At 42.7% G+C, this 288,358-nt stretch overlaps 5 long non-coding RNA genes and 1 pseudogene across 12 annotated transcripts, besides 11 other annotated features; 2 read left to right on the top strand and 4 right to left on the bottom strand.

Moving 5' to 3' along the window:
- Window positions 6,148-6,217: an enhancer, noted in NCBI's record as "active region_22028". NCBI's record gives its function as "activates an Ori minimal core promoter by ATAC-STARR-seq in GM12878 lymphoblastoid cells {active_cell/tissue: GM12878}" and the evidence as "EXISTENCE:reporter gene assay evidence [ECO:0000049][PMID:35858748]".
- Window positions 34,172-34,251: an enhancer, noted in NCBI's record as "active region_22027". NCBI's record gives its function as "activates an Ori minimal core promoter by ATAC-STARR-seq in GM12878 lymphoblastoid cells {active_cell/tissue: GM12878}" and the evidence as "EXISTENCE:reporter gene assay evidence [ECO:0000049][PMID:35858748]".
- Window positions 34,372-34,421: an enhancer, noted in NCBI's record as "active region_22026". NCBI's record gives its function as "activates an Ori minimal core promoter by ATAC-STARR-seq in GM12878 lymphoblastoid cells {active_cell/tissue: GM12878}" and the evidence as "EXISTENCE:reporter gene assay evidence [ECO:0000049][PMID:35858748]".
- Window positions 38,491-38,570: a silencer, noted in NCBI's record as "silent region_15749". NCBI's record gives its function as "represses an Ori minimal core promoter by ATAC-STARR-seq in GM12878 lymphoblastoid cells {active_cell/tissue: GM12878}" and the evidence as "EXISTENCE:reporter gene assay evidence [ECO:0000049][PMID:35858748]".
- Window positions 55,668-56,167: an enhancer, noted in NCBI's record as "H3K4me1 hESC enhancer chr4:152945037-152945536 (GRCh37/hg19 assembly coordinates)". NCBI's record gives its function as "activates a minimal SCP1, AML or CMV promoter by ChIP-STARR-seq in naive H9 embryonic stem cells {active_cell/tissue: H9 hESC(naive)}" and the evidence as "EXISTENCE:reporter gene assay evidence [ECO:0000049][PMID:30033119]".
- Window positions 65,500-65,659: an enhancer, noted in NCBI's record as "active region_22025". NCBI's record gives its function as "activates an Ori minimal core promoter by ATAC-STARR-seq in GM12878 lymphoblastoid cells {active_cell/tissue: GM12878}" and the evidence as "EXISTENCE:reporter gene assay evidence [ECO:0000049][PMID:35858748]".
- Window positions 74,876-75,377: an enhancer, noted in NCBI's record as "NANOG hESC enhancer chr4:152925827-152926328 (GRCh37/hg19 assembly coordinates)". NCBI's record gives its function as "activates a minimal SCP1, AML or CMV promoter by ChIP-STARR-seq in naive H9 embryonic stem cells {active_cell/tissue: H9 hESC(naive)}" and the evidence as "EXISTENCE:reporter gene assay evidence [ECO:0000049][PMID:30033119]".
- Window positions 108,439-108,555, top strand: RNA5SP169 (RNA, 5S ribosomal pseudogene 169; annotated as a pseudogene).
- Window positions 110,676-124,075, bottom strand: LINC03074 (long intergenic non-protein coding RNA 3074). Its single transcript, NR_183803.1, has 2 exons — window positions 123,796-124,075; window positions 110,676-113,056 (listed from the first exon to the last, which is right to left on the bottom strand). It is a non-coding gene; the product is annotated as a long intergenic non-protein coding RNA 3074 (long non-coding RNA).
- Window positions 124,076-140,000: 15,925 nt separating this feature from the next.
- Window positions 140,001-167,206, bottom strand: LOC127898556 (uncharacterized). 3 transcript variants are annotated; one of them, NR_183041.1, is made up of 4 exons: window positions 167,065-167,206; window positions 163,273-163,448; window positions 158,178-158,288; window positions 140,001-140,273 (listed from the first exon to the last, which is right to left on the bottom strand). It is a non-coding gene; the product is annotated as an uncharacterized LOC127898556 (long non-coding RNA). The 3 variants fall into 3 exon arrangements; NR_183040.1 differs by lacking the exon at window positions 163,273-163,448 and adding an exon at window positions 141,062-141,149; NR_183039.1 differs by lacking the exon at window positions 163,273-163,448.
- On the bottom strand, window positions 140,001-280,693 carry LOC127898557 (uncharacterized). The gene is made up of 4 exons (NR_183042.1): window positions 280,435-280,693; window positions 280,028-280,150; window positions 158,178-158,288; window positions 140,001-140,273 (listed from the first exon to the last, which is right to left on the bottom strand). It is a non-coding gene; the product is annotated as an uncharacterized LOC127898557 (long non-coding RNA).
- LOC102724700 (uncharacterized) lies at window positions 169,882-193,106 on the top strand. Of its 2 annotated transcripts, NR_188364.1 has the most exons (5): window positions 169,882-170,054; window positions 173,931-174,020; window positions 188,723-188,885; window positions 191,474-191,561; window positions 192,289-193,106. It is a non-coding gene; the product is annotated as an uncharacterized LOC102724700 (long non-coding RNA). The 2 variants fall into 2 exon arrangements; NR_188363.1 differs by lacking the exons at window positions 188,723-188,885; window positions 191,474-191,561; window positions 192,289-193,106 and adding an exon at window positions 174,739-175,118.
- Window positions 196,997-197,046: an enhancer, noted in NCBI's record as "active region_22024". NCBI's record gives its function as "activates an Ori minimal core promoter by ATAC-STARR-seq in GM12878 lymphoblastoid cells {active_cell/tissue: GM12878}" and the evidence as "EXISTENCE:reporter gene assay evidence [ECO:0000049][PMID:35858748]".
- Window positions 197,057-197,106: an enhancer, noted in NCBI's record as "active region_22023". NCBI's record gives its function as "activates an Ori minimal core promoter by ATAC-STARR-seq in GM12878 lymphoblastoid cells {active_cell/tissue: GM12878}" and the evidence as "EXISTENCE:reporter gene assay evidence [ECO:0000049][PMID:35858748]".
- Window positions 205,442-206,053: an enhancer, noted in NCBI's record as "OCT4-NANOG-H3K4me1 hESC enhancer chr4:152795151-152795762 (GRCh37/hg19 assembly coordinates)". NCBI's record gives its function as "activates a minimal SCP1, AML or CMV promoter by ChIP-STARR-seq in naive and primed H9 embryonic stem cells {active_cell/tissue: H9 hESC(naive and primed)}" and the evidence as "EXISTENCE:reporter gene assay evidence [ECO:0000049][PMID:30033119]".
- Window positions 246,955-280,693, bottom strand: LOC105377488 (uncharacterized). Of its 5 annotated transcripts, none has more exons than NR_183034.1 (4): window positions 280,435-280,693; window positions 280,028-280,150; window positions 251,450-251,523; window positions 246,955-247,196 (listed from the first exon to the last, which is right to left on the bottom strand). It is a non-coding gene; the product is annotated as an uncharacterized LOC105377488 (long non-coding RNA). The 5 variants fall into 5 exon arrangements; NR_183038.1 differs by having other exon boundaries at window positions 246,955-247,193; NR_183037.1 differs by having other exon boundaries at window positions 251,450-251,520.
- Window positions 268,242-268,743: an enhancer, noted in NCBI's record as "NANOG hESC enhancer chr4:152732461-152732962 (GRCh37/hg19 assembly coordinates)". NCBI's record gives its function as "activates a minimal SCP1, AML or CMV promoter by ChIP-STARR-seq in naive H9 embryonic stem cells {active_cell/tissue: H9 hESC(naive)}" and the evidence as "EXISTENCE:reporter gene assay evidence [ECO:0000049][PMID:30033119]".
- Window positions 280,694-288,358: the final 7,665 nt, after the last annotated feature.

The following is a 288,358-nucleotide window of genomic DNA, read 5'->3' as shown; positions in this document are numbered from 1 at the left end:
AGCAGCACAGTCAGCATGGCCTTACCCAGCATCAACCTCCACCGCAGGTGGCAAGAGCAGTCAGATCTAAAAATCATATCCGCTGCTTCAGTAAGTCAGGAAAGAAGAAATCTGCAACCGGAGGATTGCTATGAAGAAGATGCTTCAAAGAAACCAGTAATGAATAGGATGATTCCATTCTACACCATTAAGTACAGCCCTGAAGCCTGTGGACAGAGAATACCTGTAGAAGGGACCATGCCTGTGCTCCCTTTAGCTTGGCAATTTCTTCTTTGAAGCCTCACCGGAGTACAGACAGAGGGCCAGGAGTGCCTCTAGCTCTTTGCTTGAGCTGCGTGTTTGACCATACAAAGAAACTGCATCTCCACATCTAAGATTACCTCTCTGATGTGCTTGTCTACAGGGAGGGCCATACCTAACTAACCCAGCCCCCAAAAACAGCTGCCCACCCTACTCAGATGATTTCCAAGGAAGGAGGTTGTTCAAAGACCCCTGGAAATCTTTCCAATGGCTCATAACCTGAGTAGGTCATAGCCCTAACCTCTTTGGCTGCTGAGAAATAGTCTCTGGCCTTGTCTTCAGTAAAAGAGAGCATCACCCTTGCAAAACTCTCCCTTTGTACCCTCAACTCAAGCTTCCTTGTCTTGGTGAGGGATTGCTTAATTAGTGGTAACAGAAACCTACTCAAGCTAGGTGAAGAAAATAATAAAAAGTATTAAGATACCGAGTTATCTCACAGAATCCAAGGGCTGAAATGCAGCTGAGTCTTGAATTGCAAATTCCAATGGGGCCTGGAATTTACAATATGTAAATTGGAAATGTGCTTGATGCGAGCAACCAAAACAAATAAATAAACAATAAAAAAGAAACAAAACAACGACTAAACCCCAACAACTAGTTATATTGGCTTAAACAATCAGAAGTCTTATTTTTCTCATGAAATAATTTCAAAAGTTGCACTTATCCATGTCATTAGGAATTCAGGGGTGGAGCTTTTGTCCACCCTTGAATGGTTGCAAGGTGGCTGCTGATCATCAAAGGAGGAGGTCTGCATCCTAATCTGGAAAAAGACACAGGGACATAAAATGAAAAGGAATGTTAGACACATCTAACCTTTTGGAAAGCTCTCTGAGAGTTTCCACCCAGTGATATCTCATTGGCTAGAATTTAGCCACTTGGTGATCCATGACTGAAAGAAAGATGAGAAAGCTTTTTTTTTCTTTTATTATACTTAAGTTCTGTGATACATGTGCAGAACGTGCAGGTTTGTTACATCGGTATACACATGCCATGGTGATTTGCTGCACCAATCAGCCTGTCATCTACATTAGGTATTTCTCCTAATGCTATCCCTCCCCTAGCCCCCCAACCCCCCAACAGGCCCCAGTGTATGATGTTCCCCTCCCTGTGTCCATGTGTTCTCATTGTTCAACTCTCACTTATGAGTGAGAACATGCAGTGTTTGGTTTTCTGTTCTTGTGTTAGTTTGCTGAGAATGATGATTTCCAGCTTCATCCACGTCCCTGCAAAGGATATGAACTCATCCTTTTATGGCTGCATAGTATTCCATGGTGTATATGTGCCACATTTTCTTTATCCAGTCTATCATTGATGGGCATTTGGGTTGGTTTCCAGTCTTTGCTATTGTTAATAGTGCTGTAGTATATATACGTATGCATGTGTCTTTATAGTAGAATGATTTATAATCCTTTGGGTATATACCCAGTAATGGAATTGCTGGATTAAATGGTATTTCTGGTTCTAGATCCTTGAGGAATTGCCACACTGTCTTCCATAATGGTTGAACTAATTTACACTCCCACCAACAATGTAAAAGCATTCCTATTTCTCTACATGCTCTCCAGCATCTGTTGTTTCCTGACTCTTTAAAGATCGCCATTCTAACTGGCACGAGATGGTATCTCATTGCAATTTTGATTTGAGAAAGCATTTTTTTTTAGTAGGCCAATTGTGACTTCACATACAATCTGTTTCTGCTGGTAAAGAAGAAAAAGAAAGGGATATTGGGTAGCAGTTATCTCCTGCAGTGCAACAAATGACCTTAAAACCTAGTGGTTTAATGCAACAACCACTTTATTTTCTTGTGATTTTTATGGGCCAGGAACTAGGGCAGGGCTTAGGATGGATGGTTCATCTCTTCTCTACATGTCTGGGACTTCACATGCAATGGCTCAAACACCTTAGTCAAGCTGGTGTGGCTGGGTCTCTCCCCTCTGACGGTGTCAGTTAAGGTAGCTAGACTGTCCTGGGGCATCCAAAACAGACTCACTTGCATGTCTGGGGCTTGGTCTTTGCTGTGGGCTGGGACCTTTCAGTTCTCCTTCACATAAATTCTCTCTCAGTACATGGTCTTTATAGTTCAGAAACCAAGGCCATGCATTACTACATTTGATCGGCTTCCAAGAGGGTGAAAATGAAAACTGCAAGGTCTTTTAAGGCCTGTCCTGGAAATCACACAGCATTACTCTCAACACACTCTCTTGGTCAAAGTAAATCATAAGACCAGCTGAATTTAAGGGCAGGTGAACAGACGTCACCTCCTGATGGGGAGAGCAGCATGCACGCACCGGGTTGGGAGGACTGTTGGTGGGCATCCTTGCACAGAATCTCCTTAGCCAGCCACAGACACCAAGGTTGCTCGCTCTTTCTTCCTGTCCACATGGCACTTTGCCTCTGCTTTTCTCTACAGGTCTATTCATTCTTTCCCTGCATTCTCTTTTTCTCTGAGCATCCAGCTTAAACATAGCTGCCCTAGAAAGGGCAAACAAACCAAATATCTTAGACTAGGTAGCTTATAAACACAAGTTTATTGCTCACAGTTCTGGAGGCTGGGAAGTCTGAGATCAAGACACTGGCAAATTCGGTGTCTGTTGAGGACCTGTTTCCTGGTTCATAGAAGGCCATTTTCTCGTAGAGTCCTCACATGGCAGAAGGGACCAGGGATCTCTCTGGGGCCTCTTTTATAAGAGCATTAATCTCATTTATAAGGGCTCCACCCTCATGATCTAATAACCTCCCAAATGCAATATCTCCTAATACCATCACCTTGGGAGTTAGGATTTCAATATATGAATCTGGGAGGGTGGTCACAAACAATAAAATCATGGCACCTTACCTTTATGAGTTCTGAATCTATAGCCAAAAAATGAGTTGCTGAATCCCTATTCCTCTAACAAGTGGTGTAGGGGCAGTTAAAAAATCACTAGGTGATCCTCTCCTCTAGACCAGAAATCTCAATGCCCTTAGGTATTTCATGAACATTTTTCTACAGCTCACTTGGGAACTAACCTTCAAGAAAAAGGCATTACCCAATAGTAGGTATTCGACAGTGTGTGTGGATGTGGATAATGTTGAATAGCAGCATAAAACCATTTGGAGAGCTTTTAAGAAGCAGTCCATGAACATGTAGTTTATATTTTGATTTTTAAAGCTCTAAATCAAAAGAAAAACCAATTTCTATCAGAGTCCATTGTTTTCTGATGGGTGAGGGGGCGATTTTTTATCTTGATGCCTTTCTCTGCACACACACACACACACACACACACACACACACACACACACTACGCTCTGTTACCAGGTAAAAGCACTGTTTCCATAAACAGCAAAGAGACAAGCATCAAAGAGGGCATTCACCTTGTCCAAGTGAAGAGGGCTGCATGTAGAGAATCAGTGCCTCTCTAATTCTATACAAACGTCCTTCTGGTCCAAGGATGGGTGACAGAGATCTAGGCACCTCCCTACTTTTGGAAACAACTGGAGTAGGGTTTCTTAATCTGAAGTTCGAGGAAAGTGTGAACTTCCTGAAATTATATACAACTTTTAGCATGTGTGTTCATTTTTCTGCCCTGGTATCTGTAGCTTTTATCAGATTTCCAAAGAGGTCTATGAAACCCCTTTTCCCTCTCTCTCCAATCACCTAAAGCCAAGACCTGTTGAGAATGAACAAATACCCCTCAGGGTTTGTGGTGACTGAATGATACATGAGATTTATTGGGGTCACTTTTTAAAAATAAGGGCCTGCTTCTGCTGGGGTGCTTTTCATTCTGTTACATGAGGGACAGATATAAAAACAGTCATCATCAAATGAGGGCAGTGCAAAGGGACCCAGAGCTCAGTGGAAGCACAAGGCCAGGGCTGATGGCTGAAGATTCTTTTGCTGTTGAAACACACAGAGGTTGGAGAGGTACAGCCTTTTTAAGTTTGGCAATCACAGCAAAGCTTGTCTGCTTCCCTGCTTCCCTGAGCAGGGACAGAGTGGTCCCTTATCTGAGACGCTTTATCTGAGATGCATGTGGATTCAGCCAGTCGGTCTCCAGGCTGAACCCAGCATCTCGCTGGGTCGTTGGGCTCTCCTTGTGTCCCAGAACGGGGTCTGTTAGAAGTGGGAAATTGCTGGACTGTTCCAAAGGCATTCCTCCACCCTGTGATGCCACTTCCTTCTCTTCCAAGTATAACTGGGACATATAACCTAAAACAAGCAAAGGGTATCTCCCCTGACAATAGTCACAGGCTTCCTCTCCTTGCAAAATCCTTCTGCTCAAGGCACACCCCCTGCTGTCCTCAAATCTCCATTTCTCAGTGAGAAACTTGTGTCTCTGTAGCGCATCCCTTGCCCTCCTTTGTTAATGCATCTGCTCCTTCATGCTCTGAAGTGGAGGCTGGATGGGATTCACAAAGCCATCGCCCACAAAGACCCACGAAGCAAACTACCAGCAGAGATGCACAGGACAGTGAAAGTAACAAAGGGGGAAACTCTTCTCAAGAGGATTCACTTTCTTCCTCTGTCCACCTGCTCCTCTGTCCCTCTTGCTGAGGCTGATTTCCCAGAACTCATTTCTGCTAGGTAGATAGCAACCAGAACATCAATTTCCGTTCAATGCCGGCAGCCTCGACAGTTGCCATCCTCCATTCAAACATGTGAATGCTCTGCCTAAATTGCACATTTCTCATTTAGCACACCTTGAAAGGCTGTGCTGTCACTCGCTCATAATCTTGGAGCAGAGTGTTTGCACGAGCCGCGGATGGCACCGGGCAGCTCCGTGGAGGTGTCAAAGCAGCAAAAGGGGACACTTGAGCAGATCAGCTTACTTCACAGAGAGACATCAGCTTCAGCAATTAGATTTCTAGAAACCTGATGACGAGGAACACATACAGATGCTTGCTAACCACTATTGAAGAGAGTTCTGTGTGTGTGTTTTAAGATGCTTAAAAAGAGTTTCTGTTGTTTCCTGCAGGAGAGGACTGAAAACAATGGTATATTTGTCATATACCATCTGTAGAGTGACCTTTACCTCTGGATGACTCTAGAGTTTTCAGTCAGCATCTGTTGCTGTTTCCTAGCTCTTAGGGAGGCTGAAGAAGTCTTAGTAAGCTACCTGCCCCTCTGAGGCCCCATTAGACTCTATGGGTACAAATATTTCAATGGCACTTTCACATATATTCTTATAGCTCATTCTTCCAGCAACCCTATGAAGTAGGTATTAAGAGCTCCATTCTTCAGATGCAGAAACTGAGGCTCAGAGAAACTGGGATACTTGCCCAAATTCACACAGCTAGGAAGGGGCAGGGCCTGGTTTGTTTTGAGGTCTTCCAAAGTGAGTCCTGGGTATAGCCCACCTGACCCAAGGCAGCCCCATTCTCAGGCACCTCAATAAGACTTAAGGTGCTGAATAATATTAGGGTTGGAGAATTTCATTCCCTGCTGTCTTTTTCTTTGGACTTGGCTGGATGCACTGTATTCTTTAGTCTCTTGGCATGAGAGGAAGTAGACAGTGATGACAGTATTCTGAGACTTAATTAACTAATGTCTTTAACATTCAGCTGCCTTGGGCAAAAAGTTCTATGCTACAATATTCTCAGAAAATTCTATGGACAGAGGATCTAGCTTTTCAATTGCAAAAGTCCTTTATTACAAGGGGGTTGGGGAGGCGGGGTGAGGAGGTCTTCTCTTATGCAGCCAGGCAGGGAAGAGAGTTTGGCATCAGAGAGCAGAAAGCCAGCTGCTGGCTGCCACCACCACGCAATCTCAGGAGCGAGGAATGAGAAGTGACTCAGACCAGCCCTCACTCCCACTCCCAAGGAGAAGTGGCTCTCAAGGTGCCATGTGACGGACAGGTGACCTTGATCAGGATGACTTGCTTCCTTATTGTGCAACAACGTCTCAGTGTGGTGTAGGGGAGCACTGCCCCCTGAGATTTGATGTCTCAGCCTTCATGATAAACACGGCTAAATGAATTAGCAAGAAAAGAATTAATAGCAAGAAAAGAATTAATCGAATTTGATAGAGATTGTTTTGCTTATCTTGTCTTTGCTAACAAAACCGAAACAATTCTGGAGTTGTCATGGGCTTTTCTCTTCCCCCTTCTTTTTGACAAATCTCCCACAATACTCAGTGCTGGGAGATGCCCAGGCAGGAGCTTGTACTGCAGATCACATTGCAAGCCTTGCCATTTCAAGGCCTCCTTGGAGACGGCTTTTTATTTGCCACTGAAGCCTGGGGATTACTTTGATATGGGGGCCACATGGCTTACCATTGTTTCTAAGCAGAATCATAATCCAGTCTCACTGATTAAAAAAAGAGGGATGGGGCAGGCGAGAGCTGGAGGTTACCAGGATCAGGTCCAGTAAATCATGCCCATGTCAAAGGGCTACCCTTGAGCACCTAAAATGCCACCTGCACTCTCAGCCTAGGGAAAGCATTCCTTTCAGAGGGGAGGAGAGCAGAAGGAGGCAGCTTCAGTGTGGAGTTTGGGGCTGTTGCTGTAAGGCTGAAATTTCATAGGAGGAAGATGAGCTGATGAGGTTGAAAATAGCTGTTTTCATTTCCTTTAGAAGAGCCCCCACACTCTTGTCCCAACGCTCAGTAACCCTGTGACACGCTCACGGGCTGTCATCATCAACATACTTAATGATCCTGCCCCAACTGCGCAGGCCACAAATCACTCTGCGGAGACGCTGTCTGAAAGGCTGCCCAAGGTGTCTGCATTCCTCGACTTGAGACAGGGGAGGAAGACTGGGGCTCGGGTAAGGACTCTCCTCATGTAGTCACTGAATGAGGCGGCTGACCCTAATGTAAAAGTCGAAGCCGAGAGATAGAGAGAAAGAGAGAGGCAGGGGGAAAGGGAGATAGAGGCATCTGGAACAGCAGAAATGCTTGAAGTACTGCTCTCTCCCTTAGGGCCCTGGTGCCTTCCTTTTCTGCAGGGTCACGGGAGTGACTGGAGTGGAGGCTTGATGGGCAGCTCACTGTTGGAGAAGAGGAGGTTAGGAAGTAGGGCTGAGGCAGGAGCAAGGAGAATTGGGGCCTGTGGTTTCCTCTTTGGGAACCTCCAGCCCAGTGCCCACTTGTGATTGCTTTAATGATTCGAGCAAGTTTGCTAAGACCCCTCCAATCTGCCTTTCCCAAGGATCACATTCAGTTCCCAGAGGTTTCCAGGGGCAAGGATGGGAATCTAATTGATGTGTCTTACCATGAGAGTCCTTTCCTCTTCTCTCTATCAAATAGGGATTAACAGTGTTTGTGGGAGGATTTTTTCCCTCTCACCTCCAGTCACCCCACAGCCACCTTGTTCTTTGCAGCGAGGGAGGATTTTCTGCTGACAGGGAGTTCTGTGGACTCCATTGCAGGTTTTTGAATGCAGCACATTCCATCTGTGACAGTCACAGCAGCTTGAGGTCCTGGGAGTTCTAGTGTGGGATTCTGGGCCTGAGCTCACCAGGGGCATCCAAGCTTGGAAGTGTGAGGCCAGAGTTGTGTGGGGGGAGTGGCGTTCCTAGGAGTGGCCCCTGGCTCCCAAGCGGTGCTGTGTCACTGACTCAGCACACACCAGGGGACACGGGGCTCCATTTTCTCGTCCATTAGAAGTGACTGCTAAATCCTGGCTGGTCGCCCTCCTGAAGTGGTTTGAGATTGATTTTGTAAAGCTGGCAGGCAGGATTAGGCCATGCCACTCAGCAGAGCTGCTAGGGAACACTTGCTAGAAATGCTAAAGACGATGAGGCTGATGGGTCAGCCCTGGCCCACGGAACACACCAAGTCAGCAGAGCTGGGGGCTAATGTGTCCTGAACTTTGTCCCATCTGAGAGGCAGGGGTGGCTCAGTGGAATATCATGGGCCTGGGTGGCCAGGCCTGGTTCCCACACTCAGACACAGTTCACTCTGTCCTCTTAATGCCCATCCTAGGCCGGGACAATTGTTCTCCCCACTTTGTAGTCAAGGTCACACTGGGGCACACTGAGGTTAAGGACCTTTCCTATGACTACACTGTTGGGAATTGGCAGGACCAGGATTTGAACCCAGGGAGTCCAGTTTCAGAACCTGAGGGTTGTAGGAAAAGCCCACTGGAAGAGTGGGGAGGCAGGAAGGATATTGGAGGAGAAGCCTCGGTTCTAGGGCTGACTGCAGTGGAACCACTGAGAGACCAAAAGCATGTCTTTTCACAGCCCTAGACTGTAGGCCCTTTATTTACCTTTACAATGAGGTTTTTGCGAAGATCATCCCTTCTATCTCTAAAATCAAGAAAACTGTAGTTCAGCATACTTGGGGGGGCATGGAGTTCCTGTAGAAGAGCTGGACAATCACCAGAAACTCAGGAGCAGAAGAAACCAGATATTCTAATAACAACAACCACAAGCACAATTGCCACCACGATTGCTCACATTTACTGACAGTTGTTAGGTGCCAGGCACTAAGCCTTTTGCAAGTATTGTTTCATTTAATCCTCATAACAGAACTAGGAGGTAGCTACTAATGCCATTCCTACTTTATGGATCCAGTAACTAAGGCCCAGAAAGGTTAATAAAGTCACCGGATATCACACAGCTTATAAGTGGTGGGAACCTGAAGCATTTCTCCCTGCCCTCTCTGCCCACCAAGTGTGTTCCCTTCCGCTACACCTGATGTGACAGCACACCCAAAAGCTCCAGAGAAGACAGTGTTTGGGGTTAACAGAAGAACAGCCTTCCCAAATGCAATTTCCACCAGCAGCTGCTGGTACACATCTGGCCTCGGAGACTTCCTTTAAGCCCACCTGGGGGCTGAAGATGGATTCTGCGGATGACGGATGACAGGGCAACCCTGAGGAGACTGTCAGCTTTCAGCTGCCTTCTACCTTTACGTACCTTGGGGCACCAGATGTTGGAAACTCACATCAGAGGACTTTGCCCTTTGCTTTCTTCCCTTTTGATTATATATTGAACTAAAATGTCAGCAGAGGAGTAGAGGACAAATAGGCTTTGTATTGATGCTTAATTGTGGTAAACATTTTCCAGGAAAAATTTAATGGCAGACTAGAAAACTAGAGTAGGTCCCAAAGAGCCAGGAGGAAGAGGAAAGAGTTGATTCCTAAGTGCTGAAAAAGGACGGGGAAGAGTGTAGGTGTAAGACAGTAAAAATGTATCCTTCCGGTCATGAGATTGCACCTGGAGCCAGGTGGACATCTGGGAAGAGGATAAGGCATGCATCTGTCTGTGCTAGGCAGGGCAGGCTACCTGCTGTGACAAATGACCCCAAAGCCCAGGCAGCTTTACTCCCCTTCCCCACCAGAATTTACTTTTCTCTAACCTCACTGACATCACAGCCCAATGAAGTTGGAGGCTGGGGGAGGTGAGGGATGGGCTCTGCTCCATTGAGCCACTTAGGGACCCAGGCTCCTTCCACTCAAGTCTCTGACATTCCCTTTGAGGCTGAGAGAGTTCTTTACTGTATTCTCTGTAACCAGAAGATGAGAGAAGAGAGATCACATGAAGAAGGCAACCTTGCTCCCACCACCCAGATAATAGGCCACACTTCCTCTCACATTCCATTTGTGGGAACTAATTTTATGGGCCCACCCGCATGCAAGAAGACTGCAAGTTGGCTTAGGAAGCCTTCCTGGAAGATGAGGATTGGGGTTGGTGAATTGCATTCTTCTTGCCGCATTCTAGGTTCCCCAGAAGTTGACCCCCGAGACCTTCCTCAAGTTTTAATAGAACCTACTACCTGAAGGTCTCTGAGAAAGTCCCAGTGACGATCATGTCCTTTTCCCCTGGCATGTATATAAGGGTGGAGAGAAAAGCCATTTTGTGGTTTTGTAGTGGCAAACAGTGCCGTAATCAAAATCCTTTTGGTCCTTCTGTTCATCATACTCCTGTGGACAAAGTCCAAGATCAGTCTGTGTACTGCAAATACAATGATGTACTTAGTCTATACGTATAATCTCTAGCCGATGGCTGCATGTTAACTCTCTGAGTCTGGCTACTGTGTTATCTAAGCCTATGATGGTCATGTGTGCTTATCTGAAGCCATGTAGGTAGTTTAACCAGTGGTTTTCAAACATGACTGTATTTTAGGATTGGCTGGAAAGCCTGTTAAGGCGCAGATGTTTTCCCTGCCACCACCCCAGAGACTCAGATTTGACAGGTCTGAGGTGGGTCTCTGCACCTGCTTTTTTTTTTTTTTTTTGAGACTGAGTCTCGCTCTGTCACCCAGGCCGGAGTGCCGTGGCATGATCTCGGCTCACTGCAACCTCCATCTCTCAGGTGCAGGTGATTCTCCTGCCTCAACCTCTGAGTAGCTGGGACTACAGGCGCACGCCACCACGCCTGGCTAAATTTTTTTTATTTTTAGTGGAGATGGGGTTTCACTATGTTGGCCAGGATGGTGTCGATCTCTTGATCTCATGATCTGCCTGCCTCGGCCTAGCACCTGCATTTTTAAAAAGCATCTTAGATAAGTCTGATGAACACCAAATATTGAGAACTATTGAATAGCACCATAGTTCAGTTTCTCAATAAGCAGATCATTTGGAATATACTTGAATTCAGAGAACTTGATATAGCTGATGTCACCTCAAAAAATAAGCAAGCAGACATGACACTTGACATAGTACATGCTAATGGGAAACATAGTTTTGGCCACGTGTCAGATGACATGGGACCAAGTCTTAACTCTCACTAACTACCCATGTGAACTCCAGTAAGCAAAGCACTTATGAAACACACTTCCTGTTTCCTCTTCAGAAAGTGGGAGCCACGGCCACCCCACACTCTCCCTACAGAGTCATTTGGCTGATCGAATACATTTAAGTGTGGTAGCACTTTGAAAAATATAAATGTCTACAATAGCAGCAGGTAATATCAATATTAGATAAACTGAGGGGGTTACTTACACTTCAATTGAATCATTTGCCTTCCAAAGAGATTTCCTAACATTCCTTAACATTTAAATGCTTGCTTACAGAAAACTAATTGGGAACCAAGGCCAGAGGAATGCACTATTAATGCATTGTTAAGGCACTAAGGTAATAAATCAGATATGAAGGATTCTGAAACAAGCATCTAAGCCAATAGATTGATTTACGAAAGTTCAGTTCATATGCATCCATTGCTGAAAGCAAGGTACAACTATAAGTAGCTCTTCTTCATAATTGTTATTAATGAAAACAGAAGTTTCCCTACCATTTTTGCATGTATAGTTATTTTATATTTCCTTTCCCCCAATTTCTTTCTAAAACCTGCTTCTCAAGAATAGTTTCTATTCTGAGAATGGCAGGTGGATTTATTTGCCACACTTTCCTTTGTTCTTGCTAGTACTGATCCTGTTTCCTAAATCTATGTCCCTAAGAAGTGGGACTGTTCTATGGTGAAATAGCCAGAGAAACAGGCTTTAAAAGCCTCAAATCCTTTCACTTTGCCTCATTTTATTAAGGCCAGGGATGCAGAATAGAGCCTAGAATTTTTGTTCTCAGGCATGGGTTTTAGGTCTGTTATAGCAGGTAAAGATGGTGTGAGAAACAGGCATTTTTAGAAGAAATTGTAAGTCAGGTATAAACGAATGCAATGGATTATGAGCAGGCATGGCTATTAAGTTCCATACCATCAATTGGCAGTGGCTACCTGGAATACAATGCTGAGGATTATGAGATCTTATTTGGGCACCCAGGAAGGAATGCCACAATTGATTAGTGATGTCTGCCATGGGCAAGGAGTGAGAAGGAGCAACATTGTGCTATCCTTGACTAAGACGAAGGCCAAGGAGTAGGAAGGTGGGAAAGAAAAGAAGAATGAATAGATTTCTGGAAATGCACAACTAATTGGCAGAATTTCTAAGTTAGTGTTGTCCAGACTTTCATCCTTCAAAGCCTACTTCGTATATTCTCCATGAAAACAACAACACATCATACATTTTTATAATTTGTTTCCTTGCCCATTTCCCCACAGCTCAGACCTCCCTCTCACTATCACCTTCAATCTTGTGAATTCTTTAAAAATTCTCTCTGGTCCCTGGATGTTCCTTATTTTCTTTCTACCCACCTGAAATTTCATAGCATATGAGGGTAAGATTTTTATTAACTAGTTTTATTTTTATTGCATTATTTGATATTCACTGACTGTGCTTTATCTGTTTTCACAAGCTAGATTTTGTCATTCTTGGGATGTGAGGCCCTAGAAAAAATGAACCTTGCCAAGTGCTGGTCTGTGAACAACATCATAGAGTGGCTGCTGTGGTACTCCACCCCAATCCCCTTTTCCAGTCCTAGGGCACTCGTTTCCCCAGACACTGGGAGTGTTGGTGGCTGACAGCTCTTAGTGCCATGACGAAGGGTGCCAGCTTCTCCACACAGCCATTAGCCAAGATGGTGCCTTAGATAGAGAGACTGGCATGGGTTCAGCACATCCTGTTGGGTTGAAGCTCAGCTTCACAGGTTCTAGTTTGTCCTGCATTCTCCACTTCACTTCCGTCTTCTCTTCTGACTGCCTATCCTGCAGACTTCAGGATTGAGCACCAGACACAGAAACAACAGACTCAGATAAACTATATAACCAGTTCCAATGATTGCATAGGTCATGTCCCTTTAACAAGTAAATTTCCAATTCTATCTATCTATCTGTCTATCTATCTATCTATCTATCTATCTATCTATCTATCCATCCATCCATCCATATATCTATCTACCTACCTACCTATGTATCTATCGATCCATCCCTCCATTTTTCCATTTACCTTCCCACTGAATGGTTCTCCTGAGACCAAACTCTGGTTGATGCAGTCACCTTGCAGTAATTTCCCCCCACTTGAAGGGAGCTATTGACCCTAAGGAGACAACATCCAATAACTAGTTGACGGGGTTATAGAGGCCTGGACCTCTTACTTCAGGGTAGGACAGCTCTACAGGGACTTTCAGCTCTTGAGCTCACTGTGGAGCTAGCTGGGGTCTCATCACGACTGCATCACTATCCAACTTCTCCCTATGCCCAGACTTGATTCCTCCACTTCCTCCTCTTTCTCCCTGCCCTGCTGTAGGGATTGAGTCCCAGGGCAGTCCCAGTAAATTTCCTGCAAGCGAACTCTTCCTTTGAGTCTTGTTCCTAGGTAACTCAACTGAAGACACAGTTTAGTATCATTCATTTCAGTTTGGCAAACTTTTATTTAGCATGTTTTTGAAGCTGGCACTGTGTGGAAACTCAAAATACAAAGATGAATGACACCCAGTTACTGCTCCCAGAGAACACATAATAGTGTAGACAGAAACATGGGCAGGTGATTTCAAGACATAGGCATGTCCAGAAAGCTGCAGTGGTAACCTATAGCCCATACAATTCAAGAAGGACTTCCTAGTATGCCTGACCTGAGTCTCAGATGAGTAAATGTTTGTCTGGTGAGGTGGGACGTGCACTCCAGACAGAGGAGACAGCATGAACAAGGACATGGGTCCTGAAAGAGCACACAGAGTGCACCTTGGTGTCACAAGAGAGTCAAATGTGAGGGCTGGAACTTGCACATTATTTTATGGCCAATGGAGAACCATGGAAAGAGTTTCTGCAGAGGAATGACATGGTCAGATTTGTATTTCAGAAACATCAGTCTGGTGACTTGAAGAGGAACATGGTTGTATTAGTCTGAGTTCTCCAGAAAGACAAAACCAATAGGATATACAAGAGGGGATTCATTAGGGAATTGATGCAAAGAGGAAGGGAAGCCCTATAATAAGCTGTCTGCAAAGACCAGAGCAGCCAGTAGTGTGGCTCAGTCCAAATCCAAGTCTGGGAGGATCAGAACCACAAAAGGTAAAAAAAAGATGGTAAAGCCCCCAGCTGAGGCCGAAGGCCCAAAACCCCCTGGGAAGCTGCTGGTGCAAGTCCCAGAGCCTGAAAGCCAAAGAACCTGGAGTCTGATGTTCAACAATAGGAGAAGAATAGGCATCCCACACCAGAAGGAAGACAGAGAAAGAGAGAGAGATCTCCCTTCTGCCTGTTCCAATTGGGCCCCCTGCCGATGAGAGGGTGCCTGCCCACATTGAGGGCATGTCTTCCTCTCTGAATCCACTGACTCGCTCTTCAGTCTCCCCTGGAAACACTCATACCCAGAAGCCACACTTCACCAGACATCTAGCCATCCCTCAATTCAGTCATGTGGACACCTACAATTAACCATCACAGCAGTTCACACTCCATGTCTATCTCAAAGTTCTCCTAGGGAGCCTTCCTCTACTGCAGTTCTGCAGCAGCTAGGAAGCTCAAAACTACACCTTTAGGGTGTAATTTGGGTTCTGGACATGATTTAGGTTTTATCAACCAGAAATATTTGCCCGGGATTTGGAAGGTGGAAGCGAGGCTGCACCCCTGGGGGTTCTGCTGGTCCCCTTGCTCACAGAGGCGCTGGGTTTTTCTGCCGTGGTTTCATGATCACAGTTTCTTTGAATCATGGCTGTTTCCTAATTGCCATGGCTTTCTGAGCACGCTGGCATCTGATTATGGCAATGGAGGCATGGTTCTGGAGCTGGCAGCTCAGGCATAAGCTTCTTTGTTTGACATGCAGCTTCTGGATTATAAAAGAGGCAGTAGATCCCATGCACTCAGTTTCTGCAATGTGGTTCCCAAAGCCATTTTCAAAAGCTCCACCTGCTTCTTCAGCTTTTCCAGCAATTCTGTAAGCCATTTAATACCTTGTAACAAATCACCATCTACTTAAGCTGGATAGAGTGAATTCTGTTCTCTGCGACTGAATCCTGATCAACACCAGTGCCAAGACTAAAGGCAGAGAGACCTGTTACAAAGCTGTTACAAATGTCCAGCCAGATGATAAACAGGGTTGTGGGGATAGGGAGGAAGGGAGGCATTAGAAAAATGTGGAGGAGGTAAAATTAGTAGCACTCAGTGATTAATTAGGTGTCAAGAATGAGAAGTTAGAAAAGTGATTGCTAGGATGACTCAGTTTTCTGTGCAGACAACTCAGATCAGATTTTGGGGGAGAAGCAACTTGGGGGGTAGGATGCAAAAATGAAGAGTTCAGGTACCTAGGGGGTGTCCAAGGAATTTTTCTCCTGTTTCATAATTAAATTAGCCATAACTGCACATGTAATTGTGTAATTATTACTATTGATTTCTTCCCTGGATCTATGAATTCTACAAAAGTAGGAACTACATATGCTTATTCATTCCTGGCACAGTCTCTGGCAAATAATAGGTTAGGTGTTCAACAGACATTTGTTGAATGTGGAATAAATGAGTTGGATAATAAAAATTGTAATGATCGTAGTCAGCATTATCAAGATGAGCAGTCTCAGGCACTGCTGCTATGAATAGCTATTAGACACTTGGCAAAATTGTGCTTTTTTGATAATGATGATGGCGATGTTGATGATGATGAGGATAATATGTTAGACCAGGAACATCTTTATGGTTGGAAAACCAAGCCAGAGGTATGGAATTTTATCAGCATTCTTCTAAAACCCAGAAAAAATAGGCCAGAATCTCCTATTTCCATCAAACTGTACTTCCGTTACATATTCATTAAGTGACAGCCGTGTGGTAGGCCTATTAGGAAGTTCTCCCAGGTGTTTTGCACGGGAAAAGGCTGCTGTTGATCTGTCGTATACTCAGTGAAATTGCCAGCTTTTGTAAATCAAAGCCAAAGCTGACTCCAGCGACTCAGAGAAAAGCACGCCCTCAGCCAGACTGATTCCTGCAGCTGCTCACAGGGCGAGGCAGCAACTGGATCATTATCTGCAACACGATCATGAAGCCGGGCTGTGCTTGGGGCAGGGTTCCCCTTCTGGTTTTGTGCAGTCACTACTGTACTGTGTATCTGCTGTGCATATGCTGTCTCCTACACGTGTGCACAGGAGGCAATCATCTGACCTGCCAGACCCAACGCCCCTTGTAAAACTACTTATTATGCCTCCTTACCTGCCTGAAGTGAAATTCAGAGATAATATAACCTAGATGCATACGTAAGTGCAAACAAATCCGTATCTCTTAACTGTAATAGTTAAGAGAGATATGATCGAAACTTACAATAAGTTGTGTGCCTCAACATGTGAATGACCACACTACTAGACATGAGGAAGTGCTCCGATGCTTGGACCCATATAAAATCCCCATGAATGTGACAGCTGCAAATGTAGACTCCTAAGGGTATGTTATAATATTAAACAATCCTTTGATAAAGTTCCAGTGCAATGAAGAAAATTCTTCCCTTGATTTACACAGTGGTGACATTCTTTGGAAATTCAGTGTATGTTAAAGTAAACAAACCAAAATAAAACCCCAAAACAAACAGACCAAAATGTTTGTTAAGGTTCTAGATGATTAAAAACAGGTTTTTCACCTAGGTATTGTCCAGAGGGATAAACAAAGTTGTGTGGGACTCAGGCAATTCTTGATCATGGGGACTGCCCTGGGCAGTGGCCTACTAAATGCCAGTAGTCACTTAATCATTGTGATGACCAGAAAACTGCTCTCCCAAATTTTCAAATGCCTCTTTGGGCACAGTACCAACCCCACTGAGAACCCCATTATTCCAGCAAGAGCTCCCCTATCAGATCACTCCATTGAGCAACCTGCCCACTTAAAAAAATATAGAGCCAGAGGACTGGAGTTAAGATTCCGGAGGACAACAGGAAGCTACTATGGTTTTGAAACTGTAATCCACCCACAAGGGTCAGCATAATGGAAATTTGCTCAGCACGCATTTTGCAAGGATTCACTACTAAAAAACTCATAAACAAATAGCAATGGAAGTTCAGCAGCCTTCATCTCTTTTGGTTACCTGGAGTTTATGCCTGGGATAGTAGTTCAGCCTAATGACTTGAAGTCATTATCTGGTTAGAAGTATTCAGTAAAAAGGGCCAGGCACTGTGGCTCATGCCTGTAGTCCCAGCACTTTGGAAGGCAGAGGTGGGCAGATCACCTGAGGTCAGGAATTCGAGACTAGCCTGGCCAACATGGCGCAACCCCATCTCTACTAAAAATACAAAAATTAGCCGGCTGTGGTGGCTTATGCCTGTAATTCCAGGTACTCGGGGGGCTGAGGCAGGAGAATCACTTGAACTTGGGAGGCAGAGGTGGCAGTGAGCTGAGATTGTGCCACTGCACTCCAGTCTGGGCGACAGAGCAAGACTCTGTCTCAAAAAAAGAAGTATTTGGTAAAAAGGATCATTTAAAAAACAATACTGAAGATTAGGGAGTAACTACCTCAGTTTGAATCCCGTTGTCACTCACTAGCTCTGTGATTTTGGGCAAGTTACTTTACATCTCAGTGCCTCACAATAGTAATACTGTTTCTGTTACATGCTGTCGAATACATCATAGTGTTCTTATGAGGACTGAGCGAGTTCATATTCGTATTAGAATAGTGTCTGGCATACAGAGTAAATACATCATATGGACATGTTAAAATAGCCTAATACATACATTTTAAAAACAACGAAAAAGTCTCATTCCTATAAAAAGTATTTACACAAATGAAGTATGATAAGCAATAAAAAGGAAGCCAGATAAATAATACAACAATTAAAAAGATGTTGCAAAGCCATTCAAGGCTGATTGTCAAATGGATATGGTAGCAATTTGAGAAATTTGGAGGAAAGATGGGTCTCAATGAGCTGATCTGGGGATGCCACACAGGGAAAGAAAGTCTTAGAGTGAGTCCCAAGGGACAGCAGTAATCTATACTGGTGAAACGAAGTGGATACCAGCCTGAACCACCCAGGCCTTGGGAAGCAGAGCCATCACAAGAGGCCTGGAGACTAGCTGGGGACGGGACTGTGACAGATCAGCCCCCAGCCCAGGGGGCTGCAAGAAGTCTCACTCCTATCCCTGTTTCTCTCCATCCTGTTAGGTAACTATTTTTATCCTTACACTTTTTCTTTATGGCAATATCAGTACATATTTCTAATTCCCCTCTTTTCTTACACAAAAGATAGCATTCTATATATCCTATTATTTGTTTACTTCTCACTTTAGAAAACATCCTGGGACTTTTTCCATATTGGCATTCAGAGAACTTCTTCAGTTTTTCTTTGACTGCTGCATAGTATTTTGTTGTATGTTGCACCATAATTTATTTAAATAGCCCCCCATCAATGATTATTTGGGTTGCTTCCAGTCTTTTGCCATTACATTGCTGTAATAAATAACCTTGTGCATATGTCAGGTATGCTGAGTGGATTCCCAGAAGCAGGAGTGCTGGGTAAATGGGTGAATGTTTTTGCAATTTTGGTAGCTATTGCCAGGTTCCCTATCATGAAGTAGTAGCATCATTTTGCATTCTCACCAACCATGTATGAGGATGTCTGTCCCCACAGTCTCACCAACAGAGGATGGTAGCAAACTTTTGGTTTTCTGCTAATCTGGGAGATGGGAAACTTTATTTTACTGTGACTTTTCATTTGCATGTATCTTATTGCCAGTGAGGTTGTGAACCTCCTCACGTATTTAAAGACCATTTGCATTTGTCTTCAATGTCTTGTTCTTGGCTCATTTTTTCTATCAAATTTTTGGGATTTTTTTCTATTTTTAGAAAATTTTTATTATGGAGATTAATGAACTGAAAATATCTTAACGCTTTTCTTTTGCCTTTTTTATGGTTTTGACATTATTTTAAAGAACTACAGTTCACCCTTAAACAACACAAGTTTGAACACGTGGATGCACTTTTACAAGGATTTTTTTTCCATAGCAGTTATACCGAGTATACCTGCCCCTCCTGCCTCCCCTTCCACCTCCTCTACCTCTTCTGTCTCTACCATTCTTGGGACAGCTAGACTACCTCCTCTTCTTCCTCCTCCTCCTCAGCCTGCTCAGTGTGAAGACAATAAGGATGAAAACCTTTATGATGATCCACTTACACTTGATGAAAAGTAAATATATTTTCCTTATGATTTTCCTATAGCATTTTCTTTTCTCTAGCTTACTTTATTGTAAGCACACGGTATATAATACATATAAAAATTATGTTGTATGTGTTATATATAATACATAAAACATACAAATCAATCAAATATTTATGTTACTGGGAAGGCTTCTGGTCAAAAGTAGGCTATTAGTACTTAAGTTTCGGGGAAGCCAAAAGTTATATGCAGATTTTTGACTACATGGGGTGTTGGTGTTCCCAACCCCTGCGTTGTTCAAGGGTCAACTGTGATAACTTACTAAAATGATTTATTCAATATGTTAACATTGACTTAATAAATATATTCATTTAATAAATATATTGAATATATTTAAAATATATTCATTTAATAAATGTATTGAATATATTTAAAATATATTCATTTAATAAATGTATTGAATATATTTAAAATATATTCATTTAATAAATGTATCGAATATATTTAAAATATATTCATTTAATAAATATATCGAATATATTTAAAATATATTCATTTAATAAATATATCGAATATATTTAAAATATATTCATTTAATAAATATATCGAATATATTTAAAATATATTCAAAAAATATATTCAAGGGAATCCCACAATTTCAATATATTTAAAATCTATTCAATACATAAAAATATACATTTAATATACTAAAATTTAATAAATATATTGAATTCTATGCCAGCTATTGATGACAAAAATAAATAATTTAAGGGGGATTCTCTTGAAAAGTAACTAGTGCAGAAGATGCGCTCAAAATCTGATCTGGTGCAAGGAATGATAACAATATTTGACATTTGCCCTTTACGGTTTACAAGGTACTTTCACAATTATCATCTTTTTAGTAACTCATAGATAACTTCTAAGGTTGTATTAGTTAAGCGTTTGTTTCACTGTGGTGAAGGAAAACTGAAAATAACATTGCCTTAAGCAAAACAAAATGTTTCTGTCCTATGCAAGTTTAGATGAGAGGTCTAGGGCTGGTATTGGGCTCCATGGTGCCAAATATGTAGGCTCTTTACGTAACCTCAACCTCATGGCCCAAAATAGTGACATCTACGGTCCAGAGAGCAGGATGGGAGAGCAGTAATGAATAAGACAGCAAATGCATATGCTTAGTGTCTCTTAAAGACAGTTCCAGCTGCTATAAGACCTTTCCATTTATACCAACTTGGCCAGAGCTCAGTCACATGGCCACATCTATTTGCAAGGAAGGTTAGATTATTCCAGGTTGCCAGGTGCCAGCTAAAGATGGTTGACAAGGGAGCATTTATTACAAATGGAGAGGGGATACTGGGGTTCAACCAGAACTTTCTTCCAGAAAAATACATAGAAAAGGCATCATTATACTCATAATAAAAGGGGAGGAAGGGACAAGTATTTTCTTGTTAAAGACATTTAATTGAGCACATCTCCTTCCCCCTGACACCTCACAAAAAGAATAGCAAAGGTGGAAAAGGCATGAACCCCTAACAGTAAAGAGCATGAAGAAAGGGATCCATCAGTGGATGAGTGGTTTTAGCAAATTTCTGACAACCAAAAAGTGCAAGTGAGAAATTTTGATGGGGTTGCAATAAAGGATGAAGTCAATCTGCCTTGCAGAATTTGGGAAAGGTTCTGGTCCTGAGCTTTCAGGCAAGGCAGAGGGGAGGACTGAGGACTGGAACTGAAAAGAGAGATTGATTAAAGGTTTGTATACAAAACAATTGCCCACCCTCCCCCCATACAGAATGCATGACAGCCAGGAAGTTACCACCATTTCTAAAAAGCTTCGTTTTTCTCTAAAGAAATTATACAAATGGTCTGGAAAAAACTGGGACAGCTGGTATGACTATTGATATCACAAAAACAGTCCTTCTTATCCTTTCTTTTAGACATCTCCAGAGCAAGAGTCAGTTTCCTGCCTACCCATACTAGAGCAGAGTCTACCAGTCTACAAGTTCTATCCATGTATCCAGAACTCCTAATTCTTAACTCCTTATTCTTAAATATCAATAGACAATCAAAGTTTAAAAGCCTTGAAAACATCACCCTGAAGAAATAGAAATAATTCAAGAATAGAAGAGAAGTTAAAAATAAAATTCAACAATATCTTCAGAGTAAAGTGACCATGTAATTAATTTATTATCTAACCTGGAACAATTTTGAGAATGATATGGGGATCTATTAATAATTATGCCAGGACAGCAATATAAACCATGACTGTCCCCTACAAATCAAGATATATGATCACCCTACATCAGAAAGATTTAAAGGTATTGTATTCATAAATGAACACATGATGCTAACAAAAAGAAACAGAAGAGGTGACATTGCAGCTGATATCACAGAAATGCAAAAGGAACATAAAAGATTACTATGAACAACTATACACCAACATATTGAATTACCTAGGAGAAATGGATAAATTCCTACAAATATATAACCTACCAAGACTGAGTCAAAAAGAAATAGAAAATTTGAAAAGACCAATAAAAAGTAAGGAGATTAAATCAGTAATAAAATTCTCCCATCAAAGAAAAGCCCAGGTTGGGCATGGGGCACACACCTGTAATCCAAGCTACTCAGGAGACTGAGGGAGGATAATCACTTGAGTCCAGAAATTCAAAAGCAACCCAGACATCATAGCAAGACCCAACCTCAAATTTTAAAAAAGGAAAAGAAAATAAGAGAAAAGCCCAAGACCTGATTGGCTTTACTGATTGGCTTTCCAAACATTTAGAGAACTAATAACAATCCTTCTCAAACTCTTCCAGAAAACTCAAAGAAGAGATAATACTTCCAACCTCATTTTATGAGGCCATCTTTATCCCAATACAAAAGCCAGACTAGGACATTACAAGAAAAGAAAATTACAGACCAATATTCCTGATGAGCACAGGTGCAAAAATCCTCAACAAAATACTAGCAAACAAAATTCAACAGCACATCAAAAAGATCATTCACCATAATCCAGTGGGATTTATTTCAAGGATGCAAGGATGGTTCAATATACACAAATCTATAAATGTGATATACCACATTAGCAAAATGAAGGATAAAAACTGTATGATCATCTCAATAGATGCAGAAAAAACATTTGACAAAATTAAACACCCATTCATAATAAAAAAAAAAACTCAATAAATTAGGTATATAAGGAATGTACCTCAACACAATAAAAAGCCATATATGACAAACCCATAGCTAAAATGATACTTAATAATGAAAAGTTGAAATCTTTTATTCTAAGATTAGGAACCAGACATGGAGGCCCACTCTTGTCACTTCTATTCAACATAATGTTAAAAGTCCCAGCCAGAGCAATTTAGGCAAGAAAAAGAAAGGCATACAAATTGGAAAGGAAAAAATTAAATTGTCCCTGTTTTCAGAAGGCATGATCTTATATATACAAAACCCTAAAGACTCTGCAAAAACCCTGTTAGAAATGAATTCAAAGTTGCAGGATACAAGATCAACATAAAATCAGTAGTATTTTATACACTAACAACAAATTATCCAAAAGAGAAATCAAGAAAATAATCCCATTTACAATGGCTACAAAAAACAAATGTAGAAATAAACTTGACCAAGGAAGTAAAAGACCTGTACACTAAAGACTAGAAAATTGATGAAAGAAATTAAAGAGGACACAAATAAATGGCAAGATATCCTATGTTCATCAATTGGAATAATTAATATTGTTAAAATGTCCATACTACCCAAAGTGATCTACAAATTCAATGTAATCCCTATCAAAATTCCAATGACTTTTTTTACAGAAATGAGTAAAAATTCTAAAGTCCTATGACCCCCAAATAGCCAAAGCAATCTTGAGCAAAAAGAACAAAGCTGGAAATAACACACTACCTGACTTCAAAATATATTACAAAGCTATAGTAACCAAAACTGTTTGGTACTAGCAAAAAACAGACACATAGAGCAATCGAACGGAATAGAGAGCCTAGAAATAAATCTACACATTTGCAGTCAATTGATTTTCAACAAAAGTACCAAGAATACACAATAGGGTAAGGATAGTCTCTTCGAAAAATAGTGTTCGGACAATTGGATATTCTCATGCAGAGGAATAAGATTAGACTTTTATTCACACCATATACAAAAACCAACTCAAAATGTATTAAAGGCTTAAATATATGACCTGAAACTATAAAATCTTAGGAAAAAAATATAGGATAAAAGCTTCATGACATAAATATTATCCCAAAAGCACAGGCAACAAAACTGAAAATAGACAAATAAGATTACATCAAACTAAAAAGCTTCTGTACAGCCAAGTAAACAATCAACAGAGTGAAGAGACAATCTATGGATTGGGAGAAAATATTTACAAATCATACACCTGATAATGAGTTAATATCCAAAATATACAAAGAACTAAAATAATTCAATAACAAGAAAGCAAATAACTTGATTTTTTAAAAATGGACTTGCACAGACATTTCTCAGAAGAATAGATACAAATGGCCAACAGGTATATGAAAAAATGCTCAACATTACTAATCATCAGGTAAATGCAAATTAAAACCACAATGAGATACCACTTCACACCTGTTAAAATGGCCATTATCAAAAACACAAAAGATGGCCAGGCACAGTGGCTCATGCCTGTAATCCCAGCACTTTGGGAGGACGAGACAGATGGATCACCTGAGGCCAGGAGTTCAAGACCAGCCTGGCCAACATGGTAAAACCCTGTCTCTACGAAAAATACAAAAACTAGTCGGATGTGGTGGTGGGTGCCTGTAATCCCAGCTGCTCAGGAGGCTGAGGCAGGAGAATCACCTGAATCTGGGAGATGGAGTTTGCAGTGAGCCGAGGTTGTGCCACGCACTCCAGCCTGGGTGACAGGGTGAGACTCCATCTCAAAACAAACAAACAAACAAAACAAACAAACAAAAACCCACAAAAGGTAAGTGCTGGCAAGGGTGTGGAGAAAAAAGGATCCCTTGCACACTGTTGGTGGGAATGTAAATTAGTACAACCACTACAGAAAACAGTATGGAGGTTCTTCAAAACATTAAAAATAGAACTACCATATGATCCAACAATCTCACTACTGGGTATAAATCCAAAGGAAATTAAATGAGTACGTCAAAGAGATATCTACACTCCCATATACATTGCAGCATTATTCACAATAGCCAAAGGAGTTCAAGACCAGCCTGGCCAAGCCAAAATCCGGAATCAACCTGAAATACTATACAGCCTTAAAGAAGGAGGAAATCCTGTCATTTGCAACAACATGGGTAAACCTGGAGGACATTATGTTAAGTGAAATAAGTCAGATACAGGAAAACAAATACTGCATGATCTCACATGTGGAACCTAAAAACGTTGAACTGGTAGAAGTAAAGAGTGGAATGTTGGTTACCAGGGGCTGGGGAGGTGGGGATAGGGGTTGGTGGGGAGATATTATTGAAAGGATACAAAATATCAATTAGATAGGAGGAATAAGTAAAAGAGATTCATTGTACAACATGGTGACTATAGTTAGTAACAGTGTGTTGTATTCTTGAAAATCCCTAAGAGAATACATTTTAAATGTTCTCACCACAAGAAATAAGTATGTGAGGTAATGCATACATTAATTAACTGGATTTAGCCATTCCACAATGTATACCTATTTCAAAACATATTATACACAATAAATACATATATTTTTACTTGTCGATTAAAAAATTAATTAATTAGTAAGGTGAAAAAGACAACTACATAAAAAACATGTATATAATATTGTCTTATTTCCAATCGCAAGGCAAGTGAAAATTTTCAACAGAGGAAAAATGACCAGCTAGAGTTTTCATATCTGAAATTGGTGATAATAATCATTTAGGTTTGTTGTGAGAAATAAACTAGTTTATGTAAGTAAAACACATAAAACCGTCCCTGGCGCACAGAAATAAATGTTATCTATTAAGTTTATTATGACTAACAGCAAGACACATCAGACCAAAAGATATTTCTATAATGTGTGCCCTGTTTTCCCCAAATTTCATTAGGATTTTAAAAAGCCTCACACACTACATTTTCATCTGTTTTGTTTCTTGGAGACTTGATGTGTGATTATCTGATTTTGTCTTTTCTACATTTTCTGACTATACTGTTTATATTCCTGTTTCATTTCAGTTTTATGTTGCTGATGTTTTAGTTTATATCTGCCTGTTAGTGCAGGCAAATTTTTAGGTATCATGTTCTGCTCTTAGAGGTAAAAATAAAAAAGTGTGCTATCCACCAGAAAAAAATCAAAATAATTAGTAATTTTTCTTATTGCAATTAACAGGTTTATAGTTATTTGCCTTAGCATTTATGCCTAAGAGAAGGACCATTTATGATATTTTAACACTCATCTGGTACAGCATCACCAACCAACCAGAGCAGACAGAACTGCACAGAATGGGCACTGGCCTTAAATCCCAGTAAGCCTCTCTCTGTCTTGTTTCCCAGCTGAAGATCAGTCCTGACAAAAAGAATTTGAGAAGAGAAAAATGGACTTTTCTTTCTTCTTAGGGGTTTTAGATAGACTTTCTTTTCCCCTACCCAGAATAACTCCATTGTCAATTATTTCTTCCGAAATAGTCACAGGAATTGGAAATCACTAATAATGAAGTAGTGATTGCCATTTCTAAATTTTCAGATATTCTACCTTCTGGTATTATTTAGTTCCCTGCCACATTTCCATGGAAGTGAGAGATAATCAAGCCAGTGGCACGCATATTGGCTCAGAGAGGGACAGAAAAAATAAAATAAAATAAAATAATCAGAAAGCAGGATTCTCAGAAATTAAAAAAATATGATTGCAAAGTTTATATAAATAATGGAATAAAAAGCTGAGGAAAATCTTCCAGAACATAGAGGAAAAAGAGAAAAAATGTCAAAATTATTAAGAAAACAGGCACAAAAGACCAATCTTGGCACTGACTTTGAGGAACTGGCATCTGACTTTTGGGAGTACAAAACAGAGAACAATGAAAACCAAAGGGAATGTAATCAAGGAAATAATAGAAGAAAAGTCTCAGAACTTTCAAAATACAAGGGCTGCCAAATTCCCAGCAAGAAAAAAAAAAGAAACAGTTCTTCTGCTAAGACACCCTCACTGTGGAATTTCAGAACACCAGGAATCAGAAGATTCTAAGAGGTTCTAAAGAGAAAAAAGTAAGTCCCCTGCAAAGGAAAGAGAATCGAAGTGGTATCAGATTTCTAATTCACAATGCACAGGTGCCAAAATGCAGTACAATGAAGTCTTTAAAAAAAAATTTTTAAAGCAAATTATTTTAAACTAGAATTCTATATCAAACTAAACAACAATTTAAGTGTGAGTGCACAATAAAGACAGTTTCAGATAGTCAAGAATGAAGTTTGCCCCTATATACCCTTTCTAAGGAAGTTACTCGAATGGATCAACCCCAGAAAAACTAAGGCAAAATCCCAGACAATGGAAGATTTAAAAATAAAAATAAAAGAAATAATATAATTCATCCCGGAAATTCCTGGTTGCCTGTTGTCAGTTGACCTAGCAAGCAATTAGTCTGAATTAAAACAGAATGTCAGTGGAATCCAAGAAGAATGAAATGAATTCCCAGGGCTACAAAGAATGAGTCAAAGCTGAATGTGATAATGAAATAGATGTCTCTTCTATCAATAAAAACAACAACAAAACAATCAGAAATTTCAGGAAAAACAAAAAAGTGTACAAATAAGTCAGTCCAAATAGAAACTAAACTAAAATGTGGCATTTTTCTGAGCAATGGATGAGTAGGGGAAAGAAGACTATTTGTTCCTGATGCTAGAAACATTTTGCACTGGGGTCATAACATTGGAACTATGGAGAAGAAATGTAATCACGGCACATTGCTTAGCTCTGTAATTAACAATATTTACAAAGTCATAACGTAACCACTGTTTTCTGGTTTTCAATTTTTAGAATCAACCTATAAACAAAGCAGGGGAAACTTAATTGTGGTTACAGAGTATCTAGAATTTGGGAGGTAGGAGAGTAGAGAGGTAGAGGAAAAACACATTATGCTTCTATCTTCATCTTACAAAATGAGGAACCAAAGGTATCAGTGACTGTTGATGAAACAACAATTAGAGGTTTGTCTACAGTTACAACTGTAACTCAGAAACTAAAATAGTTAGAATTTTCAAAACTTGCAAGGGAGTGGGGGACATGAATTAAAACTTTATCTACCCTAGAAGGAAGTGGGTAGATAATGTCTACAGAGGTTGTTGATCAAGACATAGCCAATATAAACATACCATTTGGAGATGGAGTAAGAAACCACAAGTGCTAAAAACAGAAACGGTTTAAAGGCTGCCTTCTGTGGGAAGCAAAATAAGGATGGGGAGACGAGGAGCAAGGAGACTGTTTCTTTACATTATGAAACTTCTGGATGATTTGACATTTTAATCAGGTGCATGAAGCATTCTGATAAAATTTAAATTTAAGTCTTAGAAACCCATTTCACAGCCATGTAAATAGAAAAGTTGGTCACAAAATAAATGACATATTCATAATAAAGTGAGAGAAAGTAGGGGCTCAGATAGGTGAGGTGAATCATCCCAGCTCACACTGGCCTGAGGCTGGTAAGGGGCAGACTTGGAATTTGAACCCAGTTCTTCCAAGACTGAGTGCAGTGCCTGATTCACAGAGCCTTGGAAAGGGTCAAGGAGACCCAAGTGAGAAAGTGTGTTGTGAGCTGTGGAGCACAGTGCAAAGGTTGAGCACTATTTCAATTATTCCATCTGCCTGTACTCACCAGTTACCTACAAGTACTTAGTCTCTTCACTCCGGTTTGAGATTTTGTTGGGGTCCAACTGTTGTCAGTTGACCTAGCAAGCAGTTAGTCTGAATTAAAACAGAATATCAATGGAATCCAAGAAGAATGGAATGAATTCCCAGGAGTATGAAAAATGAGTAAAAGCTGAATGTAATAATGAAGGTATTTGTCTCTTCCATCAACAAAAACAACAATGAAGTAATCAGAAACTCCAGGAAAAACAAAAAAAATATATACAAATAAGTCATACCCTAAATAGAAACTAAACTAAAATGTGGCATTTTTCTGAGCAAACATAAATAGCCCACGTGACTGGCAAATGTGCCCTTTACATGTTTGAAATGTCCTAGGGGGTGGTCTGTAAAAAATGCATTGTAGCCGGGTGCGGTGGCTCACGCCTGTAATCCCAACACAGGGAGGCCGAGGCAGGTGGGTCACGAGGTTAGAAGATCGAGACCATCCTGGCTAACATGGTGAAGCCCCATCTCTACTAAAAATAAAAAAATGAGCTGGGCGTTGTGGCAGGCGCCTGTAGTCCCAGCTACTCAGGAGTCTGAGGCAGGAGAATAGCCTGAACCCCGGAGGTGGAGCTTGCAGTGAGCTGAGATCGCACCACTGCACGCCAGCCTGGGCGACAACGCGAGACTCCGTCTCAAAAAGAGAAAAAAAAATTCATTGTAAATGCAACAGCATTTATAATTAGTATGAGGCATCTCCTGTGAAAAGGAAAGAAGTCAAACCTTCTGCAAAGTGAACAGTCTTTTTGCAATAGAAGCACTCAGCTCCAGTGTATCCAGGTGCACACGTGCTTCCACCATGTTTTCTGAAGCATCTCGTTCACCCTCCGATGGGCAAATGAAATGGACCAGTGCTGTCTCAAAGCCTCCCTCCTGCCTTCTCCTTGACTTGTCTGGCTTACCCTCCTTTGCTTGGCTACCTTAAGACTTCAGCTGCTGGTATTTTGGGGGCTGATTTCTGTCCACTTGCCTAGGTTAGTGATCTAGTCCCAGTACCTTTCCAGAACTATTCACTCCTTAACAGTGATGTGTGCCCACTGAGCTAACCACTGCAGCTCTATGACAAAGACACCATCTCTCTGCCCTCCAGGGATTTAGAGTGGAAGGGAGGTATTGCCAACAGTGCAAGGACCTTCCTTTTCTACACATCTGCTCCAGGTAGGGGACTGAACTGCCCCAACTTCAGTCCTGGGCCTCACAGACTCAACCTCCTTTTTCCCTCCTCCTCCTGGAAGGAACTGGCAGAGGAAAGCCGACTTTGAGTTTCTCATCTGCCCTTAGATGTTTTGCCTATTAAAGGTGATGGTTCTCATTGTGGACCCAGCTTCTTATCGGAATTCATGGATCCCTGGTTATGCACGAAGGATTAGAATATTGCAAACTTCTACTTCCAAGGAGGGGCTTGACAGAAAGCCTCAAATACTATAATCTGGAAACATAAATCAAATACGTACAGCCATTTACATAGCTAGGAGGCCATTAGGGAAGAAACACATATTTTCCTCTGGGATGTAACATGCAATCACCTAGGTGAGCACTGAGAGATAAAATACAGACTGACAATGTTTAAGTTCAGAGGTACAGGGTACAGAGGCAAAGAGGCCCTTGCTGCCTCCTCTTCCCAACTATTGACAGAGCTTGATGTAGTTTTGAATGTTGGGCTTGATTTAGATCAAATCAGCCTGGAGGTAAGCAAACTTTGCCCACTGGTGGGGAGATAGACTGAACTGGTCAGACCACTTATCTGCGGTCATAAGTGGTTGGGTATGTTGGCGACTGTGGTGGAAAAGGCTGTCCCAGCCTTCACTTGGTGTTGATGTGAGTCCTGAGCAGGGAATCAGTTTTCTTTAAGATCTCCCTTGAGAAGCCCTGCAAGTTGCCACGAGAGCCAGTGGAAAATGAGGAATATTCTGGTTAAGGGTCACCAGTCCTCCAGGAGGCTATAGAGTTTGCAGGATACTGGGTGCCCATATGTGCAAAGCATCTACAATTCTAGACTGAATAATGAACTCATGCATATACAAACTATCATTTTCCACATGTATATATAGATGCTGTTATGATTACTAATATACAAATAATGTTAAAGCATTACTCAATTGACAGTAACACTTTATGTGGTTTCTAAAAGAACATTAAAAATACAGCCATATGTATGCCTGCAGTCCCACCTACTTGGGAGGCTGAGGCAGAAGAATCACTTCAGCCCAGGATTTCAAGGCTGCAATGAGTTACATTCGTGCCACTGCACTCCAGTCTGGGTGACAGAGTGAGACCCTATCATTTAAAAAAGAAAAAGAAAGAAAGAAAATCAAACAAACAAACATAAAAGAGCCCTAAGTCTTTTCTCTGCTCCCTCAGCTCCTAATCAGGCTTCCATAGATCCCTGCTTCCCTTCAGAGTACTTAACGCAATTTATGATTGTATTTCTGTGTGCATGACTGTTTGTTTCATGTTTGTCTCTCCCACTAGACTATAACCTTCATGAGGGCAAGAACTGCTTCTGTTTTTCTCATAAATTATATACCCAACCTTTAGACACATGACTCATACATAGTAAGTGCTCAGTAAATATTTGTTAAGCAAATGAATGAGGTGGTGAGATTGAGGGAGGGTGTCCAAGAAGTTTTTTGATAGTTAAAAAGTTTGAGGCAATATTATTTTATAAATATAACTGAGATCCAGAAAAGCCAAGAGACTAATCAAAGAGACATGTTGGTTCATTACAAATATGGGAGCAATCCCAGCTCAGTGTTCTTTTCAACATTATTGTCAATGTCTAATAACATTTTTTTTGAGCCTATACATATGTAACGTGGTGCTAGGGTAAGATGGTGAAACCCTGTCTCTACTAAAAATACAAAAAAATTAGCCAGGCATGGTGATGCGCGCCTGTAGTCCCAGCTACTCTGGAGGCTGAGGCAGGAGAATCACTTGAAGCCGGGAGGTGGAGGTTGCAGGGAGCCAAGATCGCGCCACTGCACTCCAGCCTGGGTGATAGAGTGAGACTCTATCTCAAAAAAAAAAAAAAAAACAGTGAGTGTCTGGTGGCTATATTATGCAGCATCTTGTATATTGATTGACACTTTCTTTGAATGATTTACTATAAACTATATACTTAGCTCTCTGGGGTGTATAATGGTGTCAATTGCAAACAACAGGTTACTAAAAAGAGGAAAATCTATTTTCTGCAGCCCTCTCCCCACTCCATATGCCTCTAGTCCCTTCCTGAACCTTAAGTTAGACAGTGCTATGTATGAAATGCCAGTGACTGGGGAGAACAGTTCTAGGTGCTGTGGGGGAAATACACAGGACTTAACAGGCACAGTATCCACTTTAGAGGCAAAACCAAGAAAGTCTACATTTATTTTCCTCTGTAGCTAGAATTCTTTCTCTCCAATGATCTGTTTTAGGCATTTGGCAGCTGCAGAGTTGACCTGCAAATAAATTCAACTACATTCACAGTTCCTAAAAATGACTGTGACCAGTTTACTCACATAGGTGAGAAGAAAATATTTTCAGAGAGAGCAAAGGTACATAGCAAAAAGCTGCATAAAATAAGGAGAAAAGGCTTGAGATTGTATAAATCCAACCCCAATTCTTGGCTATTACAAAGCTACAGTCACTGGGTTAGGAAGGAAAATCTCAACACGCAGCCTCCATGGGACACTGCCAGCAGCCTGTGGGGCACAGCCCTGCCCTTCTCTAGTGATTGCCCATTGCCATTGCTTGACAAGTAATATTTAAAAACTCTAATGCTACTCTCAATCAACTGGGACTTTCGGTGCTGGAGGTCCCAGCTGGAAAATAGGGTGACCATATTTCAACCAGAAAAAAACATGTTTTAAATAAAATTTCCTCTTCCTTTGTTTGTTAACAGCAACAGGACCCCTAAAAGGGCTTTTCTCAGGTCACTTAGTTTAGCGTACTTGGAGAAAGCCTCGGGAAAGGGAGTGGTATCAGTAATTGGGCTGCTTGTGAGGGTGAATGTCTTGCTTACCTGGCTATGGGCTGCAATAATTCGTCTTTCTGAAAGGGCATTCAGCCTTATCTCCCTCTGCTCTGTGCCAGAAGCTGTACTGGTCATTTTACCTGTGACAATCCATTTATTCTACCCAGCCATCCAGTGAGAGACTTACCATTCTTTTCGTCTTGCAGATTTAAGAATAAACAGTTTCAAAAATGCTAAAGTTCCTCACCCAAGGTCACACAGCTAGTACAGAGTGGAGGCAAGACTTGAAGCCATAATCTTATCCAGTATTACAAAGCTAAGGTCTACTCACAGGCAAGAATTGTGTGTACATCTAGAGAGAAGCCCTCCTATCCACCATGACAAGGTAGCACTGTAACAGATGTTGGGGGGCACATGAGCTTCTCACTGAGGAGCCCAGGGGGTGCTCTTCCAGGCAGAGCCCTGCCTTGGTTCTTCTGCAGGAGAAAGCAGATCCGTGACAGACACACAAGGTCCACTCTTCAGACCTTTCTGTGGAGCTGCAATATGTTCTGTTGCATGTTTCCCGAATTATTTGTAACAGGCAGCTGCAGTAGGTCAGAATCTCAGAGGTGTTTCTGAGATTCCAGACAGGGTGGGGGCTGCCACCCTGCTCTCTGGATGGGAATAATACAATTTACAAATGTGGAGCATCTGGGGAATTTAGGAGCTAAAAAGAGGAGCTTCTGGAGGGAAGTGGCTAAGATTCTTGGGCCTTCATGGTGTCAGGGAACAGTTTCAAGGATGTTTTACTTTTGCCATTGAGCTAATCATAAAGCAGCCATCTATTGACAGTTATTGTAGGCTCCAGGTACTGTGCGAAGGACCCTTGACGGGTATTAAACTCATACATTCCATCAGTTCCAGTGGCATTCAATCATGAGCCATTTAATCATGGCTCAACCATGCTGAGAGCTAGGGATCAGCAGCCACATTTTACAGATGAGGAAATGGAGGCTCCAGGATAATAACTTGCCCAAGTTTTCATAGCTTTAAGACCAAGTGAGGATTCAGACCCAGGCTATTTGAAGCAAACTTCATGTTTTTAACAACAACAATATGCTGCCTCTAATGAATTTATTCAGACGCTAATAAATATAGTAGACAGGCTTTTCTCCACCCTATACCCTACCCACCAAATGTTTGGCCAATTAAAATAGTTGAGTTCACTTATAAGGGGAACGGGAAAACAGCATTTGGGCTTGTCCCAGTTACATGAATTAATTCTGTCTTGGGGTTCTGATGGCAGCATAAACCAAAGAGCCCAGAATCCCATGATGAAATTATATCGTTAAAGCCCTTGGCGGCTTAGCTATTATTTTATGTAAAATATATGCATAGCTTCTGAGAATCCCTTTCCACCAGCAAACAGAATGAAAAATATATATATATATATATATACATTACTAATGACAGGATTCTCGGCTATCATGCCGTTATTTACGTGACATTATTGATAGGAATGTTGCTTGTTTGGAATCTGGAAGGTAAACAGAGTTTCAAATTTCAATCCTCTGTTGTGGAAAATAATAACCTTGGTGCATGGCCATGCAAATTAAGGAACTCTGAAACCTCAAGCCTCCAATCACAGCACTCCAGACACCAACATTCCAAACACGTCTGTCTCTCCAAAGAGAGCCAGGTTCATGCCACAGAATCTTTCCAGAGCCAGCATCAAAGGCTGTGTCAGGCTCAGTATTTGGGACCTCTCCTTGCAGCCGCAGTCCCAACGTGGGGTGGGGTCAGCGAGGGCAAATAACTAAATAGTTTTCTCCAAAACGCCATAGTTGGAATTCCCTCTCCTGGCCCGGGCTCCTTGCGTCCCCTCCCCGGCTGCCACACATTTCCTAGCGTCGCGGAGTCCTCTGGGCCCAGCGCCTGGCGGGCCTCACCCGACCCACCTGCTGCGCACGGCGTTGCCCAGCCCAGGCATTAAAGAACTTTCCTGCCGCAGAGAACCGAGCCCGAGACACGCCCTGGCTATCTATAGAAAATCCCTTTGGGGGTTCTGCTGACAAGTCACTCGAGATCCCTCCTTGGGCCTCATTATGTCACAGGAACCCTGGCTGGAATGCGGAGGATTAAATTCCTAACCCCTCCCTGTCGGCTGGGCCCGGAGGGAGGGAAGCCAGGAGCTCAGCGCCCACCTGGGCTCTCAGGCGCCCCCTATTGAACGTTCCTGTCCCTCTGGCCCCGACGGCTGCAGCGGCTCCGCGCGGGAGTCCAAGCCTGCTAAAGCCCTGGGGCTGCAGGCAGCAGGGAGGACCGAGGTCCCAAGGCCCTGTGCATTCTTACAGCATCCCGGGGACACGGAAGGGAGAGTGAGAACACAGACTTGATCCTCAGGCCGGCTCTAAATCCAGCTCCCCACGTGGATTTGGGCAAGTCGCTAATCCCTCTGGGCCGTGGTTTCCTCTCCCTAAGAGCACCTGATACATAAAATCATGAACTTTACTGCTAGAGGGGGAAGCCAGGGAGCGGAAGCTACGGAGGTTGTTGAGTTCTCAGCAGGTGCTGATGCATGGGGGGGTCACGGTCCCATGCTCCCTGAATGAGGACAGTAAAGAGCAGAGAAACACTTCAGATGCGGGCTAATTCTTTGTAAAAGGCCAGGTTACTTAAACCTAACTACCCTCTGTGTCCTTCATCCCTAATATAGGAGTACTAATGCTACCTACCACATAGGTTTGTTGTGACAAAAATGCATAAAGGACTTAATGACACATGAAAGGGTTAATGCACATAGGGGAATTCAAATGGTGCCTGTAAGCCACCTATTATTTTATTATTATCATTATTATTATTATATTACAAAAGAGTCACCTACTACCGTTCTTATTATAAGCCCTAAAGCTTTTGTAAACACAATGCTTTGAAAAGACCATTAATGTTGGTAGCATTTATTGCACGTTTATTACATGCTAGTCATTTTGCTGAGCACTTTTAGAAATCTATTTTATTTCTAAAACAGCCCTGTGCAGTAAGCACTATCACTGCCATCTTTTAGCAGGTGAAGAACCTGAGCTTTTCGTGAGCTGCCCCTGGTCAAAGAGCTGTAAGTGACTGGGCCAGCCACGGTCATTCCCCTTCCATCATGGGGTGCTGGTTCGGGCTGGATTCCACTCTTGCTCTTTGAACTTGCACACGTCCTTGACCTGTCTGTGTCTCATGTGGAGATAAAGGGCAGGTATTATTTTCTTCATGCTATTGTCGTGAAGAAAGTGCTGTGTAAACTGTGACGTTCCCCCCAGAAATGGGAGGACTTTGATCACTACACAGGAAGACAAGTCAAAGGAGAGAATAGAAAGTCACAGTCCCGGGGAGCCTGTGTCTTCCTGGAATTGTCTTGGTCCTCAGAGAAGTAGAAGGAACTAACTACAGGGACATAGGACACATTTGATCTGAGCCAAGAGCCCAGGGAGGCTCTTGTAGACCTGGGGGGGCCACTTGTGCTCTGAAAACTTGCAGGTTCAGAACCCGTCAGATCTCCTTGAGTCTTTCAATGACACACAAATAGACACACACAGACACACACACACACACACTGATGCTGTCAGTAATAATGCATCACCGGACTTCCACCTTAGCAGAGTAAGTGAAACATGTAAACAAATAATAAATTATGTCTGAGCCAATGGGGCGTAGAAGCAGTAACTATAAAATACTGCCCAGGGGGGAGAAAGTGTACTGAGACTGTGACAGAACACCCCAAAGTCATTGCCAACAGCATTATTTCATGACCTGAGTAAGCTGGCAGAGTTGTTACTTCTTGAAAGGAGACTTTGTCTTTTTCCTTTTTCTTAGACATCTGATTTTTATTCTCCTTTAAACAATGCAAATCTTTCCTTCTGAAGGGATCTTGGAAAGCAGATTCCTTCCATTGCTTTAAAGGGAATTCAAGTTGGACAGAGTGAAGGCATTCTGGTGGCAGGGCTGTAAGCAGTGCTGATTTGTCAAGGCGGGCTGTCACACATCATTTCTCTGCAGGCTTGGAGATGCAGTGCAGACCTTGGTTCCTGGATGGAAGAGACACTTCTCATGGTCAAGCCTCCCCGGGCCCCAGGTTGAGAGGTGATGCTGCATAGGGGACGAGAGCAAAGGTCCCCAAAGTGGGGCATCCTCAAGGGCACCACCTCCGAACAACCCACGGGAAGAAAGAAGAGGAAAGAAGGAATTGGAAGGGGAGGGGAGGGGAAGGAAAGGGTGAGGAAGAAAGGAAAGGAAGAAGGAGGAAGGGAAGGAGGAAGAAACGAAAGATTAAAACTCTTTATATTTACTGTAATATCATCATTACAAAACCATTTTTTTGTTAAAAGTTTAAATGTATATAAAAGTAGAACCATATAATGAACCTCCCATATACCCATGTTCCCACCATTCAACTTCAAAAATTACCAACTCCAAGGCCAGTCTTATTTCCCCTATTTACCCACCTACTTGTCCCCCCTGCTCCTTTATTTTGTTATCTAAGACAGCAAACACTAACTCATTACATCTGTAAATATTTCAATATATGGGCCTAAAAAACATGCCCTCTCTTTCTAAAACTTGAACCACAACATCATTATAGTCCAAAAACATCAATAATTAGCCCACAATATAACTGAATATCCAATCAGTGCTCATATTTCCTTGATTTTCCTAAAAATTTTTTTTACAGTTTGAGTTGGGATCCAAACAAAGTCCACACATTGTGATACATAAATATGTCCCTCAGGTCTCTTTTAATCTATTGCTCCCTCTCTCAATCTCTCATTCTCTATTTTTGCAAATTTTTTTTTTTTGGTTGAAAAACTTGGGTTGCTTTTCTTGGTTAATCTACAGGCTAGATTCTGCTGATTATGTTCCCATGGTATCATTTATCATGTGCCTCCATCCCCTGTACTTTCTGTAAATGGGAAATCAAGAGGCTCCATCAGGTTCATATTAAATCTTTCTGACAAGAACATTTTGCAATTGGTGTTATGGACATCTGTTGGGGGAACGTAATGTCTGCTTGTCTCTTTTTTTGTGATAGCAATCATTATCAAATACCTTGTTCACTACCACTTACAAAGTGTGGTGTCCTATGGTATCCTCATTCTATCTATGTGTCTTCACTTATTAGTTGGAATACTTCTTTAAGAGAATCTTCTCATCGTCTATTTGCTAATCCAGGGACACAATTCTTACAGGAAGGGCAGAACAAATGCTTCTTTTTCTTTACCAGTTTTCAAAGTAATTAGTTGGTCATCTAGTATTCTCTAAAAGTGATCACCAAGGTATCTTTTTAGTATCATAATAAGCATATAAATTTGAAAAAAATACACACACACACACACACACACCCCTAAAATGTGGTTTAATCAATCGCAGTTTGCTCAAAATGTCCCATGTTTAGCCAATGGAAACCTCTTCAGGTTGGTTCCCACATCCTTTTGACAGGACCCAATAATAATTGATAGATTCCTGGCTTTCTGTATGACAAAATGTTCCAGGTGCACTTCCCAGACTAAAAATTAGACACTTCTCCCAAGACCTAGTTTCTTTTAGTGAGAGACCACAATCTATATTTAGGGTATTATCCTTTAATTTCTATTTTTTGTAGTTTATGTTTTATAATGCACTTAATATATTAATAATATGGTAAATACATATAAGTTAGAAATGGCAAACAAAGACATATATTTTCTGAAAGGGATGCCCGATACAGAAAGTTTAGAGGCTACTTATTTAGTGCATAGGGCTTGGAAGCATGCTAAAATTATGATCCTGGGCCCTCTTTCTTTCTAGCTGTTTGGTCTTGCTCAGGTTCTTTTTTTTCTCTCTGACCTTCAGTTTCTTCAAGTATACAATTAACGTAGTAATAGCTACTTCATGGAATGTTGTGATGACCAGATAAGATAGATGGATGATTGATAGATAATTGTAACTAGATAAATAGATGACAGATAGATATATACATAGATACATAGATATATACACAGACAGATAGACATATAGATACATACACATCCCAGCCTCACTCAGTAAATGGGAGCGACTCGTAATATATCAACAATGTTGACAGAGCCCTTCTCATACAGAAAGTTCTGTGCCTGCCCTCGAGGAGCTTGCAAACCTCGAGGAATAGAGAAGCATCATGCACAGAAAACACAGGTAGCCTCTGTCTTTCCAAGGTCGTAATGAGCAATATGCCAGGCCAGTCTTTTGAAATTCAGAGGAGAGTGCTCTCTGGAACCTCGAGAGTTCTGGAAGTCTTTGTGAGGATGATGGGACTTTAGCTTGCCCTGAAGTCTGGCCTGGGGAGGTAGGAGTGGGATAGGGCATGCAGGGAGGGGATTTTAGGGTGGGGGAGACGGCCAGATCCTGGAAAAAGAGGAGGCAACAAAGTAGCAGTAAAAAGAGAAGCTACTGCCGAAAACAGTTCCAGGAAAGGAAAGAAGGATTGCTCCGCAGTGTCCAGCCCTCCACAGAGGCAAACAGAGGAAGACAGAGAACAGGCCCCTGATGATTTTAAGAGGACCAATTTTGTCTCAGTAGTAAAGGTAAGATGGACTGTAGCTGGTGGGTGGGGGCGGTGGGGAAGTGAAAGGGCTCTTGGTGGTTGGTTTGTAAAAGAGCAAAGCAACCAAGGCACTGGAAACCTGCAGTGTGACCCAAAAACACACAGGCTACCCGAGCAGGTGGCAGGCATCTCTCCACCAGGAGGGAGACGCTGGAGGAAAATAGAGACTTTTAAAATGGCTTTGATGACCCAAACCCCAGGAACTGTGAAGACTAGGTTGGCAGCAATAAAGCAAACACTAGGAATAAATGAAACAGTGCTTGCCTCTAAAAACCCTGGGGAGACCCTGGCTCCTGTTTTGAGCTGGGCTGTGTCAGGAGCTCACATGTTCAGAAGCTGATTATGTGCTAGGCACTGTGTTGAGCCTTTAAAATACATACTTCCATTTAGTCCTCACAGTCAGCCTCGAAGGTAGAGAAAGTGTTCCCATTTAACAGATGAGGACACTGAGGGTATGGGAAGTCTAGAATTTATTTAAAGTTAAACACAAACTGGAGGTGATATGCAAACTCAGGTCTTTCCTTAAAACCCACACTCTTCCTACTACTACTGACTGCCCCTTACAGAAAGGATGGGATTCACTCATTGAGCACATAGTCCTCAATCACTCATGGTGTGAGCTCCTGTTTACCACACCTTTGGGATATGCCAGGCATGTTTTATGTTTTTTTACATGTGCTAACTCATGTAATCCTCACATGCCTTATGAAAAGCTCTTCTATTAATATTATTCTCATTTTGGAAATGGAGGCACAGAGAGGTTAAATAACCTACCTAAGGTCACGCAGAATAAACAGTGCAAGGATTCAAATCTAGGCAGCCTGGATCCAGAGCCCACATACTTAACCTTAATACTCATGCTGGACTGGGTGCGGTGGCTCATGCCTGTAATCCCATCACTTTGGGAGGCAGATCACTTGAGGCCAGAGGTTTGAAACCAGCCTGGCCAACATGGAGAAACCCTGTCTCTACTAAAAATTCAAAAATTAGCCAAGTGTGGTGGTGGGCACCTGTAATCCCAGTTACTCAGGAGGCTGAGGCAAAAGAATCGCTTGAGCCCCGGAGGCAAAGGCTGCAGCTGCAGTGAGCCGAGATCACACCACTACACTCCGGCCTGGGCAACAGAACGAGACTCCATTTGGAAAAAAAAAAAAAAAAAAAGCCGAAAACACCAAAGAAACAAAAACTCACGCTGTATTCTGCATCCCAGTGGATGTCCCTGTGTGCCAGGCTTCTTCTCCATCCTAATGTTTCCTGTCTAATGTGCCCACTGGAGAGGCTCTCTGGATGGGAAAGCTGACGCCACTGAAATTTTCTGGGAACAGAAGGCCAGAGGTGGTGGGTGGGAAGCTTTTGTGGCTGTCAGTTCTATGCTAATGACATCTGCTTCTTGGCAGGGGCACCTCTGATCCTAAGGTGAGATTAGTTCAGTCCCTTTCAGCACCTGGTTTTGGGATCTGAGAAGTCTGAATGTTAGGGGTAACAGTGCATGGACCAGGGAGGCAACTCACCCAACTACTCTGCTGTCCAAATAATTTTTTTTTAATTAAAAACTCCTCTTGGGAGATTATAGGGAGAGCACAAGCAGGTGGTGCTAAGAGTGAGAAAAATCTTCTCTGTCCCTTGGGGAATGACTAAGAGCAATGCCTATTCTACTGAGATTTGCAGTTCAATTTATCTTCCTTAAATGACCACATAGGAAAATGATCACAGCAGCGAAGCGACATTAGAAATGTGGAATGGATAAATAAAACTTTGGATGAGCGCACCGGCTGCTGAACCCATTTGAAAAATGGAGATCTGAGAAGCACACAGACTGAACTGTGAGAAGCCCTTGGAAGGAAGGTGTCGGAACAAATGTCAAATGTTTATCTGGACTAAAAGATAAACTGATGTGCACAAGCCCTCAGGCCCTTGCAGGTTTCCTTCTTCATGGGCAAGGCTGTGGTTTCCATAGGTCATTTCCCTGCAGTGGTTATAGCTGCTTTTAGCATAAGCCAAGAATCACCGTCGTTGGAGGTGGAAGGGGGCCTTTGGGGTCACACTGTATAGTCTGACCATCTCACTTTGCAAATGAGGATCTCAAAAGATAAAGTGACATGAGAGATGAAATGACATGGCCTGGTATTCCACGTGCATTTTCTTGGAGGATGTTTATAAAAATCAAACCAGTCGTCAGATTGGAATGTAGGCTACGTAGCAGCAGCCACTAACATCAGCAAACTCGACGACGTTCCAGATACTCGTGAGCTTTCTACGTACATGATCTCATGTAGTCTTCACAATGACCTGACGAGATTGGAACTAATATAGCCTGTATTTTCCTAGATGAGGACATCTAGGCCTGGAGAGATTCAGTGGCCTAACCGAGGTCACACTGCTAGGAAATGAGAGAGCCACGTCTCAACCCAGCCCTGGTACCACATCCCATGGAAACCCTGCTCTGCTGCCTTCTAACAAGACAAGAGTAGGAAAATGGTCAAAGGAACCAGATGTCCCTCATGGGAATATTATTCTACAATTCAAAATCATTATAAAATCCATGTACGAATATGGTAAATGTTTATTACTTAGTGTTTAGTGAAAATGCAATACTCGATGCAAAAATATTCAGAAGAAAAATGAAAGAACACTTAAACACCAACAGTTGCTGACTAGTGTGGAAAGCTCTTTTTTCTTCTGATTTTTCCCTTTTTGAATTTTCTATAATGTGGTATAGGTCTTTTGTAGTGAACAAATAAATGTAATCATTTTTCTTTAAACAACTATCACTGTGCTCACAGAATCGATAAGAAAAAGACTAAAATGAATGGTAATATATTTTCCTTTCCTTGGCAATAAAAACTAATAAGTAATTGATTTGCACCAAGAGATAGAAGATCATTTTACAAAGTCCATACACAACACAAGTCCCTTTTCACGTTTCATCAGATGCAACAGAAACTAAAATTCCAAGAATTTAAGTTTTGAAGCTACCCTATTTTTGTGACTTGCGTAGCCTAGTCTATTAATAAAAGGAGATAACCTTGCTATGTTTACCAGCATAGTGACTAATCATTCTTTCCTTCTGTCTGTAGCTGAGTTCCAGCCAACATTAAGACTCATGGACACATTGGGTTGGAAGGTTGCTTACTGTTCACCTTCCACACACTCAGGCACAGAGAGGTGAAATCACTTGCTCAACGTCTTGTGAGTCTAAATATTTAAATGCTGAAAATAAACTCTCAGCTCCTCAAGGGCAAGACCCATTCTTTATGGTGCCAATCCCAGCACCCAGGGCAGAAGGCTTCCTTTACTAGATGAGTTAAAATCTTAGTGAGGGGCCAGGATGAAAAGTCCAGTTCAATACACAGAGGCGATGGAAGAAGTGGCTCACAGTCACTAAGCACTTCTTAAGTGCCAAGGACTATGCTGAATACCTTACAGGATTCACTTACAGGGGCTATTCACTAAATAATCCTGTGGTAGTGGTAATATTATTTCTGTGCTGAGAAAAATGTGCCAACCTGAGCCCCTTGCCCAAAGCCATAGAGCTAGCTGGTGATGGGGTCAAGATTTTAACCTAAATTTCAGAGCCAGTCCTTTTAGCCCGACTGGGACTCACAGCACCAACTCAAGCCCTTAGGCAGGTTTTCATTCCCAAAGAGTTCAGAAACTTGCCCGAAGGAAGAAGGGGAACTAGACTGAGTGCCAAATGTCTGTAGGCCTGAAACATGACCAACATATTTGTTGCAATTCAGTAAACCTTAAAATGACCACCTCATAAAAACCAATCCGTGCCTCTTCCACTCTTCTCCATACTCAAGCTTGCCTCCAAGTAAAATAAGTTGTATTAGCCTGTGGTCAACTTGCTCTTAGTTACTTAGGGTGGGCACTCATTTTTAATAGAACTTGTGTTCAAATGTAAACATGCTAACTCAGCATTCATTCAATGTACATATCTCAAGTTTCAGGCCTGTGCAAGGCATGAGGTAAGGATGTGGTAGCAAAGTTCTTTTTTAATATAGCATCTGACCTCAAGATTTTTTTTTTTTTTTTTGAAATGGAGTCTCACTCTGTTGTCTAGGCTGGAATGCAGTGGCACAATCTCAGCCTACTACAAACTCCACCTCCCAAGTTCAAGCGATTCTCCTGCCTCAGCCTCCCAAGTAGCTGGGATTACAGGCGTCCACCACCACACCCAGCTAATTTTTGTATTTTTAGTAGAGATGGGGTTTCACCATGTTGGTCAGGCTGGTCTTGAACTCCTGACCTCAGGTGATCCACCTGCCTCAGCCTCCCAAAGTGCTGAGATTACAGGCGTGAGCCACCACGCCTGGCTGACCTCAAGAATTTTTAAATCCATCAGCTTTCACTGTGAGCCAGATGGATTCAAAGGAGGCCAATAGGTGATGCCTTTGCTGTTGTTCATTAATAGTGAGGATTGCATGCTCATATGTTTGCCAGAGGAATTATGTAAATATTTGTATATTCTAATACCCATCAAGGTGGGCCTCAACTCCCTGCACTGAAAAGACTGAGTTCTGTTTCCTCTGTTAAAATTAAGTGGTCCTGGTTGAATTCAGGGTACACTGTCTTAACCAGTCAATGTGTAGAGCCAGTAAAATTGGCATCGAAGGAAAGAAAGAGAAAGGAACAAGCAGACATAAGATAACTGAGAAACACACATTTGGGAAACAAATGGATCAAGAACAGGCTTTGGAGCCAGTCAGGTCTGAGTCAGAATCTTGGCTCCACCAATCCCTGGCTATGTGACCTTGGTATATCCTGTAGTTATTTTCAGATTCCATTTCAAATCACTAAAATGATATACTAATGCCTCACTTGCAAGATTATTCAATTTGTGATAAAATAGATGAAAGGTCTAGCACAGTGCCTGGCATCTTGCAATGCCAATGTGTGGTAATTGTCACTTTTATTTAAAATCACTGGGGATTTCCACTAACACTTGGCATGTCTCAGTTGTAAATTAAGTAGAGGACCTCCCAAAGTGAGAAAACATAATTTCTTAAAGTGAAATCAGCAATCAGCTCAGCAGTATTTATGAAGTGTCTTTTGGTAGATATCACTGGCGTGGACTCGGGGCGGGTTGTTGGAAAGCAGGATGTACTATGGAGCGTATTTTTTTCAACAATGGTGAGAAAATAAAAATGCAAATTAAAATGAAAACAGAACTAAAAAAACTTATTTTCAAAACACTAAGCTAGGCCTCCATGGAAAAAGAAAATGAAATCACCAACTTGGTTTGGCTCCAAAGGCAAACTATAAATGAACACAGGTATCCAATCATCACCAAGGGTTGATCATCTAACGATGCACTAGAGCAAGGTGTAGTTAATGTAATGCAAGCTGCTGTAACAGACAACCCCCCAAAGTCCAAAAGGCTTAACACAGTAAATGTTCCCTTCTTGTTGCATAAAGTCTAACAAACTGAGCATGGGATGGATGGAAAGGACCTCTCTGCTCCATGTAGTCACACAGCTCCCAAAATGAGCAAGTCTCTGCCATCTACAACAAGTGGCTTCCAATGCTGCCCTGGCATTCACATCCAGCCTACAGCTGGGGAAGCAAGACAGAATTGAATGTGGTAAGTTTTCATGGGTCAGGCCTGGAGAACACACATATTACTTTTGCCTCCACATTTCTTGGCTGAAATTGAATCACACCTAACTGCAAAGGAGGCTGGGAAAACAATCTCTTTGCATTCTTAGGAAGAAATGGAAATCGGTGTTTGGAACAACAATTGATCTGCCATGCAGGGCACTTGCAAACTCCAGGAGCACTCCCCGCAGTGTTTGGGAAACCTAAGACCTGCTCTTCCTTGCCTTCATTCTTAAAACTCATCTCAAGTATCTAGTCCCCAGGTTCATGGTGCTCAGGCATATTTCACACAGCACAGTAATGAAATAGAGGAAAATAAAATATTGGGGGGGAAAGATAACAAGGACTCTAAAAGGGAAAAAAATCAAATAAAATTTACACTAAGAGGGAAAAATAGACATCCACCTTTTCTGCTCACATAAGACTGAAGATGAAGGCCGTGTAAAAGAAACTGAGTCAGGATTCACGCCACTGCACTGGCAGATTTTGTCATGTTTTGACAGAGCTAAATTTAAGCCAGACCTTGCTTCTTATGCAAAAAAAGAGTGTTTGATTGATTACTTTGGTGTTATGATTCCTGAACGTTGTGACTCGAGCCTACATTGCCAAATAATACCATTCGTAATGATCTTATCTTGTTCTGGGAGATCTTAGTTCTTAGAGTTTATTGACTTCAGAGGTATGGCATCCTTCATCAGCATCTCTGAACCAAGCACGCACTATTCTCATTGGTCTGTCATTGGGCCACTGCTTCTACTGGGCCCCATGTGACTCAGTCCAAAAGAGGCTGAGGCCCTTGTGTCCTGTCTCACCGTCCACATCCTTCTACCTTCCTGCAAAAACTGCTTTGAGGATTATGTCATCTAAGCTTCCAATTTTTTTCATAACAACCCACAATAAGAAATGCATTTTACATTTTGACCCAGTATGCACACACACATACACACACACACAATTAAAACAAAGGTTTCTCAAACATTCTTTTTGTTAAGAATGATGCATTGGGCCGGGCACCGTGGCTCATGCCTGTAATCCAAGCACTTAGGGAGGCTGAGGTGGGCAGATCACAAGGTCAGGAGTTCGAGACCAGCCTGGCCAAAATGGTGACACCCCATCTCTACTAAAAATACAAAAATTAGCCAATTAGCCGGGCATGGTGGTGCACTCCTATAGTCTCAGCTACTTGGGAGGCTGAGGCAGAAGAATTGCTTGAACCCAGGAGGCGGAGGTTGCAGTGAGCTGAGATCATGCCACTGCACTCCAGCCTGGGGGACAGAGGGAGACTCCATCACAAAAAAAAAAAAAATGCATTGATAATTTCTATTTTGTTCTATTTCCTTCCACTAAAAAACAAACAAATGCTCCTTGGGACCCACTAAATTGTTTGATTGTTTGGGCAAACCCCCTTCAGTTGGTTGCCATGGCTGTGGTCTATCACTAGCCTACCATTTTTTTTTTTCCTTTTGAGATGGAGTCTTACTCTGTCACCTAGGCTGGAGTGCAGTGGCACAATCTCAGCTCACTGCAACCTCTGCCTCCTGGGTTCAAGCAATTCTCGTGCCTCAGCCTCCCAAGTAGCTGGGATTACAGGTGCATTCCACCACGCCTTGCTAATTTTTGTATTTTTAGTAGAAACGGGGTTTTACCATATTGGTCAGGCTGGTCTTGAACTCCTGACCTCAGCTGATTCACCCACCTCAGCCTCCCAAAGTGCTGGGATTACAAGTGTGAGCCACCGTGCCCAGCCATGTCACTAGCCTACCTTAATGGAATTATTTCTTCTCTTCTTGAAGCCAGTGAACATCACCTCTGCTCCACTTTACCCATCTTCTCCTAAAACCACACCCTTGGCTTTTCTCTGCTTCACCTTTCAAATTCATAACTCCCATATTTCACCTGGACCTCAGTCTCCTTTTCTCCCAGCTGTCCCCCAACCCTCTTTCTCCACCTTGCCCATACTTCAGGCTTATCAGGAACTTCAGACCTCTACTCTTCCATTGCTCCCCTTATCAGAATCTTCCTGGTTTTGCTTCCTCATTAGTCTACACAGGCCCCATGATCGCAGCCTCCTGATCTGCCCACCAGTTTACCACTTGGCATAAGACATTTTGGTTCTGTCCTCCAGCTAACCGAGCCTGCAGCTTGGCCATCAGCCCAATGGGTCGGCCCAGAAAGTGTACACATTCGTGTCAGGACCAGGCTTATCATTTAGGGATGACGTCTACCCTGATTCACCACTAGTCATTTATTCCTTAGCCCACTGTAATCTTCCTACATCCAATCCCTCTGCACTACCTTATAGACTGTGACAAGTACGCATACTTTTTTAGTCCTTATTTTACCCTCTCTGCAGCCTCTGAAATCACTGACCTCCTTCAAAAACTCCCCCCTCTACTTTGATGCCTACCTTGTCCCTAGCTCTCCTTCTTTCTCTCTCACCACTCTTTTTCAAGCTTCTTCATAAATTCCTCCTCTTTTCTCTACCCCTTAACTGCTGGTGTCCTGGAATTTCTCCTCTTCTCATCATACTCTGCAACATCCCTGGTCAAACCCGTCCACACCCATGATTTCCACTACCATCTCTATGATGATGATTCTCATAAATGTACCCTAAGTCCTCATCGCTTTGTGGGGTTCTTATCTATTGTCTGCTGTACAACCCCCCACATCCTGGATGTCTCGTACACCCTTTCAAACTCAAATGCCCCAAACTGAAGTGAATCTTTCTCCCTACTTAATGCTTTCCCATGCTTCCTCATTGCATTTAGAAGAAAATCAATAATTATTGCTATGGTCTTCAAGGCTCTGGGGTTTAAGTGACCTAGCCTCTAGCTCCCTTCTCTGCCTCATCATCTAGATTCCTCATGACTCACTCTGCACAAGCCAAGCTGGCGTCCTTGCTATTCTTCCAGTAAGTCAAGGATGCTTTTTTCACAGTGCTTTGGCCTGGTTGTTCTCTCTGCCTGTAATGCTATTGCCTCAGATCAGACAGCCACAAACCTCTCTCCTTCACTTCACTTAGGTTTTTGCAGACATGTCAGCTGCTCACAGAAGCTTCTCTGATCAGCCTATCTAAAATACTACCCCCATCACTGTCACTCTCCATCCCCTTACCCTGCTTTATTTCTCTTCAAAGCAATTATCACCTCCTTCCATGAATGTGTTCATTGTCTGTTTACCATTCCTGGAATATGTTTCTTTATTTAGCTGAATCCTTGGCACCTAGAACAGTTCTTGAAACAGAGTGAGGGCTTAATAAATAATTGAATGAATAAATAATTTATCTCCTCCCCCTCTCCTTCCTCAGCCTCAAACTCTGCTTTCTCCAGGGTTCTAGGTAAAAGATACATTATTCTCCCAGTCATGGCTCAAACCAGAAGCCTGGCCTTTGGTCTCGTCTCCTCCCTCTCCTCTCCCCACACATCCCATCTGTCACACTCCCAGTGACTCTTTCTAAATCTCTCTCCCATTGCATTTGATTCACCATCCTCACTGCCATGGCCTTAGTTCAGTGTCATGGATCCCCCTGAATTTTGATGAAAGCTATGTATTCACTTTTCAGGAAAACACACACAAATACATTTTCACACAAAAATTTCTAGATTCTCCAAAGCCCAGTGAGACCCTGTGATGGTTAATATTGAGTGTCAACTTGATTGGATTGAAGGATGCAAAGTATTGTTTCTGGGTGTGTTTGTGAAAGTGTTGCCAAAGGAAATTAACATTTGAGTCAGTGGACTGGGAGAGGCAGACCAACCCTCAATCTGGGTGGGCACCATCTAATCAGCTGCCAGCACAGCTAAGATAAAAGGAGGCAGAGGAATTTGGAAGGACTAGACTGGCCTAATGTGGAAGGAGTAGATTGGTCTGAGTCTTTCGGCCTTCCTCTTTCTCCCATGCTGGATGCTTCCTTCCCTAGAACATCAGACTCCAAGTTCTTGAGCTTTTGGACTCTTGGACTTAACAACAGTTAAGACTGAAGGCTGCACAGTAGACTTCGCTACTTTTGGGGTTTGGGGACTGACTTCCTTGCTTCTCAACTTGCTGACAGCTTATTGTGGGACTTCACCCGTGATCATGTGAGTCAATACTCCTTAATAAACTCCCTTCATATATACATCTCTCCTATTGGTTCTGTCCCTCTAGAGAACCCTGACTAATACAGACCCCCTTCTCTGGGTGCTTCTTTGTCCAAGGATAAAAATCTCTGGCTCAAGCTTCATTATGTCTCACCTGGATACCTATAACAGGTATCCCTGCCACTCACCCTACCCCTCTTTTGATCTGTTCTCCACAGGAGCTGTCCAAGTAATATTTTAACAGAGCAGGTTTGTTCATGGTCTTTCGCGTGTCCTCTGTAACACCTGTCAGTGGTTCTCCATCACCTTAAGAATAAATGCCTGAATCATCTATGTGGTAACACAGTGCTGCTATCCCCCAGCCTCAGCCCCTTTGCACTCGTATCCACACTTGGCTGAAATCATTCTGAAAGGCCACTCTTTCAGATCTCTGTGCCTTTGAACATGGTGGTCCTTTACCCTTTCTGAGTCCTCACCTACCATCTGCTTGGCTACCTGCCACTCATCTTCCCCCAAACAGCTCAAGGGTTATCATGAAAGTACTCCCTGATCTCCTGGGGCTTAGGGGCCTCTCCTCAGATCACATCGTATTGTGATCATCATTTTGTCAGTTCCTTTGCCAGGAGGTGCATCATTGAGGCTGTCTTGTTAATATCTGTGGCACATAGTAGGTGCTCAGTAAAGGTATGTTGAATGACTGAATGGAATATTCAGGTGAAAGGACAGAGAGGTGATAGCAGCACATCTTGGATTCCTATAAATGGGGCAGTTGTAGCCAACAAGGCTTCCAAAATAGGAAAATCCATATTTACAGGGGAGATAAACTGGACAGTTCTTCCATTTACAAAAAGGATTCACCAAAAGGGACCTCTAAATAGCAGGTGCTTTAACTGTTCTGTGTAAGTGTTTGTTTACTGATCATTAATCATTTCACAAAGAGGCCAACGGCTAAAGTGTGGCCAATCAGAGCCTTTAGAACAGAATCACGAGGCTTCTGAAGCTACTCTGCAAGTTAACAGGAAGAAGCATTTGATGTTAAACTATTCAATTAACACATAATTTTTCAGGAACAAGCCAGAGAGAAAAAGAGGGAGGGAAGACAGAAGAGAAAGAAAAGGAGAACAGAAGCAAGTTTTGAGAAGTTCAGCTTCATGAGCCAGGACCTGCCTTTAAGCACGGACATCTCCACTCTTTAGCGAGAGAGCAGGGGTCCACATGATTAGAGACTTGTAATTAGGCCCTTACAGTGCTTGGTGAAGGCAAAGCTCTTGATTGATAGAGAAGACAGGGATACAAAAAGATCTCGTTTTGGCCATCATTGTGCAATAACAACTTGGATGGATTCACTCTGGCACAAACAAAACTTTAGTTCATTCATCTCTTCACCAAGTATCAATTTATCACCTGGGACACTTCAGGCCCTACGCTAGCCACCAGAGATGAAATGCTGACCAAAGCCAGGGCAATCTCTTGCTTGCAAGAATCTTGTCTTTTAGAGGCAGGAAGCAAGCAATCGATCATCACAAAAACAATTGCCGTGGAGAAAGTGGTGGTAATGGAGTAAGAAGATGCTGCGACGGTGTGGGTGGGGACACCAGAAGCTGCTGTAGAAAGGGAAGGCAGGCGAGGCCTCTCTGAAAGAGTATCATCTGAGCTAAGCCTCATGGGTGAGACTAAGCCAGGTGCAGAAAGACCTGGAAAAGGGACCATTAACATCTAAAGCATTTTGGAGGAAAAGATCTAAGCATATTCTAGAAACAAAAAGGAAGCCACGGTGCCTGGAGTTCAATGGAGAGGCAAGGGTTGAATGAGGTTCGGGGCCAGACTTTGAAGGGCTTTATAAAACCTGTAAGGACAGGGGAACTATTCTAAATGCAAGGGGAGGCCGCTGAAGGAATTTCGTCAGGAGATGATAAGATAGATTTACTCACGAGTAATTATTCTGGTGGCTGTGTGGAGAACAGGGTACAGGGGAAGAAAAAAGGAACTAGAGCATCAGTTAGGTGGCTATTGCACAAGTCCAAGCAGCAGAGCGTGGTAACTTTGACCAGGATGGCAGCAGTGAGGGCATAGAGGTGGACAGATTCTAGACCTAGAACTAACGTGGGGTGCAGAACTGTTGTGAATGGTGACACGAGAGCTCTCCCTAAGGTCCTGGCAGACATTCTGAGACTGTTACCCATGCACCATGGCTATCAGAGTGGAGCTCTCTGTGGAGGAGATCTGCTAGGCCTCAAAGTTTGGCAGAACTATGCTTGGGTCATTTTGTGGTCATCACAGGCCCAAAATTTTGGGGTGATAATTCTTGTAAACCAATCACTTGGGAAACCCAGAAGAAATCCATTCTGTATGTTCTAAAAGTTCCTGGTCTCAGGGCTGGCTCCACTGCATCCTCCCTCCTGCCCTTGGCCATGGGCACTCCCTTGGGATCCCCTGTTTCAGGAATGGCATCGCTGGTCCAGCCAGAAAAGACAAATCATCTTTGACAACTCAGCTACCAACTGACCAAAGTCAGGTTGGTTGTTCACAATTACGATCTATTTGGTAGCTAATGGGATCTTCCAACTGTTAGAGGAAGGGAAGGACTACAGGTCTGCTCCTAGCAACCTCATAATCAAAGCAAGCCTCAGACCAGATTTTGCCTCACACAGAGACATTTACTGGCAAACGAGTACAAAAGGGTCACACAAGCAGATCTGTGAGCTCAATGGAATCCCAGCTCCCTATCACGTGGGCACACAAATGCACCTCACACAAAAGGTTCACCTTGCAGGCAATGGGACCATATTCCGCGGCAGGATTCAGTTAATCTAGGCCAATGTTCTCCACTGGAACAGATTCTGTCCCCCCGGATTTTGCCCTCCAGGCAATCTCTGGTGCTATTTTTGTTTTCACAACCGGGGAAATGCTACTCCTATCTAGTGAGTAGAGGCCAGGGATGCTGTTAAAGGTCCTATGGTGCATTTGGTCTGTCCCCAGGGACTATATGCTCTTCTTCCTAAACAGGTATAGAACCAATCTCTCTCCTCTTCTCCCTTCTACTCTCCTAGTCTGGGGCTTCAGCACTTGAGACAAAGCCTTCTTCCCACCAGCCTTCCAGCCCTCTGGAATTCTCCAATCTCCAACCCCGCCATCAGACTCATCTTCCCAAACCAGGGGTGGTGCAGAATTTTTCTAAATTCTCCAGTGGCTTCTCAATGCACACAAAATGTAAATCTCTGCTTCCTCTCCCACCTCTTGCCCTTGGGCATTTTGTTTCAGCCTCTTGCAGTTGCGTTAATACACCAGGTGCTCCTAAAGCTCTGTGGCTTTGCACCTGCTGTTCCTCCTGCCCGTGTCTCATACTCTCTCCTTGGTCTCCCGCTCTTGAGCCTCAACTCAAATACTGCCTCACCCTTTGGCTCCACTGGATTGGCTTTGGAGCTCCTGATCAACCTTGCTCTGCTCTGGACACATCTCCATTGAAGCAGATGTCACAGGTGTCTTTTTGTATTGCAACCATTTATTTGCATGTCTGCCTCCCTCCTGGACTCTAATGCTTTTACAATGGGGTTTGTGTCTAGCTCACTGAGCCCAGCCTGCTCTGCTACACAGCAAGCAGCAGCTAAACATTTGTTCAATGAATGGTCACTTTCAATGCCCTGGGTTGCCTATTTTTGACTTGTTTGTTTTGTTTAGTTTTTTTTTTTTTTAACAGATTTTAGATACTTAGAATTTTCAGAGGATATGAAGTGATACAAAGGAGATAGTTATGGCTGTGGTTTTCCAATCTCAGTGTGCCTAAGAATCATCTTGGGGACTTATTTCAAATACAGATCCCCAGGTAATTTTGAAGAAAATTAATTCATTTTAAGAAACTGAGATAAATTTCACATGTCATAAAATTCACCTTTTGAAGTGTACAATCCAGTGGTTTTAGTATATTCACAAAATTATGCAACCATCACCGCTATCTAATTCCAGGACATTTTTATCACTCCAAGAAGAAACTCACATTCATTAACAGTCACTTCCCATTGCTCCTTCCCCTCAGTCCTTGGAAACTACTAAACTGCTTTCTGGTCTCTATGCATTTGTCTATTCTGAATATTTCCTAGTAATGGAATCGTATAATATATGGTCTTTTGTGACTTGCTTCTTTCATTGAGCATAATGTTTTCAAGGTTCATCCATGGTGTACCATGGATCAGTACATCATTCTTCTTTATAGACTGCATAATACTCCATTGTATGGATCTATACTGCATTTTGTTTATCCATTCATCAGGTGACAGACATTTAGATTGTTTCCACTTTTTGGATATTACAAATAATGCTGATACAAACATTTAGAGTGAGTTTTTGTGTGGACTTGTGTTTCCAGTTCAATGGTATATAGCCAAGAGAGTGGAAATTGCTAGGTTATTTGCTAACTCTATGCTTAACTTTTTGAGGAGCTGCTCAAACTGTCTTCTGCAGCAGCTGAAACATTTTGCATTCCCACCAACAATGTATGAGGGTTTCAACTTCCTTGCATCCTCATTAACACTTGTTATTGTCCATCTCTTTCATTATAGCTACCCTAGTAGGTGGGAAGGGAATATCCCTCCGTGATTTTGATATGCATTTTCCTAATGACTGGTTGTGTTGAGCATCTTTTCATGTGCTTATTGTCCATTTGTATATGTTCTTTGGAGAAACGTTTATTCAAGTGCTTTGCCCATTTTTTTTATTGGGTTGTGTGTTTTTTGTTGTTACTGAGTTTTAGGTGCTCTTTATATGTTCTGGATGTTAATCTCATACCAGATATATTATTTGCAAATATTTTATCTCATTCTGTGAGTTATCTTTTAACTCTCTTGATAGTGTCTTTTGATGGACATGAGCTTTTAATTTTGATGAAGTCCAATTTATCTATTTCTCTTTTGTTTCTTGAGCACTTCATATTATATCTAAGAAACCATTGCCTAATTCAAAGACATGAAGATTTATGTCTGTGTTTTTTCCTAAGAGTTTTATAGTTTTAGCTCTTACATTTAGGTTACTGATCCATTTTGAGTTAATTTTTCTATATGGTGTGAGGTGGGGGGGTCCAACTTCATTCTTTTGCATGTGAACAACCTATTATTCTAGCACCACTTGTTGAAAAGAATGATCACTTTAGATAGTCCTGACTCCCTTGTAGAAAATCAATTCACTGTAAATATCAAGGCTGATTTCTGGACTCTCACTTCTATTCTACTTATCTATATATCTATCCTTATGCCAGTATGACACACTCAGGTGCCAAGGAACCACTCTTAGGAAAAAAAAAACCCTGTCCTAAATTATAATTGCTGTAAAAAGGAGCTAACCCAGACCAATGGTTCCCAGCCAGACTGAACATCAGAATCATCACAGGGTCTTGAAAAAAACCCTGACCCCCTAGATCTCCTTCTCCCCAGCTCCCCCCTCCCCCCGGGGTTTGATTCGGTAGAATGGTAACAAGGCTCAGGACTTACTGTTTTTAAAGAACCCTCTGGTGACCATCCAGAATTGGCAATTACTGGTCCAAGTGATCATATAAAGTCTTCTCCAACATAAGAGACCTATCATGTTGGGAAAAGAGAAAATATAAGGTGAAAGTTTGACCCAAAAACATCTTAAATGAGCATTCTATGAGCATTTGGTTGACAGAAGGCCATCTCTTTGATGAAAAAATGTGAAGATGATCTGTGAAAAACAATAAAAGTAGAAGGACCAGTGTAGCTCCAAGATGTCTAGATTGGGGAGGAGATAAACCACATTTCAGTGTTCATCTGTGGGACCCACCCCAAGGCCGGCACAGCATCCTCCACACTGCTCCCATAAACCCTGTGCTCTGTTGGTGGCGTGTCTGTCTCCCTACTGGATTCTGAGTCTTTTTTAGCAGACATGGGATCTTTTCCTCTTTGGATCCTCAATCCCCATCACTGTGCCTGGCCCATCACAGGTGTTCAACAAAATGTCAAATTAAATGAAACATTTTCTATGTTTAGTCAAATGCATAGCAAATGCATAGGTCAAATAGCAGGCTTTATGTAAAAATGCTAGGTATGTGGTGCTTTAAAAACAGAAGTGGAAGAGAATTAAGCAATGGGATTTAGAAGATCATTTTTTAAAATGTGATTATTTTTGAACCTCTGTCCCCACCCACCTGCCTACCAACTGTATTCCTCAGGGTCCCAGCAGGAAACAGATGGCTCACCAGCATTGAATGAAGAAACTGTTTGCAGAGGAGTGGGCAGAAATAAGAGGACACCAAGGAGTGAAGCCCCTGGGACTAGCAACAGTGAGGTGTCCTAGCCATCCTTAGGCCTGAAGGGACAAAGGGACAGAGCAGGGTGACCAGAACCTACCAAGATTTGGAACCTTACAAAATGGCTTCCCAGAAGACAATAGCCATAGCCAGAAAATAAGCAGAAAATTCCTCTGGAAGGACAAGCGGAGAATAACCAGCACACTCACCCATAAAGGACAGGAAGATATGGACAGATTCAACAAAGAAAGTAGGGTGCTGAGGTACAGCAAATCAGTTACACTTCTTAGTCTGTGGTTTGTCTGACTTTCTGGGGATGTTGTGCTTTCATTAATTCATTCATCAAACACTTATTGAGTTTTTTCATGCTTTGCACATTATTTTGGGCACTAGAGCTACAAGGATAAATAAGACACCTTTTCTGCCTTTAGGAAGTTCACACTGGGGAGTGGTGAACATGGACAGGCAGGTCATTACAATAAAACACAAACCACAATGATGGGTGTGTCTGTTTCCTAGGGCTGCTGTCACAGAGTACCACATGCTGGTGGCTTCACAATAGAAGTGTATTGTCTCCCATTTCTGGAGGCCAGAGCTTCCTTTTAAGAGCTGCCAGGGAAGGCTCTGTTCCAGGCCCCCCACAACTTCTGGAGGTTTGTGGGTCATCTCTGGTGTTCCTTGGCTTGTGGAAGCATTATCCCTCCTCTGGCTTTATCTTCCCATGGTGCTTTTGTAGGTCTGTGTGGGTCTGTGTCCTAATTTCTCCTTTTTATAAGAACACTAGTCATATTGGATTAGGGCCCACTCTACTGCAATAGGACCTCATCTTAACTAATTGCATCTGCAATGATTCTATTTCCAAATAAGGTCAGTCTGAGGTTCTGAGGTTAGGACTTCAATACACTAATTTTGGAAACAGAATTCAATCCATAACATAGGGGATAGGCTCAGGGCATTATAGGAGCATTTACAAGATGGTCAGGGAGGAGTGATGAAGAGGGTACAACTTACCTGGTGTTAAGGATGAATAAGGTTCCACCAAGTGAAGAGATGAGTGGGCAGGGAGGAGGAGGACAAGCCACTTTGCGCTGAGGGGAAAACCAGAGCCAGCACCGGTGATTTGGCACTGCAGGTGCAGAAAGCACAAGGCTGCGGAGAAGGAGCAGCAGCTCTGGCCCCAGAAGACCTCCCACGATCTGCATAGAGTCCAGACTTAAGGAGGTGGTAGAGGGACGATGAAAAGGTTTGAAGCAGGGACTTGGCAAGACCAGTTTCATTGTTCAGAGGGGTCACTCCAGCAGCTAGGAAGAAGATGGTAAGGCCTGCAAACAAGGCAAACATCCAGGCAGCTGTGGATGGAGGTAAGATAACAGGGAGAGAGGGAGACCTTTAGGAGATACTTAGGAGAGAGATTTGGGAGGACATGGCAATTGAGTGGATGCGTGTAGCGAGCGGGTAGTGCGGTAGCAGCACCCCCACCCCTGCAGGGGGCCACAGTGCCGTTTAGCAAGGTGGGGAGAGTGGGCAGTTTAACAGGAAAATGACTGTGCTCCCACTGCCATTTTGGGAGTGCTGGCTTTGTGTTGCCTATGGGAAAAGCTAGGGCAAAGAGTTCCATTGGAGACAGGGATTTGAGAGTAATTTGCATGTCCCACGAGAGAGGATGAGCTTCTCCAGGGAGTGTGTGTGGCAGCACAAGAGGAACAGTGAGTTAGAAGAGAATCCTGGGGAACACCAATAGGCACGCAGCAGGCGCGGGCCGGGAAGACGGGCCCCTGCAGACAGGCAGTGCAGAATCGAGAACATAGCATATGGAAGTTCAGGGCTCAGGAAGCTTCAAAGAAGGAAAACCATGTTTTCAAATGCCACAGAAAGTCTTAGTCAGGAAAGGATTGAAACGAGTCTATTCAATTTGTTATCAGGGAAGTTGGCGGTCACCTCAGTGACAGCAGTTTTAGGAGTATGGTGGGTGGGAACAGAAGCCAGATTCCAGAGAGCTGAAGGGCGAACGGACGTGTAGGCAGCAGGAAGTTTGGAAGAGAATGGGAGGAGGGAAGCTGAGCAACAGCGAAAGGGAGATACGGGGCACAAAACTCAAGTATAGTCAAGGGAGATTAAAGCAATTTTAAAAAATGACTATCAAAGTCTGGAGTAGACATCAAAGGATAGAGCAAAGGACACGAAAGAAAGAGGAACACACCTCAGAGACTGAAGGTGAGGATGGGGTAGGTGCAGAGGTGTTTGTAGGAAGGAGGTAGAAAGTTGAGGGACATTGGGCCTGATGGCCTTGATGTTGGAGACAGGTTTATGTGCTAAGTATGAGACAGAAGGTTGAGTAGGAGCTTTGGGGAGAGTGCTAGAATGCTTGGAATGGTCACCTAGGGGCAGAGGAGAGGAAGCTCTTCCAGGACAGCTGGGGAGATGGGCAGCCCTGAAGCCCAGCAGAGGTCAGGGGCCATGAACTTGTAGTGGCCTGGCCTATGCAGTAGAGTCCATTTCCCCGGGAGTACTCAGTCTCAGAGACGGAGCAAGACAAAGGTTGACAGGTTGGAATTTTGCTTTGTGAGTGTCTGGTGAGACTGGATGAGCCACTGAGTCCAGAATAAAGAGAGAGAGGGCAGGCAGAGCCTGATGAATGGGGAGAAGAGGGAGAGGTCACTGGATATGAGCACCGAGAGAGCATGAAGGATGCACGGATGTCGTAGAAAAGCAACACACTTGTCCTGCTTTCGATTTTGCTGTGTGTGAGATACAAGTAAACAGCCAATTTTCACACTAAAGAGTATGTAACTTTGCAAATAGCTTGTACAAAAGCATTAAAGCTGAGTTAAAAGGGCAAGTATGCATTTCAGCTACACTGGTCCCACAGTGACATCACTAGTTATGATTGTAGGGGTGGTAACTGTTTAGAAAATAAAGGGAGGGGCCATTCAATATTTCTTATCTTTATCCAAATCTGAAGTATTTCAGCCCTATTGCAAGACAGTACCCTGTAACAGATAGCTGCCTCTCTCCAAGAATAATAAAGCCCCGCTTTGCAGGGAGAGGCTGTGGATGAAGAGCAGTAGGCGGAGGGCTCCAAGGAGTTTCCAGCTGTATTTTCTGAGCTTGCTAAGCATTTAATCAATGGCAAGGAACATCTCAGTTGTCCAGATACAGTCATCCCACGCGAGGTGCACGGAGACCAGTGTTCTGATATGCAAAGAGAGCCTGGGACTCTCATCAAATCACCAAACAGGATGCTGGCCATGCAGCAAACAGGCCTGCAAGCTGTTGGCAGCTGAATGTCGGGCTGCCAGAGCCAGGCCCAGCCACATGATGGGCATGGCCCCAAAGGCTTGGTGGCAATCTGTATTCCAATGCATGCCCTCCACCATGCTGCTGACCCTCTGCCAAGCGGGGCCCACGCTCAGGATCTAGAGACGCTGTTGTTGCAATGCATACAGGCCTCTTTGTTCAAAAATACTGTATGCATGAGAGAAAGCAGCTTCCTTTGGTTCTTTCCCCATGGCCTGGAAAGAAAGGCTTCACAGTCAAGCTGCCCAGCTGACCAGCATTGGGCAAAGGGGCGGGAGGGGAACTTGCTGAAAGCTAGCTGGTTGTAGTACATCTAAAAATGGAGCTTGAAGGGGTTTGGCTGGGACTGTGGCAACCTCACTCAGGTGTCATCCAGGCCTGTGTTGGGCTGGCAGGGGGCCCTTGGAAGCCCTTGCTAATTAAATGTATTGAGAAAGTGGCTTTGACAGGGAAGGCTCTGTCAACACTGCCACTTTGGTGCAATCTTTTCAAATGACAAGGAGCCTCTTCCTTTATGTGCAGAAAGAGCTGAAGAGCAGGATAGATTCAAAATGAGGTGCACGAGCAGTTGAGTAATTACCATTTTCTTCTGTGGCTGCTCCACCTGCCCTGAAGTGATCTTCTATCAGCTGAAGGACACTCTACTGTCCAATTCAGGGGCATGCTCTCTCTGCCTCCAACTTTACCACCAGAAAACTTGGAAGTCACATGAGTAAGAGGGACCCAGTGGCGAAGATGTCCTCAGATCATTCTTCACTTGAGAAAAATACCTAGATGGTCACTTCGCAGGCCTCAAGCAGTGCTGACAAATGGGCTCCACTTAAACCAAGGGGAGAACAGTTTCCATTCGCAATGGAGTGCCATTACCCTTTACTAAAACAAAACATTTTTTTATCCTAAAGAAATTATTTCCTTATTTGTTGACTCCAGAAAGCTATTGAGTAGTTCCAAATGTTGGCTGCACAGCTAAGCTCCTGTTGGGTGATTTGCAGTTTCCCAGCAAGGTCAAAAGGAATTCCCTGGGTTCCTGGAAATAGGTACCCGTGGTACCCACAAGCTAGGGCGAAGCTAGAATGATGGAGAGAGATGGCAGGGACAAGCTTGATGGGTCTTGGGGGCATATGCTTTCCCCAGGCCTGGACCTGCATCAGTGCTGGCTCCCATGAGCTTCTTCCAAGTGGAAAAGAAGTCTTGTGATCAGCCTCGAGTGTGATTCCTTTTATGGCACTCCAGCACCTAGTACAGCACACAGCAGGGACCTAGCAAATTTTTAATAGATGGATAGATGTTTCACTTTTTTTCAGGGACTAGGAAGAACTGTTTCTTTGAATTTTGGCTCTATCAGCTTTGTTTGGGTGTAAGACAAGGACATGCATCTTTTGAAAGGTTCCCAAATCTAGATATTCCTAATATATCACTGCTCCCTGCAGCTCAGCAGGGCACCCCTTCCCTGCCACTAAGGAAAGACCACCAAAGCTGAATTCAGCCTTGCTAAATTAAGCATCCCTGAAGCTCACTCTACTCCAAGTGAATTCTGGTTGTTGACATTTGAGCCAAAAGACTTAAGGAGGTGCACTCCAGTTAATCCAGTGCCTCTAATTGTTCTTCCTGATTTCCAAGAGCATGTAAAATTTTCTAGAGATCTAGCCCACTCTTACCTTTTCACCTTTTCCTTCAGACTGACCTCCTCCATGCTTCCCACCTTACATTTATTCACTCAATGTTTATTCAAGGCATATTGAGCATCTGACACTACAGGTTACTAGGGACATCAAATGGCTAAGACCCGTCCTATGAGTTTACAGACCACTGGAACTGGGAGAAATGCAGATACTCAGTGTTGGTCTTGACACACGATCATGTCCATGGAGTTACAGTGGTGGGGGCAGGGCATGGTGAAGGAAAGTCAGACTTAATTTTTGTATTTGGGAAGATTGGTTTAGTGGCGTAATCATACCACCTTTAATTTATATTTGCAGTTTATGAAGGCTTTCCTTTCCTTTCCTTTCCTTTCCTTTCCTTTCCTTTCCTTTCCTTTCCTTTCCTTTCCTTTCCTTTTTCCTTTCCTTTCTTCCCTCTCTCTCTCTGTCTCTCTTTTTTTTAGACAGAATCCTACTCTGTCACCCAGGCTGGAATGCAGTGCCACAATCTTATTGCAGCCTCGACCTCCCAGGCTCAGGTGGTACTCCCACCTCAGCCTCCTGAGTAGCTGGGACTACAGATGCGTGTCACCGTGACTGGCTAATTTTTGTATTTTTTGTAGAGACAGGGTTTCACCATGTTGCCCAGGCTGGTCAGGAACTCCTGGGATCAAGCTATCTGCCTACCTCAGCCTCTCAAAGTGCTGGGATTATGGGGATGAGTCACTGCATCTGGCCAAGAGTTTTCTGATACATTATCTCTTTAATCTTCACAATAATCCTGTGAGATCAGGGATTACAGCTTTGTTTTACGAATAAGGAAACTGAGGCAGAAATTAGTGACTACTCAAAATCCCAGGGTCAATAGCGGGTTTGAACTCAGGATGTCTGCCAGTAGCCCTGGCCCCTCCTACTCCACCAAGCAGCCTTCCCAGCAGGCTGGCAGCTCCTCCTCCCCTGCAGGTGGGAATGGAGGTGAGGAGAGCACTCCTAAGGGGGCTAGGCAACTTATCCAAAGCCCGTGCCTACCACCCCACCTACTTCCTTTGCCCACAGCTGCTTGTCTCTTCGTTTTTCAGTTTCCAAACTGTAAAAAAAGAAATAAAATAGTTATGAAAGTGTTCTGTTCCTTCCTTAATGAACCCACCTGCTGGCTATTGCCTGAAATTCCTTTAAAGAGGCACAAATCCCTTCATTCTGCAGGTATAAATAAAAAGTTTAAGATGCAAATACCTGGAAGCCTCAACACACAGATATAAATAAGTTCCACTCAAGTTTAAATGATAATAGAATATCTATCCTGCCTTTTCTGAGGTGGAAGGCAGAAATAGAAATTACCGGTATTGTATAGCCTTTATAATTCCAAAGCAGTTTTACCATAATCTCATTAATTCTATAAATATTCTATGTATAATCTACATATAATCTATATCTATATCTATAGAGACAGCATCTAATAGGTGCTAGGCATTGTGTTGCCTGCTAGGGATGGAGTGGGAACCAAAACAGACATAGTGCCTTCCCCCATGGAGCTGAGTCAAGTGAGAAACACAAAAACATAGGTAAATAAATGACACCAGGCTTGGTGCTATGGAAGAGAACAGAGCAAAGAAGGGCCGTTCCAGGGTAGGGGGGAAAAAGTCATACCTTTTCTTCATCCATCAGTCATACAATCATGACTGACAATTCTGATAATGAAAGAGTGTAACACAAGGAAAGCACAACAAACTTACTTAACAAAGTTTTATGTGACATGAAGTCTTCAGAAATGAAGACCCAAAAACCGAAAGAAAGTTACATTTTTATGTAAGGTCTGAAGAAAAAAGTGCATGGTTATGAAGAAATACGATTGGACAAAAAAGGGTCTGATCTAATGGGAATGAACTGAGGGGCAGTGGAGGTCTGCAGGGCCTGTTTGTCCAGAGTCTTTTCTGTGTCTCTGTAAGACATGCCTCCCCGCAAGGTATGGGGCAGGACACCTGTCACAGGAGGGCTTTCAGCAGGGAAGGGAGAAGGTCAAAGACCTTCCTAGGTTTATGACTTGCTTTGAGATGAAGAATTCTAGTTTCTGTGCCTTGTTTGAGGGAGAAAGCAGGATAGGAGAAGGTCAGAGTGACCTTGTTTCCGAGGCCCTTGTAATCTCTGTCAGTTCAAAGTACCCAGCATACCAAGGAGCCATACTCTGGGGTATCATGTTCTGAACCCTGATATCAGGCAGAGGGAACCACATAGTCAGAGGCTCTGAGATGAGTGTGAGCACGTGAAAGGCCTGAAGGCACCCAGGAGCAGGGAGGCAGTGGAGGAGAGCAGGGATGGGTGGGTAAGGGCAGGACTGCACTGAGGAAGTCCTAGGAAATCATGGTTAAGGACTTTGAGACTTGAGCCCAAACTTAAAGGGCAGTGGAAAACATGCAAGAGCTTTAGAGCAAGAGGGATAACAATATGATCTTTAGCCTTAAAAAAATGTGAACTTTCCTGCAGGCTGAGGAATGGATTGGGAGACAACAAGAATGCGGCCATTGCAGTCATCCAGGCCAGAAGGGACAAGTGCTTGGACTAAGATGGAGAAGTGGAGGTGGGAGGATAGATGATTCCAGAGATACTATAATCTTATAAAACTCGTAAGATGTATTAATGAGATAAGGAAGAGGGAGAGTCAAGATGACTTTAGTTCCTTACACTCATTGGAGCAATTGGGAGACAGAAGGGCCAGCAGAAAAGAACAGGCTTTGGAGGGAAGAAGATGAATTCAGTTTGGGGCATGTGGGGTTTCAGTCTGCATAAATGTGGAAGTGGATAGAGATCCTGTGACATTTTCGCTCTTTAGTGGCTGAAATTGCCTTCTCTGACCCATGGGACTCGGCCAAGTCAACCTCCAGCCCATTCCTTCTAGTCCGGCCCCCTCTGCTGTCTCCCCTGAACCCACCAAACACAACACCGTAATACAGTAACATGAAAATGAATGTTCCCCAGGTCTTCAGTGTTCCTCCTCTGTGCGTTCCTCATTTCCTGGCAAAAGAGGAGTGGGAGAAGCCAATTTCTGCAATTTGCACATTGGAGACATTCTTATTTACCAGATACCACCAGAAAGCTGATCACTGATTCCCAGCAGCCTGTTGCAAACGCATATACCACATGTGGAACTCCAGCTCCTTCAGTAGGAGAGGCGAAAGGACAGCCCACCTCCGTGCTCATCAGCCTGGCTGATGGGATGAAAGCTGCTATTGAAACAGCCCCAGCTTTCGAAAGGCAAATAAAAGTAAACCTCTGCAAGAGAAGCGATGCAGATGAAAACCCACTTCAAGACTCCTTATGCTCTCTATAGTTCATTTTTTCCAAATCCTTTCATTGATTATGTTGTCTTAAAAGAGAGAGAGAACAGAAGTCCTTCGAAGTACCTGAGCTATGCCTGCTATGATTTTTCCTTTCTGGGCAAGTTTTTAGTCGATAGACAGAAAAGGGCCTTTTTCAAGCTATGCTCAGCCTGGAAAATGCTTGCCAAACTATTCTCCGGAAATCCCACCTCACTGACATTTTTCTGCATTCTAACCTGTCTGCTTCTAAAATGCTTGGAACTCTGTAGATAGAAGCATGGCAGATTTTCCCTTCAGGGTAAATGAAGGCCAATGGAGTGAGCTTTTAGGAGCAAGAGAGGAAACTCCTGTCTCTCCTCCTCCCCTAACCCATGCCTCCTCTTCCTCCTTCGCTTCCTTTAATGATTAACAAATATAAAGGCCACAATTAGAGATGTGTTAAATACCTTGGAGGAGAAGTAAGAGAGTGGGTGGGGCTTGATCTCTCAATAAAATTAAACAGGTGTCTTGGCCATTGTCCTCTAGAAAAGCAGGGACTGGGCAAGGAGACAGGTGGTAAAGGTCAAAGGGAAGTGAGGAAGGTCAAGGTGAGAAGTGATTCCACAGGAGGCGCTTTCACTCTGGGCCATACTAGCCAGGAGGACAGCTAGGGGCTTAGCAGATATCTTTACTTGGTACGAGGGACTTCTTCAGAATAACTGCAAGGAGAAGCACACCTCATCTCCCAGAATAGTGCACAGGAGGGAGAAAGGAGAGGAATCTGTCAGGCTCCCTCCTGTCTCTCCTCTCTCATTTGTCAAGTTTCCTCCCAAAGGGAGCTACTCCCCCATACTTCCAGATTATGTAATTCAGTCCCTCGTCTCAGGCAGCCAGATCCCACACCTTACATGGTGGTGTTTTATTCAGCTCCGAAAGTGGCGGGGCAGGAAGCCCAATCTCTCTCTCCGACTGCAAAACCTCATCGAAGTAGTCCTTGTACCTACCATGATCATCCTGAATAAAGTCTGCCTTACCATCTGTCTGAGTCCATTTTCTGCTGCTATAACAGAATACCACAGATGGGGTAACTTATAAAGAATAGAAGTTTATTTGGCTCACGGCTCTGGAGGCTGAGGAGACCAAGAGCACAGCGTCGGCATCTGATGAGGGTGGAAGGCATCACATGGTGAGCAAGCGCGCGAGACAGAGAGAAAATAGGGGCTGAAGTTACCATGTAACCAGGAGCCCACGCCCACAATGACTAATCCACCCCCACGATAAAGGCATCCCTCTAAGCCATTCAGGAGGGCAGAGCCCTCATGGTGGCCTAATCACCTCTTGAAAGTCCTATCTCTTAATTCTGTTATAATGGCAATTAAATTTCAACATGATTTTTAGAGGGGACATGCAAACCATAGCACTATCTTTTTCTGAAAAAAAAAAAAGTGGAGAGGGAAAGCAGAACAGGTGGGGACACTAACAAAAAGAGAAAGAGACGGAGGAGGAAGAGGAGTAGGAGGCTGCAGCCAAGGAAATCTGAAAAGGAACATAAGATCTATGTCTCAGTATAATCAATGACATCATCTTCTTTCCATATACTAGGTTTTAGTAGGAGAGGAAGGAAAAACACAAAGGAGCAGCTGGGTGGGGTATGGCCAACAAGGAGGTGTAGGGAGCACAGTGAGTGTGCCCAGAAGGAAAGGACCAAGGGCACAGGGTTGGCTGTGCATGGGCATTTTGCATCTCAGGAACCCGGGGCCACTGAAGAAGGCTGAGGGCGGGAGCACAGGGCGTCAGGATCCCCACTGCTGGGAGTTAAGCTCTCAGAGAAGCACACAGGCACTTTCACACAGAGGAGAGTGCATGTGAAGCCGGTTGCCATGACTGGTGATGAGGAATGCTGGTCTGTGCCCTAACCTACCTGCCGAGGCCAGCAGAGATGTCAAGATGGTGCCTGATGATGTCCTGTCTCTCTAGTTGGTCCTAGAGTGAGGAAAGTGGTAGGTATAAAACTGAACAGCCCCATTTCCTAAAACAAGTGCAGGGCCAGGCCCTCTCCTTGGCAGAGAAGAACTCAGGGCCTCCTTGAATGATGTTGCATGTTCCGCTCTGCCTTGCCTGGCTGCAGGAACACCACCACTTCCCTCCCGGGCCTCATGCCTGAGAGGGCCTTGTTAGCAGAGCACCCGCATAGGGGGCAGCACTTTCAAGGTCCCCCTGTTAGCTACCTGTTGGCCTCTTGGGAGTAAGTTCATTGGCTTTTCCCTAGCAGAGCCCCGTGAATGCTACAGAGGACATCCAAGGCCTCCTGGACTTTGCACTGGACCCCAAGAGTTAGTTACAAGGAAGCCAGAGGGCTTGGGCAAGATCTTGCTATCCAGTTAAACTGGGCTGTGGTGTTTTAGACCTCCCAAGGCTAGACCTTGGTTGTAACAAATAAACACTATTCATGTGACATTCTACAGTGTGCAAAATGCTTTCAGCTTCACTGGTGCTTGTTTTTTAGTAATGGCCCTGTGAAGTTGCTGATGAGCAATCTAGACTAAAGAGGTTGTTAAGAGGAGTTCCTAAGGTCATATAGCTGATAAAGACTTGAGCTCACATCTTTTATTCCTGAATTCTCTTCCAGTGCTGTGTTAGAAACCTAAAGAGGAGCCTGAGGGAGGAGACTGCATTAATGCAATTATTCTAATTTAGAGACATAGGTCTGAATTCTTGCATCTAAGGTAGCAACCAAGAGCGTTTTAGGCCCTGGTCTTCAGGTGGCACCCACCCTGCACTATCTTGGGCAACAGCCATGAAATCCTCCAAATCATGCATTTGCATTTCTCAGTTATCACCCCTCCCACCTGGACTATTTTGAGAAGGAAAGCAGCAAGCACTTCCCAGTCTGCTTCTCTCTGTTTCTCTTTCTCTTTCTTTCTCTCTCCAACCCCCAGCCCCGCCCCTGCCACCACAAATGCCACTTACAGAGGCTCCGTTTAATAGTATCCATCAGCCTCCCAGCTGGGGGCAGAGATAAGGGTGCAGTAGTTACTCCCCTATGCTCTTCTTCAGGGTTTGAGGGTGTCACTATCACTTCAATTTGGGAGCCCTTCACACAAAGACATGTGTGCTCAATTACCAGTTCCTAGTGTGGAGAGAGGAGGGGAAATCAACTCTGGCACCCAGCCCAACCATGCGTCTCTTTTACCTGTAAGGATCTCTTCTCCCTCCACCTGGATGCCTCCTCTCTGTCCTTTCCAGGCACTCCAGCCTGCCTTCTTCCCCGCTTTGCCTGATGAGCTGAAGGTGAGGAAACTGGCCAGTGGGCAACTCTTCCTGGGACACAGGAAAACTCTGTTTGAGGATCTGGGTCATTTCTAGACTTATGGCTGTGGCAGGACCCTGGAGCAGTGAACTGGGTCTGCAGCTGCTTCCCCATAGATCCTTTAGACCAACCGGAGGTGTTGCCACCTTCCTAAAAACACTTGTTTTGTCCTTTCTTGCTCCTTCTTAATTCAGTAGCCATTCCTGGATTTTCTATCTCCATCTCTCAGATTTTACTTGCCTTGAGGGAGACGATATAATTGCTGATGGGTTCTTCTTTCCCTCTGCACAGAAAAAAGCAGGTGACTGAGACCGTGGTATCACAGTACAGAAAGAGTTTTATTGACAGGAGGCCAGCCACACAGGAGATGGGGTTTTTGCTCAAATCAGTTTCCCCAGAGGCTTGGAGATTAGGGTTTTTCAAAGACAGTGTGGTGTGCAGGGGACTAGGGAGTGGGTGCTGTGGATTGGTTGGGGATGCAATCATAGGAATATGGAACGTGGTCCCCATGAGCTGAATCCACCCTTGGGTTGGGAGCAACAGGATGGGTTGAATCATGATAAGTCATGAGTCCGGGTGGGTCAGCCAGGAAAACATCTCAAAAGACCAATCTTAGGTTCTACAATAGTGATGTCATCTGTAGGAGCAATTGGAGAAGTCACAAATCTTGTGTCCCCTAGCTGCGTGACTCCTGAGCAGTAAGAGGTTATAGAAATATACCTACCTTTTAGCAGAATTTGAGCTCCTCCCATAATCCTAATCTTGTGGCCTTTCATTAGTCTTACAAAGGTGTTTCCAGCCTCTGAACAGGAAGAAGTCAGTTTTACGTGGGACTATTATCATCCTTGCTTCAAAGTTAAACAGCAAACTAAATTCCCCCTATGGTTAGCTTGGTCTATGCCTAGGAATGAGCAAAGACAGCCAGCCTGTGAGGCTAGAAGCAAGATGGAGTCAGTCATGCTAGACTTCTCTCTCTGTCATAATCTTTGCAAAGGCAATTTCAAAGACATTGGATTATTCATAATTTTATGGCCCAAAGTTTTTAATGGGCTAAGTGGTCCCAAGATGTCATATAAGAAGGTGATAGGAAAAACTGTATTGAAATACTAATTTTTGCACTTTGCTGGTGTGTGTCCTTGGGCCCATTACTTAACCCAGAAGTCCCCAACCTTTTTGCCACCAGGGACCAGTTTCATGGAAGACAATTTTTCCATAGATAGTAGGCAGGAATTGGGAGATAGTTTGGGGATGAAACTGTTCCACTTCAGATTATCAGGCATTAGATTCTCATAAGGAATGTGCAACCTAGATCCCCGCCATGCACAGTTCACAATAGGGCTTGTGCTCTTATGAGAATCTAATGCCAGCCCTGATCTGACAGAAGGTGGGGCTCAGGTGGTAATGCTGGCTTGCCACTGCTCACCTGCTTCTGTGTGGCGTGGTTCCTAACAGGGCACAGACTGCTACCAGTCTCTGGCCCTGGGGTTGGGGACCCCTGACTTAACCCCATTTCTGCCTCAGTTTCTCCACCTATAAAATCTGAACAATCCCTGTGGAAGGGTCATTGCAAGGACTCAATGAGATAATGCATATGAAAGCCAGCCACTGGCCCAATGGAGGACTCAATAAAGATTTGGCCCTTCCCTGACAGGGTCTTCCTGACTAGATACTCGGTGCCTCAATATTGAATTGAAAACTAAAGAAAAACATCACCCGTCACTTCAGAAATCACATTGTCTCTGTGGTTCTTTGCTTCTCCTCATACAAGTCTGCTTTCAGACACGCTGAAGCCCTCACACTTCTTCTTTTCACTGTTACCCCATTTCACTTAAATGTCAAGTAAAAGCTTCACCCCCATTTCTACCCCAAGTCACCAAGGCAGTTCTGTTTTCCCCATCTTCCATTACCTCCCCACCCCTAGACACACCTGTACCTACAACTAGGGGAGAAAGGCCAGGGAATTATCAGTTCATTTATTCATGTTTTGTGTCCACTTTGCCCCAGATAGGATCCCAGGCAACTCCAAATGTGTCATGACAGTAAAATTTCAATTTAGATTAAATTCAAGTTCGGTAGGTGAGGACATGGTGACATCGGGAACGTGAGCTACTGGAAGGATAAGAGGGAGCCAGGTGGGAAGTTAGCTCACAAAATGCATGTCAGTTATGTGAACAGATCCAAGAAGAGTTGGACATTGATAAAGAACCACGTACTTACTCCCTGCCCCAACTGGCATTTTTGGGGAAGGGTTAGAAGAGAAAACCACTAAAAATAACAACCATGGCCACACCCTCTGTCTCTTCCATGGGCAGAAAAGCACTGGGGCTTCTGCATTCTCAGTGTGAGAGTCAGGAGGGGCCAGGCCACGGCTGCTTTCTTCATAGTCTCCGGAAGAAGGTGGCCACGTGTTCATCATCCAGGAAGCCAGGAGTAGATACTCCTAAAACTGGTCATTTAAATTCCTAGTTTAAATGACTAAATTGAGATAACTCAGGGCTTTGCTTGGAAAATACAAGTCCACAATGAATTCCAGCAAGCTTTGACTTTATGACACGGAAACGCTGCAGGCATCGTAGTGACTCAACAAATTAAACAATTATCAAGTGACATTAAGAGTTTAAAAACTAAGATGACTAAAGATGTGTACCCCTACACACACGCACAACCACTAGGTAGGTTTACTCGGAGTTCATGGAATCACTAGAACTGGAGGGAAACTGAGAGGGCCTGCATTCGCTAGTGGATGAGGATGTGCAGGTTACTGACCAGACCCATCCTAAAGTGACTGAACGGCAGCATGACCATTGCCAGAGCTTCTGATGCTCATTCCAATGGGTGTGTCTCTTCTACTTTTTGTACCTTATTTCTCGACTCACCTACTTTTTCTTTGCCTTTGATTCTGACCATCCCACCTGCAAAGTCCCATCCTTGTCTTGCTGTCTTCCCTATTCTTCTCTCCCTGGACCTGACTCTGTGGCAAAGCTGCTACTGGTATTTTGACTGCTCACTTGCGGGGCCCATCAGAAGCCTCAGCACCAGGAGTTTTATTCTCCTGTTTCTAAGGTGATATTTGGGTTATTTGCAGTAGAGGTGTTTACACCACACACCCTGCATTCACGTTGCTTCCTTTCTGTTACACTATTGATTCTTTCTCTTGGCAGCTGAGGGGAGGCTTTGATGTGGGGATGTGTTGTAGTTTCTAAAGGAGGAAGATGTTGGTGGGAGGATTTACAGCTGTTTGAAGAATTCCTCCTCCTCCCTGGCAATTGTTCTAGAGGGAGGGGCCAGTGGTGCATTTTCCAGGCTAGGGGCTGCTTTCCTGAACTCTGTCTCTCTCTGAGAGGGAGAGAGAGGAAACTGAAGTGCTTCCAAATAAAGATCTGAGTAATGAGATTTGATCTACAGGGATTTGTTATTAAACTCCAAGAATTTTCAGATGCAATCCATAGCACCAGCAGATTTTGCTCCTTTCAGACGGGCAAAGGGGCTGCTCTAGTTGGCGATGAGGAGGTACAGGGAGGTCCTCTCCACTATCCCGTTTCCCCTTTAAATTCTTCCGCCATAAGAGACTTCTCCTGTTCTGTTGCAGCAACTCTCAGCAAGTGAATAGTGCTTTCTGGGGACCTCGCCTTTGTTAAGTAGATCTGCAGTGATACAGTAGAGATTTTAATGTGCAGTGCTGTGTTTTAATAGACTATTAAACTACAGCATTACACATTAGCTGGCTATGGCACAATTGCAGAAATATCAAAGATATGCTCTCGGGAAAGCACTATTTACTTTAATGAGGAGATGCTGAAATAGACTGAAAATCTCTGCAAAGTGAGCCAAGAGGAAGACAGGGAGAGGAAAGAACCAAGGAGCTCGTGATCCAGGCTGAAGCAAAACCCTTTTCTCATTCCCAGTTCCTGTATCTGTGAGGGCAGGTTCTCGCTGGGTTATAACCAACTTGAGTCTGGATGACTTGTTACCATGCTACAGGAAGACTTTTCCAAGCTGTGTTTCAAGGTTGGAGTGACTTTGAGGCATGTAGTCATTTGTCTTAGCTTATGGGGGACTGGAGCTTTGATTTTTATGGTTTGTTCTGCTCTCTGTGGCTAAAATGACAGGAGCACAAGGTAGATGATGTTCTTCTTTGGAAAAGTCCTTTTGCTCCGAGATTTTCTTCTCCCAAGTGCCCCCACCTCAGCACACACTCGTAAGTAAGCACAAACACACAGAGATGCATCCACACACAGACCTTTTGGTCTCAGCAATAAATAAGGAACTCGGGAATTCCAGAATCTGTTCCCCTCTCATCATTTCAGAGGCGGCTGGGCTGAGACTCTTCCCCAGAGAAAACCACCAGATTTCTGATCAGCTGTGATATAAGAGAGCAATTCAGCAGCTAAAGGACCCCATCCAGCCATTATGCAACGTAAAACTGCGGGCAGGTCGTTCTCCACCTTTATCATACTGCAGCAGAAATAAACTCTGAGAACAGAGCTATCCAAGCCTTACTCAGATGAGAGCTGCAAACAGCATTTTCCAAAAAAAAATCCATCTTATCTCACACGCTTTTTCTTAACATGCCTTCCTGCTATACAGCAACATTTAAAAACCAAATTGCAAATGCTAAAAAGAGGCCAGTGCCTTCCCAGGATATGCGCCCCCAAAAACACTCTTTATGCAAACCCAGGCCCACAGGAAGCCTGGAGGAGGCAGGAAGAAATGGAAAGACAAGGGAAATAACCCCAAAATCAGGAGTACAACAAGACTTCCCCATCTGCCTAAAGAGTTTGCTCATTCAGCCTTGGAAGTAATCGCTTTCTTACTCACCCAGTGACATTTTATTCTGGGTGAGCAGACAAGAATGTTAATTTCATTCATGCTCTCTTCTGTGTGTTATTATGAGGAAGGGGGGATTGCTTTCCTTTTCTTTTTTTAGATGGGGGCCTTGTGAGTAGGGCAGGCAAGCTGCTGTCCACAGGGTAGGATTTGAGATGGTTCTGGGCAAGGCCCCTGGCCTCCCTCCTACAGCCAATGCCTGTCATCCCACCTTCAAAGCTTCATCCCTCTAGGGTTTGAAAGCACATACAAGAAGGGAGTTTCACAGCCTGCATCTTTAAACCTTTTCAAAAATGTATTATAAAAATAACATGCATATGGTTAAACAGTTATTTCCCAACAGCCCAGGAAGTTTTCAATTATAAAGAAAATATCTTCTTCATCTACCTTATCCCTAATCTAATTCCTCAAATGAAGCCACCATTAATAATTTCAGTGTTTGGTTCTTTGGGTTGTTGTTATAATTTTAAGTGACTTATTTTCTTAATTTCATTTCAAGAAGCAATCAAATGATTCCCTGTGGTTAAAGAAGACAGAAACATATTTTCCTACCTTGGTTGTCCCTCCACTTCTTAAATGGACCCAACATCTTTAGGTAACGCCTTAGAGATTAACTGTAATTTTAGCAACAGTTAGTTAAAAGTGAGCTGAAGGTTCTAGGTGCTGGGCAGGGCTCACAGGGGAAGTCTGGAGACTCATTTATTTTTACTACATGGCTCTGTCCGATTGTAGTAACTTTTTCCCTACCCCCTCTTCCGTTGGTTAAAGGATTGCAGGCATTGGAAGACAGACAGCCTTGATGCCCAAGGTGAGAACTTGCTTTAAGAGCCTCACCTGTCTTGAATTTGTCTTCATTCATTCAGAAAACATTCATTCATTCAAAAAACATGTGTATTCTACTTGCACCTTGTGGTAGACAGCATTTATGGCCCAATTCTTCACACCCTTTGCCATGTAACTTTGCAGTATCATGCCGCTGTGTGGGCAGAATGAAATTCCCATCCCTAGCCCCAGCCACATGTCTTCCATCCTTGACTGATGGGATATTAGTAAACATAGCACAGACATGCTGGCCTTGCTTCTTCTTGCCTTTCTGCCATCACCATGACAAGGATGAGCCCCAGCTAGCCCTTAGTCTTGAGAAAAGCATGGCTTTCCTGGCTAAGTTGCTCCAGCTGAACCAGCCCAGTGGTGATGAGCCAGGCCCAGCCTAGATCAGCCAGACCCCACAGACCTGTGAGAAACAAATGTGGGTGGTGGTAGGCCCCTGCCACTCTATAATTTTCATTATGTGGCAGTTTTGATTGATACGAAATAACCGATACAATCTTACAGGCACCATCCAGAACACAGGAAAGGCGGCAGGCAGCTGAGCCACTACTCTCACGGAGCTCACATTCCATTAGCGTACTTTCTAGTTTTCACACCTATATATTACCCCTTGCTCTTCCCACCCTGTGTGGCAGTCCTACTTTTAAGATGAGAAAACTGAGGCTCAGGAAGTCTAAGTGGCTTCCTATTATAATGTTATAATAGAAGCAATCTAGAAAGTACCAGAGCTGGGACTATGAACCCAGGTCTTCTAAGTCCAAATGCTATGCTCTTTCCACTACCCCATAGCAGCCTCAACCTCTACCTTCTCCTGAAGTCTGTACCTCTCACCAGAGTTGCAGAGGGACCTGACTTTGAGTGAGAAGATAGATGGACTAAGTAAGTCTATAAGTCTGACCCAAAGTGGACTGCTCTATTATCAATAAAACAAGGAGAAACAACTCCTTTTTATCCCCTGAAATTGTTTCTTCTTGCAATTAAACCAATCTCTGTTTACAAGTATTTAGCATGATTCTAGAAATTGCATTTTAAAATTATGCGAACAGAGAGAAAAGGCAGCCCACACAGTGAGTGATTTCTCGTGGGTAATTGGCTGCTGGTTCTGGCTCCAATGACGCCTTCTTTTTTAGAACATAATTAGTGATTTCAAAGGAAACTGTTAGAAATGGCCTAGGTCTCCAAAGAGAGGCTTTTCTAGCTCTTCACATCAGGAGGTCTACTCAAACTCATGCTGACAAATTTCCCTTTTTGTTTTTCTCCCTTTCCTAATGACCTCCCAAGCTCTTTTTCAAAGGTTGGAGAGGCTGTAGATGCACAGAACTCTTCCAGATATGGGAGGAATTCCAGATTTGCATCAGAAAACTCAGAGTCTCGTTCCCCTGCCTTCCTTCGTTCCCTCCTTTTCCTTCCTTCCCTCCTTCTTTCCTTCCTTCCTTCCTCTTCCTTTATCTTTTTTTCTTTCTTTTTTTTCTGTCTCTCTTTTCTCTTTCTCCCTGTCTTCTTTCTGAGAAAGACAGAGTGTTTGGATTTTAAACAAAGTGTTCATTATTTTCATCTTTCATTAAAATTAGATTCAAAAGCTTAAACAATTTGAAAGCTTATTTCTGTCTCCTGTAAGAAAATCTGGCAATAGGCAATCCCAGGCTTCTATGATATGGTCCCATGGTCAGTAAAGACCAGGTTCCTTTATCCTTCATCCTCAAGGTCACCTCATGATTCAAGATGGCTGCTAGAGGCTCATTACATCCACATTCAAGCATCAGGAAGGAGGCACGGCTATCTACCCCAGCTGAGTCAGTTACTTTTAGGGAGACTTGCCTGAAGTTCCACAAAAGAATTCTATTTACAACTCATTGACCAGAACGAGGCACATGACCATCTCTAGTTTCAAGAGAAGCTGGGATCAGAGCAGCTAAAAATTAGAGTTCTGTTACTAAGGAGGAAGAAAAGAATGGATGTTGGGATAGGAAACTAGTTTCTGCCGCAGAAAGTGGCAGTGGAGAATTAAGGATTGTGAACCGAATGAGAATATAGCTTGGTTAGTTTGAAACTAATATTAAAACTAAAGAGGTTTGCTTAATTTGTTAGCATCATACTGGAAGCTCAGGGTGCAGAAGGGTTTTTCTCTTGCCCTGTTCTGTCGAAAATGTTACTTATGATTTAAGTGAAGACATCAAGAGCCCTTTGTCTATCTCTGCTGATGGCACAGACCTGAGAAGTTTAGTTACCATGTTGGACAATAAAATCCGGATCCAGAAGCTCAGGAAATGGTGTAAGGCTGGGAAAAAAAAAATAGCAAGAGAGAATTTAACAGGAAAAAATATAAAATTCAATCTTTACATCTAAAAAATGGACTGCACCATGATTTCACTTATATGAGGTACCCAGAGTAGTCAAAATCATAGGAACAGAAAGTAGATTATTGGTTGCCAAGGGCTGAGGGGAGGAGGGAATGCAGAGATATTATTTAATTGAGTTTCAGTTTTGCAGAATTAAGAGTTCTGGAATTGGATGTGTAATACAATGTGGAAGTGATGGTTGTACAATTATGTGAATGTGCTTAATATTACGAACCATACACTTAAAAATCGTTAAACTGGTGAAGTTCATGTCATGTGTTATTTCACCACAAGAAAAAATAATTGAAGCAGGGCATGGTGGCTCACACCTGTAATCCCAGCATTTTGGGAGGCTGAGGTGGGCAGATCACCTGAGGTCAGGAATTCGAGACTAGCCTGGCCAACATGGTGAAACCTCGTCTCTACTAAAAATACAAAAATTAGCCAGGCATGGTGGTGGGCACTTGTAATCCCAACTACTTGGGAGGCTGAGGCAGGAGAATTGCTTGAACCCGGGAGGCGGAGGTTGCAGTGAGCTGAGATTGCACCATTGCACTCCAGTCTGGGCAACAAAGAGCGAAACTCTGTCTCAAAAAAAAAAAAAAAAAAAGCAAAAAGAAAAGAAAAAAAATTGCCCAAGTGCAGGATGAGAGAGACATGGCTTAGCTACAGATTTAAACCCTGGTATTAAAAGTGAGATGTAGCTATTGAAAAGTGTATTTGAATCTGGATTTTGGAAGAAAAATGGAGGCTAATATTTATAGAACACCTACAACATGCCACATCTTTTTATGGGCCCTTAATGACAATTCTGGAAGGTAAGTGTTGCTACACCCTAAACAACAGAGAAACCAAGTAATGGCCCAGTTTCAAATAGTCAGTAAGGTCGGGGCTCTGCTGTTTTCTCTATCTACACTTTCTCTGTTCAAAGATACGGCCCCTCTGTGGTAGGCCTGGAGGAACTGCCAGGCCCTGGTATTCACTATCAGCCCTGCCTGAAAATCACATGTAGAGACTGCTCTTCACTCCTTGGGGAGCACAACCTTAGTGGCTCAAGGTAGCGTTTTACTTGCAAGGGAATGCTTCCGCCAGGTAGTGTTAACAGCAATTAGTTTATCTGATTAAGCAATTAGCAGTCTTTGTCACTTAGCAGAGATCTGGGCTCACAGGAACGAAAGCATAGCAGATAAGATATGAAGGGGAAAAGATGGGAGCAAAACACCACGAGGAGCAGTAGAGAGGCTCGGAGAGAGAACCAGATGCCTTCAAAGAGAAGAGGACAGAAGGGAGGTCCTGGAGACCCACGACATCACCTCGGCAACATCCCCCAGAACAGATGAGGAAACTGAGGGTCAAAGTCAACAACAATTTCCCAGCTAGTTGGTTGCAACTGGCCAGGTCAGTAGTTCTCAACTGTGGCTGCACATTAGAATCATCTGGGGACTTTAAAAAATACCTATGCTGGAGCCCCACCCCAGACCTTGTAAATCAGAATATTGGGGAAGGGGCCTGGGCATTGGTATTTTTAAAAAGGGTCCAGGTGATTCTAATGTGCAGCAAGGGTTGGGTGGCCTTGGAGACCCTGGTGGTGGGTTGCTCAGGCAAGAGGTATAGCTCCATGCAGGGATTTCTGGCCGGGGAGACACCGTCTGATCAGCTTGGGAACCTTACTGCTATCAATGCACATCTTCCCTCTGTCCAGTTGCATGGTTCTGAGGATGAAAGCACTTTCTCATCAAAGGTGGGGAATCCCAGAAGAGTGAAGGATCACAAAACCTGAAGCAAGCCAGCCTGGCCTCTTCATTTCTCCCAGGATATCCATATAATTCCCCTTTTTTCCATGCCTGCTTCTGAATCTCTCCCTGGCTCCATTGCTGCCTACAACGCCTGCTCCTTCATGAGCTCTCTTCATTCAGGTTGGTCTGAAATACTCATTCTTCCATAAATTGTTCCCCAATTTCCAGGAAAAGAGGATTTATCTGCTTCTTTTACTTTGCATGATTATATAATATACTTTTACTCTTTGTCACTGTAAACTCTCCCAGTTTTCATACCTGTGCCGGGCTGGCTACATACAGCAAACCACCGACGAAGTTATCTAGGCTGGGCATGAGGACTCTCAGGGCTTACCCTCAAAGCATCTAATCCAAAGTCCAGGCTGGGCTCAGGAATCTGTACCACTAAAAATACTGCCTACTTTAGCCAGGTTTGCCCCTTGGCTTATACAATATGTTATAAAATGTTAAGGAGGCTCTCTTCTTAGGTTACTGTAGTCTTATGTAAAATGTGTGTGTATGTTTTGAGGAGGTACAGGGGAGAATGTTTCATTGTGTTACACAGGAACCACCAGGCACTTATATATGGTGAATAAATTAACTCTTATTTATCCTTGAAGTTGAAAGTAACTTTTCCACCAAAAGAAATTTAAAATTCCCCTTCCATCTTCACAGCGTGGAGAATGCTGATTGTGGCAGACAATGAAGAGAGAATATAGACATGGACCAACGGACGAAGGAGGAGCAACTGGGTTGTAGGCAACCAGCATTTTGTGGTTTTAGAAAGACTAACCTTTGAAGAAATTAGTTGATAGAGAATGTAAGCCAAAAAGATTTCCTGCAAATGAAACAAGAAAAAGATACTCCAACTTAGATCTCCAAGAGATAATAGCATCATAGGACATATGCAAAGGGCAAAATCTCAACAGAGAGGACTCAACAGACAGACTCAAGAACAGAGCCTTTGTAAGACCCTGCTGCTAAATTTAATGTCCTTCATCATGGGCTCTTCAAAGGCAGGTAGATTCTAATCTTCTTGACGGTGTCTTGCCGCCCTTAGCATCCCTCCCCACAATCCCACACCCACCCTCCAGCTCTGAGCCTCAGCTGTCATCTCCCTGGGTCTGAAATCCAATGAAGTCAGAGTGACTGTAGGGAATGCATGGGTGCAGTGAAAAAGGTTGCTCTACTGGGAAGGGCTGAGAATGCTGGTCCTAAGCTAGGGTGACGCTAGTCCTTACATTCAGGGACAGGAAGAGTCATGAATTTCCAGGGTAGGCAAGTGGGTTACAGAAAGAGGCTGCCTTAGAATACCCAGCTTCCCAGGTGAAATTTTACTGGAGGAGTCAGTTGAGGGTCTATATTTGACAGCAGAAATCATTTGAAACGTTTTCCTAGATTGGATATTTTCCAATGCAATAAGGAGGGTCCTTAACCAGATGAAGATAAGCAGGGGTCTGTGATAAACTTCAAGTGGTCTGTAAAACCTCTGAAATCATAGTCAAAATTGTGTCTGGGGTCCATACCTTTTATCAGAATCTCAGATAAATATATGGCACACAAAAAGCTAAGAGTCACTTAACAGTGACTTGCAGTGGCAACACCTCCACCCAGCCCCCCCAGCAGCCTCAGCCTCATCAGTATCACATCATTGCTGGGAATATTGTCTCTTCCAGCACACTCTCCTGAAAAATTTACCCTATTGGGAAGACCTTCCTAAATTTACCCTATCAGGAAGACCTTCTCTAGGAAACCTAGAGACCATGAAAGAAAGTGCTGACAGATTTTATTATATAAAACAGAAAATTTTTTATACAGAACAAAACACTATAAACAAAGCAAAAAGCCAGGCGTGGTGGCTTACGCCTGTAATCCCAGCACTCTGGAAGGCTGAGGTGGGCGGATCACCTGAGGTCAGAAGTTCAAGACCAGCCTGGCCATGGTGAAACCCTGTCTCTACTAAAAATACAAAAAATTAGCTGGGTGTGGTGGTGCACACCTGTAATCCCAGCTACTCGGGAGGCTGAGGCAGGAGAATTGCTTGAACCCGAGAAGCAGTGAGCCAAGATCGCACCATTGCACTCCAGCCTGGGCAACAAGAGTGAAACTCCGTCTCAAAAAAGAAAAAAAAAAGCAAATGATAGGCTAATAAAAATATTTATAATTGACATGGACAAAAGTTAATATTCTTAATATACAAAGAATAAAGTTTTAAAATGGAAAAAGACCAGAAGAGTTAATTTATAGGCAAGGCTATTAAAACAGATAACATTTAAGAAGACCTACATACCTCCCTAGTGATCAGATACATACAAATTAAAACAGAGTCACATTTCCCAGCAATTAGATTGGAAAAATGAAGATCAATAATGTCTAACGTCTAGTCATAAACTGCTGTGGGAATGTAAACTGGTATAATCTTTTTAGAGAGAAATTGAATGTTACTAATACAATTTCAAATGCATACAAATTTTAATCCAGAAATTTCACTTAGAGGAACTTATTCCCTGGAAAAGTCATGCAAGTGTGTACAGTATTTACTTAGTTAATGTAATAGTAAAAATCTGAAGGCAACATAAATATTAACTAATAGTAGAATGAGACAAACTATGGAATATTATGCAGCCCTTAAGAAAGAATGATGTCAATCTGTAGGTATCGGTGTGGCAGAAGGCCCATAATATATTACTGAGTAAAGAAAAGAAATTATGCCATATATGACATGACTTTTTATCTTTATTATAAACTACAAAACAATGTGTATATGCATTAATGTTCATGAATACACATTTCCTATCAGCATAGAAAATGTTCTGAAAAAATGCATATTTATCTATGAATAGTAGTTTCCCCTGTGATGTTGGGGAATCATTTGTAAAATCAGTTTTCACGGTGTTATTGAATTTTCAACTTCTGTATACTACTTTTTGTAATTAAAAATATAACTAGGTTGGGCACGGTGGCTCATGCCTATAATCCCAGCACTTTGGGAGGCTGAGGCAGGCAGATCACCTGAGGTTAGGTGTTTGAGACCAGCCTGGTCAACATGGTGAAACCCCGTCTCTAGTAAAAATACAAAAATTAGCTGGGCGTGGTGGCAGGCACCTGTAATCCAAGCTACTTGGGAGGCTGAGGCAGGAGAATCACTTATACCCAGGAGGCAGAAGTTGCAGTGAGCTGAGATTGTGCCACTGCACTCCAATCTAGGCAACAGAGCGAGACTCCGTCTCAAAAAAAAAAAAAAAAAAAAAAAAAAAATATATATATATATATATATATATATATATAATTTAAAAATATAAAAACATATATATATATATATATATAAAACTAAAACACTCTCTTTAGGAGTCCATCACAACCCATTTGTAATATAGCTTTTATTAATGCTATCTTGACCCAGTTTTGAGGCACCCTGGCCAGAGGCTGATTAGTTCCCCTTTTTGAGTAGCCAGTTAAATCCACACCCCTACATGGCCATACTTATTGGGCTCTCACACTCCTGGGCCAATAAATACCAGTCCTAATTACCCCAAGGCCAAGGAGCAGTCAACCATGGACAATCCCACATACTGTGCTCTGTTCTTCCCAGGGAACTGTGAATAGAACCTTTTGTACCACTCTGTCTTGCTTCTCTCTCTTGATCTGCATCTGGCCTCCCAATTCCTCACCCAGGGTAACATGGTTGAAATACTAGTAAAACAAGCTCAGCCATGTTTTCACAGAATACTCCATGGTAGATGGCCAGAGCTCATGGAATGACCTCCAGAACCACCCCATTTCATCTGCCTTTGCCTAGCACGTTTCCTTGGCTCACACCCTGCTGACCTATGCATGGGTTCCTACCCCTGATGCACCTTTGGCTCTATTCCTTGGCTTCTGACTTTGCCTCTCCCATCTGGTCCAGCATCTTGGAGTGGTCATTGCCTGATTGCCTGCTGTCTGGCATAGCTCCCACCAAACAGGGCCCAGCTTCATGGGCAGTCCTCTAGCAAACATGACCATAAAGCACAGAAACAGCCAAAACCCAACATGGTCAGACCTGGACTGAAGTTGAGGTCTGAAACCAGGCAGATTGTCAGGAGTTTAGAAACAGGGAAACCAGCAACTGCCTTTCCCAAGCAGTACTGTAAGCAGAGGCAGGGGTGTGGGTGGACACTGGAGGCTGAGACAAGCAGGCTATTGGGAGCCAGATCGATACATCGAAGGGCAAAGCAAGGTAGAGGCCAAAAGGGCAAGTTGAAGGTCAGAGCTGAGCGCATCTGCAGAGGAGGTGGCAGGTAAAGAAGGACACTGAACATGACTTCAAGAGGCTAGGTCTGCATTCTGCCTCTGCTGTTTGGTAGATCACAGCCTCAGGCATTTGCATTTTTTAAGCCCCAATGTCCTCATCTGCAAAACTAGACATAATGCTATATACTAAGCCCCATGTCCCCACCACTCCCCCAACAATCTGAGATCTAGAAGGTGAGAGGGCAGCAAGTGGAAGGACAATTGAGAGTCTCCTTGTGGAAGATGCCTTGATTCAGAGGTGGAAGCTTCTTACTAATGTGTCTCTGCTCTGGCCTTCTAAAGTCTTCTGGGCAGAACTCAGGATGTGGTAGTAATTGACCAGAGATGGAAAGAACCTAACAGGAGATTCTTATACTGGGTTGACCAAATTCTGTACCTTTTATCTGCCCTCATGTTGCAATTCTAGTCTCCACAGACCCTCAAATTCTTTTTTTTTTTTTTTTAGATGAAGTCTTGTTCTGTCACCAAGGCTGGAGTGCAATGGCACAATCTCAGCTCACTGCAACCTCTGCCTCCCAGGTTCAAGCGATTCTCCTGCCTCAGCCTCCCGAGGAGCTGGGATAACAGGTGCCCGCCACCTTGCCTGGCTAATTTTTGTATTTTCAGTAGGGATGGGGTTTCACCATGTTGACCAGGCTGGTCTTGAACTCCTGACCTCAGATAATCAACCTGCCTCAGCCTCCCAAAGTGCTGGGATTACAGGCATGAGCAACCACGCCCGGCCAGAGCCTCAAATTCTATGTGCCCCCCAGTTCCCCTGTCCCATCTAAGTACAAAATTTCCTCTCATCCCTGTTTGAGGCTGCTAAGTTAAGAACAACACATCTGTGTCCAAATCTTCAGGCAAGACATGAACTCCCAAAGCTACCTCAGTGCAGCCCCCTCTTGTTCACCAATTCTTCAGAAATCTCAAACAATTTCCATTATTGGCAGACATGGGGTTTCCTTGTTGCGTTCCGCTTTCATACAACTGGAATTTGTAGACAAGAAAAATACAGCCGTTACGCAGCACTAACTGGGCTTTTATGTCACTGCACAGGCAGGAGACTGGCGTGGAATGCCACACACCTCCTTATCACGGCTTGCTTGCTGGGATCTCTATTCGTCTTATGCATTGTGTATCTCGGAATTTTCCAAGATGTGCTGGAGAGTCATTTTGCTTACTCTGAGAATTATGCAAAAGGCTATTCTTTTTCTTGAGCAAGAAATCATAAGCACTCCAGAACACTTTTGACTCAGGCAGACCCGTGGGGTGGGTTTTCCATGAAAAGCAAAAGGAATGAATTGACATCAACTATGTTAACTATCCCTCCCCGAAGGGTGGCAGCTCCCTGGTCCAACCCAAACATGAAAGCCATTCTGAAATAACAAGGCTTTAAAAACTCACAGTGGACCTCAGTTCTTTTAGCTTCACGGCTCCATTATGTATTGGCTGAGAGAGCTGTAATCATTAGTCGCCTATTTTTTTCAATTAAAATAATTAAGCCAATGTAGTGTTCATGAGAGTACTAGATTTGGCAGCCTGGGGAGCCAAGCCCTCTGTTTTTCAGCACCGGGGTTCAGGAGGAACTGGAGCTGTGTACCCACATTGGGACTAGCCTCTTGTAAGCAGAGAGCCAGAGAAGATATTTCACAGGTGGGAAGAGGAGCAAAGGCCTTTGTGTTGGAGATAGCCCTGGGCCTTTCTGCTAAGAGAGGGTGTTTTGATTCTCTAACCCTTTTGGCACCAGAGACTGGTTACATGGAAAAGAATTTTTTCCTGGACCAGGGTGGGGGATGGGGATGGTTTCAGGATAACTCAAGTGCATTACATTTATTGTGCACTTTATTGCTATTATTATTACATTGTAATATATAATGAAATAATTATACAACTCACCATACTGTAGAATCAGTGGGAGCCCTGAGCTTGTTTTCCTGCAACTAGATGGTTCCATCTGGGCGTGATGGGAGACAGTGACAGATTCTCAGGCATTAGATTCTCATAAGGAGAATGCAACCTAGATCCCTCCCATATGCAGTTCACAGTAGGGTTCATGCTCCTAAGAGAATTGAATGCCCTGCTGATCTGACAGGAGGTGGAGCTCAGGTGGTAATGCTTGCTTGCCCGCCACTCACCTCCTGCTGTGTGACCTGGTTCCTAACCAGCCACTGACCCAGTCTGTGGCCCAGGGGTTGGGGACCCCTGGTCTAGACACTTGGAGGGCACCCGAAAGGCCTGCATTGCACTGTGCTACTTTGAAGCCTCAGGTACCTATGAGTGGGTGCTCAGACTGATTTGCCTCCTAATTTATCAGGCAACCACAGTAGCTGCAAGTTCATCCTGTGGGTGTTAAGTGAGTTTGCTCATATCCTTTCTGTAAGTATGCAGGCCATACTAGGAGGAAGATGATGATGATGAGGGTGGGGGTAATGAACAGATTGGAGCACTCCAGGGGAGGGCTTCCTGGGACAAAGGCAACATTTGTCAGCTTCCGAAGGGAGGGGTCACCTCTGTTGAGTAACCTCCTACTTCCACCACTCAGGGGATTAATGTTTCTGTCCCAAAAGTGGGCTCAGGGAAGCTGGCCTCTGCCCTGTGGGTCTCCAGCAGACCTGCCCTCCCCACTACATCTTCCAAAGCTCTGCTGTGGAACTGCAGCAGGTGGGCGTTTGTCCTACAGAGATATTAACAGCATGCAATACAAGCCCAGCCTCATTCTTCACCTAGTTTGCCCCTATTTAACTGTAGATCAGACCTTCATTGTCCTTCCTGGGCCCGCTTCTAACTCTACCGAGCCTCTGTTTTCATTGGCTTAATCTAAGTCATAACCTTTTTGGATACTAAGGTTAAAAGGACCTGTCAAGGCCTCTGATTCCTCCCCTCCCAGTATTCCATTCGTGTTCCTTCCTCTTTCCATTCCCAATGCTATAGAGCAGACTGTCACGATACAGGGCAGAAAGCCAGTCTTTTTACCGTCCTTACTTCAGGCAGTCTCTCACTGGCTGTTTCTAAGGCTTCATCTTGGATTTGCTGAGGCTCTTTACCTAGATCTGCATGGTCCAAAACAGTAGTCACTAGCCACATGTGTGAATTTTTATTTTTTTATTTTTTTGAGACAGAGTCTCTGTCCCCCAGGCTGGTGTGCAGTGGCATGATCTCGACTTCACTGCAATCTCCATCCTCCAGGTTCAAGCAATTCTCCTGCCTCAGACTCCCAAGTGGCTGGGATTACAGGCATGTACCACCATGCCCAGCTAATTTTTTGTGTGTTTTTGGTAGAGACGGGGTTTCACCATGTTGGCTACTTTGGTCTCGAACTCCTGACCTCAGATGATCTGCCTGCCTCGGCCTCCCAAAGTGCTGGGATTACAGGTGTGAGCCACTGTGCCTGGCTATGTATGACTATTTAAATTGAAATGAATTACAATTAAATAAAAGTAAACGTGCTCAATAGCCACTTGTGGCTAATAGTCACCATATTGGATGCAAAGATATGAAACAGTTCTGTCATGGAATGTTCTCCTTTAGACTCTCTATCTTAACTTTTCTTCTGGCTCCAGACTTCCCTCAACACAAGTACCCATTCCTTTTCAATAAACCAAGAAATACTACCCCCAACAACCCATAATTTCTTTTTGTCTAAGTCTGTTCCCTAGATGAGATTCTACCCATCTCTGCATAAGGAAAGCTCATAAGATGGTTTTTCTTACACTAAAGGACCGACTCTCTCCTTCTGGTCAGAATTGCACCTTTCTGCTAGAATGTTGAAGCATTGGAGTGATTTCTGTTTTTCTTTTTGGGGTGGGGAGCAAGCCATTCCCCAGGTGGGTCAGCAGGCCAATGGCCAAGGAAAATCTAAAGATTGGGGATGGCTGAGCAGTCTAGAAGGTTTTGTGTGTAGACACTGATGATCAAATCTGGCCTGATCAGAACCAGGTACTTGGGCAAAGCAGGAAAGACCATATCTAAAAGATTTGTAGGCTGAGAGTGGGAAGTGAACAGAGAGATGAGTAAGTCTAACTCTCATTTGAAAAGAACCCTGAACTGGTTAAACAACCTGCACAGTTAATAATGAAAGGTCTCAAATTTGTGTCATGCCAAAATGTGGGTACACAGATTGGTACAGGAATGGAATACAAGTAAATTGAAGAAAGAGGAAAAAAATAAAGCCATTATCAGTGAAATAAGCACATTCCAGAAAAAGTTTACTCAAGAATGAAATTATTTGAAATAAAATTTCATTTTCCTTTTGATTTCCAGCATGAAGTAGAAAAGTTACCACTAACACTGCAGCAAGAGTTAAAGTATATGAGTGTGTGTCTGTATTTCAACCAGGAAAAAAATCCAATATGTTTCATTAAATACTAAGAACAATACTCAGTTTGAAAACAATACATTATTCTACTCAAAATGAAAGCATGGATAGGCACATAGTAAGCAATCGATAAGTACTTGCTGATTGATTGGAAATAAATCACAAAATAAAAATACAAATTAGGAGTCCATGCTTCTGCTGATCGTGCTGTCCCCAAACTAATGAGTTGTTTATTTCACTGGCAATGACTTCTCCTTAAGAGTCGTTAGGACAAAATGGTGCTTGTTGAGGCTGGGCATGTGCTCATCAGTGTTAAAGATTAGTCTGTATCACAAGTGGTGGTAGCTACAGAGACAAGAGGGCAGGCACAAAATTTAAATTCCTTTCATTTTATAGTAAATTGTGACTTAATTCACCACCAGTCCCTTAAATGAGGGATTCTGCGATTGGCATTTCAGTAAGTGGAGGAGAGCTGTACCACACTTGGTAGCTTGGGGCAAGCTACCAAGTCATGCGTGTGAGTGGCAAAGAAAGAGGCACTTCCTGGTTAGAAATTTCAAACCAGATAGTCTGTGAGCAGGAGCTGGGAATACTCATACTGAATGTAGCCTGTGCACAATGATCATGTTGCCAATAACAACAACTATTGCAGTGGGCATTTATTATGTTTGCTTCCAAATATTTATTTCTCCTTCTTCTGATGAAAGGAACCTCAGAGATTGCTTGGCTGGGATGGGGAATGATGCTTCTCTTCCCACCTCTAATATTAGAAAAAATGAAGGCTTAGTAGCCATAACACAGAGACCCCAAAATGTAACACCTCAAACAAGATAAAAGGTTAGTTGTCTTAACAACCCAGAGCCGGTAGATAGGTTCTGCTCCACATAGTCACGCAGGGACCTAGGCTATGGGGGAAGCTCTGCCATCCTGAACACATGGTTCCATGGTTGTCCCAGGCTTTGCCATTTCTGTCCAGCAGAAAGGAAATAGAGCATGGAAGAGTGCCCACTCTGTGTCTTTAGGTCCAGGCCTGTAAACAGCTGTATATTACTTTAACTCAAATTCCATTGGCGAGAACTTCATCTCGTGACTACACTTGGCTGCAAGGGAGGCTGGGACTTGTAGTTTCTAGCCAAGCTCATGCCCCAAGTGCTCCAGGTAAATTCTAGTTAAGAGGTGGACATATAACCCAAACTAAGGTAAAAGATACTCTTCCTCAAAATTTGAATCTTGGGCAGAATGGCAAAAAGGCTGAACAAAGTTGGAGCTACCCCATCCCAGTGGCAGCATCTTGAAGCTATCCTCCATTGATTTCTTCCTTCTAGACTCCTGAAACTGCCCTGATTCCTGTTGTCTCGTTTTTCACTTTTCTCCATGGCAAGGCTATAAGTACCATCTCTGCATAAGCTAACCAAAGTTGGTGTTTGTTGCTTGCCACAAAGATATGTTTAACTGATACTGTTATGGTAGATAGCTACAGTAGATAGCTAGTCAGACATGAGCAGGGCAGGAGAGGCCCCCAACCAGGAATGTCAGGCAACCATCAGGTGAAGGTCAAGTGGTTGTTAAACTGCTTCTCTAAAATAATAATTGGTCACAGCACCAGGGAAAGGCAGTCTCCCAATAGATAGAAAAACCTGAAAGTGGTCATCAGCTTCCCAATAAGCTCTCAGGAATTGGGTGAGTGGGCTCTCAAGCATGTGCACTAAGAGGAAAAATGATGGAGTTTAACTGGCACATGACCTTCTAGGAACATTCTAACTGGTAAGGGAGGAACTGGTAAGGGGAGAACGCCTCAAATGAGCATGCATACAACTCCAGTAAATATACTGTGCATGCTCCCCTCCCAAGTACTGGCAGGCCACTGCACATGCGGACAGCCCACCCCAAGAGAAGAACCAGAGGAGAAGGGACGCAATCCCCCAGAAGCATGCTAACATATAACACCCGAAGTCAAAGGTCAAACCACGTACTTGATTTCTCAGTTCACCCACTTGGCCCTCTTCCAAGTGTACTTTACTTCCTTTCGTTGCTGTTCTAAACTTTTTAATAAACTTTCACTCCTGCTCTAAAACTTGCCTTGGTCTCTCATTCTGCCTTATGCCCCTCAGTCAAATGCTTTCTTCTGAGGAGGCCAGAACTGAGGTTGCTACAGACCCACGTGGATTCGCCACCAGTAACAATACAACTATCTCTCAGTACTGCCTATTGTTTAACTCAATAACAAATATATCTTGTGTATTTACCATGTGCCAGACAATGTGTAGGGACTGAGATACATCTATGAATAAAACAGTTACTACCCTGCCTTCCTTGTGTCTGTTTCACAGCCACCTCTTCCGATTTCCAGCCAGTGAAACTCCTACTGTAGGGCTCTCGCCTCTGTTTCCTTGGTACAGACCTAAAGCTCCAAGACAGGCCCAGTCAGTTTCCCACAAGGGCAAGTGCACAGTGAGGAGACTACCAATACCGCTTGAGCTTTCCTTGGGCATTCTCACTTTTATTTTGTCTTGTTTTTATGTTTGCAATATGTAAATTAATTACCAGTGCATCTTGCAAGTGGGTTATGCCCAGCCACAATTCAACTGTTACTCTGCAGCCTTGACAATTCCACCAGCTATAGGCATAACTGTGGTGACAAGTTGGAATTTGCATATTAGCAGCCATCAGTATACTGCTTTACCGTGAACCCAAATGAGAATTCCAGCCCCCTCCAGGCTGTTATTACAGGCACCCAATACCACAAGCACATTCAAAAACAGATGCCTTCATTAAGGTCTCCCCTTTACCTCATTGTTATGCAAATCACCCAAATGAAGGAGTCTAAAAAGTGCTGGAGAGGTGATGGAAAAGCATCTTAAGTAAGTAACAAGTCAATGTTCCGGGCATTCCTTGATTAATTGGGAGTTATAGCAAAATACACCAGGCTTTAGCCAATGGGAACTTGCTGATAACAAATTACCTTTGAATACCCTCCAGTAATGTGAGAAACTCCCTTTTGCTACTTATGTAAATTCCCTGTGGGTTTTTTCCCCCCACTTTTCCTTCAGGAGCAGAGGTGGAAGGGAAGAAGTGGGGAGGGGAAGGCGTGGCCAGCTGCAAATATTCAAGCTAATTAGCCAAGGGCAGTGGTGCAGGCTTCTGGGCTGTGTCAGGACAGGGTGGACCCGCATGCTTAATAATAGCAGCCTAATGGGTTCCACCCCTAAAAGATGTATGATGGAAAGATGGCATGAATAATTCAGCAAGCATGAGGTCCCGAACCCACAGTTTCTCTGATAAAGTGGAAAGCCACAAGCCTCAGGTACCAAGTTTCAAACCCATCAGGGCTTAATCTCCTTCTTTCAGAGCTTTGTAACTAAGTGCTGTGTAGGTGTGAAAAGCCTTATTACCATGTAATTTTGTTGGGAACAGATTTCCAAGTACCTGCTTTACTTTACATTCACATACACAAAAAAGATCAAAATGCATTTTATTTCCTAACAATAGCCAATTTGGCTATAATTATAGTAAAATACCAAATTTTAAGGCATGGCGCCCAAGTGACTCCCCACGTCACTCCCCTCCATACATGAATATCTTCTTATTTATTGCCTTTCCCATAATGAACTTTGAGATAAACAACAGAAAAAGTAATTTGTTTTTTGACAATGCTGAACCTTTGAATAGAGAAAATCACACAGTTGAACACAAGAGTGCAGTCCTGTGTGGTAAGTGGTATCCATGGCAACCAATAGATTTTTATGCTAAGTCTGGCCTTTAAAAACATTTCACGTTTACCACTGAGAAAAAGATGGCCTTGATTTAAAAATGATACAACAAGTACCTCGAATGGGCATGCTTTCTGCTCTGCGCTGCAAACACAATTAAGAGGCATCTCTTCAGCACCAGATCACCTCAATAGTATCTGTGTCATCCTTGACGTACATCGTGGCCGGCTTGGAAAAAGAAAAGGTTGGATGTTTTGTACTCTGCGGCGGGGGCCAAGGTAGTTTGTTTTTCACTTGTTCTCCTTGTATTTAACACCACGAGTAAAAAATAGGGAGTAAAAATAGCATGTTGGCCTCTTATCTTAGTCTGTGATCATGGTGACAGTGAAAATATTATGGCCTGCTTCTCTTGGGAGCAACTCCAATCACACTGGCTTATTATAACTTGAAATAACGGATGGAGAAATACCTTCCATACCAGCTTCAGACTGAGCACCCTAAATTAGTTTCTGTTCACATTTAGAAAGTTGGGTGCCAAAAATGGAATGCAGTTGTGGCAAAGAGAGGTTGTTGCTTTAATGGTATCTTTGAATAAAATGAGAAAGGAGAAGCCCCCTTTTTCTTTTAAAAAGAAAAAGAAAGAGAGAGACTTGATCTATGCTGCATCAAAGGAAGGAAATGAAATTAATGTCCTCGAAAGGAGTTTGTTTTGCTGAGCTGTTTTTCAGTTCTTTGATAGCTTCCTTTCTAAGGTGGCATTTCTGTTTCCTTTTGCAAAGAGTGTTATATTTATTCCTCAAAATGAGATTATTTTGGCCACATCAAGTGTTAGAGAAACTCCTCAATGTACTTCCTCTGTAGATATTTTTCAGCTGGAGTGCTTCTGCAGTCAATTGGTATAATGGGCTGAACTACATCCTCCCCAAATTCCCCCCCAGAGCCCTAACTCCCACTACTTCAATGTGACTGTATTTGGAGACAGGACATTTAAGGGAGTGAATATGTTAAAATGAGGCCATTAGGGTGGGCCCTAATCCAATCTGACTGGAGTCATAAGAAGAGAAAATTTGAATGCACAGAGACAGCAGGGATGTGTGTGTGCACAGAGGAAAGACCATGTGAGGACGCAGTGAGAAGGCGGCCGTCTGCAAGCCAATGAATGAGGCCTCAGAAGAAATCCCATCTGCCAACACCTTGATCTTGGACTTCCAGTCTCCAGAACTGTGAGAAGATAAATTCCTGTTGTGTAAGCCACCCGGTCTGTAGAATTTTGTTATGGCAACCTGGGCAAACTAATACAACTGGGGTGGGAGCGGGATGTCCCTTTACAGAAAAGACAGCTTTTCAGAAGGTGGGTTCGTCAGGACACCAGGGAAGGGAGCTCAAGTTTAAAGAGAGAAAGCATTCGGCTGCTCTGTCTTCCCTAAGGTATGGTTTTTTGGGATATGGGTCTATTTCATAAACACCTCTCCTGCCTCCTCTGACTCACCCATCCATAATTGTCAGTGGCAAATGGGACCGATTTACAACTCCTCACTGTTGGTTTTGATGAATCATGGATAATTTCTGAGTCGTCAACATTTTATAAAGAGGAAAGTTAACATTTCCTTCATACCACCAAATACCTGAGAGATGACATAGACCCAGGAGGGTGGTGATGCCAAAAAGGAATGGGGAGGGAGGAGGTGCTGCACTTGGTCCTCACATCAATAAGCTTTACTTGATGCCTGGGACTTGGGCCCAGGACCACACATCAGCCACCTGCCCAAAGGCACAAGCCATTCATCTTTCCGAGATAATTTTCTCCCTTCAGCCCACAGAGAGCTCTGGGCTATCTTTGGCCAGGGAAAGAAAGTTGACTGTTTCACTCAGTAAAACATAAATCACTCTCTTTAGGCCTTGTTAACTTTTACTTATAAACTGTTTTAATGTAGAACTGTCAGGACCCTGTGAAAATAATGGGTGGTGACAGGTTTAGGATTAAAATCTTCTCAGGTAGTTAGGATGGTGAGTTAGGTTATAAATTGTTTTTAAAGAGCTGAGGCGTGGACTATGGGCTTCATATGCTTACTTCAAATGGACACCAATGAGCCATCTGGGATAAGTATATGCTAGTAATACATCTTAATTATTTGTCAGCAAAGCCATCTTAATAAGAGATGTCTTTCATTTTGATTAAAATGACCCTTGGTAATCTCTAAAGTGTCTTGACTGAAAAAACTCCATTGAAAGGGAGAAGCTGAGTCTTCCAGGGCTTGGGATTTTATGTCTCAAGCAAGGAGAACTGACTCAGAAAAATGGATCAACCAATGTAAAGAAATAGCTCAAGTGTCCAATTATATGGATGTGTCAGTAACTCTCAGATGATCTTATTTGCTTCAGTGCCAGGGCATCAGTAGGCTCATGATTTCTCTCAAAGCTGATCCTATCTCAGGGCTTGCTGGACAGGCATGGCTGTGTAACCACAGGGAAGCAGGGTTCGAGAAAGGGCCAGGACATGCTATTATACCCCAGAGAGGAGGCAGGTGCTACTGAGCATCATTTGTGGAATATGGAAGTTCAATGGGTTGGCAAAGCAAACAGCAGCCATCTCTAGCCTTAGGGAAGTAAATGGTGTTCTCAGGAGACTAAGAAGAATGGATTTCCATCATGTGAATGAAGCTCAAATGGGAATCTGGGCAAGACTGGGCTGAGTCCTGGGTTGAGAGAGGAGCCGACCTGTACTCTTCAGAGCTCAGGCCCAGGAGTTCGATGATCCAGTTCCTCCCAGCAAGCACTTCTCAGTGCTTGGGGAACACACAGGGGCATGATAGTCACACAGAGGCACCCCTGAGAGGTCAGACTCCCAGGACTATTCATTCATTCATTCATTCATTCATTCATTCTTTAACAGTTATTGTATCCCTACTCTGTGCCAGCACGAATCAAAGGCCTGGGGTACTTCCATGAACAAAACCAACTAAAATCCATCTCCGCATGAATTTACATTCCAGGGGGGTCAGTTACTCCATATCAAGCAAGTCTCATCCATCCGATGGGACCAAGGCTACTTACATGGTTTGTTCCTTGACACCAGAGCAGCCTGGGAAGGGCAGCCGCAGGCATCTGGGAAAGCTCCTGCCAGGAACTGAGCCAGGGGGTTGGAGAGCCTTTCTGTGGCATGGAGAAGCTCTACAATTCAATAACAATTCACTAAGATGTTTCTGACTTTTAAAACATGTAACTATAGTTACAGGGCTTTGGAGAACCATCTGCTAGACTTTAATTTGCTTCTTAGGATTGAGAGGATCATAAATCATGCAATAACACATTCAGGAATATTCTTTCCTCCATATTTGCAGCTTAAAAAAACCAAATGCAGTAGCATCAACCTACCTGAGCATTCTGTTCTTGAGGAATTTCTCTCCCATGACCTCTCATGGATGGTCAGGAACAAAATGGAACCTCACTTGTATACTGTACAGATTTACTAATGTGATACACTATATGCAAATATAAAATAATAAAAATATTAAGAATTTTAAATATTTTTTTCACTATTAAATTTATAAGACTATTTCTATGTGATTCTAAAGGGTCATTAGCAGATGCCCAGACCCACAATTGAAGGACCTACAGGATGAACATCTAAAGCCCACAGGGAAAATTATGTAAGAAAGATTAGGCTTGCTAGTCCACTGTCATTATAAAATGCACTTATGGTTGTATTTCTAATAATCAAATCCTCCCCTTAGTAAACACTTGTTAAGCACCTATATTGTGACAAGCCCAGTTCACCTCTAGGAGCCCCAAATTTAGTGAGGGAGAAACACGTAAGCACAGAAATTTCATGAAATATCTTATACTCTAAAGAAGTACACTTCAAGGTACTATGGATGTACAAAAATGGAAATCCTTAACTTTGCCTGGCACTTGCTTCCCAGAGGACAGGCCATTTTACTTCTTCGAGAAATTCCCAGCAACCGCAAACAGCATGTGTAAAAGTCAGAAGGAAAAGAAAGAACCTGGAACATTCTGGCAACTGAAGGCATATGAGCAAGGCTGGAGCCCAGGGTTCATATGAAAGAGTGATGAAAGAAGAGGATGAAAATATTGACAAAGGCAGATTATGGCGTGTATTTTCTACTATGCTAGGAGATTTGGACATGATCCTAAAGATAACAAGCAGTCTTTGAAGGAAAGCAACTTTCTGCTGACTCATCCGTGCTTGTTGACTCCATCCTCTTTGAAACAATGGTGTTCCAAGATGGTGCGCTTTTGTGCCCATGGCACAGAGGGAAGCTAATGTATCCATTTGAGGATCAAGTCTTGACCGCAGCTTCATGAACCCATGCCTTTAGCAACTTCTTTAACTTGGAAAAATAATGCAGTGATCTAGGAAAGAAGGGGCCTTATAGGTAAAAGAGTCAAATGAGATATGGTCCTGAGTTAGAAGCTTGAAATCCAAGGTCTGGGAAGGCTAGGTCAGTCAGGACTTTCTGACCTCAGAGATCTGAGATTCCTGAATCAGGTCCATTGATTCAGACTATGTCTCTTAGGAAAGTCACTAAACCAAACACTATAAAATTTGCAGGACAAAAGCTTGGGATGGGAGAGGCATTCAACTAATACATTCTGGTTTATTTTTAAGATATATTTATATCTGCCTCTTGGTACTTTAAGAAAAAGTCATATAAAGAATAATGTCCAGGAAATATTTTTCTTTAGATCTTGCCCAAACTACTTTCAGATACGATGAGGTGACAATCTGCCTTAACAAGCCTGGAAATGAGGAGTAAATGCATCGATATCATTGGAGAATTTTGAAATCCTTTCTTTAAATGGCACTTATTTGTTTTAAGGCATCGATGGGATGAAATTCAGCAAATTAAACTTGCCTTTCAATGTGGAGAAGATTGGAGTCTGTTAACTGAATATTTCTACTTGGACTTTCTCTTGTAGTTTTACTTCAAGCATCAATTAATTGCTCTGGGTGCTTTACACTTTTCTTTAACTGCCATTTTCTGACTTCCATGGAGGTATTTCAGCCAACTAATACTTCTGTGGAGAAAGATGTTGGTAGATTGCAAAGGCCCTGTCAGTTCTCTCTATTCCATTCTGGGCTCTGACAGTGTCTTGATTCGTAGGGTGGGACAAAGCACTTAACCTTCATGTCTCCAAAAGCCAATGATGAATTCTGTCCCATTTACACTGTTTATTAACAGATGGGAGTTGCACATGATTAACTGCTCTGTTCCCTCACGTCTTTGACCTTAAGATGCCTGCCTCACCAAGGGGTGGCTATGCAGAGATATGTAGCATGCGGAGCCTCAGAGAAGGTGATCAGCAAATGATCGAGATAATAATGATAATGATGAAGCTCACTCGACTTCTCAACAAATGCCAGACTTCCCACAGGATAACACCTGTGCAAGACAAGCCCTGTCTACTTTGAAGGACTGGAGGAAGCTACGTAAAGTGGACAAGGAAAGTGGGGATTCACCAAAGCTGAACATAACTCTACCATTTTGTCTAGCAAAGCCACTAATAATGAGTATGTGGGTTCAAAACCAAATGGCAGGTCCGATCTTTGGTGAATTCTTAACGATCAAATGAACTAAGTGCTGTTGACACTTGGCTACCAAACTCAGTGGGGATTATTTGACCTGGCACAACTATCATTAATATCTCTGTAGTTGAGGAGAGAAGCAATGAAGTCATGAAGAGTTTGGCCCTCCATTTTCCACTCCCTTTATGAATCTGTTTGCCAGGTTGCTTGCAAAATCTTCCACATAGCAGCAAAGGATACTTCTTTATTCCCAGTGCCTGATCAGTTGAACTGCAATCCCCCTCTGTATTTGTATGTATCTCTGAATCCACATGAGATTACTGGGAAAGATTCAGGGCTTTCTCTATACCAGCGTTTTCCAAAATCTGTTCCACCCAATACTAGTTTCCCCTAGGTGTTCTTCAAATTAGGATTCCTTGATCAAGTAAGTTTGAAAAATGCTTTCAAAAAAATATGTTACTTTGTTCTGGGTATAAGTGATCAACAAGTCATTCAACACCCAAACTCTCTGGGTCATTGCATGAAGTAAGGTCAGAGAAAAGACAGAGAATGGATCATGTAAGTTCTTGTAGACCATGATAAGGACTTAGATTTCTTCCTGATTAGGACAGGCAGTCACTGGAACACTTTAAGCTGGGTTTACCCAGTGTGTAGTGGAATATTAAAATCTTTAGGAACTTCTGAGAGGAAGAAATCTGTAAAGCTTTGTTGAACCCAATTCTATGCCAACTTATTTGATGTCTAATACATATTAGCACGCTGGCAAACACAATTTTGAACTTTGGAGAAGGATTTTTTTTTTCTTGCTCATTTTGATGTCCTTGCCCATTATGCTTCTTTAACATTAAGATACTGCTACTGGCACAGGGCTTTCACTGCAAAATTGTTCCAGTTTTTAACCTTGACCACTTCCATTCCTCTTCTTTGTTCACAATGCTGTGTTATTGAATGCATTTATTTTTTCTTTTATGTTAGTTAGGGTAGGTTAAATGCTATAATTAGTAGACCTTAAAAATGTAAACTGCCATTGTGTATGACTGATACATAATCATTGCACATTATTTTTGGGGACAACCTCATGTCTCAGTACATGTATAAATTGTGCAAGTGTGAGAAATTTATTTCTTCTTGATATAATAATGATAAAAGGCAGGTGAATAAGTCAGTAGGTATCCTTCTCCACATAGTTATTTAGGGACCCAGGGCGATGGAAGCTTTGCCATTTTCTTTTTTCTTTTCTTTCTCTTCTTCCTTTCTTTTTTTTTTTTTTTTCTGTCGCCCGGGCTGGAGTACAGTGGCGCAATCTTGGCTCACTGCAACCTCTGCGTCCACGGTTCAAGCAATTCTCTGCTTCAGCCTCCTGAGTAGCTGGGACTACAGATGCCTGCCACCATGCCCAGCTAATTTTTGTATTTTTAGTAGAGATAAGGTTTCACCACGTTGGCCAGGCTGGTCTTGATCTCCTGACCTCAGGTAATCCACTCTCCTCAGCCTCCCAAAGTGCTGGGATTACAGGCATGAGCCACGATGCTCGGCCAGCCATTTTCAATATGTGGTTTCCTGGGACTCATCTTCATTCTGCCCAGACAGAAAAGGAAGAGAATTTCATATGCTCGTGCATATAGGCGGTGGGGAGGGGGCATTCTGGAAGACATAAAACAATTCTGCTCACTTTTAGAGCTAGAAATAGTCACATGGCTTCATCTAGATGCAACGAGGTTAGGAAATGCGATCCCTGTCATTGGGAAGTAGCTCCCAATGACATTCTACATTACAGAGGGGCTGCATGAAGTCTGTTGGACAGCAACCCATTTCTCCCACAGACCTGCTATACTACCAGCTCTTTGAAGGAAAAATGAAAGTTTTAAAACATTCATTTTTTTTAGCTTCATAAATATATCATGGTGCTGGCATAAAAAAGATGTTTAATAACTTTCTTTAATTAAGCAGTAGTACATCTAAAACAAATATCTGAAACCAGGAGAATGAAAAAAGTTGTGGTGACCATCAGAAAACAGAACAAGGCAGTTCTCATGGTATTTTTGTTCCAAAAAGATAGGCATTTGCAGAGAAAGTGGTCAAATTTGAAATTTAATTTTTCCCTACCTAAAGAAGGCCTTAAGCAAAGCAGAGATGGATTTAATGATGGAGAAGAGATTTCCAGGGGTTTATCTGCAAGTGAGAAAAGTTCCTTCTACATTTCTTCATTGCATTTTTGGCCTGGAACCTCACAAAGCAGCCTAAATGCTGTCAAACATCTTCTGGGTCATAAATCATGACCAGAAGCATGGTGAGCGCTAAATCAATAGCGCTTCTAATTTTTCAAAAACTAGGAAGGTGCTTATGTAACCCTGCTGGGGAAAGGGAAGGCCATTGGCAGCTTGCCTTGTTTATCCTGAATTGGATTCACGCTTGGAGGCCTCTCTGCTTCCTGGAAACCCCTTTGCTCAGATGGCACTGGGGAAAATGCTGAAATCTGCAATCCTTGGACATCCAATTTCCCCATATTATCTTGTTCTAGCCATAGTTCATTCTGCAATTGGAACTGACTGAGGAGAGGTGTTTACAGTGTTGCACATTGTAGCATTGCTAACATTTTCTCTTCTGTAGGAGTGAGGAGGTGGGAGCTGGAAGAGAAAGAACATTTATCATATGGGACAATTTCCCTCCCAAATGTGATCTTCTTACCTTTTCAGAGAAATAAAACACTTCTGGCACCTATTTCCTAGGAAATTTAAATTCCTAACCCCTCACACTTCTATGATATAATCTTAAAGCAAAGACATCTGAGCAGAAACACAGCCTGTACTCCAGTCCTCGAAGCTTCTCGGTCTTGCCTGTTTATTATCTGCACCCAAAGTCTGCTGAATGCTCTGGGCTTTCTTTATCAGAAAAGTAGGGTGAAAATGTTTTTTTTCTTTGCAGCAGAACCAAGGTGGGGAATGGCACTGGCAGTTTAATACTCCAGATACCTGGTCTATTGTACCAGTTCAGCAAATTTCAACAGGGCTAGATATCAAAGCTGCCCTTCATGGACGAGGGAGAGTTAAGTGAGAGAGAGATAAAAAGATATGACATAAATGATCAAAGCAATAAAACTCACTGCTCAATTAGTCAGTCAGAGAGGCAGAAGATAGAGGGAATTGGTGGTTGAGGAAAAGTGTATATTTGCTCTGCAGGGATCCTATTCATTTCACAGTGTCACCCTAACCTTCTTGAGCATGCCGCAGAATTCAGGCTGGTTGTTAATTTTATAGGAAGTCCACCTACCCGCCCACCCCTCTTTCCTATTACTTTAAAACATTAGCTGGTTAACCAAAGAATATTCATCATCTTATACAAGTTATGCCTCTCTGTTGTGATGGCTGTAAGAGCAAACAGCCTTGCTCCTACTCCAACTGTTGCCGATGATTTGAGTTTCGTTCATTTTCCCAAGATACCATTATAGGCGACACTGAAAGCAAAAGTCCTTTAGGGTCCATTTGGCAACTGCTAGAAATTTATATGAATACGTGTTTTTATAGGCTTAACATGCAATACACAAGTCCTGATATTAGGCATTTCTGACAGCTGCTCCTGGCTTGACCCTAGGAAATCCAGAACTAGGACAACATTAGATGTGCCCCAGAAAATTTGATCTGTCATCGAGAAAGAGCAATTTATATTGGGAGGAACTGGTGGAAGCTAATAACTACTTTTGAATTTTTCCAATCTGGTCTAAATTAGCCCTAGTACTTCCAAGGTCTAGCTACCTAATGAGAACAATTATTTCTGGATTTCAATTCAATTAAATTGAAGAAGTATTTTACTCATTTTTATTTGAAATTTTTTCATTATAAAAGTAATATAGCCCCATTATAGAGAATATGAAAAATATATTGGAAAAAAAGACTGCCATAATCCCCTGCCCTAATGAGATTGGTATATTAATCTTGGTGTAACTGAATAGTATTTAAGGAGCATCCACAGTGGTAGATGCAGTGTGGTGGAACAAACAATCACAGCAACAAAAGCATAAAGTAAGAGGTTTGCAGGCTGGCTGGGGAGGTCCTACATGGGCATGTCTCTCAAACATTAGGTTGGTGCAAAAGTAATTGTGGTTTTTGCCATTGACAGTAATAGTAAAGTAATAGTAAAGTGCAATTGTTAAGTCTCTCATTATCTTCAAATTTGAAGACTCTTGAAAATGACTTGCAAGACCTTCTATAATCTGAGCACACCCTTTCCTTGATTTATTTAGTCAAAAATTATTGATTGAACGTCTGCTTTTTCCCAGACACTATGTGGGTCACTACACATATATCCATGAATAATAGAACAACAATTTATTAAGTGCCATTGATAGTAATGGCAAAAATCGCAATTACTTTTGCACCAACCTAATAACAAAATGGGGTCATGCATGATGGTATGACTGGTTTAGGACTGTAGGGGCTTATGAATAAGGCCTAGTATACAAGCAGAGATCCACAAGGTCACAGGAAATGAGTAGCACCTTAAAGAGTGGACAGATGTGGTCAGGGGAGAGGCTGCTGGAGTCACAGACCAGGGCAGAACTAGGGAATGAATCCAGCATATTTGTAAGGAATAAAGAATTGTGGCTGATGGATTTAAATGGGGGAAGTCATATATCATATGGTAGAAAGTATCAGCCCTGGCAACATAGCCTGAAAAGTCCTTGTGAGATGGAACTATGTTATCTTTTTCCCCAGCACAGCATCTGTCACATAGTAGGCACTTAATAAATTGTTGTTCTATTATTCATGGATATATGTCTAGTGACGCACATAGTGTCTGGGAAAAAGGAGACGTTCAATCAATAATTTTTCACTAAATAAATCAAGGAAAGGATATGCTCAGATTATAGAAGGTCTTGCAAGTCATTTTCAAGAGTCTTCAAATTCGAAGATAATGAGAGACTTACAATTGCACTTTTTGAGTTAGGGTTGGGGGTGGGGAACAAATTGAGACTAGCAGTCTAGAAAAGTGAATGTGGTAGCAGAGTGCAGAAAGGATTGGACAGGGAAGGTTTGAAGGGAGGAAGAGCAGTTAGGACATTATTATAATAATTAAAAGAGGCCGGGCGTTGTGGCTCACGTCTGTAATTCCTGCACTTTGGAAGGTGGAGGCGGGCGGATTGCTTGAGGTCAAGAATTTGAGAACAGCCTGGCCAACATGGTGAAACCCTGTCTCTACTAAAAGAATACAAAAATTAGCTGGGCGTGGTGGTGGGCGCCTGTAATCCCAGCTACTCGGGAGGCTGTTGCATGGGAATCACTTGAACCTAGGAGGTGGAGGTTGTAGTGAGCCAAAATCACGCCACTGCACTCCAGCCTAGGTGATAGAGCGAGACTGTGTCTCAAAAAATAATAAATAAATAAAGAGAGAATGTGATGAGAAGCTGGTGGAAAGTAGAGGCAGGGAAAATAGGAAGAACTGGAGATAGTGAGGGAGGCAGAGATCTGAAGAATAATTGGATATTGGGCAGAGACGGTCTTGACGAAGGCAGAGTCAAAAACTCTACAAGTCTTGAGCTTGGAAATCTGGAGATACCAGTGAGGGAAACTGGGTAGTCAAAACGTGGATTCTCTTGGAGGAGAAGGGCTGATGCCATTTTAAACTTACTGGGTTCAGAGTGACACTGGCACATTGAGACCAAAACACTGGGCTACCAGACTGCAACTAGGTTGGCTCTAGTGGTACTCTCTAGCCCGGTGGTATTCATACATTTTCATCAAACACCCATCAGGAAAAAGTTTTGAGCATACAACCTATGGTTTATTGTTACTTATTATTGTTATGTATATGTACACTCTAATATATTAGATACATTACAAACTATACATAAAATTTAAATTAAAAAGGAAGGGAAGATTAAGTTGACAAAGACAATATTTTAAAATATTTTGCTAATGTGATGCTTCATTTGAGTAGCAAATGCTAATATTCCAGAGTGAGAAACTCTAAGGATGAAATGGATTGTGAATGGTAGTGATATAAATTCATATTTAAAATCTCTTTTTTAATAACATCAAAATATCTTGATTAGCTTCTTGACAGACCTTATTGTAATCTGCATGTTCTTTGCCTTGAATGTGGCTGAGGAAGAGCTTGTGTCTGGAGAAAGGGTGTCCGCAATGCTTTCTCTTACTGTTTGCTTGTGCTGCGTTATTAGTGGAGTGAACATGTGTCCCAGTTTGCTTAGGACCTTCTCAGTTCACACCTGTTTCCTGGCATAATGATTAATAGTTCCCCCTTTAACCTCAGAAGTGTCCCTGTTTGGATGATAAATTAGATCGCCCTAATTATTAGTATTATCTCCAATTTATAGTTTCATTTCAGGAAATTTTTTAAGCCGCTTGTCCATTTTTGTGGGTTGGTTTGGTTTAAAAAGGATGATGCAATCCACAAATCTGCCTAAGAAGCACTTTAAACACAGTGGGCTGCAGTGAGCTGCAACAGCCTCCATGGCTGTGGGGCTTAAGGTCAACCCTATGTTGCGTGGACATCCTTTCAGCCCTAAGGGCCACCATGAACCAACATACGTTCAGCCCAATGGGCCACCATGCACCACACATAACCCACAACTGTCTGACTTTTAGACTGAATGAAGAATCACTGTCCACACAAATAGGGACTATTAATAAATCCTCACTTCTATCTCAGTTTTTGCCTGAAAAAGAATTAAATATGCATGAGAACATTCCCTTCGATGCGCTGCCTTTTGCACCTGCTGGGACTATTCACCTCACATTGAGTTCTTCAAGGGTCTCCCTACTCCCGTCTCTATCCCCAAGGCTTGGCACTGCATTGGGCAAATAGGAGTTGTTGAGTGAGTCCAAGGAATATTGAATAAGTGAATGATGTATGCAAATGAATGAAATTCAGGTGAAATGCAAAAGTGGAAGTGACGAAGAAGAGAAACTAACATCTATAGTACTTTTCTTGAACCCAACTCTTTTACTAATGTTTTCATTTACTCCTTCCTATAATCCCATTAGGTATGCTTTTTTTAGTTCCATTTTTACAAATGAGATTGAAATTCAGGAGAGTTACATAACTTACCCAAAGTAAGTGACGAGGCCTGGTCTGCGTGACTTCAAACCCATATTCTTTCTCGGGCTTGGCAGCACAGAGGTAATATTTGAAGGCATGAAAATCAGTGAGTTCTTCAGTGCAAAGAACGTACAGTCAAAGAAGAAGAGGGCTAATGGTTGGGTTTGGGGAAATGCCTACAGAAGGGATTACCAACTCCCGGGCCACGGACTGGTACTAGTCTGTGGCCTGTTAAGATCTGGGCCGCACAGCACATGGTGAGTGGTGGGTAAGTGAGCATTACAACCAGACCTCCACCTCCTATCAGAACAATGGTGGCATTAGCTTCTCAAAGGAACAAGAGCCCTATTGTTAACTGTGCATGTGAGGGATCTAGGTTGTGTGCTCCTTATGAGAATCTAATGTCTGATGCTCTGTCACTGACTCCCATCACTCTCAGATGGGACCATCTAGTTGCAGGAAAACAAGCTCAGGGCTCCCATGGATTCTACATTATGGTGAATGGTATAATTATTTCATTATACATTATGATGTAATAATAATAGAAATAAAATGCACAATAAATGTAATGCACTTGAATCATCCTGAAACCATCCCCCAAAACGTCTGTGGAAAAATTGTCATCCATGAAACCAGTCCCTGGTGCCAAAAACTTGGGGACTGCTGGCCTACAGGGACCAGGAAGGACCAGGAAGAGGAGTAAATACAGAGGGGTGAGGGAAACCAGGAAGAGTTGGATGAGGACATCTGCTTATGGAGGAGGGAATTGCACCAGGAAAGGAAGGCTGACATGTTCAAGGCCTGCAGTGAACTGAAGAAATGGGGGCCATGAGAGAGAGTGACTGGCGACCCTCAGAGTGGCTTGTAATCAAACAAGGCAGGGAAAGGCTGCAGTGCAGGGTAAGAGAAAGACAGGCTGATGAGGAAACACACAGAGGAGAAGCACACACTTCTTTGGGATGCTTCTCACTGAAAGGCAGTTCAGGTCCAAGAGGGTCAGGCAAAGCTTTCTCAAGTCACAGGAAATGTGTGCATTTGTGAAGGAGATAGCAGAGACAGTTGGCATTCACTTCTACATACTCACTCCCATTTACCAGCCTTCTTTGCAAACAGATGAGGGCCATGTAGTTATTTCTGGCCAGAGGATTGCGAGCAGGAGTGATGTGCAGAGCTTTTGGTGGAGCTAGGAAAAGCTGATGTGCCTTCTCCATCACCTTCTTTCCTTGACTTGGTGCCTCTAGAGACCACGTGTTCCAGATACATAGTTCCAAAGCAAAGGAGGGCCATCTAGCCTTTTTCAGACTGTGAAAGTGAGACATTGGTCTTTGTTGTGTTAAGCTTCTGAAATAGTAGAGTGTTGTCTGATAAAATAGCTAATTTCCATTATTCTGACTAAGTGAAACCAACCCAGTTGTCCTATAGAACTGATGTTTATGGTTTCTTTTGAATAAACATAGAGATTGACCCTCCTTGTCTTGAAATTTGAGAAAGTTACATTTGTCTTATCTGAGTTCCTTTCTTAGGAAACCAATCATCAGGCCTCCCTGATAGTATCAAGGAACTAAAACTTCCCAGATCATGGCACCTGGACAATGATCAGACCCCTCACCTGTCATGATTGCCTAACCCATCACCTGCATCCTATTGACCTACTCTTCTTCCTCACCCCTCCCTAATTCCTGTTTCCCCTCATGTAGTTACATTTGTTCCCTGCTATATAAACCTCTAATTTTAGTTGGTCAGGAAGATCGACTTGAGACTTATCTCCCATCTCCTTGGCTGCAGCACCCAACTAAAGCCTTCTTCTTTGGCAATATTCATTGTCTCAGTGATTGGCTTTCTGTGGTGTGAGCAGCAGGACCTAGACCAATCCCCTGATGTTTTGGTAACATAAGGAAATAAAGAGATGATAGAGAGAGAGGGAGAAGTCTGTCAGGATTCAGGAAAGAGTGGGATTTAGAAGGGAGAACAATTCTTGACCTGAAAGCAGAGGAAAGGCTGAGAGGACGAAAGTCGAGGTTGAGGGCTCCTGTAGGATGAGCTGATCTTCTCACTGGTGGAAGGTGAGGGGCTGATCACTGAGCTCACTAGCTGGGGAGTGGTCATAGGAGCTGGGGCTGGAGAAGAGAATCCATGATCTGAAGCAACTGCTGTCAGGCCTGTGCTAACTAAAGAATCAATAAGGGATTATCAAAGCCCAGCTGAAGTTGTATTTCTCCTCAAGAAAGATATAAAGAGCTGGAAAACATCCAGAGGAGAATGAAAATGATCAAGTAAATGTGATTTTTGTACAAAGAGAAGCTGAAATGATTGGAACTCTTCAGCCTGAAAGCACAAAGGCTGAGCAAGATGTGATCAAAGGGTTTATATTATGAAAGGGACAGAAGGAGAGGAAGACACAGTCTGGCTCACTGAAACTTGCAAAATTCTACAAAGGAACACACCCTGAAACCTGAAATAAGTCGTTTTAAGATAAAGAACCAAAATACTACTTTCTATAGCACTTTAGTTATTGGCATAAGGTATGGTGTAAGATAAATATAGCAGGAAATTGAATTCTGAGACTGGATTTTCAAAAATGTATACAAACATTACATAGAAATAAGCAAGACTTGTGCATGGTTGAAAGCAGAGTGGAAAAAGAATATGGTTTTGAGATAGAGAGACCTGGTTTTGAGCTCCCCTTACCAGTGTGTTCCATCATTCATCCAACAAATACATAGTGCTGTTAAACACCTGCTATGCATTTGCACTGAGCGACACAGCAGGGTTCTGGTAGTGTTTCTTGATTTGGTGCTCCCGGAGGCCACATGTTCCAGATAGCGTAGCGTCAAGATGGAAGAGGGCCTGTCAAGACATGCATGGTTCCTGTCTTCATAGGGTTTAGTGGAGAAGGTAGATATAAATAAATGATTGCAGAAATAATTATTTAAATTAAAATTTTGATAAGTGCCTCCAGGGGCAAGCACAGGGTGCTGTGAAAGCGTCCAGAGGGACTAAACTAATCCGGGTGCATGAAGGAAGATTTTTTGAGGGGAGTGATATTTAAGCTGAAATTTATAACAAAACCAATAAGAATTGGCAAGTACCAGGTGTGCCGGTTCATGCCTGTAATCCCAGCACTTTGGGAGGCCAAGGTGGGCAGATCACCTTAGGTCAGGAGTTTGAGACCAGCCTGGTCAACATGGTGAAACCCCATCTCTACTAAAAACATAAAAATTAGCTGGGCATGGTGGCAGGTGCCTGTAATCCCAGCTACTCAGGAGGCTGAGGCAGGGAGAATCGCTTGAACCCAGGAGGCAGAGGTTGCAGTGAGTGGAGATTGTACCACTGCACTCCAGCCTGGGCAACAGAGCAAGACTGTGTCTCAAAACAAAAAAACAAAAAACAAGAAACAAACAAACAAAAAGAATTGGCAAGCTTCCAGGAAGGTGAAGAGAGTTCTGGGCAGAAGAAAAGGCAAGAGTGAAGGCCTAAGGCTGACAAATTCCTTACCCTCTCTGAGCCTCAGTTTCCCCATCTGTAGTAAATGTTGCTGGTGGCCCACACAAGCCACAAGACACATCCCACAGTTGCTTGGAGGGCTGGCTACCAACAGCCCACAGCTGCCCCTTTGGAGAATTCGTCCTCTGCCTGGAGAACTGCATCACCTGAAATGCCTGGGAAGTGATGGTACCCCCATTCTATCTTCACTGTGGGCAGGTAGAAAGGGGTGGCTGCAGCCCAACCCAAGGATTGACTGGTACAGGGAAACAAAAGGCCAGCCCTTCCCTCATGCTGTGGTGTCACTCATGCTCCAGACATATATGGGATCAGCCTAAGCCTGGACTTCAGTGGACATGACACCTTTGCTTGATTTCCTCTCCTGTCTTCTCTGGAGACCTCTCCTGAGAGTGCTGTCTCCATGTGCACTTACACAAGAGTCTCCATCTCAGGCTTTGCTTCTGGGAATGCCACCCAGGATGGTCACCTTAAATGAAATCATGGATTTAAAGGACCTGAGAGGGCCAGGCACGGTGGCTCACGCCTGTAATCCCAGTGCTTTGGGAGGCTGAGTCAGGCAGACCGCTTGAGCTCAGGAGTTCAAGACAAGCCTGGACAACATGGCGAAACCCTGTCTCTACAAAAAATATGAAAATTATCTGGGCATGGTGGCATGTGCCTATAGTCCTAGCTACTCGGGAGGCTGAGGTGTGAGGATCACTTGAACCTGGGCAATCCAGGCAGTAGTGAGCTCAAATCATGTCCCCTCCACTACAGCCTCGGCACCAGAGAAAGACCCTGTCTACAAACAAACAAACAAGGGGGGCCTGAGACACATACTGATGGTCATGCAGTGGAAGAACACTGGACTGAGAGTCCATGGCACTGGCAGAATGAGCCCTGGGAGCATCTCTTAATACTTCCTTCCAGATATCTGGATACTTTGCTTTGTGCAAGGAAGTTAACTGTACTGTTAACAAAATACATTCATATCCATCATCTAATTTGTCTTTCAAAACAATCCCTTGGAGTAGGAGGCAGCAAGTATCATCGCACGCCTCATGGTCCAAATGAGGAAAGCTAGGGTCAGAGAGATGAGTGACTTGCTGGAACTTACTCATCTGTGTTGCTGGGACTCAGAGCTGTGACCTTGGTCACCAAGCTCTTTTACCTCCACACACCTCGCCCATCCTGTTGATTGGTGCCCCTGTACGGATTGAGCACAGATGGAGATCGAGGACTTGGCTGACTTGATGTGGCATTTTCATGCTCTCGTGAATTTGCTTTCATCTTTGCTAATTCGACCTTGAGGGAAAACATGTTAATTATGTGAATACATATAACACTTTCAAAATGTGTATCTGTGTTTTCTTTTTTCCAAACTAAATGACATATGCTGGCTTCCTTTACCTCTGAGATTCAACTAGTGCATAACAATCTAAAGGGGAAAGTAAATGAAATGGTTTGGGTACTGTTTCCGTTAGAGAATTAAGGAGGTCTTGAAGAGCCCCAGCCTCTCAGGCAAATTTGCTGAAAGATGCCGAATGATTCCAGGGAAGGAGTCCCACTCATTCTCTCCCGCCTGTGAGCTTTGAATAAGAGGGCAGAGTGACTTTGTACGTAACCTATCTGGTCCTGAAATTCTATAGGCAGAAAAAAGAATGCGTTGGCATTTGTGTGATAGCCTCTGGATTTTTCTTTCCCTGCCTCCAAGTGCACAGAAACAGGACTTTCATTTCTTGAGAGTTAATTTGCTTCAGCAGCTTATTCTCCATCTAAAGTCACAATCCTCTTTGGGGAAGCAATTGGTTATTGTGTAAAGGATTTTGAAGTTACATACTAAGGATTATGTCTCTATTTGGTGAGTAAGAAGCAGTGTCAGGAGAACTCTTAAGCACCAAATACCCAGTTTTGATGAAAATGTTCCTAGTGGAGATAAATAAGGGAAGGAGCAGTAAAATCTATGAAGTTGTTATAAGAGGGAGAATTGCTAATGAGAACTTCATCCAAATGTGGCACATCATTTTATCTATTGAGCACTGCAATGTGTTTCTGCCAGGTGTACTGGGACACTCTGGTTATAAATTGAACTTTACTGGTTTTATGAAACTCTTTTTTTCTCATTATTTTTATCACATCACTCTTGCCATAAACATAATCCCTGCCCTGCCTACCTCTGAGAACTTCAGCGAAGAACAAACGAGAAAATGTGCAAAATCACTGCATTTCTGCAGAGAAGTCTTCTCGTCACGTGTAGCTCATCACAAAACAGAAAGTCCACAGTATGGTTGTTTCACATTCCTGAGTAGTAGCATTTTAACATGGTTCTACATGAGCACTGTTTTATTTAAACATGTACACGAACCTGACCGAAATAATGCTCATGATATTAACTTAAGAAATCTAACCCAAAATGCATGATGCGGGAAAATTGCAAATTTCATAACGCTGATCATTCAGTGTCTTTCACTACTGTTTAATTTTTTATGTAAGCCACCTATTTGCAACCAGAGTTTGTTGGCCTACAATTCAGAATGTTAACTTTAGCATCACATGGTTCCAGGGAAGCCGGGCCTCTTTGCTCATGGGAGGTACGTGTGTTCTCCCATTTAGCTCTCTGAGTTAATTCATTAAACAAAAAAATGTGTCCTTATCCTGCAGGTCCCCTTTTTCCAATGGGTTACCACGGCTTCCAGCCAAAAGTTATTTTGATTAGCCTCCTTGCTTTAGTTTGGAAATAAATTCTAAGGAAAAGAACTCCAATATACATCCTGAAACCATGTGACTCCACCAGATCAGAAAATGCTACACAACTAATTGTGGGATGGACTCTGAAGCCCAGAAGTACATGCCACTCCTATTTCTGCCCATTTGCTGTAGAATATAATCATATTTTCATGAGGTGAACAGGCACACTATTGTGCTCTTAGTCAAAAGGTTCATATTTCCTCTGCATTAAAGTGAACTTTCCACCATTTTGAGCTCTCATTAGTTCTTATGAATCATTTTTCAAAGTCAGCCGTGAGTGCCCATTTATCCAAAAGCCCATGTGTGATGCTCAAATGGCTGTATATTTCCTGCACAGTGACAAGTGATGCTCTTAATGATGACTCCAAGGTACCACGAGATCCTGAAATGTCTGTACAATCGTCAGGGATAAAATAACACTCACTGCAAGCTTAGGATTAAGTGTATGTGATTTTCTTATAATTCATTGCAAAACTGATAACTCTTGTTGATATATAGGTAAGTCTGTGGTAGATAAAATATTAGCCAACAATCCTATTATCCCAGTGTCAAATAAGAAAAAACACCCAACTAATATCTTTCAAAAATAGAAGCTAGGAGAGTGACTTTTAAAACAAATCTCCGGAGAACTCAGAACTTTGATTTTTAATAGATATGTTCATGATGACTTTGCAGCCCTACGTACATTCTTTTTTTTTTTTTTTAATGTAGTCTTGCTCTTGCTGCGCAGGCTGGAATGCAACCTCCACCTCCCTGGGTTCAAGTGGTTCTCCTGCCTCGACCCCCCAAGTAGCTGGGATTACAGGCTCCCACCACCATGCCCAGTTAATTTTTGTATTTTTAGTAGAGACAGGGTTTCACCATGTTGGCCAGGCTGGTCTCAAACTCCTGACCTCAGGTGATCCACCCACCTTGGCCACCCAAAGTGCTGGGATTATAGGCATGAGCCACTGCACCCGGCCCCTATGTACATCCTTAACGCAACACAGACATGTACAAATGCATGGCCTTTTCTGAACACACACATAATTGTGGATGGAGGGAAGTGAATTTGCTGCCTGCCTGTAGGGAGAGTCAAGATGTGGCTTAGATCATAGCTCTGATCAGAAAACCCCAAGGAGGTCTACAGCCATACCACCAGTCTTAGTTTGTATTTTGTTGCTATAAAGGAATACCTGAGGCTGGGTAATTTATAAAGAAAAAAGGTTTATTTGGCTCACAGTTCTGCAGGACGTACAAGAAGCATGGTGCTGGCATCTGCCTCTGATGAGGGTCTTAGGAAGCTTCCATTCATGGTGGAAGACAAAGGGGAGCAGGAATGTGCAGATCACATGGTGAAAGAAGAAGGAAGAGAGACAGGAGGGAGCTGCCAATCTCTTTTTTACTATCAGTTCTTGAGGAAACTAACAGAGCGAGAACTCACTTATTACCATGAGGATGTCACGAAGCCATTCATGAAGGATCTGCTCCCATGATTCAGACACATTTCTTTAGGTCCTATCTCTAACACTGGGGATCAAATTTCAACATGAGATTTGGAGGGGACAAATATCCAAACTACATCACCACCCTGATCACACTCCATCTAGTCTGATCTTGGAAGCTAAGCAGAGTCAGGCCTTATTAGTACTTGGATTCGACAAAACCCCATGAGGCCCGGTTTTAGAAGGCTTTATACCCAACCCAGGAGAGTAACCACATCTTCCTCCTTACAGAAATATTCAGTGCTTCTCCATTGAGGAGTCTGTGGCCTGTCCTTGTGGGGTTGTCACCATACTGGTCTGTGGAAAGGTCTTCATGCCAGCTGGGACCCTTGGGTCTAAGATGACTTATCAGTCAGACCTATCCCCTTGGGGCAATTGGCAGTAGAGCAAGTGCCAGCATTGTCCTATGCAACACGATATATTCATTGATTTTCAGTTAACAAAGAATACTGGCTAATTGCATGGACTTTGGTGTTAGCTAGACCAGCTTTAAACCCCTTTTTTGCCAGTTACCAGCTATTTACTTACCATTGTCAAATTGCGTAACTGCTCCGAGCCTCCATTTTCTCATTTGTATATCAAAGATAATAATGCTACCAATAATATCTGCTTGCAGAGTTGCTGTGGATTAAATGAGATAATGTGTGCCACATCTTTGGCACAGTGCCTGGCACACGGTAAGCCCTCAATCAATAGTGACTTTTGACAATGAGATATCATCTCACCCCAATTAAAATGGCTTCTATAAAAAAAACAAGGAATAACAAATGCTGGTGAGGATGTGGCGGGAAAAGGGAACCCTTGTACGCTGTTGGTGGGTATGTAAATTAGTGCAACCACCATGGAGAACAGTTTGGAAGTTCCTCGAAAAACTAAACATTGAGCTACCATATGATCCAGCAATCCCACTGTTGGGTATATACCCAAAAGAAAGGAAATCAGTATATTGAAGATATATCTGCACTCCCATGTATGTTGCAGCACTATTTACAATAACTAAGATTTGGAAGGAACCTAAGTGTCCATCAACAGATGAATGGATAAAGAAAATGTGGTACATATACCACAATGGAGGTGGTGTACCACGTATACCACAATGGAGAACTATTCAGCCTTAAAAAAAATGAGATCCAGTCATTTGCAACAACATGGATGGAACTGGAGATCATTATATTCAGTGAAATAAGCCAGGCACAGAAAGAAAAACATCATGTGTTCTCACTTATTTGAGGGATCTGAAAATCAAAACAATTGAACTCATGGACATAGAGAGTAGAAAGATGATTATTAGATGCTGGGAAGCGTAGTAGGGGATTGGAGGGGAGAAGGGGGTGCTTAATGGGTACAAAAAATAGAAAGAATAAGACCTACTATTTGATAGCAAAACAGGGTGGCTATAGTCAATAATAATTTAATTGTACATTTAAAAATAACTAAGAGAGTAATTAGATTGTTGGTAACTCAAAGGATAAGTGCTTGGAGGGATGGATATCCCTTTTCCCATGATGTGCTTATTTCACATTGCATGCCTGTATCAAAACATACCATGTACCATGTACCACATACATATATACACCTACTAAGGACCCACACAAATTTTTTAAAAAATAAAATAAAAACACCAAAGCGGGTAAAAAAGAGAGAGTGACTATTGTTTTTATCTGGCAACTTTCCACAATCAAATATACATATATACATGTGCAGGCTTCCTTTATTCTTGCTGATTTAATAACCTAAAATCATTTTCTCACTCATTATTATAATAATAATCACTATTACAATTACTGCTTATTCATGACACCTCAAATTATGGTAATTATTGTTTTTATCCTGCTCTCACAAATGTCATTAATAACTACCAACCATTAGTTGTCATTAATAATTTCCAACTTAATGACATCTCACCTCACGTGCAGGATAAATGAGGTTTGTTTTCTTAGTGCCAAGGGCTGGCCATAAGTGAAGGATGTGTCTCTATTAAGCAAAAATCCACTGCAATGTTCAAAGTGAGTTTGTTTTCTGCTCTGAACTAAACACAATAACGGACTGAATTTAATGTCCAGCCTAAAACATTTGAAAAGATCCTCTTCTGAAAGCAAACATTCAAGGCTATGAGAAGTGTGTGAAATCATGTATACTGGGCAGGAGTATGCCGCCCACAGTTCTGTGGGCAATATTCTGGAAGAAATAACTGGGTTGGTGTGTTTGTTTTAAAGCTATATGAAATATCAACTCACTTTAATAAACTCTCCATAATAAATGCATGAGTCTATGGGTATATAAGCTAAATCTCATTAACTTCCATATTTTTCCAAATTATTTTATTTACTAGGATTTTGCTAAAATTAAATACAGTACGTGGGATAGAAACCAGAGCGTGGGGCTTCAGCTTCTGAGAGAATAAACTACAGTGAAACGTGGCTTCACTTGAGCCGTGAAATGACATGTTGTTAGAGCGACAAATGAGAGATGAAGAATGACCAGCATTCCGTGTGGGTTCTAGACTTTTGATTTCCTTCCCCACCACGTCCCATGCAACTTTCTTTAGCTGCCGGGGTGAAGAGACAGTGGCAATCAGCATGTCCTGGAGAGGACACAGGATGGGGAGGGACAGGCAGTGGGGCTCAGGTGCCCTTCCTTCACCCCCTCTTTGAGGGGGTACCCTAAGTTGGCATGGCCATTCTCACATGTGCAAAAGCAGCTGGATCCATCCCTGAAATGATTTTCCGCTCATGCAATTTCTATACTCTTGCTTTGTTCCCTGAAGGGTAATAATGCGGACTTCTCAAGGTCAGGGACTAAGTTGTACTCAGGTTGGTAACTCCAGCGCGTCACACAGGGCCTGGTGAACAGATGGTGCCCTCTAAAGATTCCTGAATAAAAAGGCAACTGTGCAGAGTACATCCAAAAGTGGGTGGGTGTAGCATGGAAACGTGTGGGGCAGAAGAGAAAAAACAGCCTGGGGCTCTTTCTGGTCCTATAAAACAGACTCAGGTCACCGTGGGTCATGGCTACCTTTTCCCACTTTGATTTCTGTGTGGTAGAGAGAGGTTTTCGGTCAAACCATTTGAAAATCCATCCTTGTCAATCAAAATGTTCAAACATCTACAATTTAAGTTTCAATCAAATGGTAGGCAGAGGGGTTAAAAACACTTATTTCAGATGCAGAAATCTGAGTTTGAATTCTGACCTCTCTGCTTAGAACCCATGTGACATTGAACATGTTACTCCACATTTCTCAGCTTCCATTCCTTTGTGGACCTGCGTAGTTGTCAAGTTGTAACAATAACACATTGCCTGTTTAGCTGCTACTATACCTTCTCCAAGGTTTTAGCACTCAGACCTGGTTCTATTCCTTTTTTTTCTTTTTTCTTTTCTTGTTTTTTTTTTTTTTTTTTTTTTTTTTTGACTGAGTCTTGCTCTGTCACCCAGACTGGAGTGCAATGGCGCTTTCTCGGTTCACTGCAGCCTCCACCTCCCAGGTTCCAGCAATTCTCCTGCCTCAGCCTCCCAGGTAGCTGGGATTACAGGCACGTGCCACCATACCTGGCTAATTTTTGTATTTTTAGTAGAGACGGGGTTTCACCATGTTGGTCAGGCTGGTCCTGAACTCCTGACCTCAGGTGATCCATCCGCCTCAGCCTCCCAAAGTGCTGGGATTACAGGCGTGAGCCACTGGGCCCAGCTGGTTCTATTCCGTTTTATTTGTCCTCTATAGTCCTAAAGGTAGATCATGGCCATATTTTGTTAGTTACTACCCCACTCTGCAGTGTACTTTCTGCATGATGTTAGTCATTATACTGTTTGTCATTTTAAAATAAGATTGAACTAGAAGCTTAAAAACAGTCATTCTGTTGGTTTTTCTATTAAAATCAGAAATTTTAATACAGGCGGAAAGTATTTTTTGGTATTTAATTATTCAAACTAATGGGATTTTTAAAAACCATTATGATTGACAAAGGGCTGAGGCTTACAATATTTTCTTTTACAGATATATGCTGCTTTAATGAAACCCAATATGCAAAAATCTAAACTTAGGTAAATTGGAAGCTTTATCTAGGCTTATATTGTTTACATTACAAAAGGGCTATTCTGCTTCACTAAAGCATTTATTTCAGTGTTCCTTAAAAAGTGAGATCTCTGTGGTGCATTTAGAATACAACTTGAATGATTACCAGGTTATTTATACACAGGTGTTTTGTGTAAAGCAAGGTTCACCTGGGGAGAGGGTTGGGCTGCACTAGGAATGACTCTGTATTGTGTAATCAGCCAATGAAGAGGAATTGAGAAAAGATTTTGAGTGACATCCTCGTAGAAGGTAAGAAAGGTTCAACATGCGACTTTCAGGGCCCTATCTCATCTTGATGTGAAGGCATCTGTCAAATGTACCATTATATCTCTTTAGCTTAAACGGAGCAGTGTTTAGCGATTAAAGTAATGGAACATGATTCAGGAGTCGTGTTTTCTGTTTCTGTCTCCTGTAGCTTCCAAGTAGGTAGTCTTGACGTGTTCACTTTAATGCCAGTTCACTTTAAAGCAATTATTTCCATCCTAGGTGAGGCAGTAAAATCTTGTTAATGTTTTTAATAGCCTGTGAACTCTTCAGATGAAATATCTGGCCTTTGTGCCCTCCTCAGCTTGTGAACCAATTGCCAGCAAGCCCTCTATTCACCATGTGTCCTCACCTTTAAAAAGAAAAGAAATGGTTACACACATCAAATCATGAGTAGTGGAATTAAGAAACAAAAAGAACTGTCACCCAAACTGTACATAAAAACTTTCCCAAACAGCTTTAGTAAATAAAACTTTAAAATCTGTTAAGTGGACAGCAACCTGTCACTAAAGCTGTTGTACAGGCTATTTTATTCAGAAGAATTTGTTAAACATATATCAGCAAGTCAGGGCCAGTTTGTGTAGCTAGCGAAAAGACAGAAATATCCTCATTATATAGAAATGGGCAAAATACTGACTATATCTCACAATCTAAATTATGAGCGTTTGAAAGTAGAGTTTTGATGATTTCAGACCTATGGTCTTTGAAAGTAAACACTAGTTCTAGAATTGCAGTAGAATCAGATTTTTTGATATAATCATTTAAATATATAATTGCTTTACTTATCTATGAAGGGAAAGCAAACTATCTTTAAAAGAAAACAAAAGGGATGTGATAGATGTGTATTCAAAGGAAAAGGAAGAAACCCACATAATGAATTAAAGCTAAGGCTTAAGTAGATAAGCTATCTCCCTTCCTTTTGCTTCTAAGAGTGGAATGTATTCATTTATTCCTACTTTTTAAATGTAATATGAAACCAACCTCCTCAGAACACAGAACAGTTCCTGAAACAGAATAGCCACTCAATAAACGAGTGAGTTGGCATTTTTGGAAGTGCTGTATCTCCATATGCTCAATGTGGGTATGGTGCCATACAAAGGCAGGATGGGAAGTGCAGACCAGGCCCTATCCCAGTCACACTAGCAGCTAGCACAGGTGGTTGGTTAGCAGAGACCCAGGACCCATCATTGCACCCCAGCTAGGGGCAGCCACCCATGGGCAGCAGAATTCCTGGGCAGGGTATTGATGAAAGCAGGATTTTTGAGTCCCAGAGAGAATGGACAGAGAGACATGGGAGTAAGGAGAGGAAACCTGGTTGCAGCCAGGCTAGAAACCAGTGAGTCTTGATGCGGAGTCCCTGATATCTGAGGTCAGGACCTGTCCTGGGAACTCACATCAAGTTGAACTTGAATATGGAAGACCACTGTTCCCAGCTCTGGGGCAAGGGACTACGTTAAGGTTGGGAATTTAGCAATGACATGGAGTTAGCATGTCTATGGTTTCCTAGGTGGTGAAAGAAATAAGAAAGTTTTTAAAATCTACGATCTGATTATGTCTCACTGAGTGCTACTAATTTACATATCAAAACAGAATAATTATGAACAAGGGTTATTTAAATTAAGGCTTTCTCTAAGCATTCCATTAATGCTGGTCCCAGAAATAATCTAGAATAAATATTTTGTTTTTTCCTTTAATGAAGAAGGCTTTCCCTACTCTCTATCAGGAAGGCATGAAATAGACAGTACCCTTAAGCTAGGTAATTTGAGGAGGGTTTAATAGAGGGACTATTTACAAAAATGTAAATTGGATTTAGGAAACCAAAAGGTATAGTGCAGTTCCCCTTACTCGCAATAGCAGGCAGCCATTCCAGCTTCAGACATGAAGGGTGGTGTTTGGAGAGGGTTTCCTGCTTAAGTCTTTGTCGAGAGATAAAGGATGGGAGGCAGTGGGGAAATAAACACCCCAATCATAGTATCGCCTCACCCATTCATCTCCCGCCACCCCTCTCACTGGCTGAACCCAACCCAAAGCCAGAGGGCACACAGACCAGCCTCCCAGGCAGAGCTGGATGGAGAAGGGCAGAGAGCGGACCTGGCGGGCAAAGGGAAGCCAACACAACTCTCTGGGAAATTAATCCATATTAAGAAACTGATACTGTTTAGCTGCATACCAGATACCAGGAAGAAAACTTTAAAAAAAGAAAATATATATACTGCAAAGACATTGCAGAATGGATAAAAATATTAATTTGGAGAAATAGATGAAATCAGCTCTATTTGACTTTTCAGCACATTTAATATTGGTAGTACATTTCATAAAAGCACCCAAAAGGTAGGTGTCTTTGGTTAGACTGCAAACTTCCTGAGGGCAGGACCTGGACTTTATTCCTCATCCTTCACAACCAATACTGTGCCTGGCACATATCATGTGTTCGGTAACCACTTGTGGAGTGATTACATACATGAATAAATTAATGAATGAAGTATATTCTGGTTTATTTTTCTTGTCAAAGGAAGCCTTATCCAAAAAGAAAAACAATCACAGAAAACCTCATTGACCATCTACCCCCATGTTTGAAAATTCTTCCTAAACTATAACATTGGTTGTTCCTGCCATTCTAAGAGGATTACACTAAGCATGAAGGAGTATTTTTTGGTTGACTTAGAATCCAGCAATACTTGGGGCTGTCATTCTAAATTGTAGATGTGGGCAACAGGGCTGATTTTCAAGATACTCATGGCTTTTAAACACAAATAAATAAACATGTGGGAATTGCCATACCAGATCAGACTGATGGTTTATTCTGTTAAGAATTCTCTGCTAGGGGCACATGTTCCACACTTTTCCTTAAGTGTAAACTCTGATTAATTTAGGATTGGAATTAGTTAGATTCCAATGGGTAGAGATTTTATTTATCCACCAAAAAATTTTTTTTTTCTGACGCTATCATATTTGAGTTCTCTTCTGGTGTTTTTCCAATGTCACTAAACAATTTAACTTAAATTGTCTCTGGACTGTATTTTTTAATTAATATTTTTCCTATTTGAAAGAGAGTCAAACAATTAGGTCATGTTATCTTATTCCTTCTTCCCAATAGTAGATGAAATAATTGCAATTCTCTTTTAAACTTTCTGTCTCTATGATTCAAGTTCCCTAGTAATGTCGCCAGTTTGATGGCTCTTTGACAAACTCCTCCAAACCTCTCATAATCTTGAAAAAAAAATGAGGGCCATTGACCTGGCCACCTTTGGTGTTCTGAGGACAGTCTGGGCCAGGGTTCTGTCACAGGTGTGGATTGATCAGAGAACATTGACTTTCACACCTAAAAAGAAGCTTATAACTCAGCTTATGTGGGTTTCCCTGGTTAACTTTGTTTAATGCTAGGGTAATTTTCTGACAGTGGCCTCTGGTAATTTTCTGTGGTCTACACCTCTTGTCCTTTCAGAAATCTGGCTTTTAACACTGATTCTATTCTGTTTCCAAAGTAACAAATCATTGCAGGCACATGGAAATCTCCCAGCTTTCACAACTCTTTAAGTCTCCCCTTCCACTGTTTCTAAAAGAAAATTTCTCCTCCTATTCCCTATACTAGACTTTGAAGTCACTTCTATTTTTTGGTTGCTGTAGAAAGACTGATCCCCCTGCTGCGGGAAAGAGCCTTTGTAGACACACAGATTCATCAAATCTCCCCTAAAACCTCTGGTAGAACTAATGATGTGGCCTTTTTAGTCTGTGTCTTTTATCCTTCTCTTCCCTTCTTCCCAATCCCATTTCTACTTCCCATCATACCCAAGCCATTTTTGTGGCTAACCTTTGAACCCTCTACAAACCACCATTTGTGGCTTCATTTTGAACTCTCTACAAGTTCTTTAATTCCCTCCCTAGTTTAGTTCTGACTTCTTGAAGAAGTGACAAACTATACTTTAATAAGAGGAGAAAATAAAATCTAAATTATACTATATATATGAAGATATGCATAAACAAAAAAGTTAAAAATCAAAAAATAGATCAGCAAAAAATTAATAAGATAAAAATTTCATCTAATCCTATTATTCAGAGACAACCGTTGTTTCCATTTTGATATATACAAATAGTCTTTTCTCAAACAACCATATGTACGTGTTTTTAATAAAATAGGACAATACTATTTATAACTGTCTTTTTATCTCTTCTAAATAATACATTGAAGATATTTTCCATGTCAATCTTTTACATCATTTGAAGTGACTGCATCCAATTCCATTTTGTCAATGTTCATAGTTTATTCAACAACGATCTCATTGTTCTGATTTTCATCTCATTACAGATGCTCTAATGGTCACCTCTATGCCTAATATTTGCACTTGCCAACATAAACAAATAGCTCTAGGTGGAATTACTGTATCAAAGAGCATGCAAAATAGTGGGGACTTCTATACAAATCAACCACGTGGCTGAGATTTGGAATCTGATCTCCTGGAAATATTGAGAGTTTGAGGTAAGGGGAAAGATAAGAAAAGGAGGCTGTTTTGGAAGAATGGGAAGAACATGATTAATGAAGGAGGCCTGAAGGCATTCAGGTAAAGAAATCAGAGATTTGGAAGCTTCACTTATAAACCAAACATCCGGAGGAATGGGGTTCATAGAACACTTCAGAAATCTTAGTCTCCTCCCTGACTCAACTGAAAAACCACCTTTATAGATGGACGACACCTCAGCACTTCCCCATTTATCTCTTGGCATGTTTCCTCAGTGAAACATTTCTCAGATGAAAAACAGATTGCAACATCATGGTCTCAATAGAAAACACAGAGAGAGAGAGCGAGAGATTTTAAAAAGAGAGAGGATTTTAAAAAAAGGAAATTCAAAAGTCAGCATTGTTGATTTCATATAGCATTGCAAATTCCACCCCAACAAATCAAAGCTGCAGTAGGGTGTATACAACCACCATTCTCATGACCTTTGAAATTAGAGATGTGGGATGGCTGTTCTGGCATGTTTGTCTCCTTTGTGACTAGTCCAGTAAGGGTGTTGTCCCAGTTGTCTTAACATCTGATTGAAATAGAACCTTGGAATAAATATAGCAGACTGAGATTCTCCTTTCAGAACAGTTCACAAATACAACTGGGCTGAGGGAGGGACTTTGAGACTGTATCCAATGATGCCATTTTAACCACGGGTTGAGGAAATTAATAATAAAAACTAACATCCTTTGTCTTAGGTGGCCATAGAACATGTCCTCAATTCTGGACCCACATATCGCTTCAAGTCTGAATGACCCTGGAACCCAGAGCAAACATAAGGCACACCCACAAAAGAAGGAAGAGAAGGCAGAAGGAGACTAAGAATAGGAGAAAAGTAAAGAAAAGAGAAGGAGAGAAAAGAAAGAAGTGCAAATGGAAAGAAAGTAGAGAAACTGCTTCACTGCCATCAGTGGCATGAGAATAATGATTTGTTTATCCTGCTCTAAAGAATTCCTGTGCCAGAGGCCTTGAGATATTATAGTCTCTTCTCATCCATAAGAAAAAAAACATTTTCATACAGTTTGCAGTTTGCATAGCACTGGCCCTTAATACACACACACACACACACACATACACACACACACACACAGAGTACTTAAATGGTCTCCCAGAAACAAACAGAGTGAATGTCAAGTCCTTGATGAACTGGTCTGTGATAAGCCAAACATGGAAACGCAGAGGGAATGTACTTCTAGGAAGTCCAATCATTGGTACATTGTGTTGCCTTCAAGGGCGTGGTTCCAACACAACCTGAGTGCAGGATGTTTGATACCCATTCTTTTTGAGTGGGTTCTTTAGCAACAACTTCTCCTAAATGGTAAGCCCTACTTCTCAACACTGTCATCCAGGGTGGAGAGATGCTACAGCTGACAGCAGTGACTGGCAGGAGCCTGGAAAAGTACAATAATATTCTAAGTTGTCTTTAGTCTTATTTTTATTTAGGCTAATTTGCATGAGTGGTTTATGCCAAATGAGGATATTTTTCCTTCTCCTTGGAATAGCTTTATGTGAAAATATCACTCTTTTCAAAGTGCCCAAATATTACTGTGCTGAATAATGAGGCAGATGGAAAATAGGAAGGGTGGAGCAAGTTCAAAATGCTTTATGGTTGGCAGAATAGATGAGCTTTTCAGATTTCCAGCCTCCCTCTACTTTATTCATCTGACAGCACTGTCTGCTCCACCCTGCAAGGATGCAAGGACCAGAGAGGTTCCTGGCTCTCAGCTTCCAGAGGAGCCACATCAACCTCTACAGCCTCCTACACACAACCTATTCAAAGGACATGTGGCAGCTGTCTGTCCCCGGGCTTAGTGTGACGCATTCTAAGGAGTGAACACGCCCAGGGAAAGCTTCCAGGCTGTGGGACATTGCTGCTTGCAGAATTCTGCCTGAAGCATCAACCTTTTTCCAAAAAGAGTATCCAAAATTCAGTGCATTATGGATTCTTAGAAAATGGAAGATTACAAGGAGTTTTTAATCCCTTTCTGAGCAGACAGAAGCAGGAAGCAACCACCAGCTAAATATTTGACTAAATCCAGTTCACAGTTTTGTGTTGCTGGTAACACGGGTATGTCTGCTCCATCCCCAGAAGGGCAGCTGCCATATAGACGGGTTTCAGTGTTGTTCCCCGGCTCCAGCGTGCCTGCCTCTTCTCCCTCTACCCAAACCTAAGCCACCCACCGAGGCCCACGTGAAATGTCAGCAGCAATTCCAGGAAACCTCTCCCGTGTAGACGCCTCCTTTCTGTACCAGTCCTCTCCACTAAACAATTTAGAGATTAATAATGTAGCAACAAGAGAGAGATTAAAAAGCCATCTGGTAAGCAGGCCCTGACACAGCTTAAAATACCCACAAAACCAAAAAGAGATGAGAACTCACAGTAAAAGCAAGAACTTGGGAGTCAGACAAGTTTGAGTTCAATTTCTAGACCTGCTACTTACTAGTTATGCAGTTTTGGGGGTGTTTACATAACCATTTCATGCTTCAGTTTTGGAATAATAATAGTACCTACTATTTTTTGAGATCAGTTGATAGTAATTCTAAACAGTCTAATATAAGTAGCATAAAGATTCGCTATTGCAACTACTGCTTTCACGGCTGGGATGGACCACCTATTGCCGATCCCTCAGGGGAGCCCCACTAACTTCATGACTGATGGAACTAGATTGAAAAGGCTCTGGGTGGTCCACTCATGTCTGACTGGCTGATGTAATCAACAAGAGCCTGCACATGGGCAGGAGGGTCCCTGACCCTCAGTCTCTTCCTGGATGTCAAGAGCTCACAGGGCCAGAGTTCATTCATTCATTCCCTCAATGTTTGTGCTATTATGTGCTGGGCACTTATCTAGGAGCTGGATATAGAGCAATGAACAAAGCTGATAAAAATCCCTGCCCTCGTGGACCTTACACTCTAATTGAGAAAATAGGCATAAAAGTAAAATCTATGGCATCCCAAAGGCATAGGCAGTGCAAGGATGGTATCATCTATTTGAGATAGGGTGGCAGGATGACCTTAGTGAGAAGGTGATGTTTGAATAAGGCTATGACACCATCCCACTTCCTCCCAACATCCCTTCTCCTCAAGAGTTCTTCTCTTTCTATATCCATAGAACTTAGCAAGCACAGGAGCCATGAGCTACTTCTGCAGGCACAACACATGATCAGGAGGGGGAGAGATGATCCAGCTCCTGGCCAGCCCCAGTGTAGAGAGAAATGGTCCCATTAGTCCTGATAGAGAGAGACATGTCCTGCTGATATGGCAGGGACAAGGAGGGTCACTGAGGGGCCCCAGGCAGCAGCAGCAGCAGCAGCAACAGCAGGTGGTGATCAAAGAGTTCCATGTAGGCATCTCCAAAGGAGTTCTAGGGTGGGGAGGATAGCCCTGCAAAGTGGTTCTGACCACTTTTTGGGGAGACAGGTAAACATCCCTTGGCAGCTATGGCTCAAGAAAGTGGAGGGTGGTGACTACAAGGACTGAGAATGCTGCGGACTGAGCCCTCTTGCAGGCAGCGCCCCCCTGGAGACCACAGAGCCTGATGCTGCTAGCACCCGGTTGTGCTGGGAGGTGGAGACGCACAGCTGAGACTTAAGTTTGGTTGCCATCATCATTCCTTCCACCTCTTGGCTTTCCCTTCCAAAGTGGTGGCCCAAAAAGCATCCGTCACGGAAAATGTCTCTTGTTGTTTTTATTTATTAGATTTATATTCTATGTAAGACGACTTTAAGCATCTTGAGGGCAGAGACCAATTCTTACACTCCAATGCCCAAAAAAACTCCCTTAGGGCTAAGTAATCATCATAATAGCTGACACTTCTTGAGCATTGCCACATGCCACTGTCCCAAGTGCTTCATGGGGATTAGGGCTTTTAACTCTCACACCTCTCAGTGAGGTGGTAGCTTTATTATCTCCAGGTGAGGAGATGGAGGCACAGAGAGGTGAATACCTTGTCTGAAGCCACTCAGCCAGGAAGTGGCAGTTTGGCTGTAGCAGTAATGCTACTGGCTGAGTCTCACCCCTGCCGCCCCACAAATCTGTTATTGAAGTCCTGAGCCCTGTTACCTCGGCTGTATTGAGAGACAGGGTCTTTAAAGAGGTATAAGTTAAAATGAGGTTGCTCCTGTGGACCCTAAACCAATATAGGTTATGTGGTGTCCTTACAAGAAGAGGGAATTTGGACACAGACAGATACAGAGGGAGACCCCGTGAAGGCACAGGGAGAAGATGCCATCTGCAAGCCAAGGAGAGGCCTCAGGAGAAACCACCCTGCTGACACTTTGATCTTGGACTTTCTGCCTCCAGGACTGGAGAAAATAAAGTTCTGTTGCTGCTTAAGCCAACATGGTGGCTTCACCCAATCTGTGGTATTCCATTACGGCAGCCCTAGAAAATTAATGCAGGTACCTAGTATTTTAGAAAGACCTGGAAGGCATTGCTTTATTTATGAGGTCACTCAATCTGGCCCTGCCGTCTCTCCTGTGTTACTGTGTGGAGGTGGCGTCTCTGGGTCCGAGGCATCTGGCATCCAGCAGCCTGAGATGCCCATGGTTTCCTCAGTGCTACATGTGCCCTACTAGGTAGAAACATTCATCCTCATCACACAGAAACTGTTATTCACTGGCTTACACCTGATACAAATCATGGAACTTGGCTTTTTCATTCATCCGTTCATTAATTCATGGAACCAATAATTATTCCATGCCTGCAATGTCTCAGGCACTTTCCTGAGTACTGGGACTGTAAAGGTGACCAGAAACGTGTTACAGTCTCAGGGAAGTAATCGTACAAATACATGTAAAATGTATTTTAATCAAGTAATCAATCAAGTAATATAAAATAATCAATGTGGTAAGAATTTAAAAAGACAGACGCCATGTGATGGAAGCAGAAAGTAGGGGGAGTTGGCCAAGTAAGTGGGGGTCAGCAAAGGCGTGAGCCTCTGGAGATGGGGAAGATGGGCTGTAGTTAATTACACAGAGAAGACACAGGGAGTATCCAGCAGGGGAGACAGCAGGGCCGAGACCCAAAGGAAACAACCCAACACACACCAGCCCTGCCTCTCAGATGCTTGCAGAATGGAGGGAAAAGGGAAGGAAAGGAGGAAGGAAGCAAGATGAGGAGAAGAAAAGATAGAGTAGAAGAAGGAAAGTCAAAGGGAAGAAGGAAACCAACATTAATTGAAACGTACTACATTCCCGGCCATGTGCTAGGCATCTTCACATGGTTCAGTTCATATTTTCAGCCATAATAAGAAACAGCTCAACAGGACCGAGAGGAGAATGAGTGCCTCCTTATATTTTAGCCCCCAGGTGCCTCCCTTGCCTCAAGGTCACCCAAGCCCGCAGCTCTAGACTAGACACATGTTTCCATATCCCTGTGGCCTGGGCCACCAGCAGGAGGCCACCCCACTGTGCTGCAGCAAGCCCTCTCTCTGAAGCCCAGCACAGGAGCAGCGTTCTCTGAAAGCCTCACACAACCAGTTAGGCGCCTGGACAGTCCCCGCAGCTGAGCTACCACAGCCTGTGCATTCCATTGTCTCTGCAGCCTCCCTGCAGGACTTTGAACAAAGCCCGGGGGGCTGGTGAGGATAACAGAAGGTCAAGAATTGGTGGAATGTGATAGGATGTGCTGAAGGATTCAGATTCTCAGGAAAAGTCCAAGATAGCAGCAAGAATTTATAGCTCAAAACCAAGACCTGGAATACAAGCAGAGAGATAAACTGGGCTATTTTAAATTGCTGCCCAAGAAGTGCTTTTGTGCTATATATATACCAACAGAAAAAGAGAGAGAAAAGCTCAGATCAAAAATATTTTAACATACATTTACTTGCCACTTTCAAAAGGCCTGGTAACACTTAGGTCAGAGGAATTCCTTCTATTTTCTATAATCTATCACAGTGCTTAGCACTGTCATTCTCCCACCTCCTTTACTAAAGAACACAAGTAACAGCTAAATGAATTTTGTTAACCCAATATCTCCAAAAGTATGATTGAGAGCCTTGTCTTTTACCTAGATCAGCATCTATATTAAAGTCCACAAGATAATTTTTTTAAACATCTAAAGCTGGGAAAAGCTTTGCTTCCTTTCCAGTAATAAGAGCTATAGAACTTGCTAAGTTTTCCCTTTTACCATGGCTCGGAGTCATGATTAAAGTTCAACTGTTGCAATTATGTTGACCGTTATGCTTAACAATTACCATTTCTTTTATCTGGTTGTGGTTTTCTCTTTCCTATTTCTCTTTGCTATTTACCATATTCCTCTTTCCTATTTACCATATTCCTCTTTCCTATTTACCATGGCTTCCATGAACATATTTTTGTTGTAGGTTGTTGCACCTTCTTTGAGAAGGGAGTGTAAACAGAAATCAAACAAGTTCTATTATCTGCCCCTGGGCCAAGCTTCTCAAACTAAGAATTCCTGTCCTTGGTCATTGCTTTAAAAGCCTTAGCCACTCTGACATGACAGAGATACCTTACCTTTCACCTCTAGTTCTCACAGGAAATAATTTGAGTGCAGAGTATATTATCTATTGCTATATAACAAATTACCCCAAAGCTTAGCAGCTTAAAACAATAAACATTGATTATCTCACACAGTTTTCGTGAGTCATGAATGTGGGAGCCACTTAGCTGGGTGGTTCTGGCTTAGTCTCTCATAAGATTGCAGCAAAGTCATTGCCCACGGCTGCAGCATCTGAAAGCTTGACTGGTGCTGAAGAGTCTGCTTCCAGGGAGGCTTGCCACACTCCTGGTAAGGGAATATCGGTTGTGAGGGGTGCTCAGTTTTTTTCCACATGGGCTCCTCCATACAGCTGCTTGAGCATCTCACAACATGGCAGCTGGTTCCCCCCAAGCAAGTGATCCAAGGGAGACAGCAAGAACAAAGCTGCAGTTCCTTTTATGACCTAGCGTACGGGGTAACACATCATCATTTCCACCACATTCTATCCATAAGAAGTGAGTCACTAAGCAGAGACCACACTCAAAGGGAGGGTAATTAGCCTCCACCTTTTGAAGGAAGGAGTATCAAAGAATTTATGGACCTATTTTAAAACCACCACTCAGATTATAAAACTATTTTCTTTTTTTTTATGTAGGTATAACCAAGGCACAACTTGGTATTTGACATTGCCTTTACCTAGCTGCAAACTGGGGTAGAAAAAAACATGAAGGTTGGGCACGGTGGCTCACACCTGTAATCCCAGCACTTTGGGTGACTGAGGTGGGTGGGTCACCTGAGATCAGGAATTTGAGACCAGCCTGGCCAACATGGTGAAACCCCATCTCTACTAAAAATGCAAAAAAACCTAGCTGGGTGTGGTGGTGGGCACCTGTAATCCCAACTACATGACAGGCTGAGGCAGGAGGATCACTTGAACCCAGGAGGCGGAGGTTGCGATGAGCCGAGATAGCGCCACCACATGCACTCAGCCTGGGTGATAGAGTGACACTCCATCTAAAAAAAAAAATAAAAGCATGAAAAAGAAAATGTTTTTTTCCCAAATGATATTCTGCCAGCCATCATGCTGAAACTGCATGGATCTATGACATTCTAAATATAGTGTCTTAGTCTGTTCAGGGTGCTATAACAAAATACTTAAAACTAAAAAATTTATAAACAATAGAGAATTATTGCTCAGAGTTCTGGAGTCTGGGAAGTCCAAGATCAAGGCACCAGCAGATTCACTGTCTGGTGAGGACCCATTCCTCATAGATGGTGCCTTCTGGCTGAGCCGTCACATGGCAGAAGGGATGAACAAGCTCCCTCAGGCCTCTTTTATAAGGGCACTAATCCCATTCATGAGGGCAAAGCCTTCATGACCTAATCACCTCCCAAAGGCCCCATCTTTTCATATCATAACTTTGGGGGTTAGGTTTTAACATACAAATTTTGGGGGGACATAAACATTTAAACCATAGCACACAGGCATATGTGTGTGTGAGAGAGAACATGACTCCAAATGGAGTGAGAATAAGAGACAAGACAAAGATTTTGAAAGGAAAGAAAGGAAACTATGTTCTCAGCCAATCTTAAAGGTCAGCCCCACTTGAGACAGAATAGAAGACTAAAACTAAGGTGCCAAGGTCTAACGTATCCATAAATTACTCTCATCTTTTGTCAAACCTTCTAGTTAGACCTCGAGAGAGAAACTAGAAGGTAACCAGAACAAGGTTACCAGTAAGAACTGAGTTCATCTCTGACGGGAATTACAGATGCTGGCGAAGGGGAGTGGGAGGCCTTAGTCCCAGCTCGGATTGTTGTAGAGCCATGTTGCCAGGGGAAATCCTGTAACTCCAGTTGGCCAGATGCTGAGTGCCTGATACCTCCCTGCTGCTATTCTGAATCCATGTGGCAGTGATACTTAGCATCTCATTCATCTAGAAACTGACCCCTCATAGTCAGGGAGGCCTCAAGAAAATGGGAAAGCTTTCTTATTCATCTTAATAGGCCACCACTCTGCTTTCGTTTGATAGTGAACACCCTGATGCTAAGGTGATTCACAAGATAGCCAGGTTTTCATTCTCCTTAAAGTCATCTTCACTCTTGCAAAATTGCCATAAAATACTCCAAGACACACGAACTAAGTAACCAGCTCTGTGAGGTGTGTTACATTCTTGTCATGTGGGAATTAACTAGCCTAAAATATGGGCAAGCCAGAGAGCATATTATGGAATAAAGCATGCAGCTTGGAGCTTTTTTTCTTTATTCAGAAATTCAGATGCCTAGGGACATTAAATTTATTCATTCAATAACATGAATAACTGCACATTCTCCCCACCCCTTGGGTCACACTTCCACCACCACCACGTCCAGCTTCTGACTCAGAAGAGGACACTTCCAGACTCACTGAGGCTGAGTTCAGTGCCCTCCCCTGGCCTTCCATAGGAGCCCTGTGCATATTAAATGCCTTCCCGGACCGCGGTGTTTTACATTTATCTGACAATGAGTCTGTTTCTACTTACAGAACATGAGCCACAGAGGGAAAGAACTTAGGCATGCATATTGCATTTGTACGAGATGCTAAGGCTGAGACAAGTGCTGGTGGCTGGTGTGGATACTTTACTTTGGGGAGGAATCGCAGGGATAGAGAAGGGGTGTGGGGAAGGAGACACAGGAAAGGAAGAGAGACCAGTAAAGGAGGGGTGTGTGCTTGAGGTGGTCACCAGTGTGTAAGGGGAGCATGCATTCATGGTTTCCACTCCTCACTGGTCAGGGTGCAATAAATCCCTGACTTTTCCCAGTCCAGTGGATGTGCCTGAGTGAAGGGCTTCCCAGCAGACACCAAACACCCTGGGTGAGAGAAGCCTTAGGGCAGCTGAGGGGAGGTGCTGTTGGATGCTGCATTTTACAGCAATGGCTCATGTAAAAGGAGGACCAAAGGATGTGAGGCAAGGTTCAAGAGGTGACCAGTGCAGTGATGAGTCAGGGAGAAGGGATAACAATTTGAAGGCCATTGCAGTCACCTAGCAAAAGGTGGTAAGGACCTGAATTCAGACAAAGGTTACACAGATGGTGTAAAGGGAGCCGGTGAGAGGGCTGTTTAGGAGACAGCATTGGTGGATCATGCAGACTCCAGCTTGAGGGAGAGAAGGGCGCTGACTACAGATGTCTCCCTTTCTTCTGCTCTGACTTGCAGAGGGTGAAACTGGGAACTGAGGAGGAGTGTGGGACCTGAGAAGCCTGGTGGGGGTTGCAGGAGTCATGGAGGAGACTGAGAGCAGCTGAGGACCAAGGCTTAGGAAAGAAGATGAAAAGCGCCAATAAGGGCTCAGCTGAAGGAAGAGGCTGTGATTTCCAGTGGCCCCCAGCCACGTGATGGTGACGTTTTCTGCAGACTGGATATAGGAACAAGTCATGTTGACAGCGGATCTGATCTAAGTTTGGGATTTTGTTGGATAGGTCTGGAAGGACAAGAGAGCAAGGGAATTGAGGATACTAACAGCATGTAAAACCCTAGACCATATGGCAAATTATATAATGGGCTGTAGATGATTTTTGGAACCTTTTCATATGTTCCAGATTCTTAAATTAATATGTGCAATATGGTGACGTCTCCTGTCTGTGACCTGAAAAAGAAAATTAATGTGTCCAGTGTAGGTGCTATTATTTATTGCCAGAAAATATATATATTTTTTGAAAATGACAGTGGCCAGAGGTTTCTAGCAGGCTTCACAGGCAACTGAAATGAGCTCCTGGGTGCCTTCCTTGGAAGGGGCTGAGGTCATGAAAGTTTACAAGGCTTCTCGCAGTTGGGACTCAGCTGTCTTAGAAATGACAATGGATATCTAAAAGCCAAAGGGCTTTAAGCAGCCTCTTTCCCTAGTCAGATCTCCATTAGCAAACGTTGCTCTGGGTCCCGTTTCATTTTGGATTTTCTGAGTTTCTCCCCTCCCTTTTCCCCTCTCCTCCTTCTCTTTTCTCTATCCCTGCTTCCGCTAGTCCCTGGTGCTGTAAGGTGACAAGAATATACTTGAATCCAACCCAGCATGTCCTGTAGGTCATTCTTTGAGTAAGTGCTCTAATTACCCTACAGCTGGACATGCCCCCAGGGCATTTGTGCCAGCCACACACAGGCTGGTTCTCCCCACGATCACACAGTACAGACCCTTAAGGTTGGAAGGCACTGCTGTCCTTTGCCCTGCAGTTGTGGGGATGGGAGAGGGGGTGGGGGTGGGGGAGCAAGACCTTAACCCATCTCTGCTGAAAGCCCTGGGGTTTTGTTTTCTTTGGTTCTTTTTTTAAGGCCTTCTGTGTCCATGCCAACGTTATTCCATCTAGAATGAGTTTTCAAACCTTTGGCATTTGCTTTAAAGGTAAGTCAGCTTTGAAGATTCTGGTAGAAATTTCAATCATATTCCTATTCATAGTCAAAGAGTGAGTGGGAACTAAAAATATCAGCATTTTTATTTTTTTTCTTCTGAAGCCCTGAACAGAACCTCCCCAAGTTCTCCGAGGGAGCCAGGGAGTGGCGTCTGGCTCCTGCACCAACGCTGACACCCTGTGTCAGTGTCATCTGCCGGTTCTCAGAGGCCCACAGGCCTCTTGACAAAGCACCACGTGTCTCCAGGGCCATTTTTCTAAACATGTAAAATGAAGTTCCCTAAACACATTACAAATTTAACAGGCAAGACAATTTGGCTACAGAAAAACCTCAGAGCAGTCAGAATGTTCTGAGTATTAAAGCCAAATTAGCTGACAAGTATCATCTCCACTCCACGTGCCGCCTGACATCAAGCAGTGCTAAAAGTTATTAGCAGGGCGTTGTGGCCAAAGAGAGCTCCGTGCTGCTTTCAAGCCCACGTTCATTATTCATTGGCTTGTTCTGCCTGTGCTCTTGCAGGGCAGTTATATTCTCTAGACATGGACAAGGCAAGTGAACATGGGGTCGGAAAATATTCTACTTGAAAGGCAATCCTAGCATAGACAATGATTTACCATCGATGGCTTCTGTGTGAGTCAGTCTTTCTAAAAGAGGAAAGCCTTCTTTAAAAGAAAAAAAAAACCTCCGAAATCTGTCGACATTTCAAAAAAAAACCAGATCTGTCTTTTGGAATTGGATTTAAATTAAGACAAGATGACTCACTCTGCCAATGCTTCATTAAAATAGAGATACCTTAAGGAGGCCAGAAGTTTGGACATTGAGGTTGGATACAAAGTGTTCTTCCATTTCTGGAACTCTGCTCTCCCAAAGACAAAAGAATCTGGCAAAGTCTTATTATTTCTTGCCCAACGGGGTCAGGTTGCCCCTTGGCAACGTGGGCCCATATTCTGATTGACAGGCTGAGTTGACAGTCCGTAGCCAAGGCAATAACCATTTGGTAGGACCATATCAAAGCTAATTATTAAAGTTAATTAACAGGAAGCTTAATTAACTTATTAGCCATCCAACGGTGGAGAAACTGCTAAAGGTCACTTAAGGACTGGGCAGTCCTTTGCTGTTTCATTTTAGGTGAAGGATGAGGCAGAAAAACATTTACCAAGTGAAACAGAACGAAAAGAAAAATTGCTAAAGATCAGAGGCACCATGGTGACCCTCCATTCTGAGTGCCAAACAGCATCCAGCAGACAAATGATAATGATGACAATTTCTGGTAAATTGTGTTAGATATAATGCTTGTCACAGAGGTACAAGCAGGGGAACCATTGTTTCCATGCTATAACTTATCTATTTCTTTCACTTAAAATCTTAGAGGAAGAAACTTATCCACATGAAAACAAATCACTTTTTGGATAAACTACCTGAGAGTTTTGCCAATGCAGAAGATGTGATGCCTGGTGAAATAAAAGCAGATGGTCATCATAGCAGACAATGAGGAAATAGTGATTACCCACTCACCCTTCCTATCTACCCTGGCCCACCCAGCCTGTCATTAGGATTAAGTTCAGCCTTATTTTCTGGATACTTAAAATGAATCTGATTTAGTACATATGCACCAACTGTAGCTTAGTGTCTATTTGACACTGGACAACTTCATGCAAATCCATAGAGGTCATGGTGGCAAGAATATGGGATTGAGAACAAAGGCTTGAGAACCAGACTTAGATTTGACACCAGGGCTGCCACCTGCCAATTCCGTAACTCAGGCAACCCCTGGGCCACTCTGGACTTAACATACAGTGTTGTATGGAATAAAGGCCTCACCTAACAGTTGTAGCACTGTGTAGGAGCTCCATACATTATATTATTGTCTTAAGTGGCCTGTTTAAGTAACGAAATGTAGGAGGGCCATGTATTTATTAATCCTTTATTTAATACATATTTATAGAGCATTTCCTACATACCAGGTCCTGAAGGAGCTCTGAGGTTCTCTAGGATCACCATGGGACCCTGGAGAAGACTGTATCCCTCTGGAACATGGGCACATACCGGGGCCAGTCCACTCTGTCCAGAGTCTGCTTCCACTGTCAACTCTGGTTACCATGGAGGAATGGCTTGCAGATTTTTTTGTCTCAGAACTCCTTTACACTTAAAAATGATCAAGGACCCTGTATTAGTTTTCTTGCTACTGCTGTAACAAATTACCAAAAACTCAGTGGTATGAAGCAATGCAAATTTAGTGCCTTACAATTCTTGAGGTAGGACATCCAAAACCAGTCTCACTGGGCTGAAGCAAATGTGTCAACAGGCCTGGTTCCTTCTGGAAGCTCTGAAGGACATCTGTCCCTTATCTTTTTCAGCTCCTGGAGGCCACCTGCAGTCCTGGGCTCACAATCCCTTCCTCACATCACCACAACCTCTGCTTCTGGCATCACTTCTACTACTTACTCTCATCTCCTGGACCCTCTTAGAGGCACAAGAGCCCCTGTGATTACATCAACCCCATCCAGATCATCCAAGATACTCTCCCCATCCTGAGATCCTTAACTTAATCACATCTGTAAAGTCCCTTTGCCATATCAAGTCACATTTGCAGGTCCTGGAGATTAAGATATAGACAATTTTAGGAGACCATTACTCAGCCTATCACAGACTCCAAAGAGGTTTTGTTTATGTGGCTTATATTTGTCAATGTCTACCATGTTCAAAATTAAAGCTGAGAGATTTAATCATTATGTATTTATTAATTCACTTTAAAATAGCAAGAATACATTTATTATAGGTTAAATAAATAAAATATTTTAATGAAAAATCATTATATTTTCCAAAACAACAACAAAAAGCAGTAAGAGTGGCATTACATCACATTTTTGCAAATCTCTTTAATGTCCAGGTTAACAGAAGACATCTGGATTCTCATATATATTGTGGGTGTATATATATTTTTTGGTTGAAATGCATAAAGAAAATTCAGCCTCACACACAGACACATAATTGGAAAAGGAAGATCATATTTTAATAATCTTTTCAGTACAGTTGTGTATATTCTTCTTTGATACTACACCAAAACTCAATAAGTGACAGTATCTTAAAGATTAGTTGCAGTGTGGAATCTAAAAGCATATTCATCAGCTTTTCATATTCTGTCATAGTAAAATCCATTGGTCTACTTTGAAAGGCTCTTTAATTTGTGCATGAGTTTATAATATCATGTTACAATACTGGTCATTTGGAAAATATTGACTCACTAGGTTATGCAAGTCTTCCATGTATTGACACATTTAATTATATAAAATTTTAAAATTATACTCACTAATATCACCATAAGTTTATTAGAAAAGTCTTTAAGTATTGGGAAACTGTCAACATATTTCCCAAAATTCTAACTTTTGCTTGAAAACTTGTGTGTTATCATTGGCAACACTGTTAGTTGTTCCCCTTGAAGTAACAGGCTCACCTAGTTCATTTTTGAGAAGATGTCTGCCAAATACCGAAATCTAAATAGTCATAATTAGTCAGCAATTCTTTCAAATAAAAGTAGTGATTCATGGGGAAAAAGTGGCTAGTTCAGCTTATAGCTCAAACAATCACACAAGTGATTTTCCTTGAGACAATCATCATAATTTGGTATGCAACATAAAACATTTTTCATTTTGTCACCCAGAATATAAAACAGAGATTCTCAAGAGTTGAGAATTAATAAAATCCATAATTCTTATTGCTTCTTCAAGAGTGTTCTTAAATGGAAATATCTTTGGTATTATAGTGTTTTTTATAATCATTTGTTTTGCTATGAGTTCCTGGCAGTGAGGAATATAATGGCGACTAGTATGATGTATTAGTTTGTTTTCCCACTGATATGAAGAAACACCTGAAACTGGGCAATTTACAAAGGAAAGAGGTTTAACTGACTCACAGTTCTGCATGGCTGAGGAGGCCTCAGGAAACTTATAATCATGGTGGAAGGGAAAGCAAACATGTACTTCTTCACATGGTGGCTAGAGAGAGAAGTTCCAAGCAAAGGGGGAAAAACCCTATATAAATCTATCAGATCTCATGAGAACACACTCACTATCACCAGAACAGCATGGGGGTAACTGTCCTCATGATTCAATTACCTCCCACCAGGTCCCTCCAGCAAAAAGTGGGACTTATGGGAACTACAATTCAAGATGAGATTTGGGTGGGGACACAGCCAAACCATATCATTCCATCCCTGGTCCATCCCAAATCTCATGTCTGCACATTTCAAAACCAATCATGCCTTCCCAACAGTTCCCCAAAGTCTTAACTCATTCCAGCATTAACCCAAAAGTTCAAGTTCAAAGTCTCCTCTGAGACAAGGCAAGTCCCTTCCACCTATGAGCCTATAAAATCAAAAGCAAGTTAGTTACTTCCTGGATACAATGGGGGTACAGGCATTGGGTAAATACACCCATTCCAAATGGAAGAAATTGGCAAAAACAAAGGGGCTACAGGCCCCATGCAATTCCAAAATCCAACGAGGCAGTAATTAAACCTTAAAGCTCTGAAATAATTTCCTTTGATTCCATGTCTCATGTCCAGGTCACACTGATGTGAGAGGTAGGCTCCCACAGCCTTGGGTAGCTCTGCCCTGGTGGTTTTGCAGGGTACAGCTACTCCCTTGCCCCCCCGCCCCAGCTGCTTTCATAAGCTGGTGTTGAGTGTCTGTGGTTTTTCCAGGTGCACTATGCAAGCTGTCAGTGGATCTACTATTCTGGAGTCTGGAGGATGGAGGCCCTCTTCTCACAGCTCCACTAGACAATGCCCCAGTGGTGACTCTGTGTGGGAGTTCCAACTCCACATTTCCCTTCTGCACTGCCCTACCAGAGGGTCTCCATGAGGGCCCCACCCCTGCAGCAAACTTCTGCCTGGACATCCAGGCATTTCCATATATCCTCTGAAATCTAGGTGGAGGTTCTGAAGCCTCATTTCTTGACTTCTGTGCACCCACATGCTCAACACCATGTGGAAGCTGCCAAGGCTTGAGTCTTGCACCCTCTGAAGCCACGGCCCACACTGTATCTTAGCCCCTTTTAGCCATGGCTGGAGTGCCTGGGATGCAGGGCACCAAGTCCCTAGGCTGTACACAGCAGGGGGGCCCTGGGCCTGACCCACAAAACCATTTTTTCCTCCTAGGCCTCCAGGCCTGTGATAGGAGAGGCTGCCATGAAGATCTCTGACATGTCCTGGAGACATTTTCACACTGTCTTGGTGATTAATATTCAGTTCATTACTCATGCGAATTTCTGCAGCTGGCTTGAATTTCTCCCCAGAAAATGGGGTTTTCTTTTCTATCACATCATCAGGCTGCAAAGTTTTAAACTTTTATGCTCTGCTTCCTCTTGAATGCTTTGCCACTTAGAAATTTCTTCCTCCAGATAACCTAATTCATCTCTCTCAAGTTCAAAATTCCACAAATCTCTAGGGCAGGGGCAAAATGCTGCCAGTCGCTTTGCATAGCAAGAGAGACCTTTACTCTCTTTTAGTTCCCAAAAACTTTGAAATCTCCATCTGAGACCACCTCAGCCTGAACTTCATTGTCCATATCACTATCAGCATTTTGGTCAAAGCCATTCAACAAGTCTCTAGGAAGTTCCAAACTTTCCCACATCTTCCTGTGTTCTTATGAGCCCTCCAAACTGTTCCAGCTTCTGCATGTTACCCACTTCCCAAGTTGCTTCCACATTTTTAGGTATCTTTACAGCAGCACCCCACTCTCCAACATATAAATTTATTGAATTAGTTCATGTTCATGCTGCTGTGAAGAAATACCCGAGACTGGGTAATTTATAGAGGAAAGAAGTTTAATTGACACACAGCTCTGCATGGCCGGGGAGGCCTCAGGAAATTTACAATCATGGTGGAAGGGGAAGCAAACATGTCCTTATTCATATGGTGGCAGGAGAGAGATGTGCTGCGCAAAGGGGGAAAAGCCCCACATAAAACCATCAGATCTCATGAGAACTCACTCACTATCACAAGAACAGCATGGGGGTAACTGCCCCTGTGATTCAATTACCTCCCACTGGGTCCCTCCCACAACACATAGGGATTATGGGAACTACAACTCAAAAAGAGATTTGGGTGGGAATACAGCCATACCATTTCATACGGTTTGGTGCCACTACCCTGATTGGTGCTAAGGAGCCAGTAGGCTTACCTACTATTGCATTTGCACCACTGGGGCAAGTGTCAACACATGAATAAGGCAAATATTGTCTTAGTATTATTATGAAAATAGTTTTGACCTCAACAGACTCTCTGAAAGGTCTTGGGAATCCCCAGGAGGTTTACAGATCACACTTTGAGAACTGCTGCCATGGATAAACCAATACCCCAAGAGACATGGACTCAAGTAGAGGTGATCCAGATCCTTTTTAACTGTTAGAGACCACAGAGGCAGCTCCAGATAGCAAACATATTCCTGGAATAGACAAGGTTCTAGTCCTAACTTAAATCCTGTGCAATTATGTTATTTTTTCCATTGCAACCATAGTTCTCCTATCTGAAAGATGGAAATCATATCTTTCCTAACCACTTCAGAATTTTATTATGAGAATAAAACTTCAATTATGTGTGTGAAAATAATTTTTTCTTAACATATTTATTGGGTATAATTGACATTAAATAAATGGCACATATTTAAAGTATGCCTTGATGTTTTGACATGTAGATACTCCTGTGTAATCATCACCACAGTCAATACAATGAACACATCCATCATGCCCGACATTTCCTTTTGTCCCTTTGTAACCTGTTCCTCCTACCCCTATGTTCACTCCCTGATCCCTAGGCAACGATCAAGCTACTTTCTGTTACCATAGATTACTTTGCATTTTCTAGAATTTTATAGAAATAAAATTACGTTGTAGATACTCTTTTTTTTGACTGGCTTTTTCCACTCAACATAATTATTTTGAGATTCATGCACGTTGTCATGTGTAGCAATTGCTCATTCCATTTTATCCCTGAATAGTATTCCAGTGTATGGGTATACTATAGTTTGTTTATCTATTCACCTGTTGAGGGACATTTGGGTTGCTTTTAGCTTTTGGCTATTACAAATAAAGCTGCTTTGAACATTGGTGTACAAATTTTTGTGTGAACATATCTATTCATTTCTCTTGGGTAAATACTTAGGAGTAGAACGGCTAGATCATATAATAGGCATGTGTTTAGTTTTTTAAGAAAGTGCTAAACTGTTTTTCCAAAATGGTTGTCTTATTTTACATTCCTACTGGCAGTGTGTGAGTGTTGCAGTTCCTGCACATCCTCCCCAAGACTTGGTATGGTCAGTCTTTTAAAGTTCAGTCATTCTATTAGGTGTGTAGTATGTGCCAAAGTGATTTGAGGCCAGGCACAGTGGCTCCCAGCACTTTGGGAGGCCGAGGTGGGTGGATCACCTGAGGTCAGGAGTTTGAGACCTGACCAACATGTTCACCAGGCATGTTCACCAGCCTGGCCAACACGGTGAAACCTCTTTTCTACTAAAAATACAAAATTAGCTGGGTGTAGTGACGTGCACCTGTAATCCCAGCTACTCAGGAGGCTGAGGCAGGAGAATTGCTTGAACCTGGGAGGCAGAGGTTGCAGTGAGCCAAGATAGTGCAACTGCTCTCCAGCCTGGGCAAAAAGAGCAAAACTCTGTCTCAAAAAAAAAAAAAAAAGTGATTTGAATGCCAAAAAAATCTCAGGGCATGTGGATTTAGCTTGCATACACTTCCCAATCCTTGGTCAGTATTTTTGTAAATATTTTCCAAAGTTTTTGAGCATTTTTAATTCTTAATAAAGATGGCAAATTCTTCAACAGCAATGATGGGGATTTTAATTTTTTTGATATTTTTTAAAAACACCATTGACTGCCCAATGAGAATATTTTCTTCATATCCTTCCCCCAACAAATTCTCCAAACTACTTCATGTCTATATTTACATCCAGTCAAATAGACATAGCTTTGGAGAATTTTACAAATTAAAAGGCCATTCTGCTAATATGTCCCAATGACATCAGTATTTCTGTTGGTTTTGTCTTCACATCATTAGGCCAGTTCTTATTTTCACTGCAAAGGCAGCTCCAGCAGGAAGATTAGAAACTTGAGGTGACTTGAGGCAAAATGTGTTTGGAATCTTCTTGCAGCTACTTCTTAAATTGAAATAACCTACACAATGCAATTCTTCCCAGAGACATCCTGATTTGCATCCCCAGAATCACACTCAATCTCATGCAAGACAGAGGGCCTGGCTAACTCTGCTAAGGAGGAAAAAAAATAGAACATTAAATAGCAGGGAAGATCAGAACAATTTCTAAAAATAAACACTAATTAGATACACTTTTTAAAAACAATGCTTACTTCCTTGTTTTCCTGTCAATGTTAATTTATCATGTCACTGCCTATTATTAATAAACCCTTTTTATCAGTGTTAACAACTTGATAATTTATAAAATACTTTTAGGTGCATTATCTCAATACCTCTATAAGGAATGCCCATTTTTAGAAATTAACAAAAAATGTAGAAGGAATGCCCATTTTTAAAGATTAATAAAAAATAAAAGATGGGAGTCTTAGAAAAGTTAAGTAGCCTACCCAAGCAGCCCCTATTCGTTTGCTATGGCTGTGTAAAAAATTACCTCAAAGTTAGCCCTACGGTTTGAATGTTTGTTCCCACTAAAACCTCCATTGAAATATAATCCCTAATGTAAAAGGTAGGGCCTTTAAGAGGTGTTTGGGTTATGCCGCTTTGCCTTCATGGGTGGATTAATGAGTTAATGGATTAATGGGTTACCATGAGAGTGGTTCTGTTATAAAAGCCAGGTTGGCTCTCAGTGTGCCGCCCCCACCTCATGTGATGCCATTTACCATGTTATGACACAGCATGTTGCCCTTGCCAGATTCAGCTGCCTGATCTTGAACTTCCTTGCCTCCAAAACTGCTAAATAAACCTCTTTTCAAAAATAAATTATCTAGTCTTGGGTATTTAGTTACAGCAACAGGAAACAGACTAAGACACTTAGCAACTTAAAAGAACACTAATTTATTATATCAAAGTGTCCATCAGTCAGGAATTCAGGCATGAATTAACTGGATTCTCTTCTCTAAAATCAAGGCAGGGGCTGCAACTTCATGTAAGGCTTTGATTTCTCTTCTAAGCTCAGTTGCTTGCTGGAGGAATTCAGTTCCTTGCAGTTGCTGTTTTGTCTTAGAGCTTGAGTTGCAAGTTTTCTTGCTGGCTATCCACTAGGATCACCTCAGCTCCCAGAGACTGTCCTTGAGTCCTAGTCACACGACCTTCTCACAACACAGTAGATTATTTCTTCAAACCTGGCAGGAGACTCTCCAGTCAGCTATGATGGAGTCTTACTTAATGTAAGGTAGTGGGAGTGACTATCCCAGCACCTTTGCCATTTAACAGAAACTAATCAAGGGAGCCACTATCCTATCATATTAATGGGCCCCACACACTCTCAAGGGGAGGAGACTATATAGGGTGTATACACAAGGGAGCAGGAATCTTGGGATCCATCTTAGAATCCTGTCCTTCACAGATCTGCAGATAATAAATTGTAAGGATCAGAATGCAGGTCTAGATGATCCAGCAGTTTTCCACGGGTGTTTAAGAGATGTGTCATCAAGAGGCCTTCAGCACCTATATATCTATCCTTTATCACATCCATTTCCCCTGTAGAGCTCCTTGTCAACATCAGTGAGTCCCCAGTACCCCCAGTAGAGAACACAGTTGGAGCATATTCAGCAGGACCTGGGTCAGGTGACTTGACTTTAGTTTGGACCAGTCTGAGGCGGCTCAGGAAGGTATCCTGAGTGCCAGAAAACAGCACCACTGATGGTGGCACTCTCCCTGGGTGGCCAACAGCATTTTTTCACCCAGTACACAGACAGGGCAGTCGGCTTGTGGCTGCCAATTCCCTTTGAGGAGCCACCATCCTTTGCTTCTTCACTTCACAGTTGTACTAGTCAGTTCTCATGCTGCTAATGAAGACATACCTGAGACTGGATAATTTATAAAGAAAAGAAGTTTAATTGACTCACAGTTCTACATGGCTGGGGAGGCCTCAAATTCATGACAGAAGGTGAATGAGGAGCAAAGTCACATCTTACATGGTGGCAGGCAAGACAGCGTGTGTAGGGGAACTCCCCTTTGTAAAACCATCAGATCTTGTGAGACTTACTCACTATCATGAGAACAGTATGGGAAAGACCCACCCCCATGATTCAATTACCTCCCACCAGGTCCCTCCCATGACACATGGGAATTATGGGAGCTAAAATTCAAGATGAGATTTGGGTGGGGACACAGCCACACCATATCAATAGTCTTCCCAGTGACTTTATTCAGAATATAGCACCACCTTCCCCTCTTTCCCAATTTCCAATCATAGTTTGTTCAGAGGATCTTTTTCCATGTCCAGCAATTCTCAGTCATCTTATGATGTGGTCCCATCACCCGGAATTGTCCTTCCATTGAGGTCATCACTAGCCACCCAACAATATTTGTTCTCTCCTTCCTTGGGCACAAATCTAAAGTATATTTTGCAGCCTTTCTTGCAGTGAGGTTTGGCCACATGGCTAGGTTCTCTGCAATGGAGATGAGGTAATGTGGGCCGCTTCCTGTTCTGGCTCATAAAAACACTCCCCACTTGCTCTTTCATGTTCTTTCCACTTTCTTTGGCTAGCTGCAGATATTGGTGAGGTCTTTGGGGATGAAGAAGCCACAGACAGAAGGAACCTGGGAGAAAAGTTGATCGTCCAACCTGAGCCCCCTCTCAGAATAGCTACATGAGAAATACAGTCTTCTATGGTATTGAGGCATTGCCTGTATGGTCTATTTGTGGCCTCAGCCTAACCTGCACTAACATGTTCAATTGTACTTCTCTACCTCCTAACCCAGTGTTCATCACAAAGTAAGCAACTAGTCAAAGAATGAATCAGTAGATATTTGTCTGAGCATCCTGCTGTATTCTATTCACTTTCTTCTAGCAACTCAATATAATTTCATTATAGCAAACAATAAATGCTCCATTAAAACCTTTAATGTCAGCATTGAATGTTCTGGGTATTGATCATAGATCACCTTGATGTTACATTAGATTTCTTGACCAATTTCATCACCTGTAAGTCATTTTCCTATCTGGGGGCTAAGAACTGCTGTGGCAGGTTGCCAAGCACCCTGGTTTCAACTTGGACTCTTCTGGTTTATAATAATAATAACTATCATTTATCAAATGCATAAAATAGCCAGGCTACATACACACACACACACACACACACACACACACACACACACACACATACTCAAACACACACACACACATTTTTCATCCAAACAACAAAAACCCTGTGATATTGGTATTATTATCATGATGTACATAAGAACCAAGGCTCAGAAGTTGAGGAATTTATGCAGTATCAGGAGGTGGTGAAGCAGGCCTCAGACCCAGGTGCTCTTTCATCTGCCTGTACAGACTTCCTGTCTACTGCTGTCCCCCACTTCAAGGTTTCTCTGCCACTGAGCCATCTGCCTTCTTCACCAGAAGGAGTAACACAGTCACTGCAAGCCCATATGGCACCTTCGTATGAATTAGAACAAGGCACCCCTACATCAAGACACTTTGATGATATCTGCCGGGAATTTGTTGGAACAAATACACAAGTTTTCTATATCCATAATCTATATCTGTATCTTTATCTATATCTATATCTATAATGTACATGGTAGTGCTTCTTAAGTTGTTCAGTGTTCAACCCATACAACTGTGTGGATTTGTCCTGGGGGGGAGAACAGCAAATGGTCATCTAGGTTCTGATGCAGGTTTTAATACAGTTGGTCTATAATGAGGCTACTGGTGCTCAGAAGACTCGTTTTCTATAGGAGTTTGGTGGTTCTATGTCTCCCTATTCTAATAAAAATTAAAAATAAAAAAAACCTGTCACAGATGACTTGAGAAGAAGAAGACTGCTTTATTGTTTTCCCCAGCTTCTATTCCTTTGATTGTGAACTCTACTTAGGAGTAGCTTCCCGGACCATGTAGCTCATTTTACTCCTTCCAGAAATGCTGTGGGGCTCTGAAGTTACGAACCTCAGGCAAGCGTAGAAGGAAGCATGTGCTGTCCCCACTGGCAGAGTCAGCAGCAGCAGAGTGGCAGATGATGCAGCCAAGCCTTCCCTTAATGCTGACCTGGTGACTGCATTGTCCCTTCTTTATTCTGCAAACTGCAAAGAGAAATGAGGGAAAAGGGGTTCATTGGTGTATCTTTAAATGAATCAAACATGTGTTTGTTCACCAAGGCAGTGTATTAAGTGGAGCCTGAGAAGAAAAGAGATGAGATAGTGTTAAAAACTATTAGTTAACAATAATATCTTGTTTCAAATGGCAAGATGGATGTTGAATGTTCCCAACACAAAGAAATGATAAATGTTTGAGATGATAGATATAACAATTACCTCGATCAATATATTACATGTATTAAAATATCACTATGTACCCCATGAATATGTACAATTATTATTTGTCAACTTAAAAAGTAAAATAAAAATAATGTTATAGGAAAAAAAATCCAATATATTAACCAGAGAACTTGAAATGTTTAGGGAGGTATAATTCCCAGCTGCTGCTGCCCATATTCATAATTAGCAGTGTTTCTAGGTTCATAATCTAGAAAATAAAATTGGATGTGGATTTTTCTGCTTTAGGAACATAATTGCTTCAGAGCAGAATGAATTATTAAAGTTAACTTTAAGTCATCTGGAAAGAGGCATTTAGGTTCTGACACCTGGATGAGTACCAGCCACCAGAGGTTACTTAGCCTCTGTGAACCTTGGTTTTCTCATCTGCGTAATGGGAAAGGTAGTACCTACTTCATAGGGTTGTGGTGAAAACTAAGTAAGAAAATTAATATAAACCATTTATCTAAGCCTCTTTCATTTGGCAGGCACCAGTAAGTAGTAGTTATTACTATTAACATAATAATAAAATAATATAAAACTAATATTAAACCCACCTTCCCCAAGGGTGACAAGACATTTCTTCTCTTATGGCATTTAGTAAAGTTTCTCCCAAAACTCGACAATTACACCTGGAAAGAAATCCTGAAGGAATGAACAACTGTAGTGAATAATTAATTCTATAACATGTGATATAAAATTTGTATGCAAAAATCACTACTTGCCACATCCATGCCCTCCAACTCTCCTGGCATGGATTATGGCAGCAATTTTAACAGAATACAGTCTTCTGAACCTGAGAGATAAAGAATAACAAGTCCATCGAAACGAACTACCATGAGGAGGGGGAATTTGGATAAAGACTCTTACTAGTAAATTGTGGCGGTCTCTTTGGACCTGGGATTCAGGTTCTCCCAGCTGCCCGCTCCTATATTTCTGCTGTCTGATCTGGATTTAGACATGGGACTGTGCACTCAGAGAGAAAGAGAACTGGGAAGTCTAGATTTAGCCAGGGAAAGGTGAGGCTGGGCTCAGGTCTGAGTGCATTCTGCATTACCTCTTCTCTACTAGTCCTCAGTAAAAATAAGAGATACAGATTGGAAAGTTTCTGAGTTGATTTTACATTCAAATATGATGCACATGTAGTTATAAAAATGGCTATTTGTTCAGGTAGAGCAGATCTGAAAGAAAAAATGATAGTATGAAATGGAGGAGTAAAAGACACTCCCTATGATGGAACAGCAGTGAGCTTTTAAAGGTCCAGAGCTACCCCAATTTGATTGTAGAGGCTGTGCAGTGTGCAACCTAAACAACTGTACATTATGATCTTGAATGGGTCTGAAATCCCGTTCGTATGCTTACGTCCACAAATGTCAAAGGCACACCTAGTTGTGCTATCTCAAAGGTATCCATGCCTCCCTCCCAGTCTGCTCTGCTCAGATTACAAGGTCCAGCCTAAGGCCCCATGAGGTTGGAAAACTCAGAGGGACTCCTAAGTTTGAGGATCATTCTAGATAGCAGGCAGCACTGGGGACCCTTATAGTATTGTTGTTCCTTTGAGTCCTAGTCTACACAACTTGGCACTCTGGAGGCTGCCAGTTAAGAGCCATAGAAGGCAGAGAGTTGTGTTCTTGGTGAAACAAAGCCCTGGGCCCTGCATGCTCACTCCTCCTGACAGCATGGCCATGGTGGTACCCTGCATTTTTCTCTGTTTAGTAGATGAAATATAGCCTAAAGCCAGAAATGAGAGATGCACACTTGCTAGTGAAAGCTCAGGGCTGATGTCAAGTAGATGTCCTGGCCCAGTATAGAAAAGGGGTGACTCTCTCTATTTTTCAGATAACCTGTGTTTCTCTATAGAGGAGGTGGAGTTGGCAATGCATCACCTGTTGACTGCCTGGAATGACTATGCCCTTGGCCAACAGCAGGCAAAACCGTGGCAAATGTGCCAGCAACACCATGCTACCTGTGGGTGGATGGCCTTCCAGACAGAAAGAAAATTAGGAGCTTTCCTTTCTTCCAGGCTCTGAAGCAGGGCAACAGGGAAAACATATATTATGGTGCCAGCATAAGTAAAAATGTTCCATGTACTTTTTTATACTATACTATTCTATATTATATCATACTGTATTATATTATGTTAATTAATCATATGATATGCCATCTCACCTTTATGTCATATCATATGGTACATGTGACAGGATGACATAATACTCTTTTAAAGGGGAAAAAGTTATCTGAAGCTTGAATAAACCCCTTAGGAAATTCCAATCATGATTTTTTTTGTGTTTGGGTTATTTTCTCTTTGTTTTTGTTTACATGTTGCCTTTGCCTCTTTCTTTGGCAGTCTGATATTGAGGTTAATATTAAAAGTATGCTATGAAGAATCCTACAAAACTGTAAAAGACAAGAAAATGACGGGATGCGTTCTGGGTCAGGCTGAGCTTGTTGTGAAAATGGAGTCCCTGCAAAGTTTGATAACGGGATGATGAAGCAGAGAGATGCAGGGGTTAATGACACTGAAGAGAACTTGAGGAGTGGTGATGGGGTGAGGAAAATGAGAGTGGAGCTGCGCATGGGGAGGGGGGGAAAGGAGGTTGCTAGGCAACTTCCCAGGGGCAGGGGAGAGAAATCCTGAGGGAGGGGGTGCTTTTGGAAGCACTGGGGCTTGCCATGGGTGGCTACCTGTGGTGAGAACAGACAGACCCAAGAGGTGGGTCACCTAGTTGGAAGCCGGCTGTTTGCCCAGAGCTGCTTCCTACAATAATAAACAGTCAGGAGAAGTCAAGGGTATACAGCCCGAGCACTGCGGCAAACCATCTGCGTAGTAGCTGGGGTGCAAAATAAGAACGGAAGCTGTTCATTCTACAGCCCGTGCCCTGAAGGAGATAATGGCATGGCCAGTGGTGCCTAGGGTTGTGGTTTGCAAACGCATTCATTGACTGCCAACTGGGTACCAGGCATTACTTGCTGGGAGGAACAATGGTTAAACCAGACATGATTCTTGTCCATAGCAGCTCTTCATCTAATAGAAGAGAAAGGCCTAAAGACGTGTGCATTGCTAATTAGCTATAGTCATGGGGTATAAAACAAAACCTCATTATTGAGAGTTTGGAGTATGGAGCCAGGTTAAAATCCCAGTCTGCATCACACTAGCTATGTACTCTGGGATAACAGGACCTTGTGGAAGTTACTTCATCTCTCATTTGTAAAACACGAATGATCATAGTACCTATGTCATAGGGTTGCTATGAGAACTAAATGAGTTGACAATGGTAAAGTGCTGAGGATAATCTCTAGCAAATATTAGGTTTGTTCAATAAGTTCTGCATAGGATCTAAATAATCAGGGCTATGAGTGCAGCATTGAATGTGGCATAAGTACCTTTCCACACATCCATACTTTTATAAAGGTGATGCCCAGCTAGGGAACACTTGTGACGCTGGGGCTCACCGGCTTCCCGACTTTTCTATCAAATGGTTCTTTGATTATCCTATTGCATGGTTCACATTGTTGTAAGACACCTTCTCTGGGTGGAGGAAATCGTGTCTTTCAAACTCAGATATACAGCCTAAGGCAGAACTAGGTCTGAAAAGCATAGATATCAGTTTCCTCAGCTCTCCTTCTAGTCTTCTTTTCCTGTCACCTGGAACAGGGAAGAATAAGTGCCTTTCATGGTACATTTCCTTTGCCATCAGTAGGGTCCTGCCCTAGCTCTCTTGTCTGCACAGGGTCCCTTTCCCTTCTCCATCTACAAAACCCTGAAGGCTGCCTGCAATTTTTCCCAGAAATTCATTTAGGTGTTTGGAATGCAGATATCGTTAGCCTTGCATTTCCAACTTTCCTGGCCAGGTAAGCATGTTGCTGTTCAACAAAAATAAATTTAGATCCACAGATCAGCACATGATGTTCTTATTATCCCAGCCCTGCCTCCCTGCAAGGGCCCCCATGATTACTTTATTGGCAGGACCCAGGGCCAGCCAATTGCCACACAGAGAGACAACTCCAATGTCAGCTGTACAAAAGACAGGGTATTTATGGCACAAACTCTTTGCAGAAGAGGTGAAAAATGCACTAAAACAGGAAGAAACATAGTCTTGAAGACCCATTTCTTCTGCCCTGGGATGCCCTCCCCATAGTCCCCAATCTGTCCACAGAGCCATCTGGGGCCATCACTCCAGTGTCCCAATGGCCCAGGTCCATGCAGTCTGCATGCTCATTCTACCCTCAGGATTTGCCATGACAGAGGTAGTTAGCAGACTATTCAAACTTCCAGTTTTCTGTCCCTAGAGAGCCTTTTTTGGTCAATTCAGATAAAGGCTAATATTCAGAGTTCTCTCACTTGATTCCATGTCTGAGGGCATTTGACAGAATGGGCAGAAATTTCTCTTTAAATGCCTGACTCTCACGGTAAACCATAATTTTTGCATTAAGTATGAAGACCTCTTTAGGGAGACAGTAAAACGCTGCAACCCCTCCCTGTGCATAGACTCTCTCCAGGCCCTGCCTTTCATCCTCATCCATCTGGTAAACTGGCCTGGGGCCTACTCATGAGTTGGTTGGACCCTTGACCTCAGGCACACATCCAAAGCAACATGGGCTTAGATGGCTGGTCTGAGTAATGCCGGAGGTGCCATCTGTCCTGCAGGAAGACTATCCTCTGTGTCAGTCCTAAAGCATTGGCTCCATATTTTAATCACAGCTGGTAACCGTCATTTGCCAAAATGAAAGATACCTGAACAGTTAGGAAAGGAAGGCACGTGATTCAGGGGCAACTTTAAATATTAGCTAGAAGTTTCAAGCCACAGGAAGATCTCCTAGAAAAATAGGAATGACAACAACAAAATAATAATAAATAAAATTAGAAAATTGCCCAAGAATAAGGAGTTGCCCAAACACTTAGAAAAACCCAGAAACATTCCCATAACTTGCAGAATAACCTAGCAATGGATTTTGTCAAAAATCAGAGCTACCAAAACGGTTCTGAAAGTCTGCCTCATAGACAATTTGCATTGAGGCCAGCATGTCTCATCTTTCCCCATTCCAGAAAATGCCCAGATTTCTCCTAGAGAAATCGGAAACTCTAATATTTCTAGCAATATTCGCATGTCATGGAGGGGAAGTGACTACCCCCAGAAATAATACAACTGCTTACCCACTCCATGAAGTGAAAGATTTGAAAGACATTTCTCTGTTCCAAAGGCCTGTGGGCAGAATTAAAAGTAATTGCCAGAAAAGCCAGTTTCAAAACAGTCTCTACACTTGCATTTATTGAATGAGCTTATTGGATATCTTGGTTGCAAGCAGGAAGCAACCTGCTGACCTGAGCTCCCTGTGGCCCTGGTCCTCTCCACTCTGAAAACATCCAGGCAGATCTTACAACTCCTCCAGTCACACCCAGATACCAACTCTAGGCCAGACCAATGCAATCTCTTGCCTGTATTTCAACTTTTGATTTCTATTGTATTTATTTAATGTTCCCTCCTTCCCCCCAGCTTGGGCCTGCTGTAGTTTGGGAAACTTGTTGGAGCAGGGCTGGGGGAAGAAGGAGGAGCCTGGAACATCGCAGTGAGGAGGAAACCCCCTTTCTCCCTAACTTCCCCTCCAACTCACAGGGTCTAGTTCAAGGCCCTCAGGCTTAAGCCCAGGGCAGAAAGGATTAGAGGGGAAAATTGGAAAGACCTGTATGGGTGTAATCTAGTGCTGATGCTCCCTGGACATAGACTTGTATAGTACAGGTGGGGGTTTTAAAGCACAGGGTAGTATGTAACTTGCCCAGTTAGAAAGTGGCAGAGCATGGCCGGGCGCAATGGCTTATGCCTGTAATCCCAGCACTGGCAGCAAATCCACTACTCTGGAGGCTGAGGCATGAGAATCATTTGAACCTGGGAGGCGGAGGTTGCAGGGAGCCTAGATGGCGCCATCGCACTCCAGACTGGGCGGCAGAGTGAGACCTATCTCAAACAAAACAAAACAAAAAAGCAATAAAAAAAAGTGGCAGAGCATGGATTCTGGAGCCAACAGCAAGGAGATTCTATTCCCCTTAATTTGAGCAATGTTGCCTCTTATGACATCCTCAGCACCAGGCAGTCCCCGACTCCGTCCCCCACACTTCTGCTGCGGCACACTGCCATCCAGGGGTCACCTTGGCCAGAGTCCCTCAAGATGACTGGCAGTCAGATATCTTCGGTGTGGTCAACACTGGTGCTCAGGAAGCACGACTCTGAGTGGTGAGCTCTTCGCCAAGCAGCCTTCTTTCCACTCTGCCACTGGCCAACTGCCCAGCCAGTCTCTAGCTTTTGATTTTCAGACATGCCTGAGGAGCCAGAACCTGCCTGGAGACTCCAAATGTTCAGGGACTCATGTCAGCCCCCTGAGAGGTACCTGAAGCCATCTTCACTCGGCTTTAGGTGAGGGAAGCTCCCAGCACCCTAACAACTCGTTCAAAAGAAATCCTCTCCTTCTGATTTTTGTATCTTTAAGGATTTCTTATATACCCCAAGGTGGGCCATAAGCTCAGGGTTGCAAAATCAGCTTCACGATCCCTTGACATTTCTTCTATGGGTGATTGGACATCTCCTGTTCTCAGACTTTGAGTCCTTGGCCAAAACTCAAAACTTAAAAAGAACAAAATAAAAGCTACATTTGACATCCTGTTATACATGGTAGAGGCAAGGCTCTCCAAAACATAGTACATATACATGTTAGGAGTAATACTCTTTAAAACAAAACTCTGTCTCCCAGGTTCTTCTTTCTACACACACACACACACACACACACACACACACACACGCACGCACACACACAAGAAACAGCAGGGAGGGAAGGAGAGAGAGAATAAAGAAGAAAGAAAGAGAGTGAGGAAGAAAGAAGGAAAGAGAAAAAGGAAATGAAAAAACGGAGACAACAGAGAGAGGAGATACAATAAAGGAAAGGAGGGAAGGAGAGAGGAAGAAGGACAGAGAGAAAGAGAGAAAGTAAAAGAATGAAAAAAGAAAGATTCTAAGGAGAGAGAGAGAGACCATGTGCTCACGCAGACTGGGCATTGGCATCACAGGTGTAACTAACATGACACGAAGCCTCTTTGTGTATCATATATAACAGTTTATGAGGCTCTTTGTGGAATCTCCTAATAACAGCCTTTTTAAAAAGGTATTATTGGCCAGGTGCGGTGGGTGGCTCACACCTGTAATCCCAGCACTTTGGGAGGTTGAGGCAGGTGGATCACTTGAGGTCAGGAGTTCGAGGCCAGCCTGGCCAACATGGCAAAACCCCATCTCTACTAAAAATATAAAAATTAGCTGGGCTTGATGGTGCACGTCTGTAATCCCAACTACTTGGGAGGCTGAGGCAGGAGAATCTCTTGAACCCAGAACGCGGAGATTGCAGTGAGCTGAGATGGCGCCATTGCACTCCAGCCTAGGCAACAGAGTGAGACTGTCACAAAAAAAAACAAAAACAAAACAAAACAAAGGTAAGGTAAGGTTTTCCTTTTAATGCTAAGCAGCCCCCAAATCATTTTCTTTTGTGACAAAGAACAGCCTGTAAAATCAAGCTGCAGACATAGAAAGGCAAGCTAGAAGCTTGCACAGGTGAATACCAGCAGCTGTGCCAATAATAAGGGGCTACCTGGGGACTAGGTATGTTAAAAATGGCAGCTACATCTTCCATTTTCTTTGTCAACCATGTGTACAGTAAGGAGCAGGCAACATGGCACCTGCCAGGCAAAGACTTCATTTGCATAACAGAAGATTAGGGTGGGGCAGCCAGCTTCCTTGCGTGCTATGTAAACACCTGGTCCAACCAATCTTTGGGCCCTATGTAAATCAGACACCACCTCCTCAAGCCAGTCTATAAAATCTTGTGCACTTGGCAGTGGGCCAGAAGTCCCACTCAGGCATCCCTCTCTCGCAGGAGAGAGAGCTATTCTCCTTTCTCTTTCTTTTGCCTATTAAACTTCTACTCCTAAACCTACTTCTTGTGTGTCGTGTACTTGATTTCCTTGGTGTGAGACAACGAACCTCGGGTATTTATCCCAGACAACAACGCCGCTTCAGTGAGTCCAATCATTGGGAGTGTTGAGATGAATGTTGGGTGATCACCTGCCAGGTGTACCAAACCTCACTGCCTAGTCACCTGGGAAGCTTGTTAAAATACCACTCCACCACCACTACCACCACCACCATCACCATGGCTGCCCCAGAACTACTGAATCAGAATCTCCAGGGGTGGCAATTAAACATCCATATTTTTTCAACTCCCCAGGTAATTCTGAGGCAGCCCATGTTTGGGATTCACTGCTGTAAAATTAGATACAATTATCTCTACAGTTCCTTCTAATTCTAAGTTTCTATCATTCAATGCACACTCTGGACGTTTAAAATCATCCTTTGTGTCCATACAAAGTTTCTGAGGCAGAATTTCTTCTTCCCAGAGAAGAGGTCCTGAGAAAATTCTTCGAAGTATGGGGACCTCGAGGTCCTGATTCCAAACAGCAACAAACATGTGCTCTAAGATTAGCCTTTCTGAACGATATTTCTCCCTGAAGACTTGTCTGTTTCCTCAGTGAAGCTATCCAAGCTTCCTAACCTCCCTCCAAGGCCACAGAGACCTCTTCTCCCTCCTCCAAACTCTGACCAGCAATCTGTGTCCTTTTTTCAGAGGAAGGGGGAAGCAGAGGGCACTTCTCACATGCTCTCTGGCATCAGCTGTTGGGGGATTCAATAGGCCTGGTTAATAATGCCAGGCATTGCCAGCAAGTCACAAACTAATTGAGAAATAAGACAAAAGAATAGGGCATGTGGAGACCAAAATAACATCTTCATTGTTGATAAATGTGCTATTAGACTAGCAGAATTCACAGCCTAGTCACCCTGTCACAGGCAGCACTGGGGACAGCTCTTCCCTGGGGCACAGATCCCCGCCCTTGCCAATGATCACAGAGGAGAGAGCAAAGCAAGCACTTCTTGTGGGCAGCCTGGCTCCTAACAGGAAGGGGAAGGAAGGGAGCGTGGTTCTGTGTGCCCTGTTCCTCTTCATGGCTCTCCAGTTAAAACATCACACTCCTCCTTTCTGGGGACAGCTGGATGGAGAATGGCCAGCTGAGTCACACAGGTGAACCCCCTCTACCTAGGACAAGCTCCCCAGAGCAGGAAGGAGGCTTCCTGCCTCCCCCAACACTTTCTTATTCTTTTCTATGTGCCTTGGGTCTTTGATGGGATGATAAACCAACGGAATGCAGGGATTCTGTATTATCTTCTGTCGATGTTTTCTCCAAAGTGCCTGGCACTGTGCTGGGCAAATTATAGAAGTTCAAAAAATATGTTTGTTTGTTTTCGAAAAATAAAGGGCAAAAAAAAAAAAAAAAAAACACAGAAGCAAGGAAATGACAGAAGGGACAGAGAGGGGAGGAAGAAATGGGATTGGGGGATGTTGTGATGATTATTTATAAGCTTATCTTAAAAATAAGGGAAGCATGAGGGGTTGGGGATTTGACTCTGAAAGCAGATGGCCTGAGTTCAAATCCTGCCTCAGCCCTTTACTTGCTGTATTGCTCTGGACAAGTTGCCTAAGTTCTCTTTCATCTGTACCTACCCAAGTGGGTTGTTGTGAGCATTAAATGGGATTTGGCTCATCAAGGGGTTAGAATACCAGTTGATGAACTGTGACTTTCAGGTTATTCTGACCTGATGCCTGTTTTTGTAAATAAAGTTTTATTGGAACCCAGACACATCCGTTCATTAATGTATTGTCTACAGTGGCTTTTGCAACTACTCTAGTAGTTGAAACAGAGATTTTATGACCTGCAAAGCCTGAAATATTTACTATCTGGCTCTTTAGAGAAAAAGTTTGCATATTGACTCCTGGCTTAGAACACAAAGCCCCATTCTTTCACCCTGTGAAGTAGAAGACTGAGTACATATGTCACTCTCTTTAAAGCAGTGCTTGATTCTTGCAGTTAGACATTGGTACTCCCTTCCCACTGTCATTCTATGGCACCTCAGACTCCTTCTACGGCACTTTTCACATGGCATTGTCTAGAGATTCTCCAGTCTGGGATTGTGTCATATTCACTGCTCCAGCATAGTGCCTTAGACAAAATTGATACCCAGTAAATGCTTGCTCAATATTCACTGGTAATACACACATGCACAATAAAAACCCTCTAAAAGGAATAACTATAAACCTGCAAAGTGACAAAGGCTAGAGTTCTGAGCAAGCCTCTCTGGACTTTTCACTATTGTTCCATCAGGTAGGTTTTCATGTCCTTCTTTCTGCCTCTTTATTTCTGTCTTCTTGCTTCTCAACGTCTGGCCATGGTGGTGGTGGTGCTTGAGTGGCAACAGTCCTGCGCTCACTGATGAGCCTGCAGTCTACAACTGGCATTCCTTTCCATGTCTTGCAGGGCCATCAGCCTTCCCTTCAATGCTTGGAAGTTCATGTCAAGACATTTTGGCCAGGCGCGCATCAGTCCTTGGGCAGATGCTCCTAGTGGGAGGTGAGGAATGCTCCCACCTGAGTCTCTCCCACCTTGCGTTCCACAGCAGGTGTGCCAGGGGCATTCTAATCATGCTTCCTGTGGACTTGCATCTGCTTCTGGTTTTCAGAGCTTCTGGTCATTTTCACTACAAAATATTAGGCTCTATTTATCTGTCACATCACCAAAGCTAGTCCTGGATATTTCTGACCAGGAAATATTTGAGCTGTGTTGTAAACAAGACAATGACCATGGGCACCTCCCTGATCCTCATCCTCTTCCTCAGTAAAACAAGAGGAAATGGTCACAAGCCTCTCTGATTCTAACATCAATGGCATCTATGAGGTCACATGAACCTTCAGTGCTAGCAATGTCTTTAAATGGGATTAGCAGCTGGCTTGAGCACTGACCCATTTGAGGGGCTGGTTGCTGACCCCACACTCCTCAAGTCCTCTGTCTGCAGGATACTAGGATGCTGACCTTTCATCATTCCACTGACGTTATGTGGCCTAAAATCCTCAGCCTGAAGGTAAAATTCCTTAAAAAGCTCTGAGCTTTCCAAAGGTTCTTTGGGGTTCAAAGGTGAAGTCAATGTTTGCCTCCAAGTAAGAATTCATTAGCTGCTATTGCCAATCAGAGCTGTTTTCTCTGAGCAGAAACGAGCTCCTTGGAACTTTGCAGGTCTCTAGGTCAACAGCTTAACATGCAGGATGTGCAAACGCCTGTGGTCTCATCCACCAGAACTTGCAGGTACACATAGCTTCCTCGCCCGACTCCGCAGCTTGGCTTCCCATCAGAAAACAGCTGAAAAGTACCTGCCATATCTTGCTAGTGAGACCCAGGTCCCATCAGACATCAGATTGCAATCTAAGATGGAGCTAGAAGCTTGAATATCTCTCCTGGGTGTTCTGACACACTCATTCTCCAGCTTGACTTAAAAAGAAGAGCTTTTTTCTCCCCTTATGGCATTTTTATTCTCATAGGAATCAGTAAGTAGAAACCTATTTGTAAAGTAATGGGTAAAATGATTACTGGGGTTTTTTAAATGCTCTTTCTGATGTTTCCATTTTTATTTAACTCAACAGTGGCAGATATACTGACAGCCACACTTATTCATGATCCAGAGAAATCTTTGCTTAATACTGTATTAAGCACTATTGAGAAGGAACACCCCTCGGATGGCTTTCTCCAGGTGTTCAGGACCTTCGCTATCCTCCCTCCACAGGGGCTGACAATACTTCAGCAAAGTTGGCTGTTGAGGATGGAATTTCATTTTGGGCAGAGCAATGTCTCAGGATAGGCTTGGGAGTCTGCCTTCCTTAGATAAATGGGCCTAAAGATGGCAAGATCATCTTCCCAGCATTGACTGCCACAGCACATATGTTAGGAACAGACTTTATTCTGACTGGGGAAAGGCCACTGAATGAGCCCTTTTTAATTAAAACCCCTGAACCTTCCTCATTAAGACTTTTGGCACACGCTGACAGTGGAATTTTTCCTGCATGGTCCTTTTGGGAGCTACCTAGATGACTTTCGCAGAGAAATGACATATAATAACATTTAGGATTATTATTATCGGGCTAGGTTCTCATCCTGTGTAACTCTCCAGGAATTCTAGCACTCAGACTTGCTTGTTATAAATACTACACCCTTCAACTTCCTCCAAGTGCACAGGAGACGAGGTGGTGGAGGGCTGTGTGGGGGTTAGGAGATGGTGTTGTTTGGAAGATCCATTAATCAAAGTCAGCTTGAAAGTCATCCTGCACATGATTAAATCAGTTATAAAAAATTATTCCCTTATTTCAGGTAACTGATTCATTCCCCCACATTTCCAGGGATGTAAGTAGCAGGCAGGTTTCATACCCATCTCAGGAATGGAAAGCAGATTGAATTGGCCCAGTGGGTGATGAGGTTATAGAACAAATGACACTGATTTGGCCCCAGAGCAAGGAACCAGGACCCATCAAAGCAGGGCCATGTCTCTAGCAAGATAAGACACTTTTGGGAGACAGAAGATAGGGATGGGAGACTATTCCCAAAATTTAAGAGAAAAGCTTCTATTTAGGAATGCTGGTACCAGATCCAAGCTGACCACTGATTCGCTTAGCCAATACGTGAGTCTGTACCACGAGCCAGGTACTGTCCCCTGTACTGGTCTAGGGTGGTAAAGAGGACAGACAAAGTCCTTGCTCTCTGGAAGCTCAAATTCTAAGGTCGGGGGTGGGGGAAACAGATAAATAAGCAAATAAGCGACCATACGAACAAAGATGAATTTATCAAGATAAATTCAGATGAATTTAAAAATGATACAAAGTCAACAAAACAAAGAACAATGATGGAAAGTGACGGGGAAGGGTAAGCCATGGGAGCCTGGGCAATGCAGACAGAAAGAGCAGGGAAGGCTTCTCGAAGGAAGGTGCATTTGAGCTGAGATCCAACGGGTGAGAAGGAGCTAGGCGTGTGGTGACATGACTTCAGAGCTTTCTAGGCAGAAGGAACAGCAAGTGCAAATACCCCAGGGCAAGAGCAGGCTTGGCATTTTCCAGGAGCAGAAAGAAGAGAGGTCCTTGTGCCACCCCATGAGCAAAGGAAAGAGTGGCAAGAGGACATAGGGAGAGGCCAGATGCCCTTGGCGGCCATCATGAAATGTTTAGACTTCATTGTGCAAGCATGGGCAGCCATTAGGGAGTGTGGAAAAGACTACTAGTTGTCTCCCCCTGCCCCCACCCATCCAGTCTCTCCTTTTTTTCAGTCCTAGAATGTTTGAGTTTTAGCCAGCAAATGCCCACATGATTAGAAGGTCCATTTTCCAGTCTTTTTTGCATATATGTGTGGCCATAGGATTAAGCTCCTGTCAACAAGACATGTGCAGAAGTGATGTATGCCGCTTCTGGACCTAGTTCTTAAAATGTTTGAGCATGTGCCCTCCCTCCACTTTCTCTTTTCCTCATCTCAGCGGTTGGTGTGTGCATCTGGCTAGAGAGCCAGCTTTGACTTTGGAGAGTGTAGGGTAGCACCTTATGATATGGTGAGCACCAAGATAGAAGGACTCTGGGTCCCTTCATGGCTGTCCATAACTTGGCCACCTGCCTGCCCTGAACCATCTGCCTTCCTTTGCTTGAGCAGTTGCATTTTGGGTTTCTTTGTTATATCAACTCAGCCTGCATTCTAACTAATACAGGATGTTTCAGGTAGGAAGGTGACATGATCTAATTTACATTTCAAATAGATCAATCTAGCTGCCATGTAGATAATGTATTGGGAGAGGAGAGAGAACAAACTGGATACAGGGAGGCCAGAGGCCACCTCAGAAGCCATTGCAGTAATCCAGACTAAAGGCACTGATGGCTTAGGGTAGCCACTCTGCAAATAAAGAGAAGTGAATCAACTTGGGATCTATTTTGGAAGTAGAACCAAAAAGATTTGAGGAGGGATTGGATGATTGGGAGAGAGGTTGAGAAAAGAATAATTAAGGTAACTCCTAGTTTGGGATCCTTTGGTGATTTCCCCAGATATCTAGATGGGATCTGAAGATAACAGGAGGTGGACCCCATGGAAGGAGGTTGGGACATCTCTGACATAAGAAACTACCCAGGAGATAGCAAACTCAGAGATGATGCATACCCCAATTGTCAGTCTAATAGTCTTTTGTATAGACACAGACTTCATGCCCCACATTTGAGTTGAAAATACTTAAGATTCTTTTAGTTGCATGTAACAGAAACCAATTCTGGCTAGTTTAAGACATAATAATTTACTGGAAGGATTGACACAGCTCCTAGAACCCAAGTATAGCCAGATCTTTAAAAAGGACTAGAACTGAGGAGTAGAAAGATTACAGGAACCACAAATACTCTTAGCTCTTTATCTCTGAACAGACCACTTTTTTTTTTATTTTTCCATAGATATGATGAATGATGGTATCTTCAAGGATTCTGAGTTTATTTTACTTCTAGCAAACTATACCAATCTAGATACGCTTAACCCCCTGGGGGTAAGAATTTAACCAGCTTTTCCTGGGTCAGGGTCCAATCAGCTATAGCCAGGAGGATGAAACCAAATAGTACAAACATGGCTGCCTCTGCCTATCCATGAGAAAAGGGCAGGTCACAGAGAAAGGTGTCTATGTGAGCTGGGGGTACACCCTCCCGGAGCCTTCTAACAAGGTCCATATTGACTAAGAATATCAATTTCATGAAGATACAGCACCGTAGAACTCCAATGGTCCTTTAGAATGATCTACTTCTAGTACAGAGTTAAATGGAAGCCATCTTGAGCTGATAAATATCTTTTTTATTTTTAGAGATATCTTGCACAGATTTCATAGCTTTTCTTGGGGACCACTGGTGAGGACTTAGAATTCTCACAAATGCTTTCTGCTTGTTTCTCACCTTTGCACTTGCCACAGCCTGTGAAAACCTCCTCTTGTTCTCTCCTCATTCAGAAGGTGGCCATCTGGGCACCCATTCTATCTGTCGGAATAACCCTCCCTGATGGTACACCTCCAGCAAGGCTGGACTGGAGTGAATAGGGAATTCTGGAGACAACTGACCTAGATGTGATCCTGCAGTCTCAAAGATTTGTCTAAAGTGTCGCTGAACAAACCACAGGGCTTTGGATCTTAGATTTGCTTTTTCTACAAGCATCTATTCTGCAAATAAGTAATCCCATCTTGCTCTTCCCCTTGCCCACTCTCAAACACTCATTCTTTATTCTCATCCAGGGCTTCTTCTCCCCACTTCTCTGAATAAAGTTTAAAATGGAGCTATAAGAACGGATATAGCAGCTCTTTATCTGTCAGAGAAAGATTAGCTAAGGATAGTTATGGGCCCCAGGCAAAGATGGGGATGCAGACTGCCTCTTAAAGGCTTGATTGGGAGGATTTTATTGTTATTATAAAAATGCACTTTCTTTTAAAAGTTTAGAGTTAGATTTTTTTTTCCCTTCTTTTAGTCACAGGAGGTCATGCACTTTTTTTTATTAGACACTTCTTATTTTTAAGGCTGAGGCTTAACAGCATGCTCAGTAAGGACTATGGGAACTGAATGGGGCCTCCGAGGAAAGCCTCACCTCCATCTGTAGGGCTGGAGGGACATACGTTATGGGCTTCGTGCCTCCTGGTAATACGTGTGGGTCATAGCCCTTTCACCACAGAGCAAGCCCTTGGCGGGGGTTGAAATATACTGTTTCCAAACAGCAAGGCAATGGAAAATGACCTTTTGCTATCCTCTCTACCTCATGATTTTTTTGACTTTTTTTTATTATGGACACTAATGATTATGATCAAATAGATATTATGTATAAAAAGTGCTCTAAAATATAATCTTATTATTTTTATGGGTTTTAAATTTCATACCAGAGTTTCTGTTCATGGTGTTCATAACCAGTGATCATCATCCCAACTGTCACTTAACCAGTAACTATCATGAGCTCTTGCTTTTTTTTTCTCATTCTTTTATTGTGGTAAAATATACATAGCATAAAATTTGTCAGTTTATTTTTTAAGTGTATACTTCGGTGACATTAAATACATTCACATTGTTGTGCAACCATCACCCCTATCCATCCCCCCAAACAGAAACACTGTACCCATTAATCACAAATTCCCTTTCCCCTCTTACCCCAGTCCCTGGTAACCCCTATTCTACTTTGTGTCTGTATGAATTTGCCTATTCTAGGTGTCTCATACCAATAAAGCATCTACTTTTTTTTTTTCTTTTAGACAGAGTCTCATTCTGTCGCCAGGCTGGGGTGCAGTGGTGCAATCTCAGCTCACTGCAACCTCCGCCTCCCAGGTTCAAGCAATTCTTCCACCTCAGCCTCCCAGGTAGCTGGGACTACAGGTGCACATCACCACGCCCAGCTAATTTTTTGTGTTTTTAGTAGAGACGGGGTTTCACCATGTTGGCCGGGATGGTCTTGATCTCCTCCTGACCTCATGATCTGCCCACTTCGGCCTCCCAAAGTGCAGGGATGACAGGCGTGAGTCACCACACCCAGCAGCATCTGCTTTTAATTCTACTTTCCAAATCAGGCACTGTGCCTTGATACCCAGCTATACAGAGACTCACCACCAGGCCTCCCCACACTCATACCGAGGCTAGAGACAATCCATTCTAAGTTGTGGTCTCTCAGCAGGAAGTCCATCCTCTGTAGAAATCATTTTATTTAAACCTTATAAAACCTTGCAAGCTGGAGATTACTATCCCCCACCTTATAGCTGCAGAAAATAAAACTCCCACAGATTAGATCACAATGCTGGTAAGCAGCAAAGCTAGATTCAACTCAGGATGAGTACCAATTCCTGCTCTTAACCCGTATGCTGTCCTCCCTTCCCCACTGACTATTGAAGTTGTATATCTGCCAACTCCTTGGCAACTCAGAATAGCTGTCCTCCAAGTTCTTACCAAGGATTAAAATCGTGACCTCTATGTTGTCCAATGTTTACCCAAAACCCCAGGTTGGAAGACATGTGACCTCTGTAGGAGGTACGTGCACTTCACCGAGAGGCAGTATAGTATAGTGGTTAAGCACCCAGGCTCTGGGGCCAGGCTGCTTGAGCTCAGCAGCTGAGTGAACTTAGCCAAGTTACTTAACCTTCATGACTCACTTTCTACTTCTGTAAATGGAAATGATACTGAGATAATGACGGGGATGATAATACCAATCTTACTGAGTTCTTATGATGATAAATTGATGTACATAGAATATGAAGACCACTGCCTAGTGCTTAGAAAACATTATGTATGTGACAACTCTTATGACCTGTCATCCATTTCTTTCTTTTTTCCTTTTTATTTCTTTCTTTTCTTTTTGTTTTTTGAGACAGAGTCTTGCTCTGTGGTCCAGGCTGGAGTACAGTGGCACAATCGTAATTCACTATAATCTGGAACTCCGGGGCTCAAGTGATCCTCCCACCTCAGCCTCCAAAAGCATTAAGATTACAGGCATGACCCACCACACCCAGTCTGTCATCCATTTTTATAGCTGATTCCTACATCCGTTTAGTCATAGATTCTTCAATGGCAAGTTATGCATCTCTGTATCAGTTACAATGCTTACTGATGCAAGTCATAAAAACATGATTCACATTGGCTTACATTCGATTAAAATATCTGGAAATAACTGAAATCTAGATGTAGAGCAGATTCCAGACATGGTACAATCAGCAGTGAATGGTGTCATCAACAACTTACTTCTCTCTGTTACTCCATTCTGCCATACAGCATCAGTGGCATCCTAAGGCTGGTTTATGGGGGCAAGACGGCTTCCAGTGGTAACCAGAGCTTTGTGCTTCCTGTGCAGATCTAGAAAGAGACAGAGCATAAACAAGCTTCACCATATGATAGTTGAGCCAACTCAGGTCTCAGGCTGGAGTGGATCCCTATACAAAATCAGACAGGACTAACAGCAACAGCCTCAAATCTCTGTACCCCAAAAGGCAACATACAAACTTGGCAGACAATTCCAGAAGTTTCACAGTCTGCAGATTAAGACCCTGTAGGAAATATTTAGAACATTACTCATAGAAGAAGTCAGACTCTCAGAAAGTTGTATATATGAAACACATTGTTTCAACTCCTCTTAGAATCACCATGACTGAATTGCATGTCAGTATCATGCCATGGGTGTCTTCTTCATCTATAATAGTGTTAGGAAAAAAGTTCACTTCTCCTGAGTAATTCATTCAATTTTATTTTATGGACAATGTAAAACATATTTAAACCATGTTTCCATCTCCCCTGAGGCACCTTAGCTTCATAGCTTACCTCAAGGAAAAAGTAGAATTAATTTTTCTGTGCTTACCCTGTACTTTGTTTTATTGTTTTCCTATTAATAATTTCCCTTCCTCCTAACTCAATTAATTACTCTGTATTGCATGTAACTTAATATGCAATGTATGGAAAAGTATATGTATACTCAATGCCAATCCCAGCATGAATAGTTAATTTTAAAAAGCAAGCAAATATAAATGTTCAGTTAAGAAGACAATTGAGTAAATTATGCATGTTTATAAAATTAAAGACATTGCCATTAATTACAGCATTGAAAAATAAAGAGATGAAAAATGATACAGAAATTTTAAGAATTTAGAAGATAGGGAAGACAGATATCTAAAAACAAACAAACAAAAAAAAACAATAAATGGACTGATGTTTCATCAGAAAAAATAGAGCCCAGATACAGTGGAATGTTATCCTCAAGGTATTCAGGAATATAATTGTCAACAAGGAATTGTATACCTAGAGAAACCATCACTCAAGAGTGAGGGCAAAACAAAGCAAAGAGAGTTTATCACTCATAGGTCATCGCCGAAAGAACTACTGAAGAGAGGTATTTATTTAGAAATAAATTGAACCTAGAAAATAGAAGAGGAACACATAAAACGTTGTGGAGCAAATAAATTGGTAAATGCAAAGGGAAGTCCAAATAAGTATCAACTGTAGAAATGAAAGAAAAACAAAACAAAAACTCTATACATAATATAATGACTAATTTTAGGGCATTTAAAAACAAAACAGAACCAAAATTTTAGATAACGACGTGGATCGTAAGTGAGAGTCACCAGAATTAAAACATTCTAAGGCTCTGGTATTGTTCCACGGAGGGTAGATGTGTTGATTTAATGTTAGATTTCTTAAATTAAGTATGTAGGCTAAAAATTCAAAGGTAACCGCTAAAAGAATAAAAATTGAATATGTACTTCTAAAAATATAAATATTCAAAATAAATATAATTATATTAAATTTACCCACTAAAAGAGATTATAAAATTGTTTTTTAAAAATATGCATTATCTTTCTAGTGAATTTTTCCTTTTATCATTATTTTGTGCTTTATCTTTTTCCCTATAAATTATTTTTGTCTTAAAACTTGTTTGTCTTTTATAAATATAAATTCCAGTATCTTGAGTCAACCATTTTTAACATGTTAGAATTGTTCCCTACTGGCCTTAAAGAAATTACACAAACATGTTATATTTTTTCCAGAAAGGCTTTGATTTAGAAAGATGTCCATTTTAATATGTGCATAATATTAATATCATATTCATTACCTTTCGAGTTCTAGGCTTCCTAACTAATATGCATTCACATGCATATTCAATTATTAATATGCATTTATCCTCCTAGACATGGGCAATATGTGTTAAAAGTAGAATATTCTTGTTAGATTTTTGGTAGATGCTTGTCATCAAGTTTTGAAAAATATTTTTCTTTTATAGTTGGTGAACAGTTTTTATTATGAGCAAGTCTTTAATTTTACACTTTTAAAACATTAGAAGCTCTACAGGATACTCTGTCCTTTGTCCCAAGTTCTAGTCAACATTGTTCTACAGGAGATCTTACCCAACAGAGTAAATCAAGAAAAAAAATTCAGAGGTAAATGGACTAAAAAGGAAGAGACAGCATTGTCATTATTCACAGGTATTATGATTTCTTGATGTGGAAAATCCTTGAAAATTTCCATATGGACTATTAGAATTACGAAAGATTTCAGCAACTATGCTAAATACAGCCACCATACAAATGCAAACTCACATGTCATCATTAATATTGGCCTTGTCTAGAAGGACACATCACGTCACATTGTTAGAGCAGGCCTGGAAATCAAAAGACAGTAGATATGAAATTTACTATTATTGACATACTAACAAGGACAGTCTATTAAACCAAAACATTTCTGGGAAAAAATTAATACATGTGTGTATAATTTCTAAAGGCCACTCGGGAACATTCCAAACTGTCAAGAATGGCTGACTCTAGGCAGTAGAATCTTCATATATGGCTTTTAACTTTCATCTCGATAATTATCTATTTTACAAAATTTCTACAATAGGCATGTACTACTTATAATTGGGGGGGTGGGAGAAATGTTTTTAAAAAAATAAAAAGAAACACTGGGGCCAGATCCATCCAGCATCTCTGTCTTACCTCCCACCTCCCTGAGGAGGCATTCTAAGTAGCCAATCCAAACTGCTTTCTGCCTCATTAGTTCCATCTTACTTCAATTCTCATCTGAAAAAAATATTTTTTCCCGTTTCTTCATAGTGTGTGCCTTAATTTCTCCTGCTCTGTTTCCTCTAACTATATCATCCAATCATGTGATGTTTTGGCCCAATACAACCTAGATTATAATAATACCTTTACTAAACATATGGTATCCCACACTGCCACAGCCCTTGGCAGATAGCATGGCAGAGACATTGTGAGCAAGACCTGCCTTTAACACAGAGTGGAGGCAGTTGCTGGGATGGGACGGTGTCATATGGCCTCAAATTCCACCATTAAAACCTTTAGGTTAAGCATTGCCCTCTCTGGGTTCCTCTTTAAAGATTTAATTCTGCTGGAAGGTAATTAAACATCAAAGAATTCTGTTTAAAATCTCCCTCATAGTGAAAAGGAGTGGAGGAGGTAGACAAAAGAAAAACAATTTTATATAGTCCAACGTTGGACTAGGCCCGCCTTACAGTGAATTCCCAGCTCTTCTTGTGGCAAGGAAGAATCCTGGGAAGATCAGAAAGGAGATTGGCTCACCCAAGCGGACTTGTTTCATGATATGCTGGTGTGACTTTCTACTAAGAAAGACTTTTTCAGATTATTCTGCCAAAGTGTTCTGTAGAAACTATTACAATCCAAGTTTTCAGAATTTGGACAAATCATTTTAGTCTTACATCCAAGTACTTGGCTCATGAAAGTGAGTGAGAAAACCCATCAGGAAGCCTCTTTTGATAGACAGAAGTTGCTAGGGTAGGGAGGTTCTCTGCCTACCCCTCACCCCACAGCAGGGGCCCATGCTGAGAGCAGCGGCAGGGCCATCTCAGTGTCCCCTGCCCGGCCAACAGCCCTAGAGGGGTCTGGGCTGTGCACAGGGCAGCTCCCTAATGCGATTCCAGCACTAGCCTCTCACTCAAAACCCTGCAACCTGGTCCAACACAGTCACTTCCTTGCCCTGTTCAGGTTGGTGTTTAGGTTTATTAGCTTAGAGATTCCCGTAAAATAGGTATAGAGAAGACAGGGAAACCCAGAAACACCAAGTAAAATCTGGGCATCTTAAATGATCCAATTTTTTTTTCCAGGCCCCACAGGAAGTTTAAAAGAGTTGGCAATTTAGTCAGGCATACAGCCATTCAGTCATTAAACAACAATGGAGCTTCACCCCATGTGTAAGGCTCCTGCAAGGCCTTGGGGTTGCAGGTGGATACAGCGTAATCTCTGTTCCAAGAACTTAGCAGCTAGATGGCAGGGATATAATAACAGGCAAATAACCATGAAACAAAGCAGCATCAGAGAAGTATCATGAGAGAGTTCCAAACCAACTTTGGGGCCAAGGGGTTAGGCAGAGGGGTTGGAGTCCTGGATCCAACAATTTCTAGCTGTGTGACTTTGGACATGGCCAAGCATTTACTGAGCATGTTCTATATGCCAGACATGGTGAAAAGCACTCTACTATGCATGATCTTGTTTTGTCTTTATAATAACCATAGGAGGTGCTATCTCCTTTTTATAGACTGGGAAACAGAATTCAAAGCAAACACTGAGTTTGCAGTCCAAGATGTTTACTAGGGATCAGCACTTTTGAAAAAAAAGGAGGAAGACACAGACTGGGCAGAGGAAGAAGCTAAACTTTGATGAAGACCAAACAAAGCCTTGACCCCAGAGCTTTGGAGCATGAGAACTGTCTGATGGAATGTTCCACTTTGGGCTAAAATGGCTGGGCATTTACAAGGATGCAGGCTGCCCTGAGAAAGACAGGCAGTCCTCTGCAGCTGAGGAAGACCCAAAAGGAGCTGACAGCTTGAGGTCATTTGCTGGCCGCAACCCCCTGCTGGTGAACAAATCCTGAGTGACATCTCTCTATGTCCACCACAGGATTCTCCCCTGCTAAACTTAGAAGGATTCGAAATAACTTTTGTAAGTACTTGGCACAAATTAGCTGCACAATAAATTGTAGCTTTTGTTATTCAACACAGAGCATGGATAGGAAAAATGTCGTGGTAACTCCTGGAAGCTATGTCTCAAGGAAAACGTCATCCACGTTGGTTGTAACTTAAAACAATTTCTCCCCTCCTGTCCGTGGCTGAATCAGGCTGAATCATGCCGAGACTCACCTTAACTACAAGGTGTAGCACAACCGTTGAGTGTGATGTGGGAGGCCTGTTTTGTGGCACGATTTTCTGAAAGTAATAGCGGATGGATTTTGTTCGTTTTGTGAACATTTAGTAGAAATATTTTGTAGTGATAGTGTTTGTGAAAAAATGCCTCGGGTGGGTGGGTGGGTGGGTGTTATTTACCAGCAGGACAGGGAGGAGGTGGTTGCAGCAATTTGAGGAGTACATCGAAGCTGAGCTCTGTAGGAGCCAAGGTGGAGTGGGGTCTGTATGGACTTCATGGTCAAGTTGAGAGGCAGTGATGGAACTGTGGTTACGAGAGAGCCCACACTTTCCAATTACTCACAGCAAGATCTGTTCTTAAAATATAAAAATGACAACTGAGACAATAAGAAACAGGCCTTTGGAACATGCGTCCCACATCCTGGCTGCTTAATGCCATTGATCCTATCAGTTCATTGGAGACTAAGTACCTGATGTGTACGATATTTGGAGAAAATTGTTTATCCACCTATTATTTTTAATGAGGAAAAGGTGAGAGTCAAATATTTTACTATTCTATGTTCTTCTCTGCATGTTTGTAAAGCACTTCATAGTCTTTGAAGCATTTTCACATTTGTGGTCTCTAGGCTTCTCAGCTTCTCTCTCCTTATGGCCTCTGTTATGAATACCCAGTTCCTCTCTGTTGCTGGACCCTACTACCTATCAGAGCAACTTTTGAACCTACTTTGCTTGCAAATTCAAGGAACAGGTGACCGGCACCCGCAGCCTCTACTTCTCTTTCCATTACCTTCTTAACCTCTCACAGCATGGATCCCACCACCACCCCTCGACAGAAAACACCCTCATTGCAGGTACAACCAGGGTGCTCCCGGACAATCAGTGCTATTCAGCATGGCCCCCCTGAAGCAGCTGGCATCTTCCAACTCTTCCCCTTTTAGAACTTTGTCGATTTTCTTACAACACTAAGCATAGCAAATACATTTAAAATTGAGTGCTTGCTTCTACCAGTTAGTAATGGTTGCTTGGAGTGTTGTGTGGAGAAGAAAATTCAAGTTACATCTAGGATGCTGTGATTGATTAACATGCTTGTCACAGGCCTGAAAAAGAGAGAAGTGGCACATGTTCTAGGCATTCGCCTTCTTATACCACACATTTCTCTTATTTCTCTTTGGTTTCTCCTTTTATTCTTTCTCTATTTGGGCACTTGATTTCTTCTCGGCCTCTAATGCGGTCAAGAATTTGACCCCCTAATGGGGTCAAAAATTATTGAGAGGATTAAATGAGGTGATATATAGAAAGCTCTTTGAATATATTGGATCCTGAATCAACAGCAACCATTATTATCATCCTCAGCTTTTTCCTATTGTCTTTATAGATTTATCTCATTAGATATCTGTGTGTTTTCTTTTTCTTTCTTTTTTTTTTTTTTTTTTTTTGAGATGGAGTCTCGCTTAGTTGCCCAGGCTGGAGTGCAGTGGCGTGATCTCGGCTCACGGCAAGCTCTGCCTCCCGGGTTCACGCCATTCTCCTGCCTAAGCCTCCCGAGTATCTGGGACTACAGGCGCCCACCACTATGCCCAGCTGATTTTTTTTTGTATTTTTAGTAGAGACGGGGTTTCACCGTGCTGGCCAGGATGTCTGTGTCTTTTCTTTATGCAACTTAGACACTGCCTTGGCTCCCAAGTCTAGTTTTCCAGCCCCAACAACTATCTACGCTTAACAAAGAAGACAAAGTAGAGAATAGGAAGCAGAAAACTGTGCAAAGGGTAAACCAAAGACAGGAAGTCCTAGCTAGAGCAATCACTCAAGAGAATGAAATAAGTTTGATGATATGAGTCTGTACCTAGAAAATTCTAAAGACCCTGCCAAAAGCCTCCTGGAACTGAGGAACAAATTCAGTAAAGTTTCAGGATACAAAACCAATGTAAAAAAAATCAGTAGTATTTCTATACACCAATAATGTTCAAGCTGAGAGCCAAATCAAGAATGCAATCCAATTTCCATAGCCATACACATAATAAAAAATGCCCAGGAATACATTTAACCAAGGAGATTAAAGATCTCTATGAGAAGAATTACAAAACACTGCTGAAAGAAATCAGAGATGACACAAACAAATGGAAATATGTTCCATGCTCATGGGTTGGAAGAATTCATATTGCTAAAATGGCCATAATGCCCAAAGCAAACTACAGATTCAGTGTTATTCCTATCAAACTACCAACATCATTTTTCACAGAACTAGAAAAAACTATCCCTTCATATGGAACAAAAAAGAGCCTCAATAGCCAAAGCAAGTCTAAGCAAAAAGAAAAAAGATGGAGGCTTCACATTACCCAACTTCCAACTATATTATAAGGTTACGGTAACCAAAACAGCATCACACTGCTACAAAAACCAGTGAAACAGAATACAGAACCCAAAAATAAAGCTGCACACCTATAGCCATCTGATCTTTGACAAAGTTGACAGAAATAAGCAATGTGGAAAAGACTCCATTTTCAATAAAATGGTGCTGGGATAGCTGGCTAGCCATATGCAAAAGAATGAAACTGGACCTCTACATTTCACTATATACAAAAATTAACTCAAGATGGACCAAAGATTTAAATGTAAGACCTCAAACTATAAGAATCCTAGAAGAAAACCTGGGAAACACCATTTTGGACATTGGTCTTGGGAAAAAAATTATGACTAAGTCCTCAAAAGCCATTGTGACAAAGACAAAATTAACAAATGGGACCTAATTAAACTAAAGAGCTTCTGCACAGCAAAACAAACGAACAAAAAAAACTATCAACAGAGTAAACAGACAACCCACAGAATGGGAGAAAATATTTGCAAACTATGCATCCAACAAAGATCTAATATTCAGAATCTATAAGAAACTTAAACAATTGAACAAACAAAAACCAAACAACCCCATTAAAAAATGGGCAAAAGACATGAGCAGACACTTCTCAAAAGAAGACATACAAGCAGCCAACAAATATATGAAAGAAACATTATCACTAACAATCAGAGAAGTGTGATTCAAAGCCACAATGACATATCATTTCATATCAGTCAGAATGGCTGTTATTAAAAAGTCGAAAAAACAACAGATGCTGGTGAGGCTGCAGAGAAAAGGAACCACATACACTGCTGGTGGGAAGGTCAATTAGTTCAGCCACTGTGGAAAGAAGTTTGAAGATTTCTCAAAAAACTTAAAACAGAACTTAACATTTGACCCAGAAATCCCATTTCTAGGTATATATCCAAAAGAAAATAAATCGTTCTTCCGAAAAGACACATGCACTCGTGTGATCATTGCAGCACTATTCACAATAGCAAACGCATGGAATTAACCTAGGTGTCCATTAATGGTGAATTGGATAAAGAGCTGGTACATATACACCATGGAAACTATGCAACCATAAAAAGAACAAAATCATGTCCTACATGAATCCTAGCAGAAAACCTAGGAAACCCAATGGATGCAATGGAAGGCCATCAACCCAAGCGAATTAACTCGGGAACAGAAAACCAAATACCGCGTGTTCTCACTTATAAGTAGGAGCTAAATATTGGGTACTCATGGACATAAAGATGGCAATAATAGATACTGGGAACTAATAGAGGTGGGAGGGAGGGAGGGGAGAAAGGGTTGGAAAACAAACTATTGGGTACTATATTCACTACCTGCGTGATGGGCTCAATCATATCACAAACCTCAGCATCACGCAATATACCCATGTAACAAATGTGCACATGTACCCCCTGAATCTAAAATAAAAGTCAAAATTATTTTTTAAAGGGTAAGTAAAAATGAAAAACTATGGAAGGTGAAATTATTTTCTCCCCTAGGAGCTTGTTCATTGGTTTGTTTTCAACCAAGCTAGAAAGCTTTGGAGCAAAGAACGATCTCAGAAAACGTATTCTATGTCTTTATGCTCTAGCAGAGATAGGATCCCCCATACCAGAAACACTGACCTCAAAGTGCTCTGACCTCTGGCTCCACAACATGACCTCCTGATTACCCCACCGCCTGGCTTCCTTTCGTATCTCCTGCCTTCTGCTCACCTGCTGTGAGCTTTCTTTGAGTGCCTCTCCAAGGGTAGAAAAGCCAGGCTAGGAAGAGAAACAGAAACACAGAAGTACTAGTAGATCAAAACAGAGAGAAGAGGGGGAAAATACGAGGAGGGGAAGCAGCTGCCAACAGTGGGGCCCTCCTCCCTCAGAGCCGCTCTCAGCCTCCATTCCCCTCACCTGCCTCTGGCCCTGAGACACCAGATGCCATCCTGGCCGACCCATTGTGGAAGGACGTTCAGCCCTCAGTGTCTATTTTCTGACCCACAGATGAAAGTGAAAAAGATGAATTTTGCTTTTTTTATGGGATAGCTGTAATCCCACCGTTTCTCTTTCCTCTAAGCCAGGGGGCATCAGAAAGATTTCTGCTGGCCACAGACGGAGCTGTTGCCCTGGCTGTTCTTGATTAGTCAGGGCTCCCAGTGAGAAGGGCCTCATCTTCACAGGCTCCTTATTTCACCACCCCACTCTCAGAAGAGGAGGCCTTCCCTCCACGGTCTCCTCAGGAATCTCAGATTCTAGAAAATAAAAAGAATTTCCTCCTCACAGAAGGCTTAGCCACCCCTGCTTCAGTTGGTTTCTAACCACCAGTGCTAGGGCTTTTTCATGCTCAGGAGGCTGACTTTTTCACAGAGGACAATTCAACCCTTGTTTGGTGACCTGCAGGGTGTCCTTTCTGGGACTGAGAGGTGACGTCTAGAGCATGGCTCAGCCCCACTGCCTCTTGGTCTCTCAGGGATGGGTCACTCAGGGTAATGGCTCAGCCTCAGGGCTGTAGCTCAGGCAAAGGCTGGCTGCCTCCAGCCAGGGGCTGGGTGCGGATTCTGGAGTATGCCCAGTCTCAGGCTCTCAGCCCCTCACTCCCCATCCAAGGAGAAAACTCTCCCAACCATAAAGACATGAGTTGCCTTGTTGCATTAAACCGCATTACAAAGAAATCCATTAGCCACTCTGAGCACTGCTCTCCTTTGGGGCCTCTCTTGCACAAAGATATTTTATCTTTTTAATGAATAAAACATGCTGATTTCCTAAAATTAAAAAGTGTGGTGGTAATGGAGAATTCTCAGGAAGCATTCTGAAACCTGTGCACTGTGGAGCAGAGGACCGAAAAACCCGGCTCTGGGGCTTCCTGTCTCTGCCCCTGAGTGATGCTCCTTCTCCAAAGGTCCTTGCTTCTTCCTTCCTAGAGTCCACTGCGCTTCCCTGCCTGCCTGACATGGCAGCCCACCGACGAGGGAACTGTGGTTCACTGAAAAATCACTGACATGAGGCCAACCGAGTAATAGGAGAGAAAGCATACTAATTCATTCAATGTGTATCCACGGAGGCTTCAGAATGAAGACCCCAAGACACGGGGGAAATTGTCTGTTTTTATGTTTAGGCTTAACAAAGTATGGACAGCCAGGTAGAAGTCTGATTTGACAAAAGGGAGGATGATCTGATGTTAATAGACTGAGTAGAAAACCCAGCAAGACCTGTCTAGATTCTTCTTGGCCTCTCTAAAGCATTCCTTCCTTCTGGGTGTGGGGCAGGGCCTCTCTGGAATGGGGGCTTGTGACCTACAGTCAAACCAGGTAGGTCAGATATGTTCTTTATGGTCAGTTTTCACAGATAATATTTTTAGATTTTATGGCTAGCTTTGGGGAAAAGGGGTTCTGGTTTCTATAACCTGCCTTGAGAAAGAGGGATTCTAGTTTCAGTGGCTGGCCTTGGGAGAAAATGGGACTGAGAGGAGGGCAGGAGAAGGTCAGAGAGAAACGTTCGCTTCTGAGGCTGCTGCTGAGATCTTCCTTTTGGGGTACTGTTTTCTGAGCCCCTACAGAGCCATGCCCTATGCAGCAGGTACTCAGGAAGTTTCTACTGTCCACATCAGGAGAGATGGGAAGCACTGTGCCCTGTCTTCCTGCATTCTCCCTTCTGCATTCTTGTTGGCTCTGGCTTCTCCCTCTCTCCCAAAAGCCCCAGCTAAGTGTGAACTATAATAAATAGCTGTGGAGACAGGCCAGCCTGAAAGCTAAGACCAGACTCTTACTACGTTCAGAAGACACAGCTCCCAGCTAGAAGCCACAGCCATTTTCCCAGAAGTGTAAAGTGACTACTAAACCTGGCTGTCAATGATTTGCCCTTGGAGGAGCTAGAAACACGTGCTGGGAGGACACAAAGGGTTGGAGTTTTAAGGAAAAAGAAAATGAAGTGCACAAAGCTGTGTAACTTTTGCCCTCCCTCCCCACTCCTCGCATTTTGCTGGGGGTGGGAAAACAGGGAAGGAGCTCTACCCCATGTGTTTAGCTTGAGCAAGCCCAGCTACATCATTTGCAGGACATAGTGCAATGAAAATGTAAGACTCCTTGTTCAAAAAGCAGGACAAAGCGCTAAAATTAAAAGCTTTTCACTTTCTTCTGCAGTCTTTCTCTCTCAACTTGTCATGGAGCTTTTTATTTGCTATTTAATGTTGTTCTAAGTAAAGAAAAATTAGAATTTAAAATTATTAGCCCGAATTTTACCATTCTACTTTATATTGTGCAATGCCAGCTTTAAATGCAAATTTAAGAGCATTTAACTCATATGCAGAAGGCCTGACATTGCACAATTTGTATTTCATAGCTTGTACGTGCATACGTATTTTGTCCTTTCCAGAAAAGGGGAGATGCTGTCTTTATTTCCCTTTGTGACATACACACATTCTACTGACATTCTCTACCTTTGACTTACTGATGAGTTAAGGAAGGACTGAAGACAAAAGAAACTATGGGCTGCTCTCTCTTTCCCTTTCTTTCTATGTCACCATTTTCACTTAAGTGGTTGGTCGATACAAGGAATTAACACTAATGCTATGTGCAAATGGGATAGGAAGAAATGGCAGCATGCATTATGCACACCTCTCCTCTGCTCAGGTGGGTGCACTACTTCACAAAAGACAAGTTTAAAGATAAAATGATTATGAATTTCAAGATGGTGACAGTAGAGCATTAAGCCAATCTGTCCCCTGGATGCAGCTTAGGAGGGGAAGCACCAAAGACCCATCCTACACATGGGCACAGCACAAGCCAGAGGAACAGCAGCTGGCTGCCCTTGGTTGTGATGGGCCCTACCTTAAAAGTGGCTTGGAGGGGACCAACAGGGCTTTCAGCATTCAGAAAGAGGCCCACACATAAGCAGGGACATTGACATCCCAGTTTGAATAGGCTGCCTGGAGGGGTGAGGGAAGGAGCATCCACCAGCAGCCTGTGACCCAACCACAAAGAGTCAGGGAATCATCTGTCTCTCTCTGAAGGCTTAAACTAGCCACAGACAGAGGTTGGAAGGGCTTGGGGATTGAATTTAACTGGAAGTCACTATATTGAACTGATTTACGCAAACATCACTGTTTGATACTATCCGCTTGGTGGGTCTTGGAATCAAATATTAAAATCAGTTGTACAAAGAAAGCTCTATTTCCACACACCTCCGTTTTGTGGATGGTTGTAATTTGTGAAATTTTCATCCTGTAAACATCAGTTGAGTGTTGCCAAGAACTATTTTAAACACTAGATACACATTTATCTTCAATTTAAGAAGACCCCTAGCACCCTGAAATTTTGCTTCAAAGCACTTCCCCATTTTGTCATAGTACATGTATTTGGATGCTTATTTTGACTAATGTCTGTCTTCCCAGCTAGACTGAGCTGCCTGAGGGCAGGGACCATATGAACCAGCCAGCCATCCCCAGCAGCTTGCTAAATGCTGCCATCGATGGTGGTGCCGGTGTGCAATTGTTTAGGCCATGTGGTACACAAGAACAATGTAGCTAAAGAGGTAGTCTTCTCACTGAAGACACTGTAGGTTTCAGTTTGTGTAATGACAGCTTTCTGGCAGGTGGAAGTAAAGTGTCTTACTCTAACATATTCAATGTAGTATGACAATTTCCCAGCAAATAGAAGTAAAATGTCTTGAGCAAGGGGTGCCTTTTCTAACTTTCACAAAGACACTATTTAGACTAGTGCAGCATTGACTGATTGTCTAATCAAAACATCTCACTTCACCTTTAGTGACTGGCAGCTCTGTCCGATTAAGTGTTGCCACTAAAAACAAAAAAGTTATATATATGTACACACACACATATATAATGTAATATATATGTGGTTTTGTAATATATACATTTATGAAGGAAATGTGATATATATACACACACATACATATAAATTCCTTCATAAATAAGAAAGTAACAGGCCACCCTGCAACAGCCATTTGGCTGCTTTCAAGTACTGAAGACTCAAAGGAGTATTTGATTTGCTTCAAGCTGAAATATAACTACATGAGCTCTCTGCTCTCTCTCTCTTCCTCTCTCCTCTAATAAATAAGGAAAAAAGAAAGTATTTTCTCACCAATTCTAACAACTGGCCTTACAGATGGGATTCATGCCCCACAATGAATAAATTCCAGGGTGACAACATGCAGATTAATTAGGCAGGAAATCATCTCCCTGCAGCAGCCCGCTCCTCATTCTCTAACAAGACTAAAAATGATTTGTGCCACCTGTTTATGGCTCCAGGCATTTGCCTTGGTCCTCCAATGACTCTATTAAAAACTTTTTGATTAACTTGGTCCAACGGTCAGCTTTTTGTTTGTTTGTTTCTTTGGAGTAAATAAATAGAGATTCTGCATCCTTGTGCCTAGAGAGCCATCTGGGCGAATCAGCAGCAAGTAGTTAAGCTTGAAATACCAGGAGTGTAAACATCACTCTCAGGTCTGACGTTACCTGCGAGACTCAAAATTTGTCTGATTCATAAAAACTCCATTGCACAGTTATGTAGAGTGAACTTTCTTTCCCATTTATTTTAAGGACATTTTAGCTGTCAGGAGTTAGGAAGAAGGTGGCTTTGTTTTTTACAAGGCTGCAATATTTTTCACTGTTAGATGTTGAGAGGTGATTGCATGTGTGTGTATATACAGACACATTCCCCAGTTTGGACCCGAGTCATAATAAATTTATGTGCTATTTACACATGGCTCTAAATCATTTCACTAAGAGAAGCACACAGCCTAGGAATTTAACTGTTCTTTCTGGTGCATAAATAACTACCTCTGTTTAAAAAAAAAAAAAGAAAAGAAAAGAAAAGAAAAAAGAAGGTAGGGAAAGGAAGTAGCAGCTTTCCCTGTCACCAGCAAATTAATGATGATAGCTTGTTCTTGTCTAGCACCGAGTGAAGTGTTCTCCCAAGTATGAGCTCATTTGATTGTCATAAAATCCCTGCGAAGTAGGAAGAACAGGAATTATTGGGCTGATTTTTTTTTTTAATAAATGGAGAAACTGATGCTTAGGAAAGAAACTGACCTTCTCAAGTTCATGCAGTTTGTGAGTGTTCCAAAAAAAAAAAAAAAAAAACTAGACTCTGGGGATTATGCTATCCAGTAGTCCAGCAGTCTTTCTAATCTACACTGCATCTGTGAGCCACTAAGGCTTACCATCCACTACAGGTTCATGCTCATGTGTTTTGGACATTTTGGTATAATACTTAATTTCCTAAGCCTTGGGCAGTTACTGAAAAGTTATACCCCATTGTGGATTTGGGCCTGGATAGGACTAAGCACCATCACAGATGGACACAAGCATACTTATTACTGGACTCATGGAAGACATCACCATTCAATCACCTTTCTCATTGGCTAATGGCTCGGATCAGATCAAAAAAGAAGTTAGATGAAGTTCTTGTGTCCTCAGAAAACACAAGCATGATTTGCTTCAGAACATACTGTTCTTTGATTCCTAGGGTGCCAAAAGAATAATCACTCGCTTTGCTTTAGCTTGCTTCTAACTCCTTCTGAAATTGGAATTCTCATTGAGGAACTCTAAAGACAGTGTTCTAAACAGCCTCTACTAATTGACCAGTGAATGAAACAAAAAAATATTTTACCCTAAAATATACTTTTTTTTTTTTTTATGACAGAGTCTTACTCTTGCTCTATCTCCCAGGCTGGAGTGTAATGGCATGATCTTGACTCACTGCAACCTCCGTCTCCTGGGTTCAAGCAATTCTTCTGCCTCAGCCTCCCAAGTAGCTGGGATTACAGGCGCCTGCCACCACGCCCTCCTAATTTTTGTATTTTTAGTAGATACGGAGTTTCATCCTGTTGGTCAGTCTGGTCTGGAACTCCTGACCTCAAGTGATCCACCCATCTCGGCCTCCCAAAGTTCTGGAATGAGCCACTGAGCCCAGCCAAATATACTTCTTTGGCATAATTTGATATGGCTATTCAGAGAGGCTGCAAGCACAAGAATAGCCTTGCAATTTCCTCCCTTTTCGGGGAAAAGGAGATTTGCATCTGTGGAGGAAATAAAGTGAAGTAACTAGGACATGCAAACAGACCTTTTCTGAGGCAACCCCTTGTCCAAAGCTAGGAAAGATTAAATTATGGGGAGAGAGAGAAAGAGAGAGAGACAGACTCAGAGTCTGACACCTTTGAAGGTCTGACAGAGAAACTGTTATTACAGGCTACTATCTATCTATTCTTTAAGGGTTGTTACCTATGAGGTTCATCAGCATAACAAGACCATCCTCACTAGCCAGGCTAGTGGTCTTATGCTAGCCTTTTTCTCTTCTCTCCCTCTTGTAACCTGTCTTGCCATGCTCCAAGTCCCTATTTTTTCCGTAATCTCAGGATGTTATAAAACTTCAATCATCAACCCCCCATCTTTAAGCCTCATATTTTTGTATGATTCTCATGCCCATATGCACGTCAATAAATGTGTATGCCTTTTTTCTTTCAACTATTATCAATTTGTTTTATAGACTCAAATTATCGAAACTTCAGAGGAAAAATTTAAACTTTCCTACACCAGAATCAGCTTGAGAGAAGAACCTAGTTGCCACCCCAGCCAGGTATTTTTGAGGAAACTGTTTTTGATTACATTGGTTACTATATATTCACTATGTTATTTCATTCCTAATCAAGTCATGACAAGTGCTAACCATTATCCCTCATCACTAGAACCAGGACACTAACACATGAAGCCTCTTAGGGCATAAAACTGGCCGAGCTCAGTGGTTCATACCTGTTATCCCAGCACTTTGGGAGGCCAAGGTAGGAAAATTGCTTGAGGCCAGGAGTTTGAGACCAGCCTTAGCAACACAGCAAGATCTCATCTCTACAAAAATAAAAATAAAAAATTAACCTGGTGTGGTGGTGCATGGGTGTAGTCCTAGCTACTTGGGAGGCTGAGATAGGACGATCACTTGAGCCCAAGAGGTCAAGGCTGCAGTGAACCATGACTGCACAACTGCACTCCAGAACAAAGCCCTCTCTCAAAAAAAAAATTTTTTTTAATTAAAAAATAAACCCTATCCAGACCTGCCACACCCTCTGCTGGGTGTGATTTGAAACCTATGCTGAGCCTGGATCATTGGTTTGCAAATGAATCTAAGACAGGTCATCCCCCAGTAAGCCTCCACTGCTATAGCTGGAACCATAAAATGATGAAAGTAGCATACACTCTTCACACTCTATGTAACCCAGTATCTTAACCTCGAAATGTATTTTGAAGTTTCATTTTCTCTCTTCTTAATCTTAAGAAAACCCTTCTTCCTCTTTCTATTCCAGACACTCCCTTGCACCATATTTGCTTGTCTAATGATGTACTTGCTTAGAAGTTCCAGGGGCTAATCTTGAAATAAACCAGGCATAGAGATCCAGTTGTGGAAGTCTCCCCCACCTAGAAATTGCCTCAAGGTGGTTAATCTTCAACCCAACCATTGTCAAAATGGCCCCAGTTCATTCTACAGGTGGACAACAACTCAAGATAGCCATTGGAGCAAGATATGCCGACCTCCACCCTGCACCACTCCCACATGCTTCCCATACCAAGTTTCCCTTCCCAACCCCCTTCGCTTAGCCTGAAAATTTGAGATGGTTCTTTGAGACCTAAGTCCAGCCATTCTTCTCAATGGCTAGCCTTTGAATAAAACTGCTTTCCTCCATTCCATCTTGCTTCTCTTGTTTTGGCTTCTGAGCGGCAAGCAGCCAGACCTCAGTTTGGTTAAACCTGGTCATTGTGTGTCAAGCTAAACTCTTTAATTTCTCTCATAGAACTATGGATTTGTTTTGAATATCTATTGTCTGTCTTCAAAAAAATAAGCTATAAATCTCTACAATCTCTATTAAAGGGAGGTTGGTGGACCTCTCCATGCCCAAAAGGGAAAGTGAGCATTCCCGGTGGCTTCTTCCCTGGCTTGCTTCATCAATAACTCCAGACCAGAATGCTCCCTCTGTAAAGAGAGTCTGAGACTTCTTTCTTGAACAGGGGAGTGAGCACTTTCTGCACTTCCTTCCCCAGCTTGCTCCAGTGGTGAAAATCCCAGCCCTGCTATCTCTCTGTAGAAAGAGGTTGGAAAACTATGCTGGCAAGAATGACAGCATTTCCTGTGCCATCTTCCCTGGCTTACTCTAAAGATAAAGTCTTGGAATCTGTCATTGGGAGGATGCTGGGGGATCTCTCCATTCCTGAAAGAGAAAGTGAGCACTCGCTGCACCTTTCTCTCTGGCTTGCTTCAGTGATAACTCCAGACCAGAAATCTCCCCTTGCTAGGAAGGTGTGAAACTTCTGCTTGCTCAAACAGGAGAGTGGGAACTCTCCACACCTTCTTCCCTGGCTTGCTCCAGAAATAAATTCAAATCTGCAGACTCCCTGGAAGTAGTTTCTGCATGCTCCAACTTTTACAGCTTTCACCTGAAGGACTAGCTCCTAAATCACCTCACTATGGGAGTTGACACACTCTGCACTCCTGAGTCTCCTAGACCACTGAGAACAAAAAGGTAACTTTTAAACTTGTAAATTTTCAGCAGTCATCTCAAAGTGAGTAGTCTGATCAAGAGTACAAGCATCTGCTCCAGACTCTTTCCTTGATGTAGAGCAGAATGAGTGCAGATAAACTCTAGCTCTCAGTTTCCCTGCAAATGAAGAAGGAACTAGAACATACATCTAACACCATCTGCATCCCAAAGTTCTGGCTTCTGTCCCACCTCTCCTAAGACAATAGCACAACTTGACACTTTAATTCCTTTTTCTTTCTTCTTCTTTTTTTTTTTTTTTTTTTTTTGAGACAGGGTCTCATGCTGTCACCCAAGCTGGAATGCTGTGGCATGATCATGATCATGGCCCACTGCAACCTCAACCTCCCAGGCTCAGTTGATCCTCCCGCCTCAGCCCCGCAAATAGCTAGGACTACAGGTGTGTGCCACCACGCCCACATGACACTTGAATTTCTTGGACCACTAAGAACAAAAATAGCAGGTTGGGGACATGCACAAACAGTTTAGAGGCACCTGGAATGTCTGGTCAGGCAAATTGGGCAGGAGCAGCTCCCAAAAGGGAGCAGTATAACAAGATTAGGGAAGGTAGTTTTTTAAATCTAATGTGCAGAGACCAACACAGAGAGTGAAGGAAAATGAAAAAACAGGAAAATGAAGAAAACATCTTCTGAATAAAAGAACAAGATAAATCTCCAGAAACTGACTCAATGGAATGAAGACAGGTGATTTACTTGACAGGGAATTCAAAAGGACAGTTGTAAAGATGTTCACCAAGGTAAGAACAATGCATGAAAAAACTGTCAACTTCAACAGAGAGATAGAATAAAGTTTAATAAAAAAAAAAAAAAAGGAAGAAGAAGCAGCAAACAAACCGAAATCATCAAGCTGAAGAATAACTGAATTCAAAAATTCAGTAGAAGGCTTTAACAATGACTAGATCAAGCAGAATAAAGAAATAGTGAACATAAAGATGGTTTATAGAAAATCATACAATATGAGGTGAAAAAAGAAAGAAAACAAGTGAAGACAACCTAAGGGACTATGGGACATCATCAGGTGGAATGATATGTGCATTATCAGAGTATCAAAAGATGAGGAGAAAGAGAAAGGGACAGAGGACATATTCAAAAAAATAATGGCAAAAACTTCCTACTTCTGAGGAAGGAAATAAAAACCTAAATCCAGTAAACTCAACATACACCTAATAGAATGAATCCAAAGAGACTCACACCAAGACACATAACAATAAAACTGTCAAACATTAAAGACAAAGAGAGAATATTGAAAGCTGCAAGAGAAAAGTGACAGTTACTGTCAGGCCTCTGAGCCCAAGCCGGCAGATATACATCTAGATACATCTGAAGTAACTGAAGAATCACAAAAGAAGAGAAAATGTCTGGTTTCTGCCTTAACTGATGACATTACCTTGTGAAATTCCTTCTCTTAGCTCAGAAGCTCCCCCACTGAGCACCTTGTGACCCCCGCCCCTGCCTGCCAGAGAACAACCCCCTTTGACTATAATTTTCCACTACCTACCCAAATCCTATAAAATGACCCCACCCCTATCTCCCTTCGCTGACTCCTTTTTTGGACTCAGCCTACTGGCACCCAAGTGAAATAAACAGCCTTGTTGCTCACACAAAGGCTGTTTGGTGGTCTCTTCACACGGACATGCGTGATGGTTACATTTAAGGGGACTCTAATAAGACTCTCTGAGAGTTTTCAGCAGAAATCCTGTGGGCCAGAAGGGAATGGGATGATATATTCAAAAAGCTGAAAGATAAAAAAAAATAAATAAACCTGCCAACCAAGAATACTATACTTGGAAATCCTACTCTTCAAAAATGAAAAGGAGATAATCACTTTCTCAGACTTAAAAAGGGGGGGAGTTGCTAAGTAGCAACATAAAAATATATAAAAATATAAAACTCATTGGTAAAAGTAAATATATGGTCAAACTCAGAACCTCATACTATAATGGTCATCTGAAAATCAATTATATCTCTAGGATGAAGGTTAAAAGACAACTATTAAAAACGACAATAGCTACAATAATTTGTTAAGGGACACAAATTATAAAACATACAAAATGTGTGACCAAACAAATTAGGAGGAAGTAGAAGAGTAAAATTTATGCAAGTGATCAAAGTTATTATCAGCTTAAAATAACCTGCTATTAGTATAAAATGTTTTATGTTAGTCTCATGGTAACCACAAAGCAAAAACCTTCAGTAGATACACAAAAGTTAAAAAGAATTTAAGGCATACCACTGCAGAAAATCATGAAACCACAAAGGAAGAGAAAAACAAAAGATCTACAAATTAACTGGAAAAAAATTAACAAAATGGCAAACATAAGCTCTTACATGTCAATAACTACTTTGAATGTAAGTGGATTATATTATCCAATCAAAAGATATTGAGTGGCTGAATGGATAAAAATATAAGGCCCAACTCTATGCTGCCCAGAAAAACTCATCTCACCTCTACGGATACAAATAGACTGAAAGTGAAGGGATAGAAAAAGATATTCCATGAAGAAACAGAGAGTAGAAAGGTGGTTACCAGAGGCTGGGGGAGAGGGGTAGAGATGGAGAAAGATGTAATCAAAGGGTATAAAGTCTTAGGCTGGAGTAACAAGCTTTAGTGATCTATTGCACTGCATGTTGAGCACAGTTAATAATAATGTATTACATATTTCAAAATTGCTAAAAGAATAGATTTTTAACATTCTCACCACAAAAAATAAGTTGGTGAGAAAATGGATATATTAATTGGCTTGATTGAATCTTTCTAATACAGTGTATATATCGATCAAAACATCGCATCATCACATTGTATCCCTTAAATATGAACAATTATTTTTTGTCAATTAAAAATAAAAAGTAAAAAATAAACTATAAGCTCCTTGAAGGCAGGGAGAACTTTGTTATTTCCTGCACAAGAATAGTGCTAGACATGTGGTAGATCCTTGATAAGTATTTGTTGATTAATTGACAAGAGGAGAAGAGGGAAGAATGCCTATTTGTGCCACGCATGCTGGGAAGTGGATTCATTTCTAGGCATGGGATTTTATAGGGAATCACTAAATCTGGGGCATTTGAGATAATAGTATATATGCCTGGGCTTTCAGAAATATTCTATCCATCTATTTTTTTTAATTTTTTTTATTCAGTCAGCAAATATTGTTGAAACACTTATAATGTGCCCAGACATATATGGTAAACACCTCTGACAGCAATGATTTGCGCATACCCTGAGAATGACCCCGTATGGCTGACACACCTGAATGTGTGTTTGGAGGGGATTCATTCCTTATCTATGAGGAACATCTGAGCCCCCAGCCCATCCTGTGGAACAAGGGCTGTACAGGGGATCAAGACTCTGAGTTTGGGGTTGGATGAAGATTGCCAGGTGGAGGCTGTTAGGGGAAGGGTGCTAAGTGAAAATGCTATATAAACTGCATGTTTTTTGCAAGTGGTTGTGGTTCTTCTGCCCAGCCTACTGCCACTGGGCCATGCAGTTCTCCTGCCCAACCTGCTGCCACTGGGCTGTGTAGTTTTTCTGTCCAGCCCACCACCACTGGACCAGCAGTTCTCCTGCCAGCCTGCCACCATTGGATTCTCTCCCCTGTATGTAAACCCCCAATAACCCCATGTCTCAGTTGCTGTCTCTGGGTCTCTTTGGCGTCTTGAACCTGGTGCCATCCTCATTGGAGTTGATAGGGATTTAGCACAATTGGTGAGCTATCCAGAAGGCTGGAGAAAATCCTGTGAGCACCAAGATGGTGGGATCAGGGAAGGGGAATCCACAGGGGAAATTCTGAGCTGACCGTCCATATCTATGTGGGACCTGAAAGCCACTATCCTTGATGGATGGGGTCCAACATGTGAGCACAGGGATGCCCCCAAAATGCTAAAGGATCTGGAAGAGTTGTTGAAGGAGATGGATCTGACTGAGCAAAGGGTCAGATGCCCAAGTGGTGGCAGCTGCAATTGGCTGGCTGCTCTACAGAGTAGCCACTGAAGCTGAGTTCACATTGTAGGCAAGTGTTTGTCAGTTACAGGATGAACTGCAATTAGAAAGAGATGCCAGGTTAGCTCAGGCTGAAACACTGGAGAGCTTACTGTCCTGCCTGCAGGCACAGGATGACAAGATGGAGACCCTGGATTGTCGGGTAGCCCATTTGAACGGTCACCAGCCGCCATATCAATGGGTCTGAGTTATCATGACTAAATCCTCCTGAGACCCTAAGTCCTGAGACCCTATGGAGAGCTCTAGTGGGGAGGAGAGTGAAGACTGGGATGAGCTTTTAGAGGTTCCCATCCCCTCTGTGCATCTGATGGTCACCACTAAGATAAAAGCCGACCCAGTGTGCCCATAGCTGGTAGCCCTGCAAGATTTGCCTCTGCCTGGAAGACCGCAGTGCACCACCATGTGGGACCACACAACTGTGGAATTGGTGGAGCTGGAAAATAGGTTCAGGCAGAAGGGGAGAGAGTTGACTGTGGAGTGGCTTCTCTGTCTCTGGGACATGGAGGCAGAGGGTGTTGTACTCTCCGTAAGTGAAATGGCATCCATTATAGACCACTGGGTCTCGAGGCAGCCCCTCTGTGGTGCTGGTAATGGGGATCAGGTTGTGCCCTTGGTTGGGTGATTGTAGGCTGCAAGGCAGCCTTGCCAAGTAAGGGAGATGCCCCACATCTCCTTTACAATGACAGACTGTGGAAGAATTGCAGGACATCCTCTAGGAATTAGGGATGAAGCATGCTGTCTATGCGGGGCATTACCAAGGTCCCAACAGTGAGCTTTTCAGTGCTGGTATGAAAGACACCATCTTATAGTTGGCACCAGCCAATGGTATGGCACACTAGTGTCTATCCTGAGCCCCTTGGTACGACAGCCAGTGTCTATTGTGGCTCAAGCAGACACTGACTTGGAGGAAATGGTGGGGGGGTACTACATGGGTGAAGGGTACACACTGCTGGAATATAAAGAAAGGAGACAGCCATGGGGCCCATCAGGGTGAGCCAATAACAAATGCGGCACAACCTCTTAGTGGCAGGGACACCTGCTGTGAAAACAGATAAACAGCCGAATGCTGTTCTGGTCAGACTGGGGCAGAAGCTCAAGTTGGAAGAGCTCCACTAAGGAGCCCCAGGTACATCCCACTGCCCCTCCCACAGAGAGATGGCAGGCACCAACCTCTTTAACTAGGATGCAGGCCAAAGCCCCAGGATCCCAATAAGAGCAACGACGACCAGGCTGTCCAGGGACCAGAGGCCACATGTAGAGCTATATTTTGGTCACCTAAAAATAACAGACTGTGCATGCCTCATGGATACAGTGAGCCAAATGCACTCTCATATATGGTGATATAGTTTGGATCTGTGTCCCCACCAAATCTCATGTTGAAATGTAATCCCCAATGTTGTAGGTGGGGCCTTGGGGGAGGTTATTGGATCATGGGAGTGGATTTCTCATGAATGGTTTAGCACCATCCTCTTGGTACTGTCCTTGCGATCATTGAGTTCTCATGGGTTCTCGTTGTTTAAAAGTGTGTGGCACCTGCCCCTCTCCTCTTGCTCCTGCTCTTGCCATGTGAGACATCTCACTCCCTGTTTGCCTTCCACCATGATTGGAAGTTTCCTGAGGCCTCCCCAGAAGCAGAAGCCTCTATGCTTCCTATACTGCTTGCAAAACCATGAGCCAGTTAAACCTCTTTTCCTTATAAATTACCCAGTCTCAGGTATTCCTTTATAGCAATGTGAGAATGGACTAATACATATGGTAACATTCATGTGTTCCAAGGGCCTGTGATAATAATAGATGGTTATGGGGCCGGAGGGCCATGAAAGTCAGACAAGTTGAACTAGTATTACCAGTTGAGAGACTGCCACCAAAACCCTATTTAGTATACATAGCTCCCATTCCAGAATACATCTTCGGAATGGATATCTTGTGAGCCCCCAAACAACTGCCAGGGAACTCCGACTGAGAGTTGGGGTGGTGAAGCATGTGATCAGGGGAACATGAAATAGACACCAGCACAGTTGCCAGCCCCATACAGTAGCCCTGTATGGCTTGTATGGAAGCCTGATGGACACGGAGAATGGCAGTGGATTACTGGAAACTAAATAAGGTGGTCCCCCAGAGTGTATGCAGCTGTTCCTCCTCTGAGTATCATCTCCCTACATATGAGGGTAGGAGAGGAACTTGGCATGTACCATTCTGTTATTGATTTAGCCAGTGCCTTCTTAAGCATTCCCATTGCCCCAGAATCAAAGCCAATTTGCATTCACCCGGGAAAGAGAATAATGGACCTTTACCATCAGCCCCAGGGATATTTAACTTCTGAGTCTTTTTCCAGTTTACAAACTACAGCCCACACTCTGCTGTCTCAATTGGGTTGGTAGTCCCAACCCAAGTATTTGGCTTGGCAGTCAAATACTTGGATGTCATCTTGTTGGGTAAGACTAAAGTCATTCCATCTGCCATTATGGATAGGGTGCAGGTCTACCCATGTTGTAGCACACCAAAGCAGCTGCAAACCTTCCTAGGCCTTCTATGGTATGGGTGTTCTTTTGTTCCCCATTTGGCCCAACGTCTTAGGCCCCCATACCACTTAGTCAAAAAGGGGGCCCACTGTGATGGGTCCACAAGGAAGGATGAGGCCTTGGAATAAGCTAAAGTTGCAGTGAAACACAGGATGCGGGGACTCTTGTGCAGGTACAGCCTTGTGAAATGGACATAGCTGGTTACCCTGAGGGTTTTATGTGGGGCCTGTGGCAAGGGCAAGGAAATGAATATGTGCCTTTAGGATTCTGGTCCCAATTATGGCAGGGGGCTGAAGGTGGATGATAGTGTCATGGAGCAGTGGCTCTGCACTGCATATTGTGCCTTGCAACAGATGGAGGACATTGCAGAGGGGGTCCCAGTGCTGGTGCATGCCCAGTATCCTGTGGCAAGTTGGCTACAGGATACCTTCCAGAGACTGAGGTCTGGGAATGCCCGGATGCAGACTGTGGCCACATGGCATGCATGCCTCCAACAGAGGAGCACATTGACGGGTAGCCCCTTGAGCACTGAGCTCCATTCAATGCTTGGCCCTGTCACCTGTCACCTGAACTGAAGCAGTCTTTGACAGAGTCTGCTGGACCTCCATGGATTCCCTCCTTCATACAGGAGGGACAGGGCCCCATTCCTAACATGGCTTTGCACTGGCCTGGTATTGGAGACAACCTACAACTGCCCTTGCCTCAGGACCTATCGTCTAGGGAGCATATCATTATGTGGCTCTGGAAATGACAAATTAGCCCACGATGGTTCACTTTTCCCACTCCTTGGGGGAAGGGCCTGGAACAGGATACACAAATCACACCTATTTTGCACCCTATTCCCTCTTGTACTTCTGGAATGGTGAGTCCTGGTCCTTCCTTGGGCAAGGGGATGATTACCCTCTTACTGTGAAACATTGGGTGCCATTGCTCCGGCCTTCCACCACATGTCACAGATGGGAGCCAATCCACTGATGTAAACCAGGCACCAGGCCATTGCCAAGGGCAGTGCTCTCTCAATGCCACGACTTCCTGTGTCTTGTTAAATGGTCATGACTTGCCCTTTTTTGTACCCACTAAACATCTCATCTTCTGCCCATAGATGATGTGCAGCAAACCTCTTCACCAACTGGACACAGATGGTGGCCTCTCTCCAGAACAAAACAGACTGTTGGGTCTGTGGAGAGCTGACCCCTCTCCTCCACAGTGGGACTGCTATGGGCATCCAGGTTCAATTCCCAGCACACGGAAGGACTTTTTGTTTCTGTAGTTTGTATTGCAGCATGGCATCTGGCTGCAATGTTCCTCTGCATGCCTGGTCCCAGGGAAATTGCAGAAAAATAGATGATAAGAACATGAGGGCCACTCAAGGGCATTTTGGGGTGGAGCATACAATAAATTCACCTGGCAACAGTGACTCGAGCATACCCTGAGAGTGACCCTGTATGGCAGACGCACCTGAATGTGTGTTCAGAGAATAATTCCTTATCTATGAAAAACATCTGAGCCCCCAGCCCAGCCTGTGAAACACTGGCCTTACAGGGCATTCAGGCCCTGAGTTTGGGGTTAAATGAAAATTGCCAGGTGGAGGTTTTTAGGGGGAGGGTACAAAGTGGAAATACTGTATAAACTGCATGCTTTTTGCAAGTGGATGTGGTTCTTCTGCACAGATCTCCACCGCTGCACTCTCCCCTGTATGTAAGCCCCCAGTAAAACCACACGTCTCGTTTGCTGGCTCTGGGTCCCTTCTTTGGCTTCTTAAACCTGGTGCCATCCCCACTGAGGTTTATAGGGATTTAGCACAACAAGGCCTGGACTTTTCAGGGTGACCTCAGCCCATCTAGCATAGATGCAAATGCCACCATAACATGAGAATGGACTCAGCCTCCCCAGGCTGATGTCTTGAATCAGGGGAAAAAGCTGAAGTCTTCGTGTCTTCATAAACAACAAGTGTGGACTGGCCTCAAATCATACTACCTTTTGGGTGAATATCTAGAGTGTCAAAAGAAGAATCACTTGCTTTGCTTCGTTTTGTTTGTCCTTCCTTCTGAGATGCCTCTACTCTCACAACTGTTATTTAAGCTCAGAAATAGAAAGAATCTTTCTTAAGTTCCTCTCTTCTTTCCCACCTCGATTCCTAACTGGTAAGTTTCATGAGGTCTCTGCTTACCCCTACACACAAGGAGCCACTGCTCTGAAAGGGCCCAGGGCTGTCCTGCCTAAGTCTCTCTTCTCTTCCATATCCTCATTTATCCTTTGATGCTAATGGAGCAATCAGGATTGGAGAAATATTTTATATAAGGGTATCTAGTGTAGCATTCACTTATACCAGCAAAACCCAGAAATAACATAAACATTTATCATTGGAAGAGTAGGTAATTAATTATGGTACTTCAATAACATGAAACATTAAGTAAATTTTAAATAAACGTATATAATGGCACAGAGAAATGTTCCTAATCTAATGTTATGTGGGGAAAATAATCAGATACAAACTGATGAACCAGTTATATAACTATATGTATAAATGTGTATACATGGAGAAACGACTAGAAAAAAATAAGGGTAATAATAGTTAACTTTCTTTTCTTTGTTTTTTTTTTTGAGACAGAGTCTCACTCTGTCCCCCAGGCTGGAGTGCAGTGGCACGATCTTGGCTCACGGCAACCTCTGCCGCCGAGGTTCAAGCAATTCTCCTGCCTCAGCCTCCCAAGTAGCTGGGATTACAGGCGCCTGCCACTGCACCAGGCTCATTTTTGTAGTTTTAGTAGAGACACGGTTTCACCATCTTGGCCAGGCTGGTCTTGCACTCCTGACCTCGTGATCCACCCGCCTCAGCCTCCCAAAGCGCTGGGATTACAGGCGTGAGCCATTGCGCCTGGCCCAGTTAACTTTCAGTAGTCAGACTTTGTGGGGGTTGGTTTCTTGTTCACACTTTTTGTAGTTTTCCAAATTTTCTACATGAAACATAGTATTTTATAATTATACAAAAAGCAGCACACATTGAGAAGTTGTGTGTATATCAGTCATGGTTTGTGATAAGAAAATAAACATCTCAATAGGTCAGTGGTTCTCAGACTCTAGTTTACATCGGAATTGCCCGGAGGGCTTGTTAACCTGGATTGCTTGGCACTGTCCCTAGGGCTTTTGATTCAGTAGGTCTGGTATGGGGCCCAAGAATGTGCATTTCTAACAGGTTCTCGGATGATGATGATGATGATGATGATGATGATAATGCTGGTCCAGGGCCAGTCTTTGAGAACCACTACTCTAAGTATTTTATGCAAAAAGGTTGACTTTTAAGCAATGCAGGAAGAAGATAAAATGTGAGCAAAATTATTGGCTGTGCTACAGGAAGGTAATTTAGAGGAGGTGCCACTAGTTTTCAGATTACACCACTGTACCTGAAACTTGTAACCTGTAACCTCATGATCCAGAGATTATAAAGTTGGGACATACTAATATCCCAGGGTCAGAAAACTGCAGGAAACTTCTGCTGGCTTTGTAGCTGCCTCTTGGCCCTGAAGTTGTGACTGACAGTAGAATGCGAAGTCTGCTACAAAAACTCATATCCAGCACAGCTGATATTTCTGCCATACCTCTTTCTGCCAGAGGAAGAAGACCCTATTCTCTGCCTTCCTGGAATCAAGGAAGCCTGAGAAATATGAACTCCAGGTTTCCAGCCCCTGAGATATGAAGAAGGGTATATGTGCAATTGCAAATGAATGCTGATTGACAAGAAACAATATCTAGCAGAGAGGAAGACAGAAACAGAGAGAGAAAGGGAAGAGAATGGAAAGGAAAGGAAAGAGAAGAAAAAGAAGGGAAAGAAAGAGAAGAGAGCTAAGGGGGGAACAGGAGAGAGAGAGAGGAAAGAAGTGCATATCACATATGGGTGCAGAATTCCGTGAAATCACCAGTTTCAATGGGAACTGACAGGGTTTAGGGTTGGTGTGGGGAACAAGCCAGTGGTTGCATCAGGCTAACAGCACCACAGAATTCATTCAGTTCTACAGGCAAAAAGGTGCACTGGAATCTGATCCAAAATATGTTAACAGAGAGGTCAACATTAGCTTGGACCAGGACAAGACAAACATTCTCGCCTGAAATTTGTGATTGGAGTAACGAAGTTTTGTGATTCCTCCTGTTAATTTCCATCCTAGGCCTAAAGCGATACAGTTTAGGTAGGGAGATAAAAAACGCTCTTACAACTATAAAACACTACATAAATGTAGAGAACCATCATCTTTCTTTTTTACTTTAAGGTGGCCATCTAAGAACAGCTACTGAATTATCTGAAAAGCAGGGACAGGACTTCTTCCTAAAAGCCTCTGAGAAGCTGAAAAAGGCAAAGGAAGGCAGGAAGGTCTTGGATTCCCTTGGCCTCCTCCTCATCCCTTGCAGTTGTCTCCGTGGAGAGTCTTGCTTTGCTGCACAGCCACCCATAGGAAGAGCTGTGCCACACCACAGGCTGATTGGAATTGCTCTGTAACTCTACACTGATGGGCAGTAAACCCTGTTTCTCTTTTTTCTTCAGAGCAGCCCATTGAAGTAATGGGTCCTCAAACGGATGAGCAGGAAGCTTCCGGTCAGGATTCTCAGGGCAGCTTAGGGCTGGGGAACCACGTTCTGACAAGCATCGAGGTATGGGAATGCCTGGGAAATTAGGTGAGATATGAAGAACAAAAGAACAAGAGGAAGCCTGGAGTGTTCTCAAAGAAAGCAGGACAGGAAGTTCTCAAAGCCAAACGATGGAGCAGGTGGAATGTTCCCTTACATGATTGAGCAAGGAGACAGATTCAGGCTTGGGGAGGATGGCAGTGGGATTCTCAGGTGCATTCCCCTAGGTGTTTCTCCATGCTGCCCACCTTCTGCTCTCTCCAGCATCGGTGATTCAGGCTAACTCCCACTTTTGAAGCCAGAGGTCTGCTGAAGCTAACGAGGCAATGGTAATGACTGAAGAGGACTGTGATGAGCAGGGCCAATTGCCCAGGGCTCAGGGCAGTCTGCAGCCTCTCCTGTGGCAGTCCCCACCCATTTGGCATCATGGAAACACCAGCACCTTACAGCCTTTCTCTGGGCAAGGCAGCACCTCAACCTGCCAGAGACTCCCCAGAAAGCTACCCTTCTCTCTTTCACACCTTGCTTTGCTGTTGTCATTTGCTTTACTTTGCTTTGTTTACTGAATGGCCCTTGCTGGTCTCCAGCAGCAAAGCAAGGCCGTTCTCCTCCACTCCCCCTGCTCCTTCCACCCCTCACCCCCAGGCAAACAAGGACCACGTCTGCATGTCTGCCCTCTGCCAAGGTCAAGGATGCTGATGAGACCTTAGGATCAGCCCTGTCTTATCTCCCCTGCTTTCCCTAGCTGAGCAGGGAGGTCAGACCTCACACTGCTGAGGAGGCCCAGGTTGGGTGGCACATTCTTTTTTTTCTCTGACTCTTGTCCATGGCTTATGGACTCTGGATTGCCTTTCCTCAAAAGAGAGTGGTAACAAGTGCAACTTGGGTATAAACTTTGGGAAGGAAAAGCAAAAGCAAACTTTTCAGACCTCTATGGGTCCGACCACCACATTCCTCATGACCCTTCTCCTCTGGACTTAGGGGCCACAGCCCCAGGGAATACTGGACTGCTCTCCTGCTTTGCTGAGCCCCTTGGGATGTCTCAGGTGCACATGGCAACTGAGCATCAACTTGAGAGCTGTCTTCCGGCCATGGGGCTTTACATGAAAGCATCCATTGCCACTGAACTTGCAATTCTGACCACTCACTCAAGGCAACAAGTGACTTTTGATGTCATCCTGAAGAAATGTGCCCTTTCCTGCCAGCCCTTGAAGCAGTCAATCTCCCATCCTGCGTATTGTTTTTGTGGCCAAAAACTGCATTGCTTATCACACATGATTGATCGGATAAAAATTATGAGCAAAACATTCTGCTAGCTTTTCCTTGTCCTGTCATCTGGTAGAAAGAGATTTTTCCTGAAGCAAGTCAGTACCTTTTCTTTCCAGAAGTGGTGAGGTTGCTGCCTTCCTCACCCGGACACCTGGAGGGTTTTCCAGGGCTGGTGTTTTTAGACAACAGCATTCACAGCATGTCTTACAGATTTTGAAAAGGCTACAGGGTAGTATACCATCTATCTAGACATTTAAAAGGCATTTAAAAACGCCAAATGTCTGTTCTCTGGCTGGTCAGGTGAGCTTCTTTCTATGCTTCATTTCCAGAGGGTTCCTGTGGAAGCCACCAGCACATTGAGAGAAGGGAAAATGTGGTTATTCTGCATCCATTTTACTGCAAGGAGATCGGGGCTGACGTGGCTGGCCAATTCACAACCTGTCTCTAATGTATTCCCATTTGAGAAACTGATCATGGACAGCTAAGTGAAATGTGATTGCAATATATGATATGCTCCCAGGAAAAACCGAGAGTAGATGAGAGAGGTTCAAGCAGCAAACAGCTCCAGGGGAAGCCCGAGAGTGGGAAAGAACTTTTCTGCTGAACGAGGCTCTTACATCTCATTTGCAGTGGGTTAAGCTGTTTCCAGGATGCCATTTTCTGTCTCTGATAATGTGTGTGTTTTGTTATATTAGCCCAACATTTGGCAAATGGTTTCCAAGTCCAAACATTTGGTATTATTTTATGCTAGGTGAACGTGGCGCTCTAGGCAGGCTCAGGCTTGATTCAGAAATCTGGCTATGAGTGTGCAATAATTTGTCTGGATTGTTTTATTTCACAGCCAGGCTGTCCTTGAAATGCTTAATGCATAAAGAGGGAGAGCTGCTATTTGTTTTAGTAGCCCACAGTCGAGGAAAGAAAGTGGGATTGAAAAAAGGCACATGTCTTTCTTGCCAAAGACCTGGATGGCCTAGCTTGGTTTCTCCCAGGTTGCCCCCAGTTTTGGCCTGATAACCTCAGTCATATAAAAGTTGATAGGCATTGACTAATACCGAGAGATACAAAGTAGCTATAGAGTATAACTAAGGAAAGGTTGTTATTATAACTAAGTCCAGTTACTATGTATAACTAGACTATACATAATAGACTAGTTAGAGAACTGAAGCATGTAAATAGGGTGCCATGAGGAATAGTACCAATATTTTAATCAAGCATGTAATTAATCAGCAACTATTGATTGCATCAATCCATTATTTTTTCAAAAATGTGAATTGAGTGTCTTCAGCACCATGCCAGGTGCTGGGAATACATCAGTGAATTAGACACTAGCCTGTCCTCAAGGAGGTCACAGTCCAATTGGAGAATCTTAGAAGTAAATCAACAATCACAGTACACAAAGACAAGGGCCAAGATGGAAAGTCCAGGCAGCTGGAGGAGTATGAAGAAGGGTTCCTAACTCAGTTGTGGGGGAGAAGAATGACAGAGTCAGAGAATACTTCCCAGGCCAGACAATATCTACTGAGTACTGAAGGGCAGACGATAACCAGATGGTAGCTAAGCACCAGGTATCAATTAGGTTCACGACCTACTCTGGTGCAAAGAACTAACTGGAAGCAGAAGATGAACACAGGATGTGTGGTTTAGTGCTGTTGGGATTCAGAATTGAGCAAGAGTCAGAATTTCCAGAGGATTTGATGTGGGTCCAAGAAGATTGAAAAGGTTCATCCAGGTAGGCAGAAGAGAAGAAGGCCCTCTATGAAGGAAACAAATTTACAGGAATGAGAAATGGGATGCTTAGAGGTCAATAAATGTTCATTGAAGAGTACATGGTTCTGTAGGAAAAACAAAGTCATCTATGACACGCTTCTACCCCCAAGAGCAAGAGTCAATAAACTTTTCCATAACGTGTCAGATAGTAAACATTTTAGCTTTATGGATCATACAGAATTAGTCCACAGGCTATGGTTTGCCAACCTCTGCTCTACAGGCTCACACTCTTATTGGGAACACAAAATAGAGATACAAAAAATGTCTAAAGCCAAATGATCTTGCCCGGAGTCTTGGAAGATTAGTCTAGTAACAAGGCCTGGGTCAGGTTGTGGAGAGCTTTGTACGTCAAACTCAGTGTTTGGAAGTCAGCTGGTAAGCAGTGAGGCACCATTGATGGCTTTCAGCAAAGGACTGTTTTTTGGAAGATCAATTTTGCAACAAGATGCAGAATGGATGAAAGCATAGAGAGCCTGGAGGCAGGGAAACTTGTAAGAACTCTGAAGTGGTACTCAAAGCATCAAGTGAGAACTCAGATTCTGCAGGTAGTCGGGGAATGGAATGGGAAGTACAGGGTGAGAGATATGTCATAGTTTGATGACCGGATATGAGGTCTGAAGGAAGGAAGGAAACAAAGATTCTTTGGGTGGCTAAATGGTGGTGCTGAATGAACAGATACAAACATTTGGGAAAGGAACATTGTATGAAGGGACAATTCATTTATCTCAATGTATGTTACTTTAGAATTGATAGTGGTACACCCACATGAAACTGTTCATCTAAAATACTAGGAGAGCTCATCAGTGTGGCCAGTACTGCAAACTAGAATTGTGGGCCATGCATGAAAAATCAATAGCAACAAAAGTAAGAAGGTTAGTAACAATGGACACTCATGGACAGCCGTTATCCTGCCAGGTATCGATTTAGACATATTACAATGGATTATCTCCTTTAGTCACCCCTACAGTACTCTGAGGCATATATTATTATCCTTATCTTACAGATATGGAGATTGAGCCTTAGAGAGGTAAAGTGATTTGCCCAAAGTCACACAGTTAATAAGGTGTCACACCACAACTAGAAGTCATGTGTGTCTGCCTTGGAAGGCTGAGCTCACAACATCAAACCTCAGCCTCTTGGTTCAGGGGATTTCCTTCCTGCGTGCAGTTTTCTTTCCTCTCCACTAGCCTGTTGAACTCAGAGCCTGTGTTCACTCTTGGTTTCCCAATGCATATGGAAAAATACCCTCTTTCTTCACTAAATTAACCAAAACCCCCCATGGTGCTACTCACACACCTACTCATCCTTTGCAGGTCTGACTTCTCTCCTGGAGGCTCCCTCACTCTCTTCTGCCAGAAATGAGACCCGGGGAAAAACAGCGGTATCATCTATATCCCTGCTGTACGTGAGGTCACTGAATTCCCCTGATCAGTCCCTCTCTCACAGCTTAGCATCTAGACTTCACGGTCATGGCCTCTTCCCCTCACCTTGTCTGGCAGCAGGGCCGGTTCACACCTTGCATGTGTTCCTTCATGTTTTAGCTCCCAGAGGTAGATGGCAAAATAACCACAACCCTTCTTCTTCCTGCAACCATGCCCTTGAAACATGACCCTGAAGCCCCTTTCATCAAGAGGTAGAGTCTGTTTCCCTTCACTTTGGGTCCAGGCTCGCCTTGTGACCTGCTTTGACCATTAAAATATGATGGAGTCATATTTTGCCCATTCCAAGCCTAGGCTTTAAGATTTCTTACACACATTCACTCTCTTTCGAGACCCCTATGTCTGCCTGGGCTAGCCTGCTGTGGGAAAAGAAGCTATTCGGAGCAGAGAGGCATAGCTCATTGTCCCAGCCAAAGCCTGAGACATGAGAGAGCCCAGCCAAGATGAACACAACCACCCATCCACCCAACACACCAACACCACTGACTGTGGGTGCCTGACAGAGCAAGCTGTGCCCAGACTAAATTGATGACTTACAGAATCTTGAGCTAAACAAATGGTTGTTCATCTTTTTTAAACTACTAAGTTTAGAGATTTCATAGCGGTATCTAATACACTACCCTTTTCTCACTAAGATATCAACAATATCTACATTTGAGTAGCAATCAGCTAACTGCATTTTATTCTAGAACTTCCTGTACTGCACATATTGGAGGACTCAGTCACCGACTTGCCTGTGGTTGCTATGAGTCGCCTACAGAACTGAAAATGGGAAGCAGAACTAGGCTGGTTGTACTCCTAACCACAAGGACACTCTCCTCCTCAAATGAAAAGGCTCTAATTAAAAGGCAGGAAAGATCAGGTATCTCTGGAGTTCACTTTTAAAATTGTCAAAAAAAACCTCAAAGTCGCTTTGCTTCTGACTATCCATACATTGGAAGACTAATTAACTATGACAAGCTGACCAGTGGAGACCATTTTCATAAGGATGACACGATGATGGATGGGTGCATGCTGTTACAATGTCATTGCTAAAAAAGACGTGATGAGTCCAAGTTCCAATTACTAAGATTCATATACAATACAGAGGTCTTTTTCAAGCCACAGAACCCCATTGCAACAGGCTGACGTGTCGTCTTTTCTGTATTTAAGAGACACATTCATGGGCCGGTGACATACTGAGCTATGCATGCTAGGCCTTCTCTGCATCTGGCAGCTGGAACGAGACACAACTAAGTCTTGTTGCTTCAGGGCTTTGGGTACCAAATGAGGCATTAGCACAATAGAAACACCCAACCCAGAGCAATGTTTTCCCATCTTCAGACTTGGAGGCCAAGAGGCAATAGCAAGGACATTATGTAGATATTTATACAACCATTTAAAACATAACCACTCAAAAATGTCAAAACCATTCTTAGCTTACTGGCTGTAAAAAGTAGGCAGCTGGCTGGATTGGGCCCACGGGCTATAGTTTGCCAACCCTTGCCTTAAATAAACAAACTTGTTAGATTTCTCACTAGTGTTATATTTCTGCAGCTAAAGTTCTCTTAGTTACAGAAAATTTCTCTTAGGTACAGAAAATCTGGTCACAAGAAGTTTGAAAAATAAATTAACATAAAATTATATACAGTCACATATTACTAAGATATGTAACGTATTATATTAGTATATGTTATTATAATATACAATTTTATATTATAATAACATATGATATATATTAATATATTACTTGTATTAAATTAATATATGGATATAATAATATATTAATATATAAATATGCTAATATATTTTATATCAATATAAAATATACTATAGTAATCAATTATATACAGTAATATATTAATTATTATTTGTTTCAGCTAAAGTCACAAACTGTTTTCTTTCCTTCACACAAAAGCTAAAGCTCCCTTATATGGTTCCGGATGTTTCCACTAACTCACGGCTTACCTAAATCTCTCAGTTTTGTAAAACAAAAAATACTCCCTTGTTTTACAAAACGGGGAGATTTGTCTAAAAAAAGCAGCAAACAAACACTGATTTCATTATTGGAGGTGGATGGAAGGAAGAATTTTGCAGTCTCCTATTTTTGTCATCTGTTGATCTAAATGTCTTTTCTGTAAGAAAGTTGAATACTCTGTGACACTAACATTTCGAATTTAAAATTTTTACTTGGGAATACATTCACATGATTCAAGAATCAAATCCATATAAAGAAATATCTTCTAAGAAATCCTGCTTTTCCTCCATTGCCATCCACCCTGTAGATAATCCGGTATGTGTTTCCAGGGCAGTTCCTGTTTGCCCCCTTTTATTTTCCAAAGGTAGCCTATTGTGCATGCTGTGTTGTACTTCCCTCTTTTTTCGTTTAACTTAGGATCTGTCCTGGAAATCTTTCCATATCAGTACATAGAGATGTGGGGATGGATCTAAGAGAATTGAAATTAAGCAGATTTATGTTATAAGCAGTTTATTGAGATATTTTAACTCTATAGGGGTACAGAATTGAAATAATGTTGTTTTCTAAACTGTCTCTAATTCTGCTGAATCCAATCCCTTTTTTGCACTGGGTAGTGGCTCCCTCAACATTTCAACCTGACTCCAAAACTTGACAATTACTTCTGTTTATTAAAACAGTCATTTTCAGTTTTTAAGAGTGGTTTAAACACTTATTCCACACACTGTCCCACGGGCCGGATTTAAGTCTCTTGAGGCTTGGCATGGAGCAGTCGTTGGGTGGCAGGGGTGGGGTGTCTGTACTCACACTCTCCCCCTTTCCCTTCAGTGTTGGGGTAAGAACGGGGACAGGGAGGGAGGACTTTCTCCTTCTGTTGTTGCTATGGAGAAGCTGAGGCCCTCCTTTGGGGCCAGTCACTAGCTGCTCATCTGGCTCACTGCCTGTGGGCTTCACAGAGACAGGTGGTGGTGGCTCTATCTCTTATAGGCAGTGGTGGTATGTATGATTAAGGATAAAATGATGTTATAAGTAGCAGAAAATCCAAACAATCATGGCTTAAGTAAGAAAGAGGTAATGAGAAGTCTGGGGCTATTACGATGGCTTCACAATGTTGTCATTGACTTAAGCTCGTTCTGGCTTGTTGCTCTGTCATCCTAGGGTAGCGCTCTCATCCTCATTCTCACAAAATAGCTGCCAGAGCTCCAGCTATCTCATCCAAGTTACAAGAAATAAGGAAATAAGGAAGAGCGAAAAGAGCTAAAGGAGGAAAGAATATTGTCCATCACAGGAAAACAAACCTTCTGAGATATCCCCAGCAGGCCTCCCCTCATTGACCTATTTTACTTGAACAACCTGAGCTGCAACTAGGCAATGCGATTTTTAGCCAGGCATTTTAGCCAGCAACGTTTTCTCCAATAGAATTGGACTTCTCTTCATAAAGTAGAAGGTGAGAGTGGCTGTTCAGTACCTAACACACCACCTTTGCCATATGGTTCCTTGCAAGATTCAGCCACATTTTCCAGTGAACCACCAGCACGTGACCTCACAGTACGCTGCTGGCCGTGCCTCTTGCAAAATTGTAACCATCAAGTTCATCCACCCTCTACCACCCCCACCTCCAGAATCTACTGGTGTGTGTGGTGTGTGCAGGATCTACCTTCAGTCCTCCTCGGACACCAGAAACCGCAGAGCATGCCCTTGTCCCTTGTCTGCCTGGCCATCCTGCTATTCCAGCCCTCTCTCGCCTGCCTCTTCCTCCAAGTGCCCCCTACAGTGCCAGGCACCCTACCCTTCTGGAGGTCGGCAGTTTGCAAACAACTTAATGAAGGGGGATAATTGGGGCAGCCCAATCTTTATGAGGGGCCCATTCAGGAATCACTCTCCTCTCAGCAGCACTGCACTTCCCCATCAAGACACCTGCCTTCAACCCAAGTTCTCATAGATTACCAGAGGGCTGGATAGTAGTACTGTGACTATAACCAGTCACATTCGAGGGTGGTTTCCTGAACTTAGTTTGTCATCAATTTAGAGCCTTTTATTCTGAGTCTTAGGCTTTAGATGAAACTCTGGAGTGACCAGAAAATTCCCCTTGTCTCCCAAACATGCCCTATTATACTTTGTGTGGACTTTTTCACACCCATCTGCTCCCCACAAAAGATGCTCCCTCACCTCCCTGATGGTGCAGTTCTAGGGTTAATGGACTATTCTGACCTTCAAGCCCCATTATTTTTTTCACAAGTATTTATAACTACAGATGCATCAGCCATAAATGTACATCCCAACCACCTCAAATCAGAGGGAAGCTGTGTGGCAAAGCTCAAGTCCAGTTAATGGGTTTGAAACAGTTGTTGGGCTTCGAGCCTCATTGCTTCTATCCTTTTAAAAAGCTTTAGGGTAGTAAGTCATACCAGAGGAGATGCTGTAATCCATGTCACAGATAAAATGCCTAGTTTATTTTTTCTTATGTTCTGAACTTTATTTAATGCATAGGGGCTTTGGGAGCTTCGAGAGGGAACCGGGGTGTATGTGTAAGTGCTGGGTGAAGCTAAGAGAAAAGAAAGAAGAATCTCAAGTAGTCTTTTCATCATCAAAACTCCTGCCTCTGCAGGCTCCCTCTTTCATCCTATTGGCTGTTACCTTCCCCCAACTTCCTCCAGGGACAGATCATTCCCTTAAGCTCAGACTTTCATTCTTCAACTACCATAGCAATTTGGGTTGTTTTTATCGTGAGTTCCACAAGTGAGCAACATTTGCAGCCTTGCCTAGGAGACCTAGGTAGTACCAGGAGGGACTGATTCTACAAAGCATGCTTGGCCAGAGGCCTTCACAGAGGCAAAGTCCCTTTGGAGACCACATAAGGAGTTCCAGCAGAGGCCAGGCCTGGCTGACCCACCCCTGTTCCTGGGCCCCGGATCCTGGACCAGGCCAGCTCAGCCCTGAGGAGACAGGTCTGGAGAAATGTCCTGCTCTCTTCCCTGATCCACCTCAGCCCTGGAGACTCCGGGATCAAAACTTATGTCTTGTCTATTACCCCTCCTAGAATGTAAGCTCCATGCATGCAAGGAATTTTGTTTGTTTAATCATCTACTGTAGCCCCAGTGCCTAGAACAATGCTGTCACACAAAAGCAAAATAAATAGTTGTCAGATGAATGACAAATCTAAGGTCTAGATTTATCTGTACACTTTGGGTAGTCTCCATTGTGCCTGCAAAATAATTGTTCTCTTCCATTGAGATCTTTCACAGGGTTCCACAGGCTGTCCCAAATTCCTGGTTGAATGGGCCAAGTAAGAGGCAGGCTAGACTCTCAACAATAGGGTAAGAGGGCACAAGAGGAAGCCAGGCCTGGGCAAAAAAGAGTGTGGGAACATGAAGTTCTGCAGCTGACTTAGGGCTTAGGCCTGGATCCTGGTCACAAGCGGATCAACTGGAGCAAGTTCAGATCTGATGGGTCCCATTAGGGTGTATGCACCAGAGGCATGTCCAGAATCTTACAGAAATTGTGGAGCTGAGTAATACCCTCATTACTTTTCATCTCTGCAGCCAGTGGCCTGGGATGGAGCAGAGACATTGAATGAAGGGTGAAGGCCATTCCCCTCAATCCCACGACATTCACCTCCTCGGCGTGGCTGGGTCACTGGGTTGTTATTGCCTCTCAGGGCATTATACCAAGTCACCTCAGTGCACAGTTTCTTGTTCTAGACAAATAATTCATCTCCTTTTTAAAAAGTGAGGATAATTCAACTCACTGATCAGGCTTCCAGATGAGTCAGTTGGGCACTGAAGATAGTTTCACTATTATACAGAAAGAAAGAGAAGGTGGGGGAAAAAAGACAAGACTGAAAAGAAAGGCTTATGTGGTTTACAGTTTGAAGTATTTCTTTTCTGAACCCTTAGAAAATTTTCCAGTGAGGCTTAGTACAGCAAAGGCTAGAGTAGAAAATGTACTTATCTGAGATCTCGGATGCCGGGCAGCCTAATAAATCCAGGCCTAGGTTAAGATTAACATTGTCTGAAGCCACAGCGTCTTGGTCTAATCTATAGTCATAGGGGTAACCAAACATCTTTCATGTGGATCACTGCTTAGTTTTTAAAAATCGCACAAGTAGGACCAAAGGAAAACTTTAAAGCTGACGTCATTGAACTTTATAAGCTGAAAATCACCTGTCTCTGCTGAATGGAGAAAACGAAGATTTGCATGAACTACCAAAGCAGCACGCAGAGAAACCCCTAGTTTTCCTAAGCAAGACTCATTCTGAGTCCCTAAGAAGCTTCTAGAGTTAGAGTCCAGGATGGGATTTGGGAAAACTGAGGCAGATAATTGTTGATTTAATGGAGGGTAAAAGACTTTGGAATTGATTTTCTCAGTGCTTAAAACCCTGCACTAGCTCCCCGTTATAAATGGAATGTCTGTGTCCCCAGATTTCGTATGTTGAAAATCTAACCCCCAAGATGATGGTATTAGGAGCCGGGGACTTTGGAAGGTGATTAGACTTAGATGAGGTCAGGAGGATGAGGCCCTTGTGATGGAGTTAGCATCCTTGTAAGAAGAAGAGGAGACACCAGAGCTGCTTCTCTTTGCCATGTGAGGACACAGCGAGAGGGCAGCTGACTACAAAGCCAGGAAGAGGCTCCTCACCAGAACCTGACCATGCTGTCACCCTGATCTCAGACTTCCTGGCCTCCAGAACTATAAAAAATAAATGGTTGTTGTTTAAGCCACACAGACTATGGCATTTTGTTATGGCTCCTCGAGCTGACTAAAACAGTCCCTATTTCATTCCCCCATTCCAGAGGCCTAAATCCACCTACAGGTGCTGAATCCTCTCCCCACTTCACCTCCCCCTCATTTTCTCTGTTCTAGCCAACTGACCAGGTATACGCCTACCTCAGGGCCTTTGCACTGACTGCCCCTTCACCTAGAATGCTCTCTTCCAGGTACTCATAAGGCCCAGCTCACTCCCTAACATCTCCCTGGTCTTTCCTCAATGTCACCTTCTCTGTAAAAGCTTCCTTTGCTTTATTTAAGATCACAGCAGTTACCTCACATTGCCTGCCCTCTCCTCTGCTTTCTTTCTTTCCATAGCATTTATATCTTTTTCTCACTTCATCGTTTTTATTGTCTATCTTCTCCCTACCAGATCATAATATTCATAAGAACAAGTATTTTTGTGTTTACTGCTATAACCCTAGCACTTAGAACAGTGCCTGGTACATAAGCCCTCAATAATCTTTTTTATTGAATGAATGATTCAATCAATTCTAAACATACCTAAATCTAAGGTCTAGATTTATCTGTACACTTTGGGTAGTCTCCATTGTGCCTGCAAAATAATTGTTCTCTTCCACTGAGATCTTGCACAGGGTTCCACAGGCTGTCCCAAGTTGCTGGTTGAATGGGCCAGGTGAGAGGCAGGCTAGACTCTCAACAACAGGGCAAGTGGGCACAAGAGGAAGCCAGGCCTGGGCGAGAAAGAGTGTGGGGAAATGAATGGGGCCACAGAGATCACCTCCAGAGAGGACAGCAGGCATCTCAGATGGCATCGTACTCCCAGTTATCCTGTGCATCCCAATAGGATTCCTTGCACAGCAGCAAGGAATTCAGATGTCAATCAAATATTCAGGCAAGCTGTGGGCTTACTTCCAGAAAATCTGTCCATGTTGGACAGGACTCTAGCCTGGGGCTCAAGGGCAGAATTCGGCCCTTAGGGGAGGAAATTGGCCAGAAGGATGGATGGTATCAAAGCCTTAGACAGACAGTCCTAGAAGAGTATAGACAGTGAAGAAATTAAGAGACTCCAAAGTAGTTCACCCCAGGACCTAGGATGGAGCATGTCACCTGTGGGGAGGGCACCTAGGGATGGGGTAAGGACGGGAGAAACCCCTTAGCTGGCCCTCTGGCCCATTGGTCTGAGAATGAGAAGTGGCCACTTCTTTTGGTCTTGCTTGCTCAGGAAGTAAAATAGATCTGAGCCTGGGAGTGCAGACAGCCCATGGATTTGGCTGTGAGAAGCTGGGAAAGGCAGAGGAAAGGAAAGGAACCGGGGCTGCTGATACCACTATGGTTGTTCTAATATTATTATCATCTTGTCCCTAAGGAGGGCTTAAGGAATTGCACTTCTGTTCTCAAGAGTTGCTTCCTAACAGCACTCTCGTCATTTAGCTTTTCTTCTCTATTCCTGGTGCTCTATTCTGTTCGATGGATGAATTTAAATTCACTATTTTAAATACCGTTGCTTTAATGAAAGCTTATCCAGGGTCCAGAGGACTTAACAGCCCCCCAGAGTCACAGCTAACATTCCATTCAGAGCTCAAGCCAGCGGTAGATTAATTAATTCTGCCTTTAAACAAGAGAAAGAAAAACCCTCGCCTTTCTTTTAGAACCACGATAAACTACTTCTTTATTTTTTGTCGGTTTTATCAACCTTTTTTTTTTTAAGAGCTGGGCTCAGCTTTATTGGTTTTTTCTGTGCCCTTTCAAGTCAAAAGAACTTTTATTAACACTGTTCCTTACCTGTTAAGCACCTGGGCTTCTGAATAGGATCTCCCTGGAAAGCCCTGAGTGATAGATAGCATCCCCGTGCTGTGCTGGATTTGCACTTGGCTGCCTCAGCCGGGGAGCCTGTTCTTACAGATGCCACAGGGCCCCAGAGACTTCTGTATTGATAAAGGTACAGATGTTTGGAAAGTGACTGACAAAGGACAGAAGGGAAAACACTACCCAGGGCTTGGCTTCTTTCATACCACTTTGTGCTGCCCAGCTTGGATCTGCTTCCTAATTCGGGGCCGATCAGAAGAACAAACTGCTTTAATCAAATTTATTCTACTGCTTCCCGATGCCCTGCTCCAATGAGCTCATCCAGAGCGGCTTCTGCCCGAAGATCTCCAAGCTGCTCACAAATGCCAGGTCATTCTCATAATGCTCTTTCTCTCCCTGCCCTGCCCAGCTCCTCTCCTAAGGAGCTCTGTATTGTTTTCTGAGGAAGAAGACATAGTCTCAACTGGTCATTGCTTTTCTTAAGTCACCAAAATGTAACAGGGCCTGGACATCAGTCCTTGTTCAACCCAGGTCCTGGGGACCAGCTAGGCCGGCTGCTCCTGCCCCTCCTTGATGCCTTCACTGCAGCCAGAGCCAAATTCCCCTAGTGTAGGCCTGAGTCCCTCTGAGCCCAATCCTAGGATGGACTCTTGATTTCTTGATTTCTTCTCTGTCCCTATTCTTCTAGAACTGCATATCTAAGGCCTTGATACCTTCCAGGTGCTGGTCAATTTCCTTACCTGAGAACCAGATTCTGTCCTTAACCACAAAACACTGTGATTCTGGCCTCCCTGAAGCAACTGGCCTCATCACAGCCCTCACCCTTTGGTCAATCTGCAGCAGCCACGCTTGGGGTACGTTCCCCAACTGTGCTTCTGCATCCAGTCCCCTTCCCCCTGGCCATGGCAGAAAGAAACACTGAGCTGTGCAGCCTGGCACCCATTGTCATCTTGGACCTGCCTGGCCACTGGATCTCCTGGGATGGCACCTGCTGGGAACAGCTCTTCCTGAAGAGATGTTTCTGCTACTTAGCCTCCCAGGACAGAATTCTTGTCTTTCTTAATTCTTTTTTCTGAGCAAGCCAGAGCCAATTCCCAACCACCATATCTCTGTTGCAACTCTGCACTGCTTTTCAAGGTGGATTTTATGGCTGTTCACAGCAGAGACTGCTCCCAGCTCTGTTTTCTGTCCTATCCCCCAAAGAGCCAGGCTTGACAAAGTAATTCTGAACAGCTCCCACCAGCAGGAAGAACATCAGCAGTTCAGACACGATACAATAAAAACCACCAGCTTGTTTTCTCACCAGTCGCCTTGTAACTAAGTGCTAATGGTGTCTTCTGTTGAATTGATTAGGTCTGTTGGCTGGGTTTCTAATACCCTGGCCGATCTGCAATTATAGAATACCCGCTGCTTTTTCCGTCTTCTTACCTAATCATAACATAGCTTCTTAAGGCAAGGTAGGACATTTCCACCCACTCCTTTGTTTGGAATGAAGAAACCCAGGCATTTCACGTAAAAAGCCCATGGCAGAATTGAGCCAATGACATTCCAAGGTTCACCAGAGCACTTTACCCACAGTCCTCTGCCATCAGCCTACTTTAGTCAATTACAGTAAACAAGCCAATTTCCCTGCCCCTTGCAGAGACCCCTCAGAGCATTGTATGACCTCACCATCATGCAGCCAGGGGGACTTGTTCCCTGCCCTCAAAGCTGGCCAGTAACCGATGCAGTGGCCTGGAATGAAAATTTTGCCAAGTAACGACAAGGAGTTTGAACTCAAAATATACAAAGGGGCCAGGTGCAGTAGCTCACACCTGTAACCCCAGTGCTTTGAGAGGCTGAGGCAGGAGGATCACTTGAGCCCAGGAGTTTGAGGCTGCAGTGAGCTATGATCAAGCCACTCAGCTCCAGCCTGGGTGACAGAGTGAGACTCTGTCTCTTAAAAAGAGAGACAGAGAGTAAAGAATATACAGACCATCCTGGCCAACATGGTGAAACCCTGTCTCTACTAAAAATACAAAAATTAGCTGGACATGGTGGTGCATGCCTATAGTCCCAGCTACTCAGGAAACTAAGGCAGGAGAATCACTTGAACCCAGGAGGTGGAGGTTGAGGTGAGCTGAGATCGCACCACTACACTCCAGCCTGGCGACAGAGTAAAACTCTGTCTAAAAAAAAAAAAAAAAAAAAAATTAAATATATATATATATACACACACAAAGGTAGGATCAGTTTTCTTCAGGAGCTGCAGAGACTGTGGAAGCAGGGACAGAGGAACTAAGCACTAAGACTTCATAAAGCAGAGAGCCACTGCAGCAACCCGGCCTGCTGCTACTGCATCCCCTGATACACCTGGCAGCCATGGGATGAACTTCCTGAATGTGCCTACAGTTAAGTTATCAGTGCTTCCTTGAGGCCCTTGGAAGTTTCAGAATTCCTTATTTTTTCATGAATCCTTACCATCAGCCCTCATTATTAAGATAAAACAACCATTGTCACCTGAAAGAACCCAGCAAATATTGGCAATCATGGAAACAATTTGTAATGTCTGCATTTCATTTGCTGATATACTTTTTTTTTTTTTTGAGATGGAGTTTTACTCTCGTTGCCCAGGCTGGAGTGCAGTGGCATGATCTCGGCCCACTGCAACCTCCGCCTCCCCGGGTTCAAGTGATTCTCCTGCCTCAGCCTCCTGAGTAGCTGGGATTACAGGCGCTTGCCACCACGCCCAGCTAATTTTTGTATTTTTAGTAGAGATGGGGTTTCACCATGTTGGCCAGGCTGGTCTTGAACTCCTGACCTCAGGTGATCTGCCCACCTGAGCCTCACAAAGTGCTGGGATTACAGTTGTGAGCCACCACGCCCAGCCCATTTGCTGATATACATTTTATTAGAACCATGGAAGATGTTTGAGAATCATATCAGGGTTTATACTTTTAAAATGTGCAGGTACAGGTCCTGCCAGCCTTCCTGAATTGAATCACAATTGAATAGGTTACTCTGGTTAATATTTGTGGGAGCAGCTAGTACAATGTCTGGAAGCTAGTTAGGAATCCAGTAAATGTGAAACTTTAATTTGGATATTGAAACTGATGATTGGCATATGACAGGAGAAATCTGAGTCAGAGTTTCTGGAGGAAAGATGGTAGAATGGTCCCCGGGGAGCACCTGGCCCAGGTGCCTCAGGCCTCTGAGTGTGGGCACAGCCTCCAGGACGCTATCAACCACAGGACAGGGCATTGGGAAGGGCTGAGGAGCCAGGTTCCAGGTCTCCAGGCAAGATGCGTCTTTAGTCCCTATTGGCTCCTCTGATGATCTATTTTCTCTAGAGCAGGACTGAAACAGAAGCAAGGAAGTGGATGAAGGAGACAGAAACAGACAACATTCAAGAGGTCTAGAGCCCAGGACAGGACATGCCAGAAAAAAGAAAAAAAAAAAAAAGAGCTAGAAGGGGAATGAGGGATGAATGAAAGAAGGATAAGCTAAGCCAGATCTCTGAAGCTCAGTGGGGATAAAAATTCAGACTAGGTTTTAAAGTTGCTTTTGCTTCTTTAGTTCAGAACCAGCAAGCAATGAGTGCAAAGGCTACCCCCATCATAAATACATGTGATGGGGCTGAACTCTGGTTCCTCGGGGTTCAGTGGTCTCACTGGGTTGAGGAGCTCATTGCACAGGCTCCTTGCCTTTAAAGCATATGGCCAGCTACAGGACCACATTAGCCCTGTAGCCCGTAATGTCTTCCTAATCCCACATAAACAAGTTCCTACTCTGCCATGGTTACCTCCATGTCACACTGTTTTTATAGGTCATCAGGCCTATCTGGTGGTCATGGCCCTCCAACAGGTCACAGCTGCCAGAAAGTAACTTGGTCTCTATCCGGGTCCTCTGTCTCCTGCACCCTGTCCCATCATCTCAGTGGGGGGTGGGGGAGTGGAGTGAGGGGGGCGGAATGTCCTGGAGATGACAGTCTCTGAAACTAAGCCTGTGCCAGGAACAGTTTCCCGGCCTTCTCTTCATTTTCCATCACCAACGCAGGTCTGGATGATTTATACAACCCCTTACAGGAAGGGGAGAGGACAATCAACAGTTCTAGGGCTGGATGACTGGTATTTTATATGCATTACCTCATTTAATTTTCACAGACCCTGTAAGAGAAGCGTTATTACATTATCACCCCATATGACAGACAAGGAAACTGAGGTGCTGGGAGATCAAGCAGCTTCCTCAAAATCACAGAGCAAGTAAATGCCTTTAAAACCCAAGATCATCTGATGCCAAATACCAGGCTCTTCCCACAGCACCCCAATGCCCTACAAAATTACCCAGAGCTACCCAAGTTTATAACCTGTAGGTGTCCCCGAACTACACTGGCATTCACATATGTGGCTTAATATTAGATTGTGAGTGTATCTGGTTTATTTCAGATTTTCTTTTTCCATCCTTCCAATTATTCCACTCTGTTTTTTCTTTCTGTCATGCCCCACATACAATCCAGCAGGAAATCCTGTTGGGGCCAGTCTCAATGATTTATCTAGAAGGTCACTCTCTACTGCTACCACCTTGGTCCCAAGCAACCAGCCTCACTCTTCTGAATTCCTGCCATAGGACCCCTGGCCCCAGTGCAGCTACAGATGGATTTGAAACCTAAGTCAGACATGCCACACTGCACTCCCAACACTGCCATGCCTCCCCTGTTCATGCAGAGTCAAGCAAAGTCTCTGATCTGGTCTACAAGGCCTTAGGTGGTCCGGCTCTGTTTTTCTCTGTTGTCTCTTTCTCCCTTGCTCTCTCTACTCCAGCCACATGGGCCTCCTCGGTGCTTCTCAGCACTTTCCCACCTTTGAGCCTTTGCCCTGAGTGCCCCTCCCCCTGCATATCCAGTTGGCCAATTCCTTCACCTCCTCCAGTCTTTGCTCACACATCACCCTTTCCCCGAGGCCTCCCCTGCCTACCTTTCTTAATACATTTCCATTTCCACTTACCCTGCTCCAGTTCTTCTTTCTCACTTATAATCTTGCATCTTACTTATTTACTGTGTTTGTGATGTACATCTGCCTCCCTCCACTAGAATGAATGCTCCATAAAGAAAAAAAATCTTTGTCTGCTTTGGTCACTGATAAATCCCAAGTGCCCTGAACAGAGCCTGACACTTGGTAGGTGTTCACTAACCATTGGTTGAAGGGATAAAACGGATACAAAGCTGACAAGATCCCAAAGTCTTTACGTTCACCTCTCCCTGGGTCTGACTGGGCACAGCTGCAAATCCATTATCCCTAATGTTCACTTCTAGGGCAAGATGCTGGCACATCGTCGACTCCTCTGCTTCTCTGCTTAACTTCTTCTCTCTGGGAGGAAACTTCCTTCTATGTATGTGTCTCAGTGAGCTATCTCAGCCCTCCAGTTCTGTTAGAAATGCAAAGCATTTTGCTCTCACACAGGGGCAGCTCTTAGTTCTCTCCATTCACAATGAATGAAGACTTGAGGCATCTGAAACTCCAATCAAGTGAAGACAAAACAATGCAAATCCCAGCATGCAGTAATGAACAAAATCCCCCCTGCGATTCTTTTTATTGTAGTCAGAAATGGCTAATGGTGAACATCATTAGAATAACACAGGCTTAAAAACTGAATGTGGGTTAATGTTCATAACAAGAGAAATAATTAGGTTCTCCACAGACATTTACACTTAATTTCTAAAGCTTATTATTTATTATATTTTGTCTTGTTTAGGGCTGGCCCTTGGTAAACTGTTTGCATTTAACAAGTTGTTTGATTCTCACAAGTCTTGTATTTCATACTCGAGAAGTCAAAGCAACACCTTTAATCAAAGTGAAATGCTTTAATTAAATAATCATAAAATTCCCCTCAAGGAAACAATTACACCCAAAAGCACGGTTAACATAATTTCTTGTTGTTCCTCTCAATTCTTGACATTGGCCTAGTCTGGTCAGTATCCTACTGTAACGTATTTATGTGAAGTTCAATGTTGTCTTTTTCACTCTAGTATGCTAGGGCAGTGATTGCCAAGGTCATCATCAAAACCTTGGGAGTTTCCCATGAATAAGGAGTCTCTGGAGGCTCTAATCCAATATGCAAGTGATGGGGCCCTGGAATCTGCTCCCTGGAAAGCTTCCTGGGTGTTGCTGGTGGAAATCCAATGTGGGAACTTGTCCATTAGTGACTTACTCCAGAAGAGACTGAGCAAGGCACTTTGCACATGACAGTATTCACTCCAAAACATGCACTGACTCAGGTAGAAAGAAGCGAGCATTATTGAGAGTTATGGAGTATTCAACATGGAAGCTGCAGTGTTACAGGAATCAGAGGACCAGAGAGACCAATATCGGTGAATAAAGGAGGATGTTTATTAAGGTGTGCACCGACTCAGTGGATTCACATCCAAAAAGCTGAGCGTAGAGTGCTGGTACTCCAGGAGAGCAAGAACTTGGCTAGTCCTATTCATAATTTTATCTCCAGTACTTTGCATAGTACTGAGAACACAGTAGGTGTAATAAAAATCAGTTGGATAGGTGGGGCAAGCTGACTCACACCTGTAATCCTAGCACTTTGGGAGGCCAAGGTGGGCAGATCACCTGAGATCAGGAGTTCAAGACCAGCCTGGCCAACATGGCGAAGCCCCGTCTCTACTAAAAATACAGAAATTAGCCGGGTATGGTGGTGCATGCCTGTAATCCCAGCTACTTAGGAAGCTGAGGCAGGAAAATCGTTTGAACCCAGGAGGTGGAGGTTGCAATGAGCCAAGATAGCACCACTGCACTCCAGCCTGGGCAACAGAACGAGATTCCAACTCAAAAAAAAAAAAATCAGTTAGATAAATGAACTTACTCTATGCCAATCACTTTATATACAGTAATCATTTAACTTACACCTTACAAAATCAGGTAAGGTAGACCCTATCTGACAGGTGCACATGTTAATATTCCAACAAGTTAAGTCAGTTGCTCGATTACCCAGGAAGTGACTGAGAAAAGATAGGAACTTGGGTTTGTTTAGCTTCAAAGCTGTTGCCTATTGCGTACTCCGGGGTGGCCAGGTGGGCAGGTTGCAGTGGGTTCAAACTGTCCCAGTTATTGCCTCTCCCAGGCCCACCTGCTGCTGTAGCTGAAGACCTCCACCCTGCAGGTTCAGTCCACTCACCTCCTCCAAGGCCCATCCTGAGCCCATGACCATCAGAAGGTAGATTCTGGAGTACATCACACTGCCCTGAGTTCAGATTCTGTTGTACTCGGGATAGACGCACCCATCCAACACGTTCACAGAGCTGGGCAATCCCCATCTTGTCTGCTTTCTTCCACTCCCTGCCAAGAGGGACCTGTCTGTAAAATACAACTTCTCTTGGGTCCTTTCTTGGAATTCTCATCTCTAGTTGGGCACCTTGACAATCTGTCTGGCCCTTATTAATTCCCTTCCCAGGCTCTCCAGCCCTGCACCTCTCTCCCCACCTTCTCCTGGTCAGATTCTACTCATGTTCAAGACCTCCTTGGGCTTCCTTTGGCACATTGTCCCAGACTCCTTATTGGTCTCCTGGCTTCGAGAATTGTTCCACCCTCCAGACTCTCCCAGTCTGATTTATTAAAGTACACTTTAAGCCTTGGCACTGCCTTGTTTAAGATCTTTGAAGGGCTCTCTTCACTTACAGAGTATTGTCCCAGCTCCTTAGCAGGGCACATCCATCCTTCCATGATCTGGCTCCTGCTTCTCTGGCTTCATTTCTTGCAAGCCATGGTGTTTCCACATATCTCTGATGTCCTTGCTCTTTCCTCTGCCTAGGATGTCTTCCCTACTGTTGTACAATTATAACTCTGTTTGACTCGTCTTCTAAACTTCAGCTCAAGTGTCATCTCCAGAAAGCCTTTCCTCCATTCCCACCCAGGTTTGGCTATCTCTCTTCCATGCACTCATAGCAACCTTAGCAGGTTATGTTAAAGTCATCTTGTAAGTTCCTTAAGGGAAGGATCAAGTTTAATTCATTGCTAAACCTAACATGGTGCCTGGCACATAACTGATATCCAAAAATATGTGCAAATCTAATTACACTGAAGTGTAGTGGAAACCCCACCGCCACCAGAGAGCTCAGCCCTCCCTCCTACATGCCTGAACACCATTCTAGCTTTCTGGAGACTTCTGACCACCTGCCCACTAGATCAGTACCTCATGGTGTCAAAGAGAATCTGGAGCTAGTGCAACTTTTTGCACACGGAGACACAGACCTTAGGCTTTTGCTGTGTGGCGGCTTTGTAGGCAGAGGGTCCTGTCCACTCCCAGACTTTCCTCCATGTTAATTCCTGCCCTCAAACCAAGCCCAGCATAACCATGAACTCCATCCTTCACACAGACCAGGGCAGAGGCCACCTCTAACCCAGGTCACACATCTAGCAAACAAACATCACTTTTAGCAAAAGACAAGGAAGGAAGGACTGGTGGCTCAGCACACTTTCTACATGAGTAACTTTAAAATGGATTATCTCCTGAGTGGAGGCCAGGAGCTTCCATTTTCTACATGAGTAACAGCACATCAATATGGTAACTGCTGGGTCAGTATGGCCCGGTTTTCTTACATCACGGGAACGAGAGCTCCAAGGCACCCCTAAACCTCCAACCCCCTCAGGCTCCTATCGCTTCTGTGCCAGGGTCCTGATGATGAAGGATGATGGTGATGGAGAGAGTTTCCGTGCTGCTGAGACACTCACTCTACTCCAACACTAACATCTTCGAGCCATAAAGGCACACTGTATTTTCAAGGCTTGCCTGATCCTATTTCTTTGTAAGTTGAATTAAGCTCTTTACTGTGTATTACCAATATTAAAAAAGAATGAATTCACATCTTGCAAATACAGCAAAAAGCAATCACTCCCATGACAAGGAAGTCATTGGCCAGCATCCACAGAACTCAATTTTAACTTTCGAGCCCAGTCAGCAGGCAAACATGCCGGCGTATGGCAGGGTCAGCCCTAGGCAGCATCATGAGCGGGGTAATGTGAGCTGTCATCATCCCAGGTCTCTTGTCTTTCCTCTTTTTCCTCACCTTCCCTTTCAATGCCTCTTCAGCCCAAGCTCTCCACCCTATTATCCTTCCAGGTCTTTCCCGTGTCTTGGAGAAAGGGGCCTGTACAGTTTCCACATGAAGGTGAGGTAGCTAAGGAGCATAACCCAGGTAAAAAATGACTTGTAAAGTGCTAGACAGGAATAATAATAATGTCTTCTCTGTGAGTTGTCTCTACACTTTGCAAAGCCTTCTTGTCATGGTGGTGTAGGAACTATTATTAATGTTTTATCCGCACTCCTTTATACCCCCAGTTCCTCTGCATTTTAGAAGAGGATCCTTGCGGTAAAGAATGAAGAAACAAAGACATAAAGAAATGAAGGTTAAAATCTCATAGCTTCAGGAGAGCAGTGATTTTGGGTACAGCCTAGAGAAGGGTCAGGTAGCTTTCTGCACTCCCCAAGTTGCCAGAAGACAGTACCTCCCTATCTGTCTTTTGGCTTTTCTTTGAATATTTTAATGATTGGGATCAATAAAAGGGGGAAAGGAGCATGGCCTACTTTGGTATGAAATTTCCGTAATCTAAACGTCAATGTTAAGAGAATGATTAAATAGTATGCATCCACTAAAGGAATAAGGTAGATCCACATGTACTGACATGGAAAACTCCCCCCCAAAAAAGCAAGTAACTGAATAATGTATCTAGTACAGTAGGATCTCATTCACACACACACACACACACACACACTCACACACACACACGTATAAGCCACGTCTATATGTTACATATGTGATAATACATAAAATAGGTCAGGATGGATTCACCCCAAACTATCAGCAGTGGTCATGGATGGGGAGGGGAATGAGATTATAGGACTAAGGATTAAAGGGAATTTTTCTTGTTTATTCTATATACTGCTGTATTGTTTGAATTTGGGCTTATAAGGAACATGCATTGATTTTGTAATTTTTTTACAAAAACAACAAGATATTTCTCTTCCTAATAGAATTCATGTTGAGAATCAAGGAAAATATTTTGCACATCTTTCTGTGGCACCTGGCTAAACACATACACATACACAGTTACCTGACTAATGATCTTGCTTTAAGATTGTTTTTTCAAGGAGCTGGGAGGAGGGTAATCACAGAAATTGTACCTTCACTAGGAAAATGCTGTCAGATTTTAATCAAATATGTGCAGAAAATGCCAACTGTGGGGTGTGTGTATATATTTCTTCCTTACATTGAATGCAAGTGAAGATTCTGATTGATGGCCCTCAGGTGTGTGCCCATCCATCCTGCTGCCTACACCACTACAGATGGAGTGGACCTCCATCTCTACCTCTCCCTGTGATGGCTTCTCCAGGCTGAGTCTCCAGGCATCTGCTTTTCTGGGATGGATATTTGGCCTAAGCTATGGCAGGGCCAGAATCTCCTGTTTCCTGTCTCCTGCCAGGCTTAATCAGGTAGATACCCATGATTTCTCTGCTTCCAGCTTTCCTTCTAAGAGGAGAGAACACATGGCTCTCTAGGCTACAATAGGGTCAGGCTGCTCAACCCCAATGTGACATAATTTCTAAAAACGTCTATGTTTCCTTCCTGACAACCCTATAGAAGCTACCTATTGTTTCTCCTTAGGGCTCTGGGTAGCCACTGCCTGGAAACATGAGTGTCTATTGGTAGAACCTTGCCCAGGGCAGTTAGGAACCCAAGAATAAGAATCATTGCAATGAGATATCCAAAAAAGGTAGAGGGAAAGTTTTGCTCTGGCTGTAGGCAATCACAGCCTGAATTAGGGATGAATTATTTATGGAGATTTGACAAACAATGATAGAACCAACTAAAAATTGGTCTGCTTTGTATTATCATTATGCAACTGGCAATTCCAAGCAATTTCAAAGAAAAAATACTCATCCCTGTTTAGGTAGGCCACTGTCAAGTCCCACCCCTTCCCTGTTCAGCAATGCCCAGGAGCCTCGTAGCATAGCCAGGTCAAGAACCTAATGTAAATGACGAGTTAAGGGGTGCAGCACACCAACATGGCACATGTATACATATATAACAAACCTGCACGTTGTGCACATGTACCCTAGAACTTAAAGTATAATAATTAAAAAAAAAAAAAGAATGTGCGGTCTGGGATGGATGCGGTGGCTCATGCCTGTAATCCCAGCACCTTGGGTGGCCGAGAGGGGTGGATCACTTGAGGTCAGGGAGAGGGGTGGATCACTTGAGGTCAGGAGTTTGAGCCCAGCCTGGCCAACATGGTGAAACCCCATCTCTATTAAACATACAAAAAGTAGCTGGGCATGGTAGAACACACCTGTAGTACCAGCTATTTGAGAGGCTGAGGCAGGAGAATCGCTTGAACCTGAGAGGTCGAGGTTAGAGTGAGCCGAGATGATGCCACTGCACTCCAACCTGGGTGACAGAGCAAGACTCCATCTCAAACAAACAAACAAAAAGAATGTGAGGTCTGAAGTTAGACACCCTGGTTAGAATCCTAAGCCTATCACTTATTATCTCTTTGAGTTTGGCAAGTTACTTAACATCTCTGAGCCTCAGCGTCTTCTACCATCAAATGTTAATAAAATATCTCACAGGTTCATTGTGAAGACATAATAAAGGAAACTACGTAAAAAACTTTGGTAAACTGTTAAGTGATATAAAATGTTATATAATTTGTAGTTAAAATTAGGTTTGAACTTAATATGGCTAACATTTTCACTCTTCTGTGCTTTTACACATGTTGTACCCTCTAACTGTTAAGTTCTCATCCTCTTTATCTATATAATCTGTATTGTCCCGATGTCCCCAGCCTGCCATTTCAAAATGAGGCCACACTTCCTTTTTAAACCAAAATTGAGTTGGCCAAAGCCCCTACATCACCAGGTAGTGTATAAGATCTGTCTTTACCTGGATTTTCCCTCCCAGGGATCCCAAAGAATCACCTTCACTAACTCATAAATCAGTTCCCCTTGCCACTTACCTACTGTCACCCTCCAGGAGCTCAGACACCCTCCAGGCTAGACTCTGCCACCATAGGTTATGGTCAGCCTCCGGGCCCTGTGGCCAAGTGAAGTGCTGCTGAGGGCCTTGTTGGAGCACAGGTGATCCACACAGATGCTGCTTCCTTCAACCTGAATGAGCATGAGCAACCTGCCTGAGCAAGAGCCAGCAAAATGGCCTGGGCTCCAGGGGCACAGTTCTGAGCATTCCCTCTTCTAGGTGACATTCACTATCATTCCCCGAGGCTACCTCATGGTACCAGGTGACTAAGCCAGAGGGGCTCAAGCATCATTTCCTTCCCCAATCTAGGCCAAGTGGCTGAGTCCAGGTTATTCATCCACATCCCCTCCCTTATGTGGAATGCACTACCCAGCTCCATCTGTGCAACATTTGAAAGTGACCCCATTCCCTGAAATAATCCCCTATTGCACACTGCCTGTTATTTTACCTGAATGAATAAAAACCTGATCCACCTCTGACATGATTTGGGTGCAGCACTTAGGCCAGGTTTAATCAGGTTGATGCCCACAATGCCAAGCCCCTGGGCAGTTCCATTGCCAACACTCCTGGGACATCCCTGGTGGCTTGATCAGGAATCTGGCAAAGCCTTAGGGCATTAGCAGGCCCCTACTTCTCCTCACACTGTGCAGCCACTCACTGAAGCAAAGGAAATTGGACTCTGGCTCAGCCAACAATGAACTATGAGAGGATGAGGAGTCAGATCGTGTCCTTTTGAACTATCTTAGGCTGTTTTGTTTCTCCAAATGGGTATTCTTTATAGCTAGACTTAAGAAAGAAAACCTTCCTTGACCACTGTTAGAGGCTGAATTGTGTCCACTCCCAAAATTCATATGTGAAGTCTCAACCCTCCGTACACCTGAAAGTGACTGTATTTGGAGATAGGGTCTTTAAAGAGGTAATTAATATTAAATGAGTTCATTGGGCTGGGCCGTCATCCAATACATCTGGTGTTCCTTTAAGAAGAGGGAGTTTGGACATAGACAGGTACAGAGGAGTGACCATGAGAAGAGGCAGAGAGAAGACGGTCACCCAGAAGCCAAGGAGAGAGCCCTGGAACAGATGTTTCCCTCACAGCCCCCAGAAGAAACCAACCCTGCCAACGCTTTGATCTCAGGCTCTAGTCTTCAGAACTGTGAGAAAAGAAATTCCTGTTATTTAAACCACCCAATCTGTGGTATTTTGTTACAACAGCCTTATCAAACTAACGCAACCACTTAGTGGGGGAGAAAGAAGAACTCCATGAATCAGGCAAGCTTGGGGCCTGAGGCCCTCTTCTGGTCCACTGCTTCCCCATCTGGGTGGCCACAGTGCTCGCCAAGGTTACCCCAGGCTGCAGCTCTGCATTTGATTCCCCCAAACACTCATAGTCTTAGCTCCTCATTTTTAACAATAGGTCTTCCTTGCAGCCACAGGAATTTGAAGCAAGACCGAAGTGCAGCAGATTGGAGAGTGGGGTCGTGGTTTGTTAGCAAGGCAGTGGAAGTGGTCACGATCCTTCAATGACTGTTAAACCTTCATCCGAGTCTGACTCCCATGAACGAACTACTCAGGCAGATGCAAACAACCAACCAGCCTTAGAGACAAACGGACCAGCGAGGAGAGGAGAGTTGTGTGGAGACTGGAGAATGTGTGTTGCCAGCCTGTTTCTAAAAATGGAATAGAAGAATGGTGAGTATCCTTGAGGCAGAGAGAAAGAAAGAAGCTCTCCCATGAATGCTGCTGTAAGGGAAGAGGCATCTGCAACTTGCCTTTCTAACCTACCCAGACTTGTGTTTTACAACTGGCCTGATACTTGTACAGGTAACTGGCCAAGAGAAAAAGTGATCATTTGGGTCTGGTGCTTCTTCCATGTTTTTTTTTTTTTTTCTTAAAAGAAACATTATAAAGCTGAATGTCTGAAATGATTTTGGATTCACACCTACTGTCTATGGAACAGCTTGAAGCTGACTAGTTTAGCTCATTGAAACACTCGGATCCGCTCAGACTCTGCCCACACACAAGAGCTTGGCACTAGCCAGGCTCCAAGAGATCTGGTTCTTGCAAACAGCTCCTTTTGCTTTCTCTCCTTCTGTCAGATTGGGCTGCTCCTTGCTGTCTTTTTCTGGGTCTTGAGGGCAGCTCTTTCCATCCCTGTCCAAGCCCCTCACTTCCAGCTTCCAGGATATGCCAAAATTGACCACTCTACCTCCCTAGGCTAGTCCATAGTGCCACACTCCTATTCTCTCTCCTCCCCTTGATTAAACTTGTATTTCCACACATCTGAACAGGCTGCTGCACAAGCTTCCTTCTCACTCACTTGCTTCCCACCAGCTCTTGTTCTGCTTCCTCTTCTCTCTCCCATAACCAATTCACTCAGACAGAATGGATCTTATGTAACACGCCTCCCTGTCACTTCCCCAAAAGGTGGCTTCCAAGCCCTGGTTGAGGCAGAGACATCTGCATTTCCACTTGCAGAAACAAACACCATGTGGGGCTCCCTGGCACCTCTCCAGGGCTGTGAGATCAGGCACACGCTGAAAGAAGTGCTATCCTGCTTACAACCCACAGTCCCTCCCTGGGCTACCTGGTCACAGATTACACGAGCAATTGTCACATAATCGTCCTGTAATGTCTTCCCAGAGATTTCAACTAGCTCCAAATTGTTTTGGCTAATAAAAACTAAGGAGATTTGCAGGAAACTCCAGATGCATTCAAACACTTGGGGGGATTGAGCAGCCTGAAGGCAGATGAAACTTAACTCAAATAAACATAAGGTAATGTGCATTGGCAAAAGTAATCTAAGATGTGAGTGTATATCTGTGCACTCCAAATTTGCAGCCGCCTCTGAGGAAGGAAATCTGGGAATAGCTCACAATGGATGAAGTGGGCAGAACAGCCAAGGCTGTCCCAGAGTAACTACTCCTTGACAAGGAAAATCGGATCTCATTTTGTACAGACCCCATCAGTGGTCCAAACTGGACTGTGTTGCTTGGTTCTGCTACAGATTCCATAGTGTCACTCTTACTTTCAGTTGTGGGAAGACAACAAGAAGTGGTTTCCAGGTGCTAGCCTCTGAGGCCAGGAGGCTATGCGGTGTTCCTGGTGGGGTAAGTTGAAGTACATGTCTGTGTTTGTCCATTTTTACCATTGATCGCCAAATCCTGGAAGGTGCCGAGTTATCTGCACCTGCTGATTAACCCCCAGGGCCGTGTTTAGATGAAGGACCAGCTTCCAAATTACAGTACCCCCTGACTTCAGACAACTCTCTAATTTGCTACATAAAAATTACTGAAAAGCCGTGTTTTGGTGTGCCATAAAGGGAGTTTAGTTCTTGGACTGGGGGAATATACACACACATACATATAAACACATGTAATAAATATATACATATATGTGTGCCTGCACACAAACACACACATACATCTGCTAATTGTGATTTCTATGGGTATGACCCTGCGTGGTCCAAGAAACCCAGTAGACAGGTAAGTGACTTTACCGGCACTTGAGAAGTACCGCTGTTTGCAGGGCCGGAGGAGGTCGGCACAGGCCTGCCAATCATGCCTTGTTCAGCCAAACCTCTCTCCTCCAAACCTCTGAGAGATAGGGGCAGATGACCACCAGCCCCATATCTTCAGCCTCCTCAGAAAGGTGCTGATACCTGCAAACAGGAGGGGGAGCAATGGCCTATCACTTCCCTCTTGCTGCAGCACCAGGAGCTGAATAGTCTCAAGTCAGCTTGGCTTACCTCCCTTCTCCCACAGTAACCATGCACAGAAAAGGTGCGATAGCACTGAGGGAGGCTGTGGATTGGGAGGAGAGGTGGGGTCTGGAATATTCTCCCTTCTAGAAAGTAGCAAAAGAGTTCCAGTGCCTGGCAGTCCAAAGGCCCCTCGTGGCATAGAGGAGAAAGGGAGACATGGCCACAGCCCCAGCACCAGGAACTGGGCAGGTCCATTTGGCCCACCCATTGCACATGGCTCTATGTCATCATTATCCAGCTGATCATACAAAAGTCCCACCTGGCACGTGGGAGCAGTTCACAGGGTCAATGTATAATGTGCAGAGCTTCCAGGTGTGTGAGAGCCAGTCACTGAGAGCTTTGGGCTTCTTCCTCGGTCCCCAAGAACTGAAGCCATTGCTCCTCTTCCTCAGTCAGCACCAGTGCTTCCTGGGGGCTATATCCTCAGGCCTGCTGGTAAGCAAAAGCCTCCTCAATTTCTCTGGTACCATGATGCCACTGAAACAAGCATACCACCCCATTTGAGGACTTTAGGAGTCTTTTATTTTTAATAATATAGGGAATGGATTCATTTTGTTTATGCATCAAATATTTTTCTTCTGCTCCATACAAAACACTACACTAAGTGTAGAAGACAGTATAGATTTAGCAGCCAACTGGAAAAGAGAAACTGTACACAATTTGCAATGTCCGTAAGAGCAACAAAGCAAATAAAATGCTCTGAAGAGCAATTTGTCTTGGGACTAACAAAACAAAAATTTACCTGTGAAGTTCTAATAAAGAGGACACCAAGCAATGTCATAAATGAGGAATTGATCAGTTCTCATATTTTGCTGTGATCACTGGAGAATCTGCTTCTAAAGTTCTGAAATAGGGCTTGAGATTTTGCATGTTTCTTTTTTTTTTTTTTTTTTTTTTTTTTTTGAGACTGAGTTTCGCTCTTGTTGCTGAGACTGCAGTGCAGTGGTACAGTCTCGGCTCACTGCAACCTCCACCTCCCGGGTTCAGGTGATTCTCCTGCCTCAGCTTCCAACATAGCTGGAACTACAGGCGCCCGCCACCATGCCCAGCTAATTTTTTTGTATTTTTATTAGAGACGAGGTTTCATCATGTTGGCCAGGCTAATCTCAAACTCCTGACCTCAGGTGATTCATTGCCTTGGCCTCCCAAAGTGCTGGGATTACAGGGATGAGCCACTGTGCTCAGCGATTTTGCATGTTTCACAAGCTCCTCGGTGTTGGTGATGCTGCGATGCTACTGGTTGTGAGACACACTTGAGTAGCAAGGCTCTAGACCAAGTGATATTTCGCTAGGCTGTCTTATACAAACTCTTAGTACTGGTCAGTGGTGTAATTATACTGGGCAGGCTGGCCAAGGTAGCTCACACCTATAATGCCAGCACTTTCAGAGGCTGAGTCAGGAGGATTGCTTGAGGCCAGAAGTTCGAGACCAGCCTGGACAACATATTGAGACTCCATCTCCACAAAATAAAAATAAAAATTAGCTGGGCGTGGTGGTGCCTGCCTGTAGTCCTAGATACTTGGGAGGCTGAGATGAGAGGATCAATTGAGCCCAGGATTTCAAGGCTGCAGTGACCTATGATCAAGCCACTGCACTCCAGCCTGGGTGACAGAGCAAGCCTCTGTCTCTGAATAATAATAATACGGGGCATTAGCACTCAACTCCAGCAATGGATTGGAGGCTACTATGACACCCAAGTAATCAGCTCCCTACCAACCTGGTTGTACCCAGAAGAAGGTTCAGAATACTTAGAAGAATGGTAGAGTGAATAAGTTTTAAAACTCTTCCTAAATATCATTTTTCCCAGTCTAACTTCTTTATTCTTAGCTGGCTATGAACCCAAGATGGTCCTCCCCAACAAATAACTGGAGAGCTGCCAGGGCACCCTGGGAACATAGGCCAGGGGCAGACCTCAATCTCCTAGGAAGCCGAGGGACCTGGAAGGGATTGGCCTCAATTCACAATGAGAAGGATATGGGTAGGATGAGGAGGGAAGAAAGGAGTTTCCAGGTCCTTCATATAAGCCACTAACGCAGGAAGAAAACCATAGAGTGCTTAGAAGACACTGTTTGCAAGGAACACGCCCGGGCCCCCTGCCCCCACTGATACGTGTGGCTTGCTCCCTCACTCCCTCACCCTTTGAGTTCTCTGCTCAGATGTCCCCTCCTCGGACCACCCCATCTAAAACAGCCTCCTCCTGCCCCCGCCGGGACTCACTAGCCCCTTATCCTGCTTCACCACAATTATCACTACCAGAGCTCCAAACAGGTAGTTGAAGGAAATAAAATTATAAGTGGAGGACACAACAAAGGCAAAACCCTGGGGCAGGAACACACTGCTGGAGCACAATCCATGAGGGCGAGAGTGTACAAAAATGCTGTCAGAGAGGACACTCAGGACCACGAGGTAAGGCTTTGGATTCTGCATCAATCAGCTCTTGCTGCATGGCAACGACAGATGTTCAGTGGCACACAGCAGCAAGCGTCTCACTGCACATCATCGGCTCAGCCCGGACAGGCCTCCTCCACGTGTTTCATTCTGGGACCCAAGATGCAAAAGGCAGGAGCAACTGCTCTTGTTCTTGTCCTGGCAGTGGCAGACATGAGGAGCGTAAATCCAGCCGCACAGGCTCATGACAAGCATCTGCTGGCGTGAGGGCCACTGCCGTCCCAAGGACAAAGCACATGATGTGACTAAGTCAAATCAAGGGACCGGAAATACACCAGGGCCACGGTGAGGCTGCGGCAGAGTACGAGTTATCAAGTATCATGAAAATGGGGACAGGAATTCATTCTATCACAGGGTAACGTGACGGGGGAGACATTGTGTGTGGGAGGAAGGCATTGGGCAGAGCAGTGGCATGACTGGATGTGCATTTTTTGGCATCCTCTCTGGCTGTTGCATGAACAATAAACCCATTCCAGGGGGCCACAGTGGAGGCAGAGAGACCCTGCTGAAATATATCCAATGATGAGCACCGAACATAGGCTCACTGAGGTCTTGCTGTGTGCCAAGAGGATGTTGACCTTGCCTTAGACACCCTGCATGAAACTAGGGGGGCACCAGGAACCACAGCCTTGAGGAAAGGGATGACATGTTCGGTTTTTATTCCCATGGTACTCCCAGCCCTAGCACAGACCAACTAGATGGGAGACCGAATAAGAAAGCAGGAGGCCCCTGCTCCAGTGCCCAGGTGGCTGATAAAGGCCGCTGTGGACATCATGGGAGTGGAAATAGCCACGCGGTCTGGATGGGAACCCCTGGCGGTACTCATGGGTGTGCAGCGCTCAAAACGAAGGCTGAAAGCAAGGAGGATGGCGTTTGCCTCCTTTTCGCTGTAAAAATAAGACAGCAGGATGGTGAGTCAAAAGAAGCCGGCTGGCTTCACACCCTCCAGAAAGATATGCAAGGGCTTCCCATCTCATCCCATCCCACTTCAACCCTGCGTATGTCACGGCTCAGATCCCCCGACAGAGATGGCAAAGTGAAATGCTCTGAGAAAGCAGCCTTTTGGAAAGCAGACCGTTTTTATAAAAGGAACACATTGTAACCAGGAATTTTTAACTGTGGAGAAATAAACAAGTTCTCTGTGAGAGGGTGGCGACAAGCAGAAGCTGTAGCAAATGTCAAGGCAGAGAGATTCCTGAACTGGGCAGGGTTGAGCAGAGAGGCTTGGTACCTTAGGATCCCCTGGATCCTGGATAGCAGAATCAAGCTGATCAGCAGCCAGGTGGACAGGCAACAGCGTTGATGAGATAGCCTCTTTGTAGCACCACAGAGACTTACAAAAGGACAACATTTTAAGGTCCAAAAGGAAAGCCAAGTTATTCAAAATTTCAAATTAACAGAAATATCAAAAAAATAAGCACACACAACCAAAATGGAAACAGAAGCCATTCAATGTGTCAGATCAAGTCACAGAACTTCTTTCAACTTCAGCTTTTTTCATCTTTAGAATGGGGTGTTTGGACCAAACTACATTTCAACATTTCTTTTACTTCTGAAATTCTATGATCTATTAAAGGGCACCTTGTAAGAAACTCCAAAGAATGTCAAAAACAAAAACAAAAAACTGAGGGCATTCATGGAATGCACAAAGGAATGAAAGAAAAGATAGAAGCGACAATGCATTAATGCTTTGCCTTGCCCTTTACCAAGGAAGATGCATGCCCTTGAAATGGACAGGTTGGAGCATTCAATAAAATCATAGTAGATGCACAGAATGTTCTAGTCTTCTCTGACAAAACAGATATCAATAAATCACCCAGATAGGATGTGATACACCTAGGAATTTCAAATGAATTCATGGGCAGAACTGTGGAACTGTCGACTATGATGTGAGACCAGTTGTTGCAACAGCTGCGGTGCTGCAGGACAGTCGGGTTGCCAATGTTAAGCCTCAGCCTGCTTTTCCAGAGGGGACCCTGGGAAACCAACTGTTAGTTTCTCCCTTCCATACCAGCCAGGCTGCTGGAATAAAGTACAAATTTATCTTTAAATAAAGTACAAAATTGCAGAAAGTTTGAATCAACACACCCATGGAGGCAAACGCAGGATGGGTTCTACATGGAGGAATCAGGTCTGATTTTCAAAGTTCCTTGGGGGTACACAGGGTAAGGGGAGTGAGTCATTTTGCAGGCTTTGAAAATGTCTTTGTCAAGTGTCTACACTAAAACCTGATTATGGGTGAGTAAAGAATGAATGGATCACCATAGGAGTCACAGACTATTCGAAGTGGACAAATAATTAAATTTCAGCAAGGAAAACTGGGTAATAAAAAAGACTCATTTCTTTGTAAAAGGTAAGATCTCTCAGAGGTCAAGAGGTGCCAATCTTTGGTGAATAATTTTATTAAGAGATTTGAAGAACTAGGTGTGCAGTGAAACTCTCAGAGTGGTAGATGACCCCGAGATATTCTAAGTGAAATGGTAAGTCAATAGGAGAGAGCCTTTTCAAGGCTCAACAGAAAGTGGTACAGAAATTTCAACTTCAGGGCAAGTTCAAGTTAAAACACTTTAAGAATAAGCAGTTGTAGAACAATAGCCTAGAAATGACCTATAATGCCAGGAGAAGACCCTGGGAATTATTTGCTCTCCTGAGAACATTAAGCCTAACACAGGACAGTAGCATCCAAAACAATAAAATGCCAGGCACTCCATAAATATTTGTTAAATGAATGAAATGCTGAGCCATCAGAATGATACATTATAGAAAATATGTCCCAAACTTGAACAAAACTATTTGTAACAGGATGTTAAAATGGAACTCTTCTTGCCTCCCCTTTGGCTGACGCACGAAAACAATAGATGTTACCTTCCAAAATGAGACCATTATTTTTTATGGGACTTGGAAAAAGGAGATGGCTGACAATCTCAAAAAGATACATACTGAATGATTCCATAAAATAACAATTATAGAGATGGAGAACAGAGCAGTGATTGCCAGGTTAGGGATGAGAGGAGAAGGGAGTATGCTATAAAGCGGTAGCGTGAGGTCCTTGTGGTGATGGTACAGTTATGTATCTTGAATGTGGAGGTGTTTACATGAAACTACACGTGTGAAATAATTGCACAGATTTGCAAACCACACACAATTGACTGCATGCATAACTTGTGGAATCTGAATAAGCTCTGTGGATTGTAACAATGTCAGTTTCCTGGTTCTGATACTGCTCTACAGTTATGCAAGATGTTAACTTGGAGGTGAAAATTGCATGGGATGTCCCTGGATGTTTCTTCGCAATGCAGCTTCCTATAAGCCCATAATTATGTTAAAATACAACATTTTTTAAAAAGAGGTGGGGGATGAAAAACCAGTTTCAACCCTGAGCTGACCACCCACCTCTAGCCCATAGAAGAGATTACAGAAGTCAAGAAAGGAGAAAGCGGAGGTTGAGAGAACATTTTTAGAGAATGCTCTATGTATATTATGATTCTGATCCTGTCCTTGGAGTAAGGACTAGAGTGCTGGTACCTCGTGTTAAAATTAGTGAAGAGCCTTCAATAGGAACACTCTGAAAGCATGGTCTGTGTCCCCTGCAGTTGAGGGACACATTAAACTGTGCCTAGCCCCTAGCTGAGAAATTTCAAGAGCAAGAGTTGGTCTGGCCATCTGCTGACATACAATCCAAGGAGAAGGGGCTGTGTTGGGGGCCTGCTCTCACAGTGTAAAAAAATACACTGTTGCTTTCCGTGAGCCAGATGTGGACCATAGTCTTATCCAAAAGGGCTGCCTGAGAGATGAAGAGAGAGCAGCAGAGATAAGACAGAGATAATGCCAAATGCCAGGAAGCAGGGATAGAGTGTGCAATGAGCTGGAGAAGAGTGTCTTGCCCATGTCAATGGACTGCAGGTAAGAGAAAGGTCTCTGGTGATGGGAATGTCCTAAAACCCCACAGGATACAGATGAGAACAAGTCAGCTTTAAACACTTCCCAAGCCCAGAGAGGGCCACACCAAGCTCACAATAGTACCAGGCAAGATAAAACTTTTCTGGCCAATGTTATCTTTTCTCCCTTCCTATGATCCGCTGAATAGGGGCCAGAAATCACAGTTAATGAGATGGAGGAGGGAGATGGGAAGCACGAGGTGAAGAAAAGTGAAAGTGAGTGTGTAGTCCTGCTCCCAGCTGCCAGACTCCACTCGCAACAGGTCACGATCAGGAAAGGAAGGGAAAACAACATTGAACCAAGTCCAAAGTATTATCTGTTACATGAGACTGGATTTTTAAATTATTGATTGGAGAATGCTGTGACTAGAAAAAACCTGCCTGAGTTTTTATCCAGACACAAGAGAAGAACTAGACCCACATAGCAGATTTAAAGGGACAGTGGGAGGCAAAACGTTAGTTCATGGTTATATGCCATAGTCTTGCCTATTCAATGTGATTGCTGCATAGAGTGCGTACCGAGGACTGTGTGCATTCCTATTTCATCAAGAAAGATGTCACAGAACTGGAGGGGGCAATGAAAAAACCCATAGCATGAGGGGAGGGAGGAGGGCATACATGAAGAGATTTAAAAAGATGATGACTTCAACATAAAGGCAAAGGTTGAAATGGAAAGTTTATTGAAATCAATACAATCATAAATGATATGAATAATGTCAATAAAAATCTTTGCCAGACCCCAGAATACAGTAACAGAAGGGCATCACTCAAGGTAAGAGAAAGACCCAGCAAGGACAAATATTCTTAGGGAAAACATCGCTTCTCAAGAAATGATATAGGTTAAACACACAAATGGATACCTTTAAATTTAAATTCAATTGAACTTGAAAAATAAATACATTTACAGTACTTTTAGAGAGAAGGAAGAATCCAAAATTATATAAACAAGATGAAAAGTACTGAAATGCAACTAGAAGTATCCATATTATACTGATATTTAATGTACTTTAATAATAAGCATTAATTTAAAAAAAATCCTGTGCAACTCTTTTATGGAACAAGAGATATCTATGAGTTATAACCACACCAACAAGGCTCATAATAAAAACCTGAAGTATCAATAACTACCATATTGATAAGAACATTTATTTCATGAATACATAAAACCACCAATGGAATGTCACGAACATTGTTTTTTTCATTGATGTGACGCAGATTATATTTCTGTAGCCATCTGAACAGGCTACAGAAGAGTTTTAAAGGTTTGGATCAGTGGTTCTCCACTAGAGTGCACATTGCATCAATCTGCCCCAAGGTCCTAGTGGGTACATCCTCTTTTCCTAGAATGCTTGTTCCCAACCTCGTGCATCAATCATGTTTCTGCTCAAATGTCCCCTGCTCAGAGGGACCCTCCCCTTTTTCAACCTATTTACAATTGCTACCATTACCCATCACCACCTGAAATTCTATTATTTATTTTGTGCTTATTTATTGTCTGTCTTCTTGCTGGAACATAAGTGCCAGGAGGGCAGCAGCCTCGCCTTTTCATCACTGTATCCCCAGGGCAGTGACTGGCACCTAGCAGGCTGTGGCAAAGGCTGCCAGTTTCCCACCTAACGTCCATGCTCCCTTTCTTCCTTAATAATGGAGTCCCTATATTGTCAGGTTCAGCAGTTGTGCCCAGCTATACAATTACATCTACAGCCTCTCTTGTCAATAGAAATGGTCAAACAGAAGACATGGAGTGGAGCTTCTTGGAAAACACATTGAAGGAGGCTTACTCTTTAAAGAAAGTACACCCTTTTCCCCTTGCTCCTTTCTCCTTCCTACTGCCTAAAACATGAATGTAATGGCTGGAGCTGCAGCAGCCACAGTTGTAACCACGAGGTAAGCTTACTTAACAGGAACCATTCTAAGAGGGGTATGAGTCTTTGATGATCATACCAGGCCTAGGGGGCATACTTCTTGACTTCTTTCCCATGGTAAAATAAACCTCTACCTGTTTAAATCACATGATTAGTGTTAATTGTTATATGTAGCCAAACCTAATTCTGATGTAAGAATGCTTAGTAAATATTTGTAGGATAAATGAATGTGTTTTTTTCTTTTCTTTTTTCTTCTTTTTTTTTTTTTGATGGAGTTTTGTTCTTGTCTCTCAGGCTGGAATGCAGTGGCACAATCTCAGCCTACTGCAACCTCCACCTCCCGGGTTCAAGCAATTCTCCTGCCTCAGCCTCTGGAGTAGCTGGGATTACAGGTGCCTGCCACCATGCCCAGGTAATTTTTTGTATTTCTTGTAGAGACAGGGTTTCACCATGTTGGCCAGTCTGGTCTCAAACTCCTGACCTCAGGTGATCCACCTGCCTCAGCCTCCCAAAGTGCTGGGATTACAGGCATGAGCCACAGCACCTGGCAGCGTTTTTTCTTTTAAACTCTTAAAAACTTTATTTAAAAATATACATTGCTACATTCCCCACTCCAGATCTCTGATTAAGCAGTTCTGGAAGTGGGAACTGGGTGACTGTGGTTACCAAATTAGTTTGCAGACCACTAGCTGGATGACCCTTCCATTAGGCTAGATCTACACAGAGGAGAATCAGAAAGAGTTCTGGGATCCTGGTGCAGTCACTTACCTGCTAGCTGTGTGACCTGAGGCCATCGCCTCTCACTAAACTGTCTTACCGTCAGTAAATCAGGTCAATGTTGTAAGTAGATGTTTCATAAATATTTATTGTTGTTGTTATACAAGCTCTAAGGCAAATGAGGATGTTATAAGAAAATGCCATGGCTTTCCCCAGATGGCTGTCTTTGAGACAATGCTGGGAAAACCACATGGGGAATCTAATCTATCATGACAATTCCTCTGCTCTAATGCTTGAAGGAAAAGAAGGTGAGTCATATATACAGAACTGTTTTACATGCAAGCTACAGAGACCCATTGGGACTAGCTAAGTTAAGTTGGGAAATTTTGCTGAGCCTTAGAAGCAAATGAACTAGGGATTGAACATCCTCAGCCTCTCTCCATCTCTGTTTCATATCCATTGTTCCTCTCTTTGTTTCTGCTTCACTCTTCTCTTCCTCTCTGTAACCTTTCATCCTCTGCTTTTCTGGTTCATATAAAAATATAGCTACGGAGAACTCCCAAATTCACACCATCCACGAGGAGACTCAGTCATCTGCATTTCAGGTTTCCAGGGAAGAGACCCTGCTTGGCTCAGCTCAGTGATATGACCCCCCCACCGCCATGCCTCATATCCTATTGTATGGGTGCAGGATGCACTGAGGGAAGTGGCTGGTCCTAATAACAACATAGATGGAGACAGGAGCAAGGCTGTGAGCTGGAGGGTGAACGTGACAGAAATACAGGAAGTTCATTATGAGAAGTGAAGTCAAGTTTAGTTTGGGTAAGCAGAGAACCTGAGCCAGAATCAGTGAAGAAGTAAGGATAGGGAGATGCCAACTCTTCAAAATGCTGGCCCACCTCAACTGGTTCCATCAAAGTAGGGGCTCATAACTGGGGGTAATTGAGAGATTGACCTGAATTAAGGCATCCTGGATACTGCACAGACAATTGAAGGAGAGGTGATTGGTGAATAGAGGGCTTGCAGTGCTCAAATGTTTGGTTTGATAAATATTCAACCATAGTTTCACTCAAACACCAAAGGCCTGTAATGGACTGAACATAAGAAAAAAAGGATGTTTCAGATCAGCCACTTTTAGCCTATCTTATCTTTGGAAATAAAAAGACTATTTATAGATTGCTCATCCCCTTCTGCAAGGGCTGCTTTGAAGACGATGTGCAGGCAGTCTCTGTGCCCCTCCTCTAACACAGCTCCCACTGGGCAGGTGTCCTTCCCCACCGAGCTCCAGAACCCCGGCCCCTCCCCTTGGCCCCATCAGGTCCAGGATTAGTAAGAGCACACCTGTCACTAGTCTCTGAGTCCTCAGTGTTTTTTGCTGGTTCCTCTAACTCTGCCCACACCTCCGTAAGTCTCTTCCTTTGAGAACGAAAAAGATGATGTGTATATTGTTCCTAGGCTATCAATGGACAAATGGCTTTCTTGCTTTCCATTTCACTGATGGTTTACTTTATGTGTCCATCAGTGATATATGGCTTGCATCACAATTCTACCTCTCAAGGAAGGTTCCTGGGCAACAGTGCTCTGATGTTTGTACCAGGGTCTGGAGCTTTTTCAGTGGCCAAGAGCATCATCACCCATGAGTTCTCTGGGCCACATGGAAATAGCTGTTCCAGAAAAGACATTCTGTAAAGGTGGCTTAATCTCTTTCTAGATAGACCCCTCCAGGACTTTTTATTTTAACATTGATAGAAGCTTATAAGATCTAAATAGCCTAATTAAAATCAGGAGTAAGTCTCCGTGTGACATCAGCTTCCGAGGGAGTAGAATAGGAAACACTTTTGAAGTTAATGCCATTGACTCTGAGAGATGTTGGAGGCCTGAAATGCAGGTAAAAGGAAGAGGAAGTCTGGTCTGGCCTTGCTTTTGTTGAAACATCTATTGATTCTCTTGCAGCTCATGAATATGCTTGGTTTTGAGGTTGCAGGCACCGGGACTTGCACTCTGGCTCTAACTCATAGCACTTGCAAGTCCTGGGGAAAATTTCATAATTTCTCTGGGTTTCTGCTTCCTCTTCTGTGAAATAGGATTAGTGTGAGGATTAAATGAGATATCACGTGAAGACTTGATACTGGGCCCAGCACAAAGTAGCATATCAAATAAATCACATCTATAGTTGAGAATACAGTTGAAATAGCAAAAATACATCAGACTTTCAGAAGATCTTAAAGATCTTCTGCATCTCTGTGATCCTTAAAATTTTCTCTTGCATATTAATAATGCCCATGAGTCCTTGTCTCAGAGGGATGTTGCATTCACATCTACAGCTGAGTTTGTCTGATCATGGTGCTCATAGCTCTGACACCTGTTAGGCTTGTAAGACTGCAGAATCTGAGGTCCCACCCCAGGTCTCAAGAATGTGGGGTCCAAGACTCTGCAATTTAACAAACACTGTAGGTGAGTATAACATATGAAAGCTTGAGGACTTCTGCGCTATATGCAATGGGTTTTTTAATTAGTGATTTTTTTCTAAAGGCAGAATCAAAGAAGTGGCGGGCAGGGACATGGTTCTTTTAGCTGGTGAGGATTATCTTATGATGGCTGGAGGAGGTCCCCCAGGCCCTAGTCCCTGGCTGCTGGTTGGAGTGCTAACCATCCTCACGTTCCCAAGAAAAGATGCTCTCCTCCCTAGAAAATGTGTCCAAACAGCCAGGAGCCCACCCCAGATCGGACTGTACTGTCAAAATTTCATAATATTTTGGAATTTTTTTGAATTCAAAACTACTTTCTCCTTAGCAAATTTCAAGGTTTATACTACATCAGCAAATTCTTATCAATAAGAGAAACAAGGCTGAGGACTCAGTAAAAGTGAGTCCCACTCCAAATGATCAGTCTAAAACTTTTAGGTGCATATTAAGTTAAAAAGTACCCCTGACTGTTCCTTATCAAAAGGCAAAGTGTCAGGAGACCTCCTGACTTACATTTGGGTACCAGTGAGGAAGCACAATAGTTTTGGTATTTTGTGGAGTTCCTTTTCCTTCTTTCCTTCCTTATTTTTTTCTTTATTTCCATTCATCAAAAAATGCTGTGCACCGTGGTCTAAATATTAGGAAGCAAATGTTGTCTGAGGCCATTTCAAACTAGCACGCCCGTGCACCCCCAGCTTCTGTGCATCTCCTCAGCCTTGATACCTGTTTGCTGATCTCTTGCTTCTAACTAATGAAGAACAAGCAGTTTTCTCTTCCAGATCTCTGTTGAACTGTCCTTGTCAAACAGATTGGATCACACTCAATACAAGAGGGTCTTTGTGATCAGAGCCACCAGGAATTAAGGACCCTATTTTTTTTGAAAGGATCAAATCTACAATTAACATAAATAAAAATAAAAATACTTTTTTTACTGATAGTCCTGTTGCTATTTGCCAAAGTAGCTTTGTAAATAATTAACCTTTATGTTATTTCCTAATGACTGTCTAGGAATAACACTGTGAGGGAAGATGAGGATTATCTTGGGGCAGAACAGCATGAAGAGTACCCCAAGTTAGTCCTTGAGCAATATTACTCTACTGGTTCATAAAGTCTTCTTTTTGGCTGACTCCAGAACAATTGCTCCTTAATCAGCCCTCCTTTATTGCCTCTAAAAAAGAAAAACTGAATGTGGTTACGTCATAGGGGAGCCATGCCTACATCTAGTGATGAGCTTTGTAACACAGCTGATTATGCCAAAGTTTTCCATCTCACAAGAGCTTGTGAGAAGGAGGCAGATCCATTTATCTCAGGGATTTATTCTCACCACATGTATTTATCTGATGACAAAAGGGACCAGGAGAGAAGGATGGATAACTTATTCAATATTCAATAACTCATTCGACAAATATTCACTCTATTCTAAGACAGGCTCTGCACAAGGCACAGGGGTTAGAGTGATGGACAAGGTATATTTCTGCCCTCAAGAAGCTCACAGGCTAAGGGGGGAGATGGGCCAACTATCACAGTGAAGTATGAGTACAGAGTGATCAAGATGCGATAGGAGTGAAGGAAGGGAACACCCAGCCCTGCCTGAGGCAGCTCAGAGGATCAGCCAACTACTGAACACAGAGCTCCAGACTGAGATCCGTGGCAGGTCAGTAAGGTTACTTTGTAGTCAAAGAAGGGCATCCTTAGCATAGTCATTTGAGTGGCAGGGAAGAAAGAGTTGCCTGTTGCTCCTGTAAGCCCTGACTCTTTGCTCAACATTATGGAAAATTACAGCCTACTTGGTGGAGATCATTTCTCCCTGATATGGGAAATCATGTTCCTGTGAATCACTCCACACCCCACAGCCACTATTTTTCATCACATATGAGCTATTATTTCCAGCTGGGTGTTGACAAGACAAAACTGTTCCCTAATGCTTAAGTAATAGAGTGGAAAATAGTTGACAAAATATGAAAATGTTGATTTTGATTATACATACAATCTCTTCTTTTAAGAACAAAATGTACTTGAGCAAGCATGAATCATTCCTTACAGGGCTGTGAAGTGATTTATATATATTTAGATAGTTATTTAATTGGTTGGTTTTAAAATAACAACTTTATTGGTTTTTTGCATACATGTTATAAGAACTCAAGATATATACAAAAAATCAATGCATTACTCAAATCCCACTACCAACAATTCTAGTGTTAATATATGATGAGCACCAATTCAAACATAATTCTATCTATAATTGGGTGAAGGAATGGATAATGGACAAAAATAATTTTATAAGAATGTCATCATGTTATGTTTCTCTTCAAAATAAAAATACTGAATTTAGTTTTGCATGAACTTATTAGGAGACAAAAGAAACTAAAATGAAAATAAAGGAAATGCTAAAATTCATAGAATTAATTCATATTAATTCATTGAATCCACACACACAAAAAAAAAACCCAATGAAATATTGACTATTATTATCCCCATTTTACAGATGAGGAGACTGAGGCACAAAAAATGTTACTTAAGTAACTTGCCTAAATCACAGAGCTAGTAAGTGGCAAAGCCAGGATTCAAATTCAGGCAGTCTGACTTTAGAGTCTGTGGCCTTGAAAGCTTTCTTCAAGAAGGTTCTGGGTGCTATATTCCCTGAGCACTATTACATTTGCAAATGCTCTCCGTGTTGCCTTCACACATGGATAAAAATTTGACCAAATAAAAATATTCCAGGTCATGGTCCTTTTCCTGTGTTAGCTATTTTCCTAGTGTTCTCTGGTGCTGGGAGGTGATGGGGAGGAATCTGCAGCCCCTTAATATTTTTCCCCTTTTACTTTTTCTGTTGGATGGCCAAAGAATTCTTTATCTTAGAGGCTGATTATCTTAATCACTGTATGACTCAATGTTGTTCATTCTGCATCAATTGTGCCTAGGATACAGTTTCATCTTTCAAGTGTGTATTAGTCTGTTCTTGCACTGCTATAAAGAACTATCTGAGACTAGGTAATTTATAATTCGTAAAGAAAAGAGGTTTAATTGGCTCACAGTTCTGCAGGCTACACAGGAAGCATGGTTGGGGCAGCCTCAGGAAACTTACAATCGTGGCAGAAGGCAAAGGGAAAGCAGGCTCATCTTTCAAGGCCAGAGCAGGAGAAAGAGAGAGGGAAGGTGCTACACACTTTTAAACAACCAAATCTCATGAGAACTCTATCACTTCTCATGAAAACAGCACTAGGGGGATGGTGCTAAACCATTAGAAACCTCCTCTGTAATCCAATCACCTCCCACCAGGCCCCACCTCCTTGTAGCAGAGATTACATTTCAACATGAGATTTGGGCAGGGACACAGATTCAAACCATATCAAAGTGCTGATTCAGTCCTGCTATCACTTCAGGAAAAGTTTCCTGTATTATGTTTCTCAATATTTTTCCTGTTTTATTTGTTGGGTTCTTATCATGAATATCAAATATCCTTATATTGAATTATCTTTGAGCTTCTTAATTAGTAGCTAATTCTTTTTCCTCTGTATTTGCTGTGATCCCAAGTGCTATAATTAATATGATTTTTAGTTATATCTACTATCTCTTTCTATTTCTAAGTTACTCAGAATTTTATTTTGTTCCTTTAGTTCTTTGGTATCCTGTTCCATCTTATTTTGTTGTTTTATCATCTTTATTTTGATATTTTGTTTTATTTAACTTGTGTTCTTATTAAGTTCTATATAGCCCAATGCACTTACAAGGAATCTTCTTGCTGTTTTGGTTTTGGGTTCCTCCCAGACAGGATTTTTCATATGTTTTTAACATACATTATTTTCTTAGAATATTTTATTGAGATTGTGTGATTTATTTTCATCTTACTTATGCCTAATATGGACAATTCTGAGTGATTGTGTATCGCTTCAGTGGAATACAGTGTGGGTGAATTTCCCTTGTCATCCCCCTGCCTTATATAGACTCTTTATCTTCCCCACCCTGACCCCATTTTCAAGTGTCCATCTGGTGGTATTTAGTACATTCACATTATTGTGTGACCATCACCTCTATTTAGTTCCAAAGTGTTTTCATCAACCGAGAGAAAGCCCTGTACCCACTGAGTAGTCACTCCCCATTCCCTGCCTCCCCACCCATCTGCTTTCCATTTCTATTGCGTCTTATTTCCAATCCCCTTCTCTGTAGCCTGAAAAGGTGGGGATAAGCAAGAATAGTTCAGCCGGGCCTGAGCACAGTCCTCGCTTAGAGCCCAGTTCCACTCCTTTTTGAGATGAAGCTAACTTTTTACTGGTGTCCAATTGATCTAGCCGAGAGTACAGTCCACTCCTCTAGATCTCAGCTTGTTCCTGCAGCTCAACATATTGACCTGATAGCCCTTTCTGCCTCTAACAAAGCCCCCAGGGTCAATCACGGAGAATTCTTTTCTCAAGGACTTTTTCTGGAATTTTCCCAGAATTGTTTACTCACTCCTTCAATCTGTTTCTCTTGAAGCTGGAGAGCATTGGTGAGAGTCATCCGGTTTCCATTAATTGGCCATCCTTCCTGTAAAGGGCTTGGCTTTGGGGAGAGGGAGGGAAAGGGGCTGTGAGGTCAGGAGCCCTGTTCAGCTCCAACAGCATCTTCTGTTTCTTTTTGTAGCTGCTACTTCTTGACACTTATGGCATAAAGTTGTTCCTCCTTCCTTGTTTATTTGGTGCTGGGAAATCGATCAATTAATCTCTCACTCACTCATGCTACTTTCTGAGCATTTTATTAGATGGTAGGGAAAAGAGATTCTATGATTACTACTACATTTTTTCATCCTTGTTTGGATTTTTGAAACAGAGAAATTTTCTGCCCAGCTTACTGTATTTCTTAAAAGTAAGGTAAAATTCACATAGTAGTCATCATGTTAACCATTTTCAAGCGTCCATCTGGCAACATTTAGTACATTCACATTGTTGTGTGACCATCACCTCTATCTAGTTCCAAAGCATTTCCATCAACTGAGAGAAAGCCCTGTACCCCACTGAGCAGTCACTCCCCATTCCCCGCCTCCCCACCAATCTGCTTCCCATTTCTATTTATTTGACTATTCTGGCTATTTCATACAAATGGAACCATGCAGTATGTGATTTTTTTTTTTTTTTGGTCTGACTTCTTCTGTTTAGCATAATGTTTTCAAGGTCATCAATATTGTAGCGTGTCTCAAAACTTCATTCCTTCTGTGGCCCAATAATAAAAACTAATTATATGAATATAACACATTTTGTTTATTTAGACATCCATTGATGGACATTTGTATTGTTTTCATCTTTTGGTTATTTTGAACAGTGCTGCTATAAACATGTGTGTATAACTTTTTGTTTGAATACTTGTTTTCAGTTGTTTTGGATATATACCCAGAAGTGGAATTACTGGGTATACAAAATTGCATGTGGTAATTCTCTGTTTAACTTTTTGAGAAACTATCAGGTATTTTTCCATGGCATTGGCACCATTTTACATTTCTACCAGTAATGTGCAAGGGCTCCAATTTCTCTACACCTTTGTCAGCATTTGTTATTTTCCTTTATTATTATTACGTTATCCAGTTCACTTTTTAATATTATTAGACTAACATCCTGGTAAGGATTTATCAAACCTTGGTCCCCTATTTACCTCAGTATTTCACATATTGGTCCCTCTGTTAGCCAGAGCAAAGCCATTTGTCATGCCTTACACAGACATTTGTTGACTAAATCACTAAATATTTATTGAGTACCTACTGCATGCCAGATTCTGATTAGACAGTGGGGATAAAGGAGTGAGGGACACAGGGTCACCTTCAAGTTGCTCATTAGAGAACAGAAGAGACAGACATTTATTAGTTTCCTGTCACTGCCATAACAAATTACCACAAACCTAGTGACTTAAAACAACACAAATGTGTTATCTTGAAATCCTCTAGATTAGAAGTCCATCATAGGTCTCAAGGGGCTAAAAATCAGCATGTTAGCAGGGCTGTTTTCCTTTCCAGACACCTTGGGAAAGAATCTCTTTCCTTGGCTTTTCCAGCTTCCAGAGGTTGCCTACTTCCCTCAACTCATGGGCCATTTCTTCACCTGCAAAGTCAGCATTGAAGCTCCTTTCGATTGTCACGTCTCTTTCCCTTACCACAGCTAAGGAAAGTTCTCCCCTTTCAAGGATTCATGTGATTAGGTTAAGACTATTTGGAAAATCTGGGATAATCTCCTCTTCTAAAGGCCTTTAAAAATCCCTTTTGCCGGATTCCCTATTTAATAAATAGTGTTGGGAGAACTGGCTAGCCATATGCAGAAAACTGAAACTGGACTCCTTCCTTACACCTTATACAAAAATTAACTCAAAATGGATTAAAGACTTAAACATAAGACCTAAAACCATTAAAACCCTAGAAGAAAACGTAGGCAATACCATTCAGGTATAGGCATGGGCAAAGACTTCATGATTAAAACACCAAAAGCAATGGCAACAAAAGCCAAAATTGACAATTGGGATCTAATTAAACTAACAAGCTTCTGCACAATAAAAGAAACTATCATCAGAGTGAACAGGCAACCTACAGAATGGGAGAAAATTTTTCCAATCTATCCATCTGACAAAAGACTAATATCCAGAATCTACAAAGAACTTAAACAAATTTACAAGAAAAAAACAACCCCATCAAAAAGTGGGCAACGGATATGAACAGACACTTCTCAAAAGAAGACATTTATGCAGCCAACAAACATATGAAAAAAAAGGTGGGAGTGTAAATTAGCTCAACCATTGTGGAAGACAGTGTGGTGATTCCTTAAGGATCTAGAACCGGAAATGCCATTTGACCCAGCAATCCCATTACTGGGTATATACCCAAAGGATTATAAATCGTTCTATGATAAAGAAACATGCACAAGTATGTTTATTGCACTCTGTTCACAATAGCAAAGACTTGGAACCAACCCAAATGTCCATCAATGATAGACTGGGTGAAGAGAATGTGGCACATATACACCATGGAATACTATGCAGCCATAAAAAAGGTTGAGTTCATGTCCTTTGCAGGGATATGGATGAAGCTGGAAACCATCACTCTCAGCAAACTAACACAGAAACAGAAAACCAAACACCGCATGTTCTTAACTCATAAGTGGGAGTTGAACAATGAGAACACATGGACACAGGGAAGGGAACATCACACACCAGTGCCTGTTATGGGGTGCGAAGATAGGGGAGGGATAGCATTAGGAGAAATATCTAATGCAGATGATGGGTTGATAGGTGCAGCAAACCAGCATGACACGTGTATACTCATGTAACAAGCCTGCATGTTCTGCACATGTATCCCAGATCTTAAAGTATAATTTTTTTTAAAAAAAAGTCCCTTTTGCCATGTATGCTAACATATTCTGGGGTTTGTTTCAGAATATTCTATTACAGGTTCCAGCAATTAAGGACTAGGGTGTGTACATCTTTGTGGGGCATTATTCTGCCTACCATAGACATGTAAACAAATAATGACAATAAAAAGAGCTGACATTTATTAAGAGATTACTGTATGCCTGATACCCCTCTAAGGATTTTACCTGGATTAACTCATTTAGTCCCTACAATATTTCTATGAAATAGAAATTATTACTACTTGGATTCATAACTGAGGAGGACGCTGAAGTACAAAGAGGTAAAATGACTTGTCTGAGGCCCCACAACTGGTCAATCGCAGAGCAGGAATTTTAACCCAGCAATCTAGCTCCAGAGCCTGTGCAACTGAAAAGAGGTCCTCTACCTAATAACACTGGGAACCCTTGTCCTACAGCGTGGAGTCTTTCCTAATCAGGCTCCCGCCTTAGGTCCTGGCTGGCCCTCCCACTCCCTCAGGTGTGGCTGTGCACCAGTCAGGGAGGTGGTCCCATGAGCCAGGCTCCAGAGCCAAGCTAGGCTTGGGGCTCCCAACCAGGATAGCCAGGAGCCCTTAAAATTTTGTGAATTCTGACATATTTGTTGTCTTTATGTCTAGCCATTGATTGAGAAAATATATAATGGCAAAAAGACCCATTAAATATCGACACTCATTTATTAAAGTATCTCTTATTGATCAGTATATTCATATTTTTAAAATAAGACAAGATAGGTCTACAATCTCTTACCCACAATCTCGAACTTCACAAAGCACTGAAAACAGGATTTTCTTTTGGTTACTTTGTCACAGACTAATTTTTTGGGACAAAACCTGACCTGAACTAACATGAAGCTATTTATAGTCTTTCTTTATCCCATTAGTAGTGAACATTCCCATCTTTAACTGCAGAACTATTCATGTGTTGGATTATAGGGTACTGCTCAGACTCTGCTGGGAATATTATTAATATATGGTATATATATATTTATATATCCTATTACCTTTCTACAACTTGAACTGACTTCCAAAACACATTTGGTCCCCAAGGTTTGAAATAAATACTTGTGGACCTGTAGGAGGTACATGTGTAAGATGTGTTATTTGTTTAGTCTATAATCAGTGCTTAGTGTACACACAAATCCATTGACACCTTGCAATAAGTTCCCTCATGGGCACAACAAGCTTCCTGGCCTACTTTGCAGTTTTACCTAGGGTCTTTTGTCCTAATTTAAAATGCCTGACTACCTAATCCAGGAACTACCTCATCTCCTAAAGGCTAGTACCCTTCCATTTAAAATAAATACTATATGACTCCAATGCATTTAAAGGAAACATTTCAATATAATAAGAAGCTACCATGCTGCAACTACAGTATAACATAGAATGGCTTATAATCACCATGTGGAATTATAGAGAAGAGTAGGTCACTGCAGATTATTTATTATAGCATGACTTACACAGCGACAAAGAGTCAAACTCCCTGGCGTGGAAGGCTCTGATCCTCTGATCCTCTGATCCTATGGAGCACGGCAGAGAGAAGGAGCACTGGCTTGAGGTACATGGATCCTGATTCTAATTCTGCCTCTGTCATCTCATGCTGAGTAATTGGTTCAAGGGTTGCTTTTCCATTCTGGGCCTCTATTTCCTCGCTTATGAAAGGAAAGGAAATGGGTTTGATTAACGCTGCAATGCTAGATCCTGTGATTCTAAGGAGCACCCTTTGGAGGGCATATATGCCTTCAGGATCACAAATTCTAATAGCATTCCAGACCCTCATTTTTAACCCCAGTCAGCTGCCTGTAGAATGAAATGTATGTTTTACATAGATAAAGTTTAAAATTTTTACCAACTAATACAACATGTTCATTTATATGCATGTTATAACTCATAAATAACCAAAGGAATCAACAGTTTATCAAATGTTTATCTGAGGTCAGTGAGTGGACAACTCTTTCTTACTTTGTCTGGGACTGTTTCTGAGAAGTCATCCCAGCTCAGAGTTGCCCCCCAGTGATGAGCTCATTAACTCAGTACTTGCGTGCATTGAACACTGTGCTTGGGAGAGGAGAAGGAACGGAGGTTTTGCGTTTATTAGCTTGGGGTACTGAGTAGCTATGTAGATATTATAGAATAATAGTAGCTGCTGTCCCCCTGGGTCTGATAATGATGGAAGGAGTTGTTGATTGGCATGTCAGTTGATTCCCACCCCTTTTTGATGTATCACAAATAATTAAGTTATAATATTGATGGTAAGGAGATTATTCTGGAATCAGGTTTTGTTTGTTTGTTTTAAAATCAGAATACTGATTTTAAACTGACCATCTGAATGTAGAAAAGCATCTCATTATAATTGCCTCTACCTAAAGAAGTGGGCTTCACTCAGGGGTGGCAGCACTAACCATCAGACCCAATTGGTCATGCACCTGGCAGCAAGCTCAGGGCCTCTCAGCAAGCTGGGGGTGGCTAGGCTGTGGCCTCCTTGGCACTGTCTGTGCCCTGCCTAGAATAAGCAGAGGACATCAGCTGCCCCAGAATATGATTCATGGCCAACTCCAGCGCCCTCTGCACCCTCTCCACAGCTGCAGAGGGACAATTGGGCACTAGTCTCAGCCACATCTGGCCAACAGACCTCTCTATGAGATTTGCCCACTCAGAGAAGCAGATGGCAGGTGAGACAGGTTGAGTTTTTGAGGCACATGGCTCTCTTGGCTCTCTGAACCTTATGATGGCTGGCAAATGGGGACCTGGGCGTGCTTTGGGGAGTGAGAACCTACTGAGCAGAAGAGCTGCCTGCCACAGCCCTCGCTGGGAGCCCTGGCTGCTGCCTCACCTACTCTCATCTTTCCCACGTTCTGATTTCCCAGGTAGTTGGACAGCACTGCTGGCTTCTGGTACCAGCCTTTTCTTGCTAAAAATCCATTCCTGGGATCTGTGCTAGAATTACCCATGAAGGTCAGGGATTGAGTGGATTTGAGAAACTGGCACAGGGTATATCCGAAGCTTGCTGGTATGTTTGTTGAGAAACACTTTCAGTCCTCACTCCTAGGGCCTGATTCCTTTCTGCTCCTTGGGGACCAGGCAGAGGCAGCTCTCTGGTCTACACTGTAAAGCTCCACTGTAGGCCTGGTTAATCCTCCACCTGTTACTATCACCCAAGACTGTTAACTTCCCTCTCTCTTCTTTTTTTTTTTTTTCCTTGTTTCAGGCTCCCTCCTCCCTCAGGTACCCAAGATTCTCTTTCCGTTCTCTTCTTTTTCTGCCCCACGAGTGAGGCATTTGCTGGAGGACTCAGTCACTTCCTGGGAGATTTGGGTGATTTGAGATGTTCTTCATCTGAGGAAGATGTACATTTGAAGAGACCCAGGAAAAAGGGCACCACTTACCTCTGAGGAATAAACCAAAACCAGTGACATTTCAGCCTCCAGAGATGAGCCAAAGAGAAATTACTTTCAGATTGGAGCTGCCATATCTTAAATCAAACCACAGAGACAGATCCTCCTTCTCTACACATAAGCCTGTACTGGTTGATCTGCAAAGTGGACTTGAAAAACTGGGAATGAAGCCCAGGCTCTTTATGCTCTGAGGCTGAAGCTGGATTGCAGTGGCTGGTGGGAAGGCTTGGCGGGCAGGTGTCCTGGTGGACCTTTGCCCCCTCTTTTTTCCCAGACATTCTCCTCCACTGGTTCCCTCTAAGAGGAGTGTAGGAGTATGTTTGCCTTCTGCCATGGCCACTGCAAACCTGGCTCCTTGCTCATGCTGGGCTGCAGTGGGGAGAGGGAGTGACACAGGCTGCTGTGGGGATGCTGCACAGGAGGCTGTGGCAGGAGAAAGAAAGGTGATGGAAACAGTGATCAATAAACTCCATTCATCCCCTACCCTTGCCCACTGGCCCAGATGTTGAAATAAGTGGATAATCAAAGATAAACCCAAAAGGGGGAGGGGGTCTCCTGAGCTACTTTTAAAGCTGAATCTGCCCCGTCCCCTTCCTCCCATGTAACATAGACCCCTCTGGGTGATCTGCTTTGACTGGAGAGGGAGCCAGGGGCAATCCGGGGAGGCAGTGCGGCCACGTGGAACGGTCTTAACATCGCCACATACAGAGCAAGGAGGAGGACCTGAGGCCATCTGCCTTATCCTCCAGAAGGCCACTTGCTGTGTCTGTACCCAGCTTGTTACAGAAACGGCAGGTCATTTTCCTCACCAGGCTGGAGCTGGAGAAGGAGCTCAGGGGAAGGGGCAGGCAGCGCCCTTCCACGGGCTGTCAGGAGCAGAGGGCAGACTTCCTCGGGGTGCTTTTGATGGTTTGTTTTCTACATGATTCCTCTCCCTCTATCAGCCATTCTCTTTGTTAAAGGGAGTTACTTTCTGGGCTGGATTTATTGGCTATATCTAGAATCTATTTTCTCCGAAGGTGTTGTGGCAGATTCCCACTCTTACATTCTATCCTGTGGTGTAAAGAGATCTGAAACGGACAACGAACTGGAAGAAATGTAAAACCTAAGAGAAAACTAAGCAGAATGATACAGGACAGCCAGGTTCTCCCTGAGTCAGATTATTCCCACTACTGGTGCGGCTCTTTGGCAGAAAGAAGGATTTCTCAAATCCATTCCCCTCACAGTCCTGCAGAAAACCTGATGAGCGAGGCTCTCTTATGGGTTAAAAAAGTTTTTTTTTTTAAATCTTCTCCATTTCCTTAATGTAACAGATTCAGCCCATTTGTGGGAAATCCCAGCCATGTGTATATCCAAGAGGCAAAGTCTAGATTTGTGGGATCCCACTCATTTATGCAGTAAACACTTTTATGTTTGGCCCTGGAGATATGATGTGTTGATGGATTGGATTGGATATGAGGGATGTTTGTTCAGTCACCCCATCGAATTGTGAACATCCCAAAAGTAGCAAAAACAAAAAAAAACCTTCAAATCTGTCCATTTCTCTCCATCTTTACTGATATCATCTCCGTCAAAGCCACCATTATCTCTTATTTGAGTTACAATATGGCCTCCTGTTGTACATTAGTTAGTACATAGAAATCTTTCCAAGGATTTCCATGGCATCTAAAATGAAATCTGAGCTCCCTGACATGACTCCTGTTTGGGACCTTGTTTTTTTCCTACCCTCCTCTCATGTCACTAGTTGTGTTCCAGTTTCCTGAAAGACAATTTTTCCACAGACTGGGGGTGGGGAGGATGGTTTAGGGATGATTCAAGCACATTACATTTATTGTGCACCTTATTTCTATTATTATTACATGGTAATAGATATAATATTACATTGTAATATAAATAATTGTACAATTCACCATAATGTAGAATCAATGGGAACCCTGAGCTTGTTTTCCTGCAACTAGATGGTCCCATCTGGGGGTGATGGGAGACAGTGACAGATCATCAGGCATTAGATTCTCGTAAGGAGTGTGCAGCCTAGATCCCTCGCATGCACAGTTCACAATAGGATTCATGGTCCTATGAAAATCTAATGCGGCCACTGATCTGACAGGAGGCAGAGCTCAGGCAGTAATGCGAGCGATGGGGAGTGGCTATAAATACAGACAAAGCTTCACTCGTTTGCCTGCTGCTCACCTACTGCTGTGCAGCCTGGTTCCTAACAGGCCATGTACCAGTACTAGTCAATGGGGTTGGGTTCCCCTGCCCTACTGCAGTGGTTTTTTTTCTTCTTTCTTTCTCAAATATCCTCTAATAGAATTTTGAAAAACTAATATATCCCTTATCTTAGTTCACTTTGTGCTGCTGTAACAGAATACCCTGGACTGGGTAATTTATAAAGAACAGAAATGTATTCTCTCACAGCTCTGAGGCTGGGAAGCCCAAGATCAAGGCACGAGCATCTGATGAATAGAAGGATGAATGTTGTGTCCTCACATGGCAGAAGAGTGAAAGAGAGCAACCCCCTCCCAAAAGCTCTTTTTATAGCAGCCATAATCTATCTATGAAGTCAGAGCCCTCAGGACCTAAACATCTCCCAAAAGGCAACACCTCCCATCACTGCTGCACTGAGGAGTAAGTTTCCAACACATGAATTGTGGGGGCACATTCAGACCATAACACCCTTCAACACATTTAGTATTTAAATTCTTCATTTGTAAGTTTAAATATTTGCAAAGGATGTACTTTTTTGCATTATTATTTTAAATGCAGGCTTAAAAAATCATATCACTCTTACATTTACCTAATTGAACTAAAATACTATTTTGGTGCCCATCATTTTTTAAAGTATGTAGATGTGATCTTCCCTTACAGTTCCAAGTTTTACACCATTCTTATTTCTCTTTGAACTCATATTTTTATTCTATTTTGCCCACAGAATTTTATACGAGTATAAACTTCTTGGCAATAAAATATCAATATATTATAAATCATGGTAAATAATTGTTAAGAGGCAAATTTTATCCAAAATGTAGCTTGCAATGAGATAAATGAGGCTTTGTTTTTCAATTATTGATGAATCTATGGATTCACATTACTTTTTGCTAGAATAAGACAGTTTCAGAAACGATTTTACTTCTACTTACTTTGTTTTAAAATATAATTGTTGAGATACTTTCCTCATATAAATATAGATATTTATGCATTTATGGAAGGTATGTATGGAAGGCAAATATGCATGTTTTATAGATACTAGTCAATTCTTTAAACCCTTTCTGATATTCATTCCATGAATAACAAAGTTATTCTTTCATCATAAATTATTTCAATGTCTGAGAGCTGACAACTCCATTAAGTCCTCCTTTAATGTTATTGAAAGCAAAGAGTTGAAACCCACCCAACTAACCAAAGAATTTGGTAACCACTTACTAGAATCATCTGCTTTCTTAAATGCTGACACATATACTAAAAAGTTTCTATCAAAACTTATCAAATTACTATCTTTTTTAAAACTATATAATTCCATTTACATAAATAACAAAAAGAAGGGAGAACTAATCTGTACTGGTACTGATGAGGATGGTGGTTCACCTTGGACGGTGGGTAGTGATTGGAAAGGATCACAAGGAAGGCTTCTGAACTGCTGACCTTGTTCTGTTTTCTGACCCGGGTGTTGTTACACTGGTGTGTTCAGGTTGTGGGAATTCATTGTGTTGTATGCTTGCAATCTGTGCACTTTTTTAAGCTTTTATTTCAAGTTCAGAAGTACATGTGCAGGTTTGTTACATAGGTAAATATGTGTCTTGGGAGTTTGTTGTACAGATTATTTTGTCACCCAGGTATCAAACCCAGTACCCATTAGTTATTTTTTCTGATCCTCTCCCTCCTCCCACCCTCTACTCTCTGATAAGCCCCAATGTGTTTTGTTCCCCTCTTTGTGTCCATGTGTTCCCATCATTTAGCTCTCACTTATAAGTGAGAACATGCAGTATTTGGTTTTCTGTTCCTGCATTAGTTTGCTAAGTACAATGGCCTCCAGCTCATTCATGTCCCTGCAAAGGACATGATCTCGTTCTTTTTTATGGCTGCATAGTATTCTGTGGTGTATATGTACCGCAGTTTCTTTATCCAGTCTGTCATTGATGGAATCTATCATTAGGTTGATTCCATGTTTTTGCTATTGTGAACAGTGCTGCAATGAACACATGTGTGCATGAGTCTTTATAATAGAACGATTTATATTCCTTTGGGTATATACCCAGTAATGGGATTGCTGGGTCAAATGCTATTTCTGTCTTTAGGTCTTTCAGGAATCTCCACACTGTCTTCCTCAATGGTTGAACTAATTTACACTCCCACCAACAGTTTATAAGCATTCCTTTTTCTCCACAACCTTGCCAGCACCTGCTATTTTTTGACTTTTTCATAATAGTCATTCTCACTGGTGTGAGATGGTATCTCATTGTGGTTTTGACTTCCATTTCTCTAATGATCAGTGACACTGAATTTTTTTTATATGATCTTTTGCTGCATGTATGAAATGACTGTCATTTGTACAGTCTGCTCATTCACTGAGGAGTACCTTGTTTAACCTGATACATACATAACGATTGGGAAAACCAAATTATTGCTTATTTCACTAGGCCTTTTCTAATATTTATATTTCTTATTAAATGCCTTAGTATTATCACGTTTTAAATATTTTTAATTCAACTTAAGAGATACACGTTTACCTCACTGATTAATGGAAAATATCTGCCATATAAAAGGTCCTCATTGTCAAAGCAGTTGGCCAAATCAGGCTTATTTTTTGTCACACATATCTGGCTTCATTTATTAATCCAAATAAATGTGTTGAGACATACCTCTGTAACAGCCACCTCTACAGATAGACAGGTAACCCTCCCAGCCTTACCACTGAAAAACATCGTGCCCTTGTTATTCCTTTTCAGAGTCACAGGGATCTCCTTCAGCAGGAAATGTTTCTTCAGAAATATGTGGATTATGGAAAATTCAAGGTCCTTTAAAAAAAATAGTGTACTCTGTACAGCCATAAAAAAAGGAATGAGATTATGTGCTTTACAGGAACGTGGATGGAACTGGAGGCCATTATCCTTAGCAAACTAACGCAGGAACAGAAAACCAAACACTGCATGTTCTCACTTACAAGTGGGAGCTAAATGATGAGAATACATGGACACAAAGAGGGGAGCAACAGACACTGGAGCTTTTCACAGGGTGGAGGGTGGGAGGAGGGAGAGGATCAGACAAAAATAACTAATGGGTATTAGGCTTAGTACCTGGGTGATGAAACAATCTGTACAACAAAACCCTATGACATGAGTTAACCGATACAAACCTGCACATGTATCCCTGAACTTAAGATAAAAGTTAAAAAAAAAAAAAGTAGAGGCCCGGCTGAGGTGGGCAGATCACTTGAGCCCTGGAGTTAGAGACCAGTCTGGGTAACATGGAGAAACCCCATCTCTACAAAAAATACAAAAATTAGCCAGGCATGGTGGTGCATACCTGTAATCCCAGCTACTCAGGAGGCTGAGGTGAGAGAATTGCTTAAGCCTGGGAGATTGAGGCTGCAGTGAGCTGAGATTGCACCACCTGTCAAAAAAAAAAAAAAAAAAAAACCAACCAATCAAAAAACAAGCAAACAAACAAAAGGTAGTACAAAAAAAGTAGTGTATTTCTACTTGTCCCTTTGTTTGGAGTCACAGAGTTTTTGACATCCTGGGCAATGCACTGTGGTATGTTTTGAAATAGGTGAGAGACACTTGCTTTTCTCTAGTGAAGTAGAAGGGAGACTATTAAAGGGAATATGGAAGAGAGAAACAGTCTTGTTTTCAGGTCACCACTACTTAGTTTAGAAGAAGTACATATGAAAGTTGAGGAACTGGAAATAGAGTCCCTTAAATCTAAACATGCCTGTGTATCTCTTGGAAAGTCTTCATGGACCTCTAGATTTGAAGACCAGGGCCCTGTTGCTTCCTGGAGTGGCCTAACTTGGGCTGCAGACTGAGCCAAAATCCTCCCCTATGATAGATCCAGACAGCCTCGGATGATGAGGAACCACCAAAGGTTGCCCCCATCCATCCTGCTCTGGACCTGCCTTTCTTCTCACCATGTCCAGAATATGAGCGGTGGCCACAGGAGGGGGACTGCTGTGGGACCAATTACTGCTGGATGCTTTGTGTTTAGGAGCAGCCGTTCTGTTCACTGAGATGGCTCCATCTTCTTGGAATGGGTAAAATGGGGAATGTGCTGACCTCCTGGCATCTGCATTTTCAGCTCAATATCAACCCAAGGGACTTGCTAATTTTACATTCAATGACTAAGTCTAAATGAGTCAAAGCAGTTGGTTTCAGTAAATGAAAACTTTACCCAGAAACTAAGTCAAAGTAGGATACAAAATAGAAATGAGATTTTGCATTTATTATCCATTGGCTTGTTAATAGTACAGTTTCAAGATGCCAAACATTTTGCATAATTATACTTAATCCTCTCAATGACCCTGCAAGGAAGCTATTATTACTTCTATCTTATAGCTGAGGAAACGGAGGCTCCGTGAGGATGGTTATCTTGCCCTGTGTCTCATGGCTAGCCAAGGGCAGACTCAGAGCCACAAATCCTTGCAGTCTCCACCAGGCTCTGCTGCCCCTGCATCCTTTGCCCACCATGGCCACCACACACAGGAAATGCAGCTGCATCAATAATAAGCAGTTCATGCATCTTTCTTTTTGGCATTCTATGCCAATTATTTAGACTTATGAGTCATGTCCCAATTAACTATAGAAATTGAATACCATGGAGAAATTCAAATCGCCTGTAATCCCCAAATCTCATTTTGGCCAACAATCTCAGCTTCCTATTCCATAAGGACTTTTAAAAGAGTTTCTAACAAGTGACAGTATTTGACAGATTCTATTTTCACCACCTTGCTTTTCCATCCCTACCCTTGGGTAGAGATAGTAGCATGCAGAAGGGATATTTGAAAGTTAAAACAAGAAGAAGGAAGAGAGAGGAGAATCCAAGGATTTAAATTACATCTGTATAAGATGTAAGATGGCTATTGTGATGTTAGTCCTCACTTTGTTAACTTTAGGTTAACACCAATTTTAAATTGTCTCCTTAGTTAAAAATATACAATCAAATGCATTGATGGGCCAGGCGTAGTGGCTCACGCCTGTAATCCCAGCACTTTGGGAGGCCTAGGCGGGCGGATCGTGAGGTCAAGAGATTGAGACCATCCTGGCCAACATGGTGAAACCCTATCTCTAATAAAAATACAAAACTTAGCTGGGTATGGTGGTGCATGCCTATGGTCCCAGCTACTCAGGAGGCTGAGGCAGGAGAATCACTTGAACCCAGGAGGTGGAGGTTGCAGTGAGCTGAGATCGCACCACTGTACTCCAGCCTGGCAACAGAGCGAGACTCCAGCTCAAAAAAAAAAAAATGCATTGATGACAGCCATGAGGCCTAAATCAAACTGCTGAGCATTAACTGAGTTCCAGTTCACAGTCAGAGACTGCAGCAGACACCTCTGGTACCCACCTTCTCCCTCCCCATCATTCTACCTCAATCCACCTCTGACTTTAGCTGTAGCTGCAGCAGACAGCCCCGAGTAAATGCCAGACTCACCTTGTTCTGTCATTGTCCATCTCAATCAAGGTCTCATGAGCCTTTCTGCAAGCCAGTAATGAGCAGGGTTCTCTGATGTCAGGGAGTACTCTGTCCACACAAATACACAGCCCCAAAGTCAGGGGCTGCTGTATGCTAATGCCCCTGGGGCAATGCACAACCAATAGGAAGGGTGCCAGTGCAGAAATGCGCCAAATTCCCATACTTCAAAGTGACAATTCTGGGACATATTTGTACACTTTTCTGGGTCCTGGTATAATCAAGACCCTGTTGCCCATAGTGTGACCTCAATAACACACTCATATATTGGATTTTCCTCCTTCCCTGTCTTAATCTGTTTTCTCACTCCTCCTTCTGAGACCACCTCCCAGATAAATAATCTGCTTCCAAGACCCTTAAACTTTGTTTTTGAAAGAATCCAAACTAAGACCCAGAATTACCAGATATTATTTACAAATGGGCCATTCTCCATGGATGCAGCTAAACAAGACAAAAATTAAACAGCAACGCAGATCATTCCAATAAGGCAATAATTCCTGACTCACAAGTGGGTAAGTCATGAGAGAGAGGGACACGTGCCCCAAGGGATGTGTATGAGTCTTTAAGGGGGCTTTTCAAACCATACTCTGAAAATTCCAGTTTATCTTTGTGGAGAGTTGCAGAATTCCCTCCCTCTGAAAGAATCACAGCCTCATCAAGTCACTGTCTTGTCACCAAGACTGATGAAATGTGTTGTGTGGGGCACAAAAAGAAGGTTGCTGCAATGACAGCTTTTTAAAGACATCATTTTTTAGATGCAATTTGGTGCTTTACTCAATAGTCTTAGCTATTTTTAATTGTAGTTTAATTTAACTCTGGCCTTTTTGTCCCCATGCTTGGCTTGTTGGAGCTAAATAAAGAGAAAGCCTAAGCTTTTCTTTCTAGCATTTGTGTTGAACTTGAAAAGCCCTTATCACTCCTCTAGGCCCCCTCTTGCTTTCTAAATGAATCAGAAGATACACATGTCATAGAATTGCATCTCTGTTCTGACAGCATAAGACTCATAACCTGTTTTTCCATTTTGTCTTTTAAAGAAAAGCAAAACTCTCTTTTCCCAGCAACTTTCTGGTAAGAATTTGCCAACTTGGAATTTGCACATAATTCCTTTAGCAACACTCTGGAACCCTGCAAAATCTACAACTGTGCAAGAGAGTTCCACATAAGAAAAAAAAACTTGCAGAGAATACTATCTTTAGTTAGAATAAAACACTGGACACAACAAATTTAAATAAGGCCTTTTGGCATATAGATTTAAACTGGCTTTATGGTAGCCATACATTTCTCAGCATTTTAGTTGCAAGCTCATGGTTGTAGAGAATGCTTAAGCCAGGAACAGTAAAACCCAACACACATGGATGGACCACTGCAGAAAATATTAGTTGATCAAAGCACTCTTTCTCACTGAATCTGAATGCAGTGTCTGTATTCTTCTCAACACAGCAGTCTGGTTGATGTTCTTAAACTACTGGAAAAAAAGTCAGAGAAGGGAAATATAAAATAATATTAAGGGTACAACCATGAAGAAAACAAAGTCTTTGCCCATGTGGAGCTAGTTTCCAGTGGGGGAAACACAAAATAAATTGATAAACACATACATATTTAATACTTGGAGCAGAGTTATCTAATGACATTCCTGTTCTCTGTTTCTCTCCCAAATTAACAGAATAATGATTTTTATCAAGGCACATGGCCTCCCAGCTAAAAGACCACATCTTCCAGCCTCTCCCGTAGCTACGCATGGCATATAAATAAATTCTGATTAATGAGATGTAAGCAGATATACTTTGTAAAAGTACAACCTTTTGGAATTTCCTCTGGCAAGTTTTTTCTAAAAGAAAAAAAAAAAGAAAAGTGGCAAACTCTTCTTTTTTTCCATCCTGCTGCTGGGAAACTGGATTTTATGGCTAGAGAGACCCAGCAGTTGTCTTGAACGTAGAGGATGAGCACCACATTGTATACTCTGTGTTTGAAAATCTGGAAGAATCTTTAGTTCTCAATAACTATGGAGGCATTCTACTGGCCCGGGGCTGTCCAACTCCATACATTATTTTTTATTAAGAAATAAAAACATTTCTACCTTATTTAAGCTACTACTTTTCAAGTTTCTGTTATAACTTAACCTAATTCTAATGGATAACTTAAAAATACGTATACATACCATACATAATATTGAACTAGACACATAAGAGTGAAATAGATGTCCAAGAGTGGATATCAACTGATTATAGAAGAGAAGCAGGCTTCAGTGTTTCAAGTGGAACAAACAATTGTAGATTTAGATTTTGAAATTTGGCAGGAGTAAAAGCACAATTTTCTTTTGTGTTTTTTTCAATTTTTTGTGGTTGTAGATTGTATTTATGGGTAGCATCATTTCTGAAAGTTGCAGTGTTTGCACTGAGTAAATTAATGAATGGTTAAGCTGCTATATTAAATTGAGGTATTGTTTTATGTTTTAAAACAGTTTACAGAGCTATAAATTTCCCATTTGCATTGGGTAGTCCAAGGAAACATGTTTCATCTGCATTCTAGCCCTCTTTGTCTTCGTTAATCAAAGCATCAGCACCATTGAAATGCCAGTGCTGCAATCCTATTCTCTTGTTTATAAGCACCAAAGCCAACCTGATTTGCATATTAGTTGGCATAAATTTGAATATTAATTTCAATAGGCATTGTCTCTAAATCCAGAAAATAAACACAGCCTGCTGCAATTATACAGATAATTGGTATTTAGGGCTCATGAGTGCCTAAAAGTTTTAAATCTTCTACATTTATACTCAGATTATTCTTACAGATACTCACACAAACTCACTCACACAGTGGTCAAATTACAGGTTGTGAACTTTATAATGAATTTATTCTCTTCATTTATTTCTAGGTTTCCAGATGTCGAAGTTTCTGGTTTGGAAGATCTGATGATCCAATTTCAGGAATATATTAGTCAGAACCACTTTTTTTTTTAAGCTACAAATGACAAAAAACTAACCTAAAACTGCTTTCAGCTAAACTGAATTTACTGGCTCGCTCAACTCGGAAGTCCCAGGGTTGTCTGCCTTTGGGCACAACTGGTCTCAGGTGCTCAAATGATTTCTCTCTCTCTACCTTTCTGCTCTGCCTGGCTCCTCTGGCTTCATTCTCATGCAGATTTTCTCTACATATGGTAGCCAAGATATTCCTGCCAGTCCCAGTCCCAAGCCTATATTTTTCCTGCACCTTAGGATTTCAGAAGAATAAAGACCCTCTTCTCTAGATCAATCCCCAGGAGAAAAAAAAATGTTTCTAGCTAACCTCAATCAAATGCCCAGCCTATATGGCTGACAGTCTTGCCAGAATCACATGCAGTGAGGAATTGTTCCCAAAAGGAAACAATGAGAATGGTCAAAAAATTAAAGAAAAAAAAAAGTAATGAAGGAAAGCATAGTCATTCATTGGCTATTACTGAAATGAGAATGAGATCAACTTTTCACTGGGCTAAAAAATCTGTGTCCCTTCTTAGCAAGTTCAGGCTTCTACCATGGGAAAACCACTAGGGAAATGGTGGTGTATACCAGTGCTTCTCAAATCTTCATGTGCAAACAAATCACCTGGAGTTTTGAAAAATGCATATTTCTGATTCAGTAAGTTTGAGGTAGGGCTCAAGATTCTGTAAGTGACACAAGTTTCCAGGTCATGCTGATTCTTCTTGTGCGTGGGCCACACTTAGAGTGGCAAAGGTGGACCTTGATCACTACTGAAATTCTGTCCGACCCCAAGAGTGCAGCTCCCTGGCTTCTTTTCTTCAGAATTGTTTCACCATCTTCACTTTGCCAGAGCCCATGGATAAAGCTGTCTTTACTGCCACCATCTGAGGGTTAACGTGGCTAAGGTCCCTGCCTTTTTTAACCTCCTCGAGCAGTTTTACTGGCTTCTGCTTTGGGTATAAAAGAATCCCTAGTGGGCAAGAGCCTTCTCTGTGACAGGCACCTGTCGAAACTGATACACTGTGCTGTGCAATTAGGCCTTGTGGCTGTTTGACTGCCTTTCAGTTTGCATTCTCCTAAATTATGGAGAGTTTAGAAAAACTGTACTACTGACAGCACTACTTTCTGGACATACAAAATTACTTTTTGCACAATTTACACCAAATTCATAAGTCTTACTCAGCATCTGGGTGTTCTTGCTCATTTAACATGCAGGTGTATAAAAAAAAAGATGTATAAGACCTTCGCTGGGATGCTCTCCAGACATAATACCCATCAGCCGCATCCCGAACAACAAGAATTTCATCTAGGCTTTCACACAGGGACATGAGAATGTGAACAACAAGTGGAACAAAGCATTATTTGGCTGAACGTTACACTTCTGTGCCTTCCTCGCTGCTTTTTTGCAGGCATAACCTGACTTCCTCGCCTACCACCTCCCCACAACTGAGCCCACATCAAACTTTCTGCTTGTTATCTCTGTGAAGGAGCAAGGGGTGAAGAAACAACCTAGCAGGATTGAGGAAAATCCCATCATGTGCTTTTCTCCAACATCTTTAATAGGTGAGTGACAATGAACTTCAAGGATGGTCTCAATGGGGGAGGAGAATTCTTGAATGGTACATGTGGAAGCAGAGAGGCAATCCTACCCTGACCTGGGAGATCTCAGGAGTTTATGGGCTGACTCTATGTAGAAGAGTATATATAAATTTTACTTGGAGAAGCTATCTCTTCCTTCTCTGCTTTTCTCCCTCTCCGAGTCACTGCCCAAAAGCAGCCATGCTGAGGAAGAAAGCAGGACATGTGGAGTTCAGGCAACACCAGCCGACTCCCTCACCACACCCCACTCCCAGCCCTCCAGTTCAGAGTTGCATGCACCACCCTCTCGCAAATATCTGTCCCGGAGTCATAGCTCAGTACACAGTGCCTAAGAAGATGAAAATGTCAGGCTAGTCAAGTGTTTGATCGCAGCCACTTGCTTGAGGTACAGGATTCAATTTCCTTTACGCAAAATAACCCATTCTTGGGAATAAAAAATTCATACCACATTTTGTGTAAATCTGATGGGAAATTTTGTCTGGGGAAATTCTTGCAACTTAAGATATGCAAATTCGCTATTTGATTGTAATGCCAACCCATGATCCAGTGCTACTACCCTGCCTTTTATAAGATGAGAGGCTATAAACACCAGTATATTAAAAATGTATCCACCAAAGTAAAATTAGTGCTCAGCAGACGCTTATTTTTCTAGAATTTTATTTCTCAGATGGATTGGTATAATTTTTAGTGGTATGTATTGCCAGCCTATAATAAATATGTAAGCCCATCAAAACCTGATAGAAAACTCCATCAGATAATACACTGGGAACTGGGGATTAATTCTATACTAGCCCCGGGGGATGCACCTCGTGACCTAATAGAATGTTTCCAATTCTAATTTATCTGGTTCTGTGAAATCAATTTTTCTATAAACTATAACCAGTACATGAGTGTTTTGCAAAAACTAATCATATTGGCATAATAAGCATGTCAAGTTACAGTGAAATGGACATTCTGTTGTTCTTTTATTGAAACTAATGGGCTAGCATTAGAAGGAATAACATACTGGAAATGATAACAGTTTATGGCTTTGATTTTTTTGCTTTTTAAATTTGATGGTATAGCATATTGGCTCTCAATCTCCTTTTATGAGTATTTGAGTTTGACCCTGTTAAAAATGACAAAGAAATTGCTACGAAAAAGCATTTTCTCACTATCTTACCTTCAGCAGTGCAGTCGAGAAATAGCCATGCTATGGCATCTTCATCTGCGAGGTTCATATGTCAGCAGCTGCTGCTGGGAAGGTTCAGTGAGGGAGAAGAGTTACAAGGATAAGTCTCCTGCTTTGTAATGTTGACAAATTAGCCGATCTCAGCTCTTCATCTCAAAAATACTTCTACCCAAGGAGAATCAGATGAAATTGAAGTTGGTCATGCCAACCCAGGATGACCTTGAATGAAATAGATCTCTCTGTTTACCAGGCATAGAGATTACAGTGGACTCATCAATCAGGAGGCCACCAGTGTCATAGATTTACCTTACTCATTTGAACTTCCCAGGCATTGGAAGCTAAATCCTGATTCTTAATTATGATTGTTGTTGTTATTTAATGGGATTCGGAAGCCTCGCCCAAAACGGATGGGCTTTCACATTTGATACTTTCACAATTGTGGCTGATGAATAATTTGGGGATTATATATTTAATGTGTGACTCCCCCATGAGCCTATAGGTTCTATGAAGGTAGAACTACATTTGGCCTTTCTCACCATACAGCTCCAGTTGCTAGCCAGGTGCTCAGTAAGCAGAGAGTCCAGTTTGTTCAATAAAAGTTTTCACATGTTGTCCTGACATAAAATATTATAACACATGTTGTCCTGACATTAAAATATACGGTCACATTAAAATATCATATGTTGTCCTGACATTAAAATATACAGTCACTCTCTCAGTAAGTATGTGTTAGATGGATGAATGGATGAGCCAACACTTGGCCATGCTTGGAAATGACACTGGGCTTGGATCAAAAGAAACTGGATTGAGTCGTAGCTCTGCCCCGTATCAGTTATATGACTTGAACAAGTGACTTAAGCTCTTTTCTTCACAGTGAAATAGTTAAAAGAGAATACGATGTCTATCACATTGTAACTTCTCAATAAATATTGATTTTCTTCTTTAATTAAGGCAGCACTATCCAATACAGGAATATTTCATTGTATTGCACTTCCCTTTATTGCATATTGCAGATATTGCTTTTTTTTTTAACAAATTGTATGTTTATGGCAACGCTGCGTCAAGCATCTTTCAAGCATTTTTCCAGCAACGAGTACTCTCCTTGTGTCTCTGTGTCACATTTTAGTAATTCTCATAATATTTCAAACTTTTTCATTATTATTAAATTGGTTATAATGATCTGTGATCAGTCTTTGATGTTACTATTATAATTATATTGGGGTGCCATGAAACATGCTCATGTAAGATGGCAAAAATTCATAAATGTGTGTGCTCTGACTGCTCCAACTATTTCCCATCTCATTCCCTTGCCTCAGGCCTCTCTATTCCCTGAGACACAACAATGTTGAAATTAGGTCAATTAATAACTCTACAAAAGCCTCTAAGTGCTCAAGTGAAAAGAACAGTTGCATGTCTCTCACCTGAAATCAAAATCTAGAAATGATTAAGCTTAGGAAGGAAGACATATTGAAAGCTGAGACAGGCCAAAAGCTAGGCCTTTTGTGCCAAAAAGTTAGCCAAGTTGTGAATGCAAAGGAAATTAAAAGTGCTACTCCAGTGTATACATGAATGATAAGAAGGTGAAACAGCCTCATTGCCAATATGGAGAAAGTTTCAGTGGTCTGGATAGAAGATCAAATCTTACAACATTCTTTTGAGCCAGAGCCTAATCCAGATCAAGGCCCTAACTCTCTTTAACTCTATGAAGGCTGAGAGAGGTTAGGAAGCTGCAGAAGAAAAGTGGGAAGCTAGCAGAGGTTGGTTCATGAGGTTTAAGAAAAGAAACCATCTCTATAACATAAAAGTGCAAGGTGAAACAGCAAGTGCTGACATACAAGCTGCAGCAAGTTATCCAGAAGATCTAGGTAAGATAATTGATGAAGGTGGCTACACTAAATAATAGATCTTCAATGTAGAGGAAGTAGCCTTTTATTGCAAGAAGATGTCATCTAGGACTTTCCTAGCCAGAAAGGAGAAATCAGTGCCTGGTTTCAAAGCTTCAAAGGACAGGCTGACTCTCTTGTTAAGGGCTAATGCAGCTGGAGACTTAAAGTAGAACAGTGCTCATTTACTATTCTGAAAGTCCTAGGGCCCTTAAGAATTATGCTAAATCTACTCTGTCTGTGTTCTCTCAAAAGAACAACACAAGAGCACATCTGTTTACACCAAGATTTATTGAATATTTTAAGCCCACTGTTGAGATCTACTGCTCAGAAAAAAATATATCTTTCAAAATACTACTGCTCATTGACAATGTTACTGATCAACCAAGAGCTCTGATCAGGAAAAAATATATCTTTCAAAATATTACTGCTCAGAAAAATATTACTGCTCAGAAAAAAATATACCTTTCAAAATATTACTGCTCATTGACAATGTTACTGATCAACCAAGAGCTCAGCAGAGGTCTAAGGGACTCCATAGGTTTTAGAAGCCCCTTGTTTGGAAATTACAGAAACGGCAAGTTATATAGAACTTTCAGTAACTGTTCTGGGATCTTCAGCCTCTAGGATTAATGAGTATATTTCAGTTCCTTTTGTGAATCATGTATTCTGGGGCTGACCAGCATGCATTATTTTAGTAAGTTATCACCATTTGGATGATTGTTAACTTCTTTAGAACCCGGAACAGTTATCTAAATAGCACACATCTGATATGAAATGACTTTGCCTTTTCGCCCATGAGAGACAGACCCCTGGAGAACCTTCACCTTGTCAGAAGAACCATAATTTTCAACACCACTTGGCTACATTAAAAATTGTGAAGCCACCAAATGCTTTTTTACTTATGACATAAGTAACTCATAGTTGCTTGGACTTTTTCCTAGTTTTGGTGAACAATATTTTAAGCAATTTTGGTCAACCTTTTTAAATTTTGGATTTACATTTAAATTTGGGGGAGATAAATATGTTTTGTTCAATTAAGATTACAGACTCTTGCATTAGTCTTTGAGCAATGGATAATTGTTCCCTTAAGGTGGGAGAAAAATGGCATGGTACATTTTCACTGGAGTCCAGAAAAAATTAAGAGGAATAATTATTTTTGACACTTTACCTGGAAAGGGGTCATCATTTAAAAACTCAGATGACTTTTCTCCATATCTACCTACCATTTAAACTTGTAGTCATGAATCATTCACTCAAACCACAGTAGGAAACTGCATTGTGAGCTGATTTCTAAAGCATTTTGTATACATAGCAATATCAGAGCTCATGATCACTACAGGAATCACATGCATACTGGTTACCAAATACTCAGTATTGGACATTTCAAAAAACTGAAAGGAGACCAAATCTGTATTTTTAATTTGTTTGAATCAGTAGTAAAACTAAGTTTCTCTAAAGATAAAGCAAGTTCTTTTTTCACTACAATATGTGTGAAAGGACCAATAATACCTAATTGGGCAGGCTGGCAGACTGCTGTTCAAAGACAGATGAATTACAGCAGCTATCATTTTGTCCCTTTTAGGTTACCTTACGAGTTTTCTTCTTTACGGATGCCCAGAACGGGCCTTTCAGAATGTGCCTAGATGAGAAATTCATTTCTAGTCATTATCACCACAGCTTTAGCTAGGAAACCAGCTCTGTTCCAAATCAGGACGAAGTAAAAGCATAGGTTTTCTATAGGCAAATGCAATTTTTGACTGGCTGTCCTCAGAAGCCATTGTCCCTGGTTGCCGGGTCTTTGCTGATGGAAAGCCAAGCCAGGCCACATTATTAGGTAGCTCAGTAGCAGTTAATTATTAACTCCAGTGGAGAGTGGTTCATGAGATTACTGTATATGCTGTTACAACATGATTAACTCTCTGCTCATCAATTCAATTTTTTTCGGAAGTGTTGCTGCAAATAGGCATAAATTTCCTGGGCACAGCATTCAGTTCCACCTTATTATGCAGCACGGCTTCAAAGATATGAGGTTCCATGTCTAATCTTAATTTAATTTTAGAAGTTAGCTCTCTGGCTTGCTACAAGCTGCATTCCATTTCTGATGTTATCCACAATTCTGAGACCGACTAGAAATACCTGTGTGGATTGTGGTAGAAAAGGATAACCCTGGATCTGGAATAAAAGTGTAGCCTCAGAAATTTCCTGGCATTGGATCACAAGGTCAGGAAATCGAGACCATCCTGGCTAACACGGTGAAACCCCATCTGTACTAAAAAATACAAAAAATTAGCCAGGCGTAGCGGCGGGCTCCTGTAGTCCCAGCTACTTGGGAGGCTGAGGCAGGAGAATGGCGTGAACCCAAGAGGCGGAGCTTGCAGTGAGCCGAGATCGCACCACTGCACTCCAGCCTGGGCAACAGAGCGAGACTCCGTCTCAGAAAAAAAAAAAAAATCCTGGCATTGTTGAGTCTGTGCTGCAACAAAGGCAGCTGGATTCCACAGGACAGTTTACATGTGGGTATCAGCATTTGTACATCCTCAGAATCTCCTATGAAGAGCATCACGCCAATTGCTAACATCTCGCAATTCCCAGAACCAAGCCACTGGCCTTTCAGGAGAGAACTCTGTATTCAGAGAAGTCCCTCTCTATTAGAGGAAATAAATAAGTTGATGCCTTTTTAATCTGAGCAGATGCATAGAATTTCCTATGGGGGATTCTCACAAGGATGTTTGTACTTGAATGTTTTTCTGCAAGAGAGAAGGAAGAGCCTGGTGTCCTCCTGGATCAAAAGTAGGGGCTTTTCATTAATTCGTGATGAACAGCTATGTATCAAATCTATATCCACTTAAAGAGGTGGAAATTACTCTCTTGGTTTATTGGACCAGACGAGGACTGTGGGTCTCATTGGTTCTTAACAGAGCCTCAACAAAGCCATAATTACAGAAATTCTTCCAGGACCATGGACATTATTTAGGCTTTCTATTACCTAGAATCCACACCAGGAAAATTATGTGCAAACGCAAATCAGACATTTTCCTGGGGTTTATTTGTCGAGTGTTGCTTGGAAAGAATTCCCACAGCATAAAAATTATGCTTGGAGAAAAGAATGGAAGAATCAAAGTGAACCATGCTGCTTTCTGCAGGAACAAAGCAATATAAGAAATAAAGCCTGCGAAGAAGTATTTTCCTCCCCACTGCTACTCTCTTATCAAGGCATCTTCTTTCCATTTGTTGACCAGCCTCAATGTCCAACGGCTTCTTGGACCAATACTGCCATGCTTTCTGCCTCTACAGAATTTGAAAATATGCTGAAGCTAACAAACAAGGAGTCTTTATATAAGTACAAAAAGTCTTTATATAGGTACATATTTGTGAGCGTGTGCGTGAATGTGTGCACACATACACATGTGGGAGCGATGAAGGTTACCTCATGTAACCCTGTTAAGTGAAAATAACATTAAGCACCTCAAATTCAAGCTGCTAATTTGTTCCTCCATCATTTGGGGAAAACTTTGCAAAATTATCCAATTGCTCATCTGGGAAAAGAAACATTCAAAAAGAGGCAAGAAAAGGATTTAAAAGAATAAAGGAGAACTTACTCTACTCAAATTTAAAACTTATTATAAAGGTGCAATAAATCAAACAGTGTGATGGCAGCACTAGGCTATACCAATGGAGCATAATGAAAGCATACACCAAAAAATTACATATAGTTTCTGCCTTGAGAGAGAGAGAGCACTCATATGTATGTGTGTGTGTGTCATAGTTTATGATAATGTTGGAATTGTGTGATAGAGTAGAAAGAGTATGAACTTCAGAATCAGATAAATTCAAACCTGGATTTGAATTCCAGTCCATGCACTCTTGAGCAAGTTAATACTCTTACTGAATATTAATTACCTAAAATGGAATGGGGATGGTGATATGTATCTTTAAGGTGTGACGATTTGAGAATCAAATGATATCCTACATGTATTAGTCAAGGTTTTTAGTTACAAGTGGCAGAGACATAATCTGGCTAATCTGGGCAGATGAGGAATTTATTCAGGGCTCTTGTGTTGCTTACAAAATTTCTGAGAAGGGCAGAGAAACAGTCTTGGGAAAAGGGAAGAACAAGGAAGGCTAGACAGCAGCCAGGACCACAGGAATTCATGCCCCCAAAGAGCATGTGAGGACTGCTAGCCCTACCACTGAATCCTGGGTGTCACTGCTGGCATGGCCACATATGCTCCAAGACAGCAGTTGTTGCTGGATCACTCATCAGAATGGCATTGGCTTGGTCCACCCTCTTTGAATCAATAGATCCAGTTGTAAATTCCAGAGAGGGTCTGTTGATTGGTTGCTCCTAACCTAAGTTCAGAGGAGTCTAGGAAAATAAGTTCTTGGCATTTTCAAGTTTTATAGTGAAGGCAAGCTCTCCTTCCCTAGCAAGATTCATAAGGTAGACAATTTATCAAATGCAGGAAGGAATTTCAGATTTTGCATCACCTAGAAAAGGCACAAATCCATTACAAAACATATCAAAGCACCTGATACATAACAGATATTCAGGAAATGGTGACAATTGATATTTTCACAAATCAGTGGGGGAAAGGAACAATTCATTATTCAACAAATGGTGCTGGGACCATTTGTTATTTGGAACAAAAAAAATCTAAAATTCACCAAAATAAACTCCAATTGGTTCGAAGATTAAAAAGAGATTTTTTAATCAAAGATTTAAATCTGTAAAAAATAATTTGACCCACTGTGCCCATCAATTCAGCCTCCAGATCCACCTGGAAAGGATGTTAATTTAAGCTCAGTGGGTTTTCTAATGGTGTCTCTTCCAGTTCTGGCAACACAGGAGAGTCCTACAGCCCATCACTTAGAACAGATTCACATGCCCCACTCTTAATTTTGCATCTGACCTCCAGTTGAAACACTTCTCTTTTATTTACTGAAAATAAAATGTTAAAACAGTTTCTCACATGCTTAATTTCTACAAGTCTTTCTTTGGGTCATTCAACCAGCGTTGTGGATAATGTTACCAAGAGTGCTTGGTGGCTTGGATTCTATGTCTCCACTAAACTATAGGTTTCAAAGACAAGGGGCTTGTTTTACGTATCTTTTTTTTTTCTATTATGCCTGGTACAATGCTTTCAACATAGGAGGTGCTCAATCCATGATTAAGGAAGAAAACGGAATTGCTGGTTAGCTGTTTCAAAATGTCTGGTAATGGTTTCAGCTTTGAGCACTAACTCAGATAAAGCACTAACGTCTCTTATCCTCAATTTCCTTTTCTTTAGAACAAGAACGCTTACATTACCCTTACTCCCCCAAAACTTCACATAACAAATATTGATCATTTTGGGCTTGATGAAACAATTCATAGGTGACAGCTCTTAAGATCATAGATGGACAGCTTTCCAGAAGGTATACTACTCTTTCTCTTCTCTTATCTATAATCTTTACTGTTCTCAGTTTCCATCTGCCACTCTTATGTCCAGTTCTGAAAAGCTAGTCAAGGATGAGTGAGGCTGGCCAAAAATTTTTCTTTTCTAGCTATGTTTCTTGGCGGTTACATTTTTCCTCTTAATTTATTGCTTTTCACTATTGTTAGAATAGATATGTGATCTGAAACATCAATTTCCTCATGACTTAGGTGCATCTTGCTTTCTTTTTTGCCATCTAAAAGATCTTAATATTATTTATTTAAAGTTGAGAGAGCACTTTGTGTCTCTTGGATGCAAATAACTGTGAGTGTGTATATTATTATTGTCTCTATTGCCCAAAAGGAAAAACTTCATTTCTTATAGATACAGTATTTTTATTTTTAAATGTTTAGAGAGAAAAAAAACATTAGCCATGATATATCCCTAAATAACACATGAGTAAGGGTTCACTGTGTCTGAAAAATTCTACTCAGCTCCAGATTTGAGAAAAGACCATTTGTCTGGCCTCTCTGATTCATCCCTGAGAATGAAAAGGACCAAAAGTCAGTTCCCTTTGGTACAAACTCTCTTTCATATTTTATTTTCTAATGCACAGCTAATTTCTAAATTAAGACCATGCTTACAAGAAAGGTTAGGAAGTTATCCACTTCAATCCATTAGTAAGTCTGTTTTTGATTGAACTTTTAAATAACTTTTGATAATTAGTACATCTTGTCTTTTGGATTTCAAATAAGATAAAATAATCAGTTTTCTTTTTTATTTAAAATTATGCCAGATTTAGCCCAGTCAAAAGATTCCAGAATTTCTCCCAGCAAGACAAACACTTTGGAGAATTTTCTAATTCCCCACATGCGTGCTGTCCATATACTCCCATTACCAAACTTTAAGTGATCAAAGTGTTGAACTATATCTGTGATTAGGTCAGCGGTCAGCAAACTTTTCCTCTAATAAAGCAGAGGGTAAATATTTCCAGCTTTGCAGCCATTTGGTCTCTGTCCCAACACCTCAACTCTGCCATAATCATGCAAAAGCAGCCATTGATAATACATAAGTGATCGAGTGTGGCTGTGTTCCAATAAAACTTTATTTATAAACACTGAAATTTGAATTTCATATAATTTTTACATGACATGGTATACTATTCTTCTTTTGCCTTTTAAGGTATAAATGCCATAGTTCGTGGGTCATATAAAAATAGGCAGTGGGCCAGATTTAGCTGGGGTGACAGTTTGCTGACCCCTGCTTTAGGTGAACTGGGGATGGGCTTCTTGAAAAGTTTTCACTAAATAGCATATAACATTTATTTCAGAAAAACTTATTTGTGCTTTTTCTCTGCTCTCACACCACAAAAACCAATCAACACAGAAGACTTCTGTGACCAAATGTGTGGGTTTTTTTCCCCACCACCAAGCAGTGGCCACCAGCTGGGTGTCCTCCAAGTCAACTCTGACACTACCTGGAGATAGCTTCAGATTCCACAAATTGAAGGTTCAGTCACTAAAACTGGCCCCCACCTTTCAGACACCAGTCGAACTTCTGACCCACTGGCTTCAACTTGGGGCTCCCATGACCCCTTCTTAGATTAATTTGTTGGAGGGGCTCACAGAACTCAGGGAAACACATTTACCAATATACTATAAAGGATATTACAAAGGATACAGATGAAGAGGTGCACAGGACAGGCATGAGGGAAGTGGGTGGAGCTTCCATGCCCTCCCTGTGAGCACCACCCTCCAGGAACCTCAATGTGTTTGGCTATCCAGAAGCTCTCCAAACCCAGTCCTCGTGGATTTTTATGGAAGCTTCATGATATCAGCATTCCTTCCCCAGGGTATGGGGCTGGACCCTCTCTAGAATGAGGGGCTTATAACTGGCAATCATAAAGGCAGGGAAGATTAGAGTCCTGCCTTGGGGAAAGTGAAAGGAGAGCAGGAGAAGTTCAGATAGATTCTGTCTTCTGAGGCTTAACACACCCATCATTATAACAAAAGCCTGTAACAGGGTTTATGGGAGTTATGAGCCAGAAACCATGGACAAAAACAGATAGATAGATAGATAGATAGATAGATAGATAGATAGATAGATAGAAGATATATATGTAATATATAATACATGTAATAACACCACAATATTGAATTCCAAACTTTACCATATCTTCCATAATTAAAGCCCAAATTTCTTCCATTTATGCTGTGTACTCATTAAAAAGAAAGATGTGGCTGGGTATGTACTGACATTGAATGTTCCCAAGTTACATGTGTGCAGTAGACCTTTGTTTGTGTTTATAAAGGAAAACTTTATATACATATATGCCTCTATATCAGAAATGTATAACAGTGGTTGCATCCAAAGGGTCAATTAGAGGACAAGAGTGGGCAGGTGACTTACTTTTCACCATACACTATTTTGTACCTTTAGACTACTGCAACACTTAAATGAAGCTATTTTTTATATAACATATTCATTTTTTAATGTTTAAATGCTGAAAGAAATGACTAGAGAGGTCCTGAAATCAGTGCTTAATATTCTCCAAATTAAAAGAATTGCCAATTCTAAGCATATTTTATCAGATGACCTCTAGCTGATGAAAGGAGCTTGAACCAACAGCAGAATAAAAACCTGGACTAAAAAGGTAAGCATCTTCATAAGTACAGGGGTATATGGACAAGAAACCACTTTAAATGCAGAGGAAATTTTGACCTTTTTACAACTTTTGCCTTAAATTTTTAAAATCGCCTCACAACCTAAAGATTTTTCAAAAGGGAAAATAAACAGGTGAACACACAAAAGCAGGCCCAGCGACACTTCCTAAATTTTGTCATTAATTAGTGTTTCTATACACGAGAACCACCAGATCAGCAGAGCATAGCATTACCTGCATGCACTTAGAATTGGGGTCATCCTAAACATCTGTGGGCCCCAGCAAGGGTGCAAACAGAGGCCTCAGCCTATGGCTCACACACTTCTCTTCCTACCCCCACTCCCTGCAGCACCAGGAGAGCTGGCATGCCTGCATGTGGACATCGCAGCCTGAGTGTTTGTCAGGCCTCTGAGCCCAAGCTAAGCCATCATATCCCCTGTGACCTGCACGTACACATCCAGATGGCTGGTTCCTGCCTTAAATGATGACATTCCACCACAGAAGAAGTGAAAATGGCCTGTTCCTGCCTTAACTGATGACATTGTCTTGTGAAATTCCTTCTCCTGGCTCATCCTGGCTCAAAAGCTCCCCCATTGAGTACCTTGTGACCCCCCACTCCTGCCTGCCAGAGAACAACCCCCCTTTTTCCTTTACCTACCCAAATCCTATAAAACGGCCCCACCCTTATCTCCCTTTGCTGACTCTCTTTTCGAACTCAGCCCACCTGCACCCAGGTGAAATAAACAGCTTTATTGCTCACACAAAGCCTGTTTGGTGGTCTCTTCACACAGACACGAATGAAATTGGGTGCCGTGACTTGGATCGCGGGACCTCCCTTGGGAGATCAATCCCCTGTCCTCCTGTTCTTTGCTCCATGAGAAAGATCCACCTACGACCTCAGGTCCTCAGACCGACTAGCCCAAGAAACATCTCACCAATTTCAAATCTGGTAAGCGGCCTCTTTTTACCCTCTTCTCCAACCTCCCTCATTATCCCTCAACCTCTTTCTCCTTTCAATCTTGGTGCCACACTTCAATCTCTCCCTTCTTTTAATTTCAATTCCTTTCATTTTCTGGTAGAGACAAAGGAGACACGTTTTATCCGTGGACCCAAAACTCCAGTGCCGGTCACAGACTGGGAAGGCAGCCTTCCCTTGGTGTTTAATCATTGCAGGTACGCCTCTCTGATTATTCACCCACGTTTCAGAGGTGTGAGACCACGCAGGGATGCCTGCCTTGGTCCTTCACCCTTAGTGGCAAGTCCTGCTTTTCTGGGGGAGGGACAAGGACCCCAACCCCTTCTCTCTGTGTCTCTACCCCTTCTTCGCCTTTCTGGGGGGCAAGAAACCCCCAACCCCTTCTCCTTCACCCTTAGCGGCAAGTCCCGCTTTTCTAGGGGAGGGGCAAGTACCCCAACCTCATATCTCTGCACCCCGATCCCTTATTTCCATGCCCCAACCTCATATCTCTGCACGTCGACCCCTTCTCTGCTTTTCTGGAGGGCAAGAACCCCCTACCCCTTCTCCATGTCTCTACTCTTTTCTTTGGGCTTGCCTCCTTCACTCTGGGCAAGATTCCACCTTCCATTCCTCCTTCTTCTCCCTTAGCCTGTGTTCTTAAGAACTTAAAACCTCTTCAACTCTCACCTGACCTAAAATCTAAGTGTCTTATTTTCTTCTGCAATGCCACTTGACCCCAATACAAACTCGACAGTAGTTCCAAATAGCCAGAAAACGGCACTTTCAGTTTTTCCATCCTGCAAGATCTAAATAATTCTTGTCGTAAACTGGGCAAGTGGTCTGAGGTGCCTGATGTCCAGGCATTCTTTTATACATCGGTCCCTCTCTAGTCTCTGTTCCCAGTGCAACTCATCCCAAATCTTCCTTCTTTCCCTCCCACCTGTCCCCTCAGTCCCAACCCCAAGCGTCACTGAGTCTTTCTAATCTTCCTTTTCTACAGACCTATCTGACCTCTCCCCTCCTCACCAGGCCGAGTTAGCTCCTAATTCTTCCTCAGCCTCTGCTCCCACACCCTATAATCATTTTATCACCTCCCCTCCTCACACCTGGTCTGGCTTACAGCTTCCTTCCATGACTAGCCCTCCCCCACCTGCCCAGCAATTTACTCTTAAAAAGGTGGCTGGAGCTAAAGACATAGTCAAGGTTAATGCTCCTTTTTCTTTATCCCAAATCAGATAGCATTTAGGCTCTTTTTCATCAAATATAAAAATCCAGCCCAGTTCATGACTTGTTTGGCAGCAACCCTGAGACACTTTACAGCCCTAGACCCTAAAAGGTCAAAAGGCCGTCTTATTCTCAAAATATATTTTATTACCCAATCTGCTCCTGACATTAAATAAAACTCCAAAAATTAAATTCTGGCCCTCAAACCCCACAACAGGATTTAATTAACCTTGCCTTCAAGGTGTACAATAATAGAAAAAAGTTGCAATGCCTTGCCTCCACAGTGAGACAAACCCCAGCCACATCTCCAGCACGCAAGAACTTCCAAACGCTGAACCGCAGTGGCCAGGCGTTCCTCCAGAACCTCCTCCCCCAGGAGCTTGCTACAAGTGCCAGAAATCTGACCACCAGGCCAAGGAATGCCCACAGCCCAGGATTCCTCCTAAGCCGTGTCCCAACTGTGCGGGACCCCACTGGAAATCAGACTGTTCAACTCACCTGGCAGCCACTCCCAGAGCCCCTGGAACTCTGGCCCAAGGCTCTCTGACTGACTCCTTCTCAGCTTAGTGGCTGAAGACTGATGCTGCCCGATCACCTCGGAAGCCCTCTAGACCATCACGGACACCAAGCTTCACATAACTCTCACAGTGGAAGGTAAGTCCGTCCCCTTCTTAATCAATACGGAGGCTACCCAGTCCACATTACCTTCTTTTCAAGGGCCTGTTTCCCTTGCCTCCATAACTGTTGTGGGTATTGACAGCCAGGCTTCTAAACCTCTTAAAACTCCCCAACTCTGGTGCCAACTTAGACAACACTCTTTTAAGCACTCCTTTTAGTTATCCCCACCTGCCCAGTTCCCTTGTTAGGCCGAGACACTTTAACTAAATTATCTGCTTCACTGACTATTCCTGGATTACAGCTACATCTCATTGCTGCCCTTCTTCCCAATCCAAAGCCTCCTTTGCATCCTCCTCTTGTATTCCCCCACTTTAACCCACAAGTATAAGATACCTCTACTCCCTTCTTGGTGACCGATCATGCACCCCTTACCATCTCATTAAAACCTAATCACCCTTACCCCGCTCAACGCCAATATCCCATCCCACAGCACGCTTTAAAAGGATTAGAGCCTGTTATCACTCGCCTGCTACAGCATGGGCTTCTAAAACCTATAAACTCTCCTTACAATTCCCCCATTTTACCTGTCCAAAAACCTGACAAGTCTTACAGATTAGTTCAGGATCTGCACCTTATCAACCAAATTGTTTTGCCTATCCCCCCTGTTGTGCCAAAACCGTACACTCCTTTGTCCTCAATACCTTCCTCCACAACTCACTATTCCATTCTTGATCTTAAAGATGCTTTTTTCACTATTCCCCTGCACTCCTCGTCCCAGCCTCTCTTTGCTTTCACCTGGACTGACCCTGACACCCATCAGTCCCAGCAGCTTACCTTGGCTGTGCTGCCGCAAGGTTTCAGGGACAGTCCTCATTACTTCAGCCAAGCTCTTTCTCATGATTTACTTTCTTTCCACCCCTCTGCTTCTCACCTTATTCAATATATTGATGACCTTCTTCTTTGTAGCCCCTCCTTTGAATCTTCTCAACAAGACACACTTCTGCTCCTTCTGCATTTATTCTCCAAAGGATATTGGGTATCCCCCTCCAAAGCTCAAATTTCTTCTCCATCCGTTACCTACCTCGGCATAATTCTCATAAAAACACACGTGCTCTCCCTGCTGATCATGTCCAATTAATCTCCTAAACCTCAATCCCTTATAAAACAACAACTCCTTTCCTTCCTAGGCATAGTTAGTATGGTCAGAATTCTTACACAAGAGCCAGGACCGCACCTGTAGCCTTTCTGTCCAAATAACTTGACCTTACTGTTTTAGTCTAGCCCTCATGTCTGTGTGCAGTGGCTGCTCCTGCCCTAATACTTTTAGAGGCCCTAAAAATCACAAACTATGCTCAACTCACTCTCTACATTTCTCATAACTTCCAAAATCAATTTTCTTCCTCATACCTGACACATATACTTTCTGCTCCCCGGCTCCTTCAGCTGTACTCACTCTTTGTTAAGTCCCACAATTACCATTGTTCCTGGCCCAGACTTCAATCCGGCCTCCCACATTATTCCTGATACCACACCTGACCCTCATGACTGTATCTCTCTGATCTACCTGACATTCACCCCATTTCCCCATATTTCCTTCTTTCCTGTTCTTCACCCTGATCATGCTTGATTTATTGATGGCGGTTCCACCAGGCCTAATCGCCACACACCAGCAAAGGCAGGCTATGCTATAGTGCAAGCCACTAGCCCGCCTCTTAGAACCTCTCATTTCCTTTCCATCGTAGAAATCTATCCTCAAGGAAATAACTTATCAGTGTTCCATCTGCTATTCTACTACACCTTAGGGATTATTCAGGCCCCCTCCCTTCCCTACACATCAAGCTCAGGGATTTGCCCCCGCCCAGGACTGGCAAATTAGCTTTACTCCTCAACATGTCCTGAATCAGGAAACTAAAATACCTCTTAGTCTAGGTAGACACTTTCACTGAATAGGTAGAGGCTTTCCTACAGGGTCTGAGATAGCCACCGTAGTCATTTCTTCCCTTCTGTTGGAAATAATTCCTCAGTTTGGCCTTCCCACCTCTATAGTCTGATAACAGACCAGCCTTTATTAGTCAAATCAGCCAAGCAGTTTTTCGGGCTCTTAGTATTCAGTGAAACCTTTATATCCCTTACGGTCCTCTGTCTTCAAGAAAAGTAGAACGGACTAAAGGTCTTTTAAAAACACACCTCACCAAGCTCAGCCACCAACTTAAAAAGGACTGGACAATACTTTTACCACTTCCCCTTCTCAGAATTCAGGCCTGTCCTCAAAATGCTACAAAGTACAGCCCATTTAAGCTCCCGTATAGACGCTCCTTTTTATTAGGCCCCAGTCTCATTCCAGACACCAGACCAACTTGGATTGTGCCCCAAAAAACTTGTCATCCCTACTGTCTTCTGTCTAGTCATACTCCTATTCACCGTTCTCAACTACTCATACATGCCCTGCTCTTGTTTACACTGCCAGTTTACACTGTTTCTCCAAGCCATCACAGCTGATATCTCCTGGTGCTATCCCCAAACCACCACTCTTAACTCTTAAAGTAAATAAATAATCCTTACTGGCAAGGCTATGCTGAACCTCCTTAGGTACTCTCTAATTAGATGTCCTAGGTCCTTCCAATTCTTAGTCCTTTAATACCTGTTTTTCTCCTTCTCTTATTCCGTTTAGTTTTTCAATTCATACAAAACTGTATCCAGGCCATCACCAATCATTCTAAATGACAAATGTTTCTTCTAACAACCCCACAATATCACCCCTTACCACAGAATCTTCCTTCAGCTTAATCTCTCCCACTCTAGGTTCCCATGCCGCCCCTAATCCCGCTCAAAGCAGCCCTGAGAAACATCGCCCATTATCTCTCCATACCATCCCCCAAAATTTTCGCCATCCCAACACTTTACCACTATTTCGTTTTATTTTTCTTATTAATATAAGAAGACAGTGTTCAAACTCTCTCCGCCCTATTACCATCCTGTACAAAGAGCTGCCCCAGGCCACCTCATAAGGCTGGGATATGCACACTAGGTGAAGTTCAGGACAACAAATTCTGGATGCTCAAAGCCCAAGAATCTGGAGCTTGGTCTATAAGGAGAGAAACTGGACTCCAGCTGGGCGATTATCTTTGGTGGGACAGTTTTCTCTAAATAAGAGGACCCTATGGATTGTACTGCTTCTTATAACAAAACTGCTGCAAGCAAGACAGGAGGCCAAAAAGACTACATAAAACTCTAGCACCTGTGCAGTGGCTCATGCCTATAATCCCAGCACTTTGGGAGGTCGAGTGCAACATTTAAGTGTTGCAGTAGTCTAAAGGGACAGTCTAAAGGTGGAGCCAACATGGCAAAACCCCATCTCTACTAAAAATACAAAAATTAGCCTGGCATGCTGCCTGTAATCCCAGCTACTCGGGAGACTGAGGCAGGAGAATCACTTGAACCTGAGAGGAAGAGGTTGCAGTGAGCCAAGATCGCGCCACTGCACTCCAGCCTACGCAACAGCATAACACTCCATCTAAAAAAAAAGGAAGAAGAAGAAGAAGGAAAAAAGAGCTACGTTTATTCAAGAGGCCCCATGAAAAAAGAACTCTGTAGACAATCAACTTGGATGCTATATTATAGATCAGCACTGGACAACAAAAATACAATATGCACCACAAATGCAAGCCATGCTATAATTTTAAATTTGCTAGTGGCCACATGAAAAAGAAGTAAAGAAAAATAAGTAAAATTAACTTTAATAATACATTTTATTTCACCCAGTATATCTAAAATATTCATTCAACATGTAATCAAATAAAAAATGTATTGAGCTCTTTAAAAAAAAACAACCTCTAACACCTGTGCTTTTGCAAAAAAAAAAAAAAGAAAGAAAAAAGGAAGGAAGGAAGAGAGGGAGAGAGGGAGGGAGGGAGGGAGGTAGGGAGATGTTTCTCTAACTTTCCTAACAATTTCCTAACAAAGTCCCTTAATAACAAAAAAGGGTTGAAAAGATAGTAATAGAGGCTTGGGCATGAGTCCAAAGCTAAAAATTCAAAATGTCTTTAAGTCTTATATTATCTTGAAACTTCATGTGATTTTCCCCCATTCTTTTAATAATGTCCTTTCATATTTTAAAACATTTGAAATTAACACTTATGTTAATTAAACTTTTTGCCACTAAAAAAAGTGGTGATCCAGGAAGTCACATCCTGTTTACCCTTTCTTTTCAAGTGCTGCCAGCACCCTACTGAGTAGCCCAGCTTACAAATCACAATGTGACCAGCTTTATAGTCCAAAGTGAAAGTCAAGAGAACCTCAAATCTGCCTCTGATTTCCAGGGTCAGTCTCACCTATAAAAGTGAGACACAGGTAATAATGAAGCACAGGCTATAGGTTCTTTGATGGGAGAAAAAAATTAGCTTGTGTCTGCCATAATTTTATTGAAGCCCCTTGTGCTTATCTCCTTGATGGGAAAGTCATCTTCACACAATAAAATAAGACAATGAATTTTAAAGTGCCTGGAAGAGTCCTGGCTTATAGTAGGCCCTCAATAAATAGATGGAATTCTGATTTGAATCTGAAGTCTAGATAAAAACCTTTACCAATTAGTATGTTTCTGGTGGTTTAGAATGGGATTGGATAAATTATAATTCATGGGCCAAATCCAAACCAAAGCCTGGGGAGAAAAAAGAGAGAGAGCAAGTGAGGGAGAATGCAACAGAAACTGTATGTGGCCCACAAAACCTAGAATATTTGCTGTCTGAGCCTTTACAAAGTTTGCCAACCCTTGGTTTTGGAGCAACCATGAGGGCAAATAATGCCTTACAGATCCAGTCCCAGAAAGAAATCAGGTAGCAAACTGAGACAGTATCAGTGAGCTATTTTCACAGCAGTGCTGCATAATAAACCATCCCAATTCTCCACATCTTAAAATAACAATGTTCATACATCTGTGGGTCAGCTGGGCTCAGCTGAAGCGGCTCTGCTGATCTTGGCTGACTTGCTCCTGCATCTGTGGGTTGGAAGAGGGAGTTAACATAGGCTGTACTAGGCTGGGGAATTTGGCTCTACACTGCAAGTTTGTGGGTCTGGATCCTCTTTACTGTCTCATCCTCTTTGGACCAGTGGGCTAGACAAGACATGCTCTTCTTGTGGCAGTGACAGAGGCCAAAAAAGAGTGGAAATACGTGACAGCTGTTAGGGACCTAGACTTGGAACTAACAGATTGTCACGTACTTCCCCTGGATGCCATTGGTCAAAGCAAGCCACATATGGGAGCCCAAAGTGGAGCAGTGGGGAAGTATTCTCCTCCAGTAGAGGAGCTGCCTGGTCGTATGGCAAAGATGTGAATAAGGGAGGGTGGAGAACCTGGGTCAATAATGTAAATTTAAACTCAATTCAATACTTACTGAGCACCACACAAGCCAAGCATTCTTCTAGGTCCTGGGGATTTGTCAGCAAGCAAGACTGTTTATCGTCCTTACCATTAGGAGCTTAATTCTAATGGGATGTGGAGGGGATTTAATATTCCATGCTACCCCTTCTTGTTCATTTGGCTCTGGTTCACTGGGGGGGTCGTTGTTGGCATATCTGTTGCTGGCCAGCAGGAATCATCTGGCCTTGACCAGCTTTCTGTCCCCCAGTATTCAGCACTGGGCTTTGGGCAAGGTAAGTGCTCAATAATAAATGAATGAGTGAGTGAATGAAGCATTTTTTTAAATCTGTCTTTCTTAGGAATCACTGAATCCCTGTCAACTCATCTACTGGTGGAAAGGAGGAAAACAACAGAAATTCAGATCTCCAGATTAGCAGACAATGCAAGGCTGGGACACAGAGCAAATGACAAGTGACAGTGAAACTGGATTTAAGAGAATTTGAATCATTTGGGCGAGAAAGCCCGCAGATGGCGCATGCTGTTCGGTGTGGAAAAATGGGTCATTGCTCCCAGAGCAATTACCATAGCCTAAAAGACCTGTGAGAAGAGCAGAGCATTTGTGCTGCAGGCTGATCAGGGAAGAATTAGGGGAGATATGTAGGGACTCCAATGCTGTTACGACAGCACCCACGTGGCTCATGCCCACACAGGATGATAAACCAAGCTCAAGAGAGAGTGCCATACCCAGTGAGGTCTGTGGCCATGGCCTTCCCTGGATAAAATGAGGGCAGCCCCACAGCACAGCAGAGAACATTTGTCAAGGCTGGCCCGTGAGCACAGTGCTGCTGCCATCATGGTGCCGGAAAGCTAGAGTCTGTGGAAAACCCAGTGTGCTGAGGTGGCCCTGGGGTGGCCACAATTGCTCTGTACAGGAAGCTGGACGTCTTCATTCTGGCCCCCGCTCTGCTCCCTGAAAAAGGCTTCCTGACCTTAGTTTCTCTATCTGTGAAATAGGTACTGAGATACTTGCTCTGTTTAGGTTACAGGATTTTAGTGAGGATTGAGAGAACCAGCAAGTGCAAAAGCAAACCAGAAACTGTCAGCCTTCAACCAAAATAAGGATTACTCAGGGAAGATGAGTAGGATTTGGTCTCATCTCAAGCAAGACAATGATGCTCTGGGTTTGGGGAAGGGATGGAATGTGTGAGGATAAAGAAATCTTCAGGATCATGAAAGAGATTGTTTTCAAAGTTAAAAGTAAGACATCCTTCATATTAGGAAAAAAATAACTGTAAGAAATTGTTGTTTGAAGCTTGAAGAGTGAAAGTTTCAGAGGCCCAACTCCTCTCAGGAGGATAAGTATGGAAAATAAGTTACTCTTGAGGGTAATTAATTGAAACAGAGGGCGAATGAGTCCAAAATGCACTTACATCCCTTTCAAATTGAAGGGAACAGAGAGCTTAAGAAAAGAGGGGAGGGGCAAGGAGGTAAAGATCAATGTTGAAAAGGCAAACATGCTCTTTTCTTTAAATGAGTGTGACCTCAGACATGGGGTTAGCACAGACAGGTATGTCCCAGCCCCATAATTCCCTTTCTAACCTACTAGCTGTGTTTGCGCAGGCGCCTGCCATTGGGAAGCGCTCTGCGAGCTTTCCTGGGATTGTGCCTCATGAGCCATCACCTGTCACTATGTGTATTTCAAGCCTACTTCTTCCTCTCCCTGACCTGTGAGATGCTAAGAGGAGGAGGGATGGGGTGTCATGCAATATGGAAACCACTTTAAACATCCACTGGGCTGATGGCAATAACAAAATTTATGTAATCCATGAAAGCACAGAATTGGGTAATAAAACTGGATAAATCATTTCTCTTTGTAAAGCAAATTCTCACCAACTGCCACCCAGATCATAACATATGAGGAGCACTGCTCTTCACCTGGGTGCACCTGCCCCCACCAAAAATGAAGTGCCTTGATGCCTCTGAGGATTATGCAGATGTGGGCATTATTTATACATCTGTGTGATGCATCAAGTATCAGAAGGTGTCTCCGGGCATGAGTCACAAGGCCTCTAAAAGCAATGACTCTTTTATAGGGTTTTAGATTACGGTGATTTTCCGTAAATCCTGCCAGAGTCACACAACAGGCCAAGAGCAATTAACATTAATTAAATGATCCCCACAAAGAGGTTGCCTCGCTGACACACTGATAACCTCTAAATGCACTTAGCCTGCTACATTCTTGAAGGTGTTCCTTCAGCTGCTCCGGGGGCACTGGGCAGGCTCCCGCTGCCCTGGGCGGCTGCACACACACGTGGAACACCACTGTTCCTGCTGCGATGTGTGCATAAGAACTACCTGGAGATCATGCTAAAATGAGATTCTGATTCAGGAGGTCACAGATGGCACCTGGGATTCTGCATTTCTAACAAGCTCCTTGATGATGTTGACGCTGCTCATCCCCAGACCACACTTTGAGAAACAACACTGTACAAAGCCCCGGACACAGACCCGGGGAGTGGGGGGAGGGGGTGGCCTGGGTTGGGTACAGGAGAGCAACTCTAAACATCCAGTGCATTGCTAATGTGCTGGCCTCTCCAGCCTGCTTTTCCTATCCCCGGGAACCACCAGTGAAGAGAACTAAGCAAGCAGGACATTGTGCAGATGCTAGGGTTAACATCAAAGCTGACCAAAACCAGCTTCTGAGAAAAAAAAAAAAAAAGGAGTCCAGGAATAGCTCCACCCTCATCCCCTCTGCATTTTGCACCTGTCTTTTAGAGAAATCACCTGGGATTTTCTAAAGAAAGCCACACCCCACCATTATGAAGCACTTGGAGTTGGAGCTTTTTCCAAGATGGAAGGGTGGGGACCAGAAGACAACCTCTTTAGTGGCGCCAAGAACTCCTGTCCCTAGGCAGAGAGACACTTCTCTGTCTTTACACCACAGGGCACGATGATGAAACTGGATTTAAAGGCTGGCACACCGCCAGTAATGAGGGCCAGGGTAGGGAGCTGGGGACTATAAAGGCCAAGAAATCAGGGTGTAGAGAGAGGAGGCAGGAAGAATGTGAGTAGTGGGTGCGTCAGGAATGGGCAAAGGTCAAACATTTGAAAAATAGCCCGAGAAGCTTTGGCAGGGACTTCCTGACTGTGGAGTGGTGACAGCCGTGAGGAGGTGACCCAAGTGTGGCAGCCAGCAGAAGGAAAGAGCACTCGGTCAGGGCCAGGATGGGAAATTTAGAGAAAATAGTACAGAGAGAAGTTAGGAAGCTACCAGGGCCCATCTCGGGGAGCAGATGTGAGTTTGTGGCAGCCCTATAAAATTGTAGGCCAATCAGTTGTAAAATTATATCACAATTTTATAAAGATGCGGCTGCAGAAAGCATCAGTAACAACTGGGAGTGGAAGGTTTCCATTTTAATTCAGTAATGACATGGATGAAGTTAGAAATGTCTCATGAGTCCACAGAAAGGGGTTTGGATACTTCTCTTAAAGTAACCTTGTAGCATTTCCTGATCAAAAATAAATTCAAGCATGAAAATATTGGGGAAGGAAAAGGGGAAAGTTCACTTTGGTTGATGAGATCTTAGAAAAAGAAGTCACAGGAGAAGCGGAGGAGAAGGCCCAGGCATTTTACACAGAGAATTCTTGGGATTCCTCAGAGACTGGAGTCATCTGACCAAGAAATGTGCCCTTGGGTCTGTAGCCTTTTTCTTCTCTCTGACACCCTTCCTCCGTGGATTTTCAGTGCAACACGAGCCAAGCTGGCTATTAATAGAGCAAGAACAATTTTACCACGGGATGTGGTGTTTAATTTAAAGAGACGTCAAAGAGTGAGGGGCAGATGGCTGGGCAGGCAGTGCTTCCCAATGACCTTGGTGAGCCCCTGACTCATCCCAGATCTTACAGATCCAGAAATGTGCTCTGACGAATGAGCCCTGAGTTGATCAAGCTTTAGTGAAAAAAATGAGAAATGGATAAGCCAGGGGTCTGCGTATTAATTTCTAGTAGATCTATGGGTAGCTTGAGAAATGAGAACAGTTATCAGTTCGGGTGATCATTTCTGGAAAGGTGTTCAACTCAAGGGACTCAATTATATATCTCAAGATCACCAGCATGTGGAAAATCCCAAACCTTAAAGCTCAAACAGAAAAATAAGCAAGTAATTCTCAAAACACTCCTTCCTCACACCATAGTGAAAGAATGACCAATTCTTGTTTATCCCACTCTACCTTCCCATAAATTTAGTGCACCCCCCTCTCCTGCAAGCACAGCTTCACTCTTACTGGTTATTTGATTGGTTTCCTAGGGCTGCCTTAACAAGGTACTACAATTCAGCGGCTTAAAACCAGAAGTGTAGGGCCGGGCGCGGTGGCTCACGCCTGTAATCCCGGCACTTTGGGAGGCCGAGGCGGGCGGATCACGAGGTCAGGAGATGGAGACCATCCTGGCTAACACGGCAAAACCCCATCTCTACCAAAAATACAAAAAATTAGCCGGGCATGGTGGCGGGCGCCTGTAGTCCCAGCTACTCGGCAGGCTGAGGCAGGAGAATGGCGTGAACCCGGGAGGCGGAGCTGGCAGTGAGCCGAAATCGCGCCACTGCACTCCAGCCTGGGCAACAGAGTGAGACTCCGTCTCAGAAAAAAAAAAAAACACCAGAAGTGTATTCTTTTCTCACAGTCTGGAGGCCAGAAGTCCTAGGTCAAGGTGCCAGCAGGGCTGTGCTCCCTTTGAAACCCATAGGGTTTCACCCTTGCCTCTTCCTAGCTTCTACTGGCTTGCTGTCAACCTTTGGCTTTCCTTGGCTTATAGCTACCAACTCCAATCTCTGCCTTCATTGTCACATGGCATTCTCCCTGTGCGTCTCAGTGTCTCTTCTCCTCTTATAAGGACACTAGAAGTCTATCCTACTCCAGTATTTCATCTTTTATCTACATCCATTATCCTCATCTTAACTAATTACATCTGCAACAACCTTATTTCCAAACAAGGTCACATTCTGAGGCATAGGGGATTAAGACTTCAATTTTTGGGGGGGACATAATTCAACCCATAACATAACCATAACCATAATCATAACCGTTATGCCACAGTGTGGTTCAATTTCCAGGCCGGTGTTGAGATAACCATGGCTAAGTCCAGACCCTGCCTTTAAGGATTCCACACTCTATTGAAAGATATATATATATACACACACATATAATATATATATAGTAGCATATATATACACACATACATATATACATATAATTATATTACACATAACATAATATATGTAATGTAATTACATATGTAATGTAATCATATATATGAAAATTTAGTTGGCAATTTTCCCCTGGCTTCAGGAAAAATCCCCAGACCAATGAAACCACAAAAGCCCTGGGCTGGATCCCAGCAGAATCAGTGTATATTTTAAGTTTCCCTGGTGTAATGATTAATTGTATATCAACTTGACTGGGCCACAGGGTACTCAGATACTTGGTCACACATTATTATGAGTGTGTCTGTGTGAGTGTTTTGGGGTGAGATTAACACTCAAATCGATACACTGAGTGAAGCAGATTGCTCTCTCCAATGTGAGTGGATTTCTTCCAGTTAGTGAAAAGCCTGAATAGAACAAAAAGCCTGATCCTCCCCTGAATAAAGGGAATTCCTCCTGGCTGACTATCGTCAAGCTGAGATGCTGGGTTTTGTTGTTGTTGTTGTTTTCTTTTCCTGCCTTTGGACTTGAACTGAAACATTGGCTCTGTTTAGGTCTTGATCCTTCTGGCCTTTGGAATGGAACTACAACATCAGCTCTCTTGTGTCTCCAGCTTGCCTACCGCAAATTTTGGGACTTTTCAGCCTCCATAATTGCATGAGTCAATTCCTTATTATAAATATCTATCCTGTGTATTCTTTCATACATACATTCTGTTGATTCTGTTTCTCTGGAGAACTCTAACTAATACACCAGGTGATTCTAATATGCAACCAATGTTAAGAACCACTGACCCATAAATCACAGATAAGAGAATGATTAATTCTGTCTGCGGAGGTGACTTCATGAAAGCCATCACATTTGAGGTGAGCGAGAAACAAAAATGAGTATCATCTGCCTTGCCGCACAGAAAGAGGCAGAGGAAAGAGTATTAGCAAAGAGAAACAAAGAAGAGAGGGTGGGGCCAGAGGAAGGAATAATTGGAGATGAAATGGATGGGTTGGGCCTGATTCTGCCTTGCTGCAAATGTCGTGGTTAAATAATACAGGGAGCTACTGAAAACTTACCCAAGTGAGCAATGTGCCATTACTGTACTTTAGAAAAAAAAATCTGAAAGCTGTGTAGATGAGGGGAGAAAAGATTGAAAGTGAGAGGGAAATTTAGGACATCAGTGTAAAAGTCTGTTATGGAATGAATGTTTGTATCTTCCCCAAACTCATATGTTGAAGCCCCAACCCCCAATGTGATGGGACTAGGAGGCAGGACTTTGGAAAATAACTAGGTTTAGCAGGGGTCAAGAGGGTAAATGGGGCCCTCATGATGGGATTAATGCCCCTATAAGAAGAGGAAGAGGTACCAGAACATCCTGTCTCCTCCATGTGAGGACACAGCAAGAAAGCAACAGTCTGCAAGCCAGGAAGAAGGCCCTCACCAAGAACCAAGTCTTTCTGCATCTTTATCTTGGACCTCCCAGTCTCCAGAACTGTAGAAATAAATGTCTATTATTTAAACCTCCCATTCTATGGTATTTTGTTATAGTGACCTGAGCTAAGCAAAGCCCAAGCAAGAGATGGTGTGGTCCTGGACTAGCTAAAAGGTTTTTCTGTATGTTTTAGAACTAGATTCAGCAGGATTTTGGTGACTAGGCTTGGGAAATGAGGAGGAGAGGTCAAATATATCCTCAAAGTTGTTAACATGGGTGGCTGGGAAGATGGTTGTGTTAAGATTGGGAATACAGGAGGAGAAGCAGATTTTGTGGAGAACATAATGAGTTCAGTTTTGGACACTTAACTTTGAGGTGCCGCCAAGTATTTGCTTAGACGTGTTCAGTCAGCTGATAAAAATAGATGAGTAAAAGCTCCCCAAGGCCTCCCGAGAAGCTGAGCAGATGCTGGCACATTCTTCCTGTACAGCCTGCAAAACTATGAGCAATTAAACCTCTTTTCTTATTAAATTACCCAGTCTCAGGTATTTCTTTATAGCAACACAAGAACGGCCTAACACAAGTGTACTTACACAAAGCTAGATGGTATAGCCCACTACACTGGGCTATATGAAATAGCCCATTGCTCCTAGGCTTCAAACCTATACAGCATGATACTGTACTGAATACTGTAGGCAGTGGCAACACCATGCTAAGTATTGGGTGTCTACATATACCTAAACATGGAAAAGCTACAGTAAGGGTACACTATAAAAAATTTAAAATGGTGCACCTGTATAGGGCATTTATACCATGAATGGAGCTTGCAGGACTGGAAGTTGCTCTGTGAGTCAGTGAGTGAGTGGTGAGTGAATGTGAAGGCCTGGGACATTACTGCACACTACTGTAATCTTTATAAACTCTGTAGACGTAAGCTACATTACATTTATCTAGAAAATAATAAATTAACTTACAGCCTTCAATAATAAATTAACCTCAGCTTACTGTAACTATTTTACTTTATACATTTTAAAATTGTTAAAAGCTTTTTGTCTCTTTTGTAATAACACTTAAAACACAAACACATTGTACCAATGTCTGAGAAATATATTTTCTTTATATACTATTTTAAAAGCATTTTTCTATTTTTAAAATTATGTATTTTCTTTACATTTTAAACTTTTTTGTTAAAAACTAAGATACAAACACAGACTAGCTTAGGCCTACACAGAGTAAGGACAATGAATCTCACTGTCTTCCACCTCCACATCTTGTCCCACTGGCAGGTCTTCAGGGGCAGCATGGAACTGTCATCACCCATGCTAACAATGCCTTCTTCTAGAATAGCTCCTGAAGTAACTGCCTGAGGCTATTTTGTAGCTAACTTTTTTCTAAGTAGGAGGAGTATACCCTAAAATAACGATTAAAAGTATAGTGTAGTAAATATATAAACCAGTAACATAGTTTATTATTATGATCAAGTTTTACATACTGTACATAATTGCATATGCTAGACTTTCATGTGGCTGGCAGCACAGCAGGTTTGTTTACACTAGCATCACCACAAACACGTGAGTAATGCATTGTGCTACGACTTTCCCACGGCTACAACCTCTGTAGGTGGTGGGAATGTTTTAGCTTCATTATAATCTTATGGGACCACCATTCTATATGTGGTCTGTTGTTGACAGAAAGGTTGTTATGTAGTATATGACTGTATATTCGTCCCACGGAGGTCAAAGGGGAGGGACTTAAAACGTTTGCCGAAAATAATTTAATCTAAAATTTAAAAAATAATTGATTTTGTCAAGTGTTTCAAAGATGTCCAGTAATTAGACGGAGGGGAGGGGAGGGGAGGGGGAAACGGGGATAGCCTTGACTATCCCCGTAAGTGATGAATAATCTAAAACATTATATTTTATTTTAAAACAATTATGAATATATCATAGAGCAGAAGGAAAGGTTAACATAAATTTTAAAGATTAAGAGGAGAATTCAAGAAAAAGTATTTTCAGGTACATTTAGAGCTAGAGCCCAGCAGCACGCAACCTTCTCTTCTGCCACTAGGGGCACTGTGCTGGGAAAGTCTGAGGCAGCGCCATCTTCCTGAGAAGATGCTCAGAAACCTCAACTGAAGAAACTACTCCGTGAGCCTAAATACCAACCCAGGAATTTAGAACAATCTTGGTCATCCAGCGACTTTTTTTTCTTTTTAGAAAAGGGAAATTATTGAGGGAAATTTAGGATTTTGCAGGAGTCATGAATCTTACTGGTTCCCAGGATTTCTTTTATTTCTTTAGAGGGAAATTATTCGGTTGTACAAAACACCTTTTAACAATAAGCCTATAAAGGAAAAGAAACATCCTCCCATTTGGCTGAGAATTCAGATAAGTGGCACTCTGTTCCTCTTGTCAAGTCATTCCAGTGATTGTTTGATCAGTAGTGACTTAGCATACTTTGTCTAAAAATATAGCATATCCTCATTCTCTGGGATATGCTATGTATTTGAAATTTTTGAAAATTGGCCACTACCATTTCAAGACCTTTTTCTCTACAAAATATATATGGTTCCTTAACTTGTCACTTCTTTAAGCGAAAACCCAGAGCATCCACACGGCCCCTGTGGACAGTAGTCATCAGGACCTCCGTTTCCTCAATGAGTTGGGCTAGATGATCTCTACAGTTCTGTCTCCAAGGGTCTCAGAGTCTCTAAAAGAATTGCTAGAATCAATGCTCTGCCTCACTTGCTATGACAGTTCATTACATTGATGGCCCCCAGTGAAACACCCCTCCTGGTGTACACACCTCCTGGAAGTCAGGACCTCATGTACTCCACTCTGGGTTGGGTATGTGACTTGCTTTAACCAAGAGAGTGCAGTGGAAGTGATGCTGCACCTGTTTCAGGACTCAGTCTTAATAAGACCTGGCAACTCCTACTTCCGCGTTCTTAGGAGCCCTGAGGTGCTATAGAAGATGTCCAGCCTCTCTGCTGGAGAGATCATTTGGAGAAGTCCAGGCCCCTGAGTTCTCAAGACGAGAGAGAGAGAGAAAGAGAGAGAGAGAGTGAGGTCCAGCCATGCCAGCATTCCCGCTGAGCCTAGGCCACAGCTGTACAGCTAGCTAAATGCCGTCATATGAGTGACCATTGGCAAGGCCAGCAAAAGAACCACCAAGTTGAGCTCAGCTCTAATTGCAGAATCATGAGCAAATAAACTGGTTATTGTTTTAGGTCACTAAGTTTTGGGATGGTTTGTTACACAGAAAATAGATAGCCAAAAAAGAAATACAAGTATGATTCTATAAAACAGAGGTTGCAAGGATTGTATTATATGTCAAAGGTCTGACCCTTTTCCTTGTGGGGATGATAAAAGGTGGTATAGCTAATTTACTCCCAACCTATAACTGTATTAATCATCTTTAATACAGTTTAATATCTATAGTTGGTAAATAGAGAGGCCCCTTAGACTTGAAATCTCTATTCCAAAAGAGAACTCGGTTTCTCAAAAGGGCTCACTAGCCTGGTGGTGGAGTAACTATTGTTATTCAGTCATACAGAATTATGACACATGACTGCCTATATTGCTTAAATAACAGTTGTATGTGCACTCCTCCAAGTATATTCAGATTATGTGTACTGTAGCTGTGTACAGTAAGTTCAGAGGGGAGGCCAGTAAGCAATGCATCCCATTTCCACAAAGGAAGGGTGTCTGGAAGAGGTGGCATTTTAACTGATTCTAAAGAACTGAAGAGATTCACAGAGTCCCAGAATGCAAATAGAAAGCTGTATCACTCCCCCTATATCTATAGGCAAAGGAATATGCTACTTACCTGGTATGACCTAAAGTGTCTCCCAAACAGACTCATTCTCCCAAATATCACTGCCGACACACACCAGCCTTCTGTGCCCTAAATTCTAAGTAGTAACACCTTGGCCTTCAAGCTGAAAGTTGCCTGTTAAGATGCAAATAGATGAGTCAGAAGGGCACACCTTACACCATTAGCTGCATTAACAACTTAACTCAAATGGGCTTATCAAACAGCTGGAGTCCCCTACAGAGGCCCCAAGAAAATGAGATCAGAGTATGTGGTATTACTACTCAGTGTCCAAAGTCAAGGTAGAGTGGCAAAGAAGTTTCCTGGATGACCGTGGAGAGGACAGCTCTGGTGCAAAAGATACAACATAGAGTGTTTTAGAGGACCCTGAAGAGAGTTTTCAGTGTGGTTCGGGCAATTACCTGGACTTGTTGGACTGAAACTTTGATCCCATTCCCTGCTGATAACCACACTAGTTTGTAGCTTCCATTTTCTGCCAACAACAGAACTTCCAGCAAACAAATTATTCTAGGTGGACACACCTTTTTCTTCTTCCTCCCACAGGTATATACAGGTAAGTATCTGAGACAGGCCCTGCAAAGATCAGGTCACATCTGTTAACAAGGCACTGGTTATATCAATGGCAACTCTGAGACGATTTCTCTGTGCTGAAGTAAGGCACTAAATATAATAGCCTCTTAACTGGCACATTGTTATCAGTATTATTATGGCTTTCTCTTCATGCCTGTCACTGGATTATGGTAATTTTTTTTAGTCATAGGTTTTGATCGGAGTTGAAGTCTCTGAGTTACTGACAGCTCGGGAGAGCTGTAAATGCTCTAAGATTGACTTCCCACTGTCACAAAATCATAACACAAGCAAAAAGTAGAGGTTCTCTCAAGCCTCCTCATGCCAATTAGAAACAAAGCAACTTTCTAAACAGCAGGCTTCTTTTCCAGCAGGCTTCATACCAAAGGAGAGGGAGGCAGAAGGCACCTACCTCTCTCCTCATCCTTCCTCCGAGGTTCAGTGCAAGAAACAATGACCCTGGCAAAGACGATAAGAGAAGCAGATACTGCAATTTAGCTAATGGTGTCTACAGGAAGCTAGAAATCATTCCTTTGACATGCTGTGATACTGAAACAGCATCAGGTCTTGGTGAGTTCTCCTGACCTTGCAGCAGCTGCTCACAGACATTGACTATGGTCACTTATTTGAATAACCACAATAGAGCTGGGAAAATGAGTCATGTTATCTATCCCCTTTGGAGGTTATGAAACCTCCAAAGTGGTACCTCTGGCCTTGTCTTCTTGTCACCATGGAAGTTCCTTCCTGACCAAATGCGACCCCCAGCTGGGAGGCATCTAGGATTAGGCCAAGTGTTAGAGATTACTAAATCTCTTTTCTGTCACTATGGAGAAGTTGTATGAGACCACAGTACCAATCTTAGATAAACTCCAGCTATTTTTTCATTTTGCCTTCAGGGTCCTTCTACTTCTTCCATTTGCAACCCTTTCCCCCTTTCTAGTACCATCATCCTTAGGCCTCCCATGACCAGAATAGACCATTCTGGCATCTAACTTAAGTTAGTCCTTTACATCCATCCAAATCCTTATTTGCCTGAGGTCCTGTTCTCAATTTAACAGGATTGAAAACTCAAGTAATTATCACAGAATGAGATGACCTGAATATATCAGCCAGGATAGGCTAGGTTATGCTGCAGTGATAAACAACCCTAAAATATCAGTGGCAAAAATGAGGGTTTCTCATTCATATTGCATATCCACCACAGGTTGTCAAAAGAATCTGCTCCCCAGAGTAACTCAGTAACCCAGGCCACCATCAGTGATCCAGATCACCATCTTAGAAGTCACCACCAACATCCCCAAGAGAGGAAAGGAACTAGATTCTTATTCTGGCAATTAAATGCACTGGCTGAGAAATTGTATTACTTCCACTCACAAGTCATTGGCCAGAATTCATCACATGACTTCATCCAACCAAAAAGGGGCCAAGAAGTACAATCCTCTTTTGTGCATCAGAAGGCACACAGCCAGAAATATTTGATAGGTTGCATAAATGATGAACATGACAATTATTTTGCACTAAGGAAAAAATGAAGATTTGCAGGGTAAAGAGTTACCCCTCCTAGTGCTGTTTGCTATTACAGTAAAGCTTACTGTGTTCAGTTCTCTTGTACTAGGCAGGATTGACCAGACAATGGAAAAAAAGAAAAACCTCTCCCCAGTTCAGACCCTATGCTTGCTTTATTTGCTCACAGTTCTCAAAGTGGTTTGCCAGAGTGAATCCAAAATTATATAAATATGTGCTGAAGATGAAAATAATAAGGATGAGAATATGTGCTAATCAACTTAAATTTGGTGGGGAGGAGGGAGGTACAGTGGAAGGAGAGTGAATTGGAAGCCTAGACAGAAAACTGAAAGGGATTTTGTACTTATCTGAGATGATAAAAACAAAGATGGATAAGGATAATTTTTGCTACTAGCTGCTAGCTTTCTGGAAGCATGAAAAAAAAAAAAAACCAGGATGAAGATTGCATCAGTCTAAACACGAAGCAGTTCAGGCTTGGGCAGAGTTTGAAGGAAAGAGACATCTAAGATGATGGTGGAGGAATAATGAATGCAAAGAGGTGATGGTGTATGGAAGAATGGAAATGTTTGTTGTTCTTGTATCCAGGAGAACTGCTGAGCTTTAGTGGGAACGCCCTGCAGTGGCAGCACAAAGTTCAGTTTCAGAAAACAGAATTGGCAGCAGAATCATGTTCTCGTGCCCTGGCAAATGCTATATATGTGCCCAGGGCAAAAACAAGCAAAGGAAGATGCAAACCCCAAATATGACCAATATTTGAGCACCTATCATCAAGGCCAAAGCAGGTGGGAGGAGAAATCTCAAAGATCTTTGTGTACCTTGTAGCAATTCCAGGGAAATGAGACTGTGAAGTGATCCCACATCCAATATGTCAGCAAATTCTGTTGGCTTTACCTTCAGCATATAACCAAAAGTAGAATCCACCTTAACGCCTCCACCTGCCACCTTCTTCCAAGCCACTCTAATCTATTGCCTAGATTTGTACAGTAGCATAACTACTCTCCTATTTAAACCCTTGCCTCCCCATTATGCGTTTTCTATGAAGCAGCCAAATGATCCTCTCGAAATGTAATTTCTCGGCTTGAAACTCTCTGATGGCTTCCCATTCTTGTCAGAGGATCCCAAAGCCTTCCCTTGACCTAGAAAGCCAATCTAAGATCCAGTCCCCCAAATATTCTGGGACCTCATGCCCCATCACTCCCTTTCCGCCCACTTGACTTTGGCCACATTAGCCTTGCTGCCCCCTCCGCCAAGCCTTCTGTCTCAGGGTTTTTGCATAGGCTGCCCTCTGTGCCTGGGGGCTCTTCCCCCAGAGACCTGCATCAGGACTGTTCCCATGCTTCCTTGGGGTCTCTGCCCAAATACCGTTTGATCAGTGAAATCTTTCTTAACCATTCTATTTAAAAGAACACACTCCCACCCCCGCCCTGAAGGCCCTCCTAAACTATCTTTCCTTAGCTGGTTTTGTGTGAAATGGGTTGTCACATGTACTGATTTAGTTGTAGTTATAAGTACTCCAAAAGGGCAGGAAGGATTTCGCTTCATTTGTTCACTGCTGTAACCCCAGCATCTAGAACAGGACCTGCCAACGGTGTGAGCTCAATCACTACAAGTTGATTGAACAGATTGAAATTCATCCCAACCCTCCCACTACAGGGATCTAGTGTCAAAGAGATATTCAAGGAACAAGACATCTCTCTCTCTCTTTTATAATACCCTATGAGGATTCCTCCTACCTGATATCAGCTGCCATGGATACAGGTTTCTTAAAGGGGCCAAGGATGCAACAGATGCTTCATATTAGCTTTTATGTCCTCGATAAAATTAACAACAAGCAAACCTTGAGTAACAAAGCTGTAATTCTGTCTTGCAATTCTGATTCGATATAGATTGTAAGAGCTTGGCTCTTGAGGCTAAAAGCTGTTTACAGAACCCTCAATGGAATTATACCTCTGTAATTCATTTACTGTTATTCATTTTATGTGTGTTTACAGATAGAGCCAGAACAATCATACAGCCAGCAAAACCAAAGCAAAGAAGAAAAGATACCTAGTGGTTTTCATTTTTAAATTACAATCATTATGTAAGTTACAATATTTTGCCACACTACAGCACTTCTAGGCTAAATAAGAAATACACTTAACAGCAAGGTAAACATAATAAGATAGCTTTTTAAAAAATGAATATTACCTTGCTCTGTCTTCAGGGATGTTATTTTCAATAGCAATATCGATTCACAAAGAAAAGTCAAGAGAATAATTATGGATGTTTAGCCAATAGGGCTGGTACATGTACACAAGATCAGAAAAAGTACTGGATAATACCCTTGAAAAGCCTCTAAAGCTACTGTCCCACCACAGCCATTTTCAACTACATGACCAAAAACAATCCAATAAGCTTTCATCGTTTATGTCCAAATTTCTAATGAAAGAAGCCTCTTGAAAAATAAACAAGTATACAGATGGGCTTGGATAGATCTGGCATCAAATCTACATTTTATGTTTCTTTATTTTATTTCACTTTAAAATAATTTAGGATATTCAAAAGTGGTCTGTTAGAAAGAATTATTGGAGGGACAATAACATTTTTCTAGCACCAGACACAAACTAGATAATGATAAGACGTATACACTTTCCTCACCCAATGAGCTAAAACTCCATTTAAGAAGGAACATCAAGGACTTAGAAGGTTCTCTTGTGTAGATCTCTTTCTTCTTGAGACAGGGTCTCTCCTGTCACCCAGATTGGAGTGTATTGGTGCGATCATAGCTCACTATTACAGGTTTAAACTCCTGGGCTCAAGTGATCCTCCTACCTCAGCCTCCTAAGTAGTTAGGTTTACAGGTGCATGCCACCATGCCTGGCTAATTTTTTTTTTTTTTTAAATTTTTGTAGAGACAGTCTTGCTCTATTGCCCAGGCTAGTCTCAAACTCCTGGCCTCAAGCAATCTTCCCCTCAGCCTCCCAAATCACTGAGATTACAGGCATGAGCCACCGTGGGTCACCTTGTGTGGATTTCTGTTTACAGGACACTTGGCTGCCACTTATAGCCTATTTCATATATAGACTGCTGAACAGCTTCCAGACAGTGTGTGTAAAATTTTACAAATGTTTTTCTTGTTTCAATCAGGCATGACCTTTAAATATATAAAACTGTACATAAGAAAAGTGCCCACAAGACTTCTGGAAGAAACGAGCAAATTCAATTCACAAATATTTTTGAGCACCTACTAAATGTGAAGCAGCTTTCTAGGTACTGAGGATACAATTGTGAAAAACATAGACTTAAAACTCTTCAAGAAGCTTCTATTCTAGTGTATTGGGGGACATGGAGAGGAAGCAAAATAAGTAAATGATGTATTTTTCAAGTGAGAACTGCTAGGTGCTCCAGAGAAAAATCAAGTGGAGAAGAGCCGGAGAAGGTGAAGCAGGGGTGCAATTCTAAAGAGAATTAGGGGAGACCTTGCTAGAAATGAGACATTTAAGCAAAGACTTGATGGGTGCCAATATCTAGATGAGAAACTGCAAATGCAAAGATCCTGAGGTGGAAATGAGCCTGGATGTGACTGAGTGGAGAGCAGTGGATGAGGTCAGAGAGGTTGGGGGGCCATATCCTACAATGACGCAGGGTACAGGTGACTTGACATGACCAATGTTTTCAAAGCATTACTGGCTGCTTTGTCTGGAATAGTTGGAGTGGGCTAGGCGGCAAAAGTGAAAGCAGGGAGACCAGTTAGAAGGCTTTAGAGTGAATGCAGGTGGGAAAGTTTGGCTGCTACCCATGGATCAAGGTGGTAGCCAGTGAGTGGTTGATATGATATAGTCAGATTCTGGATATCTTTTGCAAGTATACAAAATAGGACGGGGACCACAGGATTAGGACACTTCCAAAGATTCATATGGCCAGTTTAGGTAGCTATGATCCTCTCCCCACTAGGGCCAGAACAGTGTTATTTACAACATCACTCACACACCAAAACTTAACGGGCATCAATGAAAATCCTTTTTTTAAGAGACAGAGTCTAGCTCTGTTGCCCAGGCTGGAATGCAGTGGCATGATGCTAGCTCACTGGGCTCAAGCAATCCTTTCACCTCAGCCTCCTAAATGGCTGGGACAATATGCACCTGCCACCACACCCAGCTATTTTTTTTTTTTTTTTTTTTTTGTAGATACAGGGGCCTTGCTTTGTTGCCCAGGCTGGTCTTGAACTCCTAGCCTCAAGCGATGCTCCCACCTCAGCCTCCCAAAGGGCTGGGATTATAGGCATGAGCCACCATGCCTGGTCTATCAGTGAAAATCTTAAAAGATAGCTCAGAAATATGGGTACTTTGAGAAGATTAAGAACCCATGTTAGAATGAAAGGGTTCCTGAGTCAACAGAAGGTGTAATGTGTCTGCTGCTCAATGTGTACACATTGTTAGGGGAAAGCGTGTCACCCTGTCTCTCCTCTTATCACCCTTCCTCTCTCTGACCCACCATCATTCTGGGAGCTGTGAGCAGTAGAACCATAGAGCACTATCACTGTGCTCAACAATTCCCAGTTTACTTGGAAAGGCCTGTGAAACTCCCTCCTCCTTCCTTCTTCGATCCACTTCCTCTGTTTTTCTTTTCCTCCTCTGCCTGTGTCAGATTTCCCTGGGAAGCTCAAGGCACCAAGATGCTGTCTCAGGCTCTTGGCGAGACTGACCTCCACGGAGACTGTGCTTGGGGTTTTTCCTGTGCTCTTGTCTGCAATCTGACATCATTTTCAGTAGTTTCCCTCTCAGGAGGGGCATGGCCCTGCCTTGCACTTTCCTGTATTTCTTCTCTTGGCCCCTGGTTAAGGTAAAGCCCCAAACCAAACAGGACCTGGCCTTAAAAACTCCAGGATCAACTCAAGACTATTGACAGTGTGGCCTTCTGCGGGGCCTTTAACTTAGATGCTCAGCATGCCATGGGCCTGCTCCTACCGGGGAGGAGGGAGAAGTCAGGCATGCCCCTTTCCAGCAGCCGGGTTCCATCTTCCAGGTTGCTTGGACCTTTTAGTGAACAAACCCTCCTGGTGCCAGAGACCTGCAAAAAGTCATCATTACTTTGGCTCCTGATGGCTTTAAAAATACAGCTAAGATTTTATACTGCAGATCGTGTGGGCCATGGAAACCTGAATTTTACTATTTAGTTTGTAAACCATGCCTTTTAAGCATATGCTGCGGCAGATGGTAGGTGATATTGTGGTGTGTTTAGTTAGATGGGATCCTTGCTAAAGCTCACCTGTCCCATCTGCATTCTCAAAGGCCAGGATATTCTGTTACCTGAACTAAGAAATCCATCAGAACCAAGAAGACGTTTAAAACGGTAAATAATAATAATGGATCTGTGCTGGGTGTGTGCTAATAAAAATGCAGAGTTTCTTCACCCTGAGTGGAAAAAAACCAAGGTAAACCCAGTATCAGCGATTCTTCCGGAAAGGCTGTCACTGTGATCTGTGAGGCACTTTCAAGATGAAATTGGAACCAAGTGTACTTTATTCAGGACATCTTTGAGATAAAAAATATAATGCTCCTTTTCTATCTTTGTGACATTGTTCGCAAAGATGTGATTTGGTTGTTAAAGCCACTTGCACTGTATCTCAAGGCTAAGGCTGACAATTCAAATAAAAGCCTCTCTCTCTCTCTGGTTTGTTATCTGAGCTGCAGCTAGCTGTCATGGCCATCTACACAGTGGGGCACCTGGGAAGGGGTGAGGCATGTGCCTGGCCTGCCATCACATCCCACCTGACTCCATGCTTCTGAGCTCCATTTAACTTTCCGGAGTTCTGGGAAATTTTTGTTTTGTTTTGTTGGATGACCTCAAAACCAGATGCAGTGTTAAAAGGCAAATGATGGTGTTTAATTTTTTAATAATTTTATTGTACATGCCTTGTAGAAAATTTAGAATACATATTGGTACAAAAAAGAAAATAGGATCCCATCATTTTAGATTAGCACTGTGAATATTTTAACGTATTTTCTTCTGATCTTTTCTTGATTCAATATGTGTGTGTTTTGTTGGTTTGTTTCTGTTCATAAAAGGGGTGGGGGTCTTTGAATGAACAATTTTGTGAATTCCTCATTAACAATTTATGACAAACATTTTCCAACAGCATTTAATTCTCAACAGATGTGGGCACACTACTTTTTCCCATCATCATTAATCTGCAGAGAACACCATTCCAGATGAGTATCTCTGAATTATCATAAATCACTTTAGAATCTTCAT

Source organism: Homo sapiens, chromosome 4, assembly GCF_000001405.40.
Source record: "Homo sapiens chromosome 4, GRCh38.p14 Primary Assembly".
Lineage (NCBI taxonomy): Eukaryota > Metazoa > Chordata > Mammalia > Primates > Hominidae > Homo > Homo sapiens.
Note: the sequence above shows the minus strand (reverse complement) of the source record. Positions and strands in the feature narration are given on the sequence as shown.